Raw genomic sequence first — 237,766 nt, 5'->3', positions numbered from 1 at the left:
CTGTGGCTCATTTGAATGGTTGGAACTTTGGCTTACTAAAATTGTCTAACACACTAAAATCAAAATTCAAGATTTCAAATCTAGTTACTACTGATTACACAATGGTTTTGTACTGCTGTGAACTCAAAAACTCAATGAGATGAAGGAGCCTGCCTGGGGAACTGTCTGATGAAGACATGTTAAAGTGATACAGAAGTCAGCCATAAGTGGCTTCTATTGGCCAACTGTGGAACAATTTGAACATCAGAAACTTTTTTTTTTTTTTTTTGGTCTCTAGACCAGGCTGGTCTCCAACTCAAGAGATCTATCTGACTCTGCCTCCTGAGCACTGGCATTAAAGAGGTACACTACTGGGCTGAAGAAATGGCTCAGAGGTTAAGAACTGGCTGTTCTTCCAAAGGTCCTGAGTTCAATACTCAGCAACCACATGGTGGCTCATAACCATCTATAGTGAGATCTGGTGCCCTCTTCTGGTGCATGGGCACACATGCAGGCAGAATGCTATATAAGTAAAAAATAAAAAAAATCTTAAAAAAAGAAAAAAGAGGTGAGTTACCACCTCCTAGCTTGAATATCAGAACCTCTTTCTAATAAACTAAATAGTTATGGTGGTTTGTATAAGAATGGCCCTCATAGGCTCATGAATTGAATGCTTAGTTATCAGGGGGTGGCACTAGCTGTGGCCTTGGATAAAGTGTGTCACCAGGGATGGACTTCGAGGTTTTTAATAAACCCAAGCAAGACCCAGTGTCTCTCTCTTCCTGCTGGTTGCCTGTCTATTCAGAAGTAGCATTCTCGGCTATTTCTCCAGCTGCACATCTGCCTTCATGCCACCATGGTCCCCCCCCCCCCCCGCCATGATAATTGTCTAAACCTTTGAAACTGTAAGCAAGCCCCAATTAGATATTTTATTTAGTAAGAGTTGTGGTGGTCATGGTGTCTCTTCACAACAATAGAACAGTGACTAAGACAAGAGTACTGAATAAAAAGATACTTTCTGAATCTAGAAAAAGTTTTTTTTTAAAAAAAAAAAAAAGGGAAAGGAGGAAAAGAAAGAAAACGAGGCAGCAATGTAGATGTAAGGCAGAATTGGGTAATCACCACTTTGCAGCCTTAATTTGAGTCAGGCAACAAATGGATGATAAAGTCACTGGAAAAGAGATAGATGATAACAGACAATCACACTGTCTCAAGGTATTCCCTCTTCTCTCACATCCCCTTAAGTTACAAAGAGAAAAGATACCTTTGTAATGTAAAAGTATGGTATTACCTTATTCAACTGACTAAACTACTGAGAGTGGGACCAGCTGCTGCCATAGGGCATACAGTACAAATACTGCGTGTCCTTTGGGTTTTCTTGAAAATGTGTTGAACAATAATAACAAAGAAGAAGCATCTAAGTCTGGACATAGTGAAATATGAGAAAGACCTGGTCTCTTAAGTATGACAGGAAAAGGTGAATAACTATTCTTAGGAAAACTAAATGTTAACAAATGAACCCTGACTGGATCTTACAGTCAAACACATAAAAGCTAAAAAGAACACTATCAGGATTGCTGGGGGAAATATGAATATAAACTAAATTAAATACTATGGTAGCAATTAAAAAATTTCCTGGGTATAATAAAGATACCTAGGTTAGGTAGTGTTTTTTTCATACTTACACAAATAAGTATTTAAGTATTAATTGCTATGTTTGCCATCTACTTCCTATGAAAGACAGAGAATGGGAAATAGAAAATAAACGTTAAAAATGGTCAGTTTAGACAAAAGGGTATGTGTACTATACTCTTCTTTCAACTCTTCTGAATATCAAAATAAAACAAAGCGCAGGGGGAAGGCTAGGCACGGTGGAACACACTGTAATCCTAACACTCAGGAGACCCTGGCAGAAGGATTGTGAGTAGGAGTTCAACAAAACAAAAAGGGAGTGGATAGGCAGAAACTAACTAATGAGAATGATTAGTTCTTTGCCGCCTTGCAACAAGACATGCCTTCCTAAGTTTTTTTTTTTTTGTTTTTTTTTTTTTGCCCCTTTTTCATATTAAGAACGGAAAACACTGCAAAGTCTCAGGATTATCCACTCGTCTTTTCCAGTTGAGCACTGAATTGTTTATACAGCTTGGAACCAATGCTTTGGTCTGTGCTAATGATACCCTTTAACAGCAGCACCAACAGGCCTTTATTCTGGGTATAAACAGCTCTACTTTAAAGCAACTGTATTTCTTTCTTTCATATATACTTCTTTCAAAATACAGAACATTTTCTAAAAATGTTAGTGTATATGTATGTAGTGTTTGTATCACTCAAAAATATTTAAAGTAAGTACTAAATGGACTATTTTCATCTAATGTTCATTGTTAATTACAAGACAGATCGTCTTCCAAAAGTGCTTTGTAATATATTTCTACAGTGGGAATCTAAGTGTTTCATTAAAAAGGAAAACAATTTTGTGAAGAAGATTATACTCAAATGATAACTTCTGACAAGATAGTAAGACTGCAATGCACTTGGCAGAGTAAGGCCCCTGACCTCAGAAAATCTTTTAGTCTCTTCCTTTTCACAAATGAAAATAATTTCTCCCATACTTAAGGATTCCATGCTTACAACTAGTACATATTTGTGAACTCTATTACTTCAGTCTAAACTTCAAGTCTTTATATTCTAAAAATAAATGGCTAGCTACATTTTGACATAGTTTTCCATAAAATGAGAAACTCTTAAGAAATATGTATTACCTCAAAATCTGGTCAGAACTGGGGAATTCATAATAATGACACGAGGCCTATATAGTGTCTGAAGAACTGCTGAGGCAGTACAATGAAAAACAACAACAACAAAATGAATACTAGATAGCTTTCTTTGTAAGTGGCAGTATTATTTTTAGATGGAAAGTTTCACAATCAGGGTGGTTTTGCTCAAGGTTCTAGAAAGCCAAATTGCTATAAAAAGAATATTTTAAAAGATGACAAAAATATTCCTTTGGCCAGAATTAAACAGTGCAAGTAGAATTCTCATTCCTAACACCTTTTTTTTTCTTGGGGGGGGGGGGGAGAGTAGGCTTTTAATAGTGTATAAGGCAGAAATTAATATTGTTGCTCACACACACTGCTTGCAAAAACAACAAATAACACATTACATGACTCATATGAAAAGCTTAGAATAGGCAAATCTATATAAGGAAAAAGTTAGAAAGTAGCGTACACACCACTTATGATTACAAAGTTTGGGGTATGAGGAATGACTGCTGATGGGTTTGTGTTTTCTGCTTTTGCTAATAAAAATGTTGTAAAGTCCTCAATGTATTAAGGCTCTACTAATTTGTAACAAATGGCACAAGAGCACATATAAAAGCACATTTTGAAACATCTTGCTATGTAACCCAGGCTAGCTGGAACTCAGTCTTTCTTACTCAGCCTCCTTAGCACAGAGATTACAATGTGTGACACCATACTTGGCTAAGTATATTGTTTCATAAATACAAACTATAGTTATCTGTTTTGACTAAATAAAACTATTTTATACATACCATGAATCCCTCAGCAGTAATTCTTTCAAGTATGATATAGATTTTATTTTAACTGGCAATACAATTTTTCCTTCTTAGCCAACTGAAAACAAACAAATTCATGAGGAAATAACTTTCTTTTTCTTTATTCTTATTATGAGATGTTATCCAGTACAATTTTACAAGAAAAGGAACAGTCACATGCCACATGATGCTTTAGTCAGTGACAGTCCTCATATATGATGATCCCGTAAGATTATAAGAGATAAAAAATTCCTATTGCTCAGTGACACAGTAGACACATTAAAGCAATGGTGCAACACATTACTGACATGTTTGTAGTGATGCTGGTATAAACACACCTCTAAGTATGTAAAAGATATAATACATAAGTATAGCACATATAGTAGTCCAAAGATAAGATGTGTTATATGGGCAGGAGTCTTAAACATCTCATGTTTACTTCACCTTATGTGCACTGGGTTTCAACCACAGCACCAGGCCATGAGGTAACTGGACTGTACCATGTACGTTTGTATAAATATATGCTATAAAGTATGTACAAAACAATTATCTAACACACTAACACAAATAGGCAATTGATGCATGTTCTGCCTTAATTGATACATGTCTCCATACAGATTATGGCTATGACTCTCAATGAAAACAAGCAAAATGTGTAAAATATAGATACCCTAAAATTTTTTCTAGCAACACCAAAGGAAGTAGTTAGTTCTTGATCTTTATAGTCCTAGTCAACCTTAAATAGATGACTTCTTAAATTACAGACTGCATTTCTAATTAATTCTAACTAAGCTGCCTTTTAAACGTGTGCTTTTAGTTACAAGAAAAACAGGATATAAAAGGAGCACTTCAACAAGGAGGGGTGGCGCACAGGACTCAAGTACGTATTCTAGTCAGCCACCTCTTCATACACGACAGCAGCACGTTTCTGAACACTTAGTTTTTATTACAAAATGTGTAAGTAGATGCTTTTTCTTTATGTGAGCATTTTTCTGAATACATTCATCACAGAAGGATAAGCCCTTCCTTAGGAGTGTTGGTCAGTGAGAGATGCCCTCCAAATGTTTCTGCTTCGGTTTAGGCTTCCTAGATCTATTATTAGAGCCTGGAAGGCTCCCTCTTTACATAAATGGCAGGCTGCCTGAGGAAGACAGGAATTTAATTCAAGGTCAGCATGCCTTATCAAGTCCTGCCTAGGCTATGCAGACAAGATGAGACCCTGTTTTGAGATTTAATGAGATAGCTGTAAACAAACAAGCTAGGCCAACTGAGCCTTTTACTTAATGACTCCAGTTGTGAAATTCTCCCATAGTGATTTATACCTGCTAATTACTCATGCTGAAGTAAAATTTGTACAATTAGCAGTAGTGATTTCCAATGCTTCTCTAACTTGGGTGTTTATTCCTTGTCATCGCTTTTTGGTTCTTTGTTTTTCTGAGTCACAGTCTTGCTATGGACTTGAATGCACTAACTAGGCAGCCCAGGAAGCCTCAGGAGGGTTAGGATTAGAAGTACGTACCATCAGGCCTAGCTTTCAAAATTACTTTAAAAAATTATTATTTTCTCCCCTGAGACAGGGTTTTTCTCTGTGTAGCCCTGGCTGTCCTGGAATTCACTCTGTAGACCAGGCTGGCCTCGAACTCATAGAGATTCCCCTGCCTTTGCCTCTCAAGTGCTGGGTTTAAAGGTGTGCACCATCACTGCCCAGCTGAAAAATTATATTGCTATCACTAAAACTTATTTTACACAGCATCTAGAACAAAGTCTCCCTACAAAGCTCACAGAGCTTCTTAAACTTGCAATATAAAAATTCATGCTTCTGTAGAACACGTAAAATATATTTGTTTAAATCCATTTTATAAACTAGAAGCATTTTTTTCTAACAGAAAATATTATAAATATGCAAAAATGAAATTACAGCCAAGAACAAGCATCTATGAAAAACAAAACAAGCTGGTGAACTAGATTATGACTGGATGTTAGCAAGATTTCTGTTAATTTGTGTTGAATATGTCTTTATTGATTTTGTTGTCTAAATAGTAACAGATGCCAAAAGTTTAAACATAACACACTCAAGAAAAAATTGGATTATCCAGGATATTTTATCCAAACAAAGTCTTAGAAGGCAGCTTTTTATCTGAACCGGGGGAAGGTCACTTATATTCTCAGAGTGTAGTTCAACTAGAGTTGAGTGGACTAAGAGATCTTGCTCTGACATAATTGCCATAGAGTCACATGTGACACCAGGGACCAGTTCTACAGAGACGATCCCATATCACAGAGGGGTTGCTGTACAAAAACCAGAACTCAGGGGGCAGATGAACTAAAAGAGGCTCCATTTTCAAGTTTATGCTATGGTGGCTCAATTTGATTCCTCAATAACTGCAGGGGAAAGGTGCAAACATTTTTATTTGAAGCTTACAATTTGGTTATTCTCAAACCCTTAACATACCAAAAGAATACAGTGACACACAGAGGCTACAGCAAGTTGTCTCTGAAACCACAAAACAGAGGAGTCAGCATGTTAACAACCTCTGACCCCCAGGGTCACTGAAAGGCCAAAATCTTCAAATTCTAGTTTGGAACACATGGGAAATTCTCCTATTGTATTTGAGCTAATCAAGTTAAATATGACAACTAACAGAAAAGCATAGAAGACACTGGGTGCAGTGAAGAGCTGTTTGGCCTTGGTTAGTGGATTTGCTAACTCTAAAGGTACTCAATCTGTTTAAAGAAATAAAAGGTTAATGTGATGTTAATTCAAAATTCTGGAGCCAGAATACCCTGGTGTAAATACTGGTTTTAGTATTTACTAATTCAAATTGGGAAATACCTAACTTCTCTGCTCCTTGATGTCCATGTGTACACAAGGAGGTAATAAACAGAAGCCACCACAGAGGCTGCTCTGAGTCTTAAATGAATGACCCCTGGTAAACATTAAGTGTCAAATATCAAACTTGGTACAAACCTGTAGTAACAATACTCAGGAGAATTTAAGATCATTGAGGCTACAAAGCCAGTCACAGGAAAAAAGTGATTAAGAAAAAAAGAAAAAAGAATAGGGATGTACTTTTTATACTGAAGAAAAAAAAAAAAAAACGTATCAAATGCATATATCTACTGAAAAAAAAAAAAGGCCTGTTATTTTTCAGTATACCAGGAAAAGCTGATGCATGTGTAAACAAGGAGATCAGTTCTGGTTATCTGCCAATCTGTGAATTCTTAAGACTTTCAGAGCTGAAGTCAAATTACCAAGGGTGGTGACTCACTAAATTGAAGTGCAAACAACGTTAGAGTTAATCTGACTCTACTTTCCGACTCCTACAAGATTTATTTATATTCTGGAGAAGTACAGGGTGAGTGCAAGGCCTCTTGAAGTAAGTCTGTATTTTATAGGCTGTTTGTATCTGTGAGATCCATGAGAAGGCTAGAGACTCAAATCTCATTTTGGTACAAGATCTTCCCTAAAGTCTAGGGAGATGGTAAGTACACAGACAAGAGCCAAGACAGGGACACATGGAACACATGGACATTTACCATTTTACCTCCTCTGATATCATTCCCATCTAGAAAACTTAAAAAGCGTTCCACAGTATTAACAAATATAAAGGAAACAAATGGGAAACATACATAGGAAGGCAATAAATACTTTGGGCTTAGTTTTGCTTCAATATAAAAACTGACCTAAATACTTCTATTTATTATTTTAAATTACTGTATACACTAATGAGCTGAATTATTGCCTTTTAATTTTTCTGACACAGACCTTTCATTAAACTTCACTTTACTCAATGACTTGCCTTATCAATTTAATGAACCCCTATGCTTCCAGTTTGAGACTGACAATGACATATGCTGTTTCCCCAGTCTGGAACTTAAAATACTTAATACAGCCACTTCAGACTTGAAAACAACTTCTGTACACAATAGTGTTAAACAATTTGAGTAAGTGTAAAGTATGGCTGTTTTCCTCCAAAGCTATGGCAAATGTTTATGTAAAATGTTGACTGGAATGTGTGACTTTCCTCCCAAAAAAGAGTGCTCTGGGAATACAAAGTATTTCATTTATTGAATTTAAAAGCCTCAAGTAAACCACGAATAATGGAGACTGTAGGCTAATTAATTACCATAGTACTGTCTCCTATAAACTGTTCTTAGTGATTCGGCATTATTTTACAAAGTTATTGCATAAAATCATTTCGTTATAATATTATTTATATATCAGTCAGTACTAAAAAGCCTTTTTTTTTTTCCTCTTTTCTCCCCAAGACAGGGTTTCTCTATATAGCCTTAGCTGTCCTGGATTTGCTTTGTAGATCAGACTTGCCTCAAACTTACAGAGATCCACCTGCTTCTGCCTCCCTGAGTGCTGGAATTACAGGTGTGTGCCACTGTGCCCAGCTGCCTTGAAGTTTAAAAGCACTAAACTTTTATATTTATTTTATATATATATATAATTATAACAGATTAGCTAGCAATTTTGTAGTATTTTAAGTTTTTGAAAAAAGTCTATAAAGTATTTTTTTCCTACTTTTGAGAATATAACTTTTTTTTCTGTTTTGGTTTTTTGTTTTTTTGTTTTTTTTTTTGAGATAGGGTTTCTCTGTGTAGCCTTGGCTGTCCAGCTGTCCAGGACTTGCCTTATGGACCAGGCTGGCCTCGAACTCACAGTGATCTGCCTGCCTCTACCTCCCCAAGTGCTGGGACTCAAGTTGTGCACCACCATGCACGGATGTTTTTTTGATGTTTCAAGACAAGGGTTTATCTAAGTGTAGTTTTGGCTGTCCTCTAACTCACTCTGTATACCAGGCTAGCCTTGAACTCACAGAGACTGCCTCTATCTTTTGAGTGCTGGAATTAAAGGCAAGCATACCATTGCCTGGCTTGAGAATATATTTTAAACTGAAGGTTCCTAGTCCTGATTTTTTTCAATGGGTTACAGCAGCATTTTAAATGGATGAACACCACATAGTAGTAGCGATTGAGGGCATGTGATAAGGTCCTTCCTAAATATGTGGTTTTAGTTACAGGTGTGCATAGAGGATATTCTATTAAAGTATTTTTTTGTTGATTCAGGATAAATTTGAGAAATACTGTTTTAGAAGAGACCTCTAAACTGTGTCTCAGTTTAACCTTTATTTTACTCTGTGTTGTTTCAAGATAAGGGTCTCAACTCTAGCTTAGTGTAGCTCAGAACTCAGAATGTAGTGAAGGTTGGCTTTGAATTCATGGGTGAGCAGCAGCCCCTTAAAAACTGTGATTATAGGTATGAACTATCACATCTAGTTGTAAACTTTACTGTAAATGCATACCTACTTGTAGAGTAATAAAAAAGGGCAACTTTTCAAGAAAATATGTGCCTGTCTCCTTAGCTGGGCTAAGGACTGTGCTAAATCATGAGACAGGAAGACGATGAATTTGATCTCTATCCATAATAATTCATTAACAATGTAAATCAATTACAATTTGATGTTAAAATAGAAACATGAACAAATTTTGTGAGGTCCTTCTAAAACGTCCTTTCACTTATTCTGTCTTTCATGATAATAGTCAATGTGAAATATGTAAAGTATAAGCCACTTGTAGTGGCAAACGCCTTTGATCCCAGCACTTGGGAGGCAGAGGCAAGCAGATCTTTAGTTTGCTGCCAGTCTGGTCTACAGCGTTCCAGGACAGCCAGGAATACCCAGAGAAACCCTGTGTAACCCTGGCTGTCCTGGAGCTTAATATGTAGACATCCCTACCCCAATCCCTGGCCCAACAACAGCAACAAAAAGAAAAAAAAAAAAAAAAAAGAAAAGAAAAATAAAGGAAGAAAGGAAGGTGAATTATGTTGGGAAAATGACTTACCCAATGAGTGGCTGTCACTCTCGCCCACAGTTAGCCTCCTGTCACACAACTCTACTTCCTAGTAACTATCCTCATGTGGCACCACTTTTTTTTCTATATGATCTTGAAATGTGTTTAACAACTCTAGAATAAGGAGGAGGTTAATTTATCACTCTCCTAAAACATGAAATTATGGTGCTCCTCCAGGCACTACCACAAATAAAAAAGCTATGATCTCCTACTGCTTGAACATTATACAATGTGCTTCCTTTGCCATTAATTCAGTAACCTCTGTTATTGAAACAGCATTCTGACTGTACCTAAATCCCAATTTGAAGGGCAGGAAAAACCAACAAGACATCTTTTTGCAAACTAGAATTTCAAATGTATGTGAGCCATACAACTTTCATACAATTCAGGCATACTGAGACCTGCTGCAGACAACACATTTTTGGACCATAAGCTAGAAATTCTAATTACCTTACGGTATTATGAACTTATCTTAGGCTAAGTTCGTCTTCCTTTAAAATATATTTCTTACTGTGTATATGAGTGTGAGGGTGCACGTGTAAAAGTGGTGCACGTGGAAGTCGGGACAATTTTGGAAGTAAGTTCTCTTCTTCCTCTATGGTTCTGGCGACTGAACTCAGGTCACCGTGTGCATAGTGAGCAAGCACTTGTATGGCTGATCTATCTTACTCATTGAATGATCTTGCTAATCCTCTCTTCCCCCCTCTCTTTTTTAAAACAACTTCCTAACACTGGGAGCACTATAATGCCCAATTAATTCTAATTTTGCACATATATAATGGAGACTTTGAAGCTAGTGTCCAACAAAACAATCATACTTCAAGCCAGTTAGCACTGTTCTTTATAGTGTAACATTTCTTTAAATAGTGTGAGGAAAGTTAAACTGCACTTTATTTTTTTTAAGACTTATTTATTTATTATGTATGCAGTTTACTGCCTGCACATATGTCTGCAGGCCAGAAGAGGCACCAGATCTCATTAAAGATGGTTGTGAGCCACCATATGGTTGCTGGGAATTGAACTCAGGACCTCTGGAAGAGCAGCCAGTGCTCATAACTTCTGAGTCATCTCTCCAGTCCCCTAAACTACACTTAAAGCTTCTTTTCCAGGCATTATTTGTCGTTCTCTGTTCGGTGGGGGCCTGGATTTTGGATTCTGGACAGAGAAAGACATCAAAGGTCCTGGATCTCAGGAATGGCTGAAGGGACTTAGGGCAAGGCCCAGATGCTAAGCTGGGCTGTGGAAAGAATTTTCCATAGTGTTACAGTTAGCTAGCTCATTTAGAATGATATCGCTGGTGGTAGTGGAAACTTGGGTGTTCCAAAGCCAATGGCCATAACAAAGTGTTACAGCTCTTGGTTAAGCTGCTGTGGTAGGTAGGCACAGCAGAGACGTGAGAGAAAGCCCATGCCTGGTGGGCCTGCAGTTGAGACATGCCTAGGGAATCCCAGGCCCAGCATGCTGGAGGGCAGGCCCAAAGAGACAAGGCAAAGCAGGGGATAAATTATGAATCTCAGGCGTCAGCCATGGTAGAAGGCTGGTGGTATCACACAGCACGCAACCAGTCAGCATGTATTTGAAACCAAGCATTTATAAACCTTGGACAGAGGGAGAGATTTTGAGGGTGAATTTATTTGATTCACTGGGGTCAGAGATACTTATTTTACATGTAGTGGTACAGTGCCTCATTTTCCATCTAGTAGCATGGTCCTATCAAAAAAAGGAGAACATAGTACTTAATTATCCTATAAGTGGAAGAATATCCACATACAATTAAAGGTCACTGTTTAAGACTAAGATTTCCTTAGCAGGGTGGGGCATTTCTAGGATTCCCAGATGCTTGTTTGAACAGTTTTCTTATCAGTAAAGGGTCTGGCCTGTAATCTGCCTTGAAGGCTATGTGACACTTCTTATAAAACCTGGGGTCCCAGATCAGAGGAGACTTTTAGAACCCCTGCTGAGAAAAGGGAGTCCACCATCATTGACTGAGCACAAACAAATGGCTATCCGGAGATGTCAGACTTCAACCCAATCCAGCAAAGCTCCACAAATATTGGAGACTGAGCATAGACAGGGCCTCATGCATGCTAGGCAAGTGCTCTATCACTGAGCTACAGCTAAACTGCAGTTACTCAGTAACTGCTGAAGGAGATAAATGGTAGCTCACTTAGCTTACACAGTCCTGCAAATGATAATACTACTTACAACAGCTAGCACTTTCTACTGCTTATTAGGTATCAGCTATCTTTATATGCATTTTAATTGACTCATGATCCTTTCAATAACTGCATGATGTAGACATTGCTGTGATTCCCATTTCAGAGAGAAACACAGTCACAAAAGTTAAGCTGACTTGCCCAAGGTCACACAACCATAATACCTAAGGGTATAAATCATGTTCCCTGATTCTAGGCTATGTCACAAAGATAAAGAACTGTAATATACTGCCCCTGATAACAGACTTCAGACAGCAAGCTTGACCAAGAAGGAGATCAGATATAGCCATCTGCTGTTCTGTTCTCAGTTCTGCCTCTTACACTAAATCAATAATGATAGGCAAGAGCTTTCGGCTTCCAGTCTGATAGATCAGGAAGACCCATCAGGACAATAGATAGCTGAGGGGGTAGAGAACAGTACCATTACCTGTCTCCAACAGCCTCTAGCTTTACCTTTACCTTCTGTAAGCTTTAAAGAAAGCCCAATAACCCTTTTCTTCTCATTCTCTCTCTCTCTCCTCCCCACACTCCCTCTTCTCTCTGTCCAGGGAGCCAAACATTACAGCATTGGCTGGTTGGCTAGCCTGAAAATCAGAGAGCCTCCTGCGCCTGCCTCCAGGTGCACCACCACACCTGCCTCCAACAAACCTTTTTTTAAGGAGACAAAACAACAACAACAAAAGGATGAGCTAAGAACTAGCTTCTGCCCTCAAGTTCACTACCCTGTTGTGAGAAGCCTGAAATCTATGCTATTGCATCACTGTTCGGTATTTAAAGATAAAAGATAAACAGGTTAGTTCTTCTTATTATTAGTCTTAGCACTACCAAGGCAGTAAACGGAAAACAATAGTAAATTGAAGGCCAGTCTAGGATACAGCAGCAAGACTCTACCTCAAAAAGGAAAAACACTTTTATAAATAAGAGTGATAAAGTTCTGGAGAAATTGATTTTAGAAGACCAGTCCAAGGCTGGAGACATGATTCTACAGTTAAGAGTGTGTTTGTTCTTCCAGAGGACTACATTTCAGTTGCTAACACTTGAAACTGAGCAGCTCACAACCGCGTGTTAACTCCAGCTCCAAGGGATCTGATGCCCTTATTTATTCTTCATGGATATCCCCACGCAGGTGTCATACACTCATACAGACACAGACACACACACAGATACCGATGCACACATATACATACTTAAAAATAGTAAGAATCTTTTTTAAAAAGGACAAATCTCCATCTTGAGATCATTGTACAATACAGCGGATGCTAAATAAACGCAATGGTAAATTTCTCTCATTTAAATGGCTCTGCACTGGAAAACATTTTAGCACATATACTTAATTGGAATGATGCAATAGAGAGGGAAATGACAGAGGAGAGTAGTAATTACTCTGAGAGAGACGTGCTTATACTGGTAGGCTAGAAGAGAGATGGCTCTACAACAACAGGGTAGAATGTCTGACCACAGGAGAGCCATGGGCATCCGTTCACTTCATGCAATGGAGCAAACAGGGTAATAATAGGCCAGTGGAAAGAGAAGAAAACACTTGCATTTTAAAAATCCCTACCTTCACTGAAATAAGCTGTGAGGTCATCTTGGAAAGTGAGCTGAGAATAAGGAGTAGGAAAGAGGGTATGAAATACTCTATATCTGTCTTGGGGACTGGGAAAGTTGATTGACTAGACGAATAAAGAAGCACTGCCAGAGAACATTTAAGGGCCTCTTGGGATATGTGGTCACAATTTCTAAGTGAGATCAGTCAGAGTGGTTATGTGCTTTTCTCGAGCCACACTGAGCTGCTGAGGTGTGGAGTAGATAGAGTCGTTTGAACTGGAGCAGCTAGCTATGTGGCAGAGAGGGACTAATGGAAGACTGTGGAATCCAACCCCAGACAATGAGGAAGTGTGAATGGCTAGTTTAAAGAACTAGATCGTAAGACTGTGGGGACCACATAACTTCTGGAGACCAGCAAGTCCAGGACCTAGGGCAGCAACATAGACTGCTACCATGGCCCAGACAGGCTGACAATTATACTTAACCATCACCAAAAAACAGTTTAGGATATACGATATTCTTTTTTTTTTACTGTCCATTCACGAGTTACAGAGAGCACTGAGGAAACTGAAGTTCAGAGAAGTGTGAGAGCAGGACAAGCAGAGAAACACAGTTCTCTTCTTTTTTCAGTGCAAGTGATGGAATCCAGGAACTTGCACATACTGGGCAAATGGCTTGATGGTTCTCAACCTGTGGGTCATGACCCCTCACAGTGGCATATTAGCTTTTCCCACATATCTGATATTTACATTAATATCCATAACAACAGTCCTAGCATTAAGAAGGTTGAGACCTACTGCTAAGCCCATCCCCAACCCTACAGAGAGAAAATATGCTGGATGAGAGTACAGTTTGAGTGTAAGGAGCTCTTAGTTGTATCTGTGCTCTACCATTCCGGGCAGGTTTTTCTCCTTTCTCTCTTTGTTTCCTTCCCTTCTGAGTTCCTTTTCTTTGTTGACTTTAATTTAACTTAAGAGGTAGCTTCCTTTCTCCTCATAATGGCTGGTAAACAAAGCCCTTAAAAACGTCAGCTCTTTTTAATAGAAAGATTCCTATGTCCTATGTCTATCAATTATCTCCCTCCTCAAATTATTAAATGTTATTACTTAAAAAAAATTTTTTTTTTTTTACAAACTTCTTCAGTTAGCTTATTGCCAAGTTAATACAGGGAGTATGGTATTATTTCATAAACCGTTTGAAACAAGTAGTACTTGAGAACAAACACAGATTTCTAAAATTTTATGTGAAGATGTTCCACTTTCAATTCCTAGTTGAGGTGATTCCAGATTATGAAATTAAATTTAAATTAAACATTAATTTTAGCACTTGGGAGGCAGAGGCAGGCTTCTGTGAATTTGAAGCCAGCCTGATTTACGCAGTGAGTTCCAGTAGGCCAAGGCTATGCAGACAGGCAAACAGAAAAACAAAATTTTAAAAAGTAACAATAAAACTTCCAAATGGAAGACATAAAGCTTAACGGCCATAAAAGGCCAATAGATTTTCAAATTTTCAATAAGGCAATGGATATTATAAATACAACTAATAAACTCAGTAGGGGATTTTAATATTATTTCATATCATTTGCGATGCTATTCTTGGTTGTCAAGCTGACAACATCTGGAATTAACTAAAACCTAAATGGCTGGGCACACCTGTGAGGGATTTCCTCCCCCCCAAGATACGGTTTTCTCTGGCTGTCCTGGAACTCAGAGAGATCTACCTGTTTCTGCCCCCTCTGCCTCTCCTCCTCCCCCACACTTTTTTTTTTTTTTTAAATTAAATCACTTGACTTGGGGAGACGTACTTCTAACCTGGATCTGTGAGGTGGAAAGGTATACCTTTAATCTGGACCACACCTTCTGCTGGCAGCCTGTACCAAGGACAGGAAAGGAAGTTTGCTGTCTCCTTACAGTCCATCCTTTCCTGGCATTAGACCCTACTTCTTCAGGGTTCCGGCACATTCTGAAGGTCAGCTGAGACATCCAGCCTTGTGGACTGACAACTGTATTCTGGGATCTTCCACTGAGACCACAGCCTGTAAGTCATAATACATTCCATTCTCTCTCTGTCTCTGTCTCTCTGTTATGTTCCTCTCGAGAATCCTAGCACAACATGTTTATCTTAATATTTTTACTTAACTTTGCCCCCTTTTTGTTTTCTTTCTTATGTAGCATGGCTATGTTTTGCCTGTTCTCATCTGACCAGGTCTGATTGTTGGCTTCCAAATATTTATATTTAAATGAAAAAATTACACAAATATTTCAGTATTTTTCCAATACTAACAAGGTTAGTCACTTGTACCTGCTGATTACCCTCCTCTGCAAAGGTGCTCATTGCTTTTATCTTTTCTGTAACCCAAGTGGTTAAAATAACTTGAGGATTTAGTAAGGCCATGAAAAAGCATAAAATTAGCTTGACTTTTGTTTTCTCTAACTTTTTCGTGCCTTCATAAACCACTTTAATTTTAAAGCTTAAGGTAGACCAGGCTTTGAGTTTTCCTAACTTACTTTTGCCCAGCACTTGATCCTTTTTCACTTTTAACTCTGCACTCAAGTATTCTAACTTTTTAAACAGCTCTTCACCAGCTATCACTGTCCTTCTGTTAGGCAAAGGTGCTTTTTCAAATTTGTGGCATCTACCCCCAAACTGACTGCTTCTGCATGGTATTGCTTGACCCATTTTCAAAGATTTTCACGAGTCTACTTAAGAACATAAGTCAAAAATATTCTCAAAACTCATTTCTTGCTGTATATTTACTTAAAGGCAGCATGTAACTCAACTCAGGGCCCTTGTATTTGCTCACCCTTTGGAACACTTTATATAGAAATCTAACGTATTCTTCCACGCTCTAGGAATGTTTCTTAGGCCTCTCTTGATCACTCTATTTGACACTCTAGTATAATTTAAAATACACCAGCCTGACCTTCACTGTCCCTTTGTTTCTTATTTGTTTTCTTCTTTAGCACTTATTGTTATTCAATATACCAAGCACTTTACTCATTAAATTTTATTCTAAGATGGTTTAGATATAGAAGCTTGGCATTTACTTATTAAATTTTTTTGTATAAATTTTCCAGATAAAAATTTAAAAGCAAACAAACAAACAAAAATCAAACTCTATTCTTCTCAAGCTTATGGGTTGAGTGAACATCCAATTTAAAAAGAAGCAAACTATATAGACTTTCTGGGCATATATTCAAAATAATTAAAAGCTAGGAATTCAGGGATCTCTACATTAAAAATTAGAAGTAACGACCAACAGATGACTAGAGAAACAGACTGTTACATAAGTACAATGAGTACAACTCAGCCATAAGGGGGGGGGAAATTCTCACACATATTACAATACGCAGAGACACTAAGGAGGGTATGCTGAGTAACAAGCTAGTCACAAAAGGGCAAAAAATTACATGAAGTACTCAAACTTACAGGGCAGAAAACAGAAAAGACAGTTTGTTTTGCAAGATGAAAAGAAGTTCTGGAAGCTGACTGCAAAATGATGTGAGTATATTTAACTAACTGCACAAGGTTAAAAATGTCTAAATGGTTAGTGGGCAGTGTGGCTCACACCTTTAATCCCAGCACTCAGGAAGGCAGAGGCAGGTGGATCTCTGTGAGTTCAAGGCCAGGCTGGTCTACACTGTGCCAGAACAGCCAAGGCTGTACAGAGAAGCCCTGCCTCGAAAAACAAACAAACAAAAATGCATAAGATGGTAAATTTTACATTGTATTTTAACATAAACAAAAAAACCTATAGAATTACTCTTCTAAGACTTAAAAAAAAATACTTCTAGAAAAGAAAGTAACACCAAGAAAACCTTTGCATAATAGTGAAGGGAAGATAGTCTAGTCAAATACTAAATATATTATGAAATTGCAATAATTAAAATAGTGTGGTAACACAATTAGTATTGGCAAAAACTCAGTAATGACAACACCATAATTTAGTGAGGAAAGACCATTCTGGTGGGAGTCTAGAAGAACAGGATACTATGCTGCTTAGTTTTTATTATTAACTTAATATAGAACCTAGAATCACCTGGGAAGAGGGAATCTCAATTGAAAAACTGCATTGATCAGACTGGCCTGTGGGCATGTTTGGAGCATTAGTTTGATGTTAAGAGAGCCCAGCCCATTGTGAGTGGTACTATCCCTAGGCAGGACTGTATAAGAAAGGCAGCTAGCTGCCCATGCCCATGAGCCACAGAGTGAGCCAGTAAGTAGTGTTCCTCCACAGTTTCTGCCCTGACTTCCTTCCATGATGGATTGTGGCCTGGAAGTATAAGCCAAATAAACCCTTTCTTCCCCACTAAGTTGTTTTGGTCAGAGTGTTCTATTACAGCAACAGAAAAGTAGCTAATAAAAATGCCAAGAGAAATTCAGACAGTGGGAAGCCCAGGCCCTTGTTTCAGAGGGAAACAAGGACCATACTGAGATCTGGGCTAAAAGCCACTTGTATTACAGCCTGGTAGAGAAGCTAGCTGCACTCTGACTCTCTCTTGAAAATATAAGTGATGATAATTCAAAAGTAGTGGACTGAGGCATTGGCCTCGTTACTAATGCTGGCTGCTCTTAATAAGATGTACAGTTATAGAAGACAGCAGGAAAATATGAGAAAGGTAATGTTTGGCAAGGAAAGGATTGTAAGTTTAAAGATGCAGAAAAGGGGTCAGGGAGATGGCTATGTCATAAACGTGCTTGCCACACAAGCCTGGAAATCTGAGTTTGTTCTCATAACTCATGTAAAGATAAAAGGAAAGAACTGCCTTCACAAAGTTATCGTCTGGCCTCTAAATGTGTGCCATGGCATGATCTCATGACAGGCCCCTACCAGGCAACATACACATAATAAAAATAAAAATGCAGAAAAGGCACATGTGAAGACTGCAGCTGCAATTGTTAGAGACTAGTGTCTTTAAAGAGAAACCCTGCACCCTGTAATGACATAATGGGAAAGGTATCTTTGATTATAATAATAATAATAATAATAATAATAGTAATAATAATAATAATAGTAATAGTAATAGTAATAATATCTCTGCCTATTGAAGACTATTGTGAAAAATGAAAATTTAATAGGAGAGTACCTGAATTGAGAATGAGAAAAGAGGTTCTTTGATTAAAAACAACAACAACAAACTGCCTAGAAAAGTGTGCTCCCAAGCTGAACTGCCAAGGCACATGGAAGCCATAGCTGTGACAGAAGGGGAACAAACTACATCTGAAGCCTGCAGCAGAACTCAGCATCATTATCCAAACAGTATCAGTTTTGCAGGCACACTAAGCAAGAAAACATCATGAGGCTAGCACAATGGTTCCAGAAAGCCACTATAGCCAGGCAATTGTGTGGCAGGGTTTAAGTATTTTCAACGTAGCCCTGAGAGGTCACAGTGTAAAAGCTGTGAAGGTGGAGTCAGTTACAACATAGAACCCCAGAACTATGGGATGCCCACCAAAGGAAGCTATAGGCACTGAGTACAGCTGGTGGCCCAAGAGCAAGGTCACATATGCTGCAGGTAGAATTGGAGGGAAAGGACTACTGAAGGCTGTTAAAACATACATTATCTTAGTTACTTTTCTATTGTTGTGCTAAAACACCATGACCAAGTTATGGTCTTAACCAAGTGATGGTCTTAGCCATAACTTATAGAAGTGTTTGTTTTATGCTTATGGTTCCAGAGGAATAAGACTCTTATCTCCATCACAATGGAGAAGCATGGCAGCTGGTCATATCATAATACAAAAGATAGTCCAACTTTGAAAGTACCCATAATCTCAACACAGCTTAAAAGCCCAAATTCTCTTCTCAGACTCCAGACAATCTCTTAATTGTAACCCCCTGTAAAATAAAAAAGCAAATTACACACTTCCAAAATACAATGGCACAGACTGTACATTACCATTCCAAAAGGAAGGAATCAGGGCATAGAAAGAATACTGGACCAAAGAAGACCAACTGAAAGCCAGCAGGGCAAACTCCAAACCCTGTAGCTCCATGCCTGGTGTCAAAGAGCTTACTTAGATCACTCTGCCCTTCCAGTTTTGCTGCCTGTAACATTCTTATCTCTCTTGAGCTGGTTCCACCCTTCATGACTGTAAAGGCAGTGCCTACATGGACGACAATGCCAAGTTTGGCTGTTGGTTTGAGATAGATACGTGGTCCATTAAAATGCAGAAGCTTTTGTATATATTTTCTAAGAGCAGAAAATTGCTTAGGCATCTCCTTTCATAAGCTGGTACCCGTCTCTTTTTTTCAATGCAGATCAGGCATTAATCTCATTTGTCTCAGCAGAAGCTGAAACATTAAGTCTCTTGGTATCTTTTCCTCTTCTTAAAGTATGTTTTGTATTTCTTTTCGCCCAGTTGTTCTTTTTCTTTGTAGATATGCTTAAGAGTAATTACTAATAACTGCATAACAAATATTAGACTACCTAATATTCTCTGCAAAGGAAATCAGCCCATTACTTTTAAATTTAGCCTCAAGTAAGTTCTTAGGACACAGGCAGAAAAAAGCCACATATCTCCCGCCTCCCCAATATCACACAGAAAGAGTTTCAAGCCCAGTTGTTAACACTGTTTCCTTTGGACTGGAACTCCATAAACTGCACAGTTCTCTGCACTGCTTTCCAGGCTCCTACTAGGATGAGCTGATAAGCCTTTTTATAGCATTCTACAGCTTACCTAGTACAATGTCCCCAAAGCTTTCCACACTCCACTGAGACCCCCACATGGTCAGGTTCTTCACAGTACTAGGCCAACTCCTGGTACCAAATTCTGTTCTGTATTAGATACTTTTCTATTGCTCTGATAGAATTCCATGACCAAGGCAACCTACAAAAAGAGGGTTTATTTGGGCTTATGGTTCTAAAGGGATAAGAGGCTATCACCATCACAGGAGGAAAGCATGGCAGCAGGCCGACAGGATGGCAGGAACAGTTGAGAGCTCATATCTTGAACTGTAGGCAGGAAGGACACTCAAACTGCCATGAGTCTTCAAACTCTTGATGCCCACCTCCAGTGACATAGCTCTTCCAACAAGACCACACCTCCTATACCTTCCCAAACAACATTACCAACTGGGGACCAAGTATTCAAATGTCCCAAAATATGGGTGGATCATCTCAATCAATCCACTATACCAATGATGCCACCAAGATCTCCAGACAATGAAGAGAGCTTCAGAACTTAGTGTTTGGTTTTAGTCTTGCTTTAGCCTGATCTTTCCTTGTTGTGCTCCCTTTCTTTCCTTTTAGAAAGGATTTTCAAAATTCTGTGCCATTGTACACTGGAAGTATATAAACTATTCTTTAACTCTGATGGAGTTCACAGAATACTCAGTCTCAGAAGAGTTTGGGATTTTTAACAGTATTGGAACTGTTAAGACTATAGGACATCTGAAATAGAATAGCACATTTTGCATTAAGGTGGGTGTGAGGCTATAGAGTCCAGAGGCAGAAATTTATGACTTAAAAAAGAGTAATTACTAATAATAAAATATGTTTGGGTGTTGTGCTGACAAAAAGTAGACTTGTAATAGTTAATCTTGATTATAAGCTTGACTATAAATATTTAGAATCACCTAGAAGATAAAACTCTGTGCATGTCTTTGAGGACATTTCCAGAGAGGTGGAACCCAGGAGGGAAGCCCCACTCTGAATGTGGACATCATCATTCCCTGGGCTGAGCTCCTGAACCAAATCAAAAGGAAGCATATGCAACAGCAGCATTCACGTCTCTACTATCTGAAGATAAGCTGTGACAAGACACTCACATATTTGCCACCATGCCTGGACTGTACCTTCAAGCAGTGAACCAAAATAAATCCTTCCCTCAAGTTTCTTTTCTTAGGAATTTTACTACTGAAACGAGATAAGTAACTAATACAACACCCCTACACTTTTGGTTAATAATATGCTTGTAGTCAATTGACATCTGCGTATTGCCCAATAATAAAAGATTTCTACACTTAATTGTTTTGTATACTTCAAATTTTCTGTTTTTAGGTATTAGGTTAACAGTTACTCTATGCAAAGTCAAGGAGCTGCTAAGAGGGAACTCTTGAGTATTTGAGGGATTATAATTATATCTTTCACTGATGGTGTGCTAGGTAAGATGACTCCCAAAGATATCTACAACCTAATGCCCAGAATTTGTGAATATATAATGGCAGAAGGCTAAAATATAACTAACAGATGTAACTAAAAGTCTTTAGTTAAGTGACTGAAATATCTGAGTGGGCCCATTTAGTGAGATGAGCCTTTAAAAGGCACACCAACTTAAGGAGGTAAGGCCCAGAAGGCAAAGACATGGAGACCAGGAATTCAGGGCAAGCTTGGTCAACATAAAATTCTGTCTCAAGATTTTAGTATGTTTTCCCTATATTACAAAGGCTAATATCCATCTATAAGTGAGTATATAACATATGTGTCTTTCTGCTTCTGGGTTACCTCACTCAGGATGATCGTTTCTAGTTCCTATCATTTGCCTGCAAATTTCATGATTTCCTTGTTTTTAATTGCTGAGTAGTATTCCATTGTGCAAATGTACCACAATTTCTATATCCATTCTTCAGTTGAGGGACATCTAGGTTGTTTCCAGATTCTGGCTATTACGAATAAAGCTGCTATGAACATAGTTGAGCAAATGTTCTTGTATGGTTAAGCATCTTTCAGATATATGCCCAGGAGTGGTATAGCTGGATCTTGAGGTAGGATTATTCCTAATTTTCTGACAAAGTGCCAGATTGATCAACAAAGCCAAAAAACCTGAGCCCAGGGGTTCCTGCAGACACTGATATTCCAACCAAGGACCATGCATGGAGAGGACCTAGACACCCTGCTCAGAGGAAGCTCATAGGCTGCTCAGTTTCCAAGTGGGTTCTTAGTAAGGGGAGCAGGGGCTGTCTGTGACATGAACTCAGTTGCCGGCTCTTTGATCACCTCCCCTGGGGGGGTGCAGCCTTGTCAGGCTACAGAGGACAATGATATAGCCAGTCCTGATGAGACCTGATAGGCTAGGGTCAGATGGAAGGGGAAGAAGTAAAAGGTCCTCCCCTATCAGGGGACTAAGGAAGGGATATAGGGGAAGAAGAGGAATGGAGGGTGGGACTGGGAGCAGACAGAGGGGGCTACTGCCGGGATACAAAGTAAATAAACTGTAATAAATAAATAAAATTATAAAAGGAAAGATAAGATTGTCTCAAAATCAACCAACCAATTAAACAATGGAACAACCAAACAACAAAAATTACATACATGTAAATAAATACACATAAAGAAAACTGAGTAAATTTAATTTGAAAAACTTTAAATATTCAAGAAGTTGGGGATAGCAGGTAGCTCATTTGGTAAGTACTTGCCTTGAAAGCATAAGGATCTGAGTTCACCCTCTAGGACCCATGTAAAAAAAAAAAAAAAAAAATTGGCCACTGGCCATGGCTGCACACACCTTTAATCTTAGTACTCAGGAGGCAGGGGCAGAAGGCTCTCTGTGAGTTCCAGGCCATCCTGATGTGATACATAGTGAGAGACTGTCTTATTCCCCCTCCGCATCCCCCCCCCCCCCGAAAAAGCCAAGCATGATAGTATTTGGATTTTTGTTGTTGTTGTTGTTTTCTAAATATTTATTTTTATCTGCATTGGTGTTTTGCCTGCATATATGTCTGTGTGAGGGTGTTAGATCCCCCTGGAACTGGAATTACAGACAGTTGTGAGCTGCCACAGGGTGCTGTGAAATGAACCCAGGTCCTCTGGAAGAACGGCCAGTGCTCTTAACAACTAAGCCATCTCTCCAGGCTCAAGCATGATAGTATTTGTATTATAAACACGGGACAGACAGAGATAGGTGTATTCCTGGGACTCACAGCCAGCCAATTTACCCTACTGGGTGAGTTCCAGACCAGTAAACCCCAACTTAAAAAAAAAAAAAGGTAGAGGGCACCTGAGGAGCAACACTGAAGGTTGTTTGACATCCACATCCACATGTGACCACACAATTCAGAAAGTCAAATGTGTGACACTCTAAGTTCCAAGCTAGCTGCCTACAATTTGCCTATAAAGGCTGGAAAAGCCAGTGATCCACTTATTCAGGTTCAGCATAGTTACTACATGGGAGCCAGTTCTGAACAATCTCTGGAGGGATTGCCAAAGCTTTTCCTTTTTGTTAAAACAGAGGTACAGGTAGAGCCCTCCCCCTCCTCCCACCCTACTACAGCTAACCTCCACATTCTGTTACATGATGACACCAAATTTAGTGCTTTGGCAGTAATTTTGCAACTCAGAGGACACAAATCAAAGACAAACGCCAGCAAGCTGAGCACAGAGGAGTAGGAGGCTGCAGAATCCTAATGACATGACTGAGCTGCTGAACTATCTGAGGAGCTTTTTAATCTCTGGATTTAAGACAGTATCTTTCCAATTTAAGCTGATGATGGTCAAGTTCTGTTACTTTTATACAGATCAACCAAAACTGAGCTGGACCAGACCAGGTAACCAACTGTCAAGCACATGGAACTCATTTAGAAAGTCTGAATTAAATCTACAGATGTATGAAAAGTCAGACCTTATCACACCCAACTAACTTCATACTTTCTTGGAGGAATCTGAAATTCCAGCCAAAACAATGCAGTCCACTCAAGAGTTCTAGGGTGTTTCTTTCCTATTTTTCAAAGACTTTGAAATATATAGGCATAATTTTTTAAAAAGGAAGAAACTTGTTTCTAGAAAGAATTGATAAACATAAACACTTGTATATTTTAATGTTTAAGAAATTCATTAGTAGCTGAGATAGCCTTATACAAATTACAGATCTATGAAAAATAAAGACCGTGTTAACGCAACTATAACAGAGATTTATTCCAGTAATTGAAAGAAATCTGAATCACAGACTTGCTCTACATACAGGTAAATTACGAATGTATGAATATTCATTCTCAAGATTCTGAGAATCACTCCTGGCCATATTTTATTGGTATTAAGTTGTCCCAAAGTATGCAGAGGACTATAATTACCAAAAAGAAAGTAAGTAATAATTTAGCAATTCTGTAGATGATAAATAACATTTTAAGGATGATGTGAGTCCTCCACAAAAAGGAAGGTAACACAGCAACCCTGCTAGTTATTTACATGCATGTGCTAGGTGTACATGAGGAGGAATGATCCACAGCTATCCAATCTAGTGAATGAGAAAATACAGTCATAGCTGAAGCAGGTGACGAAGAGACACACGGATACACGACAACGGGAAAAACCAATGGTTGGTTTAGGAACAGCTGATAGACGAGGCTTATAAACAGCAATTATCATCAAAGGCTATCTACAAAGAACAGAAATTATAACCAAAGATAAAAGGAATTTACCTTGGACAGCAAGCAAAACTACATCAAAAAGTAAAACTGATTAGAGAAAAAAGGGTGTAATAGGAAAAAAATGTGTACCTTAATCTACTTGGCTTTGCCCTTAAATGTAACTGTGATCACACTGTCCCCTTGAGGTAAACAAGTCTTTCCCCCTGGTTCACAAAGTCCCCACAATCCTTCACTCACTCTCCTACCCTCCAGCTAAACTGGACCAGCTCAGATCCCCGCTCAGCCTGTGCTTTCCCACTCTTGTTCTCTGGTAATGCTGACTGGTCTTGAGAAGCCTACCAATGCTTCTAGTTTACCCCCTTTTCTCTTTCAGCATTTCCAGATCCTACAACACCAAATAATCTCCAGGAGCCTCTTCTGCTCTAAATTATAACTCTTGTGTCTTCCTTATGAGATCTCAAGTTCCTTAAAGCAGAGGTAATAGATCCTGCCTGTGGTTTCTACAGGTCAAAATTAAATAATGATAAGTTTCTGAATTAGAGATAAAAGCATTCATAGACCAAAAACCTTCAAAAGAACACACAAGTTTCTTAAACAAACAAACAAACATGTTATTCAAATGCTTCTCTTCCTGTTGATGAAATTAAGCAAATTTCCCTTAAGAAATTAAGGGAATTATTCAACAGAGAAAATACTAAATCAAGACTGCCATCTAGAAATTCTAGATTCTGTTTTTAGTCACCTGCGAAGATCACTTGCTCTTTTTTTTTTTTTCTCTGCATCTATAGAATGGCAGGAAGAATAAGTTCCTTTTTAACTACTTCATATTTTAACATCATTCAAAACACTTTTCCCCTAAAAAAAAATTGGTTTGAATATCATCCCTAGCCCTTACCACTTCAAAATTAGTAATGATTTTCCCAATCGACAGAATACACTATATGCTGTGTAATGTATTTGAAATTTAATCTAAAAAGCAAAACTATTTTACATATTTCTTTTGGGTTCTGAAACTATAGCCACTGGCAATTGTATAATCCTAATTTATTAAAAATATAGATGATCTCAATATATATTCTCCAGAGTAAAACATATCCTAAGGAATAGTTTATAACAGCAGCCAGAGCTACACAGAGAAAGCCTGCCTCAAAGAGGGGGGAGGGAGGCAATAGGAAGTCTGTCCGTGAGTGTCTCCCTCTTTGAGACAGGGTTTCCCTGTGTAGCCTTGGCTGTCCTGGACTTGCTCTGTAGGCCAGGCTAGCCTTGAACTCACAGAAGATCCACCTGCCTCTGCCTCCCTGAGTGCTGGGATTATAGGCTCAATATTAAGTCTTAGAAAGGATTTCCATGAACAAAAAAGTTTAAATCCAGAGAATAACCGCCCCCCCCCAACTTAAAGCAAGCACTTATTAAACATTAAATACTGATCAAAAGATGGACTTTGGTCAGGACCATCCCCCTGGAATTTCTCAGCTGTAATGACCGAGATTATTTCTCAACCAGTAATGTAGGCTGTAGTATAATACACATGATTTTCACACTCCCTAGCCTGTTCACCCACATCCTTTAACCTCCAGACGTACACTGGAATCTGCTGGAAGCCTCACTTCTAGTTACAGGCAGACTTGCAACGTTAACTCCTAGATATGGCAGGAGGAATCCCTTTCTATCAATAGTTCCCTGTTCAATTAAAAGCTTATAAACAATACAAAGAATAAAGATATTAGAGCTGTAAATAAGAACCAAGACTACTTCCTGCTGAATTTCCAAGTATTTAAGCCAAAAACAAACAAACAAACAAAAAAAAAAACACAAGGAACCAATGATGGAGAATTCTCATCTGTCAACGCACATACAGGAAATTTCAGGCTTTTCAGGCAAAGGTAATCCTTTACAAAAGAAATATTAAGTAACCAAAGGCAAGGGGAACAAACCCAAACCTGCATCTCACTGAGGGGAACCATTCCCTACCCAGTGCTCTTCTAGGGGTACTCCAATTGCAACGGCAGGAGGCCGGGTCTTTGAACCCTACCCTGTGTGTTTACAGTTCTTCAAAGTTAGGTGACATAATAAACTAGGCTTCCCTTCCCTTTCTAGTGGTCACGTCATCCACCTGTTGCATCACCTGGAAAGTGGTCCTCCAGAATCTAGGAAAGGAGTCCCCCTGTGCCCTCTAAATAATTCAACGGCGCTCTTTTTCTAGATAAATTTTAGCTTCATTCATTTTAATGAGGCTGCCTCGGAGGTGAGAGGGTGTGTTGGCTCCTGTTCTCCCTCGGGGGGAAAGACTCTAGCATCCGCCTCGCAGCTGTGACTTTCTCGACTCGAGGGGCTCGGGAGTTGGCGGAAGACCTGAGCCTCTGGAGCCGGGCAAGGGTCGGCCGGGGCAGGGCAGCGGGGAGCAGGGGCGGCTGGGGGGCCAGGCGGCGGCGGGGAGGTCGCCGGGCGACGGAAGCCTCGCGGAGGGGACGCCGCTCCTCCTCCCGGGGGGTCGGGCCCACAGCCAGGGAGCCGAGGGCGGGGAGGACGCCGGGGCCCTCCCCCGGGCCGAGCGGACACCTCCGGGAGGCGCGCCGGCCAGTCGAGGGCTTAGAAGCCGGCGCGCCGGTCCCCTCCCCCCACCCCGAGAACTAAGCCGGAGGCGGGGACCCGAGGCAGGGAGCCGCGGGCCGGCTCGGGGCCGCCGGGGGCCGCACTCACCATGTCGTACACGTTGAGCACCACTAACTGGTTAGCCCCCATCCTCTTCCCCGCGGCCGCCGCCTCGTCCTCCAGCCGCTCGGTCTCCACGGGGCGGAGGCCGCCGTCTCCCCCGCGGGCGCCTCACGCAGGGCTCGAGCCGGGCACTAAGCGTCCAGCCCGGCCCGCCGCAGCCGGGCCGGAAGCATCCGGCAGCCGGGGCCGCTCCCGGGAGCCGCTGACAGAAACCTGTGTGAGGACCGGGCCAGACCGGTGGAGAGCCCGCTCCGGCTCAGGCGCCTCCCCTTGGCCGCAGACACGTGGGGGAAGGCGGAGCCTGGGCGAGGGGCGGGCTCCAGGCACCCTGGAGGCGGGGCCCGCCCGGAGCCAGGGCTGAGCCCGCCTGCGCGCTGACTCTTAAGCGCCGCACCTCGAGACCTAAAATGGCGCCAGGCTGGGTGCCTCTTCACCCTGGAGAGTCGAGGTCGCAGAGAGACTACATTTCCCAGAATGGAACGCGGGAATCCTAGGCTCCTATTGGGCGTACAGGGCAGTCTGACTACATCTCCCAGCATGCATCCGGACCGTGTGTGCCCTCACGTCTCCCTGGGAGACTACAGCTCCCAGCATGCCCTGCAATGGATTTGTCAGGGGAAACCTTCGCTGTTCGTCCTTGGCGAGCAGAGAAGTCTTATACCTTCTAGGTTTCACTGCTGTTTCTGGCGCTGGTAGCGTGACATGTGAATTAAACGCAGCGTGAGGAAGTGATGACTAAGTTTTCCAAAGCCTTTCTACTTATTTTATTTTATTTTTTGCAAGAGTAGGAGTGAGGAAATAAAAGAAGGAAGGTTACTGTTGAAAGGTTAGGATGCACTCAGTTAACCCTCAGGATGGAATTCACATTTCCCGAGAGTATCCTGGGCTTTGAAGAGTGTAGCAACTCATAGATTAGCTTAGTCCTAGGACACAGCGTTTGTGCACCCATTCAACAAATATTTTTTGTGCTCCTGCCTTGTGCCATGATAGACTAAGGAATGACTGTAGTGATAGAACTGACATGGGGGACAAAGTTCCAGCATTGTGTGTTTTGTACAAAAATTAAGATGATTGTGAGTTATCTTAAAATGTGTGGGGAAGGACTGCTATATTTAGTTTGAATGACAGAAAGTTGGGTCGTCAAATATAAGAGATCCAAGAATTCCAATTAGAGACGAAAGTGCATAGGTATAAGACATGACAAAGTTTTCTATATTCTGTATTTCTATATAGTCCTCTGTGGCTAGAATACAATGATCAAGGGGAATGCACCTGCCCAAGGAGACCAAAAGAGGGCATTGATGCCCTGCACCTGAAGTTACAGGCAGCTGTGAGATGTTGGCCTGGGTGCTGGGAACCAAACTCAGGTCTTCCAAAGAGCAGCAAATATTCTTAGTGGGTGAGTCATCTCTTCAGCCCCCCGAGGTTGGATTTTAAATGAAGACTTGGTGAGGTTTGGGCCACGGAGTGACATGAGTATGTGCATAAGTCTTTTAAAAAGATTGCTTGAGTTTCTTTGTGGAACTTTAAAGAGGCTAAGGAAGTGGAAACATGAAGATAAACATGGTAGGCTGTAAAAATAGCATCTCAGATTATAACTTTTGATGTTTCTCTCTCTACGGAATCTAGCAAGCCTTGACTTGCTTTGGTCAACAGGACATTAACAAATATAATGCAAGAGACTTGAAAAGCTATTTGGATTTGTGGCTTTTTTTTCTTCTTCCTGATTTTGGGAGTGTAGTAACCAGAATTATATGAAGACGCTTGGACATTGAATTTGTTGCAGGGGTTGGGGATGGTTTCAAGAATAGGTTCTAGATTTTTGACACATTTGGGTAGATAGTATGTTATTTATGATATATGAAACATTTGAAGGAGAAGCAGGTTAGAAAGAGGGCGGTAGAGTTATAGTTTGGTCATGTTATATTTCTAAGTGCCTTTTACATGCTCATGAGATATTGAGTAGGCATTTACATAAACGAAATGGAGTCAAAACCATTAAGCTGACTAAAATAGACATTTAAGTAGAATTTAAAGCCTAGAGACTAGTTGGATAGCCTTTCTGCTGCTGTGATAACAGAGACTCTGACCAAAAGAAGCTGAGGGAAGAAAGGGCTTATATGTAATAATCTGTCACGGAAGGAAGGAAGTCAGGATAGGACAGAAACTTAAAGCAGACACCTTGGAGGAACACTGCTTGCTGGCTCGGTTACAGGCTTATGCTTGGCTAGCTTTTTTATACAGCTTCTACATCTGCCCAGGGAATGGTACCACCTTCAGTGGGCTGGGCCCTCATATCAATTAAGACAATCAAGACAATACTCATAGGCTAATTTGGTCAAGATAATCCTTTTATTGGGATTTCTTTCTCAAATGACTCCAGGATATGTCAAGGTAAAAGTTGAAGCACTAGGAAATATATTTTAAAAGTGCAGTTGGAAAGGATTATGAAATGGGGAAGGAGGTGAGAGGATAGGGTAAAGAAAGGAATATGGAGAGGGACAACCAACATTAATGGCCTTTTGAAAACACATATGGAAACTTATTATTGTAGAAGCTTCCTAAACTATATACATATATGAAACTATACATATATATATATATATATATATATATATATATATATATCACACACACACATATATATACTTAAATGAAGTCATCATAAAATGGGAGAAACGGTGCCCCAACTAGACATCTTAGGTCACCAAATTAAACCTCCGTTGCTTAAAAGGGGTTACATCTTGAGTTGTTGGCCAAAAGGGCCCTATAGACAGCTTCCCCCAACACTGCACTATGCTAAGGCTATTGGTTACTCTCCATAACCTTAGGGTAAGGCTTTATTGCTAAAGGCACCACTTATGTTACCAAACATGGAAAAACTGATCTATTGCCTAACTAAAAGCTTCGCTCCTACTGATTAGTATTCATAGTACTGAAAGGTATTTTCAGTGATACCAGAGGAGAAAAGTAATCATCAGTGTTGCCCATGAACAAACCCAGTTGCTACACTAGCGTCTTGCCTGCAATAGTGATGCAATAGTGGCACAAATGTTACAGGAGTCACCAACCACGTGTACGTGTGTGTGTGTGTGTGTGTGTGTGTGTGTGTGTGTTTGAACTGGGTTTAAGGACCACTCTGTGAACTGGAATTCAAACCAGAACCTGTTGAAGTGGCTAAGAACCTGCAACCTGATAGGTCATGGACCCATGGGAAAACCTACTACTATTATTTTACAAAGGAACTTAGATATAAAATGACTCCTGTTGTTTTCAGAAACAAAATCCCAAACATTTGATCTTACCAGTAAAGACTTGAGAGCCAGATATTGGGGTGAAAGCTTGCTAGCTCAGAGAGGCAGAGCTGACCTTTCTACTCAATCGACACCAGAAGGAGAAGGGCCGCTTCTCTACGCTGTCTTAAAAACCCTTCGGCCCAATGTCCCTCCTTCCTGTGGTTTTGTTGTTGTTGTTTCGGTTTTTCAAGACAGGGTTTCTCTGTGTAGCCTTGGCTGTCCTGGACTCACTTTGTAGACCAGGCTGGCCTGGAACTCACAGAGATCTGCCTGCCTCTGGCTCCCTGAGTGTTGGGATTATAGGCTTGCACCACTGGGCCTGACTTCCTGTGTTTTCTTAAGATCACTCCCTGTTAACTGGTTGGTTGCTCTGCCTCTTGACTTATGGTTGACTTTAACTTTTGCTTACAGAAAGCTCTTGGGCTAAAGGTGTGTGCTAGGGCTGAGCCATGCCACAAGAAACAGGTTTTTTGTTTTTGTTTTTTTTTCCAGCTCACAGTCGTGGAGTTCACAATGTGATCAAACACCCTGCAACAGACTCCTAATGACGTACTGCTATCAGTGCTCCCCTCAACCCTCAACAGAGGGTTCTTCTTGCAGTAGGTGAGAATTAACACAGAGACCCATAAATGAGCAATGTGCAGACAGTAAGAGATTTTGGAGCATCCAGACATAAACTGAATACCTTCATGAAATCATTCCCCTCAAGGCTCAAGGAACTAGGCAGAGAGTAGGTAGAAGAATTGTAAAAGCTAGAGGTGTTGCATGCCTTCAAAGAAACAGTATCATCTAGACTCAAAGAGATCATGATAGAACACTACAAGACCTGTAGAAGTTCAAAGCAGACAAAATTACAGTACAGAGAAAAGAAAGTAGATGCAAAAATCCCACCCTTATCCAAGAAGCTATTTGTAATTAATACCTGCTAGGAAAGTCAAAATCAGGTTTTTCCAATAAGTGTCATTAGGTTTGTCACCCACACTCCAGAGCAGGCCCCATGCTTAGAAGTAGTTGACCAAAACAAATCAGGCTCCATTTGTCTTGCATGTATGCTTTTGCTTTTTTTGTTTGTTTGTTATTTTATTGGCGGTTTGTTGTTTTGACCTTTTTTGTTGTTTTTCTGGGATAGAGAATATGAATTTGAATGGATAAGGAGGTGGAGAGGATCCGGGAGGGAGATCGAAGAGGGGAAAGAATATGATCAACATATACATAAGAGAAAAATGTAAATAAACAATAAATTAAAAACAAAGGCAAATAAACAAATAAAACAATGGCTCAATGGGTATGCAAGCCTGGGGACCTATAGTCAGATCCCCAGGACCCATGCAAAAAGTCAGGCTGGCAGTATGCATCTGTAACTCTGGTGCTTGAAGCAAGGAGGCAGGCGGACCCAATGATTCTATAGGCAGCTAGTCTAACTGAAGAAATGAACTCCAGGTACACACACACACACACACACACACACACACACACACACACACGCACGCACACACTCCCATGCACGCACACACGCACAGTGTGAGGGAGGGAGAGAGCGCAGAATTGAGAGAGAAAGACGGAGTACACAAACACGAAGCAGCAACTCTGGGACCGTCCAGCATCTTAAGGTCACACAAAAGTGGAAGAGGAAAGAGAGAAGCAACAGGGAAACCAGGAAGAACATGTTAAGTCAGGAGTCACAAAGGCAGTCGTAGGAGGGCCTTAAAGACTTGTCAGAAATGTTTAGGGAAACAAATGAAGATAAGGAAATGGAGACAATTTTAAACCTAAGGCCGTGACTGGAGAGGGCAATGTGTGGAGGGCATTTTAAAGATGGGACATACTGGGGCATAATTGTATGTCAAGAGAGATTAATTATGCAGGGAGAAGGGTAGGGATCAAGGACATGAGTGTAGGAGTTGGCCTTTGATGGGAGAAATGCTTCATTCATAATGACAGTATGGAAGGCAGAAGGCAGATGGCCTAGAAGCCCAGGGAGGCAAAAGGAGGTACACTAGGAAACTGAGCTGAGTGTCGGGCTGGCCCTCCTCCTCCCCTATCCCTTTCTTTCTTTTCATCCCCTTTCATTTTTCTTCTGCTTTTTGAGATAGTGTCTGTTGTGTAAATGAGGCAGGCCTTGAACTTTCAGTCATCCTCCTGCCTCTGCCTCTCAAGTGCTGGGATTACCAAGCTGGGCCCCGTATGAGTGTTCTGATTTTTATTTCTCTCAAATGTAAGTGTACTGGCCTGTTTTGGGTCAACTTGACACAACTACAGTGATCATAGAGGAAGGAGCTTCAGCTGAGGAAATGCTCCCATGAGATCCAGCTGTAGGGCATTTTCTCAGTTGGTAATCAATAGGAGAGGGCCCAGCTCACTGTGGGTGGTGCCATCCCTGGGCTGGTGGTCTTGGGTTCTATAAGAAAGCAGGCTGAGCAAGCCACGGGGAGCAAGCCACTAAGCAGCTCCCCCATGGCCCCTGCATCAGCTTTTGCCTCCAGGATCCTGCCCTATTTGAGTTCCTGCCCTGACTTCTAACGATGAACAGTGCTACGGAAGTGTAAGCTGAAGAACCAAACCCTTTCCTCTCCAACTTGCTTTTTGGTCATGGTGTTTTATTGCAGCAATAGAAACCCTAAGACAGTAAGGCAGGATTATTATGGGAAAGAACTGAAAAAAGAAAAGAAAAGAAAAGAAAATGTAATGCTTGCTTTATCAGTGGAAACCATCATTTATTCAGCCACTGAACAATAATCATGTATGTTTTGTGTGTCAGCCACTATCAATAGTTTATTCAAGATAAGTTAGACATGATTGAGTCCCTTACTAAGCTTACACTGAAAGATGCACACACACACACACACACATATATATATATATATATATATACTCATAATAAATATTCATAAACATAACTTAAATTGATATGGACTAGCAATACTAGAGCATAAGATGAAAGCCTATTTGAGGTGGTTATCAAGAAAGAGGTCAGTGAAGGATGTTTTTTTGAATATGGTGGCTCAGGTCTGTAATCTAGCAGAGACAGGAAGGTTACCAAGGAGTTCAAGGCCTGCTGGGGCTATCTAGTAAGTTCCAGGCTAGTCGGGAATATAGTGAGATCTTGTGTCAAAATTTGAGTTAGGTGCTGGAAGTCTAAAAAGATAAAAAGGAATCTGGGAATGTGTTTCAGTTGGTAGGGTGCTTGTCATGTATTCACAAAGCCCTGTGTTCGAGTCTCAGGACTATCTAAAACCGGGAATGGTGGCAAACAGCCTAGCACTTGGCATAGGGTAAAGGCAAAAGTATTGGAAGTTCAAGATCATTCTCAGCTACATAGTAAATTTGAAGCCTACCTAGGTCTCTCTGAGACCCTGGGGAGAGAGAGAGACCACTAAAGTATGAGAAATCCAGGAATTGCTAACATTCCTAGGCTTGGTGAACAATTGAAAGAGGCTGGAATTTAAACTACCTTCTTTCTTGTCCTTCTAGTCTTCCTTGTCCTCATCTTCCTCCTCCTCCTCCTCTTTTCTTTTCTTTCTTTCTTCCTTTCTTTCTTTCTTTCTTTCTTTCTTTCTTCCTTTTCTTTTCTTTCTCTTTCTCTTCCTCCTCTACTTCTTCTTCTCTTTAGGTTTTTGGGACAGAATTTCTCCCTGGCTACCCTGGAGCTTGCTTTGTAAACCAGGCTGGCCTTGAAATCACAGAGATCTGCCTGCTTCTGCCTCCTCTGCTAGTATTAAAGGTGTGTGCCACTATGCCTGGCCTGAATTTAAACTTTTCTGAAGATGGAAGTCAACACTAAATACACAAGTTCATATTCATCGGTTAGGCCACTCTCAGTCTTTGTCAAATAATCTTATTGCAGCAGACCCTTAACTGGTCAAAATGCCTCAATTATGGGACAGAGGAGGACTGAACCTTACATGTGACATTTGTATCATCCTCTTCCAAGTTTTGGGGAGTATCAAAGAAGAGGGTGGAAAGAATGTAAGAGCTGGAGGAAGGGCAGATACTATAGGTGTGGTTACCACACAAGGCATGCAGAACATTGGGTGTATGAACAGTTCATCATGGAAGGGGGAGGGGATCACGAGGCCCCATCCTGCATGCTAGATCATTGACAGTTAATAGTTGTTGAACGGGGGCGGGGGGTTACCACGCTCTTCAGTGATGTACTCCATTGATAGGCTGCCATGCTCCAGGATATAACCTATCCCTGTTCATGAAAGCACCCCTAATTACACTCAGAGTGTGGGTGTCACCACAAAAAAGACATGACAGTAGGAGGGGGACTTGTTGGGGTGAGAGATTTTAGTGGGAGGGAAAAGGGGAAGGGTGACAAGGAGGATAAAATGACTAAAATTCTCTGTCTCTGTCTCTCTGTCTCTCTCCTTGCATTTGAAGACGTGTGCTCTTGGTTTCCTGCTCCTGATGCCTTGTCTGGAGCTTGTTGCTGTGTCTCTCTGCTAACATTCTTGCCTTCTGAAACCATAAGCCAAAATAAACCTTATATATATATATATGCTGCCTTGATTATGATGTTTTATAGTGGCAACAGAAAAGTAACTCATACAGGAAGGAAAAAGGAAGTCCTTTCTCTTGTTTTCTCCTTCTAAAACCTTCTTGGAGGAACCATGCAGAGAGCAACAGGTTGGCAGAGATGTAGTTTGCAGAGTCCTGGCTGCCTGCAGCAAAATAAAGCATGGAAAGACAGAAACAGTAGTGGTTTTGACTAAGCACTTAGTCACAAACCATTTCTTTTTTCCTGGAGAAATAATTTCTTACATCCTGGAGGAAGCATCCCACGCTGGGGGAGTGGATGAAGTTCTGAGTGAATGTGTGCTGTTGACGCGAACACATCAAAGATGTTGGTGAGAATGGCCCGGGTTCCCCTGGCTTGTGCGTGTTGACGGAATGTACAGACTACAGTTTCCTGTCCAAGATGAGTGGAGGCTGAGATTATCCCCTGCAGAGATCACTATGGAGATTAGCAAACCTGCCTCTTCCTTGTTTGTATATAACATGTGTGCTGAGTTTCCAAGCTGTTGCCGTTGCGGCTCCCCTGAGCAAATGGCCCACCTGGCCCTGGCTCTTCTGTGTTTGTGTCTGTTGTTGCCTCAGTCAGGTCAACCTCAAGGCTGTGAAGGTTGCAAAGGATGGTAGAACTAAAGTCTATTGCTGGCTGTGTTTTCCTGTATCCTAAACCACCCCACATGTACAGCAGCTTAAAATTCATTTTGTTTCTGTTTCTAGAGTCTGGGAGTAACAGTTTGACAGTTTGAGTGAGTGTATCTTAACCAAGTCTCTGGTTTGTGGCCCACTATGTCAGTAGAGCCCTCCGCATGATGGCTTGATTGAGGACTAGAGATAGGCTTTCAAGCTCACCATGTTGATCTAATTTATCACCTTCTGGCCTCTCTGTAAGGCTGCTCCTGACATGGTAACTGACTGTCCTAGAACAACTGAGGCAAACGAGAGTAGGCGACAACTGAGCAGGAAGCCACATGCCAGAAATGGCCTGGCCTAGCTTCTGTTGTATCCCGTTGCTTATGCTGAGCAATGTGAAGGGAATGACTACATGAGTGGACGAGCAACGGAAGGCAGGTCCTCTTGGCCACCTAGGACAGTGTTTTAGTTTGAGTGGGAAATGTCCTTCATGAGTTTGACCTTGGTGGCCCTGTATTAGAACGCTGTGGAACCCTTCTGAGATTAGGCCTCGCTGGAGGAAGTGAATTTCTGGAGGGCAGGTTAACAACCTGGCTCCACTTCCATCTCATTTTCTTTGTTTCCTGATCTATTGAGATGGGAACAGTGGCAGCCATACACTCCCACCGCTATGAACAAAAGCATGCCTGCCCTGTCGTGTGGACTGTAGCCTCTATCACCTCCACTGAGGTAGCAGTCCACACGGAGAATGAATTATGTTTTACGAGTTACCAATCTTCTTTCTGACCAATCCCAGGGAATATCTGGGGAGGTCATCCCCTGCTCCTCCTGGCTCCCTATGGCACATGCTCTGGTGGATCAGCTGGTACTGGGTGACCGCAGTGACTGCTTCAGTTGCATTTGTAGCCAGTTCTGAAGAATAACATGCAGCCTCGGTAGTTGATTCTGAGATAGTTATTTTTCATTTCAGAGTCTCCAGCTACCTGAAGAGATAGCTGTTGCAGGATATTTGATCACACTGTGAACAACAAAATTGTGTTATTTACTGGAAAAACCTGTTTCTAGTTGTGGTGTGGCTCAGCCGTAGCACACACCTTTCATCCAAGTGCTTTCTGCTTGGATATTGTAAACAGGATTAAAGTCAATCATAGGCCAAGAGGCAATGCAATCGACTGGTTGACAGAGAGTAAACACAGAAAAAAAACAATAGAGAGTAAAATTGTCAGGAGGACAGATGGAGAGATGGACAGGAAGTAGAAAGGAGGGGCTTTCAGTTTAAGGGCTTTAAATGTTTGGGATAAGGCTGAAGAACCAGGAAAGAGGTCTGAATCATTTGCTAAAATTATACAATGCCCAAAAGAAGTTTTCACTGTTTGTTTGTTTTTTTTTTTTTTGTACAGATTGACTTTATCTGTAAATAGAATAATATCAGATTCAGAAGTCAGACAAATATTAATTGAATCTCTGGTTTTTTTAAATAATGAGTAGGCCTTTAAAGGCAAGATAAGCACCAATAGATAAATGGATTAGAAACATGGCTGCTATTGGATCTCACACTTAAGTTGCTACTCTGATAGAAGAAGTAATTTCTAAAAGTTTTAAGAAAAATAAAAAATGTCAGATGTTTTAATTGTGGTAAGCCAGGTCAGTTGAAAAGGCAAGGTGTTCCTAGAAACATTTTTTTTTAAATGATATAACCCAAAAGAAGGCCCCAGCCTTCCAGAGTATGCAGAAGGTATAGCAAAGGCCAGCACTGAAATATAGATCTACATGGGACAGGGAAGGTAACCTTTGCCATTGGTAAATGGCCTAAGCGGTCTCCCACAGGCCCCAATGTCAAATTCAGTTCAATTGTTCCCTGTAAGCATCAAAGAGACTTGTTCACAGAGCAATTAAAAGATATAATGCCTGTTGTTAAAAACTACACTGCTCTCTCAAGGACAGAACACCATTAGTAGATAAAACAAACAATTCAGGAGAGACCAGAAAACAAGTATTTTGGCAAACTGTTATAAGTGATCAAAGAACAAAAGCTAAAAATAAAAAATAAATGCCATTAAAATTGAAAGTTTAGTAAGACACAGGAACAAATGTAACAATAATTTCACCAAAATCTTGGCGTCCAGACTGGTCTCCCAGGAGGTAAATATTCAGCTTCTAGGGACTGGAGCTTTATCTCTGGTAAAACAGTACAAGATGGGTTGTAGAAGGAATCTTTTATGTCTGTATAGAAGCATCACCTGTCAGTAAACAAACAAACAAACAAACCCATGGCCTACACAGAATGGTGTAGACGGTGGGAAATCTAGCAGGCAGAAATGATTTTTGGATAGAGCCAAGCACAAGAGATTTGCCCAGCAAGATGTGAGGAGGACAGATGTCTGGTACCTGAGCAGAGGTAACCAGCCCCATGGCAGAACGTAGATTAGTAAAATGGGTTACTTTAAGATATGAGCTTGTCAGAGAAGAGCCTAGCTATATGGCCTAGGTATTTGTAATTATATTTTGAATCTCATGAGTCATTATTCTGGGAATTTAGGGCTGGGAGGAAAAACCACCACAACAATAATTGGAGTATATAGGGCCAGGAGGACAAATAGGAAAATTAAAAACATATGTGACTAATATAACCATGAATTTATGGGGACATGATTTGTTGCAACAAAAAGATTAACATTCCTCCAGTCTCAGAAGCAAACTATAAAATAATGATTCTGAGAAAAATTAGAAAGTACTATCAAGAACAGTCACAGATCATTCAGGTTGTACATAAGCAGGACACAACAGCTGTTGGTCTTTCTTTTTCATTTTTTTATATTAATTACAGTTTATTCACTTTCTATCCAAGCTGTAGCCCCCTCCCTCAATCCCTCCTAATCTCACCCTCCCTCCCTCATCTCCTCCCATGCCCCTCTCCAAATCCACTATAGGGAAGGTCTTCTTCCCCTTCCATCTGACCCTAGCCTATCAGATCTCATCAGGACTGGCTGCATTGTCTTCCTCTGTGGCCTAATAAGGCTGCTCCCCCCACAGGGGGAGGTGAAGCTGTTGGTCTTTCAAAGGTACCAACTTTCCTATCTTTAAAAGGGTTAAATAGGCCTGAAAAAAATAAAAATATTATATTATATTTTAAAATAATTTACCAAAGGCATACTTTCCTTATTGGCATGAAATGAAAAATGGGTTTTCTTAAACCGTGTCTCCTAATCCCATGTTAGAATGTTAGACTGTAGATTGCCATGAGGCCCATGCCATCTTGGACATCAGCTTTTTGAGTTTTCTTCTTAAATAAAAAGGATGTTTTTGTTGTTTGGTATTAAATTCAAAGTGTTACTACAGTTCAAACTTCTTTTCAAAATCTCTAAGAGTTGGAGTGATTTGGAAGTAAGATAAAATATTTGAGCAAGGTGGTGGTAGCCTATGCCTTCAGTGTTAGCAGAGACAGGAGAATCTCTATAAGTTAGTTGTTTTCTAAATTCTACAGTTATAGTGAACAAGGTAGTGGTGGCACATGTCTTTAATCCCACCACCAAGCGACAAAACTCAGATACAGCTCCTAATTTGTATGTTTGCCCACTAGAGAAATCATATACCATATTTACAGGTTATTATAAAAACCCTCTACAGAGTTACTAGAAAGACAACTAATTTCCACTGGGGACAGGAATGAAGAGCAGATTTTGCAATTGCCAGTAAGCTCATCTCTGTGCATGCAACCCTGACCAATAATTGAACTAGATGATACCCTAATTATGAATCATAGTTATTGGTAAACTGACAACTGGGGACTCTTCATAAAGCAAAAGGGAGTCCACCAACATTTGCCTGTTGACTTTTATTGCAAACGCTTTCCCTATGCGAAGATTAAATACTATGTTTGAGAAACAAATCTGGACATTTTATGAGGCATGGAGGACCTTATATTCAGTAATTTTTTCAACCACCCTATGGTCATAAGGGCACCCCTTACAATAATGGCCTGCATGGTTCAAAGGTAGAGTCTTTCGAAGGCTTAGCTATGGAAGGAAAGGTATTAGGGTGGAACTGGTACCTATTGGAGTTCCTTAATGACCAGCATGTGGTAGCTTTCCCACCCTGAGTAAAGAGCTCAGTTGCTTATAATCCCCATCCCTAAACTGCTCACCGTACCCCATAAAGAGGCACCTATTGAACTGTGGGGACTAACGGAATTGTCACAGCATTTGGCTAATGCATGGATTACTGATGGTTCAACCACTGACGGAATCAATACTAATGGGAAGCGGCAGCCTGTGGACCGGGGGATGGAATAGCCAATACTGAGGAAGAAACCTCCAAATCAGCACAGCACTATTGACTATAAGACAGGCAACTAGGAAAGCAAAAGGGAAAATCTCTATCTTTTCCAGTTCATGGTGTGTGTGCAATGGTATAACTCTATGGACGTCAAAATGGAAATCCACTAACTGGCAGATAAATGGCAAAGATATCTGGTCATGGGAGGCGTCAATGGAAATGGCAAAACCTAGCAAAACTTAGCAAAAACATCTAATTTTATGTGGTTCATACAGGTAAGACAGACAAACCATCTGAAAATAATAAAATAGGGGACACATTGGCATCATGTTTAATTAAGACTAGAATATTAAGGTTTGCCAGGGAACAAATTTAGACTTAATCAGCAAGAATGATAGATTACACATTTGAAAAACTTGAAAGTTTACCCCTAACACTAAAAAATAAGGGGAAGTGGAGAACCAAATTAAACCAGGATAACCCTATGAGAATAACTGTTAATAGGAATCCATACCGAGGTGGCGGTTCACCCCTTTAGTTCCAGCACTTGGGAGGCAGAGGCAGAAATATAGGAATTAGTGATTTAAATTTAAAAGCTGCTTGCAAATGGCAGTCTGAAACTCAAAGTGATTGTTCTTTGTTATCTAAAAATAAATACACTTAAACCTTGAGTTTATATATGAAAAGAAAGGGGAATATATGTATATTTATACACACATACGAAGGCATAGTTTCAAATTTTCAAAAGAATTTTTTTAAAAAATTTTAATTGCAAGATTAATACTTTTTCTGTTGCCAAAAGCTATTTTGCCCTAGGAAAGATATAACCTGCCTAAAGAGGAACCCCCTCTCCCTGCTCCCAGAGTTAGGATTGGGGCAGGGTTCTATTTTTGTCTTTCCAGGAGAATAAAAGCATCCAACTAGGGAATCCGGAGACAATTGGACAAGTGAAATATCTGAAGAAAATGGCAGCTCATCAAGAGAAAACGTCCCAAGAAAAAGAGTAAACTGGCCAAGCGACATCACCCACCTCCAGCTTGTCTCTGCTGCCCTCTAAAGACATCAGTGGCAAATGGTCTTTATGTGGTTCCAATGCAGTTAAAAATGAAAGCTGGCTTTGGGGTTGGAGCCTTCTCTCCTTCTCTCAACCCATGCATGCTTGTTAAATGAAAACCCCAAATCTCTTTCTCATATCAGAAGAGCCCCCTTGCATGGGACAGAGGAAAACAAAAAAAATAAGGGACTAATCTATTGCCACCAATCTCATAATCTTTTGTTTTTCATTTGACTCTTTAGAATTTTTCTCAAGGTATAAATATTATCTCAAAATCTATAAACTCATTATATCTATATAAACTTTCTGCCATGGTACTAGTAGTCCTCTAGCCTCCTGTGTGTGTTTTCAGGTTTGAGTCTGAAGCAGGTGACTAGGAACAAAGTTTGTAGATTCAGATGTACTTAGTACACTGTGGTTCTTAAACCTTTTGGGCATCTGCTGACTATGGCATTTAACACGTTTAAGTTTTCCGCCATTCCTGATGGTAACCATTGAGGACTCCAAGAAGATGATGGGGCCCTGCAGGATGAACCCATCTGATTGTGGTAACACTAACCACTGGGAAAACTGCCCTATGCCTCTTCTGCCGCCAGGTTCTGCGCACACAGTGGACACCTTCGGGTTGGCTGCTGTGTTCTACCTAGCCAGCCTTGCCACTAGGCTGAAAAACACCACCCAAAGATCAGCTTCAGACTGCAATATGCTCAGGACATTGAAACTGCTGAGTTCCTATGAGACTGACATAAACATTTTGCAGAACTTTTGACTCAAAAATACTTAATCCTAAAACTGCCAAGTATAACCAAGATGGTCACTGTAGAAAGCTTGGCAGAAATAGCTTCATTACTGTAATAGTTTTACTGTGTCAGAGTTAAAATCTTTCTTTTTATTTAGACAAAAAGGAGGTAGTATTTCAGGATTTTGATCACACCGAACCCGGAAATAGTGTTATTTATTGGAAAAAACGGTTTCTAGCTGTGGTGTGGCTCAGCCCTAGCACACACCTTTCATCCAGGAGCTTTCTGCTTATTGTAAACGGGTTAAATAAAGTCAGCCATAGGTGAAGAGGCGGAGCAAACAATCAGCTGACAGGGAGTGAACATAGGAGACAACCATAGCCAGTAAGAGGAAGTCAGGAGGATGGTTAGAGAGATGCACAGGAAGTAGAAGGGAGGGACTTTCCATTTGAGGGATTTTTGAGACAGCATGGAGTGGGTGGCACATGCCTTTAATTCCAGAACTCTAAAGGCAGAGGCAGGCAGATCTCTGTGACTCCGAGGCAACACTGGTCTACAGAGTGAGTTCCAAGACAGCCAGAGCTAAAACAGAGAAACCCTGTCTTGAAAAATTAAGAGAGAGAGAGAGAGAGAGGAGAAGGAGAGCTTCTTTTTGCCTTTCGAGATATCAGCTGAGGAGATAGGTCAGCTGGGTGCTTTCTCTGCCTCTCTGACCTAGCACGCTTTCACCCCAGCATCTGGCTCCAGAGACTTCTTTGGTAAAATCTAACAATTTGGGGTATTTGTTAAAAACAAACAAACAAACAAACAAACAAACAAAACAAGCAAAAACAGATAGCACAGCTGGAAAACTCGAGGGCTATGTTTTGGCCTGGACGTCTTTTGTTTTGGAGTGACTTGGTAAGCCGCTGACAACCGCCAGTCTGGTGAGACAGAAAGGACAGCGATCAGCGAAGTCTTAGCTGGCAGCTGCCCACGCTGTCACTGCTGCTCCGTAACCGGAGGCAGGGATGGCTGCAATTAAGCACCCTAGGCTACTGGGTTCTGTTTGTTTGTCAAGAAGCAGGGTCTCACTATGTAGCCCAGGATTACTGTGGATTTCTCATCAACCTGCTCTGCCTCTCTCCTGAGAAATGGGATTAAGCCTTTAAAAAATTCTTTCTTTCTTTTCCTTCTTGTGTATGGGTGTTTTACCTGTGTGTGTGTGTCTATGTATCACCTTTGTGCAGTGCTGTTAGAGGCTGGAAAAGGGTATCAGATCCTCTGGAACTGGAGTTACTATGAGTCACCATGTGGGTAATGGGAACCAATCCATTCCTTCTTTTGTCTTTTGGTTTTTCAAGACAGGCTTTCTCTGTGTAGCCTTGGCTGCCTTGGAACTTACTTGTAGACCAGCCTGGCCTCGAACTCACAGATATCGGATTCCCTCTGCCACCTGAGTGCTGGGATTAAAGGCATGTGCCATCATCTCCCAGCTGCTACTTCATTCTTAATTGGTACAGTAAGAACCAGGGTCCACATCAGCATTGTTTCCCAGACAGCATAATCTTTACACACACACACACACACACACACACACACACACACACACACACACACATACACATACACATAAAAAAAAAACTTAACTTTTAAAAGTTACAATACAGTTTGGACAAATTAAGCTTATTTTGAACATGCAAACCAAAGGATAAAACAGAATTAAAATTTAGAGTTTTAGCTGCCCATTTCAGTATTTTTGGTTGAAAGCCTAGCCTTCAGTAGCTGAGCTATCTCTCCAGCCCATGCTGCCCCCTTCTATGTAACTTTTATGACTCCTATGTGAACCCACCACTAGAAAAACCTCTGAAATCCATTTAAAAACAGATGACTTAAATGAAATAAGCATTTATTCAGTCCTTAACTACAATTACATAAGGTTCCATATGATCCAATAAAATAATAATATCTGACACATTTATTCTCTGTCAAAACTTTCATGGTTAGGAAGTATCATAATAGCCAAAGGTAACTGATTTTTATTTTCTAAATGCAATGTAATAGTATATATGTTGTCCTTAAGATGAATAGAAAAAATAACATACACAATAATATATGTTATGTGGGGGCATAATTAAGAACTTTTTTCAGATCTTGAATTTAATAATAGTATGAGCTTATATTTAATGTTTGTTAGCCAAATACAGTTTTAATATAATTACGTATACATGCATTATCTATGTATCTATCTACATACATATATATAGCCAGAGTTAACTCAGTTTTCCTAACTCTTCTTCTGTTTTCCAGGAGGCTTATGAAGTGGCTCAAAAATAAACTGTCTATAAATCTTCATGTACCAGAAATAGCTCAGAACTAGAATGCTGATGAACGTGATCATCAGGACAAAAAGAAAGGAAGCTACTAGGTAGACACTCGGGCTGGAATAAAAACAACAACAAAGACATCATCAGTAGTCATTTTTCACGCTCTGCCTGTTAAGGTACTCAGTCCCACTGAAGACCTAGCTCGCATCTGTCCCCAACATGGTCAAATGCTCGAGGCTGACCAGGGAGACTGGAGTGATCAGTAGGAGAGAAAGGAAGCATGAACACATTCTGTGGAGTGGTGCCCGGGAGGGAAGCTGGTGTGGGTGGGAGTCAGCTGGTCAAGCCTGGTGGAGGAGGAAGTGACTGTGGCTGAATAGAGTATGTGTGGGGCTGTGGAAGCATGAAGAAGCCCGGAGGTCCTCCCATGGCCTTTCTGTGTGACTGGGACACCAGAGCCGGACAGCACGGTTGGAAATGAGGAGAGGGAGGTGCGGGCGTGGGAATGTGGTTCAGTGGTAGGGCCCTTGTCTACCAGGAATGAGGCCTTTCGTTTGCTTTGCAGCCCTGAGGTAACAAAAGCAAAGGAAAAAAAGAAAAAGACCTTCCCCCAAACAATGCCCCCCCCAAAAAAAAACCAGGGTGGCATGCATCAGATAAGAAAAAGCTTACAGTAAGTAGAGTGTGTGGAGTTTAGGCAAAGGACAAGAGGGAGTTTCATGGTGCCTAACAGGATGGATCCTGACTTAGTGTGAAGCATGAACGGGGAGGGGTGTGTAAACCAGCTTTAGGGTATTTGTAAGTGATGATGTGGGTGAAAAATGGAGAGACCTGGTTAGGTCCAAGATACATTTCAAAGTTACACCGGATTTGTCTTGGCAATTGGTAAGATGTAGCATTTCAGGAATCAAAGAAAGAACGAGAACTGCCAACCATGAAGATGGTGCCACCACGTGCTGGAAGTTCAGAGAGAAGGAGACACTCAGAGAGGCCTGGCCTTAGGGAGACCTTCTAGGCTCGCCTGGAACTCCTGGGCTTAAACACTCCTTCCACCTCAGGCTACAGAGTAAGGGGAGCCACCCCTCCAGGCGCAGGGTCTGGTTAAATGGCTTGTGGTAACTGAGCATTTGTGGATGTGTGTGAGGGCATGTGTCAATGTCTGTGTGTCTTTGTGTGTGTGTATCTGTGAGAGCATGGGTGAACATGTGTATATGAGTTTGCATGGGTATGTGTTTGATTGTGAATGTGTAAATGTGTAAGAGTGTGTGTGTGTGTGTGCATGTGTGTATGTGTGTGTTGGAAGCTACTGTCTGCTGAGGGTCCTTCAGGCCTCTTCAGCTAGATTCTGCAGAGGTACCTCCCATGAGGAGAGATTATTTCTTAGTCCAGACATGTGTGTGTTTTTTTTTTAATATATATATTTGGGGTTTTAATGTCTGACTAGAGCAATGTGTTGTAATTTTACAGTTTCTCTGGGCCTGCAGTTATCTTCGTGTTTTTTTGTTTTTGTTTTTCTCCTCTATGGCCAAGCAGATGGTTCTTTCTTGGACCCATCTTCTCTCTACTAGGCATTGTGCTGAGTGGAAGGATCAGGGGTTCCAGGCCAGCCTGGGTTAGGAGATTTTTGTTTCAAAAAAGTAAAAACAGGAAACAAATACAAGCAAACAAATACAAATGGCAACCGTTAGGTACTGCTCATTACCTGGGAATCACTCCAAAGGTCTCAATCGCAAAAATAGCTGTTAGGTTACAGAAACTGCAAATTAGAAAAGGTAATGTTGCAGATTAACTTAGATGCGTTTAAAATATCCACCTCTATGGTAACAGTCAGATCACATAGAATGTTATTAAGGTGTCATTTTCTTGACGAGGACACAAGGGATGTATTTAACAGGACAGTTATGATGGCTTTCCCATTGGTGCATCCTTAGGCTACCGTGAGATTCCTCAGAGCTTGTCAGCGTAACCAGGCTGTCCTCACAGCATTACACACTCTGGGTAGCAGTTTCCAAGGCAACGGTCACAATGACTTTAATAATAACAAACAATCATCAGCATCTTCAGAAGTACTCCACAGTTAAGCATTGCATACTGAGCCCCGGGTTCACGGAAGATGGGTGCTATCTGAGCATGTGCTACTGTGTGCCTGGGGTTGTGCAGAATGCCGATACACACTGTGTTAGGCCTCGTGAGAACCCTTGCAGACGAGGGAGCGGAGGCTCACGGTGGTCTAGGCAACCAGCGGAGGCCTGCAGTTGTCTGAGTGGCAGCACTGGGAATCTGGATTCTGAGTTTTCCGAGTTAGAGGGCTAGGCTCCATCTGAAGGAGGCTGGCTCCCCTCAAGAAGCTGAGAGGGTTAGGAGCTTGGCAGATGGGTGCCATCATTTCCAAAGTTACCGAGTCCCACGGCTCAGCATCTTGCTTTGAATGAGACAAGATGTGGCTAGATAAACACTCATGGAACAATTTTATCTACCTTTGTGGGGGAGAAGACAGAAGAAAGGGCTTTTACCAGCGCAGTAGGGCTTTTACCCAACATCTCAGAAGCTATGAAGATAGGGGTTGTTGACTACTTACAAACAGACTGGCAATTTGGTTAGTTCTGAATTTTGCTTTGTGTGATCAGAACTTGAAAGGGTCACTGCTCGGTGACAGAAGACATAGTCGGTTGGGCCTGGTAGGACATGCAGATAATCACAAAACTGGGAAGGCTGAGGCAGGCGGTGGCAAGTTCGAGGTTAAGCCTCACTCAACTGTGAAACCCTGTCTCAAAACAGACACAACTCCCCAACACACGGCACCAAAACTGACGTAGGAAGTAGACAAGGCCCTCATTTTAACCAGACGCTTTGACATTCGTCTTTCAGAAACCGACAGGGCAAGTATATGGAAAATATGTTTATCGAATTAAGTCTGTGGTATCAGAAATTCCTTATTTTATTGTACAGGCATGAATCTGTCTTAACTCTTCTCATTGCTATGGCCAAACACCTGAGAGAGACAACTCGAGGAAGGAAGGGTTTGCTTCGGTATAGTCCATCGTGGTGGGGGGAGGGACGCAGGACAGCTGGTCACCTGAACCCACGTGATGAATCAGGGTGTGGCGGTCACTGGTGCTCAGTGCACTTCCCCCTTTTTGTCCAGGTGGGACCCCAGCTGGTAGAATTGTACTGCCCACACTTTTAGGGTGGCTCTTCTCCTTCCCTTCCTCAATTAGCCTAATCTAATAAAACTCCTGCAGACGTGACCGGAGACTCATCTCTTCGGTGACTAGATCCTCTCAGGTCGACAACAGCAATCGTGCGTGACAAAGTGTAAGGACTGTTTACACAGGGCTGCTGGGGTCAGTTTATTAGATAGGAGTTTCTCTTCCACCTTCAGGCAGCACCCAGGAGGAACTAACTGTTCACAACAGCACTGAGGATCACATCGGTGTCAGAAGCTGAGTAGGGTCCTGAGGTTCCAGGAAAGGGATGCTGCTAGAGGCCAAGTGGATTTACAATTAGAGGGAAAAAGTATGGTTCCCATCAGAGAAAATGCTGTTCAAATGACTGGGCTGGAATGAATCTTTGGATATGGATAGCTGACTGTGGACCCTCTTTGGCTGCTATGACAAGGGATGGGGTTGAAGCTTAGTGGTAGACTTCTTGTCTGGCATGTGCGAGGCCTCAGCTCAGTTCCAGAATTGCAGATAAGTAAGCAAATGAAGATACATGAATAAAATCAACGAGGCATACCTGGAGTAGGGCCCTCATAGAACGTGAGCGCAGTGGAGACACTGCCAAGCTCGTGTCATGGAGATCGACTTTTAGGTTTGTTTCCTCCTCAGAAGGGAGCCAATGTCTGCCAGGACTTTTCTGCCAAAGTCACACCCCTTTTTGGAGGAAGTCTATCCCAGAGGCTAGTGATTCAGAGGTACAAAGACCTTGCCCCTTTTCAGAACAGCTCTGCCAGGCACCCCCGGCCCAGCGCTCCCTGTGGAATCAACTGAAGGCCTCCCTGGAGCTGCAGTTTTACTTCCTGCTTCCTCCCCTTCCCCAGTTTTACTTCCTTCACCCTCTCTAAAGCTGGCGATCTTCAGACCACCTCTGAGGAAACCTACGTCTGCTTCCTGGGGAAGCTGAGCTGCAAACCGCTAACTGCCTCTCTCTCCCCAGGTCATCTGGGGAACTCCTCAGAAGATTGGAGAATCTGGGGCGCCGGTGAGATTTTCATGAGCTCAGCAGAGGCTCTTCCCTGGGTTGTGTAATCATAGACACATAGCCAGTAAGCAGCCATTCATTTGACAAAAACATTTCTCTCCTCAGTGTTCCACCAGCCTCATAGGCAGAGAGAAACAGAACGGTTTGTCCCCTAGGACTACCTCCACTCTACGAACTGCCTGTCAGAGAGCTTGGTCTTGGACAGTACCCCGTGGGACATGATCTTGATCCCTTATAGTGGTGACGTAAGGTGTAAATTCAGGTGGTGATACCTGGGTAACATAAGAGAGATAAATTCCACACACGGGGGTGGGGGCACATGATAGGCCTTTGAGGATGAAGGACAAGTCCTTGTTCCCTCAGAGCATGTCCAGATAAAAGGATCATCTTGTTTTATCGTTCTGCTATTGCTTTATTTTTATCCACTTTGGATTTTGGAGATAACATATACCACAACTGGATGCCTCTTCTAAAATATATATATTTCTCTAAATATATATAAAGTATATGTTATATATTATCCATAGTTAGAAAAGTCCATCCAAATGTGGTTGCATTTACATATATGCATACACGCACATGTAAGATATAATATGCATATAAATATATATGCATATATATAAATATACATATATGCATATATATGCCCTGGAACTCAGGGAAGAGAGAGCTTTCCTGCATGCTTCAGGTGATTCAAATAGTGCTGATGGTTGGCTCTCCTGACCTGATCCCATAGCACCGAGTGACCATGGGACCTTGGCTGGTTATTATTACACATGCGTTATGTCTAACATCTAAGCCAGATGTGATCTTTCTGTCCTGAAGTGCAAGTGATTTGCATAAAGATGGCCTCACATGCATTGAACAGTTGATAGCTCCCATTTGCTCAGACGCTGGGAGGCCTTCATGGCTCCACTGAGTGTAAAGAAAAAACAGGAAAGAGCTTTGCAGATCACTGTGCGTTCAGGGGAAAACAAGAACAGGCCTCCCATTGTACAATGTTTCATGTAGATGGTTTCCTCATTGTTCCTGGAGGATGTTGGCCAAGGCCATAATTGTGGACAGGAACTGAATGTGAGATACATAAGGGCCGATTTGCAAGAAATAAAAACGGATGAGAAGAAATTTAAGGGGAGCCTGTGTAGGAGCCCTCAATAAGATTCTGGATTATTCAAACGTTTGGGTATCATGTGACTAGTTTATCACCAGAGAAGGGGCTCTTCCTTTGTCTGTGACTGCCCTGTAGCACCTTTCCCCAGCTATCCAAGTGCTTATGCATAGGGTCATGAGTAGCACGGCCATGTTGCTTGGGGTGGCTTCCAGAGCCTGCATTTTCTTTTATCCAGGCCCACTGGGATACTGCCACTACCAAGCACTGAGTTTAGCAGCAGCAGCAGCAGCAGCGGCAGCAGCAGCAGCCGCCGCCCGTCTGAATCAGCCTGCAGGTGCCTTCATCCAGAGGCACTGGACAGCTACCTGGCGGTGGCTGGTTTTATCACGTAGAGGACAGTGGTTCCTTCTTCCTGTGACATGCTTGGGTTTGAATTTGCCTTTTTCATTTAACTTTAGCCTGAAGCACTCGACAGAGGCACCCTGAGTGCCATGCGTTTTTATTACGTTGTCCCAACAAGACTGCTTCTGAACATACAACTAGAAGGCGAAGAGCTGGTATGCATGGAATTCATTGCTCTCCCAGAGAAGTAGATATTTTTCCAAGACATCTTTTGTATTAAAAGATTAATACTACTCTTTTGTTGCTGGTCACCAGGACATGCTTGGTATCTACCTGTTGTTCTTGTATAAATACTAATAAAGCTTCATTTTACTCTTCAAGCTTCTGGTTCGGATAATAAGTTATATAGTAATGAGAGCTATCAGACCAGAACAAAAGGTTACCAGGGGAATTGCAGAGTTCTTACAGTGATGTGATACTACAAGCCAGTGCCAAGATAAGCGGTTTTTTAAAAAATACTTATTTATTTACTATTTATACAGTATTGTGCCTGCATGTGTGTCTGTAGGCCAGAAAAAGGCGCCAGATCACATTATAGGTGGTTATGAGTCACCACGTGGTTGCTGAGAATTGAACTCAGGACCTCTGGAAGAACAGCCAGTGCTCTAAACCTCCGAGCCACCTCTCCAGCCCCAGTAAGCAGTTTTTTAATCCTACTGCCAGAATGACAGAATTGGGAGTCACCCAGCTTTTCATTTATAACCCAGAGCACATGTGCGTAGGCCACGTTAAGCGCTTTGACTCCATAGGACTAAAAACATCTTTTACCAGGATACAAAATTCGGTGCTGGCTAAACAGCCATACAGCACATAGGGACGGGGCGCCGGGCGTGGTGGCCTAACCACAGCACTCGGGATACAGAGAGAGGAAGATCTCTGCCCTAGCCAGGACTACGTAGAGAGACCCTGTTCCACACAAACAACTACAGTGTGTGTCTATATTTCTATATTATTTATATTTCGACTAACCTTTACTTTTCCCTTTTTCCATTTCTCCTATTCATATATTACACGTGTTAGGTGTGTCGGTGGTAGGTGGTGCAGAATATGAAGTCAAGATCATGACAACTAAAGGAGGGACAAAAATTCTTTTGAGAATTTGAACTTGGCACTAGATGGGATAAGACTGATTAGTTCCACTCCAGAGGGTAAGTGTATTTTTTTTTTTTATTAATTAAGTATAATTACGTTATCATAAGAGAAGTTAAGTTTTGTTGTTCCTTGGACGTTGAGCTGTTTGGGACAAGGAAATGATGATATGGACTGTAATAGATTTTGTTGTTGTGGTTATTTTAATCCACTCATCTTCTCTTCAGCTTCGCTTAGTCTCTTTATGGTTTTTATTTTAACTATTAGCTTGTACTTATTGTATAATATCATACTTTTTAGCATGACAATCTTCATCATGAATATCATGAACTTCCGTCATAGTCATCATCACATTGCTCTCTCTGTCCCCCCTCCCTGTTCCCAGTTGGTATCTTCCTCTCCCCAAATACCCCCACCTCTACTTTTATGTCTCTCTCTCTTTAGATCTAAATTTTAGCTACAAGAAAAAAAGACATATTCTGTTTATCTTCTCAGTCTGGTTTAGTTCAGACAGCATGATGGTCATCAGCTCCATTTGTTTTTCTGAAAATGATATTAATTTTGCTCTCATGGCTGAATAAAACTCTACTGTGTATATGTACACATTTTCTTTATCCATCTCTTGGTAGACAGCTAGACTGATTATTTCTTTTTTCTTTCACCACACCTTTAAAGTTTTTTTCTTTAAAAAATAAAATAAAATTCAAGCTGTGGTGGTTTGACTAAGAATGGCTCCCATAGGCTCATCGACTGGAATGCTTGGACCCTGGGGAGTGGCACTATTTGAAAGGATTAGGAGGTGTGTCCCTGGAGGTGGGCTTTGAGGTCTCAGAAGCCCACGCCACGCCCAGAGGCTCACTCTTTCTTCCTGCTTGCTGCCTGCAAACCTGGATGGAGAGCTCTCAGCTCCTTCTCCAGCACCATGCTCCCCACTGTAATGATTGACAATGGACTAAACCTCTGACACTGTGAGCCAGCCCCAATTAAATGCTTTCCTTTATAAGAGCTGCTGTGGTCATGGTGTCTCTTCATAGCAATAGAACACTGACAAGAGACAAGCATACATATTTTGTATCTTGCATCTCTCAGGCCTAACAATTGCAAGGCTTCCAGGGTTGTTTTTGAAGGTAGTTGTTTCTATTTGTCCTTGTCTGTTCTTGTCTGTGGTTTCTTTTTCTGCCTTGTTTATTTGTTAGAATGTTTCCTTCTAGATTTCTTTGGTGTTTACATTTAAAGGGAATTCTTCCAGAGGGGATTTTCGCTTGTTTCTGTTGAGCATGTGGGAGGCATAAATAGACTGGGACTGTTTCAAGTTAAAATTTTAGCTACAGTACAATAAGCACTCAGCTAACCTGGAATCCAGGCTCAAGTCTAATGCGGGTAGATTGGTAGTTACAAGTCTTTAAAAAAAAAAAAGTTTCATTTTCTTTTTCATCTGGAGTTAGGACTAATTCAGATATATATTCTCCTCCTCATCTCCTAGGATTCTACATTCATAGTCACAGGTTGGCTGATCCAATCTTTCTGTTTACCAGTCTGTCTGTCACTTTCTTTTGTATCACAAAGCTTATTTTTCTACCTTCTATTTCCGGACTTACCAGGGTTGGGCACATGGAGGAACAGAAGACCATAAAACATTCGCGCCACCATTTTGCCGCCAGTGGGTGTATCTTGTGAGCTGTTGTATCTCAGAGAACTCACAGTTGGCTTAGACTGTTTCCCACATGCTGCCTGCGCAGCACCTTCCGGTAATATGAAAGTCACCCGACAGAGAGGAAGCTTCCTGGTCAGTACCAACCTGATTTCTCTGTGTCCTGTGGCCAAAGTGTGTGGTGTCCTAAGCTTTAGGGTCTAACTGTCCAGTTCTACTGGGCAACAAAAATCAATGACAATAGGCTGTAGTCACTTGGTTTCTCTGGGACTTCCCTGACCAACAACTCAAGGAGAGGTGGTTCACACACAGCACTGGCCTTTTTATTTGATAACATATGACTTCTGGAATGACCCTAGTACCCTGAGTTGGGCAGCCCCAATTAAACTCATGTAGATGTACACACACACACACACACACACACACACACACACACTATGTCTCTGTGTGCATCTGTGTTCATATGTTCTAATAGTATGGCTGCCTGTAGGTTAACTATAGTTGAGTGGATGGACCACACCCAGGAATATATAGTTAGCACAAACTGGAATCAGTGGGCTATTCAAGAACAACAACAACAACAACAACAACAACAACAAAAAAGGCATGACTTTAGAGCAGGGGCTGGGGGCTTGGGTCTGGAAGGAGCTAGGAAGGAATGAGGGATGACTATGATCAGAATCCATTGTATACATGTGTGAAATTATTGAAAATATGTTAAAAATGTCCATGGCCATTTTCATAGCCAAGGGTCCTATGTGCTGAGTGCCCAGATATTTAGCTCTCAGCACCCATAACACAGACTGGTATGTTACGCCGTCCATTTCACAGCAGGTTTCCCATGACCTTCCAAGATGCAGGCAATACTTGCTGTTTCCACACATATTCCTTTTCTCCGAGATCACTTCACCCTTGAAGCAGCAGGTGGTCCCTAGCATGATGACACGAGTCTAATCTCCTTATTAACATACATTTTGTTAGTTTGTATGATTCCGTCTCCCAAGGCCATGAGTATGTGGGCTCATGGTCTTCTATTTGCTCTGTTTTCTTATGATGCTAGGATGAAACCCAGGGTCGTGCACATGCTGGGAGTGATGGTTCATCTTCGTTGTCACCTGGACTTGGAATCACCATGGAAACGCACCTCTGGGACTATCTAGAAGAGTGTTCTCAGAAACGCCTGACTGAGGAAGACCCACATCCAGTCTTGCTGGCCCAGCTGCATGGGCTGGGGGTCCGAGGGGAAAGAGGCCTGAGGCCAACGGCCATTGCTGTGTTTCCGGATTGCAGCTCTTGGCTACTTGCCTCACTCTCCTGCCACTATGCTGTTTCTACCACGGAAGATTTTTACCCTCAAACTTGGAGCCAAAATATGTCCTTCCTGTTTATGTCCTTCTTGTCAGGTGTTTGGCCATGTCAACTGGAAAAGTAACCGATATGTGTATCAAGGGGACGTAATGCAAAGAATGGAATTTCAAACTGAGCGACCCCATTGACAGTTGGCACTCTCTAGAAGATCTCCTGCTTCTATAGAGTGTCTGCTATGATTACTACAAACTGAAAAGGCAATCATATAAATAACAAAAATGAGATATTTAGTTGACATCAAATTAAACCAAAAAAAAAGCAAAAAAAAAAAACAACAACAACAACAACAACAACAAAAAAACTTCTAAGAGGATAATATCATAAAACATTTATTCTTACCTAAAGTTTGGATCCAGGATCTTTACTCGAAACACATACATTCCAGAATGGTCCATGGGCCATTGTAAATGGTTTCTGTTAGAATAGTTTAAAATCTCATATGGTTGATTTAGGTCTCCTGGATTCCCAACAGCATAAGAAAAACAAGTCCTATAGTTCTAAGCAAGAAGCAAAGAAAAAAAAAGGGGGTTATTTCCTGACTTTAACAAAATCTGATTTACGTGTGTGAGATTTATTTAATTTTATGTGTATAAGTATTTTTTGCCTGCATATAAATGTACCACCCACACGCTACCTGTGCGCGCCAGAAGAGGGCCTCAGAACCTTAGGAACTGGCGTTAACAGGTGCTTGTGTGCTGCCTTGTGGACGGATGCTGGGGGCCAAAACCAGGTCCTCTGCAAGAGCAGCCATTGTAGGAACACAATGGCCCTTGTTCCTACCCACTGGCCATTCTCTCCAGCCCCAGATTCTCATACATTTATCTTGGACAATCACTAAGAGAGGCAATGGCTACCCCTTTCTATGCTGCCACTGCAGTACCAGAGAGTGCTTGGCACATCTCCTACTTGTGGTCGGGGGAGGAGGGAACTTCTTCCGGGATGCCTCACATAGAGCAAGACAACCTTAGCTTGGTGAAAGACCGGATGTCAGGTAGAAGTGTGGGAGCAGGAGCCCCCCTGGACACAGGGGAGGGCTAGCTTCTTGGAAGGGGTTAAGGCTGAGAACAGTGCCCATGGATATAGCTATAGTACCAGGGCAGAGATCCGGCCCAGCCATGCGCCAAGTGGGGCTAACCCCATGTGGGTAAGACTGGAGAGAGACCGCTGGGCTCCTCTAGGAATGGGTGGGGTTTCATCCATTTGGAATGGCTGTCCCCCACTGTACCACCTGATAAGTTTATTTGGGTCTAGGAGTTTGCATGTCCATCTGTCCTGGATCATATTCTTATTTCCGTGTTACGGATGCTTACCACAGCTAAATTCTGTCTATAGCCGTTGGCTTTATAGCACTGGGTTTACCTGATTGTATTTATTGCTTGATTTATTTATTGCGCCTACATTTTGAGGCCTTTTAATCCAGTGCTATCATGGGTATAATCTATCTTAAATAAACTAGGTGTTGGAGGTGAGTTATGCTATAATTTCATGTGAAGCGTATGTGTTTAATGAGGTATTACTATAACATCATGACAAAATGTGAAAATAGTAGGAATCCATGTCTCACCATTTCTCACCGTTGTTTACCTTTCTGCCACTTCATGTCTGGCACATTTATAAACTAATATGTGGAGCATATATGGGTGAAGAACAAATACAAGGTTTATGGTTTTTGATGTAAACTAACTTAAAATGCAAAACATGCTGGGTGTGGTGTCACGTGCTTTAATCCCAGCACTTGGGAGGCAGAGGCAGATGTATCTCTGAGTTTGAGGTCAGCCTGGTCTATCTAGTGGGTTCTAAGATAGCCAGGGCTATGTAGAGAGACACCCCTCCCCGAAAAAGAAAATACAAAATATATTCTGGACTATGAGAGTTCTTGTCTGCTGAGTTGATTAATACAAAGCTATGAACTTGATTATAAGAATATGAGACATTTGCACTCTGCAACGGAAATGGATCTCTTCCCACCATCACAGAAGGGCCCTGGTCTTCAGAACTTTCTTATCTGTATCAAAGTGTGCATTGTTACATAGAGACATGGAAATATTTCTTATTCGTCCTCATTTCCTCCTCTGTTGTTTCTTACTATGAAGGATAATACGTGCCAGTGGCTGCTCTTCTTTCTGTGCCACATTTGAAGTTTCCTATCATGTCTTCGTTCATCTATTATCTTCCCCCTTCTCTTTCACTTGTAAGCCATCACTTGGTTAAGCTACCTAGTCTTCAAGAAAACAAATCTCCCCTAGACTCACGAATTCACTCCATTTCTAGCCAAGGACTGCTCTGTCCAGGACCCCTGGTCATGTCTGGGGACTCCAACCCAGTCCCGTATCACAGAAAAGTAGCCAGCTGGGCACTGCCCATGCTGTCGAGAAGTCAAAGAACCTAAAAAATTGCCACTTTTGCTTGTGAGCCCTTCAGACATTTTTTTCCTCTGAGAACTTAAGAGTCCCTAGAGCTGCTTCTCAGAGGCAAGTAGGAGTAGGGAGGCTGGGCAGCATAGGCGCAGCCCTGAAAATTGGACGCTTCCTGTTTCACTGCGGGTCACTGGGGTGTGACACGATTCGCTGAGAACAGCCTTTTCCCCCAGGGCTTGCTTAGAAGCAGAAACCCCAGCTTGGCTGGTTGTCAACCATTTCTGTGGTTTCCCAGGTGTAGTCCCAAGATCAGCAATGTCAGCCTCACCTGGGGACTTTTAGAAACGCATGCTCAGGGCTGGATTGTCACTCAGACACTTGCATTGGTCCTGGGTTCAATCTCCAGTACTGGGGAGGGGAAGGGAGGGAAGGGGAGGGGTGGGGGTAGAGTGGTGTAGATAGGAGGGAAAGGGAGAAGAGGGTTGGGCAAAAATCTTAGACCCTACCTCATATCTACTGAATCAGACACTCAGGTGAGACCAAGCTATCTCTGTTTCCACAGGCCCCTCAGAGGATCATTCCCGGTGCCCTCTGAAGCTCGGGCACCACTGGACCATTTCATGCTGGTTCAGGCAAGTTCCATGATTGTTAACCACCAGCTGCTCACGGCTTCTGCATGCTTTTTCTTTTTCTTACCTGAGGCCCCCAGATGTCTTCCAGGGGCTTGCCTGGGTTTTCCTCTATCATTGACTTCCACGTCTGGGCTACATTTATACAACCACTCTGCCGAAAGATGGTAACGCACGGTTAGGGAGGAGGCCTTGCATTAGCTTATCTTGGAGTATCTAATATAGCTTGATGGCACCGAAAAGTTTATCTTAAAAAAAAAAAAAGCTTTCATTTAAATACAGTGCAGTTTTTTTTCACTACTTCAGCACAACACAGTTTTAAACATTGAAGTGTTCAATCCAGTGGTAGCAGTTTCATTCCGACTGTGTAAGCACAACTCACCGCCATCACTGAGCAAATCCTTTCCCCTGCCTCCCCACAGCCCCCGGCGACCAGTGTTCTACTTTCTACTGAGATTTTTTTTTTTTTTCTAACTAAAGTTTACAAATGAATTAGTTCTGCAAAACAGCTTGCTTTTATTTAGCACAACATCTCCACCGGCCATCCATAGTGTAGCAAGTGTGAGAATTTCCTTTCTACAGCTAGTGTGTGTGTGTGTGTGTGTGTGTGTGTGTGTGTGTGTGTGTCCATAGCAGATGCCAGAGGACAGGCAAGTTGGGGGTCTCTTCCTTCTACCATGTGGGTCCTAGGGGAGTGAACTCAGGTCGTTAGGCTTTATGGTAGTTCCTTCACCTGTTGAGCTGTCTTGTGAACAAGAATTGCTGGATCGTATGAGACGTTTATGAAGAATTACCAGACTCTTTTCCATGGCACAAATCCATTCCTTTTATTTTAAACCCTTTTTTAACTACGGAAAACAAAACAAAAAACAGATGCCAAAACAAACACAGTAACAACAAGTTGATTTTAAAAACAAGCTGTAATGTTTCTGGGGGCCGTCCAGGCTTCTCTGAGGGTCTCCCATTCACCTAAACAGTTGCTGTCCTGGCTTTTCTAGGCTTTGTTCCTCACCTTTCTTCCCAGTATTCTCAACAGAAAGTGTATCCCTGCACAGTACAGTCTCGGCGGCTTTTAAACGGGACCACTCTCTCCCTTTCCTTACAGCCTGGGCTCTGTAGGCAGCGCTGTGGACATGGCAGAGACATGGCATGCAAATCCTTTCTTTCCACTCTTTTGAGCGTACAGGCATGGATGATGAGACCTGGCAATTGTGCTACCGTTTCCCAGGGTGGAGGTGCCCATTATGCCCCCACAATGTGCCTGTCCTCATTTCTCCTCCTTCACTAAGACTTACTACTGTTTGTCTTTAGTCTTGCCATGCTAGTTTATGTGAAATAGTGTCTCACTGTAGATTTAACTTGGGTTTCCTCAATGCTCCCAAAGGTCAACCAGACGTTTTTACATTTTCTTTGGAGAAATGTCTCTTCAAGCCCCCCCCCTTTAATTTGGGTTGTTTTGTTGTTAAGTTATGATGTTTTCTGGACATTCTGGACATTGTCCTATCAAATACATGATCTGCAAATACTTTGATCCATTACATATGTTGTCTTTTTATTCTTGTCTTGAATTTTTTTTTAATATCTTGACTGCAATTTCCCTTCTCTCCTCTCCTCCCAGTTTCTCCCTCCACATCCCCTCTGCCCTCCCCACCAACTCCTCCTCCATTTCTCTTCAGAAAAGGGCAGGCCTCCCATGGGTATCAATTAAACATGGCGCATCAAGTTGCAGTCAGACTAGGCACCTCCCCTTGTATTAAGGCTGGAAGAGGCGACCCAGTAGGGGGAAAAGGTCACAAAAACCATCAAAAGGGTTAAGGTATCCCCTGCTCTCACTGTTAGGAGTCCCACAGGAAGACCAAGGTACAAAACTGGAACATATATGCAGAGGGCCTAGGTCAGTCCTGGGTAGGCTCCTGGTTGTCAGGTCTGTCTCTGTGAGCTCCTATGAGCCCAGGTGAGTTGATTCTGTGGGTTAGTGCCTTGACCCCTCTGCCTCCTATAGTCCTTCCTTCTCTTCCATTGGTTGCTGTATAAAGCCTCTATGATGACAATTGGACTAGGCACCAATTCTGGTGTCTTTCGATGCACACAGTTCTTAGATTTTAGATGATGCCCACTTTTTCTATCCCTTCCCTTCCCTTTCCTTACTGTTGTTGTTGTTGTTAGTATTTAGGCAGTCTTCTTCTGGGTTGCCTAGCAACCTATGATGTCATCATGTGTCACCTGCCAGGTAGCCACACCTGGCAGGCGTGGTTACATTGTTCCTTAAAAGGACCAACCTGCCACTTTGTCTCTCTCTCTCTTTCCTCTCTCTCAGCTCTTGCCCTCTCCCCTTTCTCTGTCAGGACAACCCCCTTTCTCTTTCCCCTATCATGTCTCACTCTCTCCTTCTCTCTCTCTCTTCATCTTCATCTAATAAACCTCTTTTATATAAAATCTGCTGTGTGCATCAGCGTTTTATTTGGTCCTAACAACTATCCCATTCTTTTTCTCTCTCCCTTCTCATCTCCCTCTCTCTCCCATTCCTTTCCTTTTCCCTCTTTTCTCCCTTCTTCCTCCCCCTCTTATTTTTTCTTCCTTTCTCATTCTCTCATCTGTGACTTGATATCAGAGCTGATAAATCATCACCCAAAACAAGATTGGGATTATTTTTACCCTACATTTTCTTCTAAGAATTTTTTAGGTTGGGGTCTTAGACCACAGATCAGTTTTGAGTTACTGCCTGCACAGCATGTTAGGTCTGAGCCCGAGATCTCCAGAGAATCTTAGGAAATCCTGATGTTAACTTCTAGAAGGCTCTATATTCCTGGGAAGGCTTCAAGACATAAAAGCCCACAGTGGGTGGAAAGAGTGATTGCAAAAGGCAGACTATGGGGGGCGATCCAGGAGGCTGAAGTCAGCAGGTCTTGGAGGAGGGAAGAGAATGAGTACAGAGATACTTATGCCGTGGTCAGTAGAGTCAAAAGGAGAAAGATGAACCTAATGGGTGCCCATTTGACTCGGCACCAATGTCTTAAAGCCAAAGTCAGACCCATAAACAATTAAACATTAAACACAGTTCAGATAGAAAAGAAAATACTCATGATTGCATCATCCTGCTATTGCATTATTTTATTTTTTCTGGCCTTTCTTATAGCTTTTTTTTTTTTTTTTTTTTTAAAGAGATGCATCTCAGTAGTCATTGGCTTTAATAATTTTATTTAAACTTTTTTTATGTGCATTGGTATGAGGGAGTCAGAACACCTGGAACTGGAGTGACAGACAGTTGTGAGCTGCCTTGTGGCTACCGGGAATTGAACCCTGGTCCTTTAGGAAGGGTAGGTAGTGCTCTTAACCACTGAACCATCTCTCCAGCCCATCGTAGGCCTTAAAATAGAGTTGGCTTTCTTTTCTACTATGGCTTGCTCTCTTGTCCCTTAGATAACTTGCATACAAATTGAAAAGAAAAGTAAAGTTTACTTGTATGCTAAATTCTGTTTAAACTCGCAGACATACCTGCTTCATAGTATTGTTAAAGCTGTAGTCATTCCTGCCGTGGATTTCCCACAGGATAAAGTTTGCTTCGACGATTTTAACAAAGCCACTTTCATCATGCCTGAAACAACAAACACAAAAATAATACGTTAGTGTCAAGCGGGGGTCCTGCAGCTTGCGGGTCACACGGGCTTAGGTTTAGGTCCTTTTTGTTTACTGGTTTCTTGAGGGAGTCTCAGACAGCCCAGGTGAGCTCACTGGGTGGTGAGCTCCTGGTTTTCTACTCCCACTTCCCAAAGGTGAATCACAAGAATTCACTCTTCGCATCGGTCAGATCTTGTCTTTATCGCACACTCCGACTCTTACGAATATTTATCTGTGATACACTCGTATCGAATGGCTGTGTCTACTTTCCCCCCTCCCGAGCGCTGGGACCACGGGTGTGCACCACCGGCCCCAGACAGCACTTGTTATGCAAATGAAAACCTAACATGAGGAGGAAGAAAAATCAGAGCCACAAATTTTCTCCATGACCGCATACCGATGGGACGGGGATGGATGGGGTCCCTGGGACTTGGGAGAAAGAATGAGATGGACAGAAGGACAAGACAAGGATCTCCTGGTGTCGATTAAACCAGGTGGGGTGTGGTGGAGTGAATCCGTGGGGTTACCAGGGTGAAGGGGGGGCTGCAGCTGCCATCAGGAAGCTTCCTCCTCCTCCAACTATCGCTCCCTGTCCCCTCTTCCCCCAACTATCTCTTTTTTGGACACAGTCTCATAGCTCAGGCTGGCTGGCCTCAAACTCCTGAGGCCTCTGCCTCCCAACTGCCGGGATTACAGATTTCCAACACTGGTGGGAAGTTCCCTGGAGACTCAGGTTCTAGTGTTTAGTTCTTGCTTTTCTAGGCTCCCGAGTCTTTCACCATTAAAATACAGTTTATCGCTTGTCAGCTCTGTGTTGATTTACAAAAAAATACTACAGCCTCGACAGTCTCTCTCTTCCTTGCCCAGATCGCTGCTTTACATCAAAACTATTGAACCCGACCTGGGGTTCGCTGCTACCCAACACTGGCTAGGCTGTGTTGTCGGGTAAAAGCTGTGTCTTCAGAGAAAAGCTTTGGGGTTAAGAAGCAGTTCCTGGGAAGCCATTTCGTTTCTGTGTTTACTGGCTTTGAGAAAGCATGAAGAGCTCAGAAGCTTAGTTCTCAGACAGGCTCCATGGAGAGGAGTAGCTTGGTGTCAGGGCTAGGGAGGAAAACCAAAAATTAAAAGAGAGAGAGAAAGAGAGAGAGAGAGAGAGAGAGAGAGAGAGAGAGAAAAGAAACTAACTCAAACATGAGTGCTTCTGGCCCTGCGCCACAGGAAATGTGAAGAGGAGCGAAGCTCAAGAGCTAGCAGCTTTGGGGGAAGCAGGAGTTTAATTACATCTTGTGTGAGTGGGAGAATTCACTTCCTAGGAATTAGGAGTCCATGAGATGTAACCAACGTGTAGGTCAAGGCACCTGCTGCAGAGCCCGATGACCCGAGTTTGATTCCTGGAACCCCCAAGTGGAAGGAGACTGCCTCTGAACGTGGTCTGAGACCCCCTCCCGCTCCCCACAAAAGACATGATTTGATTTTATTTTTTTAAAGGAGTAAACGCTTAAGAACAAAACACTTAAAGAGATGCTCAACATCCTTGGTCATCAGGGAGATGCAAATCAAAACGACCCTTGAGATTTCACCTCACACCCATCAGAATGGCTAAAATCAAAAACTCAAGGAACAGCACCTGCTGGCAAGCATGTGGGAAAAGGGGAACACCCCTCCATTGCTGGTGGGAGTGCAAACTTGTATAATCATTTTGGAAATCAATCTGGTGCTTTCTCAGAAAACTGGGGATAGTGCTACCTCAAGACCCAGCTATACTACTCCTAGGCATATATCCAAAAGATGCTCAAGTACACAACAAGGACATTTGCTCAACCATGTTCAGAAGCTTTATTTGTAATAGAACTGGAAACAACCCAGATGTCCCTCAGTCGAGGAATGGATACAAAAATTGTGGTACACTTACCCAAGGGAATACTACCCAGCTATTAAAAACAAGGAAATCATCAAATTCGCAGGCAAATGGTGGGAACTAGAGAAGATCATCCTGAGTGAGGTATCCCAGAAGCAGAAGGACACACATGGTATAGACTCACTTGTAAGTGGATATTAGCCATATAACACAGGATAACCATACTAGATCCACAGACCTAAAGAACCTAAACAACAAGGAGGACCCTAGAGAGGATGCTTAAATCTCATTCAGAACGTCAAACAGGATAGACACAGAAGGAAGCGGCAGAAGAGAGGGAACAGGACAGGAGCCTACCATAGATGTCCTCTGAAAGACTCCACTCAGCAGGGGATGGAAGCAGATGCCGAGACTCATAGCCAAACTTTGGGCAGAGTACAGAGAATCTCATGGAAGAAGGGGGATAGGACATGGAGGGGCTAGGAGCTCCACAAGGAGAGCAACAGAACCATAAAAACTGAGCCCTGAAGAGAATGATACCCCAACCAAGGACAATGCAAGGAGAGGACCTAAAACCCCAGCTCAAATGTAGCCCATAGACTCAGTCTCCAAGTGGGGTCCCAAGAAAGGCGAGCAGAGACATTCTCTGCCATGAACTCAGTGGTTGGCTCTCTGATCACCTCTCCCTGGGGTGTGCAGCCTTGCCAGGCCACAGAGGAAGATGATGCAGCCAGTCCTGATGAGATTTGATAAGCTAGGGTCAGATGGAGGGGAGGGGGACTCCCCCTTTCAGTGTACTAGGTGAAGGGGATAAGGGGGATGAGGGAGGGAGGGTAGGACTGAGAGGAGATGAGGGAGGGGGCTACAATCAGGATATAAAGTGAATAAATTGTAAAATGAAAAAAAAAAAAATCCTCAGTGGCACCAGGACAGTTAGTACAAAGAACTACAGTGCCATCTTGTGGACAAAGCATGTGTTGCATACTTCATCATTTTTGGTTTTTGCTTCATTGTGAATATGTGACAGAGAGACTTGCTTACAAATGCTTGCTTATCTTTAATAAATTTTCATTAGTGTGGAATAGAATTTTAATTAAACCTGAAATTGCAGGAGTGTCACTAATTTGCAGCCAACTTCCCAACAGTTGGTATATATATATATTTTTTTTTCCTATGGAAATCTTTCTCTGGGAATCAAAGAGCCCTCATTACTGATCTTCATATTCAAAACTGTGGGTGATCCATTATATTAACTATGTCTTTTATTATCCGTGCTTAGGGGAGCATAAAAGCTGGGCAGAGTGGCGTTGGGAGAGAACAAGAGCCGGGAGTGTACACAGTAGCTGCAGTCTCCAGCAAGAGTGTGCCCTTTTGTTGTGCCCTTTTGTTGTGCCTTTTTGTTTGGTGAATGCACATTTGCATGATCATCTGGCTGGCACGGTGTGATGGCTGACATTGGTTTGTCCTTGGCTAAGTCTAGAGTCACCCATGAGGCAAGCCTCTGGGGATACCTGTGAGGGATTTAGATTAGCTGAGGTTCATCTCCAAGCAAGCAGCGGCCCAGGTTTAAGGAGGTCCAAGGCGAAAGCGTTTACTCTTCACCTCTGCCTTTGTGTCTTGGTCTTGTGTTCACTGGCCTGGCCTGCTCTACTAGAGAGCTGTCTCTGCCTTCCTTCGCTTCTTGGGTGGCTTTCCGGGAATCCTCCATGCCTTCGGTGCTAGACTGGGACACTGAGGCATTCACTCTCCTGCACTGTGCAGCCTCTGGGTTCTCACCTCGCCAGTGTGAAGACGAGCCTAATATGCCCCCTGTTATATTCATGGATTCTGTGTGTTTTCTCAAGAGAGGGGAGAGATGATCTGGGAGGAAGAGAACATGCAGGTACCATGTTTATCAATTAGGAAAGGGGGTGTCAGCCTAAGTGGAGAGACAGGCTTCAGGCAGACAGCTCATCTATGTTGTGCTGGCTAGTTCTCTCTCTCTCTCTCTCTCTCTCTCTCTCTCTAATATATCAAACTAATACAAACAAAGTTCATTTGAAGAGAGGGAGCCTCAACTGGGAAAACCCAGCCACCAGACTGGTTTGTGGGCAAGCCTATGGAACATTTTCTTGATTGGTAATCGGTGTAGGATGGCCCAGCCCACTGTGGTCATGCCACCCCTGGACAGATGGTCCTGGGTTCTATAAGAAGGCAGGCTGAGCAAATCATGGGGAGTGAGCCAGTAAGCAGCACCCCTCCATGGCCTCTGCGTTAGCTCCTGCCTCCGGGTTCCTGCCCTGCTTAAGTTCCTGGCCTCACGTCTCTGGACATTGGACTAAGCATCCGCTGAAGCAGCCCTTTTCCTTTGCAGGTTGCATCACAGCGATAAACCCCGAGACGGATGTGTTCATGGCATAAATGCTTAACATATATAGGTGCATTGCGGACATTTGTTCGATGTCGCCTTCGACTCATTCACCTTCAGCCTCTTCCTTACCACTCATAGCAATTGTCAGCTTGTTCTGGTTAGAGTAACTGGTTTGTATCGCAGATAAACTCCTTGGTCCATGTTACCTTTTCAATCATCCCCCACCTCCTGGACACAATTTTGCTAACGGGTCTCCCTACTTTGACTTCTTTCCCCAAGATTCCAAGAGATGCGAGATGCAGCTAAAGCAAACGCCCAGTCACATGACTGCTGTAAAAGAGGGAAACAAAAGCTGGGCATGGTCTGGACTTCCGGGACAGCTTCCAGCCCCCTCTGCTGACGCTTCTTCACTTGGCTTATGCTCCAACACTGGGTGTCTATACGTTTTCTTCCTCAAGGTTCCACTCTCGCTTGAGAGGCTCACCCAGTGGAATTCACCGACACCCTTCCCCTTGTCGCCTTCCCTCTGGGTCCAGCCGAGTGTCCGTTATCCTTCAGGGATGCAGTCCTCACTTCCAGAACGTGTCCCAGAGCCCATCACCTGTCACAGCTGGGCTGGACTCTTTCCTTTTGAGCTTTGATACCTACTACCTGCTTCGTTCTCTTCTAGAACTCGACTTGGCATGTCAGCTCTTGTATTTCTTTGGCTCACCTTTTGAGGGTCCTGTCCTTAATCCTCGAGTCCCTAGTCCTTGGTGCAGTGCTTGGGGTGAGTGTCTGCTGTGGTAGATGGTGGGGAGTGAGCACTGAGTGCTGGTGAGCCAAACTGAAGAGCGTGCTTTAACGGGAGAGAACATGCCACCTGAATACTGATCATTTGTTTATCTTTCCTGGAGGAAAAAAAAAAGCATTTTAAAACAAGGAAACAGCCAGGCGCGGCTGGCAACAACGCTTGGAATCCCAGCACTCAGGAGGTAGAGGCAGGTGGATCTCCGTGAGTTCGAGGCCTGCCTGGTCTACAAAGGGAGTCCAGGGCAGCCAAGGCTACACAGAGAAACCCTGTCTCGAAAAACCAATAAATACAAATAAAACAAGGAAACAAACAGCACGTAACCAGGTCTCCGTAGGGGAAGAAGAGCCCCGGAGCCCAGGAGAACTAGATGGTGAACACTGGGGAGCTTTGGGCCACAGCACCATGGATTCTGATGGGTGAGGGTAGCTTCATGACACAGGCAGGAGAGCACAGGGGAGAGCCTTAGCGGTGGGGTGGGGGTTGGGAGGGAGAAGGCACGTGGCGAAGCACGCTGGCAGAAGTCTTCTGGACCCCAGCAGGAGATCTCTGGTAACAAAATAAAGTGGGGGTACCAAGCCACCACTACTGCCCTCTTCACCTGGGACGAACCAAGGTCTTCTCAGCCCAAGTCATCCTCTAAGTCCAGGGAGGCCAGAATAGGGCATTGGATCTCTTGGACCTGGAGTTATAGGTGGTTGTGAGCCACTGTGTGGGTGTGGGGAACTGAACTCAGATTTCCTGTAAAAGCAGAATGCACTCTGAGCCATTTCTCTAGCACACTAATTTCCTAAGTGGGTATAAACTTACAGCTCTAATACAGGGTGAAATGGCTCATTGAATTCGAGTCTCTGAGGGCAGCCATATCTTCCCACGTCATACCTTATTTTCTAGAAAGAGAAAAATGCTTTAGTTGTTGAGTCCATTTATCACACTGACAGATTTATACTTTTCTTACCAAATTTTCAGATGGTCTCTCTCTCAGAAATTCCCTGTTTAAAAAGAAAAGACATTCATCATTATCTGCTTATTCTTCCTCCTTTCCAAATTAAAAACCAAAAGCATAGTTTATGTAGGTAGTGTTTGCGTATGTGTGTGTTTGTAGGTATACATTTGTATGAATACGTCATATGTATGTCTTGCATGCACATGGGGGTCAAAGGTCAACTTTCCACATTGCTTGAGACAGGATGTCTTTGCTGTTTTCCACTGAGTATGTCAGTTTAGCTTGTCTGCAAGTTTCTCTTGTTTCCTTTCCTAGTCTCATTGTATTTAAGATGGGTCACAGGGTTAGGAGAGATGGCTCAGACGTTAAGAACACTCGCTGTTCTTCCAAAGGTCCTTAGTTCAATTCCCAGCATCCAGATGGTGGCTCACAGCCATCTATAACGAGATCTGGTGCCCTCTTCTGGCATGCAGATATTCATGCAGGCAGAATACTGTATAAATAATAAATAAAATATTTTTTAAAAGATGTGGTCTTCAAATTAAAAAAAAAACAACAACAATGATGGATCATATACCTAGCTTTTTTTTTTTTTAAGTTTGGGAATTGTCAAGTTAAGTATGCATGCCAATAATATCACAACCACTAAGTACTAGCTAATTATAAACTACTGTCTGCACATTAATATGCTTATGTTGAAAATATTTCTTACTTGTCAATCACATAAGAAAAATCTCGGCGTTGACATTCAGTCCTAGTATATCTACAAAAACAAAACACAGTGTAGTTGTAAGGTCATTCCTCATGCATTTGCATAAACATTTCCCCACTGAACTCAGAGGTGCTTAAGCTGGAGATTGCTACATAATTCATTTATAATTCCTTTGCATAATTCATAATTAAGGTCTCTGGGATCAGTGTGTGGCCTTAGCTTTTCTATTAAAAAAATAATAATAATAAGTTTCACGGAGCTGCAGAGATGGCTAATAAGAGCACTGACTGTTCTTCCAGCGGTCCTGAGTTCAATTCTCAGCACCCACCGTGGTGGCTCACAACCAGTTATAATGAAATCTGATTCTCTCTTCTGTTGTGCAGGAAATGTGCATAAATTAATAAACCATTAAGCCAGGTGTGGTGGTGCACGCCATTAACCCCAGCACTTGGGGAGGCAGAGGCAGATGTATAGCTGTGAGTCCAAGCCCAGCCTGGTCTACAAAGTCTAGGACAGCCAAAGCTGTCTTAAAAACAAAACAAAACAAAAATCAATTTCACAAACTTTTCTGATTAACCTCTTATATTTTGTACGCAAGTCCTGATTAGACCTGAAAGGCTAGGGTCAAGTAAGAGGGGAGGAGGACCTCCCCTATCAGGGGACTGGGGGAGGAGCATAGGGAAGAAGAGGGAGGGAGGGTGGGATTGGGAGGAGAGGAGGGAGGGGGCCACAGACAGGATACAGAGTGAATACATTGTAATAAATAATAAACAAAAAGGGAAAACATCCTAAGAAACAAAGGGAGGAGAGTACTTGTTCACAAACTACAATGATTAGTCGGGTGGGAATAACAAGCCTAGAGGTCTATTATACTGCATGGAGACCACAGTTAGCCACATATGGAGGTTTTGAAGCCTGCTGTTTAATTTGAAGTGGGAAAATGTACTGCTCGTCTGAGTCTCTGGGGTAAGAGGACACGCCTTCAGTCCAGCTGGGAAGGCATACCTCTAATCTGGGCCACACCTTCTGCTGGAAGCCTATGCAAGGATACAGAAGAAAGGAGCTTTTGCTCTTCCCGTGCTTGCTCTGGCCTCACTAGGGAGTCCATTTCTTCACCGGCATTAGAGCCTACTTCTTCAGGATGGCAGAATATACTGAAGAGCAGCTGAGACATCCAGCCTCCTGGACTGAACAACCACCGGATTCTTGGACCTTCTGTTCATAAGCAGCCATTGTTGGATTAGCTGGGCCACAGCCTGTAAGCCATTCTAATAGACCCCCTTTCTTTCTATCTATACATTCATTCTGTAAGTTCTGCTACTCTAGAGAACTCTGACTAACACAGCTGCTGAAACACTGCTGAAGAGTTCTCACTACAAAGGGATAACTTTGGGGGACAACACAATTAGCTGGATTTAGTCATTCTACAATGACATCGGACCATGTTGTACACAACAAATACAATTTCATCTAGTAAAAAGCAAAACACAAAACAGACAACACAAGTCTTAGAGGGGACGTAGGGGAATCGGGGCCCCCATCTATGCGTGGCAGCATTGTGCTGCAGCCATTGTGGGCAATAGTTTGGCAGCTCTTCAGTAAATTAAAGGTCAGATTGACGTAGGACCTAGCATCTCCATTCCGCAGAGCAGACCCAAAGCAATGGAAAGTATGTTTTAATAAAAATGTGTACACAAATATTTACAAAAGGCTGAAGGCATAGTCTGGTCCCTAGCACTGCAACAGAACGCCAGCTGCAGCCTCCCTTTCCCCTGCCCACATCCTTCATGGACCCCACAGACCATCCCCTCCTAGCCTCCCACCACCCCACGCATGACTGCAGCCCAGCCTCCAACACCAGCAGGCATTTCCTGGGAACACAGCAGCTGACAAGTCCAGGAAAACAGGCAACACACAGCCATCGCACTCTCCAAAAACCCAAAGAGGAAAGAGAACCCAAACGTGGAAACACCCACCCAACAGAAGCAAACTCACAAATCGTCATGGAGGTCTACAACTATCCTCAACCCATCTGGACGCCAGCATAAGAACACAATTAGTAATAGCCAGGGCAAGTCCATGAGCTCAGTCATCCCACCACAAGCCCTGAATGGTCCAACGCAGCTGGTGTTGGAACTGGTAAACAGGCATCTCTATGGGGACCTGACAAGTGGGACATCAGGCATCTCTGTGGCTACCTCCAGAAATTCAGCGGTAACAGGACCCTTCACCACATCGCCACACACGCACCTGTTCATCCTGCGCATGCGCTGGGTCACCTTCTACGAGGACTTACCCCTCTCCTCTCTCCCAGAGACTATCTCTGTAACCTCTCCTCCTCCCCTAATAAAACCTCCCACGTGGAATCTGTCACCTGGTGTGATTTATGAATATAACTCTGTGGCATAAATTCTCAGAGCTGAAGCATGAGAAAAAAAAATTTAAACTATATGACATGATAAAGGACCTTAAAGATAAAATGTGTAAATCTCTTATAGAAATCCAGGAAAACACAAACAAACAAGTGGAGAAAAAGAATAAATCTCTTAAAGAAAACCAAGAAAATACAAACAGTTGAAGGAAATGAATAAAACTGTTATATACCTGAAAATGGAAATTGAAGCAATAAAAAAAAATCAAACTGAGGGAATTCTGGAAGTGAAAAATTTAGTAATTTGAGCAGGAACTACAGAGGCAAGCTTCACCAATAAAATACAAGAGATGGAAGAAAGAATCTCAGACATTGAGATACATTGGTCAAAGAAAATGTTAAATCTAAAAAAATTCCTGACACAAAACATCCAGGAAATCTAGGACACTATGAAAAGAGTGAACTAAGAGTAATAGGAATAGAGAAAGGGAGAATAATCCCAGATCATATGACCAAAAAATATTTTCAACAAAATCATGGAAAAAATTTTTTCCTAACCTAAAGAAGGAGATGCCTACAAAGGTATAAGAAGCATACAGAACACCAAATAGATTGGACCAGAAAATCAAATTTTCTTGCCACATAATAATCAAAACACTAAACATACAGAACAAATAAAGAATATTAAAAGCTGCAGGGGAAAAGGTTTATAAGAATTATACTTGACTCCTCAATGGAGACTCTAAAAGCCAGAAGGGCTTGGACAGATGTGCTGTCTAAAAGCCACAGATGCGAGCTCAGACTACTGAACCCAGCAAAACTTTCATTCACAATACAAGGAGAAAATAAGATACTTTATGATAAAGTCAAATTTAAACAATATCTATCTACAACTCCAGCCCTACAGAAGGTTCTAGAGGAAAAATTCCAACCTAAGGAAGCTAACTATATTCTGGAAACACAGGAAATAAATAATCTTACTCTGGCTAGACAACACACACACACACACACACACACACACACACACACACACACCACCACCACCAAAACCAACAAAAATAATGAATCAACAATCACTGATCATTGATCTCTATAATTGTCAATGGTATCAGTTCCCCAAATAAAAAAAAATGCAGATTAACAGAATGGTTGTGAAAACAGGATTTATCCTTCTGCTGCATTCAAGAAACATACCTCAACATCAAGGTAAAATCCTTTTTACCTTTTACCTCACAGTAGAAGGTTGGAAAAGATTATTTCAAGCAAACGGACCTAAGAAGCAATCCCATTTTAATATCTAACAAAATAGACTTCAAATCAAAACTAATCAAAAGAGATAGGGAAGGGTACTATATCCTCATCAAATGAAAAATTCTCCAACATGACATTTCAACTTTTAATTTGCACACTCCAAACACAAAGGCACCTAAGTTTGTAAAAGAAACACCACTACAGCTTAAATCACATTTTGACTCTCACACCACAGATAGTGGGAAACTTAAATACCTTACTCGCATCAATGGATAGGTCATCCAGACAAAAACTAAACAACAAAAAAAAATACTGGCATTAACAGATGTTATAAACCAAATGGACAATTGTTCTGTTTACAGAACAATTTACCTGAAATGTAAAAGAATATACCTTCTTCTTAGCAGCTCATGTAATTTTCTCCAAATTGACCACATAGTTTGTCAAATAGCAAGTCTCAACAGATATAAGAAAATTGGAATAACCCCCTGAATCCTATCAAACCACCATGAATTAAAAAATGGATATCATCAACAACAGAAAACTTACAAACTCATGGAAATGGGTCAACTCTCTACTAACTGTAAAATGAGTCAAGAGAGAAGTAAAGAAATTAGAGACATTCCAGAATGCAATGAAAATGAATACTTAGTATAGCCAAACTACGGGACACATTGAATGTGATGCTAAGAGAAAAGTTTGTAGCACTAAGTGCCTATATAAAAAAATGGAGAGATCTTATACTAGCAACTTAACAGCTCACTTGAAAACTGCAGAACAAAAAGAAGTAATCACACTCAAGAGGAGTGGACAGCAGGAAATAATCAAACAGAGGGCTGAAATCAATAAAATAGAAACAAAGAGAAAAATACAAAGAACAAAGCAAAGAGTTTGGTTCTTTGAGAAAATCAATAAGATAGACAAATCCTTATCCAAACTAACTAAAAGACACAGAGACAGTATCCAAATTAACAAAATCAGAAATGAAAAGGCAGACATAACAACAGACACCAAAGAAATCCAAAGAATCATTATTAGGTTACACTTCAAAAACCTGTACTCCACCAAACTGGAAAATAAAAAAGAAGTGGATAATTTTCTTGGGGTACCACTTACCAAAGTTAAATCAAGATCAGGCAATAGACCTCTAACCCATAAGGAATAGAAGCAGTCATTAAAAGTCTCCAAACCAAACAAAGCCCAGGACCATATGGTTTTAATGCATAATTTTACCAGACTTTGAAAGAAGAGTTAACACCAGTACTCTTCAAATTATTCCACAAAATAAAAACAGAAGGGACATTGCCCAATTCATTTTATGAGGCCATAGTTACCCTAATGCTCAAGACAAGGAAAGAGAATTTCAGACCAGTTTCCCTTATGGACATAGACAGGCAGTGGCCTTTAATCCCAGCATTCAGGAGACAAAGGCAGGTGGATCGCTATGAGTTCAAGGCCAGCCTGGTCTACAGAATGAGTTCCAGGACAGCCAAAGCTACACACAGAGAAATCCTTTTTCAAAAAAAATAATAAATTAAACAAAAACAAAACCTAAAAGCAAAAATATTCAATAAAATACTTGCAAACCAAATCCAGGCATACATCAAAATGAGCATCCACCGTGATCAAGGAGACTTCATCCCAGAGATGCAGAGATGGTTCAACACAGAAATACCAGAGATGTAATCTACTATATTAAAAAAAAAAACCCACAGGATCATTTCATTAGATGCAGAAAAGGCCTTTGACAAAAATAATGACAAAAATTCTGGAGAGATTAGGGATAGAAGGGACATACCTAAACATAATAAGGCAATTTAAAGCAGGCCAGTATCCGACATTAAATTAGATGGAGAGAAACTCAAAGCAATTCTGCTAAAATCAGGAGCAAGACAAGATTGTTCATACTCTTGGTATCTGTTCAATATACTACCTGGCATGTTAGCTAGAGCAATAAGACAACTAAAGAAGATCAAAGAGATACAAATTGCAAAGGAAGAAGTCAAAGTACTGTTATTTTCAGACGACATGATAGTATACAAAAGTGGCCCTAAAAATTCCACTAGAAACTCCTATAGCTGATAAACACTTTCAGCAAAGTTGCTGGATGCAAGATTAACTAAGAAAAAAAAATCAGCTGGGTGTGGTAGTGCCCGCCTCTAATCCCAGCACTCAGGGAGGCAGAGGCAGGCAGATCTCTGTGTGTTGGAGGCCAGCCTGGTCTACAAACAAGTCCACGACAGCCAAGGCTACACAGAGAAACCCTCTCTTGAAAAATAACAACAAAACCCCAACCAACCAAAAAAAACAAACAAAAAAATCAGTAGCTCTCTTATATACAAATGACAAATGGGCTGAGAAAGAAATCAGGAAAACAACAGCTTTTGCAGCAGCCTTAAAAAATAAAATATTTTGGGGTAATTCTAACCAAGCAAGTGAAAGACCTGTATGATAAAAACTTCAAGTCTTTGAAGAATGAAATTGAAGATACCAGGATAGAAAGATCTCCCATGCTCATGGATGAGTAGGATTAACATAGTAAGGAAATATACAGATTTAATGAGACCTTCATCAAAATTCCAACACACTTCTTTACGGACCTTGAAAGGACAATTTTTCAACTTCATATGGAAAAGAAAAAAAAAGCCCCAAACAAAAACCCCAGGATAGCTACAACAATTCTGAACACTAAAGGAATGCTGGAGGTGTCACCATCCCTGATTTCAAGTTGTACTACAGAGCTATAGTAATAAAAACCACATAGTATTGGCATAAAAACAGACACACTGATCAACTGAATAGAACTGAAGGCTCAGACACAAACACAAGCACATAGAGACACCTGATTTTTGATAAAGCAGCCAGAAATACACACTGGAAAAAAAAGACAGCATCTTTAACAAATGGTGCTTGTCTAACTGGTTATCTACATGTATACAGGTGCAAATAAATCCATATTTATCACCTTGCACAAAACCCAAGTCCAAATGGATCAAAGACCTTAACACAAAACCAGATATACTGAACCTGACAGAAGAGAAAGTGGAGCGTGGCATTGGCACAGGAGACCACTTCCTGAACAGACCACTCTTAGCACAGACACTAAGATCATCAATTAATAAAGGGACCTCATGAAACTGAGAAGCTGCTGTAAGGCAAAAGACAGCTTCAGTCAGACAAAGCAGCTGCCAATAGGATGGGAAAAATTTTCACCAACCCTACCTCTGATAGAGGACAAATATCCAATATATAAAGAACTCAAGATACCAAAAAACCGCTGGGTGGCGGTGGCACACACTTTTAATCCCAGCATTTGGAAGGCAGAGGCAGGTGGATCTCTGTGAGTTCAAGACCAGCCTGGTTCTACAGAGTGAGTTTCGGAACAGCCAGAGCTACACAGAGAAACCATGTCTTGAACATATGCGCGCACACACACACACACACACACACACACATATACGTATACCAAATAATCCAATTTAAAAATGGGGTGCAGATCCAAACAGAGAATTCTCCATACAGGAATCCCAAATAGCTGAGAAACACTTACAGAAGTGTGCAACACCTTTAGCTTTGAGGAAAATGCAAATCAGAACTACTCTGAGATTCCATCTTATACCTGTCAGAATGGCTAGGATCTGTCTGCTTCTGCTTGGGCCGTTAAAGGAATGCTCCACCACAGCTTTCGTAAGCTGTATTACTCATTCGGTCCTTTTGGCTGGCTGTTTTCTGTGTGTTTTCCAAGAAGCCTAGCCACCACAGATTGTAGATGGATGTCAGAGGTCTAGATGGCCGTGAGCTCTGAACTCAAGCTAGGCCCTAAAAGGTGTTTTTCTTTGTTGACAGCTTTCCTGCTCTGCTCAGGTGCCTGGGACCTCAGAACGTTGAAGTTCTTGCTCCCCCTTGAGAACTGTAAAGACCATCTGCCCACAGCAACTTGAATCCAAGATACACAAATCATTCTTGTGGCTCCAGAGCCACGGGCCATCGACTAAGAGCTAGAGAAAGGCCTGAAAGGGTCTGTAGTCGAGTGTGCTCTCGGGGCAGTTCTCACGAACAGCTTCGTTATTACCTAGATCCCCTCCAGACATAGGCTGGCTCAAGCTGCCCCGCACTGCCTGCTGGGGTAGGCCGGCAGGAGCCTGAGAAGGAATCTGGCACTCGACTGTACCGAACATTCATTTCGTTAGCAAGTTGCTTGCGGTAGTTATTCTTAAATTGCCAAAATGCAGACTGTGATTGGCAGTTTGAGCGAGGTGTGAGTTTCTGCATTTCTCTAGGCAGGTCCTAGGCAATGGCAGTGTGGGTCCATGCACTGCTAGGAATCGACGAGCAAGCCATCTCCTACACACTAAGATGAAGATCCACAACCCACGGCGCTGTTTCCACTCTGCACCCCCACCCCCGCCAAGGAAAGAAGTCACAGCAAGCCGTTGTCACTATGCGCCAGACCTGGTCAAACGGACTTGTGTGGTTCTTTTAGCTTATAATAATAATAATAATAATAATAATAATAATAATAATAATAATAATAATAATAATAATTGTTTGCAGGGCAAATGGGTGCAGGAAGTGAAGGTGTCTCTAGCACAGGTAAAGACAAGTCTCTGACCAGGGAAAAACCACACATGGTTTAAGTAGGACAGAAAGAAGGGAAATGGCCTCTCTTGTTTTTGAGTCACAGACTGGTGAGTAGCGGCAAAGACGGAGACTGGCTTATTGTGAGGAAAAGCGGAAATGAGAGAGATGCTGCCTTCTAGTGTGACTCTAACGTAAGATGTGGCTTGACACATGGCTCAGTGGTCAGGAGCACTGGCTGCTCCCTCGGGGACCTAGGTTTGATTTGCTGTTCCCCCTTGGCGGCTTACAACTGTTTGCAACTCTAGCTCCAGGCGACCTGGTACCCTCTTAGAGCACCAGGCGTGCATGTGGCACACAAATATACACGCAGGCAAACTACTCATGCACGCAAAAAAATGATAAAGTAAAATATTCAAACCTGCTGAAGCGGGAACCCAGTTCCAGTTCAACTTTGGAGCATGCGTCACGAGCATGCCCGTTAAGGGCTGGTGTGATCAACCATCGGTCATCACTCGGTTTGCTCCATCTGTTCTGAAAGTTAGAGCAGGGCCCAGCAAACAGAAGCAACTCTTACCCTTTAACCCTAATGTGTTTTTTTGCATCACAGCCAACAGCAAGTTCGAACACCTATAAGAGAAAGTAATTTTACAGAGTGAGCACAGCGGGTCTGACTTGAACCATCTGACCTGACGTTAGAACCAAACATAGTCCCATTTTTTTTTTTTTTTTTGGATTGGAAACACAGACTGAAGGTTTCTTATCTAAAACGCTTGGCACAAGGAGTGTCCCAGATTTTAGAATCTGTGCACATACCTAAGGAGATCTCTTAGTGGTGAGACCCTTCTAGCTGCACCGCTGAGCCCCATTAACTCCTTGCTTTCAGCCTGTGCTGTGGATCCTGCCGGCAGGCGTCTATAGGAGACTTGATTCAAGCGGCAGCCTGTCAGGGAATTGAGTGGCCTTGCACGGCCAGCCTCGCCTGCTTTGCTAGTTCCCGTTTACCCAGCACTAGTCAATCTTCAAGGGTGTCAACAGCTGCTAGGCTGCACCCTGGGACGGTGGGCATTTGCTTTAAACACCTCGACCTCACACGTGTGGCATCCTGCCGCTTCCTTCCACGTGCTGTGATTACAGGCAGCCGTGTGGGTCCCGCATCCCCGGCGCCTGTATTTATTTGTTTAAAAGGAAATGGACTACCCGTGGCTAGGGTAGCTCAGCAGCCAGCACGGTGCCTGCACGGTTGTGAGAGGCTTTCACACAGAACCCTCTTACTCAGGGAAACTCCGGGGTTCAGTCAGGAAAGCAAGCGTGACATAAAACAGACATTCTACATGGAAAAGGGCAACATCAAGAAAGACACCTGACATCCAGCTTGGGCCTCCACAGTCATGATCGAACACACACATGTGTCTACACACAGGTAAACATGTGCATAGACCACACACTTATACAAAAATCTATTGCAGTGTGATGCGATGTAACATCCCCACCCCCATTTTTTCGGATCGTGTTACATTGTCCAGGCTGTCCAGGAACTCCCGGACTCAAGTTATGTTGCTTTTTGCCTGACCCTGATTTGATAACTATATTGAGCTTGCCTCCAATCCCTCCATTGTTGAAGAGATCAGATGCGTTTCCAGGAAAGACATGGAAGGATGATGGCTGTGCTCAAAAAAATAAGAGAGACTCTTGCTTTCTTTCTGCCTTTTAAACCTGGCAGCCAGGTGCATTGGACTTAAAGCTGAAAGGGGGTTAACTTCACCAAGGCAGCCATTAAGACGACTTCTTGGCCAACACTGTACTCTGACTGTTGCTGCTCAGAAATACAGTGCCTAAAAGCTATACTCAGCTTCCGCAGGACTAAAGTAATGACTGTATCAGCCTTACAAGAAAGCTTAACAAGACAGCCATGGTTGAAAATATAGCAGATTAAGAAAGAAAGAAAGAAAAAAAAAAAGAGCAGATAACTGCTTTCAGCTTTGCAGAACTGCTGTGTTTCTGTCAGAGCCAGGGGCCTGGTTCTCTCTCCCTTGCCGAGTAAGCCACGGCTTTTCAGGCCTCTTTTCAGAGGCCTATTCCACAGGGGGTGTTTCTAAATTTTATTTGCTAACCATTTAGGATGCAGTTTATTTTCCCAGCAAAGTTGACTTGCACCCCCCTTATTACCTACAGTCGTTATTTTCTTTCCTGTGAAATCCATTCAGGAGCATGGCCCTGCGCTTCAGGTTGGTTAAACAGTCTGTACCCCGTCAAAGGGTGGCTCCTCAACCCTATCACGGTCAGGACAAATGGTGCCCCTCACATGATGTCTTTACTTGTAGCGCCCCATTCTCATCCTGGTCTGCATTGTCAAAATCACAAGCCCCAGAAACCGTGACCACGGCTAGGGTTAGAAATACGAGTTGTCTTGTCAGTGGACCTGGAGAGGAGGCTGGCAAAAAGCCCCTTTTCTAAGGAAACTACAGCTGCAGGCTAGGCACATGGCCTTCCCGATGTCTGCTTGGAGACATTCTGATCCAGAGCCGAAGTGAAACCATTTCTCTTCAGTCCAGGGATGAGGCGGGGCTGCTTCCATCTCCCCGGCTCAGGGTCAGGCCCAGCAAATTTTCCTCTCATTTGTTTATCAGTCTGCTAGTTTCTGTGTGCGCCACATGTATTCAGGTGCTCGCAGAGGTTGGAAGAGGACACAGATCCCCTGGAGCTAGAGTGTCAAGCAGTTGTGAGCGCTCGTGTGGGTGGTGGGAAGTGAGAGCTGGACTCTGAGGCACTGACCAGTCCACACGGGAATTCTAACGGCCTTTGCCACTGTCATGCCGCTGGTGGGGCAATTCTTCTCGGACATCTGGGGTCTGGCCTACACTTCTGCGTGTTCGGGTCTCAGTGCACAGTTGAGGTGCGACATGCTGTTTTGTTGGAGATGACAGTTCTCTATGCTGCAGACACTGAGAGCAAATGACAAAGATGGCAGGCTCCGATTCAAAGGGCTGGTGCTAGCCCATTTGGTCTGACACCATCAGATGGGGGAGAGGGGAGCTGGTGCCGTCTGTCTCTGGACTGCTTTCCTGGAAGGTTGATGTCTTGCTTATTCATGAGCAAGGCTTCAAACTGCAAAGAAGGGACCCGGTGCTTGAGGGCACAGTCTGTAATTGGTGTCCAGGTTTTGACGTCCGAGGCTTATCAGGCAACCTGTCTCTACAGCATGTCTTCCTGTCGCTTAGCTGGGCTGTGTGGGCTTGAGCTAGAGCCACGGTGTATTCAAATGTTAATTGCTTTCCTCTCTATCCGGAAACTCTTACTGTTCTACCAGCAAACCCTCAGGTAACCAAAACGATGCTTGTGCATCCTCGCCCCCCAAAATCATCCCTAAAGGACCAGTAGAAATGCCGACACTGGGCGGAGCCGGAGAGAGGGAAGGGAGCAAAGGCAACTGGGAGGAGCCTGCTCTGAGGATTGCTGATGAAGGACGCAGCCCAGATGAGAAACATGTGCAAGTATTATGGGATATTGGATGGGAAGTAGCCCAGTTAGGAATTATTAAGAGCAATTGGCATGGGATGTGGGGCTGGGAAAAATAGCTTAGGGAAGTAGTTTCTGACATTGTATAGGCATATTAAAAAAAAAAAATCTAACGGGTGTCTTTGTCTTTTATTGATATAGTAGCAAGCTTAATAAATAACTGCCATAATAATTATATGGACTAAAGGTAAATATTAGTAACCAATTTTCTACAACAGGGTTGTTGCCTGGATCTCAGAGACAGGCCACTGTCCACTGCAGTGTGTCCAGGAGGCAAGGTCTGAAGCAGGCCTGCCTTGGAAAAAAGGACAAGTGGAAACCTCTTCTTACGCCCAGGGTTATTAGAGAATCATTCTATGACAGGCATTGCTTTTTCTCGTTTCTTTTTGTTTTGAATACTTTTCAAAAAGGTTGCCACTTATCGCTCCCAACATTCCTCAAAGGGCATAAGAAGCTTGACCAAGCCCGTGAACGGTACAAGCGAGATCTCAACTCCGGCGAGACAGATCTGCTGGGTAAAGCTGGGCTGGGAAGGGTCAGGCAAAGAGGAAACCTTGACACATTCATGACTAGAGAGGAGCAGGAGAAGTCACGTGCTTCTGGACGGTATCCACAGGGGTCAGGGCCGAACCTCCAAAGGCAGCGGGTCCAGGTTGCTGTTTTTTGCTCCCACGGCAGGGTGCAGGCGGGTAGGTGGTAGTGGGGGTGGGGTGGGGGTGGGGCGCAGCCAGCACAGCTCTGAGGGAGGCTGTTGGTTAGGCTGAGAAAGATTGACAGTAGATCACACACTCGGAGGCGACTGCTCAGTACTGGTGGTGGCCGGGACATTCTGTGCCTGTTTCTCACCTTGGTGGCGTTGTCCGTGTCTTGTCTTGGAGTCCCTCTGCCTGCTCTGTGTCTACTTATTCTTCAGTTATAAATTTCCATCTATTTCTCCCCACCTTTCCCTTCTCAACCAAACCTGCTTGCTCTTTCTGCCCAGCTACTTGGTAAATGTGTGCACCAGGTTGTCTATTTCCTGAGGGCATTTTAGAACTTCTGCTACTGGGTGCAGAGACTGAAAATCAAGAAATGTAATGGGGTATAGTAAACTTTCCTGAAAAAAAAAAACAAAAGCAAAAATAAAAACAACACAGCCCACCCAAACAAGTCCCTTTGGATGACTAAAAACACACACTATCTTGTAAATCAATGTGGGCGTGTCCCGGCAGACTCCTTTGACAAACCCCACCCAACTGCATTTGTCCCCCTTGACTTTCGTCTCCTGCTGTGCCAGTTTGTCTTTAAACAGTTTACAAAACCTTCAAAAATTAATAGTGTTACTTTCATTTATATACTTATATAATCCCACTTTAGGTGAACTTGTGTGTCTTCTCCCAAAACAAAGGACAGCAATCTTCCCCGAGGAGGAGAGAGGACCGAAATAAGGTAATATATATTATTTAGTTTACTAACTATACATTTTTTTTGTTTTGTTTTTTTAGTGTGTGTGTGTGTGATGTGCTTGTGTGTGCGCCCAGATATGTATGGGTACATGTATGTGTGGGTGCATATGCGTGTGTGGACTTGTGTGTGGAGGCCTGAGGTGGGCATCAGGGGTCACCCTCAGTTGCTCTCTACCTTACTTTTTGAGGCAGGTCTCTCTACTGAACCCAGGGGTCACCGACGGGACGAGGCTATCCGGCCAGCTTGTCCTGGAGATCCCCCTGACTGCACCGCCCAAATGCTGGAATTCCTGGTAGGGTGCCATATGTCTGAGGCCATATGGTTCCCAGCATTTATGTGAGTCCTGGGGATCCAAACTCCGGTCCTTCAGCAGGCGTGGCAAGTGCTTCTTCCACTGACCCAGCTCCCAGTTCCCCGACTATCTATTTTTGAAGACAATTTTTCGATTTTCAACCCGCGTCACCTACCTTTTTGGTCATTGGACATGCTTTTGAAAACTCACTAGGTCGGATCTGAACGAGCAAGAGACCCATATTGTTCTTTCTAGGAAAAGACAATCCACACAGGTTATTATAGAATCATGAGAGCAGGCAACCAGGAGTCTGCCTTCATGAAGAGCAGACGTGAAGTCCTATTACAGCACGGCGTTAACCCCTCTGGGGAGCTGAAGAAGCCTGGAGGGTGGCAGCTTTTCCACGGCTGTGATAACGTCCTGTGGCAGCTCCTGGACTGCCTCACCCCCACCCCACCTTTGGATCGATTGGCTAGCACAGCGGGAGACAAAAGTGAGCACCTGTCAGCCTTTCAGGGGCACCCCACGCCCTTTACAAATATCCTTGGTCCCTGAATACTGGGGCTCTGCCCTTAAAGCCTCGCTGGATGTGTTCTTCCTTTCGCTCTTATGGAGTTTCTACCCATTGGCAGCACCTGTGAAACAACAGGAGTAATTCGCCTCCCTAACCACATTAATCTGCATAAACTGATTTCATCTGAACTCAGAGAAAGGTCAGATATAATGCCTTTCTTAGTTACCAAGTGTACACAGATCATTTTGTGTTGGAGCAAAATAGAGGTTTCAAAAATTTAACAGAAACAGAACAGCCAAAGGCTTGATTCAAACACTGTACTTCCTGACTAAGATTCTGCTTTTCAGAGGGGCGGGGAGGGGGCAACTAGGGAAAAGAAAATATCTTAGATAACTTTATGTGTGCTCTACAATATTATTTCTCAGTAAATATCCACAAAACCAAAAAATATCCAATGGGATATGGACAGGCGTGCTAGTTACCTTTCTGTCGCTATGATAAAACATCCTGGCCAAAGCAAACTTAAGGGAAGAGGGGTGTGAGTTCATACTTCATAGGTGCAGCAAGGAGTTGGAACATTGGACTGTCACACCTACAATTGGGGCAGAGAAGGCTGAAGGCTTGTGCCTGGCTCCTTTTCCCTGTTTACATTCCAGGTCTTAGTGGGGGGGGGGATTTCTACTGCTGTGATCAAACACCATGACCAAAGCAAACTTGGGGAGGAAAGGGTTTAGTGGGCTTACACTTCCACATCACTATTGGTCACTGAAGGAAGTCAGGACGGGAACTCACACAGGGCAGGAAGCCCAAGGAGGGAGCTGATGCAGGGGCCAGGGAGGGATGCTGCTTAGTGGCTTGCCGCTCATGGCTGGCTCAGCCTGCTTTTCTATGGAGCCCAGGACCCAGCTCAGGGATGGCGCCACCCACGATGGGGTGGTGGACCCGCCCCCATCACTAATTAAGGAAATGCCCCTCAGCTGGATCTTACGGGCGGGACCTTCTCAGTTTGGTTCCCTCCTCTCAGATGACTCCAGCATGTGCCAGGTTGACATGAAACCAGCCCTCACAACACAGAATGGCTCTACTCACGATGGTCAGGTCTTGCCATCTCAAGTAACCTAATCCCGATGATCCCTATAGATATGCCCAGGGACCGTCTTCCAGGTGAATCTAGACCTTATCAAATTGACAGTCACATTTGCCATCCCACAAAGCCAGAAGGAAGAGCGAGAGGGTGGGGGAGGGTATTAGAACCTCTCCTGACTGCTGAGCACAAGGAACATTTCCTCCTAGCTCTTCCTGGTCACTGCTCCGCCATCTTGTTGTCTTTTCTTTCTTCTTTGTGGTGAGTGTATGTGTGTGTGTATGTATACCTACAGGTGTGCATACACACACACACACACACACACACACACACATACACTCACCACAAAGAAGAAAGATGAGGTGATCTTGGCATCTTTATCAGTGTGAAGGAGACCCTTCAGATCACTTCCCGCTGAATTATAAGAAATGCTCACATTTTAAAGGCTAAACACTAATTTCTCACATCTCTAGACATGCAAAGGATGTTGAAATTTGGACATTTAAAAGGGTGTGAGTTCATTTAAACAAAAGAAAACATACGTATAAAAAAACAGAATAGAATATTTAAAAGTCATACTTACTGTAAATTGAAGTAATCGCTTACTGATTCGTAATCTGTTGACTGAGAAAACGTTGTTAACTGAAAATAAAATAAAATAAAAAATTTCTGCAGAGCATAAAAGGTGGGAATGAGGCCTAAAGTTAGAATCATTTAGGTTTTCCGTCCAGATAGTCTAGAACAGTTACAGCGGCCATCATTGCAAAACGAGTTCTTCCGAGACAGACTGTGTACTTCTAGACGTTTAAATCTTTGAGGAAGGGAAATAATATAAAGACTTACTTATTCATTTATTCATTTGTTCTGTGTGTGTGAGAGAGGGATAGGTGTAGGGACCTGCCAGTGTGGAGCATAGAGTAGGAGCTGTCCTCCGACTCCACGCTCTCTTCTACTACATGGGTCCTGGGGATCCAATTCAGATCGTCAGGCTTGGGGACAACTGTAGCCTAAGCCAGTACTGGCTTTTTTTTTTTTTTTTTTTTTTCCCAAACTTGTTTTCTCTTAAAAAGAAAACCTAACTGGGTGTTTTTACTTTATGTGTTTGCCTACATGGACATTATGTGCGCTGTGAGCACACAGTGCCCTCTGAGCCAGAAGAGGGCGTCAGATCCCCTGGAACTGGAGCTACAGGTGGTTGTGAGCTGCTATGTGGGTGCCAGGAATGGTACCTGGGCTCTCTTAGGCACCGACTGCTCTCCAGACTGCTCCCTCCCCTTTGAGGCAGGCTCTCTCACTGGCCTGAGGCTTACCAAGTAGGCCAGGCTGGCTGGTGGTGAGCCCTAGGGATCTGTCTGTCTCTAATAACAAAACGCTGGGATTTAAAGCGTGTGCTACCAAACCCAGTTTTTTTGAAATGTGGGTTCTGGGGATCAGATTCATGTCCTTGTGCTTATCAGGTAGGCACTTCAATGACTGAACCATCCCCCGGGCCCCTTTTAATTTTAACTTATCTTTGTTATACCTCCCCCCCACCCCCATTCACTTAGCTCTTTTCATTGCAGCTCTCTTGGTTTTATTGTTGACTTATTTCCTGAGCTCTCTAGTGCCCTTCTCACTGAGCTGTTTCACATTTCTTCTCTGCTTCAGTTGTCGTACACAGAATAGTTACCAGAACCCATACCCATTCTCTTGTTGTTTTGGGGTGTTTTATATATATATTATTTTTATGTTCACCTTCCCTGTGAAGTTGCTCCTCCTGCTTCCCTCCCCGCAGGAGCATGTCATGTGACTCTCCCACATTTTGTGAGGTCTCAGTTCATGCCGAGTAAAGACCATTCATGGAACAAACATGGGAGTCGGCCAACACCCTCAGCCCCACATTTACACGTACACGAAGCGCAACACTTAAATCTCCATGTTTCTTCCGGGCAGGTCTCTGTGTGCACACAGCTGTGAACAGTCTTTAGGAGGAGATCACTCCAATGTGGTTCTTGTTAATCTGTTTTGATGAGAACGCACTAAGTTCCTCTAAAAAATTATGGGTGACAAGATGCTGGATTCAAGGTGGCACAACACAAAATATTCCATCTGATAAAGCTGCGGCCTGTGCACTTTGGTGGGATGGTGATCAGATTTATCCCTATATTCTGCTGCACACAACTCCTTTTCCTTGTGTGTGAAGAATGAGATAAACTGACAGGAATGTTCTTGCTTATGAATGGGTTCCAAAGTTTCATATTTCCTTTTATGAAATGTAGCCATCCAAGCTTTGATGATGACTGTCTTTGAAACGATGCCCGAACACATATATTGTTTTAGATTATAAGCACTGAAACTATTTATGTTATGGGTGTGCTTAGAAGTGCATTTTGTGAATGTAATAGTCTATTTAAAACCTGTGGTGGAAAGAATGAATAGTTGCTGTTTCTAGAATAAATGTCAAGCTTGACAATGTGTAGTGTAGAAAACACTATCAAATGTGTTATTGCACTCTAAAAACAACAGAGAAGAATCTTCCAAGTGGAAAAGCCAAGCTAAACTGCATACACAAACGTAACTTAAGCGTGTGGATATTCCAGAAATTCCAGATACAATTTTAACAACAGATCAGCTGCAACAAGACTGACGTGGAAAGTTGACTGGACGCAATTGCACAACTGCATCTCAGAGAGAGTAAAGAGAATGAGGTAAATATGGAAGGGAGTGGAAGACTCAAAGGGAAAGCTTGACATGTGACTAATTAGAGTTACAAGGCTCTCTGTGGAGTCATAAGGAAGTGATGGAGGTTTAGGTAATACCTGATGGGGTGTCTGACAGTGACCGCCACATCCCAAAACTCCGTGCAGAATTGGAGCAAAGAAATCTACGGGTACCCACATTGCTCAAAAAACTGCAGGAAGCATAGAACAAGGCTGGGAAAGCACCTAGAGGTTAAGAGTGAACATGACAGGCATCAGCATCAAAGAGAGCCCCAACTCCAGTTGTTGGGGGACCCACGTGAAGACCAGGCTGTTGGTCTCCTGTGGGAAGGGTCCCTGGCTAAAACGTTTAGCAAATCCCCTCAGGGTGATGTCTGAAGCACCTCCTCCCAAAATAAGGAGGGTTTTTTTTTTTTTTTTTTTTTTTTTTTTTTTTGCGAGTTCTACACCATGTAATTTTAAGAGGGTATGTATCTCCCTAACTTGAGGGTCCTTTTTATGAATTGTTCCCCATGATAGACAAAGATAGGAAATGCTGCTGGTGATGGTCAATGTTCATGAGACGGTTTTGCCGCAAGGGATTGCCACTCCCCACCAAACACAAGCCTGCCCGAAGATTTAAGAAGCTGGCTGCCGTCCTAATGACCATTACATGGCCGCTGCATTTCCAGTGGTTTTGTTGTTATTGATGGTGGTGGGTTTTTTTTTCTGAGAGGCTGAAAGGTCTTTGCCTATGCTCAGGTTGGGCTGTTGGGTTCAGGAAAGAGAGTAAGGGAACCTTCAGCCAATATCGGGGAGTTGCCCGGACCAAGAGGCATCAGTTGTTTCATAAACTGTATCCAGTCCCTTGCGAAGGATGGAAAACAAAGTAGGAAAACAGAGCCTCCTCCGTTTTTTAAACTCCGTCAGAGTTTGAAGGCTTAGGCCCGTAGGCTGGGGCACACTCAAACTTTTCCATTATGTGGTACAGGATCAAAGGTTCCAGATTTCAGGGACGCATCTCAGGAACAGCTAGAGTGCTTTAGGGTGAGGCCAGTGTGCTAGGCCAGGGTGTGGAAAGAATTCTCCACCCAGTGTTACAATTCAGCTCTTTTGAACGAGATTGTTGTTGTCAGAGGCAGTGGAAATTCCGGAGTTCCAGAGGCCTGTGATGATACCAAAATGTTCCCGCTCCTTGGTTAAGCTGCTGTGCTGAGCACTGCAGAAGCCTGTGCCTGCTCGGCTCCTTGGACCAGAAGGCAGGTTTGGCGAGATGCAGGCCTGGAAGCCTAATGCAGGCCTGGTGGGTGCTTTGTTGGAAGCTGGTGCTGACTCGCCCAGTGAACGGCAGAACGGTGGCCAGCAGCACACGGCACACTGACCGACAGTCAAGCCTTGGCTGGTCCAGAAGCAGCAAACTTACTAGGTTGGCTTCCATTATGCATGCTGGAAGTCCAGCAGTGCCTGTACGCAGCACTCTGGAGAGAGTGATAGCCTGGCTGGCAACTGCTCTTAAAGTGGGCTGTTTTTGGTTGGCTTCCATGATACGGTCCAACAATGGCTGTCCTCACGTGAAGAGGCAGCTGTGTAGTCTACGAGGCTGGCTGCCTCTGTCATCCCAAACTGCTACTGAGAGCTGCCGGTTTTCACTCCACGTTGGAAGGACAGAGAACCTGAGTTCTGACATCAGCAGTGACTGTGGTGGCAGCATAAACCAGTTGATAAGCTCATCAGTGAAAGCAATGGCAAGCAGGCAAAAAGCAAAAGGTTTTCCTTCTGACTTGCTTGAATCTGGGCCGAAGCCCAGACCATACTCAGAATTCAGGCTTTCCATCACAACTAACCTACTCAAGAAATGTCTCACAGGCTTGCCCAGGAACTCACCTAATCGAGTAATTCCTCACAGGTGTGCAGGGACTGGTGGTTCCCTGAGGCTCAATAGTCAACTAGCCTAGCTTACTTGTTTAGTGACATACCCTGTCCCTCAAAAAGAAAAAAAATAATAATACACCTAATGTTATAATAGTTATCCAAACCGAATAAAGAAATAAAAAAAAAAAAAATCAACTTACCATAGTTTTCGTACAGAATCCCGAGGCAATCTCATAGTTAACGTGTTGTTTCGAGTTTAATATGTTTGGCCCATAGTGTTCCACAATAATATAAAGACCCAGATTTTCTCGGTAGACTATTTGAGACCAAACTGTCAGGCTTTCTCCTTTATCCAGAAAGTAAAAATGTCTCATGATATTGTGTTGGAATGCCAGAAATGGGCAGCGGTCTTTGTCTTTGTTTCTGTGGATTATACTTTGCACCTCCAGATACAAAGGGTATTCCCGGACCGTCAGCTTAGAATTGTCAAAATGTAAGAGATACATATTGTAAGATTTGTTGACGTAAAGTGCTGTCTTGGCTTTCTTGCTTAACCATTTATGTAGCTTAACTGCATCTGTAATGTCAGACTTGAAATAGAACATTTCATTATTTTCCATTTTTACCAAAATACTCCCTTGATTATCTGGAAAAAAAAAAAAAAAGAAAAAGAAACATTTGCGTTATTTAATTTCCTAACGTGTATTTATTTGTGTGTGTGTGTATGGTGTGTGTGCATGCATGTGCAACAGAGCAAATCTGTGGAATTTGCTTTTTTTTTTTTTTTTTCTATCCAGTGGGGTCCAGGGATCACACCCAGACTGTCAGGTTTGGCATCAAGCATTTTTACTTGGTGAGTCATGTCAGTGGGTCCAGGTTTGTGGGGTGTTTTGTTTTGTTTTATTTTTTGAGACAGGGTTTCTCTGTGTAGCCTTGGCTGTCCTGGAACTACTCTGTAGACCAGGCTGGCCTCAAACTCAGAGACCCACCTGCCTCTGCCTCCCGAGTGCTGGGATTAAAGTCATGTGCTATGACTTTAATAACACATTGCCTGGCAGTTTGTGTTATTTTAAGTAATCATAAATCATGTTGTTTCATTGAAGTAGACTTTTAATAAAAGTAATTTCTTGCATAATGACTATATAGCTTGACAAGAATTAGAGTAAACAAGTATGAACTCCCACCTCTGCCCTCATTTGAGGGCTTTTTATTCTCTACATGTCTCTTCATATTCACGATGCCTCTTTATATATACCATATCACATACACAGCATTTGAAGTAAGGAATATGCACATAGAAAGGACAGGACTATCAGGGAGGATGATGTTACATTCAGATCTGTGTTTCCTTCAAATTCGTATCCTGGAGCCTTCATCCACACTGTAACCACACCCGGGAACAGAGACTTTAAGGAGGTAATTCTAGTTAAGTGAGGTCATAAGCAGAGGACACTAACCTAGGGGGACTGGCATCCTTGGAAGAAGAGGAATCCACTCTTCTGGAAGATCTCCCTCTCCCTCCCTCCACAAACACACACACACACACACACACACACACACACACACACACACACACACGACAGAGAGAGAGAGAGAGACAGTTCCTGTGAGAACACAGTGAGGAAGAAGCTGTCTGTGGGCTCACTGGAATTCATTCTTCACGGTGCCTTGATTCTGGACTGGCAGAAATGTGAGCAAATTCCTATGTGTTGTTTAACACCCAGCCTATGGTGTTATGGGGGATCACCACAGTAGAACAATGCATATCTTACTGGGATGGAGAAAGGACCAGCCTTCTTGCCTTAACAGAGTTCTTTGCCTGAAATAGGGTAGGTCTTTGGTTTTGTGGCTCTATCTGGTCAAGTTGGGAGTGCGGATTTCATGACTCCCTTTCAAGATGACTTCCTTTTGCATACCCTCTATCAATGTGTCTTTTCTACTTTTCAAAAGGCAACACTCAAGAGATGACTGGTTAAAAGTAAGGAGGCGGATGTGCGGGGTCAAGGGTGCCTGGTGCTCAGTGTGTCTTACATTTGAAAGTAGATAAATCACCAATTCATAAATTGCTCTAAATAAGATACTAATCAGATTTGCATATAAAAGATCTCTTTGATGAACTATTAAGCCATTATAGGATACATATTGCATGACTCTGCATACAACTGAAAACCTTTTCAAACAAAAACAGTAGATGGGCTGGAGAGATGGCTCCTACCACCAAACCTGATGACCTGAGTTTGGTTCTGGAATCCACAGATTGTCCTCTGGCCTCCATATGTTCACACACTGCCAACACCATGAATTAAAAAAACAAAAACAAAACAAAACAACAACAACAACAACAACAACAACAAAAAAAAAAAAAAACCAGAAAAATGGGCTGTATTAGGACAAGCAGAGGTGTCCGTCTTCACCTTCCACTTTGTTGGAGATATTCTGACCTTTAGTGCTCATTGCAGTAAATACCAGGCTGGCTGGCTCATGAGCTTCTGGAGATATTTCTGTCTCTACCTCCTATCTTGCCATAGAAGCATTGGAGTTACAGATATGTGGCCACTTCTTCTGGCTTGTGTGGTAAGGCTTTACTCAGTTCTTATTTATACCTCTTAGTGAAGACAGAGAGAAGGGTGAGAAAAAGTGAGCTAATCACATCACTTAAGAAGCAGATACATGGAGCTGGAGAGATGGCTCAGTGGTTAAGAGCACTCTGGCTGCTCTACCAGAGAACCTGAGTTCAATTCCCAGCACCCACATGGTGGCTCAGAATTGTCTGTAACTCCAGTTCCAGGGGATTGGACACCCTCACACAGATATTTATGCATGCAAAACACCAATGCAGATAAAGATAAATAAATATAAGTAAATATAAAGATAAATAAATCTTTCAAAGAAAAAGAAGCAGATACAGGCCTCCAAACTTATAGAGAAGTAATTTTCATGACAAAAGGCCAAAAAAGGGAACTAAATAAAAAGAGAAACTTTGATAAATGGGGAGGGGGGGAGCAAAACCAGAAACAAACACACACACAAATGAACAATGTTTAAGAGAGTTTTGCAACAGGGGAAAGGAGGGCTCTCAACAAAATTTAAGACGACAAATAACATATAATTGCACGCGTAGAAGAAATGTGCATGTTCAGGTGAGAGACGGGGGCCAGTAAGCCTAGATGCTGGGGTTTCTGAAATGTACAAGCCTCTAAAACTGACTGAAACTAGGAGGCGGGGGGCAAGAGAACAGCAGAGTGGGATGAGCACATCTGTCAATGAGGCTAAGACACAGTGAGATGGGCCAGAGATACATGGCTAGCATATGTTGGCTGTCAATTCGAAGCTCGTTGACATATGCCTCATACAGAATGGCCAGTAAGCACAAACTAGATTTGTGCAAAAGGAACTTTTATTCTCCTGGTTCAGTTGTTGTTTCAGAGGATTATTGCCTCTGCCTGCTAACCTCGGTCTAGTCCTGGAGGCTTCTAGCCTCATAGGATCCAACGTAGGCCTGGAATGTTTTCAGCCTCTGAGATTCACTGTTTAGTAAGCTCACCCTTTCTTGTTCTTACTGAGCTCAGATGAGCTGGTTCAACTCAGCTGCTCTGGCTCAAACTCCTCTCCCAGCTAATTTATTCAACCTGGCTTCTCTCTTGGTCCCTGAATTGCTCTGCTAGGCCTCAAACTAACCGCAGCAATCTGCTCTAATCTTCTGGCTCCTTCTCATTCTCTGGCTTGTTCTGTCTTCACCTGTGTCTAGTTGTTCTCTCTGCAACCCGTCTCTATGACGGCCTCAGTAAAACTGTCTCCTCTCTCTGCATTGTCCCTTACATAGCTTCCCTTTCCTAGTCTGTCAAATCTTCTCTGATTCGTCACTTTTTCTGTTACTCATTTAGACATCACTTCCAAACATGGGTGCTTCCTTCTACAAACTATTTTTAATCTTTATTGTTTGGGATTAAAGGCATGTACTATCACCACGCCTGGACCTAAGCTTTTCTTTACCTAAGACTTGCTCTCTATCAGGCTGGCTTTGAACTCAGATCTGCTTGTCTCTGTCTCCTAGATTAATGGCGTGTCTGTGTTCCAGCCAGATCACACAGACTTAGAAGGTCTTTGGATATCTGTTTCTTGCCAGAGCAGCCATGCTCTGAATTAACATTCCTCTACATAGAAGAGTAAAATGAGATGCACACCTTCTATCAATGGTAAATATCAAACATTGTATGAAAGCAGAGGGTTCCCCATACTTTGGAGGAGTATTACTCCCTTAGTGACCTCCTGTGCTCTCTGCTTTCTTCAGAGTAGTCTCTGCTCTGCCTCCCTTATTTATCCCATTCACCACAGCATCCAAAGACAGCTTCGAGCCCCGCTACTTTATCCCACCAGCCTGTTCCCTAGTTCTTGCGAGATACGGTAATACAGAATCTCCTTTGGCCACCTGAACGTGATATGTCTTTGATTTTACGTGCAGTCCCTGACATTCTGCTTGGTCCAGCCGTACATACCGGTGATGCTTTCCGCTGGCTTTCTTCATTTCCTGCATTTCTGCTTGGTTTTGCTTTCCCAAATCTCACTTTCCTTGCTGGATTTCTCATTCATGTTGGTTTTCTTGTCTTTTTATTCACGTCATTATGTCCTTCGCTTGTTTGAATTTCCTTTAAGATTACTGATTTAAACAAAACAAACAACAAACTGGATTCTTGAGTCCTTATCTGCCGTTTCAACTACTTCAGCATCCAGGATTCAACCACTGCTGCGTTTAGAGAGAATGCCTACTTGTGGCATGTTTTCCCATTTTGTTTCACCTCCAGCCTGTGGGATGGTGCAGCCCCTTAATCCTACCCAGAAACACTTAGGGGCAGGCTTTACTAGTCTCCTTAGGCATTCCTCAGTCAAACTTAACAATCATAATTAACCCAAACAGTCCACCACGGAACTACCCACTCCCTGCAATGCTCATGCCTTTCTACCTTACAATCAAAACACATGGAGTCCGTCTCTGAGATTTACCCCAGTCTTAAAAGACCCCCCCAACAGTGTTCAAACTCCCAAGTTTAGTTTCTTCTGAGATTCAAGGCAAACTCTTAGCTAGAAACAAGAACAAAATATATTCTTTCAAGGGACATTAGCATATGATAAACACTCCAATTCCAAGAGAGGAAGAAAGGTGAGGACAGAAAAATGGGGAAAGCTGTCAAGACAAATGTTGAACCCTGCAGCAGTATTTCCAGCTTTTGAGGCACATTGCGGTGGTGGTGTGTGGGCCCCAAAAGTCTATACAGGGCGACTATACAGGGATGGCTTTGAAGTCCTCAGCCTGCATGGCCTCTCTCTTGGGCTGGATTCACTCATTATTTGCAGTTGCTCTAGGCAGATAGTCTACTTTTCTGAAAGTTTCTCCAGTGAAGGTCAGGCTTCCCCCTCATAGCTGTACTCACCACCTTTCTCAGGGACGGCCTATTGTTGGGGTAACCCACAGGGACTATATTTTGTGGCTAGGAAAAAGTGTGTTCTTAGTTATTATCTAAAGCCAGCAATGTCCAGCTAACAGGACATGTCGCCTCTTCACTGGCAAGCTGCTGTGGAAGAAGTCGGGTTCAGTTGGGTTAGATTGTAGCTGAGAGCCTGCCCAGCAAAAGCCCAACAGCCTTGAACTATACAGATGTCTCCGTGTCTTAAACCTCAGGCAGGTTCCCCCAAAGCCCTGCAATAGCCTGTAGGGATGGCAAGGATGTCACACTGCCTGGCCTCACAGGCTTTCTTTCGGAATTTAGATAGAAGCATCCAGTACCCTGTTAGCTCTTGAAGTTTTCATGCCTACGAAACTGGCATCATGCGGAAGAAGCCAAGATCTGTTGCCATTTTCAGGGGTAGCCATACTTCCTTGGACCACATACTTGACACTGCTTCTGAGTACCTATATGGCTAAGCACAGTGAAATGAATCTTGGAGAACAACTTTTAAGACAGTCTGTGCCAGCAGGATCCTCTTTAAAAAAAAAAAAAAAAATCTCTAGTGATTTTATTCTCTGACATGTTTGAGTATGCCCAGAGAAAACACGTGGCTTCTAGTCAGTGGCGGCAATCTCTTCAGAAAGCAGGCCTTCCTCAGCCTCAACTCTCTGTGGGTCTTTCTGTGCAAACAAGCAAAGTTCTTTTTGTTCTCGCTTCTCACTGTGAACCTATTTAAAGCAGCTAGAGAAACCTGTCCTACAGGTAGCTTTGGCATTCCTTTCACAAGATTAATTTTGCTTTTTACTTTAAAAACTCAGCCTCTGGACACAGGAAGTCTCTGGACACTAGCAGAATGTAGCCAAGTTCCTTGCCAGGCTGTAACATGGTTGTCTTCTCATCAAATTCCCAGTGCGGCCTTCATCACCGAGTTTCTTGCCCACATTTCTAATGACAGTCGGGTCTTCTAAGCTCTCACCAGAACTGGCCCATTGAGCTCGGTGAACAGATGTGCTCACACTGCCACCACACATACTCACATAGGTACATAATTAAAATAAAAGTGAACCTTAAGTCTTGCCTACAGCATGCCGGGGCTTCTCTAGCCTGTACCTCCAAGCGCTTCCAAATTATTCCCGCAAATTAGTCCTGGAGGGTTGAGATCTACAGTTAAACCTGGTTATAGCAACGGCTGTATCTAGCTGGTACCACTTTGGTTTGCTGGTTCTCCTGCAGGCAGGCTGGGGGATGCCTCCCAGGAGCCCACGAAGTCAGGAGGAGCAGAGGAGAAGCGTGGCTGGAATGGTGTGCTCTTATCTTTCTTATACCATTCAGGACTCCAGACTATGAAATTGTGTGATGACATTCAGGGCAGCCTCCCACGAGGCTCTCCCCTAGTCAGTCCTCTCTGGAAACGATTTCATGGACATAACCAAGAGGTATACTTTACAAATCTTTTTAGGTACTTTCAAGATAAAAATACCTGATGTGTGGGATTTGGAACGCCTGCTACCCATCCCCATAAATGTATTAGGAAGGCAGCTAGAAATAGGAGCAGGGAGATTAGGCCTGGGATCATGGCTGCTAGGCAAACCACAGGCAGAGCCCAGAAGAAAAAAAAAAAACAAACACTCTGGGATGCTTGGCTTCTCTGAAGCTATGATGTCCAGGATTAGAAAAAGGCTGAGGAGTAGAAGCTGGATAAGGAAGAAGGAAGAGGAGGTTTGGGGTGGAGAGGAGGAGGGGGCTGAGGGTGAGAAGAGGCTCCCTGTAGGCCAAGCAGGAAAAGCATTTTAAGGAAAGGCCCAAAGGTCATGTCAAATTGTTCCAAGTGCCACCGGCAGCTCATGCAAGGTGACTGAAGACTGACCTCAAGTTAACAGTAGACAAGTTGAAGGTCTGACAAAGACTGATTCAAAGAGGAATGCCGGGAAAGGGGGGGAAATAACATGACGGTAGACAACACTTTCTTGGAATACATGAGGGAAGAAAATTGAAATGCTAAGAATTAAAGGGTAACATGGGGTCAAGAAAGAGTGATTGCAAATTCTGACACATATAAGCCCATTGACCCATTTGACTTGAAAGCTGAGGCTTAGAGAGGTTAAATGTCTTGAATGGTTTGTTTGTGGACTTATATAGATCTATATAAACCTATATTAATTTATGGCTGACCTATACACATCTAAAAAGATAGGTTAAAGTTTTAAGTCTCAGGACCAACAACTTCAGAATGTGATTTTTTTTCTTTTTTTCTTCCTTTCTTCCTTTTTTTTTAAATATAGAGTCAGATATAGCTGGCCCCTAACCCATTATGGTTGTTTATGTCACATGTGTGATGTATGAGTAACGAGTGTGCGTATATGTGCTTATTCATGGGTATCATGACACACACTTCTAGAAAGAGGTCAGGGTTCAGGCATCAGAACACTCCCTTTCCCATCTGTGCTACTGTGTCTGGGCCTGGGGATCTGAGCAGGGGTCATCGGTCTCTGCAGCAAGTGTTTAAAAGGTGGTCGAGTGAAAACAGAGGCACACACGAGGAACACAGTGTAGTGACAGGAGACACTGAACTGGTTTGTCTGTGGACAAGTAAAGGAGAAAAAAAAAAAAACCAAAACAGTAACCAACAGGACTCCCCCTCCCCCAACCATTCCATACTGCAGAAGGACATGTCCTACTGAAACCTCGCCTGTGTGGCTGGGAGGTGAAGCTACAGCTGGAGATGTTCGGCTGATATTTAACCTTAGGAATGCTAACCAATAAAACACCTCTTATTCCAACAAACATGTAAACTGTTTCCCTAGCATCTGGCAACCAAGTGAAATGAGACTTCTGGGTTTCCCATTCTGCCACACGGGATCACATTTTAATGCTAGTCAAATTTGAAGTCTGTTAAGCTTTAGGTGCTAAATATATACCCGTAGCCACCAAAAGCACTGCGTGTTGGAACACTTCCACTTTCTCTATCATCGATATGACGAAACCCAGAACACTTTTAGCAGGATTGAGAATGTCTCACCTGGAATGACGTTGTGGATCTTGCTTCCATGTGCTATGGATGACAGGTTGGTGTCTCCTGTAAGTGTTTTTATCATTCCCGTCACAGTGAAATTTTTGTAACAATAGTAGATACTGTGTTCGTTCCACAGGACAAAATCTGGCATCGCCGAGTAAAGAAAGTGTATGAATAACTTGCTGTCCTTGGGAAACTTTAATTCGTAGTCCTGGAAGGTCCACTCGTGTGAGTCTTCATTATATATCACTATGTTAATGTCCTTGGTGGTAGTATGGGAGGACCAGAGGGACAGTATCAGCGCGATCTCCAGGGGATGCCAGGTGTACTCAGCTTTTTGTATTTCTATGGTTTGAGTGGCGCCTAACTTTAGAATCCCTCTCAGTGACGAAACATCCATTACTTTCCTAAATCTAAACGAAGAGTATCCAAGGAAAAGTTCATGTTTTGACCACGCTGCCACCATGCTCTTTCTTACTTCAGACTGGAAAAGAAAAGCAAATTGAAAAATCCTCAGTGACAGAGAGGGGTCTAGCGATCACCATCTTCTATTTTTACTACCCTGAAAGTGGACAGCACAGGTGGGGAGGGGAGCTCCACAGACCACCCTGGGCTCCACCCTGAGCACCAGAAGTAATAAGAAAAAAAAGGAAGTAATTACCAAAAGCAATAAGATCAGAAGGAATTACCAAGTTTTCTTTTAGCATATTTCAGAGTAACACTTCATGTACTGAAGTCTGTTTTAAAAAACATATTGTGTATTATGAAAAGAAATAATTCTATTCATTTTTTTCTGGTATTTCTATCAGTAGAAAGAATAATTATTTCTTTTAAAACTTTAAATACACCAGCTTTTCCTTGCTTATTTATTTATCCTTCTTTCCAGGCATGGTGGTATATACCTGTAATCCCAGAAGTTAGGAGGTTGATGGAGGAAGATTTTGAGTTTGAGGCCAGTCTGGGCTACACAGTGAGACCTTATCTCAAAAACAAACAAACAAACAACAAGCAAAACCAAATATCCCATGAAACAACAGAGTAAAAATCTTTAAATTTTTATCATTTTACATATGTATCTATGAGTTTCCATGACACTAGAATCACTTACAGTCTAACAGTGACATGACAATGTGTTGTGAGATTTATAGCATATTTAGAAGTAAAATGATATTATACAAAGGATTGGGGTATAAATTGAAAGACATAGTCATAAGGTTTTTACTGTTTTGTGGCATAGTGTATTATTTAAAACTAAACCCTGATAGCTTAAAGATTATTATTAGAAACACAAGTATAGCTACCAAAATAGTTTTCACTTTAAAAAGTTTGTATATGAGACAACATAAAAATTCTAAACACATTGCAATGATCTACTTAAAATGAGGCAAGGATGGAGAAAGAAAGGGTCAAAGAACTGGTTGGATGGATAGGAAATGAGTGTTGCTTTTGGAGGTGTGGCTCAGTGGTAGAACACTTGACTAGCATGTGTGAGGGCCTAGGCTCGATCCCTGGTAGAGGGAAAAGAAGCCAAAGTAGTGGGCTTTTATTCCCCATTCCGCACATGTGTCTATATCTATGTGAGTATATTTTCATAGGTGACCAGGTGACCAGGGAGATCAAACAAACATATTGGCTCTCTCTGTACTGAGTTGTAGCCCTTTCAGAGCCACCCAGTGTGGGTCCTCGGATCCAAACTCTGGCCTCATGATTAAGCAGCAAGTATTCTTAAACACAGAGCAATCTCTCCAGCCTCCCAGAGAGTAGTCTTAATTCAGCCATAGCCATAGTTTAACACTACATTTAAATAGACTCTACTCAAAGACAGAGATTATCGTTATGGATTAAAAAACAACAGCAGCACAAAAACTTTTAAGTCTATAAAAAGAAAAAAAAAACACCCAATGCAAAGACACAGGAAAACCAAAACAAACAAACAAACAAACAAACAACAAACAAAAAAAACCCAAACCAAAACAGAAAAACCCAAAGACATAGGCAGGGCGATGGTTAAAGAGAAGAAAGACATAAGCAAGAAATACATAAGAGCTAGGTGCTGGGTTTCCTTAGTATGTATGAGGTCCTGAGATCTAACCCTAGCACTGCAAAAGAAAAAACCAAACCAAAACAAACAGGATGTTCTTCTATAAGATTAAAGTGAAATGCCACTTTACACCCACTAAGAGTTGAATGTTGAAACACTGAATTTGTCAAAGTTTGGTGTAAGTCAGAACCACTATGGAAAAATATCTGCTATAAATATTTTGTAATTACTATCAATATTGAAACATAATAGAAGAAAGACACTACTCTGGTATACCCTCCCAGCCCTCAGCTACTTTTCCAATGTGGAAACAGAAATGTTTGATTTGAGATATTTTTTCTTTTCTAATACAGAAATGTGTCTTCCCAATTCCTATGACCAAAAACTTTAACCAAGGCAACTTCAAAGGAGAAGGGTTTTGTTTGTTTGTTTGTTTGTTTTCTCAAAATTCCAGGTGATCGTCCAGCACTGTAGGAGGCTAAGGCAGGAGCCTGCAGCAGAATCACACCCACAGCCAAAAGCAGGCACACTCTACTCAACCCTCTCCCCAAGTGTCACACAATCCAGAGCCTGAACCTAGAAAACGATGCCACCCGTTTCTAGGCTGGGCCTTCACTGTCAGCTAACAATAAAAACGACCCCCAGAGGCCAGCCTGGAAATGATTAATTACTTGAGACTTTCCTTTTCACATCCCACACCTAAGCAAGCCACACAGCTACTGCAAATTCAAATTCTTAAGTGATTGTGAGTTGGCTGCTATTTAGGAAATCCAGATGGAAACTCTTAAAAATTTATTTCTTTTATTTTTGAGATTATAATTACACCATTTTCCTCTTCCCTTTCCTTCTCCTAAATCTTCCCATACCCCCCCCTTCTTCTCTTTCAAATTCATGACCTTTTTTCCCATTAACTGTTGTTTCATGCATATGTGATTATATGGATATTCTTAAATATAACCTGCTCAGTCTGCATTTTTTAAGTATCCTAGAGTTCAGAACATTTAATTTTTATGTTTACTTATTATTTCATGTCTATGAGCTGCTTTGCGTAAATCTATGTCTGGGAACCTATGCCTGGTACCTAAGGAGGTCCCTAGAGGGTGTTGGATCCCTTGAGACTAGAGTTTCAGATGGTTCTGAGCTACCACGTGGTTGCTGGGTAGAGAAGTCAAGTCCTCTGGAAGAGCAGCCAGTGCTCTTAACTGCTAAGTCAACTCCCCAGCCCCTTCTCTTTCTGGAATGAAAGCTGAATATATTAGGATCTCCTTGAAGGTCATTATTTCTTGCAAAAAGTTTGTTCCAGATTCCATCCTTTGCTCAGGCCCAAGGCTTTCCCTCCTGTCATCTGAACTCTGCTCATCAGAGGTTAGTCTCCAGGAGAGCTAAGAAGCTGGAATTTGTATCTTCCTCTGAGCAAGTCCTTTAGGACAGCTTTTTTTTTTTTTTTTTTTAATCCCCTCTCAGAATTCTTTTGGTGTTTGGGTATGTGTGGATGTGGGTAGAATGGTGATGTGTCCCTTGATTCTTGAAGAAACAAATTCAGTCAAGACACAGGTTGCGTGGAGGCTTGTATCCCGAAGCATCAGTGAGCGTAGTTGGTAAAGTTAAGCAGAGCACATCAAACAGAGAGTGGAGCCGGCTGCTCTGAGGTGGGGAGCGGCTTGGTCGGTTCTGTGCTGTGGAGTTATAAAATGTCTTAGGAGTGTTTATGAGGTGGGTGTTAGAGCATCCGTGCTCTTTAGAACCTCAGCAGAGAATGTTGTAAGGAAGCCCCGTCACTACCAACAGAGGCAAACCCACCCACCGCTGTGCAGGACTCAAGGCAACTGGAATTGTCGCCTGTCCTTCAGCACTATCCTTCCTGGTCACTTTGGCTACCACACACATCTTAACATTCAACTTATGTGCTTGTTTTTGCTATAACATATTTCCTTAGGAGCGCAGCAATGCAGTTAAAAAAACATTTAAATTTTGTGCAATATTTTTTAATGTTTTGTAATGAGAATGCTTTGGTATCTATTATCCATAATATATTGTAATAATTTGATTGCTTTTGAAAGCACAACAGGGTCTTTTGGGAAAACATATGGGGGGGGAGCTTTTATCCCAACAATATGACTGCATTGCTCTGTATGATAGTATACAGGATTGATTTTATTCTTTGTCACTGGTAATGAATCTTTACTGCTAAGAGACCTCAGGAAACTTTGACCCAAAAGATACAGCTGTTTGTATCTTTAGATAAAATAACTGTGTCTGTAGCACCATATAAGCTTGAATATGCTGAATCTTGTCTGATCTTAGAAGCTAAGTGGGGTTAGTCCTTGGCTGGGAGTGATAATAACCATGCAAAATGCTGCTTAATAGATCCCCAATATGTCCCTGAACAAACAGTATAGTAATAGTTCTAAATATACGTTGATAACACGCGTGCTTGCACACATCATCGTTCACTAACCTTAAATAGATATTGCATCTGACACCACTTTCTTCTTGTCATGCCAATAATTTCAGTTTCAGGAACACCTTTACTTGAGCCCAGTTTTACGAATTCTTTGCTACTTTTATAGTAAAGGTCACCATTTATTAGAAAAATAAGTCCACTGGCGAACACGGTCACACCTGACACATTTTGCCTTTGAGCATCACTCAGGATACCTGGAGGGACAGTTATTCTGTTCCAGGTGCGGAAGGAATCATTCGTTTGAAAGGTGTCCTTTTCAGTGACCAGGACAGCAAATGAAGGGATGCAGGCACCCCAGGTAGACATCAATTGGTTCCCAGCTGGCAGAGTGAGGGAGAGACCTGTAGGGACCTCGGGTAAGGGGAGCAAAGGAAATGTCAGCAGGAAAGGGAGGTTTGCAATGAAGCAATCTTGGAAAGCCACTTGGTTTCCTTTCAGGACTTTGAGTAAATCGTCTGAGGTCATTGGCAGTTTGATGGTCCATGTTCTAAGGAAAGAAAAATGAAAGAGAAGAAAAAGGAGTGGGTACAATGGTCTCTCCTTCCTCTGATTCATCTCATAGAGTTTACGCTTTAAAAAAAAAATAGGCTTTATCAACATAAGCTGCCATGGCTCAGTTTTTTTTTTTTAGCCTCCACTCCGACAGAGGGAAATAATACTGACTTTTGATATTCTTTCTTCTGCGGTGTGTCTCAGTAAACACAAACAAACAGCCCTGCTCCCCTCTATCTTAACAGATAGCTTCCCATAGCATCATGAGTGGCAAGCGAAGACACGTCATGGAAGCACGAAGACACGTCATGGAAGCATGCCTTTCCTCCCTGTGTCTGAAGCTGAACAGCTGACTAGTTACACCGGTGAGCGCTCCTATGGCTATCCATGTGTAAAGCAGACAGTGACAGGTGTTGTGCAGTGGCTGTGGAGAAATGGGAGACTTCATATACTGCTGGGGGAGAGCTGAACGGGGCAGTGATTTTTGGAACTGTGCACTCTAGCCATTCCTCAAAGGAACTGGGTGACTTCCAAAGAGACACCGAGGAGAAACAAAACACGCCGCCACTTGAAAATCGGCACACAGATGCCCGCGGCAGCATTATCCCTAACAGCCGAAGGAAAGAATAGCCAAGATGCTTTACCAACTTCAAAATGAGCCAACAGTGCAGAACAGCGGTGGCACTGGGTGGACAGGTGGGAATGCGCCGGACACACTGAGTTAGTTCAAACTCCAGTTTAAAAGGCCGGGTTATACGGCATGTAAGTTATCGTTCAGCAACGCTTCTTAAAAACAGGAAAGGAACGTGTTATCAGAACCTCCCTACCTTTCCGCCACGTCAGAGAAGGCCTTCGGTCTGGTTTTAGATGGATGGCTTCTCCTGCCATCCACTCCCCAAGCGTTATAAGAGCAGGAAGAATGGAGCTTATCAGTGCTGCGAAGATCCTTTGAATGGCAGGTGTTATTCTTCCTACTCATGACCATCTTCCACATCTCTTAGAATCTGTCTGTTCTCCTAAGCCCCAGTTTGAAGGCTCTCCACCCACACTTAGAAAGCTCTCTGACCTGGTAACTTCACTTTCGGGAGAGCGTTCCCTACTCCCTTGTCCTGCAGGCGGGAGTCAAGCATTGCTATATGCCACACCTCAGCCTGTGTTCGCCTCTGTCAGAGCATGTCTGTTCCCTTGTGGAGGACAGTACTGTTTCCATTAGTTCCCAGCACCCTGCCTGAGCCAACGCTCTCAGCAGGTTGGGGAAGCTGTCTGTGGCGACCTACTACATTCTGTAGTTACCATGTTACCTCTCAAGCTTGAGTTTGTGGGTAGCAGAGTGGGTGTGCCAGTGAGCACTGGTGAAACCAGCTACTATCACAACCCATCACCCCACGGGAGCCCATTTTCACGGCTGGGCAGGGAGCAGTTGGGCTTATCGCCACCTCTAATGAGGCTTTTAGATTGAGGGTTAGGTTTTTGAACCAAATAGTGAAACCATCATCTAAGAATTTGACTGGTTTCCTGTACCATAAAAGAATTCTTCCCTTGAAAATCACATGTCAGATGCACTTCATAAAAGTCCACTAATGTTTTCAAATCTCTTTCAAAGCTTCTGATTTTTTTAAATTAAAGATGAATTTAGAAAAAAAATTAAATACCCATCTGCAGTTAAGGGCTGTGGGTGGTAGACTTTTCTCTTCTCAATTGTGTATATGTATGGCTGCTGTCCCAGGGTGTTGAGCTGCTTGGTTAGTATTCTGGAATTCTGAAAAAAAAAAAAGTTTCTCTTTTATTGTTTTCACAACCAAAGGTGTTTGGAAGTACTTTCATGTCTCTAATGCTGTATTAACTTTGTTCTTTTAGTTAAGATATTGTTTATGCTTATATATTCAACATACTTTCCAGATTTATCTTTGTTTCTTTTAACTATCTAGCTTCCTCCCTGCAAGAATTTCATGAACGATAAATGTCATAGTCTATCAATGAATATAAGCCATGGTAAAGGATCTAACATAGTGAAAACATTCTTGTGGTATCAGAATCCTATGTGAATGAAGACTGTGGAGATCCCGAAATACAGAAACCTAGTGTCCGATTGTTTATTCTGTGCTGTTGTGGGTAGAGATCTATGTTGCCACGGTGTGCATGTGGGAGTCACAGGACAGTCTGAGGAAGTCACTTTTCTCCTTCCTCCACCTGGGTCCCCGTGATAGAACCCAGGTAATTTAGGCATGGCAGAAAAAAAAAAATCTTTATCTGCTGACCAACCTTAGTGGCACCATAATTTAAAAAATGTAAAACCACCGCAATGGTACTTGGGGACAGAGAAAGGGAATATTGGGGGAAACTGAGGAAAGACCAATATAGACTTCGGTTAATAACAATGTATCAGTATTTCATAAGTTGTGACCAATATAAGATAAAAGGAGGCACATTCTTTGCCATAATTGTGTAAATGTAAAATCATTTTAAAATAAAAGCCTAATTTAACAAGTAGAGGGAAGATAAGAAAATGTGATCCTTGTATTTTAAGTCTCTCAAAAGCTTCATATGAAGTGCCTGTATTCAAAGGGCAGATAAATAGTTAGATATTTTAATGTTTCTATTTTACTTGTTAACCATAAGGGAACAAGAATATTTATTCCATGCTAGCTTTCTATTGTAATATGGATACTGTGCTTGATTAGAACACATATGTGAACACACTTTTAAATAGTAGGAAGCTGTAAATGTGAAAGAGGAGGTTTGTGTTAGCAACCAAGTAAAATGTCTACCACTGATAAGAATAGGCCAATGAATAGGCTTAGACGGGATTAGAAAGTTAATGACCAATGGCCTGGGGCCAGACAGAACGCAGCTCTGAGGGCTGCTGCCATGGCATAAGCCTGCCATCCTGAGTTCCATCCTTGGAATCCAAATAAAGGTGGAAGGAGAGAGACGACCAACTCTACAGAGCTGTCTTCTGGTCTCTGCACACATGCCCTGGCCTGCCTCCACCCCTAACATCTCATTTGCCCAAGCACCACACCCCCATAACAGAGTTCCTGCCTTGCTACGATAGGATTTTCCTCAGTGTGTTTTAGTTGTAAGAGAATGCAAAATTTCAATCTACAAAGCAGCAAATTGGTGATGAATATAAATGAGGGCTGACATATTTGCTGTGTTACGCCTTAGCTATGTTTTTGAAGCATGGCTTCAGTGGAGATGCTCCCAGGATATGTATGTGTACTTAAGAGTGCACGAAGGACCCACCTCCTCACCCATATGAGAAGAATGCTCAACAGACAGGTTTATAATTGTAGAGCTCAAGTGCAAGGTCAAAATACCTATGATGACTAGACTAAACAAGGGGACTATAAAAGTGTTTTACGCTGGCTTCAGGAGGCTTAAACTGCTATCATTGATCATAGTTTAAACTCGGTCCTCAGAAAAAGACAGGCGACTGTCATGATCTTATCTGTGATTATATTTGTATAGTTACCAGCGAAGGTGTCTTTGCAGTCCAGAGCAGCTCTTCTGCGCTGGCACTTTCTGGATCAAACACCCACACAGTGATAATCTATAAAAGAAAGCATGAGAGGCACACATTGGGCTCAGTGGGTTATGAGACAGAGAGACAGAGAGAGAGAATGAGAGAGAGACAAAGAAAGACAGGGAGAGAAGGAGAGAGAGAGAGAGAGAGAGAGAGAGAGAGAATCAGGTCAGGAGGGGCTGGAGTGGAGGGGGAATCTCAGAGTAGTTAAGTAGTTAGAGGGAAGGATAAGGTTGAGTATGAACGAAACATATTATATGTGTGCATTGGCATTTCCTTATATTTTGTACAAATTTCATTATTTTTGTGTGTGACAAAACTACTCAAAATGTTCTTAACTATTTTCAAAGTTCTCATTATTGGTGATGGGGCAATGGTTCAGTGGTGAAGAACACAGAGGGAGACTTGGGTTCAAGTCCCAGCACCTACATGGTGGCTCACAACTATCTGTGATCCCCGTTCCAAAGGATCCAATGTCCTCTTCTCCCTCCACAGGCACCATGCATGTAAGCGGTACACAGACATACGTGTAGGAAAAATATGCACACATATAAAATTAAAATTAAAGGTTTTGTTATTCTCTATTTTAAAACATCAAAATCAGTATTTTGTAGTTTTTAATAACTAGAACAATACAAAGGTCTGTGAAGGGGTAAATAAACGTCTTTCTATTTCTTGAAGGAACTGATGATAATGTTCTGTATTACGGATCACACATTTTTCTGTATATCTGTAAACAGACATGGCAGCCTTCCTATACACTTCCACACTTTTTTTTTTTTTACCGAAAATGGTACTCTGCCTATTATTTGTAACTTGTCCTTGGCACTTGACCTGTGTGGAAATTCAATAGAAACTGGTATGAGTGGTTTCTCTTTCTTTTCTTTTGGTCTTTTGTTTTGTTTTCTTGAGTTTCTGTTTCCGTTTCCTTATTTTTGTCTTGAATAATTTATTTACAAGAGCAAATTATATTTAAAATAGAACAACAACAAAATGCCTCTCTTTCCCCTTACCTGGTTCCCATAAGTCCACAGGTGACCAATTAGTCACTGTCTCTATTTCAGTAAAGTCTGAAAAACCTTTGTATAGAATCAGTAAAGATAATCTCTCTCCTCCTTTTAATACAACGTATGCTGCGTAGAGTTCCTCACAGACTGGCACATAGGCCAGTCTGGTCCAGGCAGCTCCTCAGTGTATGCTTTCCTGTCAAACGACTGCAGGCTCAGTCAACTTGATGAGTAAAGCTCACTGGGACCCTTGGGTTCCAGGGATCAAACCCAGGTCACCAAGGTGTACGGCAATGTCCCTCCCCCCATCCCATGACATAGATACACTGTGTCTCCTTGCTGGCTTCACAATGTGATTTTCCTGGCTACCTCAGAGCAGTCTCAGTGTTAGGCCTTCCACGGCAATATGTGAGAGCCCTTTCCCTCTATACCACCCCCACTCCGTGCTGCTCAGTGAGTTGGAAATGGTATTTCGATGTAGTTTGACTCTGTGTTTGTCCTATGAGGAAACGTTGGGGCCCCCACCCGGCCCCCGCCCACCCCACCCCTGCTCAAGGTCCACGTTCATTTTCCTTGCACATTTTCTTCTGGGTTGTTATTAGGATGGGGATGGTTGTTTTGGCTGTCTTTCTGTATCTGCCTGGAAGTCTTCACTATTTAGTTACAACTTTGTAATTTTTAGTTAGAACTTTTGTAATTACTTTGTAATTTTCATTTTGGCTTCGTTTTTTTATGACCCATGAACACCTGTACTTAAAAATCTCCATCATATGGGGACTAGAGAGAGATCGCTCAGTGGTTAAGAGCACCGGCTGCCCTTCCAGAGAGGCCAGGCTTGATTCACCCCCTTGGTGGCTTATGACCGCCTGTAACTCCAGTTCCGGGAGATTGGGTGCCCTCTTTTGGCCTCCACAGGCATTGCACGTGCCTAGTGCACATGCACGCATGCAGGCAAAACACTCACGTGTGAAAAATATCCCTGAGGTGGAGACTGGGTGTGATGGTAGATGTCTGTAATCCCAGCAGTTCTGGAAGTGGAGGCAGGAGGATTCTAAGCTCAAGGCCTACTGAGAGAGGAAAACAAAACAAAAAAAGAATTGAACCTGCAGATTTTCTAAGTAAGTCTGTTCCTGATTTCAAAGTTAAACATCTGCTGGTTGCAGAATGCATGGCCTACCGTCTCAGTTCTTTGGCCCTTGGGGAGGTAGACAGCCTGCTGAGCGCTCTGAATGTTTGCAATCAACACACAGTGTCCGGTGTTAGCTACAGCATTGTCAGTAGTTACCGTATTAAATTATTCACTGCATTTAAATATTTGCTGCTTCCTAGTGATTATTTTAGCTGCATCCGAGCTAGCCATTGAGATGGTCTGACCTTTGAGGCTTCTCTTATCTTCATTGCTGTTTTGTTGTGATGAGCTGAGTCGCAGGCTTTTGTCACGGTTCTTAAATGTTGGACTGAAGTCTTTCTTTTTGGAAAATCTTGGCGAAAATGTCCTAAGTACCGTGATAGTGTTTTGTATCCTTTACTTTGATGATATCCTGGGTGATTCTGACAGATTTCTAAGTCGGATGATGCCAATGTAGCATAGCATATGATTGTTTTATGTCTTCTAGACATTCATTTAAAATTTTTATTTATTATTGTGCGTGTGTGTGTTATAAGCAGCTGGTGGTTGTATGTGTCGTGGTGCCTATGTGGAGGTAAGAGGACAGCTGTGTGGAACTGTTTCTGCCCTCCCACACTTCCGTGGGTTCTGGGACCGGAAGTCAGGTCACTAGGTCTGGCACAGCAAGTGCCTCTGCTTGCTCTAGATACCTCTTGTTGTTATTTTACTCCAAATTTTTGCATATTTTAGAAATATGTCAGTTTTTTAGGTTTTAAAATTGTGCTGGATTTGTCAGCTGAATAAGCAGCTTTGTATAATGTTTGTAAAACCAGCTCTAATGACACAATAATGGGAGTGTGTGCCCAGCACAAAGATGAAGACATGATTGACACCAGGCATTCATACCCGGCTGGGATGTCGGCAGCAGCATCTGCTCCTCAAAGGCTAGAACTCAGGTGACACGGTCTGGTGCTGGTGCCTTTCAAAATATTAGCACATTTTCTTCCCAGCATCTTTAGTAGAATTTGGGCATGCTGAAGATTTTGTGGTCAACTCAGTTATTACATATTAAGGAAAGGAAAATCTAACTTTGTGTTGTTGTTGCTGTTTTTGAGACAGGGTTTCTCTTTGTAGCCCTGGCTGTCCTAGAACTTGCTCTGTAGGCCAGGCTGGGACCACCACACTAGGGAGCATTTATGGCAAGAGTACTTTGGGAAATTCCTGGAAACATAGGCGATAGAGGGAAAACACGGGGTAGTGACATTCTGTAGATATGCAAAACTGATAAAAGTTACCTGGGTTAAGGTATCCAAAATGTCTCTGTTGGGAGAAAAAGGAAATACATGTTAGCAAATACAATGTGACGCATTAGTCGGAATGCTATATTTTCAATATACATGGTTCTTATTTTTTCATTTATTTTTTTAATTAATTTACTTCTCACTAGTTTATGTCCAGGAAGGGTATAGCATCACATGGATTCTGGATTCTGTGTCTGATGGCCTTTGTAGGACGGTTGCTCCAGGATTCACATTGCTGTTTTTTTGTTTTTTTTTTTTACACAAACACATCTCTTGCCCAAGTAGAATTTAGTTTCACCTTGGGCATAAACACCTTCAATTTAAAGATATGTTCTGTGCTTCCTTTGGTTTCAGAGACCTTACTTCTAGCCAGCAAAAATGGCATTGTACCACAGTCTTCCAGACATACTTGCCTTTTAGAGGTCCTGTTCCCAGCAGGTCCCAAGATGTCACAAAGAGCAGCACACATGTTTCTAAACCTTTGGATAGTCTCTTTATATTTTGTTACATGGATACAAAGAATTCAATGTCAAATGTAAATAAAAAATGAAACAAACTACATATATATATATGTATGTATGTATACTTATTTACCAAAAAAATCTATTACTCATTTGTCATCACAAAAGGCTATGGTGTTGGAATCTTAAATGCATAGTACTGAGGAAAAAAAGCCAGTCTGAAACATTATATGCTGTATAATTCCAACTATATGTCATTCTAGAAAATGAAAAACTATAGGAAGAGGTAATTTTTAAAAAGTGATTTTTAGGGCCCAGGTAGGAGAAAAGAATTTTAGGATGGTGAAAATACTGTGTGTGATGCCAGGATGATGGAGACCCACCATTATGCATTTGTCTATACTCACAGAAAATACAATACGAAGAGTGACTGATACTGCATTAGGAAAGTTGAGAACTCCTGCTCTAGAATTTTTATGGCTTCACCTGTAGTTGCAAACAAATGCCTTGCGGCATCACAGTGAAGAACCAAAGATTCTTGCTTATAAAATATGGATTTAGGAAAATCTTTAGAGAAGGAGGGAGTTCACAAAAAAATAAACATAGGGATTCAGTTTTCTGAAAATGAAAAACTAAAAAGAAATTGTTACAGTCATCTAGTTGGTGTCTTAGTTAGGGGTTCCTAGTGCTGTGACGAAACGGTATGACCAAAAGCAACTTGGGGTGGAAAGGGTTTACTTCGCCCACAGTTCCGTATTCACTCACAGTTTATCACTGATGGAGGTCAGGACAGAAACTCAAATCAAACATGGAAGAAACCTCGAGGCAGGAGCTGGTGCAGAGGCCATGGAGGGGTGCTGCTTACTGGCTCGCTCCCCATGGCTTTCTCAGTCTGCTTTCTTATAGAACACCCAGGACCTCCAGCCCAGGGATGGCATGACCACAGTGGGCTGGGTCCGCCCCCATCACTAATTAAGACATAGCTGGCTCAGGGCTGCCTGGGGGCTCGTCTTGATTGGTCCCAACTCTTGGAGTTCAGTGTGCATAAGTGAGAACGGTAACCCAGTAAGTGACTTTCAGGGTTTCTAGGAAGATATCTGGGCTTGTCTGGCAATCATGAAAACAGCAAGTAGGTGGCTTTGACATTAATTTCCCATTGTTCCTGTGGCTGGGAAGCACACCATCAGGGAGTCGGCCACTTCCTGGCTCGTGGGTTAGAGTGGTTTCTCTGTGAATAGGGTAGGGAGTGTCCGCCATAAGGGCACTAATCCTATTCATAAGGTTTCCACCCTTATGATCTTATCATGTCCCAAAGCCCTACACCAGCTGCTACAATATGAGCTTGGGTAGGGACACAAGCATTCAGATCACTGACATAGATTTTCCTCTCTGGAAGCTTCCAAGTTCTTTTCTTTAGAAGGAGCAGAAAGTAGCCAGTTTGGTGACAGTGGCAGGTTTTTCTTTCCCAACCCCCCTCTACCAGGAGTTTTACTTGCGAATTTGCCCTTGTCAGTTGCTCAGTGGTTTCAGAACCAATGGGGGGAGGGGGGGCTAATGATTGAAAACAAAGACAGAAGCCTGGCATTTCCGCGAGTATCAGCGACGCAAACCGTGCTTCCTCAAGAGACTCGGGGGAGGTTGGTGTTAAGTATCATGAAAAGAAGATAATGAAGCTGGTGGCAACGACCGTGCTTTACGGGCAAGTGTGAGCGTTCTACTTGCTTCTGCCCAGGTCACGTGCCAATCGTTAACGCAGCCAGTGAAAGCGGGTGGTAGCACTGTCACCATGTAAGTCAGAAGAACTTGAAGATATTGTCACGGAAGAGGGAGGAAGGCTTCCTCCAAGAAAATAGATGCAAAGTAGAAATAAAAAGGAAGGGGTACGTGCCATTCATCCACAAAATGCACGCCACCTTCACCATGCTGCTAACGCACGCTCCGACTTGCTGGGCATTTTTGTCTTTATTCATCGAATAACTTCACACACAATTAACCAAGTATTACCAAATCCACTCCTTCCTTTTATAGCTACAGTCATCCACTTTTGTGTTAAGTAGTGGCTGAAGAGTGGTACAAGACAGAGTCTTTGGAGACAGATGGGCCCTGTGGCCCGAAAACTCAGAGTCTCCCAGTGTCTTCCAGCACCTTGCGTTTCGGTTCTAATATTCAACCCACCCAAACGTACACTTCCTGCTCTATTCAATAAAGATAAGATTCTTACGTACCTATGGTCGTTATGAAAACTAAGAGAAAGAATGTGTATAAAAAACGAAGCTGGGGCCTTGTTGGACTCTTTGTGGTCACAACTCTCCAGAAGAAGAGGTAAGAGGATCCTCACAGGATGGAGGCTATCGTGATGTAGGAGCTAAGTTCAGGCTAGCCAGGGCTACACAGAGAGACCTTGTATAAAGACAGACGGACAGACACATCCATGCACTAAGTGCTCAAATTGTAGTGGTTGATATTTTTGTACCTTCTAATTCAACACTGCTTTGGCAATGCATTTGAGAATATCCTGGTTGGTGAAGAAAAGGTTTATATACAAATCGTGATGAGGACAATGCATCTGTGATTGATTTTTTTTTAAAGTGAGAGCTAAATACTCTACAAGCCTTAATTACCTTTTACTCTGTGTGTTACTTACATGACTGTGTAATACCACATGAAGCAAATGTAGGAGTCATGCACAAGCAGGTAGCGTGTATCTTCCTGGTCCTAAAAGAAAATGCAAAAGAAATAAAGATGTTAGATTTGAAAGAGATACAAATGTGGACATATTTGCCGCATAAGCCTAAAACGTCACAGAGGACTGTTAGTTAAGAGTAGAGGAAAATAGATTCTAGGCTGTAATCAATAACTTACATGCAGAAGGTACTCAACGCCCCGGCTTCCCTATGTTTACAGAACACATGGCAGGTCTGGCAACTTGCTGTCCTCACTGTGTCTGTCTTACTTTCTCCCTTGTGGACCCGCAGGTGTATGAGCCAACTGCCTAGGGGGCAGGGTGTAGTCGGCAACGTGCAGGGATGATCTTGGATGTTATAACTATCTCTTTTTGCTAACCCACAGATTCAGCGTTACTCTCATTTATCTGCAGTCACACGTGTTTTCTTGAGTTGAAGAAATGGGGGTGGAATTAAAAACAAAAAACAAAAAACACAAACCAAAACCAAACTTCAATTGGCTTTTGGTTCTGGGTAGGTATTGCCATTGCGATCTGTGACATGAGACCCATTCTTCCAACAGTACCGTTAACACACAGACTCTAGCATACTAATGATGAAGGGGCTGAATAGCAGAGGTTGCAGCATTAGCTGAACCATGTACAAGGCCTTGGGTCCAGTCCCCAGCACCACGAGCGAATGAATGAGCAAATAAAAAAGGGAAACTGAAGTAAAAATAACGTATCATTTCACAATGTGTACTCTGACATGAAAAGCCTGACAGTAATTTTGAAATAGCTCTTACTGATATTTATGACTAAAAGCATTTAAAGCAATTTTGTGTTCGGAAGGCCAAATGGGAATGCAGCAGTGATTATTTTTTTCTAGATTCAATAAAACATAAAAAAACATAAAAAAATCAGCTTACTGGGCTTTTGACATTTGGTTTTATTCTGTGAATTCCAGAAGAAGAACAGTGTAGTTTTGTCCTGGATGATCTAGTGTTGAAATAGAACAAAGAAGAGGAAGTAATTACAAATGCATATAAAGCTGATTAAAAATCCACCCACCACTTTTAAGCTTAAGCAATTCAATTGTATGGTAGAATGTAAAGGCAAAACAAATAAAAAAAAACCCTCTAAAATAGCAGCTGTTTCAGCCACTGTCTTATTGCTGTAAAGAGACACTATGGCCGAGACAACTGTTACACAAGAAAGTTTGCCTACAGGTTCAAAGGTTTAGTCTGTTATCGTCATGGTGGGCGGCAGACAGACACGGAGCAGTAGCTGAGAGCCTTCCATCCTGATCCCCAGGCAGCAGGCAGAGAGAGACACTGGGCCAGGCGTGGGCTTTTGAAACTTGAAATCCTACCCCAAGGGACACACCTCTTCCAGCAAGGCCACGCCTACTCCAATAAGGCCACACCTAAATCCTAAATCCTTCCAAACAGTTCAACTGGGGGAAGAAGCATGCAAATGTATAGCCTATCGGAGAGTGGGGTAAGGGGACTAGGGGTTGGGAGTATTCTCACTCAAACCACCACAGTACATTTTATCTCTCTTTTCAAAGCAATCTAGCCTTTCTTTTTATGTGTGTTTAGTGGAAGGAAATTTACATGAAGTCAGAGCTTTGAAGTCTGAACATCCAGATTATTATGTGAATGAATGTCATTTTTACATGTAGAAACAAATGGATGTGTGTATATACATATATGGCAAAAAAAAAAACTCACACAAAAACAAACAAACAACAACAAAAAGCTTACTTTGTGTCTTCAGCTGTACAAACGTTCGGTATATCCCATGATATAAATGTGCTTCCTTCATACTCTAGCTCAATCTAAGAAATGTGATAAAAGTTCATGTTAGAACAACAACAAAACCGTGTTCATCTCAGTGTTCAGTTGTGGATTCAATTATCTGGCTTGTACTACTTTAAAAAAAAATCCTAAAATTTAGTTCCTTTAATACTGTTCAAAGAAGAATGTCTAAGGAAAATCTGTGACACACCAGCAACTGATACCCTTGAGGCTGAAAAGAGATGGCTCCTCCATCAGAGGACAGGGCTTTAGTTACCAGCACACACATCAGGCTCATAAGTGCCTGTAACTCCATTTCATTGGCTCCTACTTTCTACTTCCTCTTCTGCTCTCCAGTACTGGCGCACGCGCTCGCACACACACACACACACACACACACACACACACACACAGAGAGAGAGAGAGAGAGAGAGAGAGAGAGAGAGAGAGAAAGCTAGGAGTGCAACTCAGTATCTCCGGGTAGAATATATAATACCAGCCAAATAGAATAAGATATATATATATTCCTAAAATTAACCAATAGAAAACATATACATTCTTTTTGCTCTCACATAGGTTGTTTACCAAAATTGACCACACTTATAAAGAAAGTCCTAATCAGCCTCAGTGAATTAATATTATAATACATACTTATCTTAGTTGGGGTCTCTATTGCTGCAATAAAACACCATGATCAAAAGGCAAGTTGGGAAAGCAAGGGTTTATTCAGCTTACTCTTCCACATTGCTGTCGCCAATTGGGAAACTCAAACAGGGCAGGTAACTGGAGTCAGGGGCTGATGCAGAGGCCACAGAGGGGCGCTTCCCATGGCTGGCTCAGCCTGCCTTCTTATTGAACTCAGGACCACCATTCCAGAGATGGCACCACCCACCATGGACTGGGCCCTCCCCCAGGGATCACTAATTGAGAAAATGGCTTACAGCTGGATCTCACGGAGGTATTTCTTCAACTGGGGCTTCTTCCTCTCTGATGAACCCACCTTATGTCAAGTAGACACAAAATCAGCCAGTATAATACTATTCCTTTCAATATCAGCAATATAAAGTTAAAAGTCCTCGAAAGCTTGGCTGAAAACAATTTTAGAGTGTCTGTAATCTTAAAGCAAAAACAAATCCAAGCGGACTTCTGAATGATTCTTTGAATACAATCATAATGTAAATCACATAATATTTGCAAAAAAAAAAAATCAAGTGATAGCATTTGATATTATAAAAAATTACCATATACCATTTAAGTAATGGCTAAAAGGGTATTTATAGCCTTATATGTATATAAGAGAAATATGCTTGATGACAAACTCAGTTATCACTATGAGAATAAAAGAACAGCAGGGAACATCACTCAGAAGAAAGGAAATTTTTTTGAAAAGAGAAAAAAAAGGAATTTGTAGAAAGAAAATAACCATTTATTTATAGGGAAAAAATGATGCTTATAAGTGTCTGTTGTGATAGCTGATCTTAGTTAGCAACTTAACTGCACCTAGAATCAACTAAAACTTAAGCAGCTGGGTACACCTGTCAGGGATTTTCTTGATTGGATCATTTGAGGCAAAAAGATCTGCTCTAAATCTTAACCAGACTTTCTGGTGGCAGCCCACATAAACGAAACAGGAAGAAGGAAGCTTTTGCTTTTTGCCTGTTTGCCCTCACTCTGTCCTGCAAGTTCATCTGTCCCATTCCTGAGACATTCGTTTGCTTGGTGTTAGAAGCTACTTCTTCAGGATTCCAATGTGGACAAGAGACCTGAAGCTCTTTAGGACTTCCCTGGGTCTCCAACGCTGGAGCGTGAGTGCCGAGATGGGCAGGCTCTTGGACTGAACAACTTCCGGGTTTTTGGTCTTCCCACCAGGAGACAGGCATCGTTTCTCGTCTCAGACCATAGCTGGTAAGCCAGTCTAATAAATCTAATGGACCCTTTAGAGAACTCTAATATACTCACGCTATGGTTTGAAAGTGAATGATTCCCCATTGGGCTCATGTGTTTGAACACTTGGGCCCCACCTGGTGGTGCCATTTGAGAAGGCCTCCCTGGGGAACTGGGTCACTGAAAGTGGGCCTTGAGCTGTTTGTTATACTGGGCCTCACTTCCTGTGCACTCTCTACTTCCAGGCTCTAGTGTAGTGAGAATTTTGGTTTCTTTAAGAACACAGAAATATTATGTGAATATTGTTTTGCTGTTGTTGCTTTTAAGTCCCAGGTGTGGGAATACGGGGCTGCTTCAGATTGGCCACAGCAGCTGACTATGATTTGTCTCATGCTCTAGGAGGGGGGGTGTGATTCTGCCAGCTGAAGATAGTTTACGTTTGGAATTCTGGGGAACTCTTTAGAGGGTATAAAAATACCAGAGCCCCAAGAGAAGCATTGGCTGCTGCTCCCCCGCTGCTGAAGTCTTTCTTTCTCTCCTACCTCACGTTGGAGGGTTGGGAAGGGACTGGGATGGAAAAGGGTAGCAGGAAAAAGAACTCAAGGAAGTAGCTGAGAGTCTGGTTATGCTGTAGATGCCAGCAGCCAACCTCTCACTGTCCCATGCCTCCTTTTCTTCCTTAAGCTGCATCTTGCAAGGTATTTTGTCACAGTAATAGCAAGTTACCAGTGCAATCAGGTAGGGACGGTGGTGCACGTTTTTATATCAACTTTCATTCAAAACAGAACAAGACAGAACGTCTGGGAAGAACAAAAAAAAGACCCAAACCCAAAGGGCAACAAGGAACCTCACTGAACGTCAGGGATTAAACTCAAAGAGACAAAGCATCCTGCACCCCCATGCTCTACGCAGGTTGGGATGAGCCACCCCTGAGTCCTCCACCCTTGTGGGAGCAGCATGGAGAATGTACAAATTTCGAAACCAGCCAGCCAGAGACTGCACAGAAATGCTGGGAAGAGAAATGCAATCGGGGAGGAAGAGGAACGAACACAGGCCGAGGAAGGAGGGTCCACGGCTGGAGGCCCGGCGTGGAAGGGACTCTGATTTCCGAATACTTTCTAAAACTAACGCAGCCAGGAGAGTTGTGTTTAACTAGTCTTCCAAAGTTCATGATAGGAAAAGATAATTTCATGGTTTTGTTTTGTTCTGTTGTTTAGAACCGGCCTATCAAGGTGGCTCACACGGTAAAGGGTGCCTGTCCATAAGCGTGACATCACTTGTCTGACCCCACAACCCACATAAAGTAGTTCCCTGACTTTCACAGGAGTGCTATGGCATGCGATTCCCGACTGTCCCGCCCCCATATTATAATAACAAATACCCCCATAGACTGGAAATTTGCATACTTGGTGCCTGGTTGGTAGCTGTCTGGGGAGGCTTAGGAGGTGTGGCCTTGCTGGAGTTCTCTGGAGTCTCTGGGGAACAAGCTTTGCGGTTTCAAAAGACTGTCATTTTGAGCTCCCTCTCTTTCCTGTGTGTGGTTCAAGATGTGAGCTCTCAGTTACTCCAGCTACCATGCCCAGTGCTTGCTGTCATGAGTCCCCACCATGATGGTGGTGGACTTCTATTCTTCTGAAACCATAGACCCCAACAAACTCTTCCTTCTGCAAGTTGCCTTGGTCATGGTGTTCTACCACAGCAACAGAAAAGGGACTACCACAGACATCTAGGCTGGTTCCATTTACCTGCTATTGTGACCATACCAGCAGTAAACAGCAAGCGTCTCTGTGGTGGGATAGGTCATCAAGAAGGCAGAAAGCTCAAATGGAAACGGGCAGTAGGTAAAGCAGAGCTCAAAAACTACTGCTCAGCAGAGAACTGAAAACAATGGTAATGATGCTCATATTTCATTTCATTTCTTTTTTATTTTTTGGGGGGAGGGGTTGTTGTTTTGTTTTTTGAGAGAGGGTTGTTTTTTTTTTTTTGTGTAGCCCCAGGTGTCCTGGAACTCACTCTTGTAGACCAGGCTGGCCTTGAAATCTCAGAGATTCGCCTGCCTCTGCCTCCTGAGTGCTGGGATGAAAGGCATGTGTCACTCGCAGCAAATTCATTTTTTTTATAGTAATAGATTTGGTAAAAAAAAAAAATGTCTAATAATACTCACTTTTTGGCAAAGATCTAGACTAAGTGAGAGTATAAGTTTTAATTGCCATTTTTTTGTAAACTGTCTTGTATAGTGTCTGTATCCATTGACTCCACTCTTGGCCACACACACACACACACACACACACACACAGAGAGAGAGAGACAGAGACAGAGACAACAAAACCTTCACAAACAAACAAAAAACCTGCAGAGATCCATAGAGAATTAGAGAAGAAGTTGTCTGTGGTAGTAGGAAGCCATATGTCCATCACAAGGAGGATACAGAAATACATTTGAATGAATACATTCTCATTGTAAGTGGGCCGCATTGAGAGACGAGCTACGGGGCTAGAGAGAAGGCTCAGCCATTAACTGCCCTTGCTGCTCTTGCAGAGGACCCAGGTTCGGTTCCCAACAAATTCATGACAGCTCAAAACTAACTGCCTGTGACTCCATCGTCCAGGATTTCAGAGTTCTCTTTGGCCACGAAGGCCACTGAACACGGTGGCACACACACACACACATACGCAGGCTAAGTGCTAATACACAAAATTCTTTTTTAAAAAGAGTGAATTTAAACTAGATAGGGTGTTAAATATTTTATTTATTTATTTTCAAGACAGGGGTTCTCTCTGTAGCCTTGGCTGTCCTAGACTCCCTTTGTAGACCAGCCTGGCTTCAACCTCACAGCCATCCGCATGCCTCTGCCTCCCTGAGTGTTGGGATTATGGACATGAGCCACCACACCAGGCTGCTGTTAAATATTTTTCAAAGTAGTACAGAGGCTGAGGCTTATACCTGGGAGGACCCTACGCTTATAGTTCTGGTTCACATCTGCTGTAAATTTACAGCCACTGAAGAGCAGTTACTGTTTTCTTTCTCAATATTTAGCCAATATATTATATAGAACACATTTATATATCATAACACCTTTTGGTGACTATTAAATCACAAGAACAGATAAATTAGCACTGCGTTTTTCTCCCCTATCTTGTAGGGAGCAGACGAAGCCCTGAGTGCATGAAGTCCTGTGTGTGTATTGTGGACATGGGCACAGCCATGACAAGGACCAGAGCTTCTGAAGAGCAGAAACTTGTCAAAAGCCTTTCCCCACATGGGTGAAGCCCAAAGCTGGCAAAGCCTTCTTCCTCTGGACCAAGTGTGTGCTCCCAGACAATCACTTCAGTGTGTGCAAAGCCTAGCAACTGCAGCTTCCACCTTTCGTGTTCACAGCCAGGGGCTGGTCACCTTCAGACACCCGCCCAGAATGAGCGACCCCTTCTTCACCTGTGCTGAGCCTTACACAGCGCAGGCCCCAGGTTGCTGCATTAGTAGGTGAAGCTCCGTTACAGTGCACAGCCCACCCGATCCCCAGCTTCACCGTATGTGTCTGTCCTTCCTTCATTACCTCCCCACCTGGCATCAGCCTTCCAGATCCATGTGAGCTGTGATACTACAGACATACTGAAGGGCGCGTCTCAGAGAGGGTACCAACAGCAGGGTGACGATGAGAAGAAAAGGGAGATACAGACAGGGGATGACTAACTCTTTGAAGGTTCAAAAATGAAAAATACTCATTTTTTTTTAATTCAATACTTACAGCAGTCCTGGTGCTGAAAATGGAATAGTCTGTGCCATTGATGTAATACCTGTGAAGGAAAAGGCAGGGTGTGAATATTAACAGTAATTTCTCCTCTACCTATGAGAGATCCTACACATGGTCAGGACATACTCAGGCTTCCAAGAGCTCTACCCTCCCTGGAAAAGGAACCTAGAACTAAAAGTAAGGTAATGACCACTACCCACCAGTCTGGCTTCTTAGGGCTCGTTCAGGTCAGGAGGCATTACAATATCACGAGAAGTTAAGTCCTCCTCCTTATTCTGGAAGTCACTGTGTAGCCCAGGATAGCCTCAAATTCATAGGGAACCAACTGCCTCACTCCCCTGAGGGCTGGGCTTTCAGGAGCCCGCTGCCATAGCTGGCTGGAAGTAAATACTCATCACATGTGTTTTATAGAACAGATACCACTGAACATATTAGGTTTGACTGCTTCACTTAGTAAACTCAGGGAAAATTTAGAAAACCAAAGACTGGAGTTTCAAAAACCAGTAGTTTCCATCTTAGAATACTAGAAATGAAACTTCTAAGTCCTTGGATCATGATCATGTTTGTACTCTTCATTATCCAGGGTCCCTTAAATTCAACATAAGTCACCTGTCTAAGGGGGCATTTAACGTGAGCCTCTGTGTACATGTGATTAATTAAACCTTGTCAAGTAATCACAAAGTACAAGGCCAAACAAAATTCATTCTTATGATATATTCAACCCAAAACGTGATCACTGTAAAATAATGATTTTGCTAATTCCTTGAAATCTGATGGGTGCTCTACATTTAAAATCCATCTCAGTTTGAAATCACATGTAGTTAGAGATGCTCAGAAAACATCTTAAAATTCCTCTGCCTTCCTTTCACTTTGATAAATTTTCCATGTCTACCCTGCATATTTAATTGCCATTGGAATGGTTCACACCTAAAATTTTAAGTCAGAAACCTTTTTCCTGTGTGTAAGGGGAAGTTGCTATGATGCCATTATGCAATTCTTTTGTCAAAATTACACAAGCCTTAATAGTGCTCTGAATTCTTATTTCAACTGATATTTACCATCAGTAGAAACTTGCACCTTTTATATGGACATACACAGCTCAAAAAAGAAAATGCATGCTTTTATGTAGCACTGTAAATTAAAATGAAGTAGATTTTCACTGCAGGATTTTTTTTTTTAACCCCCCAGCAAATGTGAACCATCTCTCACTTCTTATGGATTTAATATAAGATACTTTTCATTATATTGAGAAGAGTCAGGAGAGAGGAAAAAAAAAACAAGTGGTAGTTTTGGCATTTTAACTGACAGAGTTAAAGTACACAACTGAGTTTGTGAATGCTCCGGAGGCTAAACGATGAGGCTCCCTTTCCTGGCAGTTGGTTGGTTGCCTGCTCCTTCCTCAGTTTCACCTCACCCCAGGGCTGACATGAGGGAATGCGAGCGAGGGATACTGTAAAAGTTCCAGGTAACTTACTAACCCAGACCACTATGATAATAACCCTAATGCCCTCTCCTCCTTGCTCCTTCTTCCTGTCAACTGTTTAATGTGTCAGTGTTGGAAATAGATCTGAGAGGACTTGTGGGTGGGGGGGTACACAGATGGATTATGGCCCTGGCTTTGACTTCTGGCCTTGGCCCCAGCTAAAAAAACTAAAGAGCTTTAATTGTCCCTAACACTTAACATTCCTTCATCTCTTAATAGATAACTCCCTTCCTGGTTTCATTTCTCCCCACCCCCCTTTTTTCTACAATATATGGATTATGCCATTTGGGGGAACTATTTTCTCTCAAGCTCTGTACCTATTTATGTATAAATTGACAAAATATTGAGAAAGCATTTTGGGGATTCAAAGTCATTCCACTCATTACAGGCTTGACTCCACACACCTGCTGGACAATTAATTCACCCCTTAGTTGGCCTCAGGGCAAGCACCGACAGACTTCCGAGGAGAAACACCATGTGGACACAGTTTGTGGCTATGATGCCTCTCTAAGAAGTTACGTCAAAGCCAGGCATGGTGGCACATGCTGTTAATCCCAACCATCTGGGGGCAGGGTCGGGCAGATCTCTGTGAGTTTGAGGCCAGCCTGGTCTACACAGTGAGTTGTAGGGTAGCCAAGGCTCTCTAGAGACCCTGTTTCAAAAAAAAAAAATTATGGGGGAAGTAATATCGTAATATATTTGGAATTTTAAAACAAACTGCTGGAGCTGGACATGCTAACATACGCCTGTGAAGCGGAGGCTGGAGGGTCAGGAGTTCAAGCCCAGTCTGGGCTGAAGAGTGAGACCTTGCCTCAGAAATCAGAACAATGCCCCCCACCCCACCAACTCACTGACAAACAATTCAAGGGTTATAGAGAATAACATGAGTTAAAAGTACCTTGAAATAAATGATGAAATGATTTCACATCACTTCTTATAAGCTGTGACTGAATGGTACTATGAGAGAAATAAATACGCTATAGAATCCTATGAGAAAAGACAAGGACGTCAAACTATCAGTAAATGTCTCAGGCCCTTAGAGCTGAGTGTGGTGGTGTACACCTCTAGTTAGTGCTCAGGAGACTGGGGCAAGGAGGATCAGCCTGTGCTCTTCAGTGAAACCCAGTTTCAAGAACAGAGAAAACGGGAGAGAATGTGACTGAGCTGGAGAGAATGAATGCCAGAATAAGCCCACCAACACAGAAGGGATTTTTAAAACTACAAACAAACAAAAAAAAATCTATAAAATAAAAAAGAGGTATGAAAATGATTGGGGCAAGAAAGCTTATGATAAGGCTGATCGAGATTTTGAAAAGAAAACAAATGATACTAACCAAAAGGTGTCATAATTAGGGATAAAGCAGACATTAGAGAGAGTCACTGGGCCAGTGAATGGCTGTCTTAATTATTGCCATGAAGAGACACCATGGCCATGGCAACTCTTGTAATGAAAAATGTTTAATTGGGGCTGGCTTACAGTTCAGAAGTTTAGTCCATTTTCATCATGGAGGAAAGCATTACAGTACACATTCAGACATGGTGCTGGAGAGGTAGCTGAATGTTCTACATCTAGATCTACAGGCAGCAGGAAGACAAAGAGCCACTGGACCTGGCTTGGGCTTTTTAAAGTGTCAAAGCCCACCCCCAGTGACATACTTCCTCCAAACATGCTACACCTACTCCAGCAAAGCCATACCTTCTAATAGTGCCAATCCCCGTGAGTGCATGGGGGCCATTTTCTTTTCAAACCACCACAGTAGCTAGGCAGGTGAAAATGCTTGCTGTGCAATCCTGAAAAACCCAAGTTTGATCTGTGGAATCCATGTGAAAAGTCAGGTGCAGGAGCTCTAGTCTTATGTGAGCCCACAGTCTTATGTAAGGGAGGAGGGAGAGATGGAATCAGCCAGAAAGCCCTAGTACACAACACAGAGATGCAAATAACAAGATCCTGCCTCAAACAGCAATACAAAGTAGAAGGAAAGAACTGATTGGTGGCATGTGTCTATAATCTCAGCATTTAGGGGGTTAGGCAGGAAGACCATCATGATGGAGGCCAGCCTGAACTACATCATAAGTTTGAGGCCAGCATGCACTATAGAGTAAGATCATATATGTGTGTGTGTGTGTGTGTGTGTGTGTGTACAAATGTGTATATATGTGTGTGTATATATATATATATATATATATATATATGTACATACATATTCTCAATTATATAATAGATTTCAAAAACTACATCTTACCAAAACTGACTCAAGAAGAAACAAAAAGCCTAAATACTACCAGAAGATATAAAGTAGTTGTTCAAAATCTCATCTGAAACACTGGGGTGAGAGGTATGAAAGTGTTATTAAAGCTTTCAAATTATCCCAATCTTAGGCAAACACTTTCAAAGAACTGGAAAATCATAAGTTTAGTGTTGCACTAAAAACAAAGGCAAAGTACACTGAGCATGTTGGTGCTTGTCTTTCATCCCAGCCCTTGAGAGACAGACACAGGCATATTTCTGTGAGTGTGAGGCCATATCCTGGTACACATAGCAAGTTCTAGAACAGCCAGGGCTACATAGTGAGACCTTGTCAAAAGAAAGAAGAAGGAGGAGGAGGAAGAGGAAAAGGAGGAGGTAAGAAAGAAAAGTAAGAGGAGGTGGGAGAGATGGCTCAGTGGCTAAAGGAATATATTGCTTTTGCAGAGAACGAGTTCATTTCCCAGTACTCGTAGGGGGCATGTAAAAACTGCCTAGGTGATGGTGGCACATCCCTTTAATTCCAGCACTCAGGAAGCAGAGGCAGGCAGATCTCTGTGAGTTCCAGGCCAGCCTGGTCTATAGAGTGAGTTCCAGGACAGCCAGGGCTACAAGGAGAAACTGTCTGGAAAAAAAAAAAACAACAACCAACTAAACAAACACGAAACAAAACAAAACCTGCCTCTAATTCCAGCTCCAGGGGATCTGACACCTCTAACCTTTGTGGGCCCTATGCTCACATACACACATGTCCCTACAAATATGCAACAAAAACATAATAATAAAAATAAATGTCTCTTTTAAAAACCAAGCCAAACAGAACAAAACCCAAAGACCAACTATATAGATACAAATATTCTAAAGTAAACATTTGCAGATTGAATTCAACGAGGCAGGGATACGGAAAAACCATGACAAGCTGGATTTATGCCAAGTAAGTAACTTCATTTATTTAGGGATGCCTAAAGAGGAAACACACCACAAATATTAAAGAGAGTAATGAAGTGGAATTTTCTGCTTTCTCTGAGGACACAGATGTATCATGTGGTCTTTTCCTAGAAGCCGTCTTGTGAGAGGGCATGTGATGTTTTGCTGCGAGCTGTCTCATGTGAGGGGCAGCTAAAAAAATTCCGGGGGTGGACTCTGAGGCAGGAAGACATATAGAAGCCCACCAACAGTGAGAGAATGAATATTTGGATTGACATCACTGGTCTTTGTTCTTTGACATTTGACTTTGCAAAGAGAAACGTTCCATGAGTTTTGTGGCTTTCACTGACTCATTCTGATTCAGTGAAGTCTTACTGTTTCTGCTGAGTCCTGCTGATTTGTGTTGCTGTTTGGTGTTAGCATTTGGACTAGACTGCTGGTATCTGGACAATGAAGAGTGGACTCGCCCCTAGGAACTACTTCTAAAAAGCTCAACAACCCCCTTTTCCTAATAACCTTCTTTTCCCCCTACATCTGGTCAATGGGTGGAAGGGAGGTAGAAGCGTTTAAAAACCCTAAAGAAAGTAGGTTTGTTGAAAAAAATCTAAGTCTACAGGATAAACTCATATAACTGCTTCAAGACATGGGAGAAAATGACAAACTTTCATGTGAGTTTATAATTTAAGTGTCTTTAATGCATGTTGTTGATTATTAATATTTATTATTGATTTATCTTTTAGTTAAACAGCAGTTATTCCTAAACCAGCTGTATACCCAAACCATCACACAGAGACTAGGATTTAATTAACCTAGAGCTCAATGCTGGGCAATAGTTACTCCATCCTAAATCTCCAAGCCCACATAGTTTCCTCCCATTCAGATTTCTCACATTATACTTGCTTTTAGTCATATTCATGGTTCCAAGTCCTCTCTTGCTGATCTCTCCTCTCCAACCCTCCCACTCGCTTCTTTCTCCTCCCTTCCAGACCAGTATGTCCCATATGTCCCACCCTATTCTCTCCATTGCTCAGCATTGGCTGGTTGTTTTATTGACAATACAGAGAAGAAATGGTGACATGTTTACACAAACTTGAGACAGGTGATGCTTAGAATAAACATCACAATGCAATGTCCGGATTGAGACCAGATAGTGGGGTAGAGAAATCAGCATTTGAATCAACAAGAGTAAATTGTATACATTCCACAAGAACATTATACCAACAAATGCAAGAGGCCGTCTACCTAGTGATAGCACATCTATCTTATCCTCAGTGCAGACAGCTGCTCAAGGGGAAAACAGGAAAGACAAATGCTACTTAGAGCAACTAGAACATTCAATTAAAAAAAAAAAGATAAAATCATAGGATTGAGAAGAAGGCTGGGAGCAGAGCTCAGCTGCAGAGAATATGCTTAGCATGTGGTCCTGGGTTCAATCCTGAATGTAAAATAGAGGTGTTTGTGGTGTTTCAAATCCTCAACTTGACCAAATCTAGACTCACCTAGAAGACAAACTTCTGTGTGTGTGGTTCTAGACTAGGTTAATTCAGGTAGTAAGCCCTACTTCAAATATAAGTGTCGAAGCATGAAGATCAGCGCAGCAATGTGGATCCAAAGAGTGATGTCTCACTCTGCAGTTGGCCTCTCCATACGTCCGCTCCTCAAAGTCCACCCATGGATGTTTGCAGCTGGCCAAAGTCATGCCCCTTGTACATGAGGGATCACAGCAAAACATCGTGTGCCCTCTCACAAACCAACCTGGGCAAAGCATCACATGCCAGCAAAACATCACCTGACAAAACTCAGTCTTCAAAGAAACCAAAAATTTCCACTTCACTTCCTCCCATGACGGACTGAACCCTCATACTGTGAGAAAATAAACTCTTATTCCTTTAAGTTGCTCTTGTCAGGCTTTATGTCCCAGCAGCAAGAAGAGTAATGAATACAGAGGACAGGAGAAAACACAGAATCCATTTCTGCAGAGAATATAAATGGATACAGGGTGCTCGTTTAATAGGAAATTTTAACATTCCTAAAAGACGTCATTTTGAATCACTGCAATTCCAATAAAAAAAAAAATCCCAAAAGAATGTATATGTAATACTTAATAACCTATTTTCAAATTTGTGTGAGTGTGTACAGGTCCTAGGGTGACTAAGACTTCTGGCATAGAACGGAGGACCTTCCTGGAGCACTCTTGGCGTATGACGTCACAGCGCGAGGATATAGGACTGGTGTGGCACCGGGCACACTTGCCAGTGGAGCAGAACAGGACATTAAGCCCAGAAACAGACCCGAGTCCACACAGAAGATCTGTATGAGACAGACATTCTACAGCCAACTAACTGAGAAAAATAGGAACTATTTACTAAGTAGTGCTGGTTTAAAAATGTGTCTAGGGACTGGAGAGATGGCTCAGGGGTCAAGGGCTCTTCTGACTGCTCTTCTAGAGGAAAGGGATGCGGTTCTCAGCACCCACGTGGTGGCTCACACGTGTCTGTAACTCCAGTTCAAAGGATATCCAGCACACACTTTTGGGTTACTGAGCACATATGGTACATAGACATACGTTCAAGCAGAACACCCATGTAAAAATATATAAAACTCAAAAAAGTTTTCAAAAGAAATCTAGATTACATGAAGGAAACGACAACAACAACCCTGAATCCCTAGTATTACTTAGGGAATACCCATCTCCACTGGTATTAAGAACTCATCAAAAGACAAAATTATAGCAACTGGGACATCTTGATCAGTTTTATTCGCAAGGCCAGAATTAGGCAACGCTCATTCCATAAATTAGCACAGATGTTCTGATGAGCTGAGTAGCGCGGGTTGCCGTCACAGGCGTGCGGGAGGGGAGGACTGAGAATAAAATGTGGATTGGTTATTTGAAAGCTCTGAATCAGGAAAAGGGATACAGATGGAATACGGCAGACCAGTCAACACCACGTTTCTTCCGGGTACTTTTTCTAAGGTCAAAAGCAGAGGGAAGGCCCTTATGGTACTGACTGAAATTGGAATTTGATTGCTTCTCCCTCTCTTTCTCTCATTCTTCCCCTCTTCCCCAATTCTTTAGCTCAGTAACTGCTAGGGTTTGTCATTCTGTTTGGCCCAGTGCTGGAGGCTACTCCAAAACAAAAGCTTTCTATGAATTTTATTTAACAAAAATAATAAAAATAAAGTGTTAGTGGAAGAAAGAATTTGGGCAGGAAGAATTTTTTTCATATAACACACCTGCCAAAATAGCTAGCAATAAAACAGTTTAAAATTCATTTTGGAAAATTAATAATTTATCTTTTTTTTCCAATGCCTTTTGAACCTAGGGCCTCATGCATGTTTAGCATTAAGCTATACCGCTAGACCAAAAGTTTTATCCTTTAAAAGAATATTAGGAGCTGGGCTCCATGGAACACGCCTGTAATCCCAGCACTCAGGGAGGCAGAGGCAGAGGCAGGTGGATCTCTGTGAGTTCAAGGCCAGCCTGGTCTACAAAGTGAGTCCAGGACAGCCAAGGCTACACAGAGAAGCCCTGTCTCAAAAACCAAACCAAACCAGAACAAAAAAGAATGCCAGGGCTGGGTAAATAGCTCGGCTAGTAAAGTACTCACCTTGTAAGCCAGAGTATCTGAGTTTAATTTCAGCAATCAAAATCCAGGCATGCTGGCACATGCTGGCACATATAAACACACTAGCGGTTACACATTAGAGGTCACTGGATAGCCAGCCTAACCAACTGGGTGAGTCCCAGGCCAGTGAGAAAACCTGTCTCAAAGTAAAAGTAGACAATGGCTGCGCATGGTGGCACTTGTTTTTAATCCTGGGCCTTTGGAGGCAGGGACAGATGGAGCTCAGTGAGTTTGAGACCAGCCTGGTTTACACAGTGATTTCCACGCCATCTAGGACTACACAGTGAGACCCTGTCTCTAAATAAGTAGTTAATCAAATTAAATAAAGGTGGGCAGTGCCTAAGGTACAGCAGCACGAAGTTTCCATTCTCCAAATCAGTACTTTGTATGAAAATCATATTTCCTCACATTTATATAGCGTTCCTATTTTACCCAGCACTCTTTCCCAAATCACTCTGCTTCACCTCCTGCACACACACACACACACACACACACAGAGAGAGAGAGAGAGAGAGAGAGAGAGAGAGGAAGGGTAAGGGTAGAAAGAGAGAAGGAGAGAAAAAGAGAAGAGGGGGATGGAAAGGGGAGAGAAAAAAGGAAGAGAGGAGAGAGAATGAGGGATGGGGAGAGGGAGTGGTGGGGAAAGGGGGAGGAGGAAGGAAGGAGAATATTATTAAGATACAATTCAGACATTCTGTGGTAGCCCTGAGAGAAAATACGTTTCCCCACCACCACCGTGAATAGAGGTTAGACCAGGGATGACTAACTAACTGTACCGCTCTGGGTGTCATACAGCCACACCCACAGGTCACATGACATAGCCCTTAGGGAAAGAGAACACCTCCCTTATTGTAAGGAAAACTTTACAATTATCTTATTACTCTTCCTTTCTTTTTCTTTCTTTCTCCTTCCTTCCTTCCTTCCTTCCTTCCTTCCTTCCTTCCTTCCTTCCTTCCTTCCTTCCTTCCTTCCTTCCTTTTCCGATACAGGGTTTCTCTGTGTAGCCCTGACTGTCCTGGACTCGCCCTGTAGACCAGGCTGGTCTTGAACTCAGAGATCCTCTTGCCCGGTAAGTCGTGTGCCGCCACCACCTGGCACCTCAATTGTTTCATTTCTTGTTGGTCGTGTTAAATGTTAATTTGGGGGGGGGAGGAAATACTTATCTTTATATAGCATATTTGAAGAATTTCTGGTTTAAGATGCATTTGATATCCAAAAATATTTTGATATCCCTTTTATGGTAGTGATTACTGAATACTGAACAACAAAACAATCAAACCCTCATTAAGGGTCTCTCCGGACTTCCCAACATCTTCACTATCTAAATCAATACTTTATATGGAAATTAATTTCTTTACCTTTATACAATATTTTAGGGGGAAAACACTTTGCTTCAACTCTGTAATATAAGTCAGAAGTAAAATGCTCTGGCCACCTCTGGTTCTACTTTGGGGAGAGCTGCGCTTTCAACACACAGCAGAAAAAAAAAGTGTATGAGGGAGTATGCTCAAAATACATCACACACTTTCATAGAAATAGTCTTATGTCCGTCCATCCATCCATCTATCTATCTATCTGTGAGGGTACTTCTGCAGGACCCGGCGTTGCTGAGGGCTGACAGCAGCTCATCTCTAAGACTCCCAGGTGGAGCTCAGGCTATCTGCTGAGGGGCTGGGGACCAGAAGCGGGGTCTTCAAGGCCGGGGGGCCGGGATGCATCTTTCTACCTCCACACTGCCGAGACGCAGCCGCTCAGCCACCACAGCAGCACCGCCACCTCCCGGGTAGACATGGCGCCAACTCCAGGTCTGAGCAACCGCCTCTGCAGCTTCCCCCGGGCTCGCACGCTCCCGGGCCGGGCGCGCGTAAGTGCGCATGCGCGTGGGGGAGTCTCCTAGGGTACCCGAAAAGTTAGCCACTTGAGTGAACTCATAAATACGATTTTCAGTACAAAAACTTCATCTTGAAAAATCCAAGGTGGATCAATAAAAGAGAAAGTATAAGTCTTTTGTTGTTGTTGTTGTTTTGTTTCTAGACTGGCCTCAAACTCTGGGTAGCCGAGGAAGCCCTTCCAATTGGGAGCTGAAGCAGAAACCCTGGGGGAATGCAACTTACTGGTTTGCTCCTGGAGCTTGCTCAGCTTCCTTTGTATATAGCTCGGAACTACCGGCCCACGCATGGCATTGCCCACACTGAGCTGGCCCTCTCACGTCAATCATCAATCAAGGAAATGCTTCATAGACTTGCACACAGATCAGTCTGATTGATGGAGGCTCTTCCTCAATTGAGAGTCCCGCTCCCCCAGTGACTGTAGTTTGTGTCCACTTGACAAAAAGCTAACCAGGCAGTGCATGAAAGTCTTGGGTAATTAATAAAATATCTACTTTAAAAAACTAGAACAAAAATCATTTCTCTTGTTTTAAGGGGGAGGGGGGAAGAGGAACAGAAATGAATAGTCATGGGTTAAAAACTGAATACACATGACAGCATTCTTGCTTTCAGAGGGGTTGTAATCTTGTAGGAAAATTGAAGCAAATTCAATTATCAGATAGCATTATAACATACTTGTTGAGGGCAGCAAATGAATCTTCATTCAATTGTCACAGTAAGCAGAAAGCACAACTCTGTTGCTAGCAACACACGTGCCTGTCTACATCTCTCAGTTTAATTCACAACTAAAGTTTAGCAAAAGTGTGGGCTGGTGTAATTTGTGTGTGTGTGTGTGTGTGTGTGTGTGTGTGTGTGTGCGCGCGCACGCACTGGACTCTATCTCTGAAGAGACTGTTTTGAAAGTTGCTAATCCCAAAGATGGGAGGAGAAAGACCACCAAATCAAATCGTCATGGCCAAGTTAATTAAAGCAAGCTTTTTTATTCATGTATACGGGCTGTATTCCTCTAAGTTGGGGGTCGAGAGGTCAGTATTAGACATGAGGAAGATAAGGTTTATATAGAGCTTAGGGGTAGGGGGTTTGGGGGGCATGCAGGTAAAATAAACAGGATTACAGGAGAGGAACATAAGCACCATAAGTGAATCATAATGACCTCCTGAAACAGAGACAAGGTTGTGAGTTGGGCATAACAAAGTAGTCATAACAACAGGTAGTCATAACAAGGTAGTCATAGGTGGTTAAAATAACCTTTTGAAGCAAAGGCAGGTTTGCAAGATGGTTATTATACTTTCTGAAATAAAGACATGGTTGCCATTTCCTGGATCAGGCTGTACAGAACCATTAGTTCTGTAGTCAAGGTTACATAGGTGGGGTCTAGCCCAATCTTTGAGACACAGAGGTTTAATCATAAACAGGAGTGAGCCTAGTTTGTCTTTACGATGGCTTTTAAGCCTACGGTGAAGGCGGGCTGGTTCATCAATGGTACACTGTGCTAGCAGAGACAAAACATTGATCAAAGGATTCCTGGCTCTGCCACAAATAGGACCTAAGGCACAGTTCATTGGCCATTCAGCCATCTCATTTGTAGAGCTCAGAAACAGAAATGCCGGTAGCTCTGGTTAAAGTTGAAATTCCTGAGTGACAGCTAAAAGGTGAGTGAGAAGGGAAAACAGGCACGGAAGGCCATGAGCAACTTCAGACTTGGAAGACCTGCAGAGGGGTTCCTGTAAGGGTTAGCGTCTGTCATCGGTTTACAAGCTGGGGTTGTTACAGGGCAGAATGCAAGTGGGAAGGGTGGCAGGGGAGTGTTGAGAGGTTTCCTTTCTTGGCTCTCAGGTTGGCCTTTGCTAGGACTACCAAGTAAGCAGTCAAAAATGTTAGGTGATTAAGAAATATTCTGTATGGCCAGTCTAGCTCTAGGGGTGTGTGGCAAGAATCTAGGAAGACTAATGACCTTATCTCTCTGATGATAACTACTGCGGTTTCCAGGAAATTGACACCATTTAACCAAAAATGAAGAAATTTTTCAAATGGTATGGCCATGGCTGAAATAGCCACGAAGGGGCAGAAATCAGAGCCTGGAGAACATAAATGGGAACCCATTCCTCATGTCTGCACTAATGATCTTGTCTCATCATGTCACCTGTGCCCAGCAGTCTTAGTATGTAGTAGGGCTGCGTTGTGTAAGGATAACACAGCGGACAGAAACAGTAAGCACCCCTCACTATGGTCAGACCCCCAAAACACTGCTCAGCTTAGACTCTAAGCAGAGACTGCCTTGCTAGCATGTGACTAGGAGAAACAGCAAATGCTAACCAGGGCTTTATGAACCCTCAGAGACCAAGCCAGAGTATCCACACTGGGAGACAGTACACAGAATATGATTCTATCCGTGTGTATTTGCGTGTGGTGGTGGGTATCAAATCCTGGGTTCTGCATGTGCCAGGAAGCAACCACCACTCTATTCCAGTGAGCTACACCCCCAGTCATTTATTAGTGTTTTTCCAATTTTTATCAACATTTAATGTTGTTAATCTGGGTTGCAGTGAAAACATTAGATCCGGTTGGAGAAGTGGCTCACGGCAGTTAAGAGCACTTGCTGCTCTTCCAGAGGATCTGGATTCCCTTCTCAGCGCCTTTTATCTCAGTGGGTCTCAACCTTCCTAGTGCTGTGACCTTTTAATACAGTTCCTCATGTTGTTGTGACCTCCAACCACAAAATTATTTCATTGTTACTTCATCACTGTAATTTTGTGCTGTTATGAATAGTAATGTAGATATCTGACAGGCAGGATATCTGATATGCGACCCCTGTGAAAGGGCTGATTGACCCCCAAAGGGGACCCACAGGGTAAGAACAGCTGTATTACCAAATGGCTCCCCAGGGATCGGAAGCCCTCTGCTGGCCTTCATGAGCATGTGCACACACACACTCTCTCTCTCTCTCTCTCTCTCTCTCTCTCTCTCTCTCTCTCTCACACACACACACACACACACACACACACACACACACTCATGCACCATGCATGGCCCCCCCTAATATATATAAATAAGAGATAAGCCCACATTATATAGACAATAAGTTGCTGTGCAAGATTCACGAGCCCCCAAAAGACCCCAGGACTCAAGTCTGTTGCAAAACACATGAGGATCTTTTTATTACAAGCTTGGGTCATCACCATGGCAGTTGAGAGCAGAGAGCCTTGTGCTCAGGTTAGGTGGGTGATTTAAAGATTCCGGTCCCTCCCAAAGTGCCAAAGCAGGAAAATTCCTGCCTGGCAAGCATTTATTAGATGAAACACAAAAGGGGATGTTGCATTTTGAACTGATTGGCTATAGGAAGGTCCCCAAACTGTTAATGGTCTGGCTTCCCTTGTTTGGCCATCCTAGGGGTAGAGGGGCTATCTGGGTCAGTTTCCTAGCAACTATATCCCTAGTGGGCAGGAAAAGAATGCAGTGAGGTTGTTTCTTCCTCACAGGTGGCTGGGCGTGTCTCCATGTGTCTGGCCTTTGTTAAAGCTTGTGCTTTAAATCAATACCCCCCCAAAAACAATTTTTAATTCTTTGGTCTCTCAAGGCATTCTCTGGAACTACTGAGAACAGAACATACAGAAAGCACATAGGCTTACTCAGTCTGCAGAGACGGCCTGAGGTACCATTTCAACTCTCATGAGAAAAGTTGAACTCTATTAGTCTGAAGGTCTAGGCGGAAGAACTCAGTGGTAGAGTATTTGCCTCAAATTTCAAGGTTCTGATGATCTCTAATGCATTAAGAAAGAAAAAACGAAAGGGGTAGAAGAGAAATTCTTTTATAGAAACAATGTATATTATAAAATATAGTAAGATTGTGGGGATCAAATAACCCAGGCGCATGACGTAGGCAACTGACTCATCTCTGCGTCTCAGGTACTGCAAAAATGATATCTACATCTCTAGATGTCTTAACGTCCTCCACTTCTACTGTTTTTGAGTTTGCACTTGAAGCTCTTTTCCGCTTCCAAATGTATTTGGCTCCATCCCAGCTTTCATATATAAATTCCAGTTTGGGTTTTGTAAGGACATTTCATTCCTTAACAAAACCAAGTCTTTAGGCACAGAAAACAAAATTGGCTTTCAGACACCGAAAACCAGCCGACCACGACACCATGGCGCTGCTCCTTGGCCGCCTTGCAGAGCACTGCATGCTGGGAGTTGTAGTCCCACACCCCCCACGCCCCTCACGGCTCTCACGCCCTTCCGCGCCTCTTGAGTTTGAAAGCACCAAAAGAGGCTGATGGGCGGGGCACTGAGGGCGGAGCTCTCCCTAGGCCACGCCCCCTCCCGCTCTCGCGCGGTTCTGCGCTGAGCAGCGCGCCAGGCCGGGGGGAAGGGGTGTGGCCTCGGCCCTGGGGTGGCGGCCGTTGAGGCCGTGGCGCCTGCGGGCGGTGCTGCGGCTCCGGCCTGCGCGAAGTGGTCCCGCCCTGAGCGGGTGGCGGAGCGCGGGGCGGGGCCTGGCGAGAGGGTGGTGGCCCGCAGGGCGGGGGCGGGGCCGGCCTCTGCCTCCTTCCTCCGCATGTGGCTGGCGGCCGCGCAGCAGTTAGGTTCACGCTCTGTTCTCCCGCCGCGTCTCCTCAAGGCTCCTCTGGCCTGACGGGAGCCATGTCGATCTCCGAGAGCAACCCGGCGACCGCCTCCCTGCCCAACGGCGACTGCGGCCGCCCCAGGGCGCGGCCCGGAGGGAACCGGGTGACGGTGGTGCTGGGCGCGCAGTGGGGCGACGAGGGCAAAGGGAAGGTGGTGGATCTGCTCGCGCAGGACGCCGACATCGTGTGCCGCTGCCAGGTGAGGGAAGCCGGGCCCTGGCCGGGGACGCCCCGCGCGGTGAGGTGTCACCTTGAGCCGCGCCCCTCGGGCTGCGAGCCGCGGGGAACCCCTGCCCCGGAGTCTCGGGTGATGCTCGGGTGGTTCCGGAGCAACCTGGAAGATGCGCGACGCTTGAGCTGCATTTCGGGGTCCGGGGACCCGGCTGGCGGTGCGCTGCGAGCGGAGTTGAGGGAGCTGCCTCCCGAGGCCTGCTCGGGGCCCCGGCTGCGACCCGGTGAGGACCCAGCGAGGCCCACCCGCCGGGGCGGCCAAGGCCAAGGGAGGGTCCTTTTTTCCGAAATCCAGACTCAACCACTGCCCCACCTGCAGGCCTGGGGCGTGCAGGACCTCGCCTCCCTCGGTCCACTTTGTTGACATCAGAAGCCGCTGCGGGGCTTTGGGACTGTTTAGGGTCCTCTGTTGTTTGTTTGTTTTACCCCGGATTCCGTAAATTAATATTTAGGGGGAGAGCTGTTTTTACTCATCGGTTCTTAAAGAAGGGATCCCCACTAAGTTGAAAAGTGAGCGTGAGGCAAGTAGATACAGAGATTTCTAATCGGATATTTAGAAATATTGGTTTCGGTAACATAAAAAGTTGACTTTCAGGAAATCGAGTGTTTCCTACCCGGAGACACGTGGTTTTTAGTGTTGGCTTTTTTTTTTTTTTTTCTTTTAGTCGTTTGCTTTGAAGCAGCCTAGAGGCTAGGCCTTTGTAAAAGCTCTCAGAAAACTGTCTCTCACTTTCAGAATTTAAAATAGATGAGCAATACCCACATTCAAAACAAGGTGCAGTGTTTGAAGTTAACGGCGGCACGTTTAGGTTGTAAGAATAGTTCTTTTTCCTGAAGGTACATGGTTTTGTGTGTTGATGCCTCGCAGTAGGTGGTGTAGGTTAGTCTGGGACTTGAAGAAGCTTTCTACCTAAAATTGAATCCCATGCAGAAACCGGTCTGTAGAAAGGTGGATGCTTTGACTTGGGCTAGCTTCCTTTTTTAGTGCGGAAACCTGCCCTGTCTGTTCCGGTCTGTAGAAAGGTGGATGCTTTGACTTGGGCTAGCTTCCTTTTTTAGTGCGGAAACCTGCCCTGTCTGTTTCTCAGCTGAGCTAGCTATTGCACCACTCCCGCCTTACCACCAATTCTTCTTTTTTGTTTATGTTTCTGGACCTTGTCTGGCAACATGCATATTTAATGGTGCTCTCACAGGTGTTGGCAAGGAACCCTGACTCACAATGCAGCAGGAAGTGCTGTAACGTCCAGCCTGTACCTTTTCAGTCTTAAAATCAGATCTGGTATGCTGGGCTAGAAAAGCACGCAAACTCTTGCTGAAAATAAGGATGGGCTTGAGGCCTGCTTGTTGTCTTTTCACTTGGAAATGCCCACAGTTCTAGCTACATTGTAGGTTCTAAGGTTGTAGCCATTATGGCATTTATCTAACTAGTTCTCAATATGATATACCCTTTAAAAGTTATAGAATCAGGAGGAGGGCGAGACCCAGAGGAGATGAGGGAGGGGGATACAATTGGGATACAAAGTGAATAAATAGTAAAAAAAAAAAAAAAAAAAAAAAGTTCCTGACTCAGTTTGTAGACTAAAGGTGTTACTATGTTACCAAGAAAGTGTTCTTAAGGGAGGTCATGTATCAGTCCAATCTGCTGCCTTGGAATTTCCAGAGAAATGATTGGGGAGAAGCCAGGCTTCCAAGTGTTAGCCGAGGCTAGCGGGAAAATAAGTGACCAGACTTCCCACACTTAATAAACTTTTTACTTACTGCTTAAATAATGCTTACATTTTAAAGAGCCCATTATTAGGATTCTTACTAGACTCATTAGCTGCAAGAAAGTAAAGAATAGACTTAAGCATTTCCCTCTCTCTCTCTCTCTTTTGTTTAGTTTAGTTTTTTCAAGACAGGGGTTTTCTGTGTAGTCCTGATTCTCCTGTAACTCACTCAGTAGACCAGGGTGGCCTAAGGCCCATCTGCTTCTACCTCCCAAGTGCCCTGTGTCACCCTTGACTCTGTAGCATTTCTCTTCTGTGGTGATTCATCGTTGTAATGATTTGACCCTCATTAGTAACCCAGCATCTATTTAATGATGTTCTCCTAGGTTATAACACTGAAGACAGTGTATAGAGTGGAGAAAGCCAATGGTAGGAAAGGAATTTTGAGCTTGGAATGATTTGAGTTTATTTGATAAGTGGAGTTTTAGCTATAAAGAACAAAATTATGTCCCTTTATAGGGAAATGGAGTTGGAGAACACTATGCTAATATTTTTTCATCCAAAGGGAAGATTAAAAAGGACATGAAAGTAGAACTGTCTGGGAAGAGAAAGGGGATTGGGGCAGAGAGGGTAATGAATGTGATCAGAGTGCATGATATTCCTGTATGAAAGTGTCATAATGAAATCTACCATTTTGTACAATTACTATATGCTAATTAATTATACATTCATACAGTTTATATTAATAAAATATATTCCGTGTTATAGTTTATACACTACCATTTCTCCAGAGTGTCTGTTTTCTTTCTTTCTTTATATGTATCTATCTATCTATCTATCTATCTATCTTATCCACATTTCAAATAGAATCACAAAATAATTCCCTCATAAAATATAGCTTTAAATGTAGTTTTAAAGGGGGCAGAGGGATGTTTCCTGTAATTATACATTTTAATAAGTATGATACTGGACTGAGAGATGGCTCAGCAGTTAAGAGCACTGTCTGCTCTTCCAGAGGTTCTGAGTTCAGTTCCTAGCAACCACATGGTGTCTCACAACCATCTATAGTGAGATGGTTTACATGCAGGTAGAATACTTATATACATAGTAGGTAGGTAGATAGATACCTTTTGGGGAAAAGTAAGTGCAAAACTAATGGCATTTTCATTATTGGAGCACATGAGCCTGTCTTCCGATTCAGGATCATGAACAGTTATATATAAATGTATAGGTACTTCAGATTTATAGGTATGTAGAAGTTGAATCAAAGGATGACCATTACTGCTTTGCTGCTTTTAGTTTTAAATCATTTTTTTTTAAATGGAAAGAAGAATAAGTAGAGAACCAGAAGCAGACTGATGATTCATCCAGGAAACACCTATTTTGTATCTGCAGGACAACACTTAGCTCTGCAGTGGAAAACCAGAAAGGCTGAGCCTGTGTCTACAAGAAACTCCTAGTCCAGGAAACCACTGCTGTGTAAATGGATTTGTTGCCAGGGCAGGGCTGAGGAAGGCCGGAGTGTGTGGGAACAGGACAGCACAGAGATACCTTGTTAGGAAACCTATTACTGTTCCCACTTTCTCCCAGTAAAATACTGTTTTGTTTCTTTTATTTTATTAAATAGAAACTAAGAGGTGAGTAGACAGTAGTAGTTTGTATGAGCCTTATTTAGTATTCTTAGGGAATGCAAGGGTGGGGAGCCTGGTTACCATGGCAGACATGATTTGCCTATGATCAGGTAAAACTAGATACTGGAATTTGATACTTAGGGTCCAAAGCTTCTTAACTGCCATCCTTAAAGGCAATGCTGTTTCCTACTTTAATTGTGAGTTATTTCATAATGGAAATTTAAGGTATGAAACAAAACCCGAGACTGTCATTCTTTCCACATTTGTGTGTCTGAAACTGAAAGCAACCGTAATGGTGAAAGGCTAAGTGGATGTTTTTAATCTTCCAAAGATTGCTCAAACACTTGGGCATCTTTGCTAAAAAGTAATGCAGATGCCTTCATGTTTTTTTTTTTTTTCCCTCTCTAGTATGTCTGGTTATTTTGAATAGTTTAATCAATATACTAGTAGTAACTGAAAACAGTCAACTTTGGGATTACAAGCTAATTGAAACCAGTGCTTAAAATGGTGCTTATTGTTGTGAGTTGACAGGTGCATTAGATTTGGTAAAACAGTTCATCTGGAAAAGTGAATATTTGGTACCAAGAAAGTATCACTTGCAGTAAGCATTGACTCAAATTGCCAGGTTCTTGAGTTTGAACACTAGACAAGAAATAGCATTCTTTTTGGTTTCTGGAAGTGTTGCAACTTTTTGCTCTATTCCATAATGAGAAGAACCCCACTCCTTCATTCATTTTGAGCTCTGTTGATTATCGTCATGTTCACGTATTCAAACAAAGAGAAAACAGACTATTTTAGAGCCCTAAGGGGTCTAAGAAGTGCCTCTGGGACTTGTGCATTAAATTGTTAGTCCTTGGTACTTGGCCTCTTGCTGTTGTAAAAGAAGATACAATTGTTTTGTGTTCATAACACCGCCAAGAGGTTGCCTTCATCTCTGTCACAGCAGGAACTCACTTAAAGACTTAAAAAGAGAGGAGTAATTTGAAGAAATAGAAAGGCCTAATAGCAAACTAAACTAAGAATGGAGTCATTTTTGCAGACTGATTTCATTTCCTCTCAGCTTCCCCTACCCCTCACCTTTTAAACTTCTCTAGGACCTTTACAGCTTCAGAATTAGAAACCTAGACATGCCAACAGTATTGGATCTGAACTTCTAGTGTCAAGTTTTCCTTGGTGGCTTCTGGTTTTGGAGAGCACAGAAAGAAGAAATATCCAAAGCATTTGTCTTCTGACTTTTTAAAGATCCAATTAGGAAGAAAGGGCTATTCATGGAAAGTCTGAGAACAGTTACAAGATGACTAAGGATTGTTATTGTATCCCTGTATCCTCTAGTGCAGTGCTATTGTCCTGGACACCGTAGAAATGTTATTGAAATTCAGCATTTAATCTTATTATGTTTTTATCACTAGAGCAAGATATGAACTCCAAGAGCAAGGGTGTATACTTAACTATCTAGTAATGGGCTTGCTTCCTGAATCACATGCATTCTCTGTTACAGATAATGGAAAGAAACTGTAACAAGCAAAGGGAGGTTTTGTCTGGTGGTGACCAGAGCTGCTTCTGGGATCTATCTCAGGAGCGTTTCATAGATTTTAGTACTTTAAATCCCAGCTTTCTGAGGTTGATTGGCTCAGGTTCAGTTACTGTACTTGTCTGGATCTAGCACTATGGCCAGACACATGGTTACTGCAATTTTGTAAAGGGGGAAGGGGAGAGCTGAACATACTCGCAAAGCTAACCTGGAGTTAACTTCATATGGAATACGAGATAGAAGAAAACATCCAGAAAATTCAGGATTGTTCTTGTTCATAAAATATTTTTTCAATAGTCTATGTAGATCCCTTTTTTGGAACAAATAGTTTTTGGAACCAAATTATTTTGTTATTTCAATTCTAAGGAAAATAAACAGCGAAATTTAGCTATGTATTTTTGTAAAGGCTTAAAAGGATTCATTAGAAACTTGGCTTTTTTGCTTTGAGAACAGTTTCTGTTCTGGGTGTTTTTGTTTGTTTGTTTATGTTATAATGTTTAGTTATTCCATAGCTCTATGATGTGATACCCAAGTTACTAAGAAGCTCAATTTTTGAAAAAGTTTATTCTTGCTTGTTTTTTGAGTCAGAGCTTCAATTTGTGGCCCAGGCTTCCCTTTAATTTATCTATCCTTTTGTCTCAGCCTCCTGAATGCTAGAATTGCAGGTTTTTGTCATAATGCTTGACTAAGATATGATTTTATTATTTTTCTGTTTACTTCCTGAATATACATATGTATGGTGTGTACTCTCTGTGTGTCTGGTACCTGCGAAGGTCAGAAGAGGGCATTGGACCCCTGAGACCTGGAGTTGTATAGGTTGTGGGCTGCCATGTGGGTACTAAGAATCAAGCCCAGGTCCTCTTCACTTTTGAGCCACCTCTGCAGCGGCCGCAGTTACTTTATCACTGTGACAAAACACCATGACTACTAAGGCAACTTATAAGAGAAAGCATTTAATTTGGCTTATGGTTTCAGAGTCTTTACTTTTCAATTTAGCCTCAGGCAAATTCTTAGGACAGGGATAAAAGCAGCCACGTTCTTTGCCAAAATCTCACAAGAATGCTGTCTAGCCCAGTTGCTGTTATTGTTTGCCTCTGGAACATCTTGAGCTGGGCCTCCACACAGTCTGTATAGCTCTCAGCAGTACTGTTCCAGTACCCTTCCCATCCTTAATGGGTTAGCTCATTGAGCTCTGCTCACACCTTGCCTCTGTTTTCCTAGTCCAGAGTCTAAATATCTTCTCCATTCTTTCACAAAGCCACATGGTCAGGTCACAGTAGTCTAGTTCCTGGGATCAATTTCTGTTTTCATTATTTTTTTTTTACCACCATTACTATCCCATGACCAAAGCAACTTAAAAAAAAAAAAAAAAAGAGAGAGAATGTTTAATTTTTTGTATGGTTTTAGAGAGTTAGTGTCCTTAATGTCAGAGTGAAAGACTAGCTGAGAGCCCACTCTTGATCCTCAACCATGAGGCAGAGAGTCATGGGGAACTGCCGGATCCTGCCAGCAGAGTGGAACAGTTCCTGGGTGGAGAGTGAGGACTGAAATAATTAAAGCAAGTCACACTACACACAGGCTCACCTGGAGAGGGCTGTCAGTAAGACTGCAGCGTGAGTTTACTCCACAATTTCCTTTTCATAGGCAAAGCAAAAACAAGTCACATCAATACAAGAATAAAGTATTTTGGGGCTCAGACTTGTTGTTTCTTACTTTTTTGGAGGGAGTGTAGTTATTTCAGACATGCTAGGTTATGTTCAGGTTGGTATAGCCATGGACAAGTTTGTGTATTTTAAATTAAATCTAGGTTAAAAGTGAGGCCATCTGAGGCTTGTCTGGGCATGGAGCATTGGAGTTGTATTGGAAGTGGCTCCGTCGCCTCTGACAGTTTGCCAGTGAGAGGGTGAGGCCGTGCATGGGCAGTGGTACTCCCGTTCAGGGCCTCTTTGTTTTGCTGTCTGCTGGTGTATGTAGCCTCTCCTTGGATCATCACTATCTGTGTTTAAGGACAGTTGCCTGAGCTCTCAAGGTGAATTTTGCACTTTACATACAATCTATAAATACTTTAGGATAGCATCCAAATAGGCACTTCAGAGCTGAATCTTCATCTGTATTTTGTGACTGTGACCTTGTACTGGAACTTATTTCACAGATTACCTCATTAAGAAGCCTCTTACGTGTAAGCTCACCTCACTGTGTTTTAAGATTTTCGTGTCTCAACCCTCTTAAATGGCACTTAATAAGGAAATTCAAGATTATTCCTGATATTGTTACCATATTCCCACATTCAGATAAATTTAAATAATTTACCGAACTGGTTATTTAAAATGGAAGTTAGTATTTCAGTGAGCAAGCTTTGCAGCAAAATGCAATTTAGTCTTTTATAATTGAGCTTTTCCAGCCCAAACTACATATTAACTTGGATGAACTTAGGGAGTAATCTAATTTATCTCCCTGACATTATTATTCATAGCCATCTGCCTTTAAAAAATGTATATGCCAGTTTTCCTCTCTTGATTGTGGCTGGTGTTATCATCACTACCTGTCACGGTAAAATATTAGCTAAGAGAGCAGGCATTTGGCACACAACACGGACATTTTTATGTAATAATTATAATAATGTGTTTCTTTAAACAAATCATTGACTGAGTGGGGATACTTTTGAGACAGAGTCTTATGTAATATAGCCCAGGCTGGCCTCAGACTCACCACTGTAGATGAGGATGACTCAAATTCTTGTTGCTCTTCCTGCGTCGACCTTTGGTTGAGATTGCTGGAGTGCGCCTCCAGCGGATGAGGGATTTTCCATTTGTAAACATTTGTCCTCCTGAAGTGAAAAGGCTTGCACCCACACATCGTACAGTTCTGCAAAATTACATAGAAGTTGAAAATAAGGCTCTTTGTTCAGAAGTGCAACGGGTCTTTGATAACCAGGGGTCTGCTGTACACAATGAAAACAAATTTAAACAACTTAAGAAGTTTCCAGGACTCAGCCAATGCATTTCCTTAGGCGACAAAACATCCGAAGAGGAGACTGCAGATGAGTGACATTTAGTTATTGGAAGGACACTTAAAAAATAAGTGGAAGGATTCTCCTGCCTATGATGGCTCCTGTCTTTTAATCTAAGTGTTTTAAGAGGTATTGAGAATATAATTTACTTTACACTTAATGTCTGGATTTCTAAAATTGAGTATCCTGCATTCACAATGTTTGTGACCCAGAGAGTTTCAGATTTCTGGCTTTTAGTTTGTGTATGAAATGGAAGCTTCGTGGTATGGAATTTTTCACTAATGGTATGTATCATGCCAGCACATAGAGCTTCAGGCTTTGGGGCTTTTGGGATTCAGAATGCATATGCAACCTAGAATAAATAACTGATTGCTTGTCTCAAAGTTACCAATACATTGAACATGCAGTAAATATTTATCAAATAATTTAGAATTATTTTAGTAATTAGACAATTTTAGTAATGACAAATTAGCATTTTCTTGGGGATTTAGAAATTTTAATGTGCTTCCTTTTTAAAGAGATTTTTCTTGAAAATTTGAGACATGTTTTTTGAAGCATAAAAATCATGATTTTTCAAAAGGCTTATTGTCCTGTGGGCTAAAGAGATAAAAGTAGAAATAAAAGTTGTCTTAATTTCAAAAGGACTAACTTAAGATAAATAATGTTCTTTTGGAAATGTAATGTATGTCTTGGGATTCTACCAGAATGGTGATAAATTGTCGTGAGTGTGAAATAATGTATACCAGGAAGTGTATGGTGGTATTGTTTATAATGACAGGAAACTGGAAACAACTCAAATGCTTTTCATTGTGGGACCAGTTTAATTATTGGTGTACAGCTATAAAAGAATGGAATGTTTTTATTTGCAAGGTTATGGAATTTAACATAACTAAATAAACAAATGTAGTTACCTGTCAATAGATATTTTATTCATCCATAAAGAAGAATGACACGATTTGCATATACATACATATAGTAATTGTTTGAAATATATGAGAAATATGAGAATTGACAATTTGGAGAAAGGAACTGAGTTGGGGGAGAAGGTAGGGGAATGAATATAGTCAAAATAATACATGGTTTACTTGAAACCCAGTGCTTTTGTTCAGTGAGTATGCAATAATAAAGAAATTTAAAAGAATAAAATGTGTCTGTGTGTGTCCAGTAAGTTACTGTGGAGGCCCTGGGTTTGAGTCCTTACACCACAAAACAGCAACAAAACAAAATATATTTTTTTTGTTTTTATGTATTTTTATTTCTTTATAATTCTTAATTAATTACAATTTATTTACTTTGTATCTAGGCTATGGCCCCCTCCCTCTTCTCCTCTCAGTCCTACCCACCCTCCCTCTTCTCCCCCTCTGTCCCTTCCCTAGTCAGCTGATAGGGGAGGTCCTCCTCCCTTCTGTCTGACCCTAGCCTATCAGGTCTTATCAAGATTGGCTGCATCATCTTCCTCTGTGGCCTGGTAAGACTGCACCCCCAGGGGGAGCTGATCAGAGAGCCAACCACTGAGTTCATGTCAGGGACAGCCCTTGCTCCCTTACTAAGGAACTTGCTTGGAGACTGAGAAGCTTATAAAAACTTGTGACTAGGTGTCAAGCAGTATATGAGAAAGGCTTCACAATTTTGTTGTGTGTGTGTGTGTTTGTGTGTGTGCATGCACGCTTGCTTGGTTATATGTTGTTGTTTCCTGTTAAAAAAATATGTAATTTTTTGTTATTAAGTTCACTTTTAGATGTTCTGAAAGCACACTAGAAAACAATGTGGCTGAGATTTGCTTTTTGAAGGTTTAGGTTAGGTCATATTTCTTGGCTTGTTGTGGACTTATTGGTAACAGTTCAGCAAAAAGTTATATATATATATTTATATATATATATATTTATATTTTATAATATATATAATATTTTCTCTTTTTCCTCTTTTGTTCTTTTGAGTCAGGATTTCACTACATAGCCCTGGCTGTCCTATAACTCATTCTGTAGACCAGACTAACCTCGAACTCACAGAGATTCAACTGCCTTTGCCTCCCAAGTGCTGGCATTAAAGGAATGCGCCACTACCACCCTACCCAAGTAGCCTTGCAATCAGGTTCTCAGGAGGTAGTCTCCAGTTAAGCATTTAAAAATGTTACATGGTAGTGCTGTTATCTGTTGTAGTCTCTTTGCTGTTTATTCTTCAAAGTTTGTTGTACAATCAAATCAGTTGCTTTGTATTTCCTTGTCTTCTTAATTTGAAAGTTGGATAAATTATGTGGTCACTTAATATTCAGTCTTAATATCTAATTTTTGCAACTCAATATTTGACATGTTACTGTTTATTGACCATACAGGCATAAACTTTAGAGTAGGAATTTGTCCTTGGCTTTTGGCGTAATTCTAAGCATTAAGGAGTCCTCGATCCAGTGTCTTATAGACAAAGAAGGTTGTACGGATCTGTCACTAATTAAATGCTTAGGATTGATTTCTAAACTAGAGTCTGAGGACAGCCAGTACTGGGAGCTGATTCGGGGCACATCCTAGTTTAAATCCATCTCAATACAAATTCCAGATCCAGAAGTGCTTGACACACTCAAAGGAGTGAGCTGAGTATTTCTATCAATTCACAATAACTACCTCTCACTGTAGATTGTGTGTCTATCTGTGTGTGTGTGTGTGTGTGTGTAATATATATATATACACACATACATATACACATATATACATATACACATATATATATTATACACACATGTGTATGTGTATAAAGTATCATGAGTAATTAGATCGACACATGTCCTATATAGGGCCAAACACAGCCTAACAAATTAGTTGTGCTTTTTCTAGCCTTTCTTTCTTAAAAAGGAATGTGACTTTGAATTCCCCAATTTCTTGATACTTTCAGAGTAATCACTCAAGTATACTATAGTGGGGAAAGAAAAGAACCAAACAATTATAATTTTTTAGTAAATTAATATATATGGCAAACATTTGGGTTTCCTTGGCTTGTATTGACATTTCAGCAAGAGTTAATTAACTCACTTTAGAAAGTTAAGCTATTTATACCATATTTATTATCAAGCTCAATTTCCCCATTTTTCTCTTTCAGGGAGGGAATAATGCTGGCCACACGGTTGTTGTAGATTCTGTGGAATATGACTTTCACCTTTTACCTAGTGGAATAATTAACCCAAATGTTACTGCCTTCATCGGTAAGTGTTTAAACTGAACTGTTCATGGACAACCTGGTGGTTTTTCATTATCAAAACTGACTTCACTGACCAGATGATGGTTCCTTGAGACCTCACTAATTTTGGCCACAATACCTTATAGGACAGACCTGCTTATCACTTTCTCAGGTCTTTTGCAGAAGTGGTTCCCAGGCTATGTACTTTGCAAGCACCTTTGAGAGCATTGTAGCCTTCATTCCATGCAGAAGCGCTGACCGTCCGTCAGTATTTCAAAGACTTTGAACTCTGACTCATTATAGAAATATTCATTCCAAACCCTTACACAATCTGATGATCTGAATTCTGTTGTTTTTAAAATGCTCATGACACACTAAATTAATTTTGGGATCACTTGCAGAGTGTGATTCTGAAAGACATTCGTCTAGACCATGACCAGCTGAACCCTTAGCTTTTTTCAGAACATGATTCATTTGTTTCAAAGAAATTCTAAGATGTTTTGAATGTAATTTTAGAGTTCTATATCTTACCGTTTATACATATTATAAACTGTGAATAATTTCTATGGTAATTCCTTAATAAAATGCAATGTCCTGTTAATGAATGTAACGTGTTCTTCTGTTCAAAATTGATGGTTATTATAGATGTCTACATTTTAACATTTATATGTATGTCTATATTATGATTACAGGTGTTTAAGGTGGAGGATTATTTGTTTCTTTTAGGAAATGGAGTGGTAATTCATCTTCCTGGATTGTTCGAAGAAGCGGAGAAAAATGTTCAAAAGGGGAAAGGTACGAATGAATCAGTCTAACTATGATGTGTATTTTATACAGTTTCATTAAGATCTCATGCCAGATAAACTGAGTATTTGTCATGTACTTGGAATTTTCAGATTATTATAGTACACATTTTTAGTTTAAATTTCATTCATTATAGTTACTATGTTTTTTGTTTGTTTGTTTGTTTTCCCCAGTTTTTTTAGACAGGGTTTCTCTGTGTAGCCTTGGCTGTCCTGGACTTGCTTTGTAGACCAGGCTGGCCTTGAACTCAGAGATCCACCTGCCTCTATCTCTTGAGTGCTGGGATTAAAGGTGTGAAATGTCTATAGTTACTACTTCTAAAACAAGGAAAACCTCCTCAAAATAAATCCTTGTGAAGGTACCAAGTCTCTGATGTGTTCATCACTTACACACTTGATCTTAAGGTAGCTAGAGTGACAATGTGCTTACTACCAGCTCTTGGAGCACCAGAACGTTCTGGACCGTATTTCTGCAGCCTTGAGGAGAAGAATTTTTTTTTTTCCTCCCAGCAAAGGAATGCTTTTCCTATTCTTTGCACTGACCTGAAAAGAAACATCCATGAGTCCTGCTTTAACTGTCCACCAGTGGGTGCTCATTAGGGCGGGAGGGAATTAACAAGGCAAGTAATACAAAGTTAAGGAAAATCCTTAATACAGTTTCCCTCAAGATGAGCTCGGATTTAAAAAGCTCTTTTTATCTTGGTTGAGTTGTTGTTGAGTTCTAAACAGTCTTCTCATTGTGTTCCTAGATTACAGTGTTCTGGAACTCTGGCTCCCCACTGCCTCTGTTGCTAACCCTCCCCATGTTTAATCCATGGTCCAATCCCTAATCCCTGCTATCCTAATTCTCGCACTGTTCCTCATCTCGTTGACTGATCTTGCCATGCCTGCTTATCACACTGAGTGATAATGAGATATCTGCACCTCACTTGGTGAACCCACTTTTTTTTTTTAAGTTTCTTTGTAATGTTTTTTTTATAATGTCCCCGATACCAGGGGTTCTCACCTGTGGGTTACAACCCTTTTTTGGGGGGTCCGATGACACTTTCACAGGGGTCACTTAAGAAAACACAGATATTTACACTACAATGCATAACAGCAAAATTATAGTTATGAAGCAACAAAAATAATTTTGTGGTTTGCGGATACCTGCAACTTGAGGAATTGTATTAAAGGGTCACAGCATTAGGAAGGTTGAGAACCACTACAGCCAACTGGGAATATATGTTTACACATCGAAAGCAACTGCAGGGGAGCTTCTAGTGCTGGTTTGTGCTGAGCCCGTCACCTCTGGTACAGTACCTGCAGTGTTCCACTGCGGGTGCCAGCCTTTATTCTATGCAGGATCAGATGGTGGCTGTTGTCAAAGGTAACGAGTGATTTTGAATGTTTTTAAAACAATGTTTGAAACCTAATTTTTTTTTGTGGTGGAGATTGAAGCTAGATGCTTGCACATGATGGGCAAGTGCAGTATCGTTGGCTACTTTCTTAGCCCTTGCACCTGATTTTAATGTCCGAGTGTCAGTTTTGAAAGCATTTTACCCTAAGAACACACAATGTACTAATGTACTAGTATAACAAAAGCTGCTTTTGAATGTGTCAGTTCCTCCACCAGCCATTTCCCCTAATTTACTGGATGGTGAGACCCAGGCACAGTTCACAGCCCCTGCTCTTGGTAGCTCATGGTTTCGTGGGCAGATGCTTCTATCTCATTACTGCTCAGGGTGCTAAGTGTAGTGATCTACGATACTTTGGAGAAATAGTAAGTTTCATTATTTTGTCCAGTCAGATTTCATGACTCTTTTGGTAAGGGTGCCATTACTAGAATCAACTTCCTTCTCTAAAATTTCCCCCATGATCCCCACACCTATGTCCTGCTGTTTTCTTTTGGGGGTTCTCAGGAGTATTTTATTGAATGCAACTGCCTTGAGACAGAAACCATTTAGAACAAAGCATCTGGAGATAAGAGCATGAATAAGCTGTATGTTAAGCAGACTAGTGGCGGACTTGATAAGCTCGATGCTTCCCGTGCAGAAGAAAAGATATAAACATGATCACTTCAGTAAAAATAGTCTTAGAAGTTCTGTTCATAAAGAAATTAAGTCTTAAAAATTGTTACACCAAATTTGATAAAGTGTATCTTTTTTTCCTAGGTCTGGATGGCTGGGAAAAGAGGCTTATCATATCAGACAGAGCTCATATTGGTATGGAGGCCATGTTGTATTTATTTATTTATTTATTTAATAATTATTTTATTTTACTTACATTGGTGTTCTACCTTCATGTTATATCTGTGTGAGGGTGTCAGATCCCCTTGAACTGGAATTATAGACAGTTATGAGCTGCCATGTGGGTACTGGGATTTGAACCTGAGTCCTTTGGAAGACCAGCCAGCCAGTGCTCTTAACCACTGAGCCACCTCTCCAGCCCCTTGTATTTATTTATAACTGCCTTTAAATCAAATGTATCAAGTGAAAGCATTTAGTAGTGGATTATGTCTTATTTGTTTATGGATTGTAGTTGAAGTTAAAATACATAAGATCTCAATTTTTTTGTTTTGACAAGGACTAGATTGAAATATAACAATTTCTGAAGATAATGGTACCTAAGAGAATGAGTAACATTAGTATTTTGTGATAGCTTTAATCATTAAAGAATAAATCATATCAAAATACAAAGCATTTATTTGTATGTGTCAACATTCCTGTAAGAGGGCATTTGCTGTTTGACAAGCTTTTGGAATGACTGAAGATGTGATGAATCCTTCAGACTAGTCTTCTCAAGAGCGGTGGCTATAGACCAAGAGAGAGCTTTGGTACAGAACTGAAGCTGTTAAAATATTTTTATGTGCTGAGAGAATAGCTAAAATTTTAGCATTTTGTTTTTGTTCTCTCTCTTTCTCTCTGTTTCTCTGTCTCTCTCTGTTTTTTGTTTAGCCCAGTCTGACCTGGAACTCACACTATAGACCAGGCTGGCCTCAAATTCAGAGATTCTTCTGCCTCTGCCTCCCAAATGCTGGGATTAAAGGCATGTGCCCCCACCCTCTGGCTCATTGTTCTCTTTTTAAAAGGAAATCAAGTAGTAGTGTCGCTGCATAACAGCCTCTTATTTCAAGCTTGTGCATCACCTCAGTAACTCAGTAAAATAATGGTGAAACTGCTCAGCCAGTAAAAGTGTTTGCCTCATAAGCCTATGACCTGAGTTCCTTGGAATATGTGCCCATTCATGCATATTATACAAACAATAATAAAGTGAAAATAAAATAACTTTTTGCTGAAAAACTATACTGAAGTAACATGAAGTTTTTATATGAAAAATGTCATCTTTCCCATTTCATTGTTCACCAGGGACTTTTTAATGTATAAAATCTAAAAAGAGCAAATTTGTGCTATTATTGTAAAGCATTTTAAATCAATAGTATCCTGTATGGTTTGTTTTTGAATGGGGCTCTTATCGTTATTCTGTATTTGAGACTTAAATAGCTCTTGGTATGACTAGTGCAACATTTTGATTACTTTGATATTTTCAAAAGCTCAAGGTCGGGTTCTCTGCACAAAGCTTTAAGTTCATCACGTTGTCTGAGAGTGCAATGTGCATATTTAGTAAATTACTTTAGTGCTTTAGACTGCCAGAAAAAAGTGGGGCTGGAAGAATGGTGCGAAGGTATCAGAGGTCCCTTCTTTTTGGCTTTGAATCAAAGTCTTGCTAAGTTTCCAGGTTGGCCTGGAACTCACTGTATTTTTCAATCCGGCCTCAAATATGTGCTCCTCCAATCCTTCTCTCTCACCCTTCTGGCCTAACACAATTTGTCATCAGATGAAATCTCAGGCTGCTCTGCTACCATGCTTCCATTGGTTTGTCCAGTCTCCCCTGCTGTTGTCATATATTTCTTGTCAACATTACACTATAAGCTGAATACAGAGTCAGCATTTTTGCTTTTGAATAGTATATTTTCTTTCAGAGAATTTTGAAACTCTTTGAAAATTTTTAAAATGATGAAGATGTTATGCAGTTCTAAAAATACTGAAGCAGGGGCTGACGAGATGGCCCAGTGGCTAAAGAGTGTTCATTGCTAGGAACCCGGGTCTGGATCTCAGCGCCCACATGGTTCAGAACTGTTTGGACCTTCCAGGGGAGTTGATGCTATCTTCTAACCTTTGGGCACTAAGCATACATGCAGGCAAAACACACATTAAAATAAAATCACCAAATAATAATAAAAAAAATCAAGCAACTGAATGCAGAATTTTTTACATCATTTTTTGTCCTGTCCTACTGATGTAGTTAGTAATAAGAAAGATGCTTATTACAGAGTAGCCTGAGAAATGGCTAGATGACTTTATTATAGGCATCTGAAATCCAGATTTGTTGGTTTGTTTGTCCTTTTATTCATGTATTGAATACCTATGTTGTGCTAGACATGATACCAGGCACTGAACACTCAAGAGTGTTAGAAAAGACAATATTTAAAAAAATTCTTTAGTGGAGATTATAGTACAGTAGTGAACACAATATATAGGGTAAATATATAGTGAATGTACTGTGGCACAGAGTACTGAGTGAAGCCTTCTGTCAGAAAAGCACTTGGCAGTTTGGGAGCGGTGGTAGGAACATGTTACTTTTAGATAAAGTACCTGGGAAATGAGGCACGAGAAAGCAAGCAAGCTGGATTTCAAGTTACACCGCATGCGTTCTATCATTAAGTGTGTTGATAAAGCTTAATATAGGGGTAGGGGTGTAGTTCAGTGGTAGAAAGTGCTGAGTAATTGATAGTATCAAATGCTTACATAAGAAAAACTAAACCAAATTTATAACAATTCTTTTACAGTGGTGCTAATGAAGTTGCTAAGGATGTACAGTTAGTCTTTCATTTTAAAAAGTAGACTAAATTCTCAAGGTCATTTTCTGTCTAGAACCACAGAAAATGGAAGCAATATTCAAAACAACTTCAAAGAGTAATCAAAAGTAATTGGAAACCATAAAGGTTCTACACCATGAAAGTCATTTTCTGATTATACCGATAGCTTCCTGGGGCCCAGTTGCCTTTTTAACTTGTCTGATACTGGAAAATAAGTATTTAAATGCAAATGCTTTTTTGTTGTTTGTTTTGTTTTTTTTTTTGAGACAGGGTTTCTCTATGTAACCTTGGCTGGCCTGGACTCCCTTTGTAGACCAGGCTGGCCTTGAACTAACAGAGATCCACCTGCCTCTGCCTCCCGGAGTGCTGGGATTACAGGCGTGCACCACCTGGCACAAATGCTTTTTTATGCCGAAGAAATTGTAAGGCATACTCTAGTACCTCAGTCATATTATAACTGATTTGCGAAATTGGGGTTTAATGAAACAAACTTAGAAATAATTCTGGCAGGGCTGGAGAGATAGCTCAGCTCAGTTAAGAGCACTAGCCCTTCTTCCAGAGGTCCTGAGTTCAATTCCCAGCAACCACATGGTGGCTCACAACCCTCTATAATGAGATCTGGTGCCCTCTTCTGGCGTGCTGGTGTACATGCAGACAGAACGTTGTATACATAATAAGTAAATCTTTAAAAAATTTCTTTCATCATCATTATCATCATCATTGTTATTATTATTATATACAATTTATTCATTGTATATCCTGGCTGTAGCCCCTTCCCTCATCTCCTCCAGGTTCCACCTCCCTCATTCTTCCTCCATATGTCCCTCCCCTAATCCACGGATAGGGGAGGTCCTCCTCCCCTCCTATCTGACCCTTGCCTATCAGGTATCACCAGGACTATCTGGATCTTCTTTCTCTGTGGCCTAATAAGGCCACCTCACCAAACTGAGGTGATCTAAGAGCAGGCAACTGAATTCATGTCAGAGGCAGCCCCTGCTTCCCTTACTAGGGAACCCACATGGAGTCTGAGCTGCCCATGGACTACATCTGAGCAGGGGCCTAGGTCCTCTCCATGCATGGTCCTTGGTTGACTCATCAGTCTCTGAGGACCCCTGGGCCCAGATTTTTTGTCTCTGTTGGTTTCCTGTGGACTCCTGTTCCTTCTGTGTCCTTCTACCCCTCATCCCCTTTCATAAGATTCTCTGCACTCTGCCCAAAGTTTGGCTGTGAGTCTCAGCATCTGCTTTGATACCCTTCTGGGTAGAGTTTTTCAGAGGCCCTCTGTGGTAGGCTCCTGTCTTGTTCCCTCTCTTCTCCCACTTCCAATGTCTATCCTGTTTGCCCTTCCAAATGAAGATTAAGCATCTTCCCTAGGGTACCTCCTTGTTTAGCTTCTTTAGGAGTATAGATTTTAGTATGTTTATCCTCTATTATGTGGCTAATATCCACTTATAAGTGAGTATATACCATGTGTGTCTTTATGTTTCTCGGTTACCTCACTCAGGATGATCTCTTCTAGGTTCCATCCATCCTACACATTTCATGATTTCTTGTTTTTAATTGCTGAATAGTGTTCCATTGTGTAAATGTGCCACATAAATCTTAAAAAAAAAAAAAAGAATAATTTTGGCCTCTGAAATAACTTAGAAATGCTATTGTCTGGGCAACAGGACAGGAACATGGTAATAAACTAATCATATGTTAGCAGTTTGAAGTACAACGTGATATACACAGAAATTCACAGAAAACATATATAATATGCTCAATCACTATAGACTTTGAAATATAGAGGCTCCTAAGTGCCTGGAAAAATTGCTCTGATGATTTTTCTGAGTCATTATATGTTCCCGGTGATGAAAGTGACCCCAGCTTTTACATCTCTTACTGATTAATTCTGACATTCGATATAAACCTGACTTTATTTTAAATTATAGTCTGTACTATCGTTTGCATCTGGTCACCACTGAAGAATCTGCCTGTTATGTTACAATTCTATTGTTATTACTTTTTGAAGCAAAAGTTTTCCTTTAAAAAAAATTGTTCCCAGAATCCTATTATGAATATACAAAAACTTAATCCAACCTTTACTATTGATGAAAATTGAGTTTTTCTAGTATTGGCCTATTGAAAAATAGCATTACTGTGACATTCTTACAGCTATCATTTACTATGTAATAGTCCAGGATAATTTTTAAGGATGCTCTGTGGTACTGAGACATGTATTTATTCACACTGCAAATTCAGCATTTGTGATATAACTCCTGTATAAAAAATTGTCAAAACTCTCTCACTAAGCTTTCCAGAGAAAACTGGTGAGCATACAAAGCTCTAAATTTACCTTGCCAAGCAGGCCTACAGGTCGGGCTACCCTTGCAGCTGTGCTTGTCTCAAGCAGGGGATTAGGAGAACAACACTTCCTGCATAGCTTGGAGGCTCAGGCTAGTGAGAGGGCAGTTTCAGTCCAGGTTTTTAATCAAAATTTTCTAGTTAGTTTCTATAACTAACATGTATCTTCTCTTCTTTTGGTTTTTTTTTTCGAGTTAGGGTTTCTCTGTGTAACAACTCTGGCTCACTGGAGCTCACTCTGGGACTAAGCTGGCCTGGAACTCACAAATATCTGCCCGCCTCTGTCTCCCAAGTGCTGGATTAAAGACAAGCACCACCACTGCCTAGCTAATATTTATCTTCTACTGCTTTTAAGTTGTTCTTTTACAAATGCTTCCCCTGATTCTGAAAACTCAATCATTTTAACATTTGCATATTTTAACTTACTTATTTTGGAATAATAGTATAGTTGGTAGTAAGAAATAGAGGCATGATATGCTAAAATCTTCAAACTGTATACCTAAAACTGGCGAGTTTTATAGTATGTTAATTATAACGTTGTTTAAAAAAAACAAAAACCAAGTAAATCAACTTGAGTCAGAAGTTCAGAGAGCAAAACCCTCCCTTGGCTTGCCAGTCTATAAGCTGCTTATACGGTCAGTCAGTAAATATTTGAGCACTGTGCTGGTACAGACATGAACTAGCAAACTGACCCTGTCCTGCTGCTCAGGGAGTCTGAGTGCGTGTGTAGGCGTAGTTAGAGGCACACCACATGGGGAGCTTAGAGTTGTCAAGGGCTGCTGGTGTCAGCACAAGAGTGTTTGCCGTGTAAGGGCTTCTGCTTAAGAATTTCGAAGACAAGGGAGCGATGGCTTGTTTGTGTCTTGACAAGACATTTTTGGATGCATTTAAAGAATTTGGATTCCATGTCCAAGAGTGGAAAGAGGCATGCAGAATAGAGTGTGGTTTTAGTGAGAGGTGACGAGAAGTAAGAGGAGGTTTCACAGTGTACCTTAGACTCCTAGAGTCCAGAGCGTAAAGGTGTAGAGGGTGGTGGTGGCAATCTTTGTAGATTGGACTTTATTGAATTTTAGGTTAGGGTGTTCTAAAATTAGCCTATTTTCTTTTTTTTCTTTTTTACTTTCTTCATACACTTTGTAGCCCAGGCTGGCCTGGGTCTTACCAAATAGCCCAGGCTGGCCTCAGACTTGTTGAAGTCCTCCTGCCACAGCCTGTTTGTTTAGTGCTGAAATAACAAGTGTAAGCTGCCATTACTGCGTTTAGGAACATGTCTGTGTAATTTGTCATGAGCAAGGTTGGAAGGACCTCTAGTCGCAGTAGTTTGGAGTGGACTATTTTCCTTGCGTGTTATCTTTGTTTCAGTAACAACTGTGGTTTGTTTGATTTCTCCTCAGTGTTTGACTTTCACCAAGCAGCTGATGGTATCCAGGAACAGCAGAGACAAGAGCAAGCAGGAAAAAAGTATGATTGATATAATATATGTTTTTATATCGTTTGAGCAAATCTATATCCTTATATATAAATTCTGAGCCAGAAATAAACAAAATAAAACAAAAACCCGTATAAGAATATTTTGCTTAGGTATCAAAGAAAAACAGCTAGATTATGCAAATAAACTTGCAGGAAATTGCACAAATAGGAAACAATCATTTGTAATTTTCTTCTTTGGAAAAAATCACAAGACCACAAGACTCACATCTTCCTTGTGTAACTTGAAGCTTGTTCTGGTTTGTTTTTAAGTTTGGGCACCACGAAAAAGGGCATTGGCCCAGTGTATTCCTCCAAAGCTGCTCGGAGTGGACTTCGCATGTGTGATCTTGTTTCTGACTTCGATGGCTTCTCTGAGAGGTAAAAGATTTTTCAAAATTACAAACAAACAAACCCCAGATTTTTAAAACCCAGAGTATGAAATTGTAGTATCAGTATTCAGATTTACCTCCTGAAAAACACCCTGATGATTGTGTTGGAATGGTACCCTAAGGAGACAGAGCCATGTGAGGACTGACATGTGAACTGGATTTCTGTGAAAGGAGATGCTACCAGTGTGCCATTCCTGATGTGCTCACCACGTGCTGGGGTCTCATCCTTGGCGTTTCAGGTTCAGGGACGCCATTATGTCTCCACCCAGAAGTAATTAGCCTTCCAGGTCCTGGGAAATTTTTTGGATACATCTTTTAAAGTAGAAATGCTATACTGATATATTCTTTATAGAGTGATTTTCATGGAAAATGTAGTTGTTTATTTGCGCTGACAGGCCATGACACTGGAGATCGCTGCTGTCTACGTCGTGTAGACTACTCCCTTTCATTTTCTTATACAGCAGGGTGTAATTCGAGTCTTTTGTATTTTCAGATCACACTTATTCTTTCCTTTTTTTCTCCCAACTATACACATCACCCTAATTATATTTTCTCTTAAATGTGAAAATGTATCTTGAGTGTATAATTTATTCATGTTTTTCTCCTTCAATAAAAAAATATATTTTTAAATATATTTTCAAAACCCTGTCTCTAAAAGCCAATATATATGTTTATATACATATATGTGTGTTTTGAGACTAAAAAAGCCAAAATATACATACATAGACATATATATATATACACACACACACACATATGGATATATATACACACACACATGGATATATTTGTATGTATAAACATACATGTTTTTGAGACAGGGTTTCTCTATGTAATAGCCCTGGTTAGCCTGGACTTTGTAGACCAGGCTGGTCTCAAACTGAGAGAGATCCACCTGCCTCTGCCTCCTGAGTACTGGGATTAAAGGTGTGAGCCATCACACCCTGCTCTGCCATTAAATTTTATTTCTTCGAAAGTAACTTGTTTCACAACTAATTTGCTTTTAATGCCATTTCTAAGGCACAGAAATCACTTACCTTGGATGATATTATTTGAAGTATTCCTTAATGCCATGATCTGTTTATTTCTCAGGTTCAAAGTTCTAGCTAACCAGTACAAATCTATATATCCTACTTTGGAAATAGACATTGAAGGTGAATTACAGAAACTCAAGGTAATGCTTTCTTAGCTAAGTGTGTGCCTGCCAGACTGACACTTGAGTTTTTCATATTTTGTGTATTAACTAGTGGCAAGTGATTCTTGGTGCATGTTTGTGTGATTTCACACAATTTGATCTACTGGAATACTGGGTGGGAAAAGAATGGTATGTGAAAATAGCCAGATGGTAGATCTCAGATGCACTTGCAGGAAACTTAGCTTTCATTCAGGAGACCATGGAAAGCTATTGGAGAATTTTGAACGTAAGAAAGCCTAGATTTATACTATGAAGAAGCCATGCATGGCTACTGACATGTTGATCAGTAAAGAAAGGGAAAGTGTGGTGACTTGTAAAGTCATTCCATTTAAGATTGACAACAGTTTCTTTAGCATTTGTTTCTGAGACAAATAACTGTACTGGCCACAAGAGAAGCCCACCAGTGGTAACTATTAGAGCGAGTGGTACCCAAGTTAGCAGAAACTTCTCAGTCATTGGTAATTACTTGTGATTACTTCTTTAAAAGTGCTCATTTTACTTGTAGAAATGAGTAAGACTCTACACGGCATATGCCATTCTGGAATAGTTGTAGAGGTTAGGTGCTTATGATTTTATCAATAGGGTATGGTGTCCTGTGTTTGTACTCCTAGCACTTGGGAGGTAGAAGCAGAAAGGTCAGAAGTTCAGGTTCGTTCTCAGCATACTGAGGTGGAACCCAGCCTGGCCTACATGAGTTCAGTCTTGAGGGAAAAAAAGAAAAAAGAAAAAGAAGCAACAGCAAAAGAAAACAAACAAGATTTTCATAAGTGATCTGTATTGAACCGGGGTCTTACAGAGGTTTTTTTTTTTTTTTTTTAGCCACACAGAAAGGACTGAAATATAAATAAACAAGAGAGTAAGGACAAGCGCCAAAGAGGGGCTAGACAGACATTCATTAGTGAGTGCAGTGTGGGTTTCTGGTAAGCAGCTTCTGGAATCACCATTCCTGGGGTCCATAGTCGAAACCAAGCTTTATGGCAGCTGTACTACAGCCCTCAGGGAAACTCATTTTTATTTTTGCCTTCAATTCTGAAGTTAAACATTAATAGCCTCTCATGTTGGTATTTGATACTATTGAGTGGTGGCATATTACAGTGTTATGTTAAGGAAGCATGACAACACTCAGTCACTAACATTTGCATGCTTGCCAGGGTAGTTTGTGTCCTTTCCACACTTTTGGTGTCACTGATTTGTAGATTGTTGGTTACATGGGTTATAAATGCAGCTTTTCAAATACCTTTAAAATACCAGAAGTGCCGTCTAATATAAACAGATAGCTCTCTTTATTCTTCTTGAAAGCTAGTTTATGAAGCGAGCATTTGCTCCGTTCCACTGAAGTTGATATAGAACTTTTAAATGTTATAGAGTATATGTGTTGCTCAGGACCTCGCATGTGCTAGGTAAGTACTCTGTTGCTGCGCCGCATCTCCAGCCGAGCTCTGCTAATCACTCTTCAGAGACCAGAGCTCATACAAATGTTACACTAGGATGAACCTGTCACTAGCGCCTTTCTGCTCGGATTTGTCAGTTTCCACTGTGGAAGGCCAGGTAGTTTACACTTTGACTGGTGTTACAATTTATTAGTGCACATGGAAACTGGTTTTTGTCTTTGTGTAGGGTTATATGGAAAGGATTAAACCGATGGTGAGAGATGGAGTTTATTTCCTATATGAGGCCCTCCATGGACCACCCAAGAAAATCTTGGTAGAAGGTGCAAACGCAGCATTGTTAGATATTGATTTTGGTAAGTGAGATATGATTCATAGGGAGTTTGACTGAGCCCAAAGTACTTAGATATAAATATTAATGTTAGTGTTAAGGAGGTTATAAATAGTGCGTTTAGCTTGTGTATTCAGGAATGAGATAGCTTGTTATCTTATGGCAAGGCTTTTTTTTTGTTGTTTTGCTTTGTTTTTTAAGAATATCATGGCAAGCACAATACAAGTCTTACACTTCATTAGAAAAATGGAATCATTTGGATTCTTTGGGTTTGGAGTTCTGCAGATTGTGAATTTCATTAGTTGGTTCATGATGTATTCAACTACTATTTCTCTGGAGCCATAAAATGATAAGATCAACTTAGGAAGAATCTTCCCCTTTAACCTTTAAAATATAGCAATTGGATTAAACATATATTCAAAGATCTAGGAACACCTGTTTATGCTAACTCACTCTCTGTGTATGAGACTTTCTGGTAGGCTCGGCATTGCTTCCATCCTTACGGTTAAGCCAAACTTATTCAGATGACCATCTCATTAGTCTGTTGGTGGTTGTTTCTAAATATATTTTCTTATGCTGTTAACAGTTCTGTCTGACATTTTTAAAAAATTGCTTATTTTTATTTTATGGTTGAGTGTATTGCCTGCATTTATGTTTGTACACCATGTGGACGAAGAGGCCTTGGCCAGAAGTCATTGGATCCCCTGGAAGTAGAGTTATAGATGGCTGTGAGCCGCCATGTGGGTGCTGGGAATCAAAGTGGGTCCTCTGGAAGAGCAGCTAGTGCTCATAATTTCTGAGCCATCCCTTCAGCCTCTTAACATTTTCTTGGCTTTGGATTCTAATGAATCTTTTTGGATTGAGAAGAAATACAGGATAAAAGGATAAATATACCAATTATAGACAAATATATTCTAAAGGATAAATATATATATATTGTGGACAAATATAATCAGGGTGAGTGGTTAAGCATGAAGGGGAGGAAAATGCACCCTTATAATTGTTCCTGGAATTTGAGGATTGCTCCAAATAGAGTTCTAAAGCTGGGAAAATGTTAGACATTACAAAATTACTGTTGCCCCAGGGAGTCATTTGTCTGGAATTAACAGGAGTCAGTCAAGATACATAGGTGGTTTCTACATAAAATTCTTCTGTGACTATTGAGTGCACACTATAGAGAGCCTAGTAACCAACCGCACATATGCGGGGTCTCTGTGGTTGGAATGCTTCAGTTAAAGCTCCAACATTTTAACTGGATTTTAACATTATGGACAAAGAGAAGCACGGGGCCCTTGAGAGAGGGCAGTGACAGTTGTGTTCAAGTCTGTCATACCTGGAGTAAGTTAATTTGCATGGTCCTAATGGTATTTCTGTTTTACAGTCTATGTCTACACATGTTCATCTCAATGGTTTTCCTTCCTATTTTGTAGGAACTTACCCTTTTGTGACCTCTTCAAACTGTACTGTTGGAGGTGTTTGTACAGGTTTGGGTATGCCCCCTCAAAATGTTGGAGAAGTATATGGAGTTGTGAAAGCTTATACCACTAGAGTTGGTATTGGTGCCTTTCCCACAGAGCAAGACAATGTAAGTCCATTTCTCAGTAAGAAAAATCATGTTCCCCTGACCTTAACCTTAACCTCTGCCTCTCTTTTCATTTGCAAGGATCATTTGACTTTCAGCAAAACTATAAAACTTTAGTTCTTGGAATGACTGGCCAGGTTTATCTGTTTAAATAAATATTAGTGACTTATTTGTTTATGAGATTTTCCTTTGTTGTGAAGATTATGTGAGAAATTTAAAAGATGTATTTTTGTTGTTCATGGTTTCAGTCCGTGGTTACTCTGGTCTGTGTTTCTGGGCCAGTAGTAAGTACACTGTGGCAGAAGGGCATGGTATAGGTAAGCTAATTACCTCTCTCATGGCAGTTGGGAAGCGGCAAGTGAGAACAGTGTGCAAGGACTAGGCTGACCTTCAAAAACACGCTCCAGGAACTTCTGCCCTCCAGCCAGCCCCTGCCTCCTCATAGTGTATGCAGCTGTGAGCCCATCAGTAGATGAGTCCACTGATAGCATTAGTGGCCTCATGGTCACGTCAGCTGCTGAGGGCCAAGCCTTCAACATGTGAGCCCTTTTGTGGGGCACATCTAGACCATAACAACTTGTTCTTAATTGACATTTAACTGTTTTGTTTTCTGTCAATCTACACTTAACCTGTATATAACATTGTAAAAATTGCTAGCTTAAAAATTGTTAAATGAAATCAAAACAGAGTATTCCAAGTAATGTCATTTCTATGGAATTTTTGTCTTCATATTATTTCACAAGATGTTTATCAAAAGAGACACTGTTTTATATATATTATATATATAAGACAATTATATATATAGTTATATGTAATTCCCTAGATATATAGCTCTGATATTCTAACACATAAATTCTATTATCCAGGAAATTGGAGAATTATTACAAACACGAGGTAGAGAATTTGGAGTAACTACTGGAAGGAAAAGAAGATGTGGCTGGTTGGACCTTGTTTTACTCAAATACGCTCATATGATCAATGGATTTACTGCGTGAGTGTTCTTCAGAAACATTTATTTCAGGAAATGGTAGACAGTTGATGAATACAAGTTTGATTTTGTAGAAAGTAAACTTGAGAGTTCCCTAACAGAAAAGCTCCACTCCTTTGCATCCAGAATAAAATCATAGTCTCAGAAGTGGAATGAGGTATAAGAGAAAGGACGCAGAAAGATACACCCAACCTATACTGGGTACCCAGTGTTTTAGTAAACCATGATCACTTTGTGAGCGTCTATGCACAGAGGGCAGTAAGGGAGGTAGGCAGGTAGGAGGGCGAGTGTATGCCTTGCTAGATGGAGAGCCTGAACATAGTGTGCACATTCAGAAAGAAGGCGATGGCCCATGGAATAACCAGTGTGGGGGCAGATTTAGTATCTGACTTCCTGGGTTCAAATATCTGATGTGACTGGATGTACTCGCCTTTCTGAGTCTCGGTTTCATCATCTTTAAATGGAGGTAATACTGTTGCTCTCGCAGTTTGTTTCCATATCATGGGATGTTTTGGAAGAGGAGGTGAGATGTAGACATGCTGTCCAGCTCATTGAAAACATGCTTTACAACAGAACCAAAATATCTGGGCCCGGGGGTCTTTTCTGAGACTGATAGTCCAACCAAGGACCATGCATGGAGATAACCTAGAACCCCTGCACAGATGTAGCCCATGGCAGCTCAGTCTCCAAGTAGGTTCCCTATCAAGGGGAACAGGGACTGTCTCTGACATGAACTCAGTGGCTGGCTCTTTGACTGCCCCCCCTCCCCCCGAGGGGGTGCACCTTTGCCAGGCCACAGAGGAAGACAATGAAGCCAGTCCTGAAGAGACCTGATAGGTTAGGATCAGAGGGAAGGGGAGGAGGAGCTCCCCTATCAGTGGACTTAGAGAGGGGAATGGGAGGAGATGAGGGAGGGAGGGTGGGATTGGGAGGGAATAAGAAAGGGGGCCACAGCTGGGATACAAAGTGAATAAACTGTAATTAATATAAAAAAATTTAAAAAAGAACATATTCTAAAGTTACTGGCCTTTTGTAGTAAGTAAGTGTTTATCTTTGTGTTAATTAGGCTGAGCTTCTAACAAGTAAAAGGAGTTTTTGTTTTTTAAAGCAACAAAAACAAGATTTGTGGACCAAAATCCAAAACCTAGTGTTTTATCTAATTTCCACAGATTTTCTCTTAAAATTCTGTTTTCCAGTCAGTTTTCGGGAAACTTTGATGTATCATGAAGAGGTCGTTTCCTCACTCTGTCAGTTTCTGACCAGAAGGGTGGAGGTGATGTGAACCAGAGTGAAGAGCTGGGTGGTAGCATGTGTGGAGATGTTGTTAATATCCTGTGATTATGTGGAACAGTGTGTTCTGCTGTGTCCCTCAGGCACATAGTGCATCCTTAACTCCAGGCAGCTCCCACAGTCACTATTCATAAGACAGCCGAGCAAGTGTGAAGCCACCAGTGAAAATGTGTTGTAATTACTAGAAAGTAACTTTGGTGTATTATGAAGACTATACGTCAATGTAGTGTCCTCATCAATGTGGTGTTTTATGTGTGGCACGCGTTCAAGTACAATCCTAACCAGTTTTCAGAATTGCTTTGGAACTTTGAGCTTTGCATGAATTTCCCCTTAATTCTGCATCAATCAGACTGAATGTCAGAAGTCTGCTGTTTCAACAGTGTCTTTTCTTTTGAAATTAGGTTGGCCCTTACCAAGTTGGATATTTTGGATATGTTTACAGAAATCAAAGTTGGAGTTGCTTACAAATTAGATGGGGAAATTATACCTCACTTCCCAGGTCTGTGCCTAAAGTTTATAAGATTGTTAATATTACTATTTGACTATACATTATGTATGATATATAATTGCTACTTATTTATAAGGTTATGTATCCTTTACAGGCTTGATTTTTACTAATAATGCAGATATACTCAGCATTTTGTTGCAAACTGGTATTAACTTCAATGTTGAGTCACAAGCATGTGCTTAAACTCATAATGATTGGACCATGCTTTTTCAGGGTTTCATCTTTTAAATTTTATAATAATTGACACAAGCTAAGTATGGTGGTGAGTGCTTGTAGCTCAGCTACTTAGGCCACTTGAGCTCAGGAGTTCAGAGATAGTCTGGACAATAGCCAGACCATACTCTAGAGCAATATCAATGTGGGGGAGGAAAAAAAAAATTTTAAGTGAATGATTTCTATGGAGGGGTTTTTCTCTCTTCCTTGGGGATAAAGAGATAAAAGAGAAGATCTTTGTGTCTTATGGTATCCTCTTTCTCAGTACAGTAACTTACTTCATCCTCTAAGCCTTGTGAGTGAGTTTCTCTAACTTCTCTGTCTGAAGTTCACAGGTGAAGGAGATGCTTACTTGAGGCAGAACAGGTTTTGAAGCCTGTCTTAAGTCACAGAATTTCCTTACTTACTCAAGAGTTCAGCAAATGCTTTTACCTTTAGAAATGGAAATTGCTGGGTTTTCAGCTTTCTTAAACACCAAGGAAATGCCAGTTGAAGGAATGTTTACAGCCTTAATGAAACTTGGCAGGCTGAGAAGTTTTTATGACCCTAAGACTGGACATTTATGGAGAATAATAACTTTCTGTCATTTTCCAATTTCTCTTATAGAAAAACAGGCATCTGTTAACATTTTAGAATACAGTTACCTGGAAAACTGATTATTTAAGTATATATTATGTCCTGGTCATTAATGCTACCTCCAAGTTGTTTTAAGAGTTCTAATATAGCTTAAGTACCAAAGAAAATATATAATTGAATATAGTGACACTTGGCAAGGAGTATCATTATCAGTCATATAGCAAATTTCTTTAATTAAAATATTAAAAACTCATAAACACAAAACTTGTCATTTATGTTTTATTGTTTTAGTTTTTTTAAGCTTACTTGGGCCAGATTTCTCCAGAAATACTCCAAGAGGGAGATTTTCATCCAAGAAGTGTTTTGTAGGATGTTCTCAGAAACATTACTTAAAATGAGAGCCTTGGTACACGGAGTGTAGCTGATTGCTGTTCCTGTTCCTCATGGCTTCCCTTGAGTATCAGACATTACAGAAAGTAGATTAGAGAGACTCAAATGCTGTTGTCGTCCTCTGAGTACTACAGATTGTTACTTTAAGGGATCATTGAATTGATGGTTATCTTGAACGTGTATCCTTTGGTTTTCCATTTTGTTAATGTACTTGTGGAAAGCCCAGTGTGTTTCCACAAACCCTTTTAGCTGGTATGTGGTATAAGTTATTCTTGAGACACTCCACTCTGGAGAGAAGCCTGACCATTGAACCACACTGTACTTTGTGATCTGCAGTCTGAGAATCTCCTCATCAGTTGTAGTGCACATGCAGATTCCAGCAGGGAGATTAGAGAAGGTCATTAGGTGGAATAATAAAATTTCCATCCCACAGTAGATTTGTCAGAGGATTGAAGGTGTCCCAGCCTTCTGTGAAGCTGATGTTGTAGACACAGAAATAATAGTATAGAAATTCAAAGTGCTCCAGCAACAGATGCTTGAAGTTTGGTCTAGCTCATTTACTAGGCACTGTTAACTGATGTTATAACCATGTGATTTTTCTCCACTTACAGCATGTAGTCATGTTACTGAAGAGGTGTTGACTTATAAAATACCAACCTAGATTGTGTGTGTGTGCGTGTGTGTGTGTGCGTGTGTGTGTGTGCGTGTGTGTGTGTGCGCGCGAGAGAGAGAGAGAGCACATGCTGGTTTTTCACCTTTCTAAAGGTCTGAAAATTCTAAATTCTGACACACATCTGGTTTTGAGGATTTTGATAAGAGCCCTTGAACCTTATTTTGTTAGAGTTATTTGAACTGGGCACGCTTATAATCCCAGAATATGGATGGGCTGAAAGGAGGAGTATTGCCAAGAGTACAATACCAGCCTGGAAAGAAGAGGAACCATCTCTCAAAAAACAAAGGAACAAACAAACAAAAATAATGTCATTTGACAACAGCCAGTGTTCCATAAACACATATACTTTCTTAACTTTTAGCAAACCAAGAGGTCTTAAACAAAGTGGAAGTTCAGTATAAGACTCTCCCAGGATGGAACACAGATATATCTAATGCAAGAACATTTAAGGAGCTACCTGTCAATGCACAAAATTATGTTCGGTTTATTGAAGATGAACTTCAAATACCAGGTAAACACTTTATGAGCTGCTGTCTTTAATTTTCTGTTATTCTGTGGATTTTTTTCCCTCCCAGGACATTGACTCTTGTCATTTTTCTTGATAAATAATTTTTTCTGGCTTTCACTCTAATCAGAAAATGTTTTTTTGTTGTGGTGATGGTTGTTATTTTCATTTGGCCTAAGCTGCTCTTAAGAGTTGGAATCTTGGATAAAGGTTAGGAATCGATGGAGTATAAAAACAGACATGTCCTAGTTAGGGTTTCTATTGCCGTAGTGAAACACCATGACCAAAGCATCTTGAGGAGGAAAGGGCTTATTTGGCTTACTCTTTCACATCACTGTTCATCATTGATATTCATTCAGGGCAGAAGTTTAACAGGGCAGGAATCTGGGAGGCAGGAGCTGCAGAGGCCATGGAGGAGTGCTGCTTACTGGCTTGTTTTGGATGGCTGAGAGCACCTGTCCATGGCTGGCACTGCCCACAATGGACTGCCCCTCCACCCCCAAGCATGATTAGGAAGATGCCCTACATGCTTGCCTGCAGCCCAGTCTTATGGAGGCATTTTCTCAACTGAGGACCTCCCTCCTCTCAGTGACTCTAGCTTGTGTCAAGTTGACATAAAACTAGCCAGCGCATATCATTAGCAAAAGTTAGAGCAATAATAAAGAATTGGTTTACTCATGTAGTCCTTGCTCATGGGAGGCAGAGGCAGGAGGGTTGCTAGGAGTGCTAGGTTAGACAGGGCTATATAATAAACCCTGTCTCTATAAAACAAAAAACCCAAACAAACAAAAGAATAAAAAATGGATGTAACTCGTATATCAAACAATTAAAACAAGATGACCAGGATTGGGCATAATGAAGTTAGGTGGGCTTTCTTTTATATGATTACTTTCTCCTTTATCCTGTTGTTTACATTGATGGGAACTAGAGACAAGAAAAAGTAGGTAAGGAGGTATTTTCTACATACAGCACAGTGTATGCTTGACCCTCTCTCTGTGTGCTTCCTTTTCATTGATGCTGCATTTCAGACATGGTTCTTGTTTCTAGATTGCTGGGTCCTGTCCAATCAATGTCAAATTTATCGGACATATTTGCTAATGGTTATTTTTTGTTGTTGCTGTTCTTTTGTTTGTTGTTGTTGTTTGTTTGTTTGTTTTTTCCCTGAGACAGGGTTTCTCTGTGTAGCCTTGGCTGTTCTGGAATTGCTTTGTGACTAGGCTGGCCTCGAACTCATAGACATCCATCTGTCTCCCTGAGTGCTGGCATTACAGGTGTGTGTCACCACACCCAACTTAGTTCATTATTATTATTATTATTACCAATATATGACGAGAAATCTTACAGAAGAAAACTCTGAAGCAGAAATATTTACAACTTAATTTTATAATGTCTTAAAAAATCAAATCACTTCTTCAAATCACTGTGTCTAAAGATGACAGTTTTTCCTGTATATTTTTGTCACATTTAGAAAACATGAAAGCACTTTAACACAGTGTGTAGTTTTTCAGTTTTAAACAACTTTCATAACATTAAGGGTAACAAATAATGTTGATGTTTATAATATGCTAAAATCATATTCCATGGAAGAACTCTTTTTAAGGTTTATTATTTTTTTATGTGTGCCTAAACATATGTGTGTGCGCCACATTTGTACTTTGCCCACAGAGCTGGGAGAGGGCACTGTGGAGCCTCAGGATCTATGAATGTTTTCATTCTGTGCTAGGAACTGAACCAGTGTCCTCTGCAGGAGCAGCAAGTACTTTCAGCCACCAAGCCATCTTTCCAGAAACTCCTTTTGATGCTTAAAATCTACAATAATGCATATTTCTTAATCTGATTTAAAAAGTTTCTGTTATATACTAAATTATCTAATAGAATAACACCTACAGTTCTGCTTTGTTTTTGAGATCGAAGTATTCAGTATTTGTTATTACTGCCCTTAAGAAGTAATATTAACTTTTAAAAATTCATGCTAAATTACTGAGTACTGAAAAAAACCTGATACTTTGCTTTTTGAATCTTTACTTTTTAAATACAACATTGCTTTTATCTTAAAATGTAGATCTGGGAGTTTAGGTCTTGCCTCGTAGGATTCTCCTCTCCTCATCCCAAGGTTAAGTGTCATAAGGAACTTGATGCTATTTTCTTGTTTTGTTTTCCAGTTAAATGGATTGGTGTAGGTAAATCCAGAGAGTCCATGATTCAGCTTTTCTAAGGATTGCCAGCAATGCATGAGACACTCCTTGAAAGGAAGAGAAAATACGCAAGCATTTCACTAGGGTCTGCAAATTCACAAGTAAAGACATTGAAGTGAGTTTTAAACTGGCATCGGTTTGCAGTCTCTGACGGATGGCTGTCATGGATAGACTGGCGCCTTCCCATCCAGCTTCTCAGCTGGCATGGCTGCCGCATCTGTTGCTCCTGCTGCTCATGGTGCCACACACAGTTCCTTTCCATGTTTAGTAATTGTATAATCCTTGTTTGAAATCTAAAACTTCCACCATAGTTTTTCTTCATTGTTGTCATTGTATTTGAGTTTTTACCCTGACTAGATGGTGAGAACAATTAATGCAGTTTTGCACAAATATTTTTACATTCTTATCATTCAATTCTGTCATTGTAATCTTTGCTGTTAGAAAAAAATGATGAAAAGATAGGGGTTCTGTCAACTTTTGTAATGCTATGAATTCTGTTTAAATTGTGAACTGCTTATTTTCTGCCGAGACCATTGCAAAATTGAGCTTTGGTTGGGTGGGGGGAGTATGTTCATGGGACCTTTAATTTGTACAGAACACAAAACCTTGTTCTCTCTGCAATTATTTAATACAATGAACTTTTAATTCTGTGTTTAAAAAGAAGAGATGTTTCCCTACAATAACAAACTTAATGTTAAAATATTATTAAAGAAAATCTGTTGTGATATCTGGTGGATGTTCTTCTTTGTTTTCAAATATGAGCTCAAATGTATATCTTTTTCTTTCTTTTTTTTTTTTTTTTAAGCATACTATTGTTTCTAAGAACAATGGGTTGGCTATCAACATTGTTTCTGCCAGTATACCTACAAAATGACCATAAGTACCCACATGAACCCAAATTGTCAGCTGTAATTTTGATCATGCCTTCATCCCTCCTTTCTTGAAAAAAAAAAAAAAAAAGACAGTTAGGTGTTATATCATGCTGTAGATTATCCTTCCATGAACTATTAAATGTTTAAATTAGGTATCACTTGAAATTATTTTATTACATCATCAATGGCTGATTAAAAAGAACCAACTATTTCCAGTATGCTCTGTGTGTTGTTTTCTTGTGTTTGTAGAAATACTGGTATGGAGGAGTGTTCCATGCTCTGTGGGACAAGGTGGGAAGAGCTCAGTAGACTCTAAATACCTTTTCACCAAAGTATTTTCATCAATACGTGCTTCAAGAAAGTTCTAAAATTGCAGGTTCACTGGATTCAGGATATAGTAAACGCAGGTGATCCCAGCAGCCCTCTTTAGCCATGTAACATGTGGAAAGAGCAAATGACAATAAATCCTGCTTCTCCCTGGAAACTAAAAGGTCTTGGAAGATCCTTATTCTTGGCTATAAGCATTGCATCATTGAAACATATTTTCAGCAATAAACTCATTTTCATTCAAGTCAAGAATTTTTCCTCCAGTAGCCAGAATGTCTCCTATTGCTATTATGTATCGATTTCAAGCCAGTTCTGGATAATTCGGTTTCTCTTTGAATGTGAGCAACAGTTGCTTAGGAGAGGTGGTCTGCTCTTTAAATAAAGGTGTCCTTCAAACCACTGTTAACTATCACGATTTTATTTGACAAGGCTAAGTGTGCTATATTCTGCTAGATGTGCCATATTCAGTAGATATGCTGAATATGCAGTAGCAGGGCAAGTGCAATCTTACCGAAGCTTAATGGCCACTGCAGCATCCTAAACATTGACGTATGCTCCAGTGAAGCAGTGCATGGTGAAATGAATGGAACCTAATCAAAATGTGTGGCAAGGGCCAGGGAAGGCTCTCCGAGATGACTAAACATGAGATGAATGGGATGAGGGACCATGTGGGGGGTCCAGACTAGAGAGATCTGCCGAATGGGAGAAATGGAACAAAGCAGCAAGGGGCTGGTGAGATTGGCAGCAGGCTCAGGGATGCTCAGCTAGATGACCAGGACATGTCGATGTGAGAGGCCTGTAGATGTAATGCCTGTTACAACTGCTGAGTCAGAAAACCTGAGCTGGGGCATGAAGGAGGGCTCAGCAATTTAGATCACTTGCCTTTTCAGAGGACTAGAGTTCGAGTTCCACGCTGGCTGTCAACTGCCTGGAACTCCAGTTCTGAGGATCTGATGCTGTCTTTTGGCCTTCATGGACACGTGCGTGCACGTAGTGGGCATACATATCTTCAAGCCTACATTTTAAGATTTCGTAGACTATTGAGGTGTCTGCAAGTGGGAGTCACCACAAGGTTAAGCTTGCCCAACTGTAGCACAGGATACTTGGGCAGGGAGGGTTAATATAATTATTTGATATTAATTGAATAATAAAGAATTAGAAGGGCAGACATGAGACATTTTTGAAAAGATAATGGGAGGGTGTGTGTGTGAGACAGAGAGAGAGAGAGAGAGAGAGAGAGAGAGAGGCAGGGTCTTGCATGGCCCTGGCTGGCCTGGAAGTCACCCTGTAGCTCAGAATTACCTTGAACTGGTATTTCTGGACTTGGCTTCCCGTGCGTACACCACCACATCTGGTTTAAGAGGTCTGGCTTCACTAGTTGTCACATTACCAAGCTTCTATAAGCAAAATATGTGACACTATCATGGGAAAAGATGATGTGGGGGGAGCCGAGAAACTTAATACAGACCCTTAAAATACTGAGATGCCACAAACAAAATAACTAGAAAAATGAAAAAAATCGAAAGAAAGAACAGATTGCATGAAACATGAAAATGTGCCCAAAGATCTTCATGAAAGGCAACTGCTGACTCCTGGCATCAATGTTTTAATAATTTATGGTACTTGATGTATTTTATGTAAATGTAATTTATATACTATTACATTTATATTCAATTACATTTATATAATTGTGTATATACTTATATATAATTTATATAAGAACAGTGATGGCTGCTGCTAGGACCAGAGGATTTTTTAATGTAATTTTTTAACTGTTTCCTTTTTTAATATTTTTTTTTTATTTATTACAATTTATTTACTTTGTATCCCAGCTGTAGCCCTCTCCCTTGTCCCATGCCCCTCCCCTGGCCACTGATAGGGGAGGTCTTCCTCCCCTTCCATCTGACCCTAGCCTATCAGGTCTCATCAGGACTGTCTACATTGTCTTTCTCTGTGGCCTGGTAGGGCTGTCCTCCACCCCTTACCTCAGGGGGAGGTGATCAAAGAGCCAGCCACCGAGTTCATGTCAGAGATGGTTCCTGTTCCCCTTATTAGGGAACTCACTTGGAGACTGAGCTGCCGTGGGCTACATCTGTGCAGGGGTTTTAAGGTTATCTCCATGAATGGTCCTTGGTTGTAGTGTTATTGATACCAAATTGCTATTAAATCTAGATTTGGGACATGAATTTGTACTTCAGTGGTAATCACTTAAAAATCTGAAGCCAGTACTTGGGAGGTAGAGGTAGATGGATCTTTGGATTCGAGGCTATCCTGATCTCTCAACAGCAACAATAGAAAAAGTCTGAAAACAGCAATAGAAATAAGTGAATTAAAGCACACAAAGAAAAAACTCATAAAAGGAGCCAATGATGGAAGGAACAATTATTTAAGAAGACATAGGGCGCATAAAAGGCAAACTGAAGTGGTGGAAATTGTTGTCAATCTGTGTCAGAGAATTAAGTACAATTAAAAGGCAAAGACTGACAAAGGCCATTGTAAAAGCAAACTTCATTGTCTAAGTGATGTACTTTTGGCCCAAAGAAACATAGGAGTGGAGGATATGGCTCAAGTGGTGGGGTGCTTGCCCAAGGCCCTGGTACTGTTTGTGTGAAGGGGGATCATGGTCTTGTCAGAATTGCCCAAAACGTGTACTGTTATTACCTCTGGCTTCCTCCCAAGGTTCATGTGGGCTCTTGATAGTGGGTGTGCACCAGAGTAAAAGAAATGATTTCACCTTTGTGGGGGACTGGCTTAGAATTGGGTGGTTCCAGATCTGAAGCTGGCCTTGCAGAGCTTACAGAGACTGGGATCTGTGATGGTGTGGCTCAGTGCTGTCTCCTGGCTCTAAACCTGTACTGTAATCTTTCAGTTCCAGAGTGACGCTTAGCGTCTGGATGAAGCCCGAGTTGGTGCCTTGACCTATGAGCCGAGGGGCAGAGGGTGGGCGAGGCCACCTGGGAAGTCATCAGAACTGCTTCTGCTTTATTGTTGGATTGAAAGTACAAGAATACGGGTTCCTCCCAGAGCCGATGCACCCCTCCCAAGGGTAGAAGATGTGGGATTTTGGAGAGGACAGATTGTCAGGGGCTTTCCTGGTGAGTCCCCAGTTGCAGCGGTGTGCTACATACGATCCGTTGCTTAAGCAGATTTGCACATACCTTGCTAGATGGCGTGCAGCTTTTGGGGTGGAAAATGCCCTACCACAGCCAGCCTGCTCCATCCCTGTTTGTAAAGGCCATTAGACTTGGTTGGCTTCTGCTGGCACCCTCACTGTCCTACCGCAGGGATGTCCTCACTCCAGCCCCATGTCATCATTTGCTTGGGAAGGATCTTGATTATGATCCTTTATGCTGGCGGAAATGTGCTGGTTCATCCTGCTAAGCAAGAAGTAACAACCACTTGAGGTTTAGTGCTAAGGCATTTGTTTATCAGTAATTAATCCAATTAGACTCCAGCAGCCGACTGTCTCAGCGAACTGTCCTAGAGGGCAGTGGTGGAGGGCGTTGAGATGGCCTGTGGGCTGGTGAGAGGCAAGAGCTCTTGTGCAAACCAGATGGCTTGAGTAAGTTCCTTGGAGCCACGTAAGGGTGGAAGGAGAGAACAGATTCCACAGAGTTGTCCTCTGATCCTCACACATGTGCCGTGCATACAACATGCGTGTACACAATAAAATAATAAATAACTAGAATAAAAAAATAAAACTTACAAAAAGATAGCCCTGCTAAAGGAAAAGTTAGGTTGCTGCCTATGGCCCCTCCCTCAACCAGAACAGGGGTGCCATGCCTGCTGGGCCTCTTTGTATTTTATACACCACCTATTCCTCACTGCTATTCCAAGCTATAACCTCACTGTCATTCCAAGCTGCCAATTTTGCCAAATGGTTGAAGTAAGGGCATCCCAGTCTCATAGACCCAGCGACTCCCAGAAGCTGATAGTTCTGAGTTGGGCTCATGACAAGAGAATGCACTACAGGAGGGCCAGGCTGTTCTGCAGGCTGCCCCACCACTCAGGTCACATGATCCAGTGGACTTGTCTGTGGCAAACAGGGATGCTGTTCAGAGATGTTGGCAGGCCCAGAGTCACAGAGCAGGCCTTTATTTAGAACACAGAGCCAGACCCTTCTGTCTTCCAGATAACTACTTTCCTTTTCAGATGGTTCTTCATCTGCCATTGGGCCTCAATAGAGACCGAATGTTTGACCTTAAGCTGCCAGGTTACCGTAACTCAAGCTGTCCATCATGAGCTATCATGTGACGCAGAGGGATAAGTGTCCTGGCGGAGGAGCGTGGCAAAGCAAGCAAGCATGGAGCTGGAGCAGCAAGCTGAACACTTCCCTCTTGAACCCTGACCATAAGGGAGACAAGACTGGGAATGGTTTGTGGCTTTCAAAGCCTCAAATAACTGCCCTGAATGACATCTTTTCTTTCACCAAGGCCACATCTTTTAAACCTACCCAAACAGGACCAACAGTTGGGGACTAAGTATTTAAATGTAGGAACTCATTTGGACTGCACCAGGCCTTCAGACTTGGGCCAGGACTTAACACACCAGTGCTCTCCACGCCAGTATTCTGGGACTGGAGCCTCAGTCTTCATGGGCCTCCAGCTTGCAGATAGATAGCATATCACAAGGCTTCTTGAATCTTTGTAAGCACATGAGCAGGTCCTTTGTCATAAGCCTGCATATATAATAGTCATAATATTGACTCATATATAACATTCTATTTCTCCAGTACAAACAGTTTCATTAGCTTGCTTTCCTTTCCTTTGTATCCCTTGAATTCTATTCTACATGGTCTGGAGTCTCTTTTGATTTGGCCTTAGTCTTTCTTGGGTTGGCTTTCAAATCTCTTGGCGAAACCTAGTTGACCAATGTCCAGAGACTAAGTAAGGCAACTGAAACTATATGGGACTCCACATTCTTGGATTAAATTTATTAAGAGAAAGCCTTTATTTTGGTACATTGGCTAAGAAACCAACTGGTATGGAATATAGGATTCCTTTCTCTGGGACTCTAAGTCTTTTCCGAGGAGTTGATGCCTAGTTATCAAGAAGGGTGTTGTCTTACGGCTTTACTGCTGAGAAGAGACACCATGACCAAAACAACTCGTTTAAAAGAAAACATTTAATTTGGGGCTGGCTAACAGTTTCAGAGGTTTAGTCCATTACCATCACGGTGGGGAGCATAGAAGTGTGCAGGCAGACATGGTGCTGGTGAACAAGTTGAGAGTTCTACACCTTGATCTGCAGGCAGCAAGGGGGAGCCTGGATGTGTTTCACATTGGGCGTAGCTTGAGTATTTAAGACCTCAAAGCCCACCCCTACAGTGACACACTTCCTTTAGTGTTGGGGGTTGGTCTGATGCTTGTATTTTGGTGCTAATTACTGGCCCTCAAGATCTGGTATAACCCATCCTTATGTAAACCTGCCTACGACATTATACCTGATTGGTTAATTAAAGGCCTAAAACCTGGGCAGGGCAGAATGGGGTAGGCATGGCTAAGGTTCCTGGGCTTTGGGATAGGAAAATCATGGGAAAGGGACAAATGGACAGGAAAGAAGGAGGAAGAAGGATGCCACCATGGGTTAGTGTGGAGAAGGAACCATGTGGGCTGGGAGAAAGGACTCCAGTAATGGAAAGGCCTAGATAAAGAATACAAGCCAGTACGAGATTATGGATGGAAGGTTATGGATGGAAGGGACCAGATGAGGATGGTTAAGGAGGATGGCATTGGATGGGGGCTGGGAGGTGGAGGGTGAGGTTATTGAGACAGCCTAGGTGGAATTATCTGCCCAGCCCAAGGTGTTTGAAGGCAGTTAGAAAACCTAATTGGTGTCTGTGTTTTATTTAATTGTGATAGCGGGTTAAATAATACTGATGAAATAATTATAGGGCTAATAATAAACATTATATAGCTCAACATCATTTTTAACACCAACAATACTCTAACAAGGACACACCTCCTAATAGCACCACTTCCTATGGCCAAACATTCAGACCCTTGAATCTACGGGTGCCGCCCCTATGCAGACCACCACTGATGTTAACCTTTCTGTAATCAGATTTTCATCACGCCCTCTCCTTATGGGTCCTGAATCCCACTACAGACCTAAGGTTGTCTTCTAGTCTTCTTCCTTGGCTAGTTCCCTCTGGCTCTCTCTCCCTCTCTTCCTCCTCCTCTGGCTCTCTCTCCCTCTCTTCCTCCTCCTCTGCCTCTCTTCCTCCCTCCGCCCCTTCCTCTCCCTCCCTTTGGGTGTGTATGTGTAATAAGGGCATAATTACAAGCACATGCCGCTACTGTATCTCCTGTATGAACACTTTCTGAGAAGTTTAGGTGGTTAGAAGTTGGTCGTCATCAACAACAAGATACTAATAGCTTATGACAGATCATGACACTAACATCTTCATGTTCCTTTTATTTGGTGGTGGTGGAGGCAAATACTGCACTACAGCAGATGAGGAGTGTTCTCAAGGTTGGATCTTGATTCCTGACCAATTTTCCCTGAAAAGAATTTGCACCACAACATTTGTTTAGGATTAGATCTATGTGTTTACACACTTCAGAGTAGTGCTGTTGACACTAAATCATTTAGTCACACACACACACACAAAGCTCAAATTGTTTTTTTTGTTTTTTATTTATTTATTTATTTTTTTTATTTTGAATGCCGTGCTTTCATAGTTTTAAAAAGCGTTTCTTCTGAAGAATTTTCTTTCATCACAATCACAATACCAGACTTCTGGTGGTGGATTAAGTGGTCTAGGATTCAATGAAATTGTGCACAATTGCCGATCCAAACCTGAAATTTAAAGCAGATTAGCGATTTGTTTTAGGACTACTCACCCTGAATTTTTGGGCAGGGGTTGTTCTTTTTGGTTTTTGGTTTTGCAAGACAGGGTTTCTCTGTGTAGCCTTGGCTGTCTTGGCCTCGATATGTAGACCAGGTTGGCCTTGAACTCACAGAGATCTGCCTGCCTCTGCCTCCCCCTCACTCTGAAATTTTAGTACAACTATCTTTTTAGTAACTGTGTACAATAAAAAATGTATTTTAAGATAGAGATGCAATTAAAATACGGGTGCCAGGGAGATGGTCAGTGGGGAAAGGCAATTATGACTAAGTCTGACAATTAGGTTTGATCCTCTGCCTCAGACAGTGGAAGGAGAGAACAGACCCTCACCATTGACCTATGACCTCTTCATGCTCACATGTATGAGCACATATAAGATAAAATAATGCAATTTTTAAAATTTAAATATAGGGACTGAATCAAAGTTTCTTTCTTTAGACTCTAGTTAATAGGCACATTACTGGATTATATTAAAATGTAATAGAAATGTGATTTTTATTTTGATGTCCTAATTCTAGACTATTTTCCCTTTTCTACATTGTCTATCAGATAGTCTATGCCAACTTTGTATCTGTAGTTGTTGCTGTCTCTAAAGTCATGCCTGCTGGAGCCCCTTCCCCAATCATAACACTTTATAATCCTGAGCAGGTGCTTGTATGTGACAGGAAAGGTCCAAGGAAGGCTTGCGTCACTACACAATGAGACAAAGGCTGGCGCATTTCATTGATGGCATTATAACAGAACTTCTCTGTGCTCTTAGGTGCTTTCAACTATTGAAACAAACATGTCATGATATGAAGAATGAAAAATATTAATCTCGGGAATATGACTAGAAATGCTGCCGTTTTTTTAAAGTATGTTTTTATTGCTGGTTAGTTAGAGACAGTTTGTCTGTGCAGCCCAGCCCGGCCTTGAACTCATGAAGCTTCCTGCACTTCCCTCTGTCTCTCAAGTGCCGGGACCGTGGGTGTGTGCCACGACAGCCGGCTAAAGATCATGTTTATATTTAAGAAGGTGTGATCCTGTCTGTAGTCAGTATCCATGTGACTACTCAAGGCCTGTGGGTTTGAAGAGCAGTCATGGTCTTCCTGAGAACTGCAGTGTCCAATGGAATTACATTAGTGTAGCTTACATGTATGACGAGTGTTCAACAGCCCGTAATTCTTACAGGAGGATTTACTGTGGGATTGTCACACACTCATTTAACCAGGTGACGGCCTCACAAAGATCCTCCTGCCTCTGCCTCCTGAGTGCCAAGGTGGAAGGTGTGTGCCACCACTGCCTGGCTTCTTTATATTTTGTTATCACCTAGCAAAATGTAGTTTCCATATCACTTTGTGGCACCTTCTTTGGATGTCATTATTAAAAAATAAAATGGAGGACTCGAGGACTGCACTTGCTGAGAACCACTATTTATTTGTGTGTTGTCTATCCATCTATCTGTCCATGACCTTGAATGAAGGATTGTCTGGCCTTCACCTCTGCACTGCTGCATGGTGTTTATGAGGTGCTGAGATTGACCTAGGATTGGGTGCTTGCCAGCATTTTACCAGCAGAAGTACACATCCAGCCCATTGGCTGAGAACTCTATATGTTCTAAACACTTGAATGATATCATACCATTGTTAAAGTAGACAGCTAGGCCAACTATAGGAGGAGGGAGGTGGTTGTCACAGAGACACTTTGTTTGTGATTGGGCACATTCTGAGCCATTATTCCTTCCCTAAAGGACTCTTAGCTCAGCCTCCAACCCCTTTCTTCTCAGACTCCATCTTCCTGAGTCTTCCAGGAGCCATCTTTGCCCTCCGTGTAAACTTTTGTCCCAAACTTCTTTTGATCAGTCTCCAGTCCCTGTTCCATTTCTCAAACTACCTGGCTCAACTTTCCCAAGTTCTGCCTACGTGATCCTTCCTAATGCTGCTGTCTGCTATCCTGTGAGGACCTGGGCTTTAGCCTGGACGTGTCTTCTGTCCTGACTCTGACATCCCTCCAGACTGCAGCCGTCTTCTCTGGAGACAAGAGACAGAAGGGAAATCCTTCCCAGTTTTGCCATTCTTCAGCTCATTGTGTAGTCCAGGTCAGCTATGAACTTTCAGGCCCTAACCTTCAGCCTCCAGAGAAGCTGTCTACATGAGTATCTTCAGTTTTCTGCTTTTCAGTAAAAAGAAAGGGAAGCTTTTTATGGAAAACTAGTAAGCAGTTAGTAGTATGGGTGACCTGGCTGTGACAGGCAGTATAGCTTCGAGGTGAACCATGCTAGAGAGGAATACTGTCTAAATGTGAATTCTGCCTCTTTCCTCCTGGATGCGGGATTTAGAAATGGGTCCATGAGAGGTCTTGGAAACTTGGCTCTCCCTGTTTAAAACAGCAGCACTCGCCCCAGAAAGCCACTTAGGGATTAAACACCTGCCTGCCATAGTGTAGGATCCCCCTCAAAGGTTGGGGATCACTCACTTAGAAACTATCAGCAATTCACTCAATGAGCCAAATTCCCTCAATGAGTGACACACCAATACCTGAGGCAACATGGGTGCTATTTAAGTTGGGCGTCCTGAGAATATCCATGATCTTCCTTGTCTACCTCAGGACCCTCACAGAGGCCACGGCATACAGACGTGCTACCGGTGATGGGGGAGGTTGGAATTTCTGAACCGTGGTGTAAATTATTAATTGTTACAGGCATCTAAACTAGAATGAAAGGAAGGTTTCCTGAGCAGACCACCAGTTACACTCAAGAATTTGTTTCTAGGACTCAGAGGGTCAGCTCGCTAGGACACTGAAGGGTTTTCATCCTTTTGGGCTCACATGCAGGGAGCTAGAAAGAAAGGAAGAAGCCGGGCCCCCCTCCCAGATCTTCACATGTATCTCTGCCCCCAGACTGGCTGGTCCCAGTCATGCCCCCTGAGGCAGTAAGCCTCCTTGACACGCTGACCTTGGCACACAGGCAACGGCGAGCTGCTAGCACTTACCGTCCTCATAAAAGGGCAGGGAGTAGCCTCTTTGGTAAGTCGTTTCATTATACCACGTGTTTGTAGGCCTTGACAATTTTTCAAAACAAATGTATCGAATGAGGGTTAGCTGGTCGAGTTGAGGCTGATATGGAGTTATGCCCCGTGGGATTTCCAAGCCTATGAGGGGCCTACACGGAAACAAAAATGGTTTGCTGAGCACCTTTGGACAACTGGTCCATCTTCTCACGAGTTGCAACCTAGGAGCCAAAGCACCCTTTTAGCTAGACTAACCCCGAGGCACATTTTGGTGTTCTGTACAACAGTTGTAACCTTCCCATCCCTCCCCCCAACCCCCCAGCTATCCTCCAAAGATGAATGCAAGCAGGAAATTAAAACGTAACGGCTTATAATGCCTTCATCCACACCTGGGAGAGTTCATTCCTTGGCGTGATGTGCTTGAGGCATGAATGTAAGTATATTAGGACAGTAGGTGGCACGTCCTGAGAACCTTGAAAATACACACATATTTTGTCTCGACAAGTCTATCAGTTAAGGATGTCAACAAAGAGAAGCAATGCTTATCAAGGGACTTTTCTGCTAATAGAAAGAATGGGCACGCCTTCGTTGAAAATAAGGGACGCTTTGGAGGTGATAGACATGTCCCTCCCACAAAGGTGACAAGCAAACTCATGATGCACTTCATTGCTTCAGGGTTCTTTTTTCCATCTTAGAATGACATTGGATATAGTCAATATATTTAAAAATTTTTCTCCAACAATGCACTAAATCAACAAACTACACACACACACACACAATCCTAAGAACTGTATTCTTTTTGTGTTCATTGTATTTTATTTTATTTTATTTTAGTTTTTTTTTTTCCTGGTGCTAAGCATCCAACCTGGTGCCTCCTACATGCTAGGCAGGCGTTATCACAGAGCTACATCCCCGGTGCTTTCTTCTTGACCAGATGCACTAGCAGGGCCAATTGGAGCCAAGGGGCCTTTGGCAGAGCCAGCATGTCCTGGGAAGACTGCTCTTGGGCACTAGCCCTATAGGATACCACGATAGGGGCAGAGTGAGGAGAGTGTTGATGTGTCTAGCCCTGGCAGTGGGCACCTACCATTCCCTCTCTTACTTGTTTTCTAGTAGAGGACTTAGCTCTAACTAGTTTATTAAGTCATGATTGGGGGTTCACATCTAAATAGTTCCCAGTGACTCCAAAAGCTGTGGTAGAAGGTTTCCTGAGCTCGGCATGAATTTTGACACCAGCCAGGTAATATAGTGAGACCTTATTCCTGGAAATTTAAAAACAGAAGCTACTCTAGGCAAATACTTGATTTAGTAGTAAGAGCCTTGAACTGGAGCTCAGAAACTATGGATTAAAATTTAAACCTAACATTTACAGTAATTGTGTGGCTACAGTTGAGTCATCGAGATGGCTTATCAGGCACAGGCTGGAAACCTGGGTTTGATCCCTGGGTCCCACACGATGGGAGGAGAAGACCCTAGTTCTGAAAAGTGTTTTCTGACTTCCACACATGCGCTGTGGCATGAGCAGGCAGATGCACAATAATAACTCAATTTAAGAGCTAAAGATGCATCCTTCCTCCATGCTGTACTTCTGACTGGATCAGGATAAGCTCAAAGCTGCTTCCAGTTTCATAATTTAAGTGTAGACTACACCCTGCTCTAAACAGAGGTGGCATGCCAACAGCTATCCCTGGTGAGAATAATTGGAGATTGGCTAGATGGAAGTCACCTAAGAGAAGGGAAACTGTAATATACAGTAGATGGGGAGCTTCAAGTAACAGTAGTCATGCCAAGTGCTTAATATGCCTTACCATTTTACATTGATTCTTTTACTTGGGAGTATGAGATTTAGAGAACATGAAAATTGCCCCAAATCAAACATTTTATAAATTCCTCAAACACTTTTACAGGCTTGAGAGATGGCTCAGCGGTTAAGAGCACTGTCTGCTCTTCTAGAGGTCCTGAGTTCAATTCCCAGCGCTGCATGGTGGCTCAAAACCATCTGTAATGAGATCTGGTGCCCTCTTCTGGCGTGCAGGAGAACATGCAGATAGAGTGCTCATATACATTAAGTAACAAAATAAATGAATAAATAAATTTAAAAATTTGATGCTTTTACTTCCTAGAGTTTATAGTTTTTCTGAACCAGAAAATGAGGTTAGCGTGTCTATGGTTATTATGTTTTTTTCTTTTCTTTTTGTGAAAGCCACACATAGATAGGAAAGAACCAAATTTATAACTCTACTGAGAATGAAATCAAATGCTACTAAGTTTAAGTTATTTGGCCAACCTGAAATTCTAACCTCATAATGTTTCTTAAATTTCATAGATGATTTAATTTAAAAAATATCTATATTTATTGCTGATTATGGAAGTAACATTCTCCTCTGAGAGAATCTCTAAAATAGAGAAAAGAGTAAAAAAGAAAAAAGTACAAAGTACTAATACTATTACTACTTACGAAAAATAAAAGCAAATCCAGATATTGTCAATGCTAGGGATGGAACTCCCTGGTGGAAGCACATGCTTAGACTTGAGGCTTTGGGTTCCATTTCAGCAAAAGTCCACCCACAAAACCAGTATCAAAAAGCCCCAACCTTTTTAATAGTTTTGTATATTTTCACCTCTCTTCCATCCATTAGGTAACACTTGTGATTAACATTACTATTATTGTTATTATAAAGATTATGCAGCTATCTCTGTGAGTTTGAGGCTAACCTGGTCTACAAAGTGAGTCCAGGACAGCCAAGTCTACACAGAGAAACCCTGTCTCAAAAAACAGAACAAAACCTAAAGAGATTGTGCAGCTAGAAATTAGAGAAATGGCTCCGCTCTTACAGAGAAACAGAGTTCAGTTCCCAGCACCCACCTGGGGCAGCTCACTTCTGGCCTCCATGGGTACCTGCGCACAACCCCTACCCCCATACATGTAATTTAAAAATTAATCTTAAAAAAGATTATGCAGCTCACTTCCCCCTACTTATCATGTTCGCTTTGATGACATTCTTAGAAATTAAGATTTAGGGACTTCTCACCTTGTGTCCCTCTTCACGCTGTAATCAAAATGAACTCTTGCCAGTTGCCCAGGGACATAGCCTTTGATGTCCTTTCCTTGGCGATTGATAAATACACTGGAAGAAGTAGTCGAGAGAGAAGCGGTTATTACAGCCAGTTCCTTACAGAAGCGTGGCAGCTGGTGTGTGATAGATAATTTATCTGGACTTTGTGCTCTGTTCCAAGCCAGTGGAATTTTCCAGCCATTTGGTTGTTATTCATAGCATGCATCTTCCCACCAGTTCTGAGTTTGTAGTATTGGCTGGTCGCCCTTCCCCCCAAACCTCTAAAACTTATAATAGAATGCCATTTATTTCCGGGATTCATAGGGCAATATTTAGCATGTTATCTATTAGGTCAAAATAGCAGGAAAAAGAGAGGGTAATGGAAGGAGGATGGACGGAGGGAGGGAAGGAGGAAGGGAGGAAGGAAGAGAAGGAGGGAAGACAAAGTGTGAAAGTCAATGGCAAGACAGGAGAGACAGTTTTAGGAGCAGTTAACAGCACTGGCTGCTCTTACAGAGGACCTCGATCAGTGTCGAGTACCCACATCTGACAGCCCACAACCTTCCGTAACTCTAGTTCTGGGGAATCCGAGGTCTGGACCCCGAGGGTACCTGCACACGTGTGGCACACACATGTACACCCAGCAACATACACACAAAACAAAATAAAATCCTTAAAGTCAGTGAAACAGATGTTGATAATTGCTGAAACACAGGAATAAAAAAGATGAAGATTCTTTCTTTTTTACCTTTTGAAATGTTTGTAAAATTCCATAGTAAGTTTTTTTTTTTTTTAATTTAACTGTAATGATTAATTATATAGGACCGTGATGTCAAGGCACGTGGTACTGGAAAGTCGGGTGAGGGGTTCTAGCCTCACCTAGGAGAGCTGGAGTGTGACAAAGGACAGGTCTCTCTCTATGTCCTTGGCTGGCTCTGAACCACCTTCCTGCTTCAGTGCTGGGATTACCAGTATATGCTACCATCTTGGTTGCTGTTTTGAAGCATAACCTGAGCCACCCACAGGGGAACTGGGAAGAGGGATGTCAGGGGTGTGAGCATGAGGTGTGTTTCCACAGTTGGAATGCAGTGGTGAAGCCTCAGCCCCCACGATGGCGCTGCTGGGGAGTGGTAGAACCTGTGGAGAAGGGGTTTCGGGGAGGACCCTAAGTCATTGGTGATACTAAGGCAGGAGAATAGGATGAAACGTGCAGTCCAAGAACCTTACTATGAAAGCTGGAAGATTAACATGTAAAAGAAGCCTACTGACAGATAGTAGAGAAAGAGCTAGCTGCTGAGCCACTAAGGAGAGCCCGGGATCTAGGGTTTACATAGGCTAAGAGTGTGGGGAAGAGTCTCTAGAGCAGGGAAACCACAGAAGCCAAGCTGAAATCAGTTAAGTTTAGAGAGTGTGTGGATGAGTTAGCTTTTTGTTACCGTAACACATATCAGATAAACCAGCTTAAAAACACGAAAGGTTACTTTGCCTCACGGTGTCAGTCTGTGACTAGTTAATTGTCTTGTCGCTTTGGCCATACAGCACATCCTGGCAAGAGTGCAATCTTCTAAAGGTTTCACCATCCCTCCATAGCACCACTGGCAGGAGATCAGGCCTTCAACATACCTCCTGGAACCATTCAAGGTCTGAATGATTGCAGGGGTCCGAGTGGGCCTGTCTGTCTAGTATGAATCAAGGCAAGTGCAAACAGATCCCAGAGAAATTTTCTGAATAACTACAGGTTGTCTGGGCCTGCCAAGTGACTAAGGTAATAGGGCTGAGTGCTGAGTTACAGCCGGGGATTAAGAGGAGAGAGAAGTTGGCACAGAAATGTCGAACAAATAACGCCACCGAGTGTGCGGGAGGTGGAGGTGTCGCTCAGGCAGGCCTGCAGTTCTGGGCCCTGGGGGTAGAAGGAGCCTCCTAGAGCCAAGCTACAGTTCGTGAGGAACCACGGGCATCCTGGACATGGTTCTCCAGGTGTACTGCTGTCTGTGCAGCAGGCTGCTCCATCTTCTCTGGCATCATCTGGTGCCAAAACCTGCTGAGGCTCTGAAAAAGGTCAGCCGACTCTAGTCATTGCTTTGAGAATGGAGCCATCTCCTACTGGCCTCAGGTGGCACAGCCTGCTGTAGGTCCTGAGGCAAGAACCCACAGCTGGTTGGGCAGAAGTGGAGAGAGTGGGAAAGTGAGCGTTTTGGGGACGGGAGGCAGTGTGGAGGAGTGAGGCGATGTGAGGAAGAAAGAGGCGGCTCATGTGGCTTCTAACTTTTCTCTCTACCTTTTGCGTTTCCTGCTGTCCCACCCACATGTATCCCCACTTCGTTGGAGCTGCCTGCTGATCCCAGGACCTTACACATGCTATGTGGGCTTTCTATCTCTAAGTCCCATCCCCCCTTTATTTTTATTTTGACATAGGGTCTCTGAATTGCCCATGCTGGTCCTAAACTCACGATCCCCCTGCCTCAGCCACTTGCTTGGGTTACAGCTGTTCTCCACCTTGCCTGCCCAGCTCCCAAGCTCTGACATGTGATCTTAACCTGGAACACCAGAAAGCTTCTAATCCATCCATTAAAGTTGTGAGTTTTTTGTTTGGTTTGGTTTGTTTGCTTTTTTGAGTCAGGGTTTCTCTGTGTAGCCTTGGCTATCCTTGGTCTACTTTGTAGATCAGGCTGGTGCCTTGAACTCACAGAGATCCACCTGCCCTGCCTCTCTGAGTGCCACCTCATCCAGCTTAGGTTTTTGTTTTTTTAAGAGAGAAAAAAAAATTGACTTAAAGAGAAACGCACCAGGCTTGGCCCTGGGCTTTGCAGTAAGTACTCAGCTTCCCCCCCTGGAGCTTTGGCTTGAGGGAAAGAATGAGTGGATGGGAATGCCTCCTGTCCAGACCATGCTTACAGATTACTGGCTCCTGACTCAGTTCTAGTGGCTGAGCCAGCGGTGTCTGCTTACACTGCATTATTTGTGTGTCCCTGACGGGTTGGCTCTCTGAAAGGGTGGGCTCAGCCTCCACAAGAGTAGATCTGTCCCTTGGGAGGAAGGCTGTAACCAGAGCAGGATCTGGACTTAGCCACAGTCAACACTGAATATGTACGGGTGAGTTCAGGACTCTGTCTGTCTGTCTTTGCAGCATCACTGCCAGAAGGATACCATCATGTGCCCTTCTGAGTCACCTGTGCTGGGCTCTCTAGCCTTAAAGATAAGCTCCCGTTCCATTCTCAGGCACCTAGCAAGGTAAACAGGAACTCTCCGTTTTTATAGTGTATACCAAGACTAATGATGACACGTACTAAGGGCTGCCTGTTAACTGTAATACTAGGGTTGAGATGGGTAGGAAATAAATCTTAAGAAACAAAGCGATGGAAGTTGTGATAAAAGAACTGAAGGCACCAGGTAAGGAACACAAGAAAGTAGGAGAAGTCTTTTGCTGGCTGAGGTGATCAAGAAGCGACTGTCTCACTAGCTGGCAAGGGAGTTGAGACATTCTATGTGAAAGAGGACGAGAGCATGAGGGAAATAGTGGTCCTGGGAGAAGGGAGAGCCTGCCCGAGGGCCTGGGATGTAAAGGAGCATGCTCCCCCCTACCCTGGAAGGGCCAAGAAGGACCAAGGACTCTAGCTGGTAGGAAGAGAAGAGCCAGTGCTGTGAGGGTTTTGAGGACACAGCAATGAATGAGGTTTGATTCCAGATGTGGTGCATTGAAGGTTTTATTTCAGGGAGGGCTGTGCTGCAGCTTAATGAAGCTCAGGCTAGAGAGAGTGGATTGCTGGCGGATGAGAGTGTGTATGGGTAGAGATGAGCAGGGAAAGGCAAAGGTGACTTGGGACCCCTGAGGCAGTGATCTGGGGACACAGCCTGGATATTGAATGGCCTCTAAAGGCCCATGTGCTTCCGGCTTGGTCCTTAGGCCATGGTGCTAAAGAGGTAATGGAGCATTTAAGAGCTGGAGTCTGCTAAGAGGAAGATTGGTCGCTGGTGATGTAACCTGAGGGGGATGTTGGGACCCCCTTCCCTCTGTCCCTCTTTTGCTTCCTAACGACACAAGGCTAATGATGGTTAATCTCGGTTGTCAACTTGATGGGAGTCTAGGAGACACAGCTCTCTGTGTTCTGTGTTCTCTCCAGAGAGGTTTAACTGAGCTGGGAAGATCTACCTTGAATGCAGGCAGCACCTTCCAGCCCTCAGGCTGCGGTCCAGACTGAAGAAAAGGGAGAGTTCCAGCGCTCACCCCTCTCTGCTTCCTGACAGCAGACATACTGTGACTAGGTGCTGCCAGGTCTTCCCTGCTGTGATGGCGGACTGTACCCTTAAGAGCCATGAGCCCACATAAACCCTTACTTAAGTAGCTTTTGTCAGGTATTCGTCGCAGCAGTGAGAAAAGCAGCTATTACACTGCTCTTGCGGTGTTCTGTGCCGCCACAGCCACAGAGCTAAGCTGACTAGCATGCAAGCATTCTGATAGAACTAGCCTGGTGGCAGACGGGATGGAGTTTGCTGAGGCATCAAGTACAGTGCAAGTAAGTGGAGGGACACTCTTCCTCATGTGATGCTGATGAGAAGCAAGAGGGAGCAGAATACAGACAAGCCAGAGGCCCTGGGGTGCTCTGCACACTGTCCTGCTCAAGCCCTTGTGCTCCCCAGGGGCTTGGCTCAGGACACAAGTGATGGATGTAGTTCCACAGAGCTCCACAGAACAGCAGCAGCCAACACAAATGTTTCCATTTTCCCTAGGAGATGAGCTCACAGAAGACAAAGTGCTCTCACCCATACACAGAAGGACCAAGGACCTGAGGGGAGGAAGGGATGAGTGAATGCAGGATCCAGTCCTGATTTCTTTCCATCCTGCTTCCTCCTGGTAGAGCTCAGAGACAGAAAGGTGGGTGCTTTCCTTAACAGAAAATTCTTTCTTGTTTTAAATATTTACTTGCTTATCGTATGGGTGTTGTGTGTGTGTGTGTGTGTGTGTGTGTGCGCACATGTGTGCCACTCTTGTAGAAGCCCAGGCTGGCCTCGAACTCAGAGATCTGCCTGTCTCTGCTCCCCAAGTGCTGGAGTTAAAAGTGTGAACCACCACTACCTCTCGAGAAGGGAATTCTTAAAGCATCCAGGAAGGAGGTACCCTTCTATCCACTCACCCCTTTTGGGAGAAAAAGGAAACTTTTCTTCATTAGCCAAACACTTAAAATAACTAAAGGAAAGTAAAAACAATGAACTTCTCAAACCCACCAGGCTACTGGGACTCCAAGAGGCTGGCCCCAGCTATGACATGAAAAGAGGTTTAAAGGGATGAAGAGAGGGTGTAGTGGGGGGAAAATAAACTATTGCATATTTTCTCTCTTACACAGAATCATCTAATACCCGTGGCATGCAGCCAGAAAGGGGACTGTTTGCAGGGAGCAAGGGGACCAGTGAGAGTTGGAGGGAAGAGGAACAGAGAGAGGTAGACAGGTGCAGTGATTTATGTGTGTGGAAACGTCATGAAGAAACCCATTTATTTTTATATAATGACTTAAGAATAACTTTTAGAAGTTAAAGAAAGGGAAGAGTCCGGCCCCCAGGGTGTGAGGCTTGCTGCCCTGAGATTCCAAATCTCTGTGGGATTCCAAATCCCATTAGAGCGGGCTTAGGACTTACAGATGGTACCTGCTGCCTCCCCCAAGATAAATCCAGCACAGTAAAGCATGCTTATAGGGCTTATTAGCCTATGTGATAGATGGACTTGGAGAATGAATGCAAGTCCCCTTTGGCCTCTCTCTGTACAGTCAGCTTTCATATCGCAGAGAATTGGAGGTGGTTAGATTTACCCCAAGGAGAACAAATGTTTCTGGTTCAAAGTTTGGGCTTGAGTTCTTCATTCTTCTTGGTGGAGCCCTTCCCAAGAGAAAGACCAACATCTGTCTCGTATTTTGGGTATTTGGTGTTTCCCTTTAGCTTGGCTTCTACAAAGAAGTAATTTCTTATCTTACAACTTAAGCTAGATTTGAGGCTGCAGGTTGGTTCAGTGGTTTAGACTCCTTGATGCTCTTCCAGAGGATCCTGGTTCTGTTCTCAGCACACCAGGCAGCGTACAACCACCTGGAACTCCAGCTCCAGGGCCTACTGTTCTTCTGGCCTCCAGAGGCACTTGCAAGCATGTGGTACACACACACACACACACACACACACACACACACACACACACACACCTACAAAACCCCCAACTTTCTCTAAACTCGAGGGCACTTCACTAGACCCCTCTGGCATCCGTTGGGTGATTCCAGTCCCCTGGGCTCCTGCCTTTCTCAGCCCTGGTGGTTTCTGTATCCAAGAGAGCCTTACCTAGGCGGACTCAAAGGTCGTCGATCTACAAATTCTCGTAGTCGGATGGCCGTCATGACGGATGGGACTCTGAAAAAGTTGTGGAATGAAATTTCACATTGGCAATTTACATACATCTCCAGGCACTAGTGGTCGGCACAGTTTGGATCTGGATTGTCTCCAAGTGGCCGGCAGGCCTGGGATGGGTGAGCAAGGTAGCTGAACCTGAGCCCTTTAAAGCAAACCAGCAAGCAGGGTTCCGCCATGGTTTCTGCCTCTAGATTTTTGCCTTGAGTTCCTGCCTTTGCTTTCCTTCATGATGGTCTGTGACCTATTAAGATACATAATCCCCATCCTCCCACAAACTGCTTTTAGTCAATGTCTTAACCACACCATCCAAGAAGTAGTCTGCAGGGGGCAGAGCCTTTCAGAGGCTCTCTGTGGCAGGCTCCTGACTTGTTCCCTGTTTCTCCTTCTGATGGCTCTGCCCTGCAGACTATCAAAGAAGATGCTGAGACTTATGATCAACCTTTGGGCAGACTGCAGGTAATCTTATGAAAGAAGTGGGAAATAGTAAGATCTGGAGAGGACAGGAACTCCACAAGGAGAGCAACAGAACCAAAAAGTCTGAGCACAGGGGTCTTTCCTGAGACTGATACTCCAACCAAATACCATGCATGGAGATAACTAGAACCCCTGCTCAGATGTAGCCTATGGCAGTTCAGTGTTCAATTAGGTTCCATAGTAATGGGAACAGGGACTGTCTCTGACATGAACTGATTGGTCTGCTCTTTGATCATCTCCCTCTGAGGGAGGAGCATCCTTACCAGGCCACAGAGGAAGACAATGCAGCCATTCCTGATGAGACCTAACAGAGTAGGATCAGAAGGAAGGAGAGGGGGACCTTCCCTATCAGTGGACTTGGGGAGGGGCATGCATGGAGAAGGGGGAAGAAGAAAGGGATTGGGAGGGGCGGAGGGAGGGAGCTACAGGAGGGATACAAAGTGAATAAAATGTAATTAATAAAAAAAATTTAAAAAAACAAGTGAACTAGGCCATCCCGGAAACAGCTCCCTGATGTTTGTGGGGTTGTCCTCCAAGATTCCTCTATTCCCACCCAAACCTAGCTGTTCTTTTCTTTAAGCACCCCCTTCTCAATATTGAGCCGTTTTCTCTTTTCATACGCACCTTAAACTGTGTTGTTTCTTGTTTTAGTTCTTTATATTAATTCTGATTATTTACTGGAAAATGTGGCTTGCCATAAGCAAACCAGTATGTTTAAACATTCATGTGAGTCATAGTGGGGAGAGAGTGGCTGACTGGGTGGGAGACTGAGGTAGGAGTGGGGCCTACTGTTTCTGGAGTCCAGTGAAGAGTTGTGAGATTGTTCACACTTGGGTAGGCTGTCCACTCTTTGTATACAGAGGGCTGTCTCTCATTTGCATGAACATGGCAACCCCAGGAAGCCAGAGAACCTTGGATGGAGACCCCTGCGGCCTGGGCGACTTATTTCTCACCTCTGTGTGTTGATTGTAATACCTCTCTGGATGGTTCAGCTGGGCTGTGATGTGTGCAGGCATGCTCTGTGAGTTACAGGCACACATAAGAAAGGAGAAATACGAGTTCATTTGTCAGCCTGTAAGGGGTGCCAAGTAGCATGCTGTTTTCTCAGTGGGTCTGCAAAGCACAGTGACTATTTTACGCAAAGAGAAATCATGTATTCAGAAGGTAAGCAACTTGTGTGAGTTACAAGGAAGCCCGGGCTGGAATCCTCAGACTCAAGGACCATCCATCTTAATTACTGAGTTACACCAAAGCAACCCAGCGCATCAAGAGACCTCATTGGAAACAAAACCAGGACTGTTCAAAAGGAGGCACAAGGAGAAAAGTAACCAAGAGAAAAAAAAAAAAAGGCTCGGGGAAAATGAGGCCAAGGCCTCCTTCTCTTCCTTTTATAGTCAAGTTTGACTCACTCTCAGGCTCCCCGGCCACTCTATTTTACATCCCTGTGTTTTTCAAATCAACTTGAAATTTCTCAATAGCATTACACTGTAATAATTAGAGTGGTTGGTGATATATCACAGGAGCCTGTTTCTTGCATACTGTATTTTTCTGAGATACCTACTTTAGAATTTAAACAGTGTTTGTTACTTGTACATATTAATGAGGTTCAAGGTGCTTTTTTTCCTACCTCCTGTGTGGGCTCATCCAGTCTAACCCCCTCCATTTCTGTGCCTGCCTACCCTCCCCTGGCTCTATTCTACTTTCAGGTCAACTTTGGTTCTTTCAGAGGGGACATTGTTCTTACCCTCCTGTGTCTGGCTTGGCTCACTTCATACCATCCCCCTCCCCCCAGTTCCGCCCATTTTGCTGCATGTTTTATGATTCTGTGGGTGTCTAAGGCTGAAGAATGCTGCCTCGTGTCCACAGGCCATATTTCTCCACCCGATCACCTGCTGCTGAGCACTTAGGCTGAAGGGGTGTCTCGGCTGCTCTGACACGGCTGTGACAAGCACGGGCATGCAAGAGTCTCTTCTACATGCATTTTTGCCTTTAGCACTGCTGTGCTTTTGTTTTGTGCTTAGGGGAAGAATGAGCAAAAGAAAACGTAGATGAATGCCAGTGAGCTCTTGAGAAATCAGACTCTGGAAGCTGACTGTTGAGGTTTTGACGTGCTATGTGTTGTACGCTGGAGAGAAAGCCTTCCAGTCACTGGGGGCCTGTGAAGAGAATCTTGAGACCTTGTGGCCTCGTTTTCATCTCTCTCCTTTAGCCCTAACCACCATAAGGCACACAATCTTCTTCTTTTTTTAAGATTTATTTTTATTTATATGTATGTGGGTATCTGTGGAGGCTAGAAGAGACCAGATCCCTCTGAGCTGGAATTACAGACGGGTGCTGGGGACTGGACTTGATTCCTCTGTAAGAGAAGCAAGCCTTGTTCCTGAGTCTGCATCTTTCCAGGCCCAAAGAGCACAGCTCTGTGCAATCACCGTTTGCCACCAGAGGCCCCAAGCAAGGAGGGCAACCTGTCAAAGATGAAAATCTTTGCAACTTTTGAGTGTCTTCGTTACTCTTCTATGCAGTGAGGAGACATCATGACCAAAGCAAATCTTACAGAGGAAATCATGTAACTCAGGGCTTGACTACTCCCTCAGAGGGTTAGTCCAGGAACAATCACGGCAGGTAGCATGGCATTGGGCAGGCCGGCACAGTGCTAGAGCAGGAGTGGTGAGCTCACGTGCTCCTCAAGTTGCAGGCAGAGAGAGTGTGTGTGACTAGGCCTGGTGTGGGCTTTTGGTACCTCAAAGCTGACCCCTTGTGACACAACTCCTCAAACAAGGCCAACCTACCCAATTAGACCACGCCTCCTAATCCTTCCTAAGCAGTGCTACCAACTGCAGACCAAGTCTTCAAACACATGAGCCTATGGAGGCCATTCTCCTTCAAACCACCACCACCAGCGAAAATACAATGCTTTGTTTGTTGAGAGAGGATTTCTCTGTGTAGCCTTGGCTGTCCCAGCCTCACTTTGGTAGGCCTGGAACTCACTGACTGCCTCTGCCTCTCTGAGTGCTGGGATCACAGGCGTGTGCCACCACACCCGACCTCTAAAAGCCAATCCTTATGAGTTGATTATTTCATTTTTTTTTACAGTAATGGATAGCCCACTCAGACATCATAAAACAGTTTTTAAACTGAAATCATACTCAAAAAATAATGCCACGCTATTGAAAGCATCCAGAATCATACCTATTTTCATATTCTGTAAATGGGTGCATGTATACATTTCTGTATTTACAGCTGCATCATCTAGTCTCTTGAATAATCATTGGTTTTCCTTTGACGGTGTCATGAGGCAATTTCTACATTGCCACAGTTGCCTTAATTCTAATATTAGTGTTCCTTGGGGTGGCCTGGTGAGGCCTACCTATTACCATATTTGTTTATTTAGTGCTAGAAACTGACTCCAGGACTCGTGAATACTAAAGTTCATCTTTTACTACTAAGCTGCACCCCTATTTTGATCACCTCATTTAAAACAGGACCCATGTCTGCCTCCAGCCAGCCCTGCAACTCTATCCCTGCTTTATGTCCCCGACCCCAAATAAAGCCTGTAGGAATACATGCGATTGCTTCGGAGATCCTGGGCATTTTAATGTCAGGGTCCTGAGAGGCGTTTTTAAACAGAGACAGGCTTTCTGAGGACTTCGTTTTAAAAGTGGTTTTTAAAACCAGCATTTCTCTTCTATCACTCACAAAAAAAGTTAAAAAAAAAAAAAAAAAAGCAAACTCATGCTTTAGAAAACAGTTTCACCAAATCCTATGTTGGGGCTTAGAATGGAATCAGTGAGACCTACTTGGCAGGTTTAACCTATATATGAGTAAGTGATAGATGAATAAACAAGACGTTATCAGTTAGTCTGTTCAGAAGAGACAGGGGGTCAGGGTCCTAAAAGTCTTTGCTAGTGTTTAGCCACCCAGATTTAGCAATCTCAACGAGTAGTCAATACTCAGTAGTACTCAGTAGTACTGAGTACTCAGTACTCAGTAGTCAGGTTTTTGTTTCAATATAACAACATCCCTGAGGCTAGGTAATTTATACGGAGAAAATGTGTTCATGTATCTAACATTTGTGGCTGTTCAAGGACACGGCGCTAACATTAGGTGGACTCTGAAGAGGGCTCATGGTGGAAAAAATGTATGGGGAAGAAATCACACAATGAGACAGGCAACCGGAGCGCTTGGTGGGCCGGGAGTTTTAAACAGTCTTAACTCAAGCACTCTCTTGAGAACTGCCTTCATCTCGGGGGTAGGCTCTTATGCCCACAGCCCTCCCTCACAATTCCGCAGCCTTCCCAACACCTTCTCACACAAGAGCCCCTGGGTGGCTATATCCAAACCATAGCAGTCAGGGAGGTCCTCCAGCACAGAGGTTTTCAGACATGTGTGAATAGTACCTGTTGATACCTAGAGATATTTTGTAAATCTCTCTTTCCTCAGCAGAGTTGTGTCTGTACAGGCTCAGGACATTGGAGCTGTTGTAGAAACAGCGTAGAAACAGCTTAGGGTGTTAGGCTTGCTCAGCTCCCAAGGCTGTGGAGTGATTCTGCAGCTGGGTATACCAAACCTCATTGACAATTCTTAAAATATTGAAAAAACTCAAAATATCCCAAGTAGAGAACTGCTCATATACTGAAAGACTTTTTAGGGCCAGAGAGATAGCTTGATGGTTACAAGAACTCGCTGTTCTTCCAGAGGACCAGAGTTCAAGGACCGGAGTTCAATTCCCAGCCCTGAAACTACCTGTGACTCCAGCTCCAGGGGATCTGATACCGTCTTCTGGTCTAGTTGTGCACATACCCACACACAGAGGTACACACATACATAAAATCTGGGGCAGTGGAGGGGCAGAATTCTTGGCTTTGCAAAGAATTTCAACCATAAAGTTGTAAGTTGTGAGCACCTATTCAAAACGTGCCGGGTGGTGGCGGCCCACACCTTTTATCCCAGGACTGAGGAGGTAGAGGCAGGCAGATATCTGAGTTTGAGGCCAGCCTGGTCTACAGAGAGAGTTTCAGGACGGCCAGGACTACACAGAGAAACCCTGTCTTGAAAAGCAAAACCAACCAACCAACCAACCAACCAACCAACCAACCAACCAACCAACCAACCAAACACAAATAAACAGCATTGACTTAAAGAAAGCAATCCTCTGGTGAGAAGAGAGAAGCACAGGAAGAAACAGCCTTGCTGGCATTACCGGCTTGGGCATCAGAGGGCAGAGCCTCCTTGTTCTGGGGTCCTACGCTGAGGGCGGCAAGTCTCTGAGTCACCTCCGTGTGCGGGGTATGCTGTAGAGGAACATGGCAGGGCTATGAGACTTGATCCCTTTACATCACTCAAAGGGAATTATGATGCGCCGTGGGGTGGAGAGCTTTGCCAACAATGCCTTTCAGGCTTAGAGAAAGGGTGCTTTGAACGTCCTTAACAGAAAGCATAGCTTCACATTAAACCAAAGAGCAGAAATTGATGGCAGAGGAAAAACCGAACAGGTAACTGACTCAGACTATCAAATCGCTAGAACCTGCTTTTCTGTAAACACTGCTTTAAGGGTAACATAAGGTCAAGGACCTGGTGATGTGTATGCCCTTTACAAGTTAGAACTGGGAAAGTGGGGTTGGCACAGGGACAAAGGAACCCAGCACTGCCTGGTATAAAAGGATACTAGGTTCCAGAAGCCCGCTGCTACTAAAGCCACCAAAGGAGGGTTTTAATTGTTCATGAATATGATTCAAACCAATCTGCAGACCATCACAATAGCACGACTACACAGCCTGAGAGCAGAATGGCTGCAGAATGGACGTTCAGATCCAGCCATAGTAAAACTAAGACCAAAACAAACACTGGCATTGTCTACATTGAGTTGGCCTGGAAACGGGGCATTTCTCAACCAAATAAAGTTTGCAAATAGGAAGTGAACTATTTCTCTGAGGCTCCACATGGCACGTAAGGGAAGCCTGGGCAAAGGCTGGGCTCCCCCCTGGGAGCTTAACCCACATCATCACAACAAATCTAAACCCAGAGCCTTGGTGACACCGCATTTTGTTGAAAGCAGGCAGCCACAGAAAATGTCAACACAAAGCACCATATTGGGGCCCAGGGGAGTGGAAGTGATATGCTGCATCTCATTTGGGAGAAGAACCCTCAGTGTTTCAGCTCCTCGACACCTAACCGTTCCAGTCCCTGCCATGACCTGAAGAGCCAAGTGTCTCCATTTGGAATAAAGGCCAAGAGAAGCTGAAGAACCTACCAGAACTCATTACAATCAGGAAGTCAGGAACCTAGGATTTGAATCCAAATCTGTCTGAGTTTGTAAGCCCAGGTTTAATTTGCATTTTAACTGAAACATATTAACTTTCCCACTGTTTGAGACAGGGTCTCCTATTATCTCAGGTTGGTCTTGAGTTCACTGTGTAGCTGAGGATGACCGTGAACTTCTGATCGTCTTGCCTCATTTCCTAAATTCTGGGATTACAGGCGTGTACTACTGCATCTGGCTTATGTGGTACAAGGCTAGAACTTAGGGCTCCCCGGGCATGGAATGATCTCTACGAATGGAGCTCCTCCTCCTCCCCCCAACTTTCCATTTCAAGAATAAGGATTCATGCTCTTCATCGAGGAAGAAAGCAAGTAAGCAATAACAATTAATAATCTCCCATTCTTCATGAAAATGCACCCAGCGAGACAAAGACGAACCAAGAAGAAAGTTTTAAAATGAACACACGATAGCCAGGGGGTCCTACTCCTTTAATCAACAGTGACCTGGAGGTAGAGGCAGGCAGATCTCTGAGGGTCTGAGGCTAGTCTGGTCTACAAGGTGAGTTCCAGAACCGCCAGGGCTGTGAGGTGAGACCCTGTCTCAAAATAAAACAAACAAGCTGACAAAGCTCACTGGTCATAAATGATCCTCATAAACAATCGGTGACCTGGAATGGACATAGCCATGAGGCAGTCTTACAGAAAGAGAGTTCTAGAAAAGTGGGCTCATTCTATTTCTATCTACAAAATGCACAAATATTAGGAACTCGTGAAGCATTTAATTAAAGAGTCAAGCCCCAAATGATCTCTCCAGCCCAAGAAGCTGTCTGCTCTGGTCTGAAGTTCCTTTCAACAATAGGTGATGGTTTTGCATGGAGATGTTCACTGATGTACATTTCTTCCGGTGCCATGTAGGGACCTTTCATACAGAACTCTCAGTTCTCTTTGCTTTAAAATGTCCTTCAAATCTCCCTTTGGGGTTTGTAAGTGGTGTACCAGTGTTTCACTAGAAGAGTTGATGGACCTGAAAGATGTGACTATAACCTGTTCATCTGTCTGTCTACCATGTCATCTTGTCAGTTGACACTCTCAAGAGATGAAAACATCCAGTTCTCTGTGATCAGCAGCCAGGAGAGTAACGGCATTAGTTATTTTTCTCATTGCTGTGGCAAAGTACCAGATAAAAACAACTAAGGGAAGGTTTATTTTGGCTGATGGTTTGAAGAGGTACAGTCCCTCATGGCAGGAAGGCTTGGTGACAGGAGTGCCAGGCTGTTGGCCACATTCCTGTCAGTTGTCAGGAATTAGAGAGAGATTAATGCTGTGCACTGCTGATTTTCTTCGCTTTCTCTTTTCATTCAACCTGGGACCCTACCTTGTGGAATGGTGCCTCTCACATTCCGGGTGGTTTTCCCATCTCAGTTAAGCCTCTGTGGAAATACCCCCTTAAACATGCTCATGGCTATGTCTCCTATGAGACTGAAGTTGACAACAAAGATTAGCCGTCATGATAGTTATCACTTTTCTTCTTCAGATTTTCAAGTTTGGGAGCAGAATCATTAAGTAACTCCTCCCCAGCGTTTGCTGCTAACTCACCAGCTGAGGACATGTCTCATTTCTTCTTAAGTTGACAGGGTGTCTCAGTGGGCTAAGGCACTTGCCACCAAGCTTGAAGACCTGAGTTTCATCCCTGGGACCCCCATAAAGGTGAAGAGAGATCTGAGTCCTCAAAGTTGTCCTCTGACTTCCATGAACATGCTGCATGCCCCTCTTCCCCTCTAAATACATGCGGAGGGGTGTCTTAAAAACAATCTGTGTCCTTTGAATTCAGGCAGTGTAGAAGAATGGAACATTAGAGTAATACAACCTTCAACCCAGATAGTCCAAGCATGCATATATACGATCATTAATTAAATCATGGCTACTATTAGGGCACTGTGCAGGGTCTTGGTGTCAGAATTCCTTCCAGATGGAGTGACTGTGTTGATGTAAGGGTCCAAGAATCACTGAAGGAAGACCGAAGACTCAAATAGAATGTAAGAGCGAAGAGCGTTTACTCTGCAGAGACAACCAGCATTCAGGGGTCTACCATTCATACCAATTGTGAACCTCGCAGGCTCTGTAAAAGGCTATTAGGGGAATTTCAACTGTGGCTACATGATTTTGATGGGAATTGGCCAGTGCCCATGGAGAGATGCATTTGCACAATTTTTACTGGTCTTCACCTTGGGGAGAGAGAGGGCTATCTTAGAGAGACTTTTCTTTGTTTGAGTGACTTAGTTTCTGGCTAGGTATTGGGCAGTCTCTGATTGGTGGCCCATCTCCTATGGTCTTCAGAAAGGGAGAAGGGCGGTGAGAACCAGCTTTAGGCCCAGTCTCAAAAAGGAGTTAGTCAGGTCATCTTACTGAGAATCCCTCCCCCTGCCATCTACAAGCATTCCTTTTATTCACAAACTCTGAAAACATGGCCAGTCAGCCACAGCATGCTCTTGCCACTCCTCAGGCCTCCACACCGGCTTCTTGGCCTGCCTCACGTAAAGGTGACTTTCAAAATGGAGGAGCCCCTAGACACAGGAACAGGGACCCTGTGCAGGAGAGTACAGTGGATCCGAGATCCTACGTTCAGCACTGGGCTATCTCCATGTCTGCTGAGAGTGTGACCTTGCTAGCCCATAGTTTCCCTGGGCCAAAGAACACTGGAGTCAAAGGTTTATGGCCCCATGAGCAGGCTGTCCACATGGAAAACTTGCCACATATGAGGAACTCTTCCCTCCCCTCCCTTGCCCTCCCCTTGCTTACAGTGAAGCTATGAACACATTTACTCTCCCTCCTCCCCCTCTGCCATCAATCTCCTTGCCTCCCTACAAGTCTCCCTCCCAAGTTCGTTTTTGTTTGTTTTGCTTAGGAACCACTGAGTTTTCAAAAACAATCAGCCCTTGGAGATTGTTTTGGAGCCAACTGTTATGTCTTCTCTCTCCTGGGTCAGTGTCCTGGTTTGTTTTCTGTGGCTGGGGTAAACACCCAGAACCAAAGCTGGGGCTGAGGGAGGGCTGAGGGAGGGCTGAGGGAGGGCTGAGGGAGGGCTGAGGGAGAGAGCTGCACCTTTGGTGGGAGACTGAAGCAATGAAGAACTTTTCTTCTGGGGATTCAGCTTGATTCTCTAATCTTTACTGTTCTGAAATCTCATATTCAAATCCAAACTTTTGAGGCTTCCTTAATATAACAGTCTTTGTCTCAGGTTTTAAGTAATATGTGGTGTTCACAGAGACCCTGTCAGGTGTTCCCCAAGCTCCTGGCCAACTGAGGCTCGAAGAAATCCTGGGACATGGAGCCAAACAGGCCAAGTCTTGGGGCGGGGGGGGGGGGGTGGGGGGGGGGGGGGTGTTCCTCAGGGGTAGGTGAGGTGCTTCATGCAGGAAGGCCTGGGCTTCTTCCCCAGATCAACAAGCAGCAGCAGCAAAGCCACAAGCTCCACTGCAGCCTTGTCCGTGACTTAGAAAGCAGGACAACAGGCCCACCAAGGGCCCACTCACCAGGACTGTGCCGCTGCCGCCGCCTGTGTCTGCCGCCACAGTTCTCACGTGTTACAGTCACAGAAGACAGGCGTCTCAGAATTCCCACAGACTGGAGGTCTCACTCCGACGGAATGACAGAAACCTGTCCTTTGGCACAGAGGTTATCTGGAACACACTACCCTTATATTTTATTTAGATAATGTCAAACTCACAGAAGAGTTGAAAAGTGACAGTGAAAAAAGTGCAATGAACACTTGAGCGCCCTTGACCTGCTTTCACCAGCCTTTAATATTTTTGCCACATTGCACAATTTAGTCTTTTCACGCTGGAGGACCAATCCAGGCTCCCCTACACGCCATGCATGTGCTGTAGCTGCAGCACTGAGCTGCATTTTCTAGGCTTCCTCCCCCTTTTTCATTGTTTAGATTGAACTTATCTGACGGTTTCATACATATATGTCTACATTCTGAGAATATCTATCTCCAACCCTCTCAGCCCTTCTCTCCCCCTGCACGTCTCTCTTCCACTTTCATGTTTGTTTTTTGTTTTGTGAACCCACAAGCGTGTACTTAAAGAGTGTTTTGTCATCAGCTGCTGTGCTGTTTTCAGGGAGGGTTATTGTGGGGTGGCGACAGGACTCAGCTTTCAGGGGATCTCTACAGACAGAGGCCGGTGTCCTGAACCACCCGGATAAAACAGGAAAGTGCCCCTGTCTGACTCTACTGTAAACCATTCCGTCCTTGAACTCTGCTGAAAGAAGAAAGGTGACCTGAGTTGGTCAACAGTAACACACGCAACCAGCAAGCTGAGCCCAGAAGGGCGGACGCCAGCACAAATACACCAGTAAAAAAAAACAAAAAACACGACAGCGTGTCTTCTCCAAAAACAATCACGCCTATGGTAACTCCAGTGAGACCCCCTGAAGTGAAGCTTTAGGCAAAGAAATGAGGACACTTATGGAGGAGGCCGGAGGCTGGGGAGAAGGCTCAGCAGTAAGGAGCACTCGCTGCTCTTACAGAGCAACTGGGCTCAGTTCCCATCACCCTCATGACAGTTCACAACCGAACTCCAGTTCCAGGGAATCTGGTGCCCTCTTCTGGCCTCCTCCTGCACCGGGCAGGCATGAAGAGCACATACGTAGGTGAAACACTCGTACACGTAAACAAATAAGAAAAAAAAAAAAAGGACTACTGTGTCCCACAGGGGTTGGGTCTGGAAACCTGACTGGGACAGCAAAGGAATGAAGACAGGGCAGACACACAAACACACGTACAGAAAAGTTAGGGTCAGAGGGGCAGTCCGTAAGCTGAGGGTGTGTGCTGGGCATCTCAGCGTGGGCTGGGGGGGGGGGGGGGGAGGGGTAAGGGGGGGGGGGGTGGGGGGTGGGGGAGGGGGGAGGCTAGCTGGTTGCTGTAGGTTTCTGAAGGCCGGAGGAGGAAACGGTTGCTCCTCTTCGCACACACCGGTCAATCACTTGTTAACGCCACTTGCACACACTGTCACCATTAGCACTTGCACCGGAGGAAGCCTTCACCACTGTGGAGCTGACCCACGTGGGGAGAGTGCTGGTTTCCCACAAGGCTGAGGACTTGGACCTTGACATGACTGTGCCCAGGTCAGCCCTATGCCCTTCCTCAGGACTTCAGACTCAGTTGAGAAAGAGGAAGAGGGGGTCACAGAAGGCTTCTCTGACACCCCTCCCCCATGGTAACAACCTAGGCAGAGAGCCACCAGAGAGAACCCTTACAAGTTGTCATAAAGATGCTGAAGCGTAGCTGTCCACAGTTGATGGCTTCTGGTGGGGGGTGAGGGTGGGGAAGGACCCAGTTTTCTTTAAGGGTCTGGCCACTGGGAGTTTGATCATGCTTCAGTGAGTATAGGGGCAATACAAATCAAACTTGCCCCCCTCCTTCTCCTCGTCCTCCATCTTCTTCTCCTTTTCTTTGATGGGAGGGGATGGGCATGGAAGAACTGGAAAGTCAGCGTGCTTGGGCTCAATGATGTGAAATTCTGAAAGAATCAATAAAAACATTATGAAAAAAAAGTACACAGAACATCAAATAGACAGGACCAGAAAAGAAATTTTGCATGGGCAGGGTGTTATAATGCATGCCTTTGATCTCAGCACTGGGGAGGCAGAGGCAGGTGGATCTCTGTGGGTTTGAGGCCCATCTGGTCTACATAGCAAGTTCCAGGACAGCCAGCCCTATGCAGTGAGACCCTGTCTCAAATAAACACCCCCCCCCCAAGTGAAGAAAGCAACAAAGAAGAAATTACACATGATCTCATGGTTAAAATGCTGAATATACAAAGCGAAAAAAATAATACTAAGAACTGCAAGAAAGATCAGGTTCATATGAAGGCAAGCCCTCAGAACAATAGCTGAGCTTTTGATAGAAATCTTAAAACCAGAAGGGCTCAGAGGGATGTGTTTCCAGTTCTCAAGGAGACCGTAACTGCCAACCATGTCTGTTGCATCCAAGAACGGCCATGTGTGTCTAATCATGAGCAAGATCTGCATCTGGGGGTTCTATGCCACCTGTCAGAGGCTTCAGACCTTGTGTGGGGAAGACAGATAAAATGTGGGGTTCAGGTGGTTCTGGGAGGGTGTGATGGCAGCCTGATGCCTTCCCTCTGGACTCTGTAGCAGATGGAAGGGTGAAGAAGCTTCCATCTTGTTTTTGTGGAGCCAGACCTGCAGGTATGCCCAGCAGGATGAGGCCACTGACCTTATGGGGCAAACCTACTTTTTGGGACTTTCCCCCTCACCTTCACTTATTCTTTGAATGAGTGAAAAAAAATCTTTGACAAATCTCTGGCATTTTCTACAACCCCCACCCACTTTTTTTTTTTTTTTCTTTTTTCGGTTTTGTGAGACTGTTTCTTTGTGCAGCCCTGGCTGCCCTGGGACTCTGATCCCTTGTTCTGTTTCACATTTTGGCCCTGAGGTGAAAGCTGCCATTTCTACTCACTCTTGGCTGAGACATGCGGATCACTACAGGCCCCACAGCAACAGACCGACTGACCACGGGCTGAAACCTTTACACTGTCAGCCAAGAGAAACTTTTTCCCATCGTAAGCTGGTTAAGTCAGGAATTTTGTCGTAGTAACCAAACACTAATACAGCTCTGAACGCACCACTGTGTGACCCTCAAAGACTCTCTGCCTCTGTGGAACGTTCCTCAGGATCAGCGGGAAGGCTGTGGGTCAGAAAGGCTGAGCTGAGTTTCCGGCTTTGCTCCTGTTTTCGGGCTTCCTTCAGTGAGGGAGATGGTTGCTGTACAGTGGAGGCGTCTAGCTTCTGGGTTTCCCACTGAGTAGGCTCCTGTGATGATGGAGGAATGTGGGGACACTTCCGGGGGTGGGGGTGGGGGTGGGGCAGTGGAAGAGGGAGTGCTGGGTAGGCTCTGGTGGAGAGGGGAGACTGGAGGTGAAAATGCTCCAACCCTCCCATTCTCATGGGGTGGACGGCACCCCTTTGTCCCAGAGCTTGGTGACTGCACTGGCAGGGGAGAGCCGGCTGGGGCTGAAGTTGCCAGAGGAAACTAAACAATCCTTATTTACCAAACTGTCAAAATCCTATCATTGCAATTAAGGAGACGGGCAATTAACTGTGTCTTAATTACAGCAGCTGCCACTTCTTCTGAATGCTGTAATTTACGGAGAGAATGGGAGGAGACTCTAAATTAATGTGTGTCTTTAAACAACGAAAAACATTGATGAGGCCTGAAGGAAATTGTCAGCGGTGGTCTTGGGGCCCCTCCTGAGAGGAGGCATTGTTGGGAGATGCCTCCAAGAGCAGCCACGATTTCCAGAGCCTTTGTTGCCTACCGGCTGCGTTTTTGATAAATGCCCAGTGACACTGTTACATCCTATTTTGTGTACAATGCAAATTTCTACAGAGGCATCATCTGTGGCAGCCACCGGGAGTGCCATCTCAGTTTAGTTGCTTTCAAACTTAGCTTTTAAAACAAAGAGATTTCAACAATGAGTCCAGCTTTTCCATGGAAGCTTGTGAGGGGTAGAACATCACCCTGCATTTTGTACAGGAGCATACGGAGGCTCAGAGAAATGAGTGCCGGGTCACAGCACACGCTATCCTTGAAGCTCAAGTGTAACACCCAGAATTTGTTCCTCTCCGGAGGCAGGTTGGCATCAGGAGAGATGGCAGAGCCTTGACACTGACGATGGTGAGCAGCTCTGGGAAGCCCCTCAGCAGGGCTGGGACTCTCTAGCCTAGTATACTCAACGTGCTGAGGGCTCTGTTTAGTCCGAAGTATCAAAGAGAGAACAGGGTGGGGTTAGAGCTTGGTGGGTAGAGTGCTTGCCTACCATCCACAAAATCCTGGGCTCCATCTCCAGCACCTGTAAGCTGGATGGGGCATTAATGTGAAATCTCAGCACTTGGGAAGCAGAGGCAGGAGGATCAGGAGTTCAAGGTCATACTTGGCTACCTTATGAATTTGAAGTCTAGGGTACATGAGATCCTAGAGAGAATGGGTAGAAATGGGGAGGGAAAGGAATAAGGGAGAAAGGAAGAAAGGAAGAGAAAAACAGGAGGAGCGAGAGGAAGAAAAGAGGCAGGGTACAAAGTGGCAGGAAAGGTAGTTGGAAGCTGGGACCCTGTCTCAGTTGCGGTCTGGAGCTACGAGGCTATAGTCCCCAGAAGGCCTGTCGGCTTGGTGACAACAAAGTTTTGAGGAGGGACTGGGCAGGCTTCACCTGTCCTCTTCCTGATTCTCAGCCAGGTGACTTTGAGAAAGGTCCCTGTTTCTGAGCCAAAGGAGCATGTGGCCTTTCACCTGAATATTGAGAGATTGCATCAGCCTCTCACAGCCAATGGGGAGATAAAAGGACAACACAGCCCAGGGCCTGGACCAGTGAGTAGCATGAGGGAGGCGATGATGTATGCCAACACATCATCTTTTCTTCCTAGAAGGTAACTGAGGTCCTCAGATACCAGGACCGTACCGGTGACCCCCCCAGGGAAGAGAAAGATGCGGGTGATTTTGATGAGGGCTAAGTACATGTTGGGGGAGGGAGACTCAGTCTTAAAGACAGGGTGGGTATTAGTTGTCATCACCAAGGACCAGACTGGTCCTTGGGACAACTGAGGCCACAGACTTGGTGCTGAGTCCTGGAGAAACGGCCTTTGAGGCTGTCCAAAAGAAATTCCAGGAGCTGTGTGAGAGACTAAATAGCTCAGATCGATCCATGGAGAGAAGGGCTGCCTTGCTGTGGAGCAGGGCTAGTTCCAGTCCAGGATGATGTGGAGTGGAAACTCTCCTTATTGCTCTGGCAGCCAGAAGCAAGCCAGTGCAAAAGCACAACTCTCCTTTCTCTCCCCCTCTCTCCTTCCCTCCCCCAACAGGGTTTCTCTGTGTGGCCCTGGCTGTCCTGGAACTCATTTTATAGACCAGGCTGGCCTTGAACTCAAAGATCCTCCTACCTCTGCCTCCGGACTGTTTGGACTAAAGACATTTGACACCACGCCCGGCCTGCAAAAGGATAGCTCATACCTCAGAGGGAATAATAGAAAAATTTATTCTGGGGCCAAATATGAGTGGCCATGTCCTGGGAACACAGATATTATCCCAAATACCACATTTCAATTTAGGGACAACAGTTTCATGAGGCTTTTATAATTAGAGAATGGAAGTCATAAATCAAGGAATTTTTCAAATACTCCTGTGGAAACACCCCGCAGACAGGTTACCACAATGTGGGGAAAATCGCGGCAATCTCTAGTGTTCTGTAATCTAGACAGCCTTGTAGAATTTTTAGCACAGGTGAGGCTTTTCTTTGGGGACCTTCATCACACAAGGGAGAATGAAACCGAATTGAGAGCACCTCAGTGAGAGGGGTGCAGTTCTGACCTGCGGACACTCCTCAGGTTGCTACATTTTGGATAATCTAGTTGAGATCTGTCTTCTAGGGCGATCAGCTGATGCCTGTGCAAACGTTTACCCAGGGTTGACTAACCCGATAATCCACATGATAAAGATAAAGCCAGCCAAGGGGGCAGACAGAGGCTCTGAAAGGGCCAAAGCTAACCTGTAAGCCCCGTTTGCCTAAGAACAGATTTTTCCTGAAATGCCGGAGGCTGTTGTTCCTATAACAAGCCACATTTCTACTTCTCTAAACAAATTTGGTTGACCCAACTGTACTGGATGTCCTTGATCACATGTGTGTGTGTGTGTGAGTGTGTGTGTGTGTGTGTGTGTGTGTGTGAGTGTGTGTGTGTGAGTGTGTGTGTGTGTGTGTGTGTGTGTGTGTGTGTGTGTGTGTGTGTGTGTGTAGCACCTGACTGACCTAAATTCAGGGCCATTCTGCCGAGTATTAAATAAAGCTTGCTTTAACTGGATAATGGTGGAACTGGTCTCTCTCTCAGAGATTCTCGGGTTTGACATGTTTGTTCTAGGCTTCTGTGATCGGATATACAAGTCTGGGTATTTCATGAGGAACAAGTTTATTTGTTGGGAAGTCTGAGATCAAGGCACAGGCATCTGGAGAGGGCTGCTGTCTTCTCCCATGATGGTGGCATCCTCTGGAGGCCAGGAGTTCCACTCTTACATGGCAGAAGGAAAAGGACAAAGAGGGACATACAGTCCCATTCCTGACTCAACTGCTTTCTGAAGGCCACCCTCCCCCCACACCACCATTCACTGAGATGAATTAACCTGAAGGACAGAGCAGCTGTTCCATCCTCCCTCCTGCCTCCCTCCCCCTCCCTCCTCTGACTTGGTGTCCAAGGTAGAAGCTGATGTTTGTCACCTGCATTCAATGGGTCGTGACATAATCGTGAGTGCTCCGATCATCAGATGAATGGTGACAGGAGTGTCAGTCATATGTGCATGAGCTCAGGGAGTTGCTGTGGGACTCCCAGCAGAGGACAGAAGACAGAGGGGTAAATGATGATGATGGCACAGAGGACGGAAGGCAGAGATGGGTACCCAGGGGAAAATATGGGTGCACTCCACTATTTTACACTAATTCTTTTTTTATTTTTAAAAGAAATTTAAAAGATTTGTTTATTTATATACTTTGTTTGCACATGTGAAGGTCAGAGGGCAACTGTCAGGAGTCAGTGTTTTAGGGTTGGGGTTAAGGAGTGAGATCCACCATGTGGCCACCTCGGGTTGCCAGGGTTGGTGGCAAGCACCTTTCCTGCTGAGCCATTTCCCCAGCCCCAGGGGTGATTTTCAATGCCTGATCACTTCAATCTCATTTGAATTTTCTTGTTTCCTAGTCGATAAATTTTGTTCATCCATTTATTTAAATGGTCATCGAGTGTTGCGCACCCGGTTACGAACAAACTGTGGACTTGTCCTCTGGAGTTACCATCATAGAGGTGTGATAAGCTTTACTTAGCTAACCTTGCCTACTCCTGGAATGGGTCCAGTGACCAGTAAATGATCTGTCATGCAGATTTTTCATGCTAATTGTTTTTCTTGTCTTTTTCTTCCCACAGGTTAATGCCTTTTCTGAGAGAGGATTCTGTGCAGAGGTCAGAGGATGGCCCAAGGGAGTGGGTTCTCTCTTTGCACTAGGTGGTTCTGGGCTTTGACCTCGGGTTATCAGCCTTGATGGCATGCACCATGACCTGTTGAGCCATCTCACTGCCAGAGTTCAGGTTCCTTGCTGGCCCCACTCCATTTCGTCTCTACACTGGAAAGCCACCGGCAAGGCTCCAGGACTTGAAAGTGAGGGACTAGGTCCTTGGCTGACTTCCTCAGAAACAGTATGGTAGAGAGATCAAGGCAGTTATAGGCACTGGACAGCTGTATAAAGGAAGAAATATGCCCCTTAAGGACTGAAATACACAGAAACCCGTTGCATGTACGCTGAAGTCATGTGAATAGAAGAGTATACTCTTACCTGTCCCGTGGGTTCTGAAGGGAAGAGTCAGTTATGATGAGCATTAGAGCTTGAATCTAAAGTGTCCCGGGGAAGCCCAGCTATGGAAGGCTTGGTCATGAAGTGTGTGTGTGTGTGTGTGTGTGTGTGTGTGTGTGTTGGCTGAATCCTTAGAGTTCTGACTGAACAAAAGGATTCATTCATCTGTGGATTCATAGTTTCATGCGCTTAGAGGGAGGAGCTATTGAAAAGACATGACAAATGAGTTAAGAGCTTCATACATTTCAGGGAATGTGAAAATTTCCTTTATGGTTCTTCATAAGAATTTTCTGTTTATTTTTGTTTTTCAAGACAGGGTTTCTCTGTGTAACAGCCCTGGCTGTCCTAGACCTGCTTTGTAGACAAGACTGGCCTCAGGCTCACAGAGACCTGCCTGCCTCTGCCTCCTGAGTGCTGGAATTAAAGGCGTGGGCCACCATGCCACCCAGCTGTAAGAGTTTTTAAACTTACTTTGACTCCAAATGAAAGTTACAGTTTTGTAAAAAAAAAATAAAATATAGGAAGGTGTAAACACGTAATAATTATAAATGGCAGAGAGGAAATATGTGTCTCGATAGTCTTGAGAGTTCCACATGTTCCTTTATTTATGTTCGTGTCTGTGTGAGGCTACACACGTGTATGCGTGGGTGGCTGTGGAGGCACAGCGGGTGCCACATTCATTGGAGCTGAAATTACAGGTTTTTGTGAGCTGGCTGTTGTGGGTGTTGGGATCTGAACTCTGGTCATCATGACTCAGTAAAAAACCTTAATGGCTGAAACTTGTCTCCAGCCCAAGATGTCTGTTTTATGGAAAATAATGCATATTAATTGCAAGAAAATATAAAAAGTTAAAGAAGTCTATTATCTGTCATCTATCTATCTATCTATCTATCTATCTATCTATCTATCTATAATCTATCTACCTACTTACTTATATGAATTCCTAGGGCAGCCACTAAAAAGTGAAGCAAAGAATTATAGCTAAATTCTGCTGCAGAAAACCATAAGCAAAGCTCTCCCCTTGCTGGTTTTACTTTCTGCGTTTTCAGTTACAATAAACCAACCTCAAAAAATGCCAAATGGAAAGTCCCAGAAGTAATCCAAATGTGTAAATATCATACTGTCCTGTTCTGAGTCCTCTGCTCTGTCCTGCCTGGGTCCGAATGATCCCTTTGTCTGCATGGTCAAGCTGTGTACTCAACCCCTCCATTGGTCAGCTAGACTTCGGTTACTGGACCAGTTGTCTCAGCATCCTCCTGCTTGAGCGCAGATAACCTTTATTTCACTTAATAGTGGCCACCAGGAACAGAATAGTGACACTGGCGGTTTAGATAAGCCAAGAGGAAGTAGTAGGCATCTTTCTTTAAGGAAAAAGGCAGAAGTTCTTCACCTAACAAAGAAACTGTTAAAGTTGTATATTACATGCTGGAGAGTGGAGGTTAAGAGTCCTTGCAGTTCTTCTACGTGGGTCACAACCACCAGAACTCCAGCTCCAGGGATTCAGTGCTCTTTTCTGACCTCTGAGGACACACACACACACACACACACACACACACAAATAAATAAATAAAAGTACATTAGGATTACTAAAAAATCTGTGTTCGAAATGAATCTTCTTCAGTCATGAAGTTGGTGCGGGAAGAGTGATGACCTGTGGTACATTCGCTGACACATTTGCTTGTCAAACTGCAAGTTGCAGCCACAGGAGCTGGATCAAGCTTTGTCAAAGTGGGAAAGGTACTAAGTATCAGGGCTCAGAACTATTTGAAGTTTTCATCATTCACTAGGGGTCTGGAACCCTCCCTGTTGATAAAGGAATCTCACTCCCTCTAAAAGTGGGTGAAATGCAAGAGGAAAGGAATAATAAATAGATGAAAAGAAAACACACACACACACACATATATATATACACATATATACATATACATGTATACATTATATATGTTAAATATTAATGGACTAAATAAACACTAGTGAAAAGGCAAAGATTATGAGATAGGAGAAAACCACCATTGTCTTTTTTATTTTACTGTCAGATACAGATCATTCCTATGGTCACTAAAATAGGTGTGGATTTTCCCCTACCAACAACCAGGTTTTGAGGGAAGTTCTTCGGTGAACACCAGCTTGGTATCTCGTTATTCAGTTCAGTTGTAACACTACCAGAGATAGTATCAGATCCTGAAGGGTAAGGCCTCAGTCCCATGAGACTCCCCTACTTCAGACACCACTTACACTTAATAGGTTCACACTGTGAAAATGAAAGAAAATTTACAGTGGCAATAACATTGAAAGAGCTTTTCCGATGGGGCCTGGAGGCTGTTAGGGCCCAATTTGTGGAAGATTCCTGTTGTGAGGTAGGAATGTGGAGTTGCATGGCCTCTAGCTTTTGACTGCAGGCAACTGGGATCCACAGGAACGACACGTCTAGGAGGTCAGGATGCACATTGCCTCATCCTCAGACCCTTGTTTTATGAGCTCTTCACCTGGTGCAGACATTACTTTTTCCTCTTCTGTTGTTCACCCGGCCCATTCCTTCTTAACATTCAACAGACCCCGTAAGTCCCCCACCTTTCCTGCTGACTCTGGGAAATGGACTCTTCGTAGCACCCCGTGATCTTGAATGTTACAAGTTGCAATTCCTAAGATCGGCCACCTCCAGTAAAGTCTTTTTGCTTTGGGCAGTTTCTGACGTTGGCTGATTGACATCGCCTACGCTTCTGATCAACTAGCTGCGAGTTGGGATTTCTATCAATCCCTCCTCAGGTTTCATTGATTTGCTAGGTCATCTCACAGAACTTGGGAAAAATGGATGTATGCGTGTTGACTTATACAAAGGTTTTAATAACACACACAGATAAATATCCAGAGGGAGGAGCTAGGCCTGTGGGAAGGCTGACAGAGCTTCCATCCCCTCTCCAGACCCTTCCACCCCCCCCCATCCAGCTATATAGACACTCTCCATACACTTTTGTGTGTGTGTGTAGGTTTTACTACATAAACACAGCTGATTTTATCATTGACCTTTGATGAGCCCTTCTCCTTACCTGACAGTTTGGAATGGGAGCTGTGTGAAGCCAGGGCTCCACTCATGTGGGATTCCCCCTGGTAACCAGCTCCCATCCGGTCCTATCCAAGTCTCTAGTCTGGAGTTGACTCATTAGCATACAAAGACACCAGTTAGGGATTCCAAGGGTTTTAGGTATTGTGAACTGTGGTATTTTTCTTGTTCTGAAACACCTGGCAGAAACAGAATAAGGAAGGAGGGTTTGTTCTGATTACAGTTTGAGGCTGTAGTTTATGATGGTGGGGAAGGGCTGGTAGCAGGAAGGTGAGGCAGGAAAGGGAGAGAGAGAGAGAGAAAGAGAGGAATGCCCTACACCTCAGTCCATCATGGGATGGTGCCTCCCACTCTGGGGATAGAAATTCCTTCCCAGACCTGCTCAGAAGTAAGTTTCAAGATGATACTGAAGACTGAGTATCACAAGAGACAAGAAGCAAAGATCACATATCTGTTCCACAATATCAGAGGAAGAAAACACAACTCTACCCTGAGGGCTTTACAGGAGACTCCCTTAAATATAAATGGAAAGAGAAAAGCAAGAGCCTATAAACACATATACCATACCACCAGTTAGCATGAAAAAGGCTAAAATAGCCATGTAACTTCAGATAAAACAGATTTATAAAGCCAAAGTGTGTTATCAATGGTAATAATGATAAGAGGGTTAATAAATCAGAAAAGATATTTGTGTGTGCTTTGAGAAAGTTTCAAACACAGGAAGCAAAAGGCAACCGAATGAAAGCGATCCACAGGCAATGTGAAAATTGCTGCTGGAGGTGGCAGTATCTGTCTCTTGGCAGTTGAGAGAACAATTAGTCAAAGCCATCAGCAAGGACACGAGCTCCGACAAACGCTGTGATCTACCCAGTTCCTATTGAGAGAATCCCACGTCTAATAATGTCAGGATAAATCCAAGAGCAAAGGCTACATCTAGCAAGATAGTCTGGGTTCGGGGGGAGGGGGGGACGGGGCAGCTTTTTGTCACTGTGACAAAATCCTGTGATAAACTAGACACAGTTCAGTGTGTGGTTCAATGGTTTCACTGCAGTGGGCTCCAAATGCGGTAGAAAGCAACAGAAATGACCAGGAAGGGGAGAGGGAACTCACTTGAGCCCAGGAGTTGGAGGTGAATCTGGGCAGCACGGCCAGTTCCTTTCTCAAAAGAAAAATGACAAAAATAAAACTGAAATGTTTGAAGTGGAAAGAAGGAAGAAAAAAAAAAGAGAGAGAAAGAGCCTTCTTTTTTTTTTTTTTTTTCCTTCGAGTGGATCTATTTTCAAACACCTGTAAGGCAGCTGTAGATCCCATCCCAGCGGTGCTAGGAAACCAAAACCTTGTGTATGCTAGCATGCCTCTGCCACCAAGCTACACCCCCAGCCCTGTCAATGTCAGTTATCTAAAGCCAAGAACCCTCTGACTAAACCTTGTATTGAGTGCCCTAGCCAATGTAATCAGGTAAGAAAAGGAAACCAAAGATGACCATACTGAGCAAACAGAAATAAACAGCTGCTAAAATAAGACAACAGCTTCTGGAAAGGCGGACACAGGCTGAACACGTGACCTTGCAATTGACCTGTAGTTTTACCCTTTGGTATCTACTCAAGAGAAATAGCAAAGTATGCCCACACAAAGATAAGCACATGAATATTTATGATAGCATTATTGATAGTGGCCCCAAACTGCAAGCAACCCAGCCATGAGTTCAAGGAGAGAAGAACAACAGAAGTATATTGTAGAATGGACTGTGGCTGAGCAATGAAATGGAATAAAATATTAACATGCATGACAATAGAGATGAATTTCAAGGACATTAAGCTGATTGGTTTTGAAAAGGGATTACCCAACAAAGAGGCATCAGGAAGCCCTGTCTAGGGAGCTACCGTGTTGTTAATAGTGGTGGTGGCTGCACATTTGCTAAAATTGATCAGGCTGCATGCTTAAATACGGGCTTTTTCCTTTGTAACACTTGCAGTAGCAAAAGGAAAGGCTTGCCTCTGCCCTCCAGGTGTGCCCTGAAATGAACTGTGACTGGGTGGACTTCTCCAGATTGACTGGAGAAGACCACGTGCAGACATGTGCAGGAAAAATGTCACAGCTGGAGAGCCAGGCACAGAGTATGTTTCTCTCCAAGGACCGGAGAGATGAGGCTCAAACAGTTTCCAAGTCCCAGAAAGGGACAGAGAGGTGTGGCTGGGATGAGTCTGGGGTGTCCGGGGACAATCTGTGGGAAGAACAAGTTAGTTCGCAGGGGTGGACAGATAGCTAGGTGATAAAGAGCACTGGCTGCTCGTTCGGAGGACTTAGGTTCCATTTCCAGCACCCACAGGGTGCTCCACAGCTGTCTGGAGCTTCCGTTCCAGGGGATGCCTTTCTGTCTTCCATGGTTACAAGCGCATACACGATGCGCAGACATCCGTGCAGAATAAAACCTATACATATTAAATTAAAATTAAAAACGAAAACGCCGGTTCTCTCCTTCCACCATGTGGTTGCCAGGGACTGAACTAGGCCTTCAGGCGTAGCAACAGAGTGGCCTTGAACCTCTGAGCCATCTTGCCAGCCCTGAGCCCTAAGAGTTGTTAATTAAAATTCTAGGTTTTGAAGTAATGGGTGCAAAATTTGTTCACAACAGACTTGGTTTTTCTCACCTCACGCTGGAAAACTTAATCTTTTAAAGTTTCTGTTTTCATTTGGGTAGAACAGAGACATAAGTACTGAACTTACCTTTATTTTGATGAGTACACGGGGTAAGTACTTGCTACAAAATAAGAGTGTGAGTCGCCCTGGAGAGGAGGGATACAGGAGCAGAGAGCATCAGCTGGGCAGAGGCAGAGAAGCCAGTCAGCAAGAACCTAGTAGGAACCTAGAGAGAATTGAGGACGGCAGGGCCAAGGGTGGAGTCACCTAAGGTTCTGTCGTCCACACAGCTGAGGATCATTGGGGGCTTCTGCCCAAACTGATGAGGCTCCCTGAAGGCTGGCAGTGAGTTTAGATTTTTGTTTGAAGTCCTGAGAGTAATAATAATAATAATAATAATAATAATAATAATAATAATAATAATAATAATAATGACAGCACAAAGCAGTGCATCATGGGACTTGGGAGGCTGGATTTGAATCTTGTTTACATTACCAAACACAGTGGGTTTGTGTCCTTGGTGGGCACAAAGCCAATGTGCACAACCAAATCAAAGAGTGGGTGGAGAGGATGATTCCCAGCACACTGTTTCCCCCAGTAAAGGAAAGCTAGGAGCTTTTACCAGGGAAACTGGCACAGATTCATGTAAGAAAGGCTTGTTGTCACACTCCTCAAGAGGTAGAGACATCCCTGAGCACACTCAGTGGGAGAGCATGCATTGCATTTTCAAAAATCATGGCAGAATGGAAACTTGCTGGGTGGAGAATTTTACACTATAATCTTGTTTTTAAACAAAAGCCCAAATGTTCAATTTTACCAATAAAGACTCAGGAGTCAGATGCTGGGGTGAAAGCCTGCTAGTTCAGAGAGGCAGAGAAAGCACCCAGCTGACATTCCTACTCAGCCGACGTCCCAGAAGGGAAAAGCCTCTTCTCCTTCTCCACACTGTCCTCAAACTGAATGCCTACCTCTTTCTACTTCCTGTGCATCTCTCTGTCCATCCTCCTGACTTCCTCTCCCTCTCTATTGTCTCTTCTTATGTTTACCCCCTGTCAGCTGGTTGCTCCCGACCTATGGTAGACTTTATTTAAAACTATTTAAAGAAAGCTCGTGGATTAAAGGAGCTTGCTAGGGCTGAGCCATACCACACCACAACTAGAAAACAGGTTTTCCCAGTATACAGCCTCTGTGATCAAATATCCTACAACACTGTAATGAACAAAACTGGCTATCGATTCCCTAAGTAAGTTGGTTGGTCCCTTGTGAGTTGCTGTGTTTGAACTGGAAACAACTCAGTACAAAAGGGAAACCTATGATGGGGCTGGAGATGGCTCAGTGGTTTACAATGCTTGCTGCTCTTCCAGGGAACCACATTTCAGTTCCCAACACACACACACACACACACACACACACACACACACACACACATACAAAGCTGAAGAACAATAGAGGAAAACATGGAAGCTACATGAGGTTGACTTCCAGCATCCATTGCATACATATTGAGTGCACATGTGAATAACACACACATACATCAAACACACAATAGATAAATAAATAGACTTTAGAAGTTGGGTTCTGATTTATAATGTATATAAATATATTTTAAATGTAAGAAATACAATATACTCTAGTGAGTAGACAAGACTAGCTGAATAGTTGTGGTAAGAGCCGTTAATCAAGGGCACATATAGAGAGCAATGAGAACGGGGGAGGTCTGGCTTTTGAGACACGGTTTCACTCTGTTGCCCTGAGTGTCCTGGAACTCATTACACCTTGAACTCATGGTGATTCACCTGCCTCTGTATCCCAAGTGCCACATCATCACACCAGGTTTTGTTTGTTTTGTTTTTCCTTTCCTTCTGTTTTAAACCAGAGCCACCCAGTGCCACTCCAGTGCTGAGGACCTTCATTCTGACTGGAGGTAATCCAAGCAGCTGAATAGGCATTTGGACTATAGAACTGTCAGAACACAGAGATAGGAAAAGCCGAGCCAGGTGCCCGAGGATTCATTTCCCAGGTCCACATACCAAGTACCACATCTGAGGACTTGACCAAGGGACGCTTGCCATTTCACAGTCCTAGACGCTATGGCTGGAGAAACAATGTGGGCAAGACTGGTCCTGACAAAGGCTGCTGGGGAGAGTTCGCCTGACCTTCCTTGGGGGAAATTGAAAGAATCAGCTATCTGCTTACACCCTTCTACATAGTGGGTAGCGATATACCAAAGACAGGATTCCTTGCCAGCCTGTATGGGTGTGCCTGAGTTCACTGGGGTTAATAGCAAGTGTGGCTGGCTCACAGGTGGCTGCAGGGAGCTTCCTGAATAACAGCTACGCCTCAGTCCACCCCAGTCAGCTGTTAACCCCTTGTATAGCTTTGAGAGGCTTTCCTAAGGACTGCACAGAGGCTCATGAGTGCCATAATTCGTAAGTTTCCCCCCTCTCTCCTTGAGGGAGTATTAATGAGTGTTCACAGCAGCACTGATTCAAGATGTCAATGGTCACACCCAGCCTAGAAGAAACTACTGCACAATACTTAATAGATATGCCGCTTTGAGCTCTGCCTTCCTCTTCAAAGGGTCTCTTTACAATCTCTCTCTTTCTCTCTCTCTCTCTCTCTCTCTGTGTATGTGTGTGTTCGTGCCCCTGTCTCTCTTCTTCCTCCTCTTCCCCTCCCTCTGCCTTTGTGTTCAGATTTCTCCTTTTAATGACCCACACCATCTTAGATTAGGGGTCCACCCCACTAACTTGCTCTATCTTCAACAGCCCATTGCTAAATGAGGCCACATTCTGAAGTATTTTGAGTTAGGACTTCAACATGTACATTTTTAAGCGACACAATTTATCTCTTGTCACTATATGTGGGACACATAGTGGGGCTGATATGTGGGATGGATGAAAAGAAAGAAGTCAGGCCAAAAAGCAAGACCTTTGTAAGCCTTTCAAGATGATGATGGTGATGATGACAATGATGATGATGCAGGTGATGAAGGTGATGGGTGCAAACATTGATCGAGCAGCTGTTTTATAGCAGATCTTATTCTCAGTATCTTGTATGATTTAGAATAGTCTGATTTCTTTGTTTGGAACAGGGCATTGCTATATTGCCCAAGCCACTGTGGTTCTCCTGCTTCAGTCTCCAGAGCACCGAGTGGTAGGCATACACCATCACATGAGGCTCTAATAAAGCATTTAATTCCCGTCTCCCCACACCTGGTGCTGATGTTGGAACCCAGAGCCAAGTTCATGCTCTGAACACTGAGCCACACCCTCAGCCCTGATCCTCAGTGTTTTTATAGATGGGGAAGCTGAGGTATAAGGAGCTCTCTCAGCTCAACTTTGTAACTCTCCAGACATCCCCCCACAGGAATTTCCTTTTCTGAAGAGGAGAGAGAACAAAGAACACGATGTCCAGTCACGTTTTTTGTGCTGCAGGGAAGCTGGCTCAATGGGACTTCTCACTAGCCATCCTGAAAATCGACTGGTCAGTGAGCTTTGATTCAGGATTGAGTCACAGCTGTGGTAGGTTTTCCTGGCAGAAAACAAACTCTGTTTTTTTAAAGTCCCCCCAAGGGAAGTTTTAAAGGAAGTTGCTGCCCTCGGGTCATCTCTGACTCATGACCTGTGACTGTTTCCCACCGTTTCCTGATGCTCCTTACACTCAAGGCCATCTTGTCCTATCTGTCTTCAGTGTGTGCCCTGTCCCCTCCTTGAAGGTCTTCTCAGTAGCTAATAAACTGTTGATGTTCTGAGCATGGATTACTGTAGCTCTCGGACCTCAGCGGAGGTGGTGGATGGTGGTTGCTGGAGGAGCTTACTCGAAGCACAGGGCTTGGGTGCTTGTGAAGCGCTCAGCCACAGTAGGACAATTATATCACCCACCCCTCACCACATCCCCAACTCCCAGGGCTGAGGAACCACTTTGGAAGAGGATGTGGAAGGATCGTAAGAGCCAGCAGTTGGGGAGAACAAGAACGAAAGAAACAGTGTCTTCTGGACCCGACAGGACGGATGTACTCACCGCAGCTGGCTTTTTTCCCTGCCCAAGATCCTCACAAGATCAAGCCAGAGTCTATGAAAGTAGGGGATCCATGACCCCCTACCCAACTGAGGAGCTATGGACAGGTGATGGCTTCTAGGGGAGGTAGAGTCATTTTCTATGAGATCGTGGCTCCTGGTCAACCATCCTCTAGTGATGGTTCAACACCCATGAGTATGTGGATAGCGCAGGTTGAAGCTGATTGGCTTCTAACAAAAAAAGACAAAAGGGGGCATAGGGAGATGGGGCATAGGGAGATGGGAGTGGATCTTGGAGGAATTTGGGGGTGAATATGATCAAAATACGTTGTCTGAAATCCTCAAAGAATTAATAAATAAATATTTTTTTCTTAATAAATATATTTTTAAAAATTTACTAGTAACTCCAAAGGTGGTCAGACTTTTCAACTGGCCCTTCTGCAAGACGCAAAAGCAGAGTCAAGTCTGAGATCATTTTATGACTATTGATACAGGAGCTCTGGCTTTTCATTAATATTGGCTCCGGTCTGAGTCGCTCCTAAAAACTGGAAAGTACTGCTATGCTTGAGAATGAACAAAATGCAAAGGAGGGAGGGGACATAATTCTAGGTCCTCTGTGGATTTTAAGATTTTGTTTCTGTTTTTTGAGACACAGGAACATGACATCAAGATATTAATGAAAATAATGGATCTATCAATCATCCATATAATAATTTACTTTTTTTGGACTGGGGAGGGAACCCAGGGTCTTGCATACAGTAGGAAGGCACGCTGCCACCAACCTATCTATACTCCCGGGACTTCGCTTAAAATGAAGATCATGGGCAGCCTCCTCAGTGTAGAACTGTCTGTCCAATGACACAACCTCAGTGAGTCACAGAAGCACAAAGTAGAAGCAGCTTGGAGATCAGCTGGTTCTTTCTGCCTCCCCACGTGTTAAGGGGACAGAACAAGGAAATAACAGTGACTGCCCAAGGTCACTTTGTTTATTTGTTTATTTATTTATTGTATGCATAGTTTCTCTGCATGCGTGCATGAACACAATGTGCCTGCATGGTACCGTAGGAAGCTAGAAGATGGTATCCGATCCCCTGGATCTGGAGCTACAGCTGGTCGTGAGCTATCGGCTGGGAACAGAACCCCGGTCCTCTGCAAGAACAGCCATTGCTCTTAACCACTGAGTCGTTTCTCCAGACTGTCAGATCCTTCTGTTTCTGTCTGAATTTAAATGTCATGGTGGAATGAGATTTGCAAACAATAAAGCCTTAGGTCTATGAGATCTTTAAACAATGTTTGTTTTCCTTGGGAAAAAGATCATATCTAGACAGTGGGAACAGCACCGAGGTATTTAGGAATCAGGTTCTCCCTTGATGCGTTTGAATGTAATTTGTTATTTATTTATTTACTGAGGGGAATTTTATGTTTTTAGAGGTTTTGTAGACTGAATGTCATTGTTTTATTTTATTTTTTATTAAATTTTTGTTTTTTAAAGAATGAAAGAAGGGAAGAAGGAAATTTGCCCTTGTTATTTTGCTCAGGCTAGACCTGAAATCCTGGGCCCAAGGAATCCTCCTGCCTCAGCCTCCTTAGTAGCTGGATCCTGCAGTCAGTTTTTGTTTTGCTTTGTGGTGCTAGGGATGGGACCCTAGGCCTCGAGCATCCTAGGCAAGTTCTCTGTCAGTGGTCTACACCCCAAACCCCTAATCCTGCAGTCATTGTTTTACTACTGTGGTTAGTACCCGGATGAGCCTGTTGGGACATGCTGTGCTGCCCCAAGAGGCCTGCAAGTACTCGTGACTTGGGTGTCTGAGGACCTGCACTGGGATGATTCTTTCTCTGCTGTGACCAGGACCAACTCCCTTCCTGCCAGGCCTCCCACAGAAAGTTCATCATGATAGATGTTTGCCCAACATTTTCAGTCCTACAATCACAGGTCAACATTAGTGTCCGTTGCTCACTGGACACCAACATGCACACTTGCCATGTTTCACCCCTAATTCTCTCGGCTGCCTGGCTCTGCCAGACAATTCTGTTGTTCTCATTTGTCAGATAACTTCCTCTGAAAGTTTATTTTGTTTGCTTGGGCAGTCCACATTTTTTTGGTTGTTTCATTTAGTGTCTCTTTGTAATGCCTCCCTTTTCTTGAGATTTTGGGCTCAATTGTCACAGAAAGTTGCAATGCTGCTCCTTTGTAAAACCAAACGGCTGCTCTGGAAACTACGGCAGAGTTGTCAGGAAAAATACAGGTTGGCACAAAGTAACTAGGATATACTTGTCCCAAGAACTGTTTGTTCCTTACCTGCTACTCATGGCTGCTTCGAATTAACCTCTAACGTCTGTATTTTTATTTGCTAAGCTAGATCATGCTCCCATCCCCCACATGAAACTGCACAGGGCTCATGTGCAACTAAGCCTCAGTTTCCTTTCTCCTGTTGAGAATACTGGAGAAGCTAGATTTTATGTCACAAGTCTATAATCTCAACTGTTTAGATTCTGAGCAGGAGGACCCACAAGTGGAAGGCTTGTCTGAGCAACTTAGTGAGGGGCTGTCTCAAGGGAAATGAAAACGAAACATGCTGGGCCTCAGATTCAGCGATAGCTCATTGTAGGACTATGAGGGCTAAGATCCCCTCAAAGTTGCCACATTACGGCAACTTTGAAGAATCGTCTGTGAAGGATGTTTTTTAACTGTCACCTTGCCACAATCTAGCATCACTAGGGTTTGTGTCTTGATGAGGAACTGTCTAGATCAAAATAGCCCATGCTTGTCTGTGGGGGTCTTGTCTTGATCATTGGTGGATGTAGGATGAGCTAGCCTATTGTGGGTGACACTAGTTCTGGCAGGGCATCATTCTGGACTATATAAGACAGGGGAAGGCTAGCTGAGTGTGAAGAGAACAAAGCAGGCCACAGGGAGGAATTTATTTCTTTACTGTGGCTATTATGTAACTAACTACCTTGAGTTCCTGCCTTGACATCTCCTCAGTGATAGATTTTAACATGGGATTGTATGCTGAATAAACCCTTTGTCCCCTAAGATGATTTTAGATTGTTTTATCACAGCAGAAGAGATTAAATCAGAGCACCATCCCAGAACCAGAGTGTCCTGTAGAGTGAATAAAATCTTTGGCGGAACCACGGTATGGTACAGCTGTCCTCATGTCCACTCCCTGCCTGTTCTCCAAGTGTGTTAACCTCAAGAGCTCTGTAACAAGTTTGCCTCATGTCTGTCTTCATCTCAGGGAAGCCATCTGTAGACATTGACACTGGGAACAGCCAAGAACGCAAGAGATGCTGAGATGAAGTTCTGAGGTGAGCCGCCTGCTCTTGGGCTGATAGTGAGGACCCCACACCTGCTTCTAGATGGGCAAAGCTTAGGCCTGGTCAAAAAGCAGCAGTGCAGTCCGCAAATCTTTGCCAGGAGTGAATGTCGACTGTGATTCAGCGGAAGGAAATGCAGTAGCAGGGGACGCGCTTTAGGCACTGGGGAAACATGACCGGGACTAGGAATTGGGATAGTGGGATTCTTTTGTGACTGTTGGAAAAGGCAATTGATGTCATTGCACAGAATTCCAGATAGGTGTGAGTGCCAGGGTTGTGTAGAAGGACTCCTCATTTCTAGTAGCCAAAGAATAGACAAAGCTTGGGGTCAAGCTTAAGATTTCATCATAAAATGAGAATTCTAGAAGGAGTTGAACTATCAACCTAGGCGGGGAGTCATTCCCTAGTCAGGGCTCTGACTATGGAAGAATGGACTCGGCATGAGCACAGGAGACTTTTGAGCCCACCTACTTCAAAAATCCTCACTCCCTGGAACCCTCTAAGACAGGAAAATCAACTCCTTCCTCCACATCAGCGGCCAGCATCCATCTGCTGGTTGAGAAGACACTGCAGCGGCCATGTTCCTGAAAGCAACACACACCCTAGTCACGAACTGCACTCTTCTGCTCCGTGAGCCAATTTAGGCCGATAAGTACATGCAATAGCTGAAGGGGGACATGCTGGACCTCCAAAGAGCCGTGAGACCAAGCCAAGGTCAGCTTCATAGAGCCAGCACGGTACACATAGGCCTGGGTGAGGGGCTGAATCAGAGTGGGGTAGATTGGGGGAGGCATTATGTTTATTATATATTTTCTTATCTTTTAAGGGTTTAAGCGTATTTCATCCCCTTTCTTTCTTCATCTCTGCCTCTCTCTCACATGGTGTTGGGCCTGAGGAGCTGTTTTACTTCCTCCTGTATATTTTTCTGTGTGTACATTTGTGTATGCGCACATGTTGGGTGTGCATTTGGAGACCAGAGGTCAATGTCCGGTGTCTTCCGCAGTCTCTCTCTCCTTTTTCTTTTAAACAGGATCTCCTACTGAACTTGGAAAACATTGAACCTAGAGCTCACTGATTTGGCTAGCTGGCTGACTGCTCCCTGAGCTGGGATTATAGGTCTGCACTGCTGGACCTGGCCTTTATTATGGGAGATGGGGTTGGCTTTTTGGACGCTGGTGCTAAACGCAGGTCCTTAGGCTTGTGTGGCAAGCACTCTACTGACTGAGCCCGCCATCTCCTCAGGCCCCCCACCCCACCCCCTGTGATCTGTCCTTTGAAACGTCAACCTGGAGACACTACAGAGGAAGCTATTTTTTAGTGATAGCAAAGCCCTCTGGTAGCACGGCTGTAATACGCAAGCCAACAAGTCCAGAGCCCGATCCCTGAGTCATCTTCTTCATAACACCCTAACGCATCAGGTCAATGTGCTCCAAACCATCCCAGGGCCAGGAACTAGACAGCTAGGAATCACCCATACATCCCAGAGCCTGCTGATGTCATTATCATGACCACTGTTCCGTCCCACACTGTCCCTACCCTCTCCTGTTCCTTCCAGAGAAAGGCCCAGTCACATGGTCTGGAAAGCCCTCCCCTTACCCTGCTGCCTCTTGACACGCCTCTTGTTTCTTGAATCTGTGACAAGAAGTTTCTTACTTAGTGACAATTGTTACCAAGCTTGACCCAAATGAATCCTGGGTATATTTTTAACACAGGGGTGGACTGTAAATTTGTTTGGACAAAAGGACTTTTTTTTTTTTTAAGCTATCTGAACATCCTCCTAGGATATGATTGGATGCTTTGGAGTCCCAGGGTGTGATGGTTGGTGAGCCATCATGTATACGCTGGAGATCAAACCCAGGTCGGATAGAAGAGCAGCCTCTCCTCTTCACCACTGAACCATCTCTCCAGCTGTGCTCTGAAAAGGCCCACCTCTGTGTCAAAATAGGATTTCACATACGTGTCTCCTGGAGATACTCAATTTGACTGTTGTACTGTGCTTTTTTGGGGTTATTATCCAAGAAGGCTTGAAAATCTATAGCATGTACAAAGTGTATTTTCTTCTGGGATCTTACAGATGCCTAACACATACTGCTCCCCACCCCTAGAGAGTGTGCCAGAGGTCATAGTCTCTAACCTTTAAGAGGATTCTGGGGACTGAACTGAGTCAGGCCTGTGCCACAAGCACCTTCATGGGCTGAGTCATCTATCCATCTGAAAAACTTTCTTAAGAAAACATTAGTCATTAGGACGGAAGTGGAGCTAACGGTAAACTTTCCATGACTCAATGACTCAGGGAAAACTGCTAAGTATATTCCATTTTTGGAAAGAGAGAGAAACGAATTATATAATATTACAACAATGAAGTGCTTAAATCCTTTTCTGTAGAGGTTGCTGGCAGCAGTAACTGGGAATTCAAGAGACAAAGGCTCAAAAACTCTTCGTGATGGTTTCTAGGTTCCCTATTTATTTGCTCCTTGGAGTATTGTGAATCCCAAGGCCATTGGGGGAAAACCTGTGTAGGCCAGCAGGGTGGGCCTTGAACACGGACCTTAACGGGAGACTGTCTCTCTGTCTCTCTCTGTCTCTATTTCTGTCTCTGTCTCTCTTTCTGTCTCTCTCCCGTGTCAGGTGCTTCTCCATGTCGCCTGAAGTAGGAGTCATCTTTCCTCACAGAGCTGCCGATTCCCAAGTCTGTTGCAGGACAGATTCCAGTGGCTAATCGGAGTCAGCCTCCTGCACACCCTGGGAGATTTCATTACTCACATGCCCGCTCCCAAGCGATGTCCAGGGTCTTAGCATAGCCATCTCCCCGAAGCCCTTGGGCTTTTGCAAACAGCAGGCTACCTCCCCAGCGGCACTGAGGTTTGGTTACCCACCACAGGCCTTCCGCTTTGGGGACACCACTTCTGAATTTGAGGCTCGCTGCCTCTAGGTGGCAGCAGTGTACCATCCTGCGCCGCCGAACTGCTCCGAGAGCATTTCTCTCCCACACAGTTAATTTGAGAAACCAGTGCTCAACTGAGTATTCCAAAGCGATCTCTCTTCTGTGCTTAGGCGCCTCCGAGGCTTCTTATGGTTTGCTGCCGGAGCGGAGACCCACTGTTTGAGTCAGCAGAGGGTGGGAGGACAGGCTAGCTGGAGAGAGAGAGAGAGAAGAGATGGAGTGACTAGGGGAAGAACGGACGCAAGAGAAGGTGATGGTGAGGACGGAGCCCCTGCAGGCATCGGTCTCTGACGTGGCCTTTGCAGAGGGAATGGGTGGGAGCTGCAGCTCCTCACAGAACCTCCAGGGCTCACCTTGGTTTTCGTTGCCCAGGGGAACAAAATGTACCACAGAGGGAAGCAAGGGGAGCTTTACCCTCGTCCGTGACCTGATGCCAGACTGCCACACAGGGGCGACTGTGGCTCATTGCAGCTCTCAAATGGCTTTTATACAGACAGGGCACAGAACTTGGGAATGCTCTTTGTGAACCTGTGACCTGCGCCTCCTCACAGCATCTCACGGGGCTTGGAAAGGCTTTTTAAAGTCCGAGCCTCCATAAAAGACGTCAGATGAAGAGGGGAACAAACCAGGGTCGGGAGGACCGTTGGGCTGCCAATCTACCCTTGCTTGCTGAAGACGTGGTAGCCTTCTACGCTAGCATTCTGGGAGGGCTCATGACCCAAGTAACTCAAGACCTTAATAAAGCCAGGCTTGCCTAACATTTGTGATCTTATGGTTGGGAAATAGCTTTACTTGCAATAATTACTTATTTACCCTGCCCGTTTCCCTTTATCTTGGCTGTGGATGTGTGCTTCCCAGGCTGATAACAGAAATCGTTCTCATTGGCCTTTCCACTTTGTTCACTGAGACAGTGTCTCTCCAGCAAACCCACGGCTAACAGGTACAGAGTCTAGTTAGCCAGGATGCCCCCCCCCTCCCCTGACATTTACGTAGATTTGGGGAACTGAACTCCAGTCCTCATGTACAGTAAGCACCTTAACCAAAGAACCATCCCCTCAGCTCCCAACTTACTTAAAGAAAAAAAAAATACTTATTTTATTTGTATGAATATTTGTTGGTCTGCATATGTGTGTGTGTGTGTGTGTGTGTGTGTGTGTGTGTGTGTGTGTGTACTTTGTGAGAGGCCAGAGGAGCATGTAAGATCATCTGGAGCTGGAGTTACAAGTGATTGTGAGCCGCTGTGTGGGTTCTGGGAACTTTACAGAGGTCTTCTGCCCGAGCAGCCAGAGCTCTTAACAGCTGGTCATTTCTCCACCTCCCCCATTTACTTTTTAAAGAGACAGACATGGCCTGCTGTGCCTGACTTTTTAATTGAACTGATTTTTCTACCATTGCCTTTCAAATTATTTCAGGGGTTATTTCTCTGTTTTAGAACAATCTCTTGGGCAGGGTCTATACCCTCTCCAGTCACCCAAGCCTCTCACTTGCTTATTTTTGAACTGCTCACTGTTTCCCAGGCTGGCTTTGAACTCCTAGGCCTGAGCGATTCCCCTTCCTCAGTCCCCCAAGTAGCTGGGATGGCAGGTCTGTGGGCTCTCACTTCTGAACCTGAGAAGAGAGTGCCATCCCTTGAGCCACTCTGGCTGCTTGTGTAGCTTCGCTGGACCTGACTTTCTGAGAGGGGTGTTCCAGTGTCTGGGCTGAGATGAGCAGACAGTCCCCTATCTCCATCCCGAAGCTTCCGGGTTCCCTCAGGAAACCGTGACCTGGGGATTCAATCCTGCATCATGTCACACCCCTGCATGACTGTGTGCCGTGTGTCCTCATGATCCTGACTCTTTGCCTACAGAAGGGTGTCCTCTCCGAAGCTCATGTGTAAATATGGGTCCCCGTGTGACAGGTGTTGATGTCACTTGTGGTTAGGGAGCAAGAGGCACAAGTCCGTCCAAGCTGTTGCTTGGAGCAAGTCCCTTTCAGTCAGGCTATAGAGCTCCGACTCACCTGAAGCTTTGTAGAAATTCAGCCAGGCCTTGAATTTCTCATCATGTCCTGCCCCTGCCTCCCACGTGCTGAGATTATAGGCGTGAGCCGCCCTGCCCTGCCCTGCCCTGCCAGGCCTCAGGCGTTCTCTTCAGAGCTCTGCCCTCAGGTGAAGTGGGACTCATGATTTCACTGCAGGAAAGAATGAAACCCAGTACGAGGCAGAGCTGGGGTTTACAAACAGAGGAAAGCCCACAGCACATCAGAATGTGGGAACGGGCCTCTCAAAGGGAAGTTCATCTTCCCTTAATAGCGGTCATATCCAGGATTTTGGGGGGGTAAGGCAGTTCCTGGGGGGCACGAACAGTATTACAGCTGACAGAGTAATCACAGGTTTGCATGGGAAGCTAAGGTGTTCTCATTGTAAGCAAAAGTTAATGGTTTGTGAGGTTCCCAGAAAATCTCTGGGAAAGGAGAAATGCTGTACTAAGGTTAGATATGCTCAGCCTTAAGCATGGTTTATTGCTACTTTAGCATCCCTATTTGAATAAATCTATATACAACAGCCTTATTTTATATCTGTCTATGAGAGCAACAGTGGGATCTGTAGAGATGGCTCAGTGGTTAAGGTCACTTGCTGCTTTTGACATTCGATCTCCAGCACCTGTGTTGGGTGAGTAACAACTACCTGTAACTCCAGTTCCAGGGGATATGCTGCCCTCTTCTGGCCTCTGTGGGCACCTGCTCTCACATGCACACACCCACACACAGATACCACATACATACAGGTGATTAAAAACAAAATATCTTAACAAAGCAATATTGTCCCTATGTCAGCAGCCTTCATAGCAAATGTTAGTTGCTCTGGGGTTCTTTTTACTTTTCCTTTATGTGTGTGTCTGTGCGTGTGGTGTGTGCATACCTGTATGTGTGGGTATGTATGTGGCGTGCTGACACGTGTAGGCACGTTCTCACATGTGTGGGAATGTTATACAGGTGTACTATGGATACATATGTGTATAGGTATGGAGACCGGAAGTTGATGTTGAGTTCCTTCCTTGATTGCTATTCACTTTACTTCCTTAAGACAGACTCTTGCTGAGCTAGGTGGGTTCTGGGATTCAAACTCCAGTCTTCATGCTGTGCTGAGTCATCCGCAGTGCCCCTTGCTGAAGGTCTCCATTCCTAGGGACCGGAGGCTTTAGCCAGACTCTGGAGTCCTGAGATATTTTCTGTTCCCATGCCCCTTCTACCCTGTGTTTCCTTCCTGAGGTGGTCAGTTGAGAGGGATCAATGCCACTCTCATGGGCTTAGTCACCCTGAGCAGATATTTAGGAAGCAAACCATCCTGTGTTTGTTCCTTTGTGTGTGTCCATTTGCTTCTCTGCACTTTTGCCACAGTATTATGACAGAGAAAGTGCCAGCGGCACTTTCTGTATGGTCTTGGCCATACAGCCTCTAGAAACATGAAACAAAGAAATCTCAGAGGAAACAGAACTATGAAAGAAGCCCTGAGGAGTGCAGGGAAAATGAGACAAATGTTTGTCCCTGGTCCATTTTCTGAAGGATTAATGGATTCCTCATGTCTCCCATCAGTTTGTGTGGAAAGGCTGACTTTTTGTGGATCTCGGAAGCTTTGCTCCTGAGCTCAGTGGCCAGCCTGAGCACCCATGCGAATGCCTGGCTTGTGGAGCCTATATCAAAACAAGACTCTATATCAAAACAGCCAGAGTCTACGTTTGTGTCCAGCCAGATCTACTTCCTGGCCCCTTTAGGCAGTCACTGCCGTGGGTCTTGTTCAAAACATGTTTGTTGACCTTTAACCTGTGTGAGGCTCTGATGAAGGGGAGGCAGGTAGATCAGAGATGACTAAGGACAACTTGATCTTTAGAGGTCTAAAAGGGGCCAGGCATGGTGGAGCACACCTTTAATCCCAGCACTCAGGAGGCAGAGGCAGGAGGATCTCTGAGCTTGAGTCCAGCCTGCTCTACAGAGTGAGTTCTAGGACAGGAAGTCAGGACAGGGATACCTTGTCTCAAAACCAAACCAAACCAAACCAACAAACAAAAAAAACCCCACAAGACAAAGTCTAAAAGGAAAGAAAGGATGCACACAGGTATAGACAAAACCCTTCTTCATGCTTTCCCAGATGAGGGTATCTTGCGAATATCTTTGTGCTTTAGAGACAGACCTGAATGGCATTTACTGACTGAAGTACTTACAAAATGCACATAAAACACTTAAACTCTCCTTTGAAAACACTTAATTTTACCTTTTAATTTTTCTTTCTGGGATCCCTCATATTGCCCAGTTTGTAACTTATTTTTAATTTCCTGACAGGAGTTCCTCCTGACAATGACATACGGCACCTGCTTCCTACATTCCTATCCTAGATATTAATTAGTAGCCAAGATTCCCCCAAAGATGATTTCACAAGGCCCTGGATTTGATTCCCAACACCACACACAAACACACACACACACACACACACACACACACACACACACACACACACACCCCTTTACAGCTTAAACAGACACCTAACTGAAAACAGGAATTATGAACAGCCGATTACCCTGGCTTCCCTCAGGGCTTCCGCCTCTCATGATGAATGGCTTCCCCTAGCTCTCTGCGAAGGTGGAAGAGACAGAAACTTTGAGTTGCAGACAGTGCTCATTTTGTGCGTTTGATGTAAATTCGACCCTCATACATGCGGATCCATAATGGATGGGAAATTGGCTGGAAGTAAGCAGACAGAGCAACGAGCCGGCTTGCAGAATAGGCGGGAGAAGTGAAGCGTGCGGAACAGCCAGAGGAGCGGCTCAGAATTGGCTCTACCAGGCTCACAGCGGGTCTGGAAGAGATGGCTTGACAGGTGAAGCCGCTGGGACATGCTTGGGGTCAGGGAAGCCTGGGGACATCCAGCCTTGGGGGTCTCAGGCAGATGACCGAGACGTCTGGGATTCACTCGGTGACCAGCTCAGAGGAGGCTAGAAAGCACAAATCTACCAATGACATTGAAGGTCACTGCAGCTCCGTGGGCCCCAGTGGCCCGGGACACACACACACACACACACACACACACACACACACACACACACACAGATGTTCCAACCCCTGAACGCACCAATTTAATGGAGGTGGGGCCCAGACTAGATGCATTTTAACAACTTTCTTGAGCTGTAGTTTATATGCCATAATCTAGTCCTTGAAAGCGCAGAACTTTTGATAGCAACCATCACCTCTATCTAATTTGAGAACGGTATCACCACCTTACAAAGAACTGAGTGTGCCCAATCGGCGGTCACTCCCCGTTGCCCTCTCCACCAAACTTTAGGCAACTGTTAATTTATTCCTGTCCTTGCCTACATTTAGTGTAAATGGCCAGATAACACACATTTCCCTGAAATTGGGCTTTTTTTAATTTTTTTTTAACTAGACATAAGACTTTGTGGTTTTTTCATGTTGTAGCAGGTGCTCATCAGTGGTGAGACTGGTCCTGTACGTGGGTATATTTCAGTGCTTGGTCAACACTTGATGGAACTGTTTAGGAAGGATTAGGAGGTCTAGACCTGTTGGAAGAAGTGTGTCGCTGGGGCCAGGCTTTGACATTTGCCGGAGCCCGCTGGCAGAGTCAAACAGTACCTGAGTGGGGAGTGAGGATTTAAAATAATTAAAACAAAACACACTCTACACGGGATGGCTTGAGAGGGCTGTCACTGTGACTGAAGCAGCAGCGTGGGTTTATTCCAGGGTTCATTTTTTTTATAGGTAGAGCAAAGACAAGTCACATCAATTCAAAAAGAAAAGGTTCATGGAAACATCCAACTTCCATTTCAAAAGCTATCTCCCTATAGTGGATAAAGTCCTACTCTAAAACTAATTCCTTAACGCAGTTATGGTCCAAGATCACACAGACAACCATTTAAGGAATTTGGAACATGCTTTTAAGGAATTTGGCGAAACTTCCTCCTTTCTTTGTCAAGGTAAAGGCCAAGATGAAAATATAACAATGCAGCTTAAGGAGCTGCTCTCCACAAACATTTCAAAGGTCTTCTCCATTCCCAGTTATCCTTCTCTCTCTGTCTGTCTCTCTCTCTCTCCCTCCCTCCTCTCTCTCTCTCCCTCCCTCCTCTCTCTCTGTCTCTCTGTATGTCTCTTTCTCTCTCTCTGCCACCCCCACCTTCAACTTATGGGTCAGGACGTAAGCTCTTAGTTACCGCTCCAGCACCGTGCCTGCTCCCCATCGTGATGATCACAGACTCTCACTGGTTGTGAGTCTTAAAAAATATTTTATAGATTGCCTTGGTCATGGTGTCTCTTCACTACAATAGAAAGTAAATGACAGTCTTCTTTTCCTTTGTATGGCCAGCTAACATTCTCTCCTGTGGAATAATTTGACTGGCTTTGGGATCTCCAAGGAGACACACTTGTAGGCGCGTCTGTAAGGGTGTGTACAGACAGGTTTAACTGAAGAGGGAAGTCCCACTCAGGTCGTGAATGGAACCATCCCTTGGGCTGGGGTCCTGGAGTGAATGAAAAGGCGAATGTGAGCTGAATACCAGCATCCATTTCTGTCTGCTTCCTGGCTACGAACACAATGTGACCTGCTGCTCCCTGCTCTGGACACCGTGCTTTCCCTCAGACTGTGAGTCATTCTCCCCCTAAGTTGCTTTGCCATGTTTTATGTCACATAGATGGAAAAGGCAGCCAATACAATAGTTTTAAAGCATCCAGGGTTGGGGGTGTAGCTCTGTGGCTGAGCAATTTCCTAGCATGTGGGGGGCCCTGGGTTTGAGTGTAAGCACTAGGAAAAAGATTCCAGGAAGTTCTAATGTGCTGTGGTAATACAGAACCACAGATGGTTCCACTGAGCTCCTGATGGGATGTGTTGATGCAAGGAGGCACGAGAGGAGGATGGCGGAGTGTGAGGTCCCAGGGTGAAAGACGTCTGGGCCAGCTCAGGGGTCATGAGATTGCAGTGCATTCCAGAAGTCTTTCCGTGGCATAGAACAGGAAGAGAGGAGGAAGGAATAGTTCTGTGGTGGCCTAGGCACAGCTCTCACTGCATAAAAGACAGATGCAGTCTGGAGACACTGGAGCAGGATTTCTGGAGAAGCCAGAAGGGCGGAGGGCAGAGGGCTCCAGTACTCTCTACCTAGCCTTTCCACCTGCGTTCAGCAGAAGAGCCCAGCTGGGTCCCAAGCAATTAGGCAGGTTGACGGTAACCCTCAGAAACTGCCATTTGCTGGGTAAGGCAAGATGGGCCCACCTGTTCCCATCCTGTTCTCAATCTTTATTGCACCCTGGGGCGGTTCAGCAGCTGTTTAGGCCATTGACAGGAAGCAGGCAGACACTTCTGTCTCTGTGTTTTTTCCCCCCTTTAACTTGTGAAGAAACTGATTTCAACAGTGACACAGGACTGGACTTCGACGACGAGGGGCCTAAATCCACAGCAGCATCTGGGCTGAGCTCACCGGCCCCACCTTCTGAGGCCTCTGGTTCTGTCCAGCGTCCTCACACTTGCTGTTGATTCACGTTCATGATTTCTGCCTCAGTTTTCCTGTTTCTTCCTGACACACCTCTTCCTCCTGTGTTCCCTCTCAGTGGGGGCCTGGCCTCACTTTTCAGGTGGCCTGGGATCCCCTCATCCAGCCGGATGCTGCTTGTGGCTCCGTGTCTGCTCCATCCCCTGTGTTGTTCAGGCCACTTCTTCACTAGCTGGGAAGCTCAGTTCTTTCCACCATTTCCTGGCTCTGCCCGGGATGTTCTCAGGATGCTCGTTGGGCACTGTGAGTGTGGCTCAGGGGTAGATCGCTTGCCTGGTACTTCAGAAACGCCATCCTTGCACGTCTGGCCACGTGTGCATGCACACACACAGACTGTAGTCGTTGAAGGAATGATCATCCTGGATGGCTGGAGAGGTTCCTGCAGCCGTCCTTGTGTCCCTCACCAGCCACTCACGGGCGCTGCCCACCTCCACCTCTCTCTGCAGCCTCTCTGACATGCCCGAGGCATCAGCTGACTGACCGTGGTGCCTTTGCCACCGGAAATGCTGGCACCGGATGTGCAGGTGGCAGTTACTCTTAGACCCTGGGCTTCCCATGAGGTAAGGGAGCATACAGATGTTGGTGGATTTTTAAAAATCTGTTTTACTGAGGTTCTTCTATCTACCACCCTTCTCTACTCCGATCCCTTCTAACACCCCAATACCAGGAAGGAGAGACAGAAAATTAGTGAGGAGAGGGAGTGCTGAGATCTTTTTAGGCTACTTCCTGCTGATCAGGAACATTGAGTTTCTTGGGGGCAAGTCCGATCAGGATATCTGCATCATCTTTTTATTGTCTTTTCTCATGACCGCTCAACAAGCCCCCAGGAGCAGCAGCAGGAGGAACAGCCGAGCCTCCTCTCTTGGGGCTCTGGTCTTTTTATACCCTCTCCAGAGTCTCCAGAATTAAACTGTCTTCAGCTGGCGGAATCACGCCCCTGCCAGAGCATGCACGAGGCAAATAGTCTGCTGCTGTGGACAATCTGAAGCAGCCCCATACCCCGCATCTGGGATTAAAACAAAAACACATCCACGTGATATAACTGGGTTTCTAAAGACAGTAAAACTCTCCCTCCATGCAGAGAAGTGAAGCATCCTGCTCATGGCCACACGGCCAGTAAGTAGCAAAGCCAGGACTCAAGCTCATGTTTCCCCGACCTGGGCACCTCAGCTCTTTTTCCATGGCCTTTTGTCACCAGAGCATGACACTATGGAAAATAGTCGTAAGTGAGTCTAGGGACACATGGATGGTCAGGTAGGGGTCAGAGCCCACACAGACACAAGCTGTCTTCATCAGGAAAATGGGGTATGGACGTTGAGAGCTGCCGGTAGCGTGCCCGGTACTTTTGTGGGGATTGGTTTGGGGGAGCTGTGAGGGTCGTTCTGGCAATAGAATCTTTACTCAAAGACCTCGATAACTCTAACCGTCCCCTCCCACCCCGTTTAGCTCTCAGGCACAGAACTGATTCAGAATAATCCTTAATTCACAGTGTGTTATTATCCGTGTCCCTATAAGACTAGATTTATTTATTCACTTATCTTTGGGATGTTGAGGATGGAATCTGGGGCTGCGTGGGTGCCAGCAAGCTCTCCACTCATCGAGTAACATCCATAGCACCTAGAATAATTATTCTCCCCCCCCAGTCCTCCACAATCCCATTGCCTCCCACCCAACCCCAGAAGATCTAGACTGACAGCTTAAGACAGATTTTTTTTTTCCAATCCGCCTTCTACTGCATGAACGCATGCTCGTTGCCTCAATTTTGCATAGTTGTGTAGAAGTTGTCGCTAGAGCTGTCCTACTGTGGTGTTCTGTTTCTCCTGCGTTTGGCCTAACATAACTTTGAGGCTTGTGAATGTTTGCGTGTGTCGTATCTGTGTCTGTGTAGAAGTGCACTCATGTATGGAGGCCAGAAGTCAACGGCGGGGGGGGGGGGGGGGGGGGGGGGGGGCTTCCTCAGTCGCTCTTTAGCTTATTCTTTAAGACAGGGTCTGCTGCTGGACATGAAGGTCACTGATGGCTAGGCTGGCTAACCAGCAGGCTAAGGGGCCTGCCGGTGTCTACCCCTCCCCCTCCAGCCCTGGGGTCATAGCTGCCGCTGAACCTGGGGTGCTGGGATCCCCAATCCATCCCGCAGGCTTGTGAACAGGAACACGCTGAGCTGAGCCAGCTCCTCAGCCCGGTTTCCAGCTTTTCTGTGCTCAGTTAGGATGGTTCTTCCTTCAGTCTGTCACGAAGCCTCTTTTGTCCGTTTTTCTAGTAAGGACCCCCTCGTTTGCCCCAACTCTGGCATCAGTGCGCTCAATTCTGCAATTCTCTTTGTGCGCATCTCCTTGTAAGCTTGGATAACCTCCCCAGGCCATCCGCCCAAGAAGGCTTTTCTGAATCCTGCAGGGGGGGGCGGGGGGCACTCTCCTCAGCACTGCTCTAGCTAACACCCCCATCAATAGTGTCCCAAAATCCAAACGTCCCCATGTTCTCATCTCCCACCTATAAATCATGAGCAGTATTTTCAGAGGGCAGCAGGCCACCCCTGTCTCCCTTCTCACCTCAGGAAAAGACCAGCCTGTGGAAAATGTGGGTGTGTTTGGTGAGGAATACTTGGGGCTCCTCATAGTCACTGGCAAATCCCAGATCAGAGAGGGCCTTAGGCTGGGGCTGTTGAGCTCACCTGTCAGGTACGACTAGGTCTCCAGCTTTTTCTTCTGGTAGCTGTGGGACTGGAGCTATTTGCGTTCGTCTTAAGTCTCAGGCTTATCCTACAGACTTCCTCCTAGGATTATTGTGGGGGTTAGATGAGGTCGCTGGTGCAGGAAAATCACCCGCAAGTGTTCAATTCATGCAAGCGGAGGAATTGTGTAAGAAGAGCTGTGTGATTTCCTGAAAATATTAATATTCCTAATGGCTGTGGAGGGTGTGAGTCCTGGGAGATGTCACAGCCCGAAAAGGTGGATGTGCGGACAGCTACATTATTCAGAGTGCTGAGACCCCAAGTGGTTGGGAATAATTTTGCCAGCTGCCCTCCCCGTCCTGCTGGCCAGTCTGGCAAAGCATCAAGAGGTGAGGTGTCCAGGCCTAACTGTGGCCAAACCCTCTTTTGCTACAATCTCTTGGTGAGCCCAGCGCTGGAGAAAAAAATCCCTGCTTGTTTAAGGAGGCGTAAGTGCTCAAGACTGAAATGGATGTGGAAAGGAAAACAGATCTGGAGGAGGCCCCCAAAACAGATCTGGACCTGTCTCCTCACTGGGAAGCTTTTGTTTTGTTTTTAGACTGGGTCTTCTGTAGCCCAGGATGGCCTTGATCTCACTCCGTTGCCGAGGCCTGCTTTGAACGTCAGAGCCTCCTGCCTCTACCTCCCAGGTGCTAGCATGAGTGGCGTGCACCGTGCTGGCTGCTCTGAAGGTTCTGAGGGGCCCGTGGCCTCTACTTCCTGCGCCGTATCCGTGGTTGACTATTTTGCTCTTGGAGAGCTGCAAACAGTTGTTTGAAGGGTAAGGAGGTTAATTGTTTTAACTTGAGCGGAGCAAACTTGGAAAGTGAGAAATCTTCCCCTTTCCAATAGGTCTCTGGTCCAAAACCACACCTGGCCTCGCATCCTTCTAATGATAGTCCCCACAGAGTTCCAGGTGTTCAGCCCAGTGACTGATTACCAAGCCTGAGGAGTTCAGAGGGACAAGATGGAGGCTATATATAAACCTCCCAAAGTTTCAAAAGGTAAAAAAGATGCGTGACCGATTACGAAAGCTTACATGGCTCCTCCGGGGGAAGCTTTTATTTCTGCCCTGGTGGAGTCCTTGCCTTTGTTCCCTCTTGGAAGACGAGGGGATCCTGGGGCCACAGTTCCTCATCTGTGAAATGGGGTGAGATTATCCACCCCGTGGGAGCTCGTCTGTGCAAGGCCCCATGGGAGGACCGGGGTCTAAAAGCCACCTCAAGCTACAGACAGTGTGCCAGTATTCCCAGCGGCGAAGGCACTGGGGCCAGCTGATGCCTCGGGCACGTCTGAGAGGCTGGAGGTGGCTGGCAGGGTCGTGGGCACGGCTGCAGCCCGGTGACAGTTGGGGGAGAGCGAGGTCAGCAGGCAGCCCTGCGGCAGGCAAGACTGTGGGGCTTGGAAGGCGAGGCCTGGCACGAGGCTCCGATTCGTCTCCGTTGTATTCACTGAACCAGGCAGCCCGGCAGAAGGAGGCTAGGGCAGGGTGATGCCAGGAAAGAAACTTGCAAAAGTCAGGCAAGGTGAAGCAGCCTCCTCTAGACATGGCAGTCTCTGCGACGAGGAGGCGGCCTGTTAGAGCTTGCGATGCCCCAGCCGGGGAGGCAGAGACAGGAAGACAGGGGCTCGCTGGTGCTGGTTGGCCGGCCTGACTTATATAAAGTGAGAGACCCCATCTCAAAAACAAAACAAATAAAAAACTGCACGAGGCCCAAAGAATGACACCCGAGGGTTCTTCTGGCCTTCAGGTGTATACTCCAGGTGTATACACATTTCCTCACCACACACACACACACACACGCACGCACGCACGCACGCACGCACACACGCACACACACACACACACACTGGCTGGAGAGATGGCTCAGTGGTTAGGAACACTTGCTGCTCTACCGGAGGAGGACGGGGCCTGGGGGAGGGGTGGGATGGAGTGGGGTGGGGTGGGAGGTGTTTCAATTTCCAGCACCCACGGGACAGCTCACACCTGTCCGTAACTCCAGTTCCAGGGGGTCTGATGCCCTCTTCTGGTCTCTGTCGGTACTGCATGTGGTGCACAGGCACAGGAAAATAAAATCCTAAAAGCAGCAGAGAGCAGTGAATGCTGGTGCTCAGCGTCTTTTCTCCTTTTTATTCACCTCCAGACCCCAAGGAACAGTGCCACCCGTAGCTAGGGTGGATCTTTACACCTCAAATTCAGTCTAGAAATTCCCTCACAGACATGCCTGGTGGGAGGGGTGTTCTCCTAGGTGATCCTGGAGCCTGTCAAGTTGACAGCAGTCACAACACACGTCAAACTTTCGGAATTTACCTCCCCCCCCCCCCGATAAAACTATCCAAAGGAAGGATTATGGCCTCGGCATGGTGCGAGGGAGGGGGACCTCCGTCTTCGGGGTGCGTGCCCTCTCCCTGCAGCTGCAGCAGCTTTTAGTAATGCTCTGGTATGCAACCATGGCAAGCCTGACTTCACTCAGCCCCCCTCCACCCTTCGGGAGCATGGTGGGAGGGGCACCTCCCTGGGGAAGCAGAGCCTTCCAAGGTCCTGGTCCAACCCCCTGCTGGGAGCCACAGCGGTGCCTCTTACCTGCTAGCTGCTGAGTATCATCAGGTCCCTTCGTTCTGAACTGCAGTCCCCAGACCAAATATGTGCAGGGGAGTGATGAGGTTATTGAAAGAATGAAATGGAGTGACAGCAAAAGGATAACCAGAGTGGACTGGGGAGATCCGTCAGTAAAGGGGCCTGGGGAGTTTCATTCTGTGAACTCACGTAAAAGTAGAGGGAGAGAGAAACGACTCTACAGAGTTTTCCTCTGATCGTCACGTGTGTGCCGTATGTGCTCACCACACGTCATACACATGTCACACCACACACACACACACACACACACACACACACACGTTCTCTCACCCTACACTTAAATGATTACAGTCTGTCGGTGCTCAGAGGCATCCCCAGGTCCCCCGGGCTCTCTTGACACAGCAAGGTGCTGGATCGTGAAGGCATGGCTGCCTTTACAGGACGCCTCAGGCACAAGCAGTGTTACATGTGGGGGATTCTGTGTGGTGGCCAGGTCTCTAGCGTTGCCTGTGTGACGTTCTGGGGCTGTTATCCTATTCTTTGTCAGTCTACATTGAGGAGACGGACTTGGGGTGGGGGTGGGGTGTCTGTGATGGGTCATTAACCGGATATACTGCCTGGCTGACCCAGGAGGTCTGACAGAGTTTCCTCCTCACATTTTGGATCATAATGTGTCACCAGGCCTCGTTCTGCTTTAAACCCGGCACTGAGCAGGCTTGAAAACCACCGAATTGTCTGCTATGACCATTCATCAACTTGTTGGGAGACTTCAGGACGGGGAGCCAGAGTTCCTAGTCCGATCCTCTTTATTCACACCAGGCAATTTATGGACAACCCAGAGCGTGGCTGCAACTTTCTGCTACATGCTCACACAGCTGAGTTCTCCCCAGCACGGCCGTCACACACGCCCGCTCGCCAACCTCCACCTCTCCCTCCTGGTAAAGAAAACTAAGAGCATGCAAAGTTGAAATAAGAAGAAATGACCTAGCAGTTCCAAGCCCATTGCAGAAGAGACAAACCACTGTTTCCAGTCTCTCCTTGTTCTTTATTCCCCTACCTCTCTTTTCTCATTTTTGTCTTTTTTCTTTCCCTCCCTATCTTCCTTCATTTTCCCCTTTCCCCCCTTCCTTCCCTCCCTTTCTCCCTTCCTTCTTTTCCTCTAACAAGACCCAAGATCCCCTAAAAGTGGTAAACAAATTTCTGCTAAACAAATGGTGGCTGTGTCCAAACAGGTCCAAATAAATTCTAATTAAACATGGCCAGAGGGCAGCGTCCCTCCTGCTTATGTCTCCTATAGCACTGCCAAGTCAGCTTAGGCCCAGACAGACCACACTCCCACACCCCAAGTTGTCGTGGTTTGGAATGTTTTCTCATGGTAGAGGGGATCATGTGGAAGCAAAAGTAGGAAGAGAATAGGGGCGGGCTTCTTGGAATGTTACAATCAGCGGTAAACTTCTTATCCTTAAGAGCACTGAGTTAAAACAAAACAAGACAAATGACCAAAAAACCTAGTGTTAACAGAGACATTTTGAAATTCTTTTCTTTTTTTGACTAAACAACAGGAGCTTTTCCTAGGCCACAAATTAATTCTTTGAAAACCCAGTTTTTATGTATTTATTATGCTGTATTTTTTCTCTTTTAGTGGCATGTTGGGTTTCAATATATTATCATATATAAATGTATATATATATATATATGTGATGATATTCTGTCCTTAGTTGCCCTCTTGCTTCCTTCCCCCCTCTTAGGCATTTACTTTTAAATTAACACATGTATTTATGGACATATTTATAAGGTACCATGTGATTTGTTGTGGCTTGTTTTTGAGACAGGGTCTCACCATGTAGCTCTGGCTGACCTAGAACTCAGCATGTAGATGAACTCAAAAGATCTATTACCTGCCTCAGCCTGCTGAATGCTGGGATCGAAGACAAGAGCCATCATGTCTGGCCCACATGATATTTTTGAGACACACATACACATTTTGAAATGTTCAAATCAGAGGAAACACATTTCTCCTCAAGTATTTGTCTTCAGTATGAAAATATCCAAAACCCTTCTATCTTTCTTTCCTTCTTTTAACTAGGAAGCACACAGAAATGCAAATTTCTTTCTTTTGTTCCCCCCCCCCCCTCCAGGTTGTTTGAGGGAGGGTTTCTCTGTGTAGCCCAGCTGTCCTTAAACTCGACCTGAAGAACAGGCTGGCCTCAAACTCACAGAGATTGACCTGCCTCTGCCTCCATAATGCTGGGATTAAAGGTGTGAGCCTCCTCTGCCCAGCTACTGAAGGAGCTGTGGATGGAACACAGGGCTTTGCAGATGTTAGGCAAAGTGGCCTGCTCCTAGCCCTGAAGACATTTTTTTTTTTATGTTGACACTGATTACATAGTATCTCTTTACTTATCCCTTCTTTGGTTTATTTACTGGATCCCCGCTGTTGTATATATGCAGGTGGGCAGTTTTCAGTGTCATGTGTAATTGTCTGATAAACACTCTTGTGGGTCCTTTCCAGTTTTAGATGTCACCTGAGACTGCCCAGGTGACATTCTCTCAGGCCCCCATTTCTGGGCTGGAGGGAAGCAAGGAGCCTCAAGCCGCTGTCAGGGGACAGGCCTGACGGTGGGTGGGTCTCCAGGCCTCTGCTGCTGTGGGCCTGCCTTCTGCGCTGTCTCCTGGGCAGTGTCCGCCCTGGCTTCCTCTGCCTTCCACACAGGGTGCAAAGATGTGCTGGGAAGCCCTGGGATGGGGGGCTGCTATGTGCCTCTCCCCACTTCCATGGCCGCTCACAGCTGTTCACTCTCCCTGCGGTTACTCAGAGCTGGGATCTGTGAGGCTGCTTGACCCCTAAGTCTTTAAGAATAGAGCTCACCTGCACAACCGGTTTTGTTTTGTTCCTTAACAACAACAACAAATTGTGCTGACCATTGTAACTTCTCAGACTTGGAAGAGATCAAAGTCAGAGAATGACCAGGTCTAAGGATGAGGGTACCAGGCCCCAGGAGGAGCTACAGGCCAGGAGTCAAATTTGGGGATAAGAATATAATAACATACCAGGCATGGCGGTGTAGGCCTTTAATCCCTGAACTTGGAAGCAGAGGCAGACGGATCTCTGAGTTCTAGGCCAGCCTGTTCTATACAGTGAATTCCAGGCCCTCCAGGGCTACACAGAGAAACCCTGCTCAGTTGCATCTAACAGTGCAATTGTTTCTGCTGATAGTGCCAGACTTTATTATTTTTCCCCATTTTTATTGGGAACAGCCAACCCTTGCCTATCCACAGGGGATTTTTTTTTTTTTTTTTTTTGCCTTCTCACAAGTTTTTGTTTTTAATTTTCATTGTACTGAATTACATAAGGACGTTTTTAGACAAGCATATAGTGTTCTTTGAACATCTGTCCTTCATATCTTAATACCTTCCCCTTTGCTGTACTTCCTCCCCCCTGCCAGGCCCCTGTACAGTGTGGTACAGGAAGCCCAGCTTGGAGGGAAGACGGCTGGAAGTCTGAGTCATCTGTCCCCACCATTCACCCAAGGATCTGGTGTCCCTTTGGCTGGTGTGCGATTTTTCTGTGTAAAACTATTGATCTTGCTGGCAACCGTGCCCTCAGCTCACACTGTCTACCAGGGAGATGAGTGATAAATTCAGTGCTTAGAGGACACAGAAAAGGCCATCGCCGGTGGGAGGCTTTGTGCTCCGAGGGTGAGTGGCCTGAGGAGACACTGACCACAGTGGTAGAGGTAGACAGGTAGACACTGACACTGGCGGAACTGGATGTTAGCGCGAGGGGAGGTCTATAAAAATGTGCATTTCCCCACGAGGCCCCCAGCCTGTCAGCGGGAGTTCTTGGCTTCCTCCACACAGCTGCAGGGCAGCAGTAGCCAAGCGCATCCTGTATCTGATGAGTCATCCTGCATCACCCTTGTGGGACACAGACACCCAGGAGCTCCTGGGGCTGCTGGGCTGGCCTCTTGCTTATCCCACAAGAGGACACAGAGGCAGGGGTGTGGCGCAGCGGTAGGGCACAGAGACAGCCCTTAGTGTACGCTCAGCACTTCCGAGACAGAGGTTTGGTGTCCAACACCCCAATCACGCCAAGGCTCTACTCCCAGCTCTGGAGGCAGAAGATAAAGAGCCAACGTCTCAAGCCCCACTACCCATCAGGCACCATGTGCTATTGTGATTTAACATCTTCCTGAGACTCCTATCCATCCCTCATGGTTCACTTGCTGGCCCTGGGCAGAAAGTCCAAAGAAACTGGCTGTTCTTCCATCACAGAAACATGAGAGAGAGAGAGAGAGAAAATTTGGCAGTAGGTATATTTAGGAAAGCATATGACTGCGTGAATTTGTTCTCTTTATTTATTCCGAGGCCAGGGCTTTCTGCTACATTGGGGTTAGGCATCAAAACAGGTTTTGAGTTTCTGAAGACGTTTACCCAAGTGCGAGTACAGAATCTACTTCTCTGGGGCTCTCTAGTGTTCTATGTCTATGTGCATAGACGGTTGAAATGTCTTTTGTTTGTTTGTTTTTGTTGTTGGTATTGAAAATCGAGCCCAGGGCCTTCCACGTGCTGAACCTTTATCTAGCATCAAGCCAGCCCCAGTTCCTCAGAGCCTCTCTGTATTTGCCTCACCTTATGTGAACCCCAGAAAAGTATGATAATCATATGTATCATGAACTCCATTTTGTAGATGAGAAAGCAGCCACAAGAATGAAGTGACTTGTTCAAGTGAGAGAGATGAATAGTTGTTTGGTGGCTAGATATGGTCCCGTGTGAGTTTCCCCCAAGATATGTGACTTCCTTCCCGAGATGTCTAGACAAAACGCTGTGAAAATATTTTCCCAAAGAACCTTTCAAACATTTTCTGTAACCTTCCCCACATTTTATGAGGGTCAGTTTCCTTTCTTTCTTTCTTTCTTTCTTTCTTTCTTTCTTTCTTTCTTTCTT

General features: G+C 43.4%; 4 protein-coding genes across 4 annotated transcripts in view; 1 reads left to right on the top strand and 3 right to left on the bottom strand.

The window, feature by feature from the left end:
* The window catches only part of Desi2 (desumoylating isopeptidase 2), a 50,596-nt gene extending 23,147 nt beyond the window's left edge, over nt 1-27,449 (bottom strand). The window contains exon 1 of the mRNA XM_055608750.1: nt 27,161-27,449. Within this exon, the coding sequence (XP_055464725.1) occupies nt 27,161-27,202 (42 nt within the window). The 5' untranslated portion in view covers nt 27,203-27,449. The remainder of the gene's footprint in view (nt 1-27,160) is intronic.
* Nucleotides 27,450-43,951: 16,502 nt separating this feature from the next.
* Catspere (catsper channel auxiliary subunit epsilon) lies at nt 43,952-127,705 on the bottom strand. Its single transcript, XM_055609923.1, has 22 exons — nt 127,641-127,705; nt 117,628-117,676; nt 111,966-112,039; nt 111,129-111,198; nt 110,182-110,246; nt 107,071-107,095; nt 103,610-103,687; nt 101,787-101,893; nt 99,637-100,129; nt 95,144-95,621; nt 86,881-87,326; nt 82,714-82,772; nt 80,708-80,783; nt 75,853-75,905; nt 67,076-67,126; nt 66,376-66,409; nt 66,228-66,307; nt 60,297-60,396; nt 56,869-56,955; nt 54,155-54,312; nt 45,694-45,747; nt 43,952-44,105 (listed from the first exon to the last, which is right to left on the bottom strand). Exons 1-22 carry the CDS (start codon nt 127,703-127,705, stop codon nt 43,952-43,954), a joined length of 2,856 nt encoding a protein of 951 aa, XP_055465898.1.
* Nucleotides 127,706-132,297: 4,592 nt separating this feature from the next.
* Adss2 (adenylosuccinate synthase 2) lies at nt 132,298-166,489 on the top strand. Its single transcript, XM_055608739.1, has 13 exons — nt 132,298-132,624; nt 143,622-143,724; nt 144,426-144,494; nt 146,656-146,706; nt 153,101-153,167; nt 153,447-153,554; nt 154,658-154,739; nt 156,378-156,504; nt 157,910-158,064; nt 158,928-159,052; nt 160,741-160,838; nt 163,061-163,210; nt 165,367-166,489. The coding sequence occupies exons 1-13, from the start codon at nt 132,442-132,444 to the stop codon at nt 165,417-165,419; spliced, it is 1,371 nt and encodes a 456-aa protein (XP_055464714.1). The 5' UTR covers nt 132,298-132,441; the 3' UTR covers nt 165,420-166,489.
* A 6,775-nt stretch (nt 166,490-173,264) lies between these two features.
* Nucleotides 173,265-185,861, bottom strand: CUNH1orf100 (chromosome unknown C1orf100 homolog). The gene is made up of 4 exons (XM_055609941.1): nt 185,806-185,861; nt 179,467-179,562; nt 176,417-176,586; nt 173,265-173,398 (listed from the first exon to the last, which is right to left on the bottom strand). The coding sequence occupies exons 1-4, from the start codon at nt 185,859-185,861 to the stop codon at nt 173,283-173,285; spliced, it is 438 nt and encodes a 145-aa protein (XP_055465916.1). The 3' UTR covers nt 173,265-173,282.
* Between the last annotated feature and the right edge of the window lie 51,905 nt (nt 185,862-237,766).

Source organism: Psammomys obesus, unplaced genomic scaffold (genome assembly GCF_907164565.1).
Source record: "Psammomys obesus unplaced genomic scaffold, mPsaObe1.curated_primary_1811, whole genome shotgun sequence".
In the NCBI taxonomy this organism is placed as follows: Eukaryota; Metazoa; Chordata; class Mammalia; order Rodentia; family Muridae; genus Psammomys; species Psammomys obesus.
This window is presented reverse-complemented; position numbering and strand designations above follow the sequence as displayed.

Excerpts from the sequence above, each read along its gene's own strand:
- Catspere (XM_055609923.1), bottom strand. The coding sequence starts at position 127,705 with ATGTCTACCCGGGAGGTGGCGGTGCTGCTGTGGTGGCTGAGCGGCTGC. Across the intron at positions 45,748-54,154 it reads ATCCTGGATCCAAACTTTAG|TTTCTGTAACCTAACAGCTA; the intron begins GTAAGAATAAAT and ends TCTAATTTGCAG. Across the intron at positions 44,106-45,693 it reads ACCTTTGGAGTGATTCCCAG|CCCGAGTGTCTACCTAGTAG; the intron begins GTAATGAGCAGT and ends TTTTTATTCCAG.
- Adss2 (XM_055608739.1), top strand. The coding sequence starts at position 132,442 with ATGTCGATCTCCGAGAGCAACCCGGCGACCGCCTCCCTGCCCAACGGC. Across the intron at positions 153,168-153,446 it reads CAAGAGCAAGCAGGAAAAAA|TTTGGGCACCACGAAAAAGG; the intron begins GTATGATTGATA and ends TTTGTTTTTAAG. Across the intron at positions 160,839-163,060 it reads AATTATACCTCACTTCCCAG|CAAACCAAGAGGTCTTAAAC; the intron begins GTCTGTGCCTAA and ends CTTAACTTTTAG.
- CUNH1orf100 (XM_055609941.1), bottom strand. The coding sequence starts at position 185,861 with ATGACGGCCATCCGACTACGAGAATTTGTAGATCGACGACCTTTGAGT. Across the intron at positions 179,563-185,805 it reads CGACCTTTGAGTCCGCCTAG|TGTATTTATCAATCGCCAAG; the intron begins GTAAGGCTCTCT and ends TACTTCTTCCAG. Across the intron at positions 176,587-179,466 it reads AGCGTGAAGAGGGACACAAG|GCCCCTCATAGGCTTGGAAA; the intron begins GTGAGAAGTCCC and ends GTTTCCGTGTAG.